This window comes from Hyperolius riggenbachi, chromosome 2, assembly GCF_040937935.1.
Source record: "Hyperolius riggenbachi isolate aHypRig1 chromosome 2, aHypRig1.pri, whole genome shotgun sequence".
Taxonomy (NCBI): domain Eukaryota; kingdom Metazoa; phylum Chordata; class Amphibia; order Anura; family Hyperoliidae; genus Hyperolius; species Hyperolius riggenbachi.
This window is the reverse complement of record NC_090647.1, coordinates 485,684,991-485,973,348: the sequence shown is the minus strand read 5'-3', so window position 1 is coordinate 485,973,348 and position 288,358 is coordinate 485,684,991. Positions and strand designations below refer to the sequence as shown.

At 44.4% G+C, this 288,358-nt stretch overlaps 2 protein-coding genes and 1 long non-coding RNA gene across 7 annotated transcripts; 1 reads left to right on the top strand and 2 right to left on the bottom strand.

The window, feature by feature from the left end:
- Positions 1-29,424: 29,424 nt before the first annotated feature.
- Positions 29,425-70,383, bottom strand: TTC19 (tetratricopeptide repeat domain 19). Its single transcript, XM_068266018.1, has 10 exons — positions 70,142-70,383; positions 66,717-66,805; positions 63,669-63,779; positions 58,403-58,441; positions 47,752-47,808; positions 47,600-47,661; positions 44,883-44,977; positions 42,142-42,296; positions 38,282-38,453; positions 29,425-29,723 (listed from the first exon to the last, which is right to left on the bottom strand). Exons 1-10 carry the CDS (start codon positions 70,344-70,346, stop codon positions 29,572-29,574), a joined length of 1,137 nt encoding a protein of 378 aa, XP_068122119.1. The 5' UTR covers positions 70,347-70,383; the 3' UTR covers positions 29,425-29,571.
- A 5,088-nt stretch (positions 70,384-75,471) lies between these two features.
- Positions 75,472-284,573, bottom strand: GIT1 (GIT ArfGAP 1). 5 transcript variants are annotated; one of them, XM_068270339.1, is made up of 21 exons: positions 284,273-284,573; positions 205,569-205,702; positions 183,402-183,514; positions 171,376-171,481; positions 156,475-156,561; positions 154,441-154,571; positions 153,226-153,320; positions 151,340-151,382; positions 142,030-142,056; positions 134,432-134,480; positions 133,572-133,644; positions 113,861-113,958; positions 112,677-112,788; positions 106,065-106,192; positions 98,648-98,800; positions 94,354-94,569; positions 89,414-89,503; positions 84,680-84,756; positions 84,015-84,197; positions 81,967-82,030; positions 75,472-80,225 (listed from the first exon to the last, which is right to left on the bottom strand). In XM_068270339.1, the coding sequence occupies exons 1-21, from the start codon at positions 284,322-284,324 to the stop codon at positions 80,013-80,015; spliced, it is 2,244 nt and encodes a 747-aa protein (XP_068126440.1). In that variant the 5' UTR covers positions 284,325-284,573; the 3' UTR covers positions 75,472-80,012. The 5 variants fall into 5 exon arrangements, with proteins under 5 accessions (XP_068126440.1, XP_068126442.1, XP_068126444.1 ...); XM_068270341.1 differs by having other exon boundaries at positions 98,648-98,755; XM_068270343.1 differs by lacking the exon at positions 284,273-284,573 and adding an exon at positions 209,125-209,195.
- Positions 179,637-207,380, top strand: LOC137547120 (uncharacterized). The gene is made up of 3 exons (XR_011026487.1): positions 179,637-179,722; positions 192,489-192,551; positions 207,224-207,380. It is a non-coding gene; the product is annotated as an uncharacterized lncRNA (long non-coding RNA).
- Positions 284,574-288,358: the final 3,785 nt, after the last annotated feature.

The following is a 288,358-nucleotide window of genomic DNA, read 5'->3' as shown; positions in this document are numbered from 1 at the left end:
GCTGACGGGGAGAGGGTGGGAGGAAGATTAAAAAAAAAAGACTCAATTTATTTAAAAATAAATAACAAAAATGATTATTTAAAAAAAATAAACACTTAAACACTGGGGGAGCGATCAGACCCCACCAACAAAAAGCTCTGTTGGTGGGAAGAAAGAGGGAGGGGAGAATAACTTGTGTACTGAGTTGCGAGGCCTTAAAGCTGCAGTGGCCAATTCAGAGAAAAATGGCCTGGTCTTTAGGGGGGTTTAACCTTGCGGTCCTCAAGTGGTTAAGGAGGCAAACCACATATAGTAATTTGCTTGATACTTTAATGGTTTATAAATACCATACAGAGAAACTAAAGAAATACAAGGTTGCTTCTGTTTCATTAGAGAATGCTTAAACCTTTTCATACCAGAAGTCACTGATTTGAAATTTGTTCATTTGTGACGTTTGGTGAATGTGTCCTCCCACTCTGTGGTCTGTTGAGTGCTTTACATGTTTTATAGTAAGTCAGAGTAATAATTGAAACCAGTGGAGACGGCACATCTTGCTAGAGATCTGCAGATATGTCTACACGGACTGCACCCACAGGAAATCTGCCCGCTACATTCCTGTGTCTAATCTTTGTCTATCTAATCTTCCAAAGCTATGGTAAGTATGCATTATTAGAATCTATGAGATGTTTTCCCTTATTCAATTCCCTTCTTCTCCTAAGTTTTCTGGTAGGAAATAATCTTTCATCTTCTGTTTAAAATAACTTTTCAGCACTCTGCAATTGAAAAAGTACCCGTCCGCATGCTCAGCACAATCGCGCAACCATCGCCGTGACCATCCTGCACATGTGCAGTTCAGTCTTTTGAGAACCGCGCATGTGCAGGACGGTCATGGCAAGAGGAGCATGATCGTGCCGGGCGCACAGACGGGCCACGCATGCGCAATTGCAAATTACTCCGACTGGAGTCGCACACTGAACAGAGCTGCCAACAGGAGCACAGAGGGAACCCAGAGGACACTGAGGGACCTCGTGGGCTACAGAGGGCTGGAGGAAGCCCCAGGGAAGTCCAGATTCCGTTTATTTTCTCTGTTCAGGGTCCCTTTAAGGAGATTAAACTGTCTTATCATTTTCTGCAAAACTTTTAATGCTAAAAGCGTATTTAAAATTAACATTTTTTCTCCCTTCAAGTCTATATTCAAGCAATACCCCTACCCTGAATGGTAGATAGTAAAAGGGGTGCATTGCTTTGAAAATCAGTTGTCCTTTCAGCAGAGAAGGGACAAGGTCCTCCAGCACCCAAGGCTGAAACACCAAAGTGCGCCCCTCCATCCCTGTCACCCCAGCCGTCACACACTGATTGCTATTAGACTAAGAAGCCCCCATGGGCCCACAACCTCCCCAACACCTTAATCTCTAGTTATCTGGCTTGCAGTCACTGTCATGTATCCCCTTTTCTTATTTCTTTCTGCTTCAAACACAATTAGGAATGACAGCTGAATGAATTCTGCGCCCTCTCCTACACTGCGCCCTGAGGCTGGAGCCTTAACTACTTAAACACATCGCTAGTTGAAATCTACGCCCCGTTTTGATGCTGATGTGGCTGCCAGGACGTAGATTTCAATTCACCACCACCACCGCCGCGCGTAGTAGCTGCTCTCGTTGCTCCCAGCGATGGTGTCGCTATCTTCCCGCTGCAGCTCACTCGCCTTGCCATCTCTATGATGGCAGAGTCCTATGAGCCGGTCAGGAGCAGATTTCATTGGTTCCTGACCCTGTCTATCAATGTAAGCAACTCTCATTGGCTTACATTGAAAGACAGGGTCAGGAGCCAATGAAAGCGGCTCCTGACCGGCTCATAGGACTCTGCTGTCATAGAGATGGCAGAGTGGGTGACCTGAGGTTCCCGCCGGCGTGCAGCGATTCGTTGGTATTAGTCGATGTTCCGCTGTTTTGGGTACCAGTAGTCTCTGGTAGAGACCGCTGGTACTTAAGTGTTTAGGAAGCCTGTACCTAGCTGTATCGCATCTCAGATCGACCTAAAAACAGATTCAATCAGAATCAGCATTATAGCACATGGGGAGGGTGTGTGGCGTCGCCATGTGCTATTTGCCCTTAGTCACATGGGACCATATCGCATGCCATAACCGCTTTGCACCGGATTGATTACGTTGGCCCAAGATTTTCCAGCATGATACATTCAACCAATTTCAGCACTAAATCGGTTGAATTGTTGATCGGGCATGCATGTTGCGGTACCAATTTTGATCTGATTTGATATTTATCGAATCGAACAGTCAATCGGCCACAAAATCTCCAGATGCATGAGCACCTTTAGAGCTCTGGCAGTGATGCTTGATATAGTGACAGTGCTGATCAGAACCAGACATCTCTGCAGCACTGGCACCTCTCGGCATGTACCTATACTGCCTGGTGATAAAAAAGCTCTGGCTGCAGTAATGGTCTGAAGATCTGATCAGGCCACCCATAGAGAATATTGTATTTCAAAAGGTTTATGCAAGGGACTGCTCAGCCTGGCCATGCACTTCTGACAGAGGCACTAGGCTGAGACATAGACACTTGTTGCTGTATGCTCCATCCCCCTTTGCCTGATGAAGCGTGGCCACACCTGCGAAACGCGTTGCCTTGACCCTTTGGAGTGTATATATTAATAAATTTGCTTGTTGATATATCAACCTGTTTTTGTGTCTGCTTGGAGGAAGTAAGTCCACCACTGCCACCCCCGTTTTTAAAAAAAGGTTTTAGATACTTTTATCCTTTTGGCGACTCTGTTCTTTTCAACATTGTTTGAGTCCACCCATTTCCAGATCTACAGAGAGCGACTTCTTAATCCTGAGTGGGGTCCGGTCTAATCTCCCCACCTGCATCTACAGTGGTTGCCTTAGTGGTAACCCATGTTTGTGAGTATAACTTTACATACTTGCCTCTCATCACCCACATCAATCCAGTACATACTGCACTATATTGGGCTCTCTGTGTTCTCTCTTATATTCTCGATGCACTCCTGTTTATGATATGGAGAGCAGACAAGCATGCACTCACAGTGACAGAAATCACAAGTGCTGCAACTCATGAGAAAAACAAAACGTGATAGAGCAACAGCAATGCTCTGCTGCTTCAATCCATAATGTACGTAACCTGCAATGTCTTCAGCTAGAGACATGAATCCAACCAGGTCCGACAACTATCATAATGTCTGGGGTAAGCAGTTCATCTTTATGCCATGCCACTAGGGATGATCAATAATTAGTTCATGCAGGACTTTGTAAATTCTGCATGCAGCAATATCCAGTTTCAAAATGGACTAGTCGATTTAAACCTTAGTGGGAATTTATTGGTCCATTTTTAAGCTGTTGCATTTGCATACTAAATTTGCATAATCCTGTGTGAACTTGGAATTATTTGCATCTCCTTGATCATCCCTACAAACTATTTGGGCATTGTGAGCCCAAATCTCAGAATTAGGCCATGCTCAATCTCATTGGAACCTACAGGAAGCGTTTAGAGGCTGTAATTTCTGCAAAAGGAGGATCTACTAAATATTGATTTCATTTCTTTTTTGTGGTGCCCAAATTTATGCACCTGCTTAATTTTATTTAAACAATTATTACACACTTTCTATAAATCCAATAAACTTCATTTCACTTCTGAAATATCTCTGTGTGTTTTCCTATATGATATATTTAACTGACATTTGTTATCATAACAACCAACGATTTATACAGGAAAATCATGACAATTAACAAGGTTGCCCAAACTTTTGCAGCCCACTGTAATTATTATTTACTTCTTCCGCAGTGCTGTACGAAGTATATTGTCTTGTCACTTAAAGGGGAACTTCAGCCTAAACAAACATACTGTCATTAAGTTACATTAGTTATGTTAATTAGAATAGATAGGTAATATAATTTTTTACCCACCCTGTTTTAAAAGAACAGGCAAATGTTTGTGATTCATGGGGGCTGCCATCTTTGTCATGGGGGCAGCCATCTTTTTGGTTGAAAGGAGGTGACAAGGAGCAGGAGACACAGTTCCAACTGTCTTGTGTCCTGATAACCCCTCCCAGCTTCACGCGCTACGCTTCAAATGTCAAATTCGAAATGTAAAAAAAAAGAAATTGCCCCAAAACCGCAGAACGAGAACAACAACATCAAAAATCCCATCATGCTTTGCACAGAATAAGAGGAAAACTGCCTTATGCTGTGCAAAAAGATGGCTGCCCCCATGACAAAGATGGCAACCCCCCATGAATCACAAACATTTGCCTGTTATTTTAAAACAGGGTGGGTAAAAGATTATATTACCTATCTATTCTAATAAACATAACTAATGTAACTTAATAACAGTATGTTTGTTTAGGCTGAAGTTCCCCTTTAATATCTCAAATGTCAAAATATAAAATTATATAAATAATATTGATTATAGCAAACACTTCCACTTCTTACATTTATTTTCTACAGCACAAGCATCTCCCTGTGCTCCTGTGACCCCAGAGAAGCAGGATGTGGCAGCAGAGCTTGGATCAGATGTCCAACTTCCCTGTCACTTCAGCAAAGAGCATCTACATCACCTGGAGAAGGAGAAAAGCGCTGTTCTCTGGATAAAAGATGTCAATGAGCACTTGGTGGAAATACAATCTGGAAAACCTTTATACTGGAAAATGCATTCCAAGCGATTCCCAACAGTTCAGTCTCCACCTGTAAAGGATAATTTCTCTTTGCTCCTCCTTAACATGACTGTGAATGATACTGGACCATACCACTGCAAACTCTATTCTGGGGAAGTCTGTGTAATGGGACACAAGATTGCTCTGGTGAAGTTGGTCACTGGTAAGTGAGAGGAACGTAAATGTGTTATTGCACTTTGTACAATCACAGATAGACTGAGTACTGTAAAAGCTTGCACATACATTCAACTTAGGGCATCCAAAAGTCTCATTCCAAAAAGTGTACAGGTGTCTCCTGATACCCGCAACATGGTCATTAGATATTGTACACGTGTGAAAACCAGGCCCAACCAATACCTTTGTTGCTCATCCTCCACCCTCCCCTCTCTATAGGGAAGTTTAGGCTGCTTGGTAGAAAGTCCAGCAGCTTGTTGTATGAGGATCGGTCACTTGAAAGATGAGTGTTCAGGAGGACTTGACAAATAATGAGGAAGGCGTTTTGTGTAAAGGTACGGTGACCATGCATCCCGCCTTACCCGGGACGCGTCCCGCCTTCGGGGGGCGCTGTCCCAGGCTGCACGAGGTCCCAGGAAACGTCCCGCTTTCTGCAGCGGGATGTCCCGACCTTGGGACTCTGGCCACCGTACATGAACTAGTGTTGTCCAGATCATGAACGATTCGGATCTTTGATCCGAATCTCTTTTGTGAGTCGAATCATCCAAATCATCAAAATGAGTGATGATTCGGATCGCAAAGGGGACGTGGCCAGCAGCGGCACGCCCCCTCTCAGCGGGAAGCGGGGTCCTGGAAGCAGAGCAGAGATGGATCGCTCTGTTGGAGGGGAGCCAGCCTTGCAGGGACAGGTAGATCAGAGAGAGGGGACATCGGTGCCACTGCCAGATATGTGTAGAGCACACATACTGGCTATAATGTGCTGCTCATTATAGGCTGCCTGTTCCGTAGTTGTGCACAGTGAACAAATAGGAAACTTTTGGCTCAGAAGCACAGCTCAGTAACTCTGTAGACAGCGTGCTGGGCTAGAAGGGCAGGCACTGTGATTGCAGGGCAATATGATCCTCCTGCACTGCTCTAAACAGCTGCACTTCACTTCTGAGAATGCTTTGGGGAATGCTTTCTTTCACTGTGAGACTTTTGCATTCAGAGTATACAGATGAACATATAGGTGAAATATATGTAAAGCATATGATTGCAACATGTGGGTAATGTGTGGAAAAAACATTTCTGCTCTCTGCTTACCCCTCTTCGTCCACCTCCTCCCTGCCCTTCTCTGTTCACCATCCCCCTTTCTCTGTCTGTCCACCCCCCTCCCATTCTCTGTCCACCGCAGGGAAAGTACTGTCCTGCTAGTCATTTCACCCCCGAATGCTTCCCTAGTAAAATGATCCGAGATTCGGATCAAAGATCCGGATCTTTTCAACGATTCGATTCGAATCATCCGAATCATTGAAAAGATCCGAACTTCCCATCTCTAACATGAACTAGCCGCAGCGTCTTAGACCCTCCGCTAGTTCATTCCCCGCAGCCCCGCTCCAGCAGCCTGCATTGTCCTCCTCCAGCAGGCGCAGGCAGAGCAGGGCTACGGGAAGATGGCGTCTGGAGGCGGAGCCCTGTACTGGAGACTTTGTGTCTCCAGTACAGGGCTCCGCCTCCGGACGCCATCTTGCCGTAGCCCTGCTCTGCCTGAGTGCCTGTGAGCCCGGGGAGCTGCACACACACGAGAGGCCGGCTGCGTGAGAGGACTTTTTTTCCAGGTGAAATGTACCCACATTGCGTTTATTTTGTGCTGACATGTTTGCCCCCATTGCGTTTAATTTGTGCTGACATGTTTGCCCCCATTGCGTTTAATTTGTGCTGACATGTTTGCCAACATTGCGTTTATTTTGTGCTGACATGTTTGTACACATTGCATTTATTTTGTGCTGACATGTTTGCCCCCATTGCGTTTATTTTGTGCTGATATGTTGCCCGCAATGCATTTATTTTGTGCTGACATGTTGCCCGCAATGCGTTTATTTTGTGCTGACATGTTGCCCGCAATGCGTTTATTTTGTCCTGATATGTTGCCCGCAATGCGTTTATTTTGTGCTGACATGTTTGACCCCATTGCATTTATTTTGTGCTGACATATTTACCCCTATTGCGTTTCTTTTATGCTGATATGTTGCCCGCAATGCGTTTATTTTGTGCTGAATTAAATGTTGCCCACAATGCGTTTATTTTGTACTGACATGTTTGCCCCCATTGCGTTTATTTTGTGCTGAAATGTTGCCCGCAATGCGTTTATTTTGTGCTGACATGTTTGCCCCATTGCATTTATTTTGTGCTGACATGTTTGCCCCCGTTGCGTTTATTTTGTGCTGAAATTTTGCATGCAATGCGTTTATTTTGTGCTGAAATGTTGCCCGCAATGCGTTTATTTTGTACTGACATGTTTGCCTGCATTGCGTTTATTTTGTGCTGACATGTTGCCCGCAATACGTTTATTTTGTGCTGACATGTTTCCCATTGCGTTTATTTTGCGGTGTCTGGGGTAACTGTTGCTGCATTTATTATTTAATGGTCATAGTTGGCTATGTTTGCTGCTTTGGGGACCGCCTAACGCCAATTGGCGTCAAGTCCCGGGACTTTGTTTTGCAGGAGATCGCGTGCAGGCTGCGCGCGCATCTCCTGCTCGGGGGGGTCGCTCCGCCCCCTCTTCAGCCTCCGAGACTGTTAGACGGCGAAACCGCTGTCTAAACACATAGTACAGCGCTGCGATCAGCAGCAGCACTGTACTGGGGACAGCTGTGTGACACGGCTGTCCCCCTGGGGAACAAAAGAGCGATCGGCTCTCATAGGCTGAAGCTTATGACAGCCGATCACGTGATTGGATGGCTACAGGGAGGGATGGACGGGAATAAGAAAAAAAAAACCACAAATAAATATTTATAAAAAAGGCAAAAACACCTGGGGGGCGATCAGACCCCACCAACAGAGAGCTCTGTTGGTGGGGGGGATCACTTGTGTGCTGTGTTGTGTGGCCCTGCAGCTTGGCCTTAAAGCTGCAGTAGCCATTTTAGTTAAAATTGGCCTGGTCTTTAGGGGGGTTTACAACTGTGGTCCTAAAGTGGTTAAACTACTTACAAAAGTTTATACAATACTATACCATGTAACAACAAAAATAAGTAATAAAAACTGGACTAGTCCATCTCCTCATGGGGCATTCTTAGTATCTACTTTATTCTTTATAAAAGCACCACCAGGAAAGGATCTATATATAGATGTCGGCCAGCCTGCCTACTAACTGGCATACTATTTCAGCAGTTGCACAGTGTTTTTGAAAAAAAAAGAAAACCCTGAGAATCCCACGTGGTGAGGTGGACTACTCTGATCTTTACTGCTTTCTCTAAGCGACAGAAACTTAGAAGAAAAGTAATTTATAGTGCAATTTAACCACTTCAGGACCCACCCTTTACCCCCCCTTAAGGACCAGCGCTGTTTGTTGGGATCTGTGCTGGGTGGGCTCTGCAGCCCCCAGCACAGATCAGGGTGCACGCAGAGCGATCAGATCGCCCCCCTTTTTTCCCCCCTATGGGGATGATGTGCAGGGGGGGTCTGATCGCGTCTGCGTGCAGGCATGTTGCGGGGGGGGGGCACCTCAAAGCCCCCCTCCGCGGCGACATTCTCCCCCTCCCTCTCCTACCTCCCTTCCCCGGAGATCCGGGCTGCACAGGACGCTATCCGTCCTGTGCAGCCAGTGACAGGACGTCCCCTGTCACATAGCGGCGATCCCCGGCCGCTGATTGGCCGGGGATCGCCGATCTGCCGGATTATTTCCGCTTGTGTTTACATTTAGCCTGCGAGCCGCCTGTGACAATCCAGCCCCGCGATCCCGTCGAGATCTGCTCCCGTTAGCGTACGCAGGAAGTACGGGCGCAGACGGACAACGAGACCGGTTGCTGGATCGTCAGAGGTAAGAAGAAAAGGGCGACAGAGCGTGCCAATCCCGTCTAATCTGCTCCCGTTAGCATACGCAGGAAGTACGGTGAACAGACTGACAATAAAGATTGGTCGCGCAGCTGCCGACAATATGTAATGGGGCAAACATCCACCAATCCCGTATTACTAGGCCACTGTTGCCATGCAGGTCTCATGCACTAGAGACTGCTGGAGGCAAATTTACTGTGTGCGTAGTAAACGGTTAAGATTGGTTGGAGGTGCCCATACATGTACAATTCTGATTGTATATACAATCGGTAAACTAAAAATATCGATTTCGCGCTGGAAATCGGGTAAATAAAGTAGACTGCCACCACTCTCTCAAGTTCAGGGAGGAAAGAGACTCCCGCTATCATAATACGGTAGCCAGCCCAATCACGTTCAACACGCTCAAGTCACCGTTCGGGGAATAGTCACTTCCGACGGCTTAAAGACTGTGAGCAATGTGACGTTAAAGAAAGGTTGCTGGGTCCCTATATGATGCAATCTCGAATTGTATTTACAATCGAGGAACGAAAGTTATCGATTTCGCACAGGAAATCTGGTACTAGCTAATCCTAGAAGGAAGAAACGGTTATTTACAACCTAGCTAGCAAATCAACAATCATAAGCAAATCAAAAAACAATGCGGTAGTATGACTGACTCTTCAGAGGGCAGATTCGTTATAGCAGCAATCAGATGAGCAGAAAAGGCACACAACTGAACGATAAAATCGTTAGTTTATTTCTAAACTACATACACACAGCTTATTTTAGAACAGATTGATTGGACAGAGAGAAGAGAGGAAGAGAAACAGAATGTCTGATTATATACAGTTCAAATACCGTTATTGGTAGTCCATGCGGCAGTCGCAAGTCTTTGGCGAAAGTCCCAAAATGGCGGTTGCCATGCGGCCAACAGGCCTTTGTTAGAAAGTTCAAAGATGGAGGTTGGCCCGTGTCCCTGCGGGCTGCCAGGATGTTACTAGGCATCAGATTGAAGGTAAAGGACCCTGGACTTTTGGATCATGTCAGTTTGTTCCTCACTGTAGGTGGGAGGAGTTATGACACATACAAGTCCAGCCTTGCAATTTGAATAAGGCAATGCCCCCTTAGGCAGGGAGAGGTTTTGGGCCAATTCATATTTTGCCCGCTCTCAGCATGCCCGTAGGTAATATCAAGAACCCGAATGAATATTCACAATCAGCGTAAGTGTGTGAATCTGCTAATACCAAACACGAGGAGTCTGGATCGCTAATAGCACCGTCCCCCCCTTTCACCTTACTGGCACTGGTTCCGAAAGATCCAGAGGGCTGAAAATCTCTCAGGACCAGTGTCATGTGGAATCTAATAAACTCCGTGAATTTGAGGGAACTGCGATCTTGGGAACACCAGAAATATTACCAAATTGTGCCTATTTATTAAATACAGTTTGGTTGAATCTTTGGGTGCCCAGATGGCGTGATAAGGATCATTCCTGTCTCCTTTCAACTCAGGCCACAAGGCAGCTAGGTGTCGGACTCCTGGTGGGTCGGTGCCGATCAGGCTGGAGAAAGCTACAATTTATGAGCTTCTGTCAACTGATATCTACCCTTCACCTGATGGATGAGGTCATAAACACCTCAGGGGGTCCCCTGTGCTGGCAGAGAATCTTTTCAACAGGAGGCTCATTAAAAGATTTCTCCAGCCCTTTGGTGAAGGGAAAAAAAAGTGTATTTAAACCAAAAACTGTCAGTTTGGGTGGTTTGCGAAGAACTAGCGTTGGTAACTCCATGACGCATTCGATATGTCATATCGACCGCGTCACACCGCCATCGGCGGCCCGCAGGCTATTCACGGAGCCCCCCGCCGTGAGTTGACAGGAAGCAGCCGCTCAGTCCTGCAGCTGCCACTTTGCCGACGCACGGTATAAGCGTGCGGTCGGCAAGTGGTTAATCTGGAGAGAACTGTACTTCTTATAAGTAATATTTTACAATTTTTTGTGATGGTGGTCCTGTAAGATTTGCCAAACGGAGCTGTAACATACCAAACATACCACAGTAATAACCACACCCACAAGGTAAGAGTTCATAAAGTCAAGCAGCCACAACAAGGTCTGATGCTTTGTGTACCGTATATACTCGCATACAAGCCGAATTTTTGACCCCCAAAAAGGGGGCCAAAAGTTGGGGGTTCGGCTTGTATGCGAGTCATGGTGGTCCGCGGGTCCCCCCCTCCGCTGGTCCGCGGGTCCCCCGCTCCCTCCATGGCCGCCGCCGCTGCTATTACCTGCCCGCATCTTCTATTTCAGTCTCCGTGCTTGTAAACATTCAGAGCAGCGCGCCCGGTGTTCCAACATTTTAGCACCGGCGCTGCTACTGTGACGAGGCAGGAGGCAGGAAAGAGCGCGGCTTCCTGTTACTATGGGAACCGCTCTATCCTGGCTCGCCGCTCGTCACAGTAGCAGCGCCGGGCGCGCTGCTCTGAATGTTTACAAGCACGGAGACTGAAATAGAAGATGCAGCCAGGTAATAGCGGCGGCGGCCATGGGGGGAGCGGGGACTGTACTGGCTAAACTGGGGCACTTTACTAGCTTTACTGAGCGCTATACTAGCTAAACTGGGGCGCTATACTAGCTATACTGAGCGCTATACTGAGCACTATACTGAGCACTATACTAGCTAAACTGGGGCACTATACTAGCTATACTGAGCACTATACTAGCTAAACTGGGGCACTATACTAGCTATACTGAGCACTATACTAGCTAAACTGGGGCACTATACTAGCTATACTGAGCACTATACTAGCTAAACTGGGGCACTATACTAGCTATACTGAGCACTATACTAGCTAAACTGGGGCACTATACTAGCTATACTGAGCACTATACTAGCTATACTGGGGCACTTTACTAGCTATACTGAGCACTATACTAGCTATACTGAGCACTATACTAGCTATACTGAGCACTATACTAGCTAAACTGGGGCACTATACTAGCTATACTGAGCACTATACTAGCTATACTGGGGCACTATACTAGCTATACTGAGCACTATACTAGCTGTACTGGGGCACTTTACTAGCTATACTGAGCACTATACTGAGCACTATACTAGCTAAACTGGGGCACTATACTAGCTATACTGAGCACTATACTAGCTATACTGAGCACTATACTAGCTGTACTGAGCACTATACTAGCTGTACTGGGCACTATACTAGCTAAACTGGGGCACTTTACTAGCTATACTGAGTACTATACTAGCTATACTGAGCACTATACTAGCTATACTGGGCACTATACTAGCTATACTGGGGCACTACCTACCCATACTGGACACTTTACTAGCTATACTGGGACACACTCGGGAAATAAGGCGGCCAGAATTTCCTACCCCCGGCTTATATGGGGGTCAATCATTTTTCCCTGGTTTTTCAGGGAAAAGTGGGGGGGTCGGCTTATATGCGAGTATATACGGTAGTTTGATTCTGAGCACAGAGTTAGTACTGTAAGGGTGATATTAGTCATTGTGGCAGAGGGAGAAGTCACGCTCCCCTCCTCTGTACTCGCATGATGCTAATCTACGTGTTTTCCTTTCAGATGCTACCCCTCACTTCTGGATGACCCCCGCTTTCTTGATTGCTGCAGGATGTGGGGGTACTGCTGTATTCCTGATCACTCTGATTGTGATCTGTACAGGTACTCAGCATTATAAACTATATCCCACTACTTACTAGATTCATGCCAGAACAGTGTTTACCAATTACCCCCCGCTGTCTGTAAAATCTCAAGAACCCTTTATCATATGGGGCCGATTTTTTTTTATTTTTTTTACTTTAAATAAAAGTAAAGAACACCAAAAATTGCAATTTACAGTGCCTAGCACACAACTATGCTGTGTTCCTTTTTTCCGTTCTCTGCTTGAAAGAGTTAAACATCAGGTATGTAAGTGACAGTTTCTGTCCGGGTCGGGACCGAGTCAGACTATAGCATAACCCTCACTGATCAGTAATTACAGCCATAAAACACTTTCCTGTCAGTAAATGGCTTCTGAGAGCAGAAGAGAGAAGGGTCAATAATTCATAGATTTGAGCTCTGGCATACTTCATTGAAGGTGTCATTGAGCAGAGACAATAAAACAGTAAAAACTTAAAAAAGTAGTTTTAAATAGAGTTGTCGCGAACCGTGGATTTTAGTTTACGAACCTCAAACTCGAACACGTGAAAAAAGTTTGCAAACTTTCAAACCTTCGTAGACTTTAATGGGCAGGCGAACCTTCAAAACTACAAACATTAATTGTGGCCAATAAAGTGATGGAAAAGATCTTTCAAGGGGTCTAACACCTGTACCCCCTAGAGGTGTTAGACCCCTTGAAACATCTTTTCCATGGCGGAGTGGGATACACGCCAAAAGTCCCGGCGAATAATCTGGATTTTACGCACAGCAGGGTTTAAGGGCAGAAATCACATTTTATTGCTAAATTGGAGGCCTAAAGTGCTTTAACCACTTGAGAACCACAGTCTTTTCGCCTCTTAAGGACCAGAGCCTTTTTTTCCATTCAGACCACTGCAGCTTTCACGGTTTATTGCTCGGTCATACAACCTACCGTACCACCTAAATGAATTTTACCTCCTTTTCTTGTCACTAATACAGCTTTCTTTTGGTGCTATTTGATTGCTGCTGCGAGTTTTAGTTTTTATTATATTCTTCAAAAAAGACATGAATTTTGTCAAAAAAATTACTTTTTTAACTTTCTGCGCTGACATTTTTCAAATAAAGTAAAATTTCCTATACATTTGAGCGTGAAAGTTATTCTGCTACATGTCTTTGATATTAAAAAAAAAAAACATTCAGTGTATATTTATTGGATTGGGTAAAAGTTATAGCGTTTACAAACTATGGTGCAAAAAGTGAATTTTCCCATTTTAAAGCATCTCTGACTCTTCTGACCACCTGTCAGGTTTCATGAGGTGCTAAAATTCCAGGATAGTATAAATACCCCCCATATGACCCCATTTTGGAAAGAAGACATCCCAAAGTATTCACAAAGAGGCATGGTGAGTTCATAGAAGATTTTATTTTTTGTCACAAGTTAGCGGAAAATGACACTTTGTGACAAAAAAAAAAAGTTTCCATTTCTTCTAACTTGCGACAAAAAAAAAATGAAATCTGCCACGGACTCACTATGCTCCTCTCTGAATACCTTGAAGTGTCTACTTTCCAAAATGGGGTCATTTGTGGAGTGTGTTCACTGTCCTGGCATTTTGGGGGGTGCCTAATTGTAAGCACCCCTGTAAAGCCTAAAGATGCTCATTGGACTTTGGGCCCCTTAGCGCAGTTAGGCTGCAAAAAAGTGCCACACGTGGTATTGCCGTACTCAGGAGAAGTAGTATAATGTGTTTTGGGGTGTATTTTTACACATACCCATGCTGGGTGGGAGAAATATCTCCGTAAATGACAATTTTTAGATTTTTTCTTACACACAATTGTCTATTTACAGAGATATTTCTCCCACTCAGCATGGCAGATTTCATTTTTTTTTTTGTCGCAAAAAATAAAATCTTCTATGAACTCACCATACTCCTAACGGAATACCTTTGGGTGTCTTCTTTCTAAAATAGGGTCATTTGTGGGCTTCCTATACTGCCCTGGCATTTTAGAGGCCCTAAACCGTGAGGAGTAGTCTTGAAACCAAATGTCGCAAAATGACCTGTGAAATCCTAAAGGTACTCATTGGACTTTGGGCCCCTTAGCGCACTTAGGGTGCAAAAAAGTGCCACACATGTGGTACCGCCGTACTCAGGAGAAGTAGTATAATGTGTTTTGTGGTGTATTTTTACACATACAGATGCTGGGTGGGAGAAATATCTCTGTAAATGACAATTTTTGATTTTTTTACACACAATTGTCCATTTACAGAGAGATTTCTCCCACCCAGCATGGGTATGTGTAAAAATACACCACAAAACACATTATACTACTACTCCTGAGTACGGCTATACCACGTGTGACACTTTTTTGCAGCCTAGGTGTGCTAATGGGCAGGGCCGGTTTAAGCAGCAATGGGGCCCCAGGGCAAAATAAACCTGGGGGGCCCCCCCAACATATACCCTGGAACAAAAATCGGCATTAGGGGACCTTTTTTGCAGCGGGTATAGTCAGGGTGTGAAGTCCCAATCGGTATGAGCTCCACATTCTGGCTATCCCAGCCTGCATGGGGGACAAGGGGTTAAAAAGTTTCAGGAGGGGTGACCCCACATAATTTAAAAAAAAAAAAAATTCCCACACTCTAAACATAAAAAAAAAATTGGGAAAATAGGAAAAAATGCCAGGGATCTTCATACAGCCATATTGCGGCTGTATAGCGATCCCTGGCCAAAGCGCTGCGGCTGCGTATAGACCCCCTGGAAATCCCGTCAGAAAATTTATTGCGCTTTCGTTTGATGCATGTAAAATGACACTACCGTTAGGTTTGCTACTAAAAGTGACATTTACCGCATTTAACCACTTGAGGACCCACCCTTTACCCCCCCCTTAAGGACCAGCGCAGTATTCTGTGATCTGTGCTGGATGGGCTCTGCAGCCCCCAGCACAGATCAGGCAGCACGCAGCGCGATCAGATCGCCCCCCTTTTTTCCCCCCTATGGGGATGGTGTGCAGGGGGGGGTCTGATCGCTCCTCTTGGCTGGCATGTTGCGGGGGGGGGGGGGGGCACCTCAAAGCCCCCCTCCGCGGCGAAATTCCCCCCCTCCCTCTCCTACCTGTCATCCCCGGTGATCGGGGCTGCACAGGACGCTATCCGTCCTGTGCAGCCAGGTACAATGTAAACAAAGCGGATTATTTCCGCTTGTGTTTACATTTAGCCTGCGAGCCGCCATCGGCGGCCCGCAGGCTATTCACGGAGCCCCCCGCCGTGAATTGGCAGGAAGCAGCCGCTCGCGCGAGCGGCTGCTTCCTGATTAATTAGCCTGCAGCTGGCGACGCAATACTGTGTCGCTGGTCCTGCAGCTACCACTTTGCCGACGCGCGTTATGAGTGCGCGGTCGGCAAGTGGTTAAAAGTATACTTTTTTCCTTCAAAACTTTAAAATCGATTTTCTCAAAAACTATAAGGTCTTTTTGAAAAATTGTTTTTTTCCTCTTATTCCTAATGATCTCCTTAACATATCCTGCAAATTTAGGGTTTCAAGGTTTAAGGTGGATTTGCTATTAACCATTGAAGTCGGCAGGTTTTTAACCTGCCTGGCGTTCTATTAAGATCGCCAGGCAGGCTGCGGGAGGGTTTTTTTTGAATAAAAAAAAAAATATTTCATGCAGCCAACTGAAAGTTGGCTGCATGAAAGCCCACTAGAGGGCGCTCCGGAGGCGTTCTTCCGATCGCCTCCGGCGCCCAGAATAAACAAGGAAGGCCGCAATGAGCGGCCTTCCTTGTTTTGCTTACATCGTCGCCATAGCGACGAGCGGAGTGACGTCATCGACGTCAGCCGACGTCCTGACGTCAGCCGCCTCCGATCCAGCCCTTAGCGCTGGCCGGAACTTTTTGTTCCGGCTACGCTGGGCTCAGGCGGCTGGGGGGACCCTCTTTCGCCGCTGCTCGCGGCGAATCGCCGCAGAGCGGCGGCGATCAGGCAGCACACGCGGCTGGCAAAGTGCCGGCTGCGTGTGCTGCACTTTATTTGAGCCAAATCGGCCCAGCAGGGCCTGAGCGGCAGGCTCCGGCGGTACTGGACGAGCTGAGCTCGTCCAGACCGCCCAGCAGGTTAAATGTGTATTTTTTTTTCCTTTGAAACGTTAAAATCGATTTTCTCAAAAACTATAAGGCCGATTTGAATTTTTTTTTCCTCTTGTAGCCACTGGGGGCCCCTACAAGATCTGGGGACCCGGGGCAGCTGCCTCCTTTGCCTCTATGGTAGCGCCGGCCCTGAACCTATGTATTTTATTTGCCCATTTGACCCGCATATTACACTATTTCAATTATGTCCCTATCACAATGTATGGCGCCGATATTTTATTTGGAATTAAAGGTGCATTTTTTCAATTTGCATCCATCACTATTTACAAGCCCATAATCTAAAAAATGATATTACTATACTCCTTTGACATGCATATTTAAAAAGTTCAGACCCTCAGGTAACTATTTATGTTGTTTTTTTTTGTTTTTTTTACTGTAATTTTTTTTATTACAAATTTTATTTTGGTAATTTTTGGTGTGGGAGGTAAACAGCTAAGATAATTTTAAATGTAAAATAATGAATTTGTTTAATAAAAAATAGATGCGGGTGTAGTTTTACAAAAAATCCTGGAAGCATGATCGTACGCTTCTAGGAAGTATTAGGACGGGAAACTTTTTGTAACACAGAAAAAACGCAGCCTCTGATAAGAGGTTGTCGGCTTTTCTGCGGGGGGCTTTGATCCCATTCATTGGTCGCTGGACTAACGGCCGCAGCGGGAGCGTGCGCAGCCCAACTGGACGAGAATGGTTGTCCAAGTTGGGCTTAAGTGGTTAAGTGAACCTGAGGTGAAAATAAACTGATGAGATAAACAATTGTATTTATGCTCCTACTCCTAAAAATGACTTTTTTTTTTTAGCTATCCCGTGGTTTTATTTTATACTTAAACATTTGCAAACTAAATTAAATGTATTGTTGCCTCTGCTCAGTGGCAGCCTAATAAGTGTCCCAGTGTTAGAAAAAGGTCAATAGTTCATGTATTTTATCTCCCTCTCCTCTCTGAAGTTGTATTCTGCCAGGAAAACGGCAGACGGCAGAGAGCAGCGGTGGGGGACACAGAGGCATGTCATGAGGCAGAGAACATGCCCCTGTGTCCCATCTGCCCACCGCACCACCTTAGGTTCTCTGTAAAAAGGGACTCTGAGCAGAGAAATAAAATAAATATCTGAACTTACCTGGGGCTTCCTCCAGCCCCCGTAGCCTGTGGAGTCCCTCAGTGTCCTCTGGGTCTCCTCCGTGGTCCCGCTGGTGGCTCAGCCGAAATCCTGAGCAACAGCACATGCTCGGCCGTCTGCGTACCTGACTCGATCACGCGCCCTTCGCAATAAGCATCCCTTGAAAGACTGAAGCACGCAGGACGCTTATAGTGATGGCCGTGTGATTGAGTCAGGTACGCGGCGGGCCACGCATGCACAGTTGCACATGACTTTGGCCGAAGTCAGGCACCTAATGGAGCTGCCAGAGGGATCATGAAGGGGACCCAGAGGACGCCAAGTGACCTTGCGGTCTACGGGGGAGGTAGATGAAGCCCCAGGTAAGTTCAGATTTTCATTTTATTCCTCTGCTTGGGGTCCCTTTAATAAATATAACACAAAACTGTTGTTACATAATGACAAAGTGGTGATTCTGTACGAGATCAGTGAGCATTAAATCTGACCAGTATGGTTATAAATTTGGTGATCTGAAAAGTGTAATTTTTAAGAAATGTTTAGGCACTTTTCCTGCAAACAGCTTGGTCACCTAATAGAGCTCTTATATTGGAGCACTCCAAAATTGTGTACGACATTTTCTGTATATTCACTTGTGCCTTAAACGAACTAAAATATATTTAATTAAACTTGTTTATATATAATTTTATATATTTTTTTCTTTAACTCTCCAAACCTACTATTGTGCATTGGCTGGCTGGTGCTGGTTAGTTTTTGTACTCCCTGGGGTACGCACACCTCATGTTGAAAGCCTGGCGAGTTAGGAAAAGGGCTGTTAAAAGATGTATTTTTTCTTATTTTCAGTCTGCAAGAGAAAGCAACAAACTAGAAAAGAAACTACAAGGCAGGATAAGGAATATAGGTATGTGTAACCTTTTTTTCTACTTGATGCTGATTTGTATCAACTATGTAAATGATTTTTATTATTATGGAACGATATGAGGCTTACATATTTAATGAAGTGCATTACAAAGTTTATTGAGCAATTCATGTTTATCATTGTCCATCAGTGGTACCCAAAGTCAGTGTTGAGCAGGTGTGAGCGAGATTCAGTTTCACCTATCAGTCAATCTATTGAAATAAATTGATTATCTGCCAAATTGAAATCTGCCAAGCACGACTGGGTCATGCCCGGAATTGGTTTTGGCAACAGCAGAGTACAAAAAAAAAAACAGGAAACAAAAAGCACACATGCACAGGGATGGTGTGATAGCCCGGGGTGTTGCTAGGATCATAAGAGATCCGGGGCACTTTTGGGCACTACAGCCAAAACATGGGTGGCGCCATGTACCAGAATGGGGGTGTGGTCATGGGTGGAGCAAAATTTACATTAATTTACCAGCGTTTTAAGTATGCCTGCCCAGCAAAATGTTGAAAGAAGCTGACCTCTCCATTAATACAAAAAAATCAATAAATAAATGTCCCCCCATAGTATTCCCTGACCTTCTAGTGGACCCCCTCACATGCTACCGCAGGCCTCCCACTGAGGCACCACAACTCCCAGCATGCCCACATAGAATAACCACAGCTCTCTGCATGCCCCCATAAAGGTACCACAGCACCTAACATGCCCCTTAGAGGCACCACACCACCCAGCAATTCCCCCATTGATGCATCACAGCTCCCAGCATGCCCGCCATTGAGGCACCACAGCTCCCAGCATGCCCCCATAGAGGCTTCACAGCTCTGACTCTGACTGGGGGACATCCGGGGCACCCCAGAATACATCCATGGCACGTGCCACTGATCTTTGGGGCTAGCAAAGCCCCTGAGTGATAGCACATGACCATAACCATAACAAAGAATGAGGTGGGAGCGCAGTGTACAAAACCCAGTGGCAGTGGTTTCAGAACTAAAAGAGAAAAGAAGGGGAGGGGGTGCCATGGCGTGAGTTCAAGAGTCTTACGGCAGAGGGGGAAAAAGTGTTCCTGTGCCTAGAAGTCCTGGTGGGGATGGCATGGAACCTCCGGCCTGATGGCAGTCGGATGAGGGAGCAATGACCTTGGAGTGAGGGGTCATTTGCAATCCTCACTACTTTGGCGTGCAGTCTGATGTTGTAAATGAGGTCTAGTGAGGGTAGGGGTTTCCCAATCATCCTTTCTGCTGATCTGATGACCCTCTCAATTTTGTATCTGTCGCTGGCAGAGGCATAGCAGGATGGATGAACAGAGGACAGATTGTGGCAGAGTAGAAGGACCTTAAAAGTTCCTGTGCCATGCAAAATTTCTTAAGTTGACGAAGGAAGAAGTATTTTCCTGAGCCTTCTTCAGTGTTGAGGTGGTATTGGCCTTCCAGCTCAGGTCATCAGAGATGATCTGAGCTTCCGTACCATCGATGCAGCTTGGGGGTGGATTTGTAGACCACTTTCTAAAGCCAATAATTATCTCCACCATTTTGGTTGTGTTCTAAACAACCTTGTTCTCTCTGCACCAATGGCAGATTTTGTCAACCTCCTGGTGGTAAGCCTGCTCATCGTTCTCACAAGGCCCACAGTGATGGTGTCCTCAGCAAATTCGATGATTTTCACAGAGCGATCTGTGCATGTGCAATTATCTGTGTAGAGAGAAAACAGGGTCGGTGACAGGATGCAGCCTTGTGGGGCTCCGCTGTTGGTTATTCTTGGTCTGGAGGAGATGTCATCCAGTTTAACAACTTGGGACCTGTTTGTGAGGATGTCAGAAATCCATGTGCAAAGGGTGGGACGGACGTTTTGCTCCGATAGATAGTAATTCAGTAACCAGGGGCAGATGGTATTGAAAGCTGAGCTGAAGTTCAGAAGAATCCTGGCATATGAGTCCAGTCTGTCTAGGTGGTCAGTTATGAACTCCAGGCAAATACTGATGGGGTCGTTGGTTGACCTGTTTGCTCTGTATGCAAAGTGGAATGAGTCCAGGCAGTCCAGCTCTTGCTAATGTAATGTTGTGTGTGATCCCACTTGAGGGATGTGATTTCTAAAAAATGCCCTATAGCATTGCATTAGCAATAACTTTTCAAATAACTGGTGCTTTGAAAAGTGTTGCCAGAAGGATCCCAGGCCAGTACAGTTTGGCTGATAGGCATGATCAATGAGATTGCTAAGAATTCTGAGTTGATGCAAATTTTATACAAATGTACGCACCTTGGAATCCCACCTCGGTTTCATATGACTGGTCCATTTTAAGATTCATGCATTTGCAAAGACATTTTGCATAATTCTGCATCAGGACATAATTAACAGCATCTTATTGGCCATTACTAGACACATGTCAGTACAGGTATACTTTTAGGAAAGTTTAGTTCAGGTTTGCTTTAAGTGTGCTTAAAAATAAGGCTAAGGATTTGGTCAGTAATGCCATGTACAGTAAAGTCTCCATTATCTAGCACAGGTGGGGTTGCCTGATACCAGATAGGTGTATTTCAAGTTGCTTGACAGTTTATATAGCCAGGGCCTCAGTGTGACATTTACCTGATGTGTATCAGGAGCTGTACAGAATAAGCTACAGCTAAGTCAGCAGCTGTAAGGAGAGAAGTGGGCGGTACCTGGAGCTCTGGCATGTCTTTTCTGCTACACACTGCTCTCCATACTAGAGATGGGAAGTTCGGATCTTTTCAATGATCCGGATGATTCGAATCGGATCATTGAAAAGATCCGGATCTTTGATCCGAATCTCGGATCATTTTACTACCGAAGCATTTGGGGGTGAAATGAATAGCAGGACAGGAGAAGGGGAGGGGGGCGGACACACAGCGAAGGGGAGGAGATAGACAGAGGGCAGGGAGTGGACAGAGAAGGGAGGAGGGACGAGCAGAGAGCAGAAATGTTTGTTTGCACACAATACCCACATGCTGCAATCATATGCTTTACATATATTTCACCTATATGTTCATCTGTATACTCTGAATGCAAATGTCGCACAGTGAAAGAAAGCATTCCCCAAAGCATTCCCAGAAGTGAAGTGCAGCTGTTTAGTGCTGAGTGCAGGAGGATCATATTGCACAGCAATCAATCACTGTGCCTGCAAAGTTACTGAGCTGTGCCAAAAGTTTCCCATGTGTTCACTGTGCACTAACTACGGACAGCCTATAATCAGCAGCACGTTATAGCCAGTATGTGTGCTCTACACATATCTGGCAGTGGCACCCATGTCCCCTCTCTCCCATCTACCCGTCTCCCTGCAAGGCTGCCTTCCCTCCAACAGAGCAATCCATCTCTGCTCTGCTTCCAGGACCCCGCTGCTCGCTGAGAGGGGGGCGTGTCGCTCCTGGCCCCGCCCCTTTTGCGATCCGAATCACTCATTTTGATGATTCGGATGATTCGACTCACAAAATAGATTCGGATCAAAGATCCGAATCGTTCATGATCTGGACAACACTACTCCATACTTGCATAGCAGGAGAGGCACACCTCCAAAGTCTCCAGAGGATTGCCAGTTACTTGAGAGTGCCAGTTGCTCAAGTTCTGCATAATAGGGACTTTACCGTGCGAAAGCTGTTGCTTGTGTTCAATACAATTACTATCAATGTTTGCATAACAAAAATGAGCCAGAAGCAGCCAGTGTTTGACGATGTTTAAGAGAACCCAAGGTGAACCTCGGATCAAATGTTACTTACCTAAGGAGAGGGAAGTCCCGGGATCCTCTACCCAGAACTCTCCTGCACATTGCAACTACTATCCTCCACATGGATGAGCACAGCCGCGCCTTCCCAGTAGCACGGAGCCGCTTGTGCACAAACAGCTCAGTCTTACTGCGCAGGAGTGGCATGCTTGCACAGGCCCAGTATGGCCACGCTCATGCTTGAAGAGGAGGGCGGTCCTCAGTGTGTCACCCGACAGGAGCTTTTCAGATTATTTGGGGGGGATCAGCCCTCGGCAACGGAGGACACCATGGGAAGTCTCTACACACACAGAAGCTTCCCTCTCCTTAGGTATTTAACTTTGAACCAATATTTGCCTCTATATCTTGATGTGCTATTAAAAGGTACCAGAGTCCTTGTGACCGTGAAGAGGCAATGGCGATAGCATCAAAGAACTTCAGTCAAGCAGGAGCACAGCCTGTTTGCCATCAGTATAGGCTCAAAAAATATTAGGCTAAACTAAGCAGGAAAAAAGATTAAATAATAAACGGAACGAAAAATAAATAGAAAGGAACAGACTCCATAAGGTCCAAGACAAATCCTTCAGTTCATTTTCCTCGTTCCAGCACATTGCTAGAGGCAGGAGCAGGAATGAACAGGCATCCTGAAAGTTAGTAGGTGGGCGTCTCCCTTCTACCACTTACTGACAAATGCTGGGCACGATAGGTTACACCGAATCAAATGGCTGCAACTAAAAGCTCACTGGAGAAGTGGATAATGAAGGGATAGTCCAGAGATCGAGGCTAGGAGTACACTAGGCAGAATCGCTAGCGTTGCATTTTTGCCCATAATGAAAGTCTATTGCGGAAAACAAATGCATTTTTGGCCATAGTGAAAGTCTATAAGCCGCATAAAAAAAAAAATGCATGTCTGCGTTTTACAAAACACACAACTTGCTCTATATTTATCCAAAACGCACATAATGCATTTCAATGGAAACTATTGAAGAAGTGAAAAATACAGATGCACCAAAAACACAAACTCACACAAAAACGCACCTGAAAATGTAGAAACGTAAAAAGCAGAAGACACACACTGCTTAGTGTTCTCCCAGCCAAGGAGCCACCTGTTCTTATAAAATATTGTTTTGTGTTTTTGTGTGATCAGTTGTGTTATTTCACATGCTTCACTCAAGTAGCTGTCTACATTTCTGTTGCAGATCAGAGCCCAGAGGTTTTCCTGCAGAAGCTGAAGAGTCCCATGGCTGTGTATATGCTAACACAATGTATATGGCTCACTCTTAATAACCAGGATTCCCTCAGCAAATATACTAACAATCTTGCTCCTGATATAATTACGCCAATTTAAAAAAAATAGCTTTCAAACTATACGTTTATCTGTAAGCGACTCCAAACCCTCTCCATTGCAGAAATTTGCCAAAGAATGGGAATTTGATTTGCAGACCTACCCCATGACTAAGATGCACTAGCCATCACTAAACAATACTCTAAGTGCATTAATCATACTGAAACTTCCAAAAAGTAATATATAGATGTTATATGACCCGAAGGCTCTTGTCGCGAATGGCAGCTGATCTCACTCTCCCTTATGCTGGAGGAATTGCTCTTTGTTGGTGCTCTCACCATATTTTATGGGAATGCTCTTTCTGCAGTGGCATAGCTAAGAAGTTGTGGGTCCCAGAGCAAGTTTTACATTGACCCCCCCCAGCACTCCGTACATAACAAATAAGGCATGCCAAAACCAATCAAGGACATCCACAGTTTTAGAGGTGCAAGAAGAAGATGGGGAAGTTTGTTAATAAATACTACTATTCAAAGTATCTATAGAAGTGATTATTACCAGCGAACAATGGAGAGGAAAAAAAAAAAAAACCACCAGTGTCAGGCACTGTGGTGGCTTGTGATAAATTGGGCACCCAGTAACATAGAGGTTATAAGGTATGGTGTATTGTCCCTTTAAAACGTGTGCGCCTTCAGAAGCCTCTGAAGATGCTGTAAGGAGCGAAACGATCGTCATGCAGGTCACCGCTCCCACAGCCATGATCTGCAGGAACGGGTATGTGTATATACTCGTGACATGTGTCATGCTGGCAGCATACTGCTTTTCATAAGGATGTAAGCTGACACAAAGCTTTTTTTACCCTAAGATAACATAGTGCCAGGCAATTCATTTACTATTGTGAATATTATTAGCACAGAACCAATAAAGAGCTAATACTGTGGTTAAGGGTGAGGCCTTTGGGGTCCCTTTGGCCCAAGGGCCCCGATGCGGTCGGTACCTCTGCACCTCCTATTGCTACACCACTGCCCTTCTGGAATATGTCAGAAATTCTACCTGTTCGCCTATAATACAAATGTTCCATTACTCCAAAGCTTGGCTTATTTCTGATCGGTATCGACTTATTTCCTACCGATCTGACAGCCCCTATTTTAGATATCACACAACAGCTCTCATTCTGCAACTGAAATCTTGTGAAACTATTACAGAATGTTTTAAAGGATACCTTAGCGCATACAAAAAAAAAAAAAGGTAAGAACGGGGCAGCAGGCATGTGTAGTTGGCTCTCCTCATGTCCACCACTTCCCCCCCCACCCCTTTCTCCTCAGTTACCGTGTACCGATCCTCCTAACTTACTTCCTGGTCACGGCTGACTGTGCAGGTGCTGCGAGTCTTTGACAGCACTACCGGCCGCACGATCAAGGACGCGCTGCCGGGCAGTGCCTGTGCAGTCAGCTGCGATCACCCCGACCAGGAAGTAAATTTGGAGGATCGGTACGCAGTAAAGGCAGGGACAGCGAATGGGGGAAGAGGGGGACATGAGGAGAGCCCACTAAGCATGCTGGCTCCCCCGTTCTTAAATTTATGTTTGCACTAAGGTATCCTTTAAACGGGAATATGAAGTGAAAATAAACTTATGAAATAATGATTTGTATTTTTAGTGCTGCTAAGAAATAAAACATTATTAGCACAGATGAAGTAGCAGTAGGGTATTGTACCATGTTAGCCATCAGTAAAAGCAAGTAGTTTTAAATCAGGATGATACCATTTATTGGCTAACTAAAAATGAATAGGAATAAGCAAGCTTTCGGCCTTGCAGTCTTCGTCCTGTTAGTTTGCAAGCTGGTGGTACAGACAGCTAATATACATGCAACATCAAAAGGGAAAACAGATTTTTTTTTTTCAAGCATAAATACATGTCATTAAAATGCCTTAATTGAAACAGAACATCTAAATGGGGTTAGAGGTTGTTAGCTAAGATAAGGATCCTTGTTTACAGGTATAATGAATCTTTCCTCTCATCAGGCTACTGAAGCTAAAATGTCAGTACTCTCCAAAGGCCTGTCATTCTGCCCTGCGAGACCCATAGACAGGATTGCACTCTGTGGAGATAGGGAGGAATTTTTCAGAAAGCTGCGACTCAAGGAACATTACCATGATAAGGAAGCCTCTGATACAATGGATAATGGACCAAAACGCACCAGATCTAAAAAGAGGAAAAAAAGATGGACCCCCAAAGAAGGAAAAAACCCGGCCCTGGATAAATATATCAACAAATTCAGACGCAGAATCTCTGACAGGATCCTGAATAAATGAGACACTGGCCCAGAATGTAACACCACAGGAGCGACAGGCCATCAGATCCCTTAAAGGACTTACGAGGTCAAAATACGAAATGTTGATGATTACCTGTTTCATGTTTGATTCCACGGGCGAGTTCCTCAGTGCCCTCCGTTCAAATGCGCCACAAAAGTATCCTTTTTATTTTCCCCATGCTACGACCCGACCCCACTGTACGGGTCGTCTCCTATTCCCCACGCAAGATGGCCGCTGCTAAGACCCGCGGCTGCGCAGTACGCATGGCGGAGAGTGCGGCTGCACAACTCTCTGCCCTCGCCCAGCCGCGTACTCGCTGACAGCGTCCTCCTAGTTGTGTCAGCGTCCGTGCGGGGGGGGGGGGGGGGGGGGGGGGCGGCCGCCTTACATGCACTACTAGCAGAGATGTGAGCGCGCCCGCTGACACATTAGGAGGACGCTGTCAGCGAGTACGCGGCTGGGCGAGGGCGGAGAGTTGCGCAGCCGCACTCTCCGCCATGCTTACTGCGCAGCCGCGGGTCTTAGCAGCGGCCATCTTGCGTGGGGAATAGGAGACGACCCGTACAGTGGGGTCGGGTCGTAGCATGGGGGAAATAAAAAGGATACTTTTGTGGCGCATTTGAACGGAGGGCACTGAGGAACTCGCCCGTGGAATCAAATATGAAACAGGTAATCATCAAAATTTCGTATTTTGACCTCGTAAGTCCTTTAAGGACATTATCATTAAACCAGCGGATAAAGGTGGTGCTATAGTCATAATGAACACCAGTGACTACATCCAGGAGGCACAAAGACAGCTATCCAACACCACTCACTATGCCAAATTACAGAGGGACCCCACAAAAGGCTACAGGATGGCACTCAATAGGATGGTTAAAGTGAACCTCCAGACTAAAAATCTACTCCGCAGCACTGAAAAGGCTTGGTGTTCCTTTAAAAGTTTCACAGCATCAGAACTTTGTTTTTCTTACCCAAGCCTTATTTTTAGCCGCACAGAAGAAAACTGCCCTGGCATTTTTCCCCTGATGCTGTGCAAAGCATGATGGGATTTTGATGTTGTTCTACTTCTGCTGGTTTGGAGCACATTTTTCTTTTTAAAATTTGAGATTTGAAGCCTAGCGCACACAGAAGGGAGGGGTGATCAGGACACGGGATAGTTGGAACTGTCTCATGCTCACTGTCACCTCCTTTCAACCAAAAATATGGCTGCCCCCATGAAATCACAAACATTTGCCTGTTCTTTTAAAACAGGTTGGGTAAGAGATTATCTATCTATTTTAATTACCATAACTAATGCAATTTAACATGTAAGGACCCTTAGCCCTGAAGAGCCTAGAACAGCCTGCTTTTACATGCTTCCCAAGATCCACAAAGAGGGAAACCCAGGCAGGCCCATAATCTCAGGGAGCGGAACTCTTACAGAGAACATCTCAGGGTGGCTGGAAAACATCTTGAAACCTCTTGTCTGTAAAAGACCCAGCTACATACAGGATACCACCCACCTCCTGAACAAACGGACAGCCATCGGCCCAAAACCTGAGGGAACCATACTGGCCACGATGGACGTGGAGTCCCTGTACACGAACATCCCCCCCCCCCCATGATGATGGTATTGCGGCCTGCCGTAAATATCTTCAGGGTCAGGGCATACCTGTAAAGCCTATTGCTGGACTGATCAAATTTATTCTCACTCATAATTTCACTTTTGGACAGGACCTCTATTTACAGCAGATGGGCGTGGCAATGGGTTCACGATTCGCACCACAGTATGCAAATCTCTTCATGGCCAAAATCGAAGAGGAATACCTCAATGCATGTGGCATAAAACCCATGGCCTACTTCCGCTTCATTGATGATATTTTAATCGTCTGGTCCGCAAGTGAGGATGATCTTCTCCAGTTCCACATGAACTTCAATGCCTTCCATCCTACAATCAAATTGAAACTTACCTACTCTTACACAGAGATTAACTCTGTGGACACCACCATATACATCAGGGGTAACAACCTACAAACCTCTGTGTATCTCAAACCTACAGACCGTCCCAGATACCTAAGATATGACAGTTTTCATCCCAAGCACATTAAAAACTCTATAAGTTACAGCCAAGCTATAAGGTACAACCGGATTTGTTCTGACAGGATGGACAGAGACAAGCACCTGGATCGCCTTAAGAACACTTTCATTAAACAAGGTTACAGTCCTCCTATGGCTGAGGCCCAAATCAGGGAAGCCAGCATCATCCCCAGGACTGAACTCCTGAAATATAAGCAAAACCAAAAAGAGGACCGTGTCCCTTGGGTTGTCACCTACAACCCACACCTGGAAATCTTAAGGAGGATTGCTAAGGAACTTCATCCCATTTTACACAAGGAACATAGACTGAGAAAGATATTCCCTAAACCTCCCCTCTTGTCATATCGGCAACCACACTAAAGCAGATGATTGTCAGGAGTTCTTTGTATAGGCCTCAACAAAACGGAACATCACTCTGCCGACAAAAAAGATGTGGGACCTGCAGACACATTTATTCCACTGACAGGTTAACGATACCAGATTCACAACAGGAGTACAAGGCACATTTTCCTGTGGTTCCACCAATCTGGTATATCTGATCATGTGTGCTAAATGCCCCAATGTTATGTACATGGAAGAAAATGGACAAACGTATGAATGGACACAGGCACACTATTAACAATACCAAATCTGTACTCCCAGTTGCTATACACTTTTGTTCCAACGGACACAGCATGTATGATCTTCGTGTCACTGCCCTGAAGGGTGGCTTCAAAACATCAAATGATCAATTAATAGCAGAAACAAAATATATAAATTGGTTCAAAGCTGTGGACAAGGGCTTGAATAAACACACACTTTTTATATTAGTATGAGGCTGATGATATTTGAACTCATTCTCAGCCTATATAGCTGAACTTGTGAACTCAGAATTTGATACCTCTGTGTCAGTCCAACTCCCAGGTCTGCAAGCATGGAGTAAACAAGGATCCTTATCTTAGCTAACAACCTCTAACCCCATTTAGATGTTCTGTTTCAATTAAGGCATTTTAATGACATATTTATGCTTGACAAATAATCTGTTTTCCCTTTTGATGTTGCATGTATATAAGCTGTCTGTACCACCAGCCTGCAAACTAACAGGATGTAAGCCCGATGAAGGCTGCAAGGCCGAAAGCTTGCTTATTCTTATTCATTTTTAGTTAGTCATTAAATGGTATCATCCTGATTTAAAACTTCTTGCTTAGAACAGATGAGTCTCATATTGTTTCCAGTACAGGAAGAGCTAAGAACAGTTGTTATCTAGGCAAAAAAAGCTGTGAGCTCTGCAATTTTATAAAGTTGTGGACAGCACTGTCTTTTGAAGCACTTATCTCAATTGTCTCAGTTTCTTCTTTGTTTATTGTTTGTCTGCAGCAAAAAGCTTAAAGGGTCACTAGCCTGCTCAGTAAAATAATTTAAAATGCTGAGTGTATTGTGGAAACTGCAATTATTAGAGAATGCTGCAATGTTATAAAAAAATAAATAAAAAAAAAGCTTAATACCTGAAAATGAAAATATGACTTTTGTTACTAATGTTCTATCAAATATCTGTACTACACAACCAATTCATCATAATTTTTTTTCTACTTCAGTGTCACTTTAAGTAGTGTATTATTTTCCTACAAAAAAATAAAGAGATTTAAATAATTTTTTATTTACAGCTTCACATTAAACCGGATGTGTAAATGTCATACACAGTCAGGCCTCATTCTGTACAGTGGTGGATACAGTCCAGCATGAGTGCAGATGATGCATCTGTGGAGATATTGGTAATTGTACAGTTATGGATTTTGGTTTCTTTTCTTCTTCCATTTTGCCAGCTCTGACAGCCCTTTCTTGATATGCTGAATAGACTGTGCGTCTTCCTTCTCCTCTGCCTTTGATAGGGCCAATCTGAAGATCCACTCAACATTGGCAACATCTTCTGTCTCTCCTTCAGAGGATCACAAAAATCATATAAAGCAAACTTCTGCATTTGTAACATCCCCTTTTCAGGGTTATTTTTTTTTAATTATATACATATATCTCTTTCTTTCTTGGTATTAAATATCACTTTTCAATAATTGTTAGATCATAAAAATCATTGTAAATTCCTTAAAACCACTATTGCAAGAAAAAAAAATTGGGTAAAATCTACTTGTTATAGGCAGGTGTATTTTACAAATTAAAATACACTTTATATTTTACTACGTCACTGTCATTTAACATAATGATCCAACATTTCGGACAGGTCTTGGACTAGTCAATGTCCTCAAGGGGCATGCTTAACATTTTTTTTTTTTTTTCAAAAGCACTCCCTGGGTTGGATCTATACAAATAAGTTGGCTAACCTGCCTAATTGCTGGCATTCTATTTTGGCAGCTGAGCTGAGGAATTGGTATTCAGTAATTGCCTTAAAAAAAAAATAAACCCAAAAAAACCCTCCCCCCATGAGTAGGTGGACTAGTCCAACTGATAGCAACATAAATAATTGTGTTTACCCTGTGAAATGTAAAATAGATGTGTACACATACATGTAAGAAGTACAATTCACCCAGGTTTGAAATCTGGACTTAAATGGGGCTTCCTCCAGCCCATCGTAGCCTGTAAGGTCCACCTGCATCCTGTTCTTCCCTTTCGTGGTCCTGCTGCCGGCCCTGGTAGTCCGGCGACAATCTGAAGACGCGCCCCCAGTGCGTCATCACGCCAGTCGGCGTATGAATCCTGCGCATGTGCAGTTTGGGGTTTAGAAAACAGAGCTTGCGCAGGACTCTTACGGCAACCGGCGTGATGGCGCGCATGCACACGCTGCTTCAGCCGAAGCCGCCGGATTACTGGAGCCAACAGTGGGACCACAGAAGGGAAGAAGAGTATTCCGGGAGACCTCCTGATCATTAAAGAGACCTGGACTCCAAACTCACAGATAGCCAGAGGCTAACAACATTCCAAAATAAACTAGAGAGATTGTTGGTGACACATATCTAACAGCCATGTGGGTTAAGGCCCTCTGCTGGCATCAAGCCCAATCTCCTAGAGGGGTCCCTACGCTAATGATGGATGCATCCTACATATACAATGAGCATATCCACAATTAGACATGTCTGATTAAAAAGCCTCTGGCTAGTTGAGTTCTGAGCCCTTTACATTTTTCTTGTGAGCTCTTTATATGATGGTTATCAGCCTTATTGAGCGACTACCAATTATTTGCTGTATATTGTTCCTGATCATTAGTCCACCAATATCTGTTTTGTATTTGAGCTCTCTCATCAGATGCATTAATATCATAGCAGTAGTGCAGTTTGCTCCTAATGCGTGACTTATGCCCTGTGTATCTCCATCACTATTAGGCATGGTCAATGAGGTACAAAAATTAGTATCAAATGGAAATTATTTGCATGCAAATATATGCAACTTGAAAATGGACCAACCAAATCCTGCTGAGGTAAAATTCAATTAGTCCACTTCAAGATGCATAGATTTGCTTACAAAATTGCATAATCCTACATCATCTTGAAAATATTTGCATCCCATTGACCATCACTATTCTACACTCTAATCCATCCTCGTCTTGAGCAGCACCACAGACAATGCTTTCACTTAGGGATGGTCAATAGCATGCAAAGGATTCCAACTTTATGCAGGAGTATGCAAATATATGTGGCTTTAAAGGATACCGAAAGTGACATGATGAGATAGACGTGTATGTACAGTGCCCAGCACACAAATAACTATGCTGTGTTCCTTTTTTTTCTTTCTCTGTCTGAAAGAGTTAAATATCAGGTATGTAAGTGGCTGACTCAGTCCTGACTCAGATAGGAAGTGACTACAACGTGACCCTCACTGATAAGAAATTCCCATTTTTATCTCTTTCCTGCTCTCAGAAGCCATTTTCTGCCAGGAAAGTGTTTTATAGTTGAAATTTCTTATCAGTGAGGGTCACACTGCAGTCACTTCCTGTATGAGTCAGGACTGAGTCAGCCACTTACATATCTGATATTTAACTCTTTCAGACAGAGAAAGGAAAAAAAAGGAACATAGCATAGTTATTTGTATGCTAGGCACTGTACATACACGTCTGTCATGTCACTTCGGGTATCCTTTAACCACTTAAGGACCGAGGTGATAGAGATCTACGCCCTGTTTTGATGGGCTCCTGGCTGGCAGGGCGTAGATCTCTATCACCGGCGCCGCCGCTCCCCGCCGCGATCGCGCGCACCGAACCGGCTGCACTTAGCTGTCTTATGACAGCTAAGGCTTCCGGGTATCGGCAGGAGCCGTCACTGATTGGCTCCCTGCCGTGTGATCGCTGTGAGCCAATCACAGCGATCACCCTCCGAAAGGCAACATAGTTGCCGTTCCGCCTTCCTCTCCGCCTCCCTCTCCCTGTCACTGTGGATCTTGTGTGACAGGGAGAGACGCACAGCCTGCAGCCGTGACAGGCTGTGCGATTTTAGTGCACAAATAAACTTTTTTTATCCAGCCTCCCCCCCCATGTATCCCTTGATCCCCTCCCAACCACCTATATATAGATCTATATATATATATATATATATAGATCTATATATATATATATATATATATATATATATATATATATCGATCTATATATATATAGATCTATATAGATCTATCTATATATCGATCTATATATATATAGATCTATCTATCTATATATATATATATAGATCTATCTATCTATCTATCTATATCTATCTATAGATCTATCTATCTATCTATCTATCTATATCTATCTATAGATCTATCTATCTATATATATATATATATAGATCTATCTATAGATCTATCTATCTATCTATCTATCTATCTATCTATCTATCTATCTATCTATATCTATCTATAGATCTATCTATCTATCTATAGATCTATCTATCTATCTATAGATCTATCTATCTATCTATAGATCTATCTATCTATAGATCTATCTATCTATAGATCTATCTATCTATAGATCTATCTATCTATAGATCTATCTATCTATAGATCTATCTATCTATAGATCTATCTATCTATCTATAGATCTATCTATCTATCTATCTATCTATAGATCTATCTATCTATCTATAGATCTATCTATCTATCTATCTATCTATCTATCTATCTATCTATCTATCTATCTATCTATCTATCTATCTATCTATCTATCTATCTATAGATCTATATATATTTTACTGGATTGTGATTTTAACCACTTGCCGACCGCCCCTACCTAGGGGCGGCGGCAAAGTGGAGCCCGCAACGACCGCAATACGCCGATCGGCGGCGGCTCGTTGCGGACTAGCTGGCCGGGGATCGCACGCTGGATGTGCCCACCCGCGACGTCAACCCTCCAGCCAATTAGCAGCGGCGGCGGGTTGTTAACCCCCGATCTGCCGCATGTAAAGCGGATAATACGCTTTGTAATGTATACAAAGCGTATTATACAGGCTGCCTCCTGCCCTGGTGGTCCCAGTGATTGAGGGACCACCAGGGCAGGTTGCAGCCCTCCTAGTAAGTACCCAAGCACACTGATCCTGCCCCCTGATCACCCACTGCACCCATCAGACCCCCCCTGCCCACCCCTCAGACACCTGTTTGCACCCAATCACCCCCCTAATCACCCATTAATCACTCCCTGTCACTATCTCAACACTATTTTTTAGATTAGGTCCTAAACTGCCCCCTGGGGGCTCCTGAACACCCCCCCCCACACCCTCAGATCCTCCCTAGACCCTCCCCCCTGTGTACTGTATACATCTATTCTTCCCTATAATCACCCACTGATCACCTGTCAATCACCCCCTGTCACCACCTGTCACTGCCACCCATCAGATCAGACCCTAACCTGCCTTTTGTGGGCACCTGATCACCCACCCACACCCTCAGATTGCGTGCAGACCCACCCTCAGATCACCTCCGAAAGTGCATTGTTTACATCTGTTCTCCCCTCTAATCATCCACTGATCACCCATCAATCACCCCGTCACCAACTGTCACTGCTACCCATCAGATCCTACACTAATCTGCCCCTTGCGGGCACCCAATCACCCGCCCACACCCTCAATTAGCCCCCCAGACCCCCTCTGATCAACTCGCCAGTGCATTGCTTGCATATATTCTCCTCTGTAATCACCTACTGATCACCTATCAACCACCCCGTCACCCCCTGTCACTGCTACCCATCAAATCAGGCCCTAATATGCCCCCTGCGGGCTTCTGATCACCCGGCCAAACCCTCACCCGCCCCACCGCAGTGACAGAAATTTTTTTTCTGATCACTGCTGGTACGACTTAATTGCCATGTCCAGGTCACGATTTGAGAACATTCCTGCACTTCAGTGCCAATACAACCTGTCATCTAAGAAGCCACCCTGCTTATGACCGGTTCCACAAAATTCGGCCCCTCATAGACCACCTGTCATCAAAATTTGCAGATGCTTATACCCCTGAACAGTCATTTTGAGGCATTAGGTTTCCAGACTACTCCTCGTGGTTTTGGGCCCCTAAAATGCCAGCGCAGTATAGGAACCTCACAAGTGACCCCATTTTAGAAAGAAGACACCCCAAGGTATTCCGTTAGGTGTATGACGAGTTCATAGAAGATTTTATTTTTTGTCAAAAGTTAGCGGAAATTGATTTGTATTGTTTTTTTTCACAAAGTGTCATTTTCCACTAACTTGTGACAAAAAATAAAATCTTCTATGAACTCACCATACACCTAACGGAATACCTTGGGGTGTCTTCTTTCTAAAATGGGGTCACTTGTGGGGTTTCTATACTGCCCTGGCATTTTAGGGGCCCTAAACCGTAAGGAGTAGTCTAGAAACCAAATGCCTCAAAATGACCTGTGAATAGGACGTTGGGCCCCTTAGCGCACCTAGGCTGCAAAAAAGTGTCACACATGTGATATCGCCGTACTCAGGAGAAGTAGTATAATGTGTTTTGGGGTGTATTTTTACACATACCCATGCTGGGTGGGAGAAATATCTCTGTAAAGGGACAATTGTGTGTAAAAAAAATCAAAACATTTTAATTTACAGAGATATTTCTCCCACCCAGCATGGGTATGTGTAAAAATACACCCCAAAACACATTATACTACTTCTCCTGAGTATGGCGATACCACATGTGTGACACTTTTTTGCAACCTAGGTGCGCTAAGAGGCCCAACGTCCTATGAGTACCTTTAGAATTTCACAGGTCATTTTGAGGCATTTGGTTTCTAGACTACTCCTCACGGTTTAGGGCCCCTAAAATGCCAGGGCATTATAGGAACCCCACAAGTGACCCCATTTTAGAAAGAAGACACCCCGAGGTATTCAATTAGGTGTATGGGGAATTCATAGAAGATTTTATTTTTTGTCACAAGTTAGTGGAAAATGACACTTTGTGAAAAAAACAATAAAAATCAATTTCCGCTAACTTGTGAAAAAAAAAATGAAATCTTCTATGAACTCCCCATACTACTAACGGAATACCTTGGGGTGTCTTCTTTCTAAAATGGGGTCACTTGTAGGGTTCCTATACTGTCCTGGCATTTTAGGGGCCCTAAACCGTGAGGAGTAGTCTAGAAAATAAATGCCTTAAAATGACCTGTGAAAATCCTAAAGGTACTCATAGGACTTTGGGCCCCTTAGCGCAGTTAGGGTGCAAAAAAGTGTCACACATGTGGTATCGCCGTACTCAGGAGAAGTAGTATAATGTGTTTTGGGGTGTATTTTTACACATACCCATGCTGGGTGGGAGAAATATCTCTGTAAATGGACAATTGTGTGTAAAAAAATCAAAAGAAGTCTCATTTACAGAGATATTTCTCCCACCCATCATGGGTATGTGTAAAAATACACCCCAAAACACATTATACTATTTCTCCTGAGTAAGGCGATACCACATGTGTGACATTTCTTTTGCAGCCTAGGTGCGCTAAGGGGCCCAAAGTCCTATGAGCACCTTTAGGCTTTACAGGGGTGCTTACAATTTAGCACCCCCCAAAATGCCAGGACAGTAAACACACCCCACAAATGACCCCATTTTGGAAACTAGACACTTCAAGGTATTCAGAGAGGGGCATGGTGAGTCCGTGGCAGATTTCATTTTTTTTTTGTCACCAGTTAGCAGAAATGGAAACTTTTTTTAATTTATTTTTTTTGTCACAAAGTGTCATTTTCCGCTAACTTGTGACAAAAGATAAAATCTTCTATGAACTCACCATGCCTCTTAGTGAATACTTTGGGGTGTCTTCTTTCCAAAATGGGGTCATTTGGGGGGTGTTTATACTATCCTGGAATTCTAGCACCTCATGAAACCTGACAGGTGCTCAGAAATGAGAGAGATGCTTCAAAATGGGAAAATTCAATTTTTGCACCATAGTTTGTAAACGCTATAACTTTTACCCAAACCAATAAATATACACTGAATGGGTTTTTTTTAATCAAAAACATGTTTGTCCACATTTTTCGTGCTGCATGTATACAGAAATTTTACTTTATTTGAAAAATGTCAGCACAGAAAGTTAAAAAAATCATTTTTTTGCCAAAATTCATGTCTTTTTTGATGAATATAATAAAAAGTAAAAATCGCTGCAGCAATCAAATAGCACCAAAAGAAAGCTGTATTAGTGACAAGAAAAGGAGGTAAAATTCATTTAGATGGTAGCTTGTATGACTGAGCAATAAACCATTAAAGCTGCAGTGGTCTGAATGGAAAAAAGGCTCTGGTCCTTAAGGGGTGAAAAGACTGCGGTCCTTAAGTGGTTAAAATAATAAATAAAAAAAAAAAACTAAACCTTGCTGGGACTGGATTAGTCCATTTTCAAGCCACTGTATATAGTAGAGTATAAGCAGAGTTTTTGAGCCCAAAAAAAATGTTCCAAAAGTGGAGGTCTTGGCTTATAATCGACTCGTGAGCACAGAGTGGCTCCCCCAAGTGCCCCCCCCCCCAACTGCAATATGAAATCTGGAGGTGCATGGTAATGGCTGTCCGTGTCATCCCCGTTGTGTGCCAGAGTAGAAGAGACTTCTGTGCAGCCCATCCCCGTACCAGCGTTCCTGTGCGTACCCCCAGCATATGCGGTGGTGGTGAATCCGTTACTCATCCCCTGGTGCCTAATTATCACCCCCAGCATGTGTGGTATATGCAGTGGTGGTGTGCCTGTCACTCACTGGTCTGCACCGCTTGTAATTCCTCTGCCTCTCCTAGCCATGGTCGCATTGCTATGATATGACAGGCGCCACTAGAGGGTGCCATAGCAATGAGACAGCGGCTATGAGAGGCAGAGGAATTCCAAGCTGCGCAGACAGTTAGTGACTGTCCCCCCAGCATGTGCAGCAGTGGTGTGTGTCACTCACCAGACTGCGCCGCTTGGAATTACTTTGCGTCTCTTAGCCGCAGTCTCATTGCTAGGGCGCCTGTCATCACGTCATAGCAGAGGAATTCCAAGCAGCGCAGACTGGTGAGTGACAGACACACCACCGCTGCACATGCCGGGGGACAATCGGACACTAGGGGGTGAATAACGGATGCACCATCACTGCAATTGCGGGGGGAAGGGGGGGGGGCAGGGACAGGACACGGGAACTCTGGTACGGCGGGGGGGGGGGTGTATGGTGTGTGGAGCAGAACTCTATCCTAAATGTTGCTTAGGCACACTGCACACGACGAGAATGACATGGACAGCCGTTACCACACACCTCCGAATTTCATATTGTGGTTGAACTCGATGGACGTATGTCTTTTTTCAACCCAAATAACTATGTAATTATGTGAAGGGTGCACTTGGGGGGGGCGGCATATGCTCGGGAGGGAGGCGGGGGGGCCACCACCACCGCATGCATAGCTCTCGACTGTCCCCCTTTTGGAGGGAAAGTCACTCTTTGGAAAACCAACAAATGTACTGCTGTCCAGGAAGGTAGGTGGGAATGCAAGAACAGCTATACCCTGCAGGAATTTCATTTGAAGTTCCTGCAAGAAACAAAACTATCAATTAATTGACCAGGAGGGTTGCTGCAGACGAGTCCAGCAATGTCAGGAGACACCTGTACGCACTTTAGAATGGCAGAGGCACAGATGTCACCTTCACTCACCATTCCAATCTGGCAGTTTCCACTGTATATGTACCTTCTACACCCTCCAATACAACTATATTCTCCAAACAATACTTTCTTCTGCACCGTTGGACCTCTGCATTTCCTACCCTTGGCTTATACTTGAATCAGTCATTTTTACAAGTTTTTTTTTTAAACGTTGGGGGAGGGATGTTAGCCTATGCTCGGGTCAGCTTATACCAGAGTATATACGCTACATAAATTTGCATCTCATTGACCATCCCTAATTTACACCGCCTTGCCGGGGAGGAGAAGGAACAAAACCGGCCTGGCAGGCCAGAAGAACAGCGCATGTGGGCTGGATATGGCCTGTGGGCTATAGTTAGCCCAGCGCAGTTCTAGGCTTTGAAGAACTGGTTATTATTAAAAAAAAAAATGGCAAAATTCAGCAATAAATGTTCCTGTGACGTACCTGATATGCCTCGATGCATGAGAATTGATGCCATGTTGCCGAGAACAATATGATGATCGGGGTGCTGTGACTTTTCAGCTAGATGAAGGGCTTGAGTGACAGTGGCGTAAGCTTCATCATAACGGCCCTGCGCTTCCAGCACTGTAGCCAGGTCATTCAGCAGCGTGATGGTCTGTGTCATGAAGAAGGGACAAGCAGTGATAGGCTGGGGTATTGAGAAAGCCACAGAGTCCCCTGGACTGCTAGCAGATCTAACCAGTTAATACTTAAAGGGAACCAGAGACTAAGCACCCTCATGTCTTTTACCATATATATCTGTGGGAACATTAGAGAAAACACCTACCCTGATCTCTGTTTCATTATTTACTGTTCAGATTGCTTCTCATCAGCCCTGATAAAATCCCCAACTGAGCATTCAGTCTGGCTTTGCTCAGGAATCTTTATAGCCGAGTCTGTCTTCTGTGCTGCTTTTTAAGCCCAAGCCTGCCCCCTTGTGGCTTTGCTCAGGAATCATTATAGCGGAGTCATTATAGCAAAGCCAGACAATGCTCAGTCGGGGATTTTATCAGGGCTGATGAGAAGCAATCTGAACAGTAAATAATGAAACAGAGAGCAAGGTAGGTGTTTTCTCTAATGTTCCCACTGATATATATGGTAAAACACATGAGGGTGCTTCGTCTCTGGTTGACTAAGAGAGACTAAGCACATGGAACATGACAGTAAACACCTATTCTGCTCTTTGTTTCATTATTCAATGCTCAGTCTTCTTGTTATCAGCTCTGATAAAATCTCCGACTGAGCATTCAGTCTAGCTTTGCCCTGTAATGATTTATAGCTGAGTCAGTCTTCTGTGATGTCTTTTCAAGCCCAAGTCTGCCCCCTTGTGGCTCTGATTTCCTGCTATAAAGATACACAACCGTACGTGCGGCGTAAGTTTTTTGCCAGTAAAAGCTTTTCCCTGCCAAAACATATGCTGTACGTGCTTGGCAGAGAAAGGGTTACCCCCACCCCCAAGAGAGCTTTGAGATTTGAACTTTATTAGGAACTAGTTGAACTAAGCCCATTTAAAAACAAGCTCTAGGTCTCTTCATGCCACCGCTGCCAGTCAGTGCGCGCACCCGCCTCCTGCCGTGCGCACGCACCCGCCTGCCATGCGTACTGTCCGCCCGGCTCCCTGGCCGTCCACCTGTCCCAAAGGCACATGCGCAGTACAGACACACACACACACACACACACACACACACACACACACACACACACACACACACACACACACACACACACACACACACACACACACACACACACACACACACACACACACACACACACACACACACACCCTGGGAAAGGAAGGAAGGATGACGCAGGGACAGTTAGGTTGTATTGTAGAGGATACACGGACCCTCCTTTCATCTCTCAAAATAGTTATCCGATATCTGGCAGAACAAGAAATAAGGTCTCTGCTGTAAGGTCCTATTAAAAACCAGAGCATTTCTTTTATAATTCTCTTCCTGTAATTACTGCGATTGGCTCAGAGTCATCACAGGGTCAGGAACCAATGAAATTGGCTCCTGATCAGTGCATGGAATTCGGCTGTCAAACAGCTGGGTAAGTGCGGTGCATTGATGATGATCGCAGTGGAGCATCTGGAACCGCTGTAATTACATCTGTGCCATCCATAAACTTTGTGTATATTTAACAAAGCAGATAAAGGTAGGTGGTGCAAGTTATGTGATGCAATGCTGTTTTTCTGTTTCAGGACTTTAAAGAGAACCATAGGTGGGCATTTTTGTAAAAAAAATAAAAAAAATGGTACCTGATCTGGGGGGCTAGCTGATTCAGGTAGCAGCAATTACCGAGGCTCCTGCATCCCACAATTGCTGACTTCAGGTGGCCATACACTTATAGATTTCCAGCAGATTCGACCATCAGATAGATTTCTGTCAGATGCCTGTCAAGTCAAATCTGACAGGAATCTATCTGATGTGTGCCAAACACTAGGAATAGATTTCCAATAGATTTCAGAATTAAATCTATTGGGAATAGATCTAAATGCATTATTGGACAATTAGATCCAATGCAACTCTATGGGCCATCGATCTTCTGCCTGCAGCAAATCGACCTAGATTTTCCATCCAGTCAGATCAAATAGATCAAAATCGGCCACAAATCGATCGGCTGATTCAATAGAATCGATGATCAATTCTATCAAATCGATCGCTGAAATCAATCAAACAAAACAAACAAACACGACCCCTGGGTTTACAATGCTGCAGCTCTGGCTCTGTGTGACTCAACGCAAAGCAGGAAGGAGGAGCGGCGTGGAAGAGACAGAGCTGCCCAATGAACACCAGAGTTTGTGTTATGCAGGAGTGCTCCTTGCCCACTTCCATTGAGATTGCAGACAAGCTGCTTGTCACCAAGAGAGCGGCACGTTTTGTCTAAGAACGACACATAGGAGACACAGAGGCAAGGCATAAAGCAGGGAACATGCCTCTGTGTCTCATCTCCTCCCCCCCCCCCCCCCCCCCCCACACACACACACACACTTTAATCTGATGGAGGACTTCATTAACCAGTATAAATGCTCGGGTCTCAGTTCCCCTATGCTTTAATGCATTGGCTCAAATCTCTGGAACTGATGAAAATTAAGACATGTGATTCAATGTAGTTATCCTGTGATTATGTAGTTTATCATATGCTATTGTCACCCATAAAAATCACATTTTAACAGCAACTGGTCTGAGTGTATTAAGTGATAAAGATGCTAATCCTGCATTCAAAACTTGCAAAACTTTTTCTGCTTTTATGGTTTGGAGTTATCACATACTTTAGGAGCACTGACCCTTTAGTAGTTAGTGCCAAACAGTTGAATGCTGTGGTTCTTTTTATCTATAATTAATTCCTCCTCTTCTATTTCTCTGCCTAGATGCTTATCTGAAACATGATCCTGCTCACTTGTGTTTACAAGCAAGGCTGAGGTGACTCAGCGATTGGAGGAGAAAAGAAAAAACAAACAAAAAAAAAACCAGTGCAGTTCCTAGTATACAACTCAGTAGGAGTGTCTGAAAACTCTGGGAGGAGGGCAGCTAATGAATACACAATGAGCAAGAGAAGGGAGGGGGGAAACAAGAGTCAGGAAGGATAGGATGTCAGCATTAGCTTGGCAAATGGCCACTACCTAGAATAGGATTTTCTGCTTTTCCTTTATAAAATTCACAGAAATCATTACGTGGATAGCATAATACATCTGCTATGTAAGTAGAACTAGTATTTTGAACTTTGTTCTATGTTGTATAACCTTGTAATGTCTGTCAACCTTGTATCATTGTATATATTTATTGTCCAGCGCTGTGTAATATGTTGGCGCGTTATAAATTCAATAAATAACAATAATAGTATTTATCTACTTATATATGTTTTGTTATCTCTAGTTTAGCATGGGTGTCGCTTGTTATTTAATACCAGGCTGTCCTGCTGGTCCCCGCCTCTAAAACGTTTAGCTTTAGACCCTGAACAAGCATGCAGATCAGGTGTTCTGACTGAAATCTGACTAGATTAAACACATGCTTGATTCAGGTGGGTGATTAAGACACTATTGATGCCAGAAAGGTCATCAAGATGCAAGGCAACCGCTAGACTACTTTAGCCAATAGTCACATTTTTCAAGGAGTGATTACAGGGATTAGCAGGTGAACTAGGAGAGAAACGGACAACACACAGAAGTAGGTGAATCCAGAATGAACAATCCTCTGAGCTTACCTTAGGCAGCTTTGATTTCAGTCAGGTATATTTTAAAACAAACTACCTTAAGGCTGGAACAGATTGCTCATTCTGTTCCATGGCTACCTACTGACCTGTGGGTGCATCTCGCCCTGCTCCTCCTTACAGATCCGTATTGCCTTCTCATACATGGTCTGTGCATGGAACAGCTGCGACTGGGTCACCAGGTACCGTGCATAGGAATCCAGACTGAGGCCTAGAAGAAGCCGAGTGTTTGTCTTTGCCTCTGCTGCAGCCATAGGAATCAAAACAAACACAGAAAGAACAGATCATTTTATAAAAGTAATGGAGGAGTGGAAAAGGTCACAAGAACTGCATACTGGAGTAGAGCTATAGTTATATCTACTAAGGGCTCGATTCACCAAGCGGTGCAAAGTGTTAGCACCGTGGTGAAAAGGCCCTTATCACGCCTAAAGTCACTTTAGGCATGATAAGAAGAAACTCGCGCGAAGTTGCCGCGCGTGCAACACCCGATGCTTCGCGCGAAGCTCCCATTAAGCCCTATGGGACTTTGCGCGCGCTCTCACGCGCGTACGCGCTTACGCGCGGTAACTTCGCGCGAAGAGCAGGAAAAATTGGTGATAACTCAGTGGTGAAAAGGTCATCACGCCTAAAGTCTTTTAGGCGTGATAACTGGGTTATCACCGCTTTGTGAATCGAGGCCCAAGTGTTTTAAAACAGAAGCACATTATACTGTACAAATATTTATTCACTTGCAATGCCAAGTATAATAGACTAAAAGTCAGAAACTTCCAGGTTTTACAGAATTGGCTCATTTCTAGAAACTGACATTTTATTTTTAAGATGCTACAAAGCTGCACTCTGCACAAGTGCTGCTGCTGCTAAGAGTCAGGAGTAAGACCCTAAGTGACAGGAGGAAATCCCTTCCTCGGACTTACAAGCCTCTAGTGTCATTCTAATTCCTATCTTGCTTTCCCCACATCCCCTCAAGGCTGGAACTGATAAATATAAATGAAAGATGAGTGGTAACAGAGCTCAAGCAACAGCCAACAGGAAGTCACTAATCTGGTTTGTGACCGAATTGCAAACCTGTAATGTTTGCTTCAGCCGGTTTTGGATACATTTCTCAGGAGGGGGAACACTTCAGGATCCTGGGGAGACTTACCCCCAAAAGAGCCCTAAAGCACCCGCCCTGCTCCTGTGCAGTAGAACGGACCTGCTCTGGCAGAAAAAGCGAACACGATCAGTTTCATGCTACTGCGCAGATGGCTCATGCATGCCCAGAAGCACAGATCCAACCAGGCACAGCTTTTCTGCCAGAGCAGGTCTGTGCCAGTGCGCACGTGTGTGAACCATTGACAAGCTGCTTTTCGGGGATCCCAGTACTGGAACGGGCCGGCCTGTGGAAGAGGACAACAAGATGGGGAAGTCTCTCCAGGATCCAGAGGCTACACCTCCCCAAGGCGAGTACCCTCATGGGGGCACTTTTCTCCCCAGGTACACTTTATAAGATGTACAGTATAATAGTCATATGCTTAAGCTACAGCTTAAATTAACCAAATATATATAATTGCTGCCATCAGAAGTTATGGGAAACATAATTGAAATACAGCTAAGAGCTGCAAGCTAGTGACAGATATGGCACAGTATAGACCTAGGCAGGCATTCACTTTTTTTTTTCAACTTTAGATCGACTAATTGTAGTCGAGGAGACGTACAAACACACACACACTAACTACCCTCCAACCTACCTAGAAAAAAAAGATTGTGTTATGCGAACAATTTTGTTTGTGCCAGTCTAGCATGCAGAATAAAAAAGGTCATAGAAATCTTCAACGTAATTTCAGCTTTATCAGTAAACCCATCACCATTAGGGATGATCAATGAGATTCAACTAATGTCTAACATTCAAACTTTATGTAAATGATATGCAGCTTGACATTGGACCAGAATAAGAATCAGAATAACTTGTCAATAGTTATTGGTCCAAGTTCAAGATGCAAATAATTTACAAGAAATTTGAATGTTAGGCAAAATGATTTGCATCTCATTGATCATCCCTAATCACTATATTCTAGCAAGAAGCTGGTCAGATAAACATACCATAGACCAGGGTTATAAGGGCCAAGAATTGCTCCTTAGAATTCCAACTCCCAAATGGATTCACAAATGACATGAAAAACAACAAGGAGAGTGCTGCTAAGAGCATAACTTACAGTGCAGGGGTGGACACTAAGCAGCAGTGGGGTTTGCTCCGGACGCTTGTGATGTACCCAGTCCCTGGAATGTGGGCCCACATGCGAGTTCAAGTTTTATATTTTATTGTTTTTATCAAGTGTAAATAAAACCTTGTAAGTTACGCACTTTGAGGCACTTGAGCAGTTCATAGACCTTATAACTTGGATCTATGGTTATCTAAAAAGCTTCCTGCTTGTATATGGTAATCGGTGATGGGATTATGGTTACAGCCGACATTGAGCTGAAGATACGCATGATCCGATCTTTAAGGTCCGTACACACGCCGGACTGGAGGCAACGACTGGTCCGTCGTCACCTCCCGCTGGGTGGGCGTTCCAACGGCAGTCCGGCGTGTGTACGCACTGTCGGCGGACTTATACGGCTGTTTCTGAGCCGTATAAGTCTGCCGACAGTGCGTACACACGCCGGACTGTCGTTGGAACGCCCACCCAGCGGGAGGTGACGACGGACCAGTCGTTGCCTCCAGTCCGGCGTGCATACGGACCTTTAGTCACTTTGAGGACTGGACTTTAGCAGCAAGACTGGTGATCATTTTATTATATTTTGTAATGTTTGATTGTGGGTATGTTCTCGTTTTATTGAATAAAGAGTTCACCTGTCAGTAGCTCCTCTGGCAGATCCTTTTCTTTCTCAGTCTTTTCCTCCAAGCTTTTAATGCAGAACTGAAATCCAGGCACTGCCAAGTCACGCCTATTAGGAATGAGCAATCAGAAGAAGAATTAGCAAAGTAGGATTCAGAGAAAATGGTTTATTTTAATTTGGAATAGTTTAGGATTTACAAATCTTGCAGTGAGACTGCACTGATAAAATGGTCCCAATATTTCTAGATAAAACTTGAAATATGTTTATTATAATATATTGTACAAATTGCTAAAACCCCCCAAAAAAGGACCTGTAACCAAGGATTGAACTTCATCCCAATCAGTAGCTGATACCCCCTTTCCCACGAGAAACCTTTACTTTTTCTCAAACGGATCATCAGGGGGCTCTGTTTGGCTGACATGGTGGTGCAACCCTTCCCACAGTGTGATGTCAGCACCTAGGTACTGACATCACACTGTGGGAGCCTTGCTGCATTGTGGGAAAGAACATTTGTTTACAACTAACTGCACAGCATCTCCTTCCATAGACATCACCAGCCAGCAGTAAAGAGGTCGCCATGTGGAATGTAAATCGGGGAGAGGAAAGATTTTACAATGGGCAAACACTGACTAAATCATGTATACATAATTATTGTAAAAAATTAAGAACTTTTTTTCATTACATTATTTTTCACTACAGTTCCTTTTTAAGTGCTAATTGGGCATCCCCGATAACACGCATCAAACTGGGCACAGATCTTCAGTGCAATAATATATTCCAGAGCGGTGAAAACAGTTCATAAAATGCTCTCAGTTTGCTTCTGATTGTGGTCACATAGGAGGTAGTGGTTAGTTAGACACAAACAATGGACCCAAACGCAGCCCAATGACTGTGAAAACCGAACCAATAGTCTTATAATCCATAAAAGTGTGCAAACAGCTGTTCACATAATTAGTGCTCTATGCAGAAATCTTTGAAGCCAAGATGCAGAGAGCAGGAACCGACACATGTGGTGGTCCGCTGGTGCATTGGATCACTGTGTCCAGATGAAAAGCAGGACTGCTAACGATATTGCAGGCAGGCGTGGGGACTAAAGCAGACTAGTTTCACCGCTCTCCGTTGTCAACAGGGCATGGCATAATTCTGTGTCAGCAGTGGAGTCCCCTATAATGGTGGCCACAGTGACCATGTCCCCCATGTCACTCGAGACTATGTATGTACTCGCCATCCGGTCAGTTGGGCGCAGGGTGAGCCGAAAGACTGCTTACCCTGCTGCCACAAATTCCTGGTGGCATTACATACTATTTTCCCCCTCTGAATCGTAGCAACTCGGTGGAAGAAGTAAATCTGGGTCCAGCGATCACCCACACTCAAATTACGTATTAAATCCTGCTGTGCTGATGGCAGCTGATGGCAGCGCCCAGATCAGGCGCAGCACGGGAGGAAGCATGTGCCAATATGCGTAACAGGGAAGTGGCCTGAGACCAATGGCTGGCACTAGGAGACGAGGAAGGCACGCAGGCCACAGCGCCATCTTGTGACCATTTAGCAAACTATAACCATAAACCAAAAAGAGCATACTCACATTATCCAAGGCAGTTTAAAAATCCTGTCCTATCTATATCCTTTCAAACACTGCATTAATGCAATAGCTCCAAAGCCCACAGCACAGCTACAGTGTACAGTCCTCAAACTGCTGGCAACTAGGAATATTTTTTTCCTCTCCTGTCGCCAGACCAAACTGTCAACAACCAAAAAAAAAAAAGCGAAGAGTGTGAGATCTCCCCATGTACACATGTTAACAAAATGCTCTGCATCTTATATTCAAAGATTTCTGCATAGAACACTAATTACGTAAACTGCTGTTTGCACTCTTAGACAAGCTTATGGATTATAAGACTGTTTTTACAATCATTGGACTGCGATCGGCCCCATGTGAAGTTGCAATGGCAAAGGTCCGTCCCAGTATAAGATTAGGTCTGGGCAGGCCCGGTCCGCCTATGATGCCAAGTGAGGCGACTTCATCAAGAGACAGAAGTCTGGGGACAGCACCAGGCAGAAACAGGAAGTGCCTGGAAAACCTATACTGGGGCAACTGTACCTGGCTAACCTATAGTGGGGCAACTGTATAGCTAACCTATACCTAGGTACAGTTGCCCCCAGTATAGGTTAGCCAGGTACAGTTGCCCCCAGTATAGGTTAGCCAGGTACAGTTGCCCCCAGTATAGGTTGGCCAGGCACTCTGAATCTCTACCCTGTAAGTGTGATTACCTTAGCCAACAGCACTGAAGAGGTAAATCCTAGAATATTTAGGCTTCTTTCAGAGGCGCGGCTGTCAGGCGGCAAATTCACTGCCTGACATCTGCTCTCTTGCACTGGCCGGGTGCTCGTTAAGAGCTTGGTTCCAGCCCTGGACAGGCAGCCTTCCCCATGGAGTCGCATAGGGGTGTGGCCGCAGCTGTGCTCAGATGCAACGTGTCGTGGTCCTTTTCCGCTGGCTAAGGCCACCACATGGGGTTACAACTGCTGCCATTTAGCTGCATTGTAATTGCACCAGAATGGCACTCATGTATGAAAGACTATGTTGAACTGTTTGGCAAGCGCACGGGGCAGCCGTCCGTCTGAAAGAGACCTTATTGTGGTATTTTTATTTCTGTCTGCAGGAATCCAGTCAGGATGTTTGCGAGAGAAGGTTATGTACATCAGGCTAGGTACATTGGAGTCACCTACTTGTTCTGAGCAGCGTAGATACTGGCGAGCTTCAGTGAGATCTCAAGGAATGAATTGTCATCCTGGCAATTATGAAAAAAATATATATGCTGTTACTATGATGTCACATAGAACATGGAATGAAACGGCTTGGTAAAGGAGAGAAAGCTTACCTGTTTGATGCCATTATCAAGCATGTGCACCATAGTGGTCTTAAATAACTTTTCTGCCTTTAAAAGAAACAAAAGGGCAATAAATCACTAGGATATTATGAATATATTCACATTACCAGCAAGAATTAATGTACAGACAGTCCCCTGCTTATAAACAGGTTTTGTTCCAAGAGATTGTTTGTAATTTGAATTTGTGTGCAAGTTGTGTGTTACACATAAGGAAATGAGGATGCACGATTTACTTTCTGACAACTCTGGATTTGGACATTTAGTGTAAAATATGTTTTTATTGGTTGTTTTCAATGTGTTTTAAACAAAACTACTTGTTACAGCACTGTATAAACCGTAATATTTAAAGGGAATCTGAAGTGAAAATAAACTTATGATATAATTGTATGCGTAGTACAGCTAAGAAATAGAACATTAGTAGCACAGAAAAGAGTCGCCTATTGTTTCCAGTACAGGAAGAATTCAGAAACTTCAGTTATCTATACAAAAAGCTTCTCTGGACCCAACTACATTCTAAAGCACATGTACATCAAAGAAACAGTGAGGGGCAGCTTCAGATAAGGTTTACTGCAGGGGAGTTCAAGGGTCATAAGCACTGCTCTGCTTCATAGTTTAATATACATAGTGTGGATTGTAATTGTAAATTGTAATTGGATTGCAATTGTAAATATGACAGAATGATACAATGTTATATAAAAAAAATACACTTTTCTTTGCTACTAATGTTCTATTAATTACGAATACAATTCATTATAACATACTTTTTTTTACTTCAGTGTCAATTTAAACAGTAATAGAAAAACAGTAGTGTATATTTTGTACATAGAGAAAACTTTGTTTTTGTCTTTTGTACCAAACTATAGCTGTTTGCAAGTAGGGGACGGTCTGTATACCTTTTATGATTGATGAATAAATTATTTCACCTTTGCTAAAAAGAAATCTGTTAGGCAAGCAAGGACAAAAAAAAAAATTCTAGCCAAAAGGCCTTATTGTTACTAAGTTCCAGGAGTAGTGTCCATATATTCAGATCAGTGATATTTAAAGGACAACTGAAGTGAGAGGGATATGGAGGCTGCCATATTTATTTCCTTTTAAGCAATAGCAGTTGCCTGGCTATCCTGCGGATCCTCTGCCTCGAATACTTTCAGCCATAGACCCTGAACGAGCATGTAGCAGATCAGGAGTTTGACAAGATCTGACAAGATTAGCTGCATGCTTGTTTCTAGTATGATTCAGACACTACTGCAGCCAAATAGAGCAGCAGGGCTGCCAGGTAACTGGTATTGTTTAAAAGGAAATAAATATGGCAGGCACTATATCCCTCTCACTTCAATTGTCCTTTAAGGTTTGCTCAGAACTCAATGCAATAGCCCATACCAACCAATCAAATTTGTGTTACTACAGCCTGCCCAGGACAAGAGTTATGCTGATTGGCTGCATGGAGTACTGTACTTTGCTCCTTGTCCAGTTTTACGGAATACTTTACTTTAGGTTTTATTGGCTCTTATTCACTAAAGCTATTTTTTTGTCTGCTGAAACAATTATTTTGGGGGATGATCCAAAATGAATATAGTAAAACCCCGAGATCAGTGACTTCTCCTTCCACGATTGATCCTCCTGAATACTAGCTGACCAGTTCCTGCTAGCAGTAGTAGACAGCTTCAGGTCACCCTTCCATAGATCAGAGTGGACTCCCAGGCAGAGAGCTGATCAGCACATTTTTACACCAATTATGGTCAAACTATCACCCTAGGGTGATCAAAAAGAAATGGTGTCAGATGACATTTTGTCTGCATTGGTACAAAGTGGAAGGTAATAAACTGTGTGAGTCCTTTTTCGGTGCCACCATGCCAGTGCACAGGGTTAATGATTATATGCCTGCCAGGGAAACGCTTTATAAAATCAAATAAGTTGCAGCAGAGGTTTGCACTATGGAACTTTTTCATCTAATGTCATGTATTCTCTTGTCATATGGATAAACAAAATAATAGTCACTTTACGATCTCCGTAAAATTTAAGCCAACCATACATCTAGCGATGACGGACAGATTTGACCAAAATACCTCTCTCTCAATTGAATCTGATAAGAGAGATCTGTCAGCTGCCCATACACCGCAGACTGATTCCCGATCAATTACATGCTGAAATTGATCCGGAATTGGCCTTGTGACGCCACATCTGACCACCTCACCGCTTTCCCCCTAATGCTAAGTGCCCCCCTCCCCCTCCTGGTGCCCAGTGCATGTTATACATTACCTGTCCGAGACCTCCACAGGCTCCAGGCACACTCTGTTCTGAATACGCGCGCGCCACATGGTTGCCTAGTAACATGGCCGCTTGTACGACGTCTGATGTCATATGCACGCCCTTACTAGGCAACCAAATGGGGTGCATGTGTATGGAGAGCGGAGTGCGTCCGGAGACTGCGGCGACAAGGAGGCGGCGAAAAGGTAATGTATAACATGCATCGTCCCGAAATTGCACGCAGTTACCGCCGCACACCCGATCGAGCAAGTCGGTCCAACATCTTGCATCATGCGTGATCGACTTATGCAACCAATATCATCCTGAAATTGGTTGCATGGTCGGTCAGGCAGGCACTTGGTGGCACAGATTTTCATCTGATTTGATTATAATCATCTATCTGGATTGTCGATCAGCCGCCAAGTCATCTGATATATGGCCACCTTTAGCCAAACGTGTCTGGGAGTGTCCTGAATCCTCTCTGATTCTCCATAAACCTACTGCTCACCATTCCCCATGGACTGTTTGCATGTTGTCAAAAATTCAACAGACTTTTTCTGGGGCACACAGATGATGAACCAATGCAGTTCAATACAGTGATTTACATCTAATGGGTTTTTCCAAATAGGTTGCAATGCAGAAAAAATATGGACTGCATGCTGCAGATTTCTGTACAACCTACTGGCTTATAAGTGAATCACTGTTAACCAAAGTCAATGGTCCTACATGTGAGTTTTCACATCTAACATGCTTCTTCCAGTTTCCTGAGTAGTCACAGTGATGTCATGTTGCTATGGAGATTAGAAATCAAAAACACCAATTAAAAAAAGCATGTCCACAACCGTACTCAAATCGCATGCAAGACAGTGGAAATAGGCCCTAAAGAATTTTATTAATTAACTATAAACAGGTGAATCTAGAGAGGTGCATTGGTATAACTTGCTCCATTTAGAGGTCTGGAAAACAAGAATCAAAATTGACAGAACACACCAATTGTGCATCACAATTTCAGAACATACTGCTGACTGACTGCTAGCCATAATGCCGTAAAGGATTTCAGCCTGGCCACAGTTCTGTAATTGCAGATAGGCCTCTAATTAAATAAGGAGCTTAAGCTAACTACACACGAGATAAAAGTCTTTGGAAAATGAAAGATCACAGACCAATTTTATCACCTCCATATCGTAAAAGGGCCAACAGATTTTGAATACTAAAGCTGGGTACACACAAGACAAATCATTGAAAAGTGAAAGACCAAATATAGCAGATAATCTTTGTAAAAAAAGACCTCAAAAGAACCAGACAAAAGCTCTCTCTCAATCTTTCAGATTCATCCTGGTGGATCTGATCTGCAGATGACTGTCCGTTAATGTGGATACACACATCGGACTTTTCCTGACGAGCCGTCATTTGCAGGAATCTACATACACACGTCGAATTTTTCCAAACGACCGGTCATTTGAACGTCAAATCGGGCTTATGTACAAACGGTCGTTCAGCTCATAACGCTGGTTTTGACAGATCCGCTTGGCAGATTGGTCAAATCCAGTTTTATCAGCTGAACGACCATTTGTACACACGCCCGATTTGACGACCAAACGACCGGTCGTTTGGAAAAATCCGACGTGTGTATGTAGACTCCTGCAAATGACGGCTCGTCAGACCCGCCCGCGAGGCGGCCGTTCTGCCGACAGTTTGCCAGTGTGTACAGTCTGTCGGCAGGCTGATAAGGCCGGTTTTGACTGATCCACCTAACGGACAAGTCGTTCAAATGTCCGGTTTGAACGACAATTGGGCATAAAATCAGACGTGTGTATGCACCTTAACCTTCCTGGAGGTAAGCCCGAGCTATGCCGCACAGGAGTATATCTCAGCCCCTGGTGGGGCGATTTGCCCCATTTAAAGTGCTGTACGTGCAGCTAGCACTTTGCTAGCCGCACGCACAGCTTGTTCGCCGCCGCTCTGTGGCAATTGCCCGCACGCAGCGGCGGAAGAGGGTCCCCCGCCAGAGCCCAGCACTGCCCGGACCAATGAGTTCCAGGCAGCGCTATGGGCTGGATTGGAGGTGTCTGACGTCAGGACGTCGTCTGACGTCCATGAAGTCATTCCGATCGTCGACATGGCGACAGGAGAAGCCAAACAGGGGAATGCGTATATAAAGTTTGCTATTGATGCCGGCGACGATGGCACTAGAGGGACACATGCGCCCTCTAGTGGTGTTTCATGTAGCTACCACTCTGGTAGCTTTACATGAAACAAAAAAGACAAACTTACTTGTGGTAACGTCTTTTCCAGGAGTCGGAAGGACAGCAACCCTGAGACTTGTCTCCTTCCATTTTAGATTGGACAGGACGCTAGTTAAAAAATTAACATAATGAGATTAGGCAGGAACAGGCAGCATATATAAGACAGCATTCCCTTACCCTCCTCAGTAATAAAAAAGACTCCACACAGAATGATGCTTCAACAAATTTCTTTTATTCGGGTGGGTAGCAAGGGTGCTGTCCTTCCGACTCCTGGAAAAGACGTTACCACAAGTAAGTTTGTCTTTCCAGGACGTCTCAGGACAGCAACCCTGAGAAGATAAACAAGAAACTTTATTAGGGAGGGATAACAGCCTGCAACACACGTCTACCAAAACATAAATCAGAATTGGATGATAAGTCCAGTCTATAATGTTTAACGAACGTATTGTGGCTTGACCAGGTAGCCGCTTTACATATCTGCTCTATAGTAGCTCCTGCCCTCTCTGCCCATGATGTTGACACAGCTCTAGTTGAATGTGCTTTCACTGGTCCAGATAATTGCTTTCCCTGTTGGATATAGGATAATGCAATGGCCTGTCTGATCCATCTTGCTATGGATGATTTAGAGGCCTGTCTGCCACGGCCTTTACCAGCAAAGAGAATCAACAAAGCGTTGGATTTCCTCCAAGATTTAGATTGTTGAATGTACTGTATTAAACACCTCCTCACATCGAGACAGTGCATCTTTTCCTCTTTCTGATTTGATGGGTTACTACAGAAGGTTGGTAATAGGATCTCCTGAGATGTATGAAATTTGGATACAATCTTGGGTAGAAAAGAGATATCTAGGCGAAGAGTTACTCTGTCTTCTGAAATGGTACAGTATGGTTCATTGACTGATAACGCCTGTAATTCTCCCACTCTTCGTGCAGAAGTTATGGCTAGAAGAAAAGCCATTTTCAAGGTGAGATGTTTCTCTGAGATTTCCGAGATTGGTTCGAAAGGAGCTTCACATAGAGCCTGCAATACTGTGTTCAAGTCCCAAGTAGGTACTTTTATCTGTACTGCAGGTCTTAGTCTTTTTAGTGCCCTAAAAAAACGGACCACGTATTCCTCCTCCGCCAATCTTCTCTCTAAGAAAACACTCAATGCCGCGGTCTGAACCTTCAGCGTACTAGAGCTCAGGCCTTTTTGGAATCCCTCCTGCAAGAACTCCAGTACTGAAGAAGAGAGGACTGGATCTTTAGATGTAGATGTACACCAGTTGCTATAGGTATTCCATGCTTTAGCGTAAATCTGTCTTGTCACTTTCTTCCTGCTCTGGATAAGTGTCTCCGACAACCTGTTAGAGAATCCTTTCCTCTTTAATAGTTGCCACTCAGGCTCCAGGCAGAAAGGTGAAAGATTCCTGGATTGTGATGCAGAACCGGACCCTGGCTCAACAAGTCCGGTCGATCCGGCAGGATCAGGTGATCTGAGGCTAAACTTTGTAGCAGAGCAAACCAGGATCTCTTGGGCCAAAATGGTACTACCAAGATTGCTTGGGCCTGGTCTCGTTGAATCTTGCTCAGTACCTTTGAAATCAGTCCCAAGGGAGGAAAAAGGTAAAGATGATGCTTGTTCCAATTGACTGAAAAGGCGTCCAGGACCCAGGGATTGTCCTGTGGACACAGGGAGGCAAATCGAGGACATTTGGCATTGTTCCTTCTTGCGAACATGTCCACCTCTGGTGTTCCCCATCGTTGAGAGATCTGCCTGAATACTTGGTCGTTTAGAGACCATTCGTCTTGATAGATCATCTTTCGGCTTAGATAATCTGCAACGCAATTTAGAGCCCCCTTCAGATGAACCGCTTTCAAGGACTTTAAATTCTTTTCCGCCCAGCAAAGAATCTTCGAGGTTAGACTCCACAAAGATCTGCTCCTTGTCCCCCCTTGACGGTTGAGGTAGGCCACTACCGTGTTGTTGTCTGTCCTGATTACAACATGATGTTGATGTATAAGTAGGGAGAAGGTCTGAAGAGCTTCCCAAACAGCCCGTAGTTCTCTGTAGTTCGATGATCTGCTCTGAATTAGTGTAGACCAATGACCCTGAGCCGGTAGTTGCTCCAGATAAGCTCCCCATCCCCAGGAACTCGCGTCTGTTGTGATCAGAGACTGCTGAGGGAATTCCCAGAGATTCCCTGCATTCAGATGTTCCTGATCTGACCACCAGTCTAGAGACTGTTTCACTCTCCAGGGAATTGTCACTCTCTTGTCCAAAGACTTCAGGCTTCTGTCCCATTTCGATAGTATCCAGTTCTGTAAGGTTCTGGAATGCAACTGACCCCATTGTATCGCTGGGAAGGATGCTGTCATGGTACCCAATACAGCCATAGCCTTTCTCAGAGTGATGGAGACTGAACTCTGAAAAGAAAGAACAGAATTTAACATCAGCGAGGATTTCCGTGATGGTAGATACAGTCTTTTACTGACAGAACATATATCAAACCCCAAGAATTCCATGTATTGTCTGGGTAGTAGGGATGACTTCTCCCAATTAATCAACCACCCCAAACTGATAAGGAAGTCAATAGTCAACTCCACTTGGAGATTTACTGAATCAAAAGATGGACCCCAGATAAGTAAGTCATCCAAATAAGCAATCACTTGCACAGATCTAAGCCTAAGCACTGCCAAGACTTCTGCCATAACTTTCGTAAAGAGCCAAGGAGCAGATGAAATACCAAAAGGGAGAGAATTAAATTGAAAATGTCTTACCTCTCCTTGAAACGCCACTGCAAACCTCAGGTAGCACTGGGATTCTAGATGGATAGGCAGATGGAGATAGGCGTCTTTTAGATCCAGGGATGCTAGAAAGCAATTTTCCTGCAGAAGATTTATGACTGAGCGGATGTTGTCCATCCGGAATTTTCTGTATCGGACTGCTTTGTTTAAATGTTTCAAGTTGAGGATGAATCGATAACTTCCTTGTGGCTTCTTTACTAGGAACACCGGGGAGTAAAAACCTTGACCCTCCTGACATTTGGGAACCTGTCGGATGACCCTCTTGGATAACAGTGATCCTACCTCTGTTTGTAGGACCTGATTTTGAACCTGATCTCTTGGAGGGGGAGTTACGAAAAATTGGCTTGGTGGAGGGTATGAAAACTCTATCTTGTACCCCTGGAGAATGATGTTTAATAGCCATCTGTTGTGAAAAAGTTCCTGCCAGTGTTCGAAAAAGTGAGATACCCTGCCTCCCACCGGAATCCTGGCGTCATTGTTTAGGCTGTTGGTTGGCCGGGGTATAGGGTATGCCGGGCTTTGCACGGTGAGATCTATTGGGGGGCCATCTCCTTCTGGGAGCTGATCTATTCTCTGTCTCCGTTTTGCCCTGGTCACGAAAGGAACGGTTTGCCCGAAAGTTACGTCTTCTAACGGGAAAGTTCTTTTTCCTGTCTGAGGATCTTTCTAAAATCTCGTCTAGCTTAGAACCAAAGAGGAGGTTGCCCTCACAGGGAACTCCACATAGCTTAGATTTTGATGATGTGTCTCCCTGCCAGGTTTTGACCCAAATGCCTCGTCTGGCTGTGTTTACTAAAGCAGAAGCTCTGGCAGTAAGGCGGACTGAATCGTCTGCCGCATCAGTTAGGTAGTTAGTGGCATGCAGAATCTTAGGAAAGGAGTTAAGGATCTCTTCCCTAGGGGTTCCAGTAGCGATCTGGGTCTGTAATTCAGTCAACCAGATCTTTAAAGATCTAGAAACTGCAGTGGAGGCTACAGATGGTTTGAAATTCAAAGTGACCGCTTCCCACCCCCGTCTTAAAATGTTGTCCATTTTCTTATCTATGGGATCTCTCAGGTTGCCAAAATCTTCAAACTGAAGCTCAGACCTTCTAGAGACTCTGGACAAGGCTGGATCTAGTTTTGGAGAGTGACCCCAGAATTTCTGATCTTCCGGGCTATAGGGATATCTTTTTGCCAGGGATTTAGGCCAAAAAGCCCTCTTTTCCGGATTATCCCACTCTTTCTTTATAATGTCTTTTAGACTGGAATGAACAGGGATAAAAGATGACTGTGTATCTGAAAGACTTTCGTACATCTGGTCTAGAGGTGACAAAGACTTTTGTTCTTTAGTAATACCCATTGCACAATGCATTGCTTCAATTAGTTCTTTCATAAAGTCAGTGGAAAAAGCAAACTTTAATGGTTTTACATTTTTACTCTCGGATGCATCAATTTCTGATTGGGGTAATTCTTCAAGGGAGGAAATGTCTATTTCACCTTCTGACCCCTCTGACTTTTCTGAGTCTATCTCAATCCTCCTTCTCTTAGGTGGTCTGATAGGGGACTGGGAAGTACCAGCAATAGGGGCATCGGAAGGTAGAGTAACAGGAGGTGTACTCGGGGGCACATCAGGATTTATGGCTGATCTCTTAATCTCCTGAATAGCTGATGACATCTCTGATCTCATCCAACCCATAAGGTCTTTTAACAGAGTGGGTGACTCGTCCTTAACCACCTTTTCCGTACAAGACTGACACAGATGCTTAGCTGAGTCCGGCATACGAGTATTACATACTGCACACTTCTTTGACTTAGGTACAGACTTAGTTTCAGAAGTAGTCGTTTTATCAGGCTTATCAGTTTTATCAGACTTGGTAGGCCTATCCTGTTTGTGCCTTGAATCCGACTTTACATTCTTTGGCTGAAAAACACAGACAAAGGAAATAGCTAAAGCCTGAACCTCCCTCAAACAATGAATATACACACAATTCAGGTATTAAGTCAAATAATCAATGTGACACATACCAGAGAGGGAGTGGAGCTTGTCTCCTCAGAGCCCTGGGAGCAAGAGCCTGCGGGTGTTTCCATGGTCAGCCTAATAGAAAAAATGACCATGATGCCATCTTAAATAGCACTCTGTGGTGCTCCGCCCAAACTCAGGTTATGCACCTGAGGTCTTTTACCTGATCCGCGCCGTTTCCGCCTTGATTCGGAGCCCTAGCTCTATAGCGGTGAATGGCCGCTGCAGCGCACGCCAGGCTGACTTCCTCCTTCCTCTCAGCCGATCACATGACTCCGTCATGTGATGCGTGCGTCCTTCCGGCGGAAGTCCGTCTACGGAAGACCTCCAGTCTTCAGCGCGTCTGCGCACAATGCAGGGAGAGGCAGATGCGTGCGCCAGCGTCCGCGCATGGCTCCAACTGACCAGCGCAAGTCGGAAAGCGTGGCAGCCGCGGCTCCTGAAGTTCCCTCATGGGTAGCCAGCCCCTCCAGCGAACCAGCATCCTGCTGGACAGGAAAACAACTGAGGAGGGTAAGGGAATGCTGTCTTATATATGCTGCCTGTTCCTGCCTAATCTCATTATGTTAATTTTTTAACTAGCGTCCTGTCCAATCTAAAATGGAAGGAGACAAGTCTCAGGGTTGCTGTCCTGAGACGTCCTGGGAAAAAATGTTTTTTTTTAAAATGGATTTCTGCCTATTTGGCAGAAAAAAAATGAACCGCCAGGAGGGTTAATGTTAGGTATACACTATATAGGCCTCAATTCACTAAGCTTTATCAAACACTTAATCAAATGTTTGATAATTTACCTTATGGGTAAAATCTAATTTTGAATTCACTAAGGTGTTACATATTTATTGAACATTTTATCGATAAAACATTCAATACATTTATAACACCTTAGTGAATTCAAAATTAGATTTTACTTATGAGGTAAATTATCAAACACTTGATAAAGTGTTTGATAAAGCTTACTGAATTGAGGCCTATGAGATTTCCTGGCATATTTACTGTCAGACTGATTATTTCCAACATGTCCGATCTGATTTCCGATGGTAATGAACTGAAAACAGTCAGAAGTTGATCAGAAATCAGATCAGACATGTTGCAAATAATTGAGCTGACAGTAAACTTGCTAGAAAATCTCAGTGTGTACTTAGCATTAGAAATATCAGTCTTTCAAACCTCCCTGACAGACCTATGGGACAGATAAATTCCTCCGTTTACAAAGATTTTTATCTGATGTGTGTACTCAGCTCAATAGAATAGACTGTGTAGGTAAGCTCTCATACTACATAAAAGGTGGTAAAATTGGTCAAAGATTTTGATCTCATGTGTGTACCTAGATTTAGAATGACAAAATGCTTTCTCTAAATACTCACATTATCATGCTGGCCCCTCAGGAACGCCAGGTTTGCCATCTGAAGAGAGAGAAATAAATTCCATTATATATAAGGTTTATTTTTTAATGCAGTGTTCCTTTAATATATTTTATTGCTATGAAAAAGCAAACAAAAAGAGCACTACATGTGTGATGGCCAGTGCTATATCTAATTATGTACGACCGAAAAGAGACACTTGGTGTACAATAGACAGCTGTCTCCGGTCTATGGCCTAAATAAACCACACCATTCAGTCAAGATAGATCAGACTAAATTGTATTTTACATTTTCAGTTCAGCTTTGAATCAGATAAAAAGACTACTAAGTAGCCTAATAACCGCTCAACAGTTAAAGAATTACCATGCTAGTATACAGCTTTAAAAGGACAACTGAAGTGGTATATGGAGGCTGCCATATTTATTTCCTTGTAAGCAATACCACTTAAATGGCTGTCCTGCTGATCCTCTGCCTCTACTAACTTTAGAGTTTAGTAATCTGACAAGATTAGCTGCATGCTTGTTTCTGGTGTTATTCCTACACTACTGCAGCCAAATAGATCAGCTGGGCTGCCAGGCAACTGGTATTGTTTAAAAGGAAATAAATATGGCAGCCTCCATATTCTTCTCAATACAGTTGTCCTTTAAAGCAGGGCTTCCTAACCTTATCCTCAAGGCCCACCAACAGTATATGTTTTGCAGAACACCACAAACATTCACAGGTGAGGTAATTAGTGTCTCAGCAGAGCTGATAACTACCTCTGTGGATTTCCACAAAACATGCACTGTTGGTGGTACTTGAGGACAGGGTTAAAAATCCCTGCTTTAAAGTTTTTCTGCAATGGGCAAATAAAAAGATTTGATACTTCCCCAGGGATTTCTCCAGCCCCATGAGCACTGATGTGTCCCTTGCCGGCCTCCCGAGTGCCTCCGCTCGCCTGGTATCGGTCCCGGTAATCTGGCTCAGTCTCGCAGAAGAGACGGCTGGCGTGCCTGAGACAGATTAGCGGGACCAATACCAGGTGAATGGAGACACTGGGGAGATGACTAGGGATGCATCAGTGCTCTTGGGGCTGGAGAAAGCCTCGGGTAAGTATCAAATCTTTTTATTTGCTCCAGCTCAGGCTTACTTTAACCACTTAAGCCAATCTGGACGGATATATCTGTCCAAAAATCGCCACTCAAAGGCAATCTGGACAAATATATAAGTCCAGCAGTGCTGTGGCCATTGTGCACGCATATCTCCGTGTGCAGGCGGCTCATTCCCAGCCACTATTACAGGAGATTGATTGCAGAAGAGGAACGAGTGTTCCCCCGAGTCAAACGATCCCCTGTGAGTGAATCAAGATGCCTCCAATCAGGAGGCATCTTGATTCATGTAAAGTAAAAAAAAATTAAAAAAAAAATTAAAAAAAATCTCGTACTTCCTGGTAGATTCCAAGAGAGTGCTTAGCACCACCTAGTGGACAAAAAGTAAAATTAAAGTAGAAATGGGAAAAAAAAAAAAAAAAAAAAAAAAAAACAATACACACTAAATAAAAACTGATTGACTTCCCACCCTGCCCATTAACTAAAAAAAATAAAAACACAAGCTTAAAAAAAAAAAAATACAGTAAAAAAAAAATTATAAAAAAAACACAAATAGTAACCCTAGGGACAAAACTTTTTAATATGCATGTTGTGAAGGAATATTACTATATACCTTATTACCTTGAGCCAATATGGGTTTGGAATTAGTGATGGATGCAAAACTGAAAAAAATGCACCTTTATTTCTAAATAAAATATTTGTGCCATACATTGTGCTAGAGAAATATTTTGAACGTTGCAATAATCGGTACAAATGGGCAAACAAAATGTGTGGATTTTATCCACAGTAGAACATTTTATTTTAAAACTATACTGGCCAAAAACTGAGAAAAAAATGATTTTTTTTTCTTATTATTCCTGTTAAAATGCATTTTAAAGAGAACCTGAGGTGTGTTTAAAGAATGTTATCTGCATACAGAGGCTGGATCTGCCTATACAGCCCAGCCTCTGTTGCTATCCCAAACCCCACTAAGGCCCCCCTGCACTCTGCAATCCCTCATAAATGTGGCTGGATAGTGTAATGGTTAAGTGCTCTGCCTCTGATGTAGGAGTCCTGGGTTCAAATCCTGGCTCTTCCTACTCAGTAAGCCAGCACCTATTCAGTAAGGAGTTCATTGGGCAAGGCTCCCTAACACTGCTACTGCCTACTGAGTGCGCTCTTGTGGCTGCCTCGCAAGCGCTTTGAGTCCGACAGGAGAAAGGCGCTATACAAAAAAAGGAATTATTATTATTATAAATCACAGCCATGCTGTGAGGCTGTGTTTACATCTGTAGTGTCAGTCTCAGCTGCTCCCCAACCTCCTGCATAGCTCCAGTCCCTGCCCCCGTCCCTTCCCTCCAATCAGCAGGGAGGGAAGGGATGCAGGCGGGGACTGGAGTTCTGCAGGAGGCGGGGAGAGCAGCAGACTGACACTATAGAGATAAACACAGCCAGCTCTGACAAGCTGTTTGTCAGCAGCGTGGCTGTGATTTATGAGGGATTGTAGAGTGCAGGGGGACCTTAGGGGGGTTTGGGATAGCAACAGAGGCTGGGCTGTATAGGCAGATCCAGCCTCTGTATGCAGATAATATTCTTCAAACCCACCTCGGGTTCTCTTTAAATAAAATAATTCTTAGCAAAATGTACCACCCAAAGAAAGCATAATTGGTGGCAAAAAAAAAAGATATAAATCATTTATGTGTAATAAGTACTGATAACATTATTAGCGAATGAACGGAGCGCTGACAGGGGGAAATTGCCTTCGTCCTGAAGGTGAAAACACCTGTGGGATGAAACTCAATATTAACAGAAAAAAAGAAAATGAATCATCCAATATCAACCTGTCCTGTTTTTAGTGTTCACAGATTTAAGAGAAATGCGATATGAAAAAAGAAAAAAAAAAGAAAGAAAGACTTTCTGCTGGTTTTCATCTTTACGGTTTCTGTGATGCTTAAAGGGACTCTGACCTCTACATAAAATAAAAAGTTTAACTTGCCTTGGGCCTCCTCCAGCCCACCGTAGGCGGAGAGGTCTCCCGGCGTCGTCCTGGCTCCTCTCCGTGTGCGTCCACCGGCCCCCGTTACTGGCGACACCAGAGCCGGCTCTTCCTGGTTAATGACGCACCGCGTTATCATGCCGGCCGCCGTGATGACGCGGTGTGTCATTAACCAGGAAGAGCTGGCCTGGGTGTCGCCAGTAACGGGGGCCGGCAGACGCACACGAAGAGGAGCCAGGACGACACTGGGAGACCTCGCCGCCTACGGTGGGTAGGAGGAGGCCCAAGGCAAGTGAAACTTTTTATTTTACGCAGAGGTCAGAATCCCTTTAAAGAGAAACAGAGACGAAGCACCCTCATGTATTTTATTACATTTATCAGTGGGAACATGACAGTAAACACCTATCATGCTCTTAGTTTTATTCTTCTCAGTCTAATCTGTCTGTTATCAACTGTGATAAGAATCCACCGACTGATTCAGTCTAGGTTTGACCTGGAATCATTATAGCTGAGTGACTCTTCTGTGGAGTCTTTTCAAGCCCAAGCCTGCCCCCACCTGGCTCAGATTTCCTACTCAGAGCTGTTGACATGGGAGGGGTTGCTGCTGCCGAGAAAGAAGCTCTGAAACAGACAAGTGTATCTGTGTGCAGTCAGTCATTATCTACTGTATGCAGTTTCATTTCTATGAGAGACACTTCCTACAGGCAGCCACACAGCATACCAGAATAATAAAGTTGAAAGCAGACAGATGAAAGGCTGCAGCAGCCCTGCTTGTTTATAGTCTCATAGTGGCTAGACAGCACATCCAGAACATCTTATAACCTGGAAGCAGAAGGGATATGAGCCGGCGGCCATATTGGATATTTCCTGGAGCAATAATGGATAAAAAAACACTCAAAAAGGCACACCAGAGTGGCAAAATTATCAGGTAGAGCATTTATTTTTTTACAAGCTATCAACTGATATGTTTATTTTGTGTGAATCGTTCATCTCTGGTTCCCTTTAAGCATCACAGAAACAGTAAAGATGAAAACCAGCAAAAATTCTTTTTTTTTTTTTCTTCATATCGCATTTCTCTTAAATCTTTGAACACTAAAAACAGGACAGGTTGATATTGGATGATTCATTTTCATTTTTTTTTCAGTTAATATTGAGTTTCATCCTACAGGTGTTTTAGTAGATAAAGTAGTTAAATACTACTTCTACTTACATAACAGATGTATTGTGCTATCCACGTAATGATTCCTGTGAATTTTATGAAGGGAAAGCAGAAAATCCTATTCTAGGCAGTGGCCATCTTGCCAAGCTAATGCTGACATCATATCCTCCCTGACTCTTTTCCCCCCTCCCTTCTCTTGCTCATTGTGTATTCATTAGCTGCCCTCCTCCCAGAGTCTTCAGACACTCCCACTGAGGTGTATACCAGAAACGGCACTGTCTTTTTTTTTATTTACACATCCAATCGCTGAGTCACTTCAGCCTTGCTTGTAAACAAGTGATCACAGAATGTTTCTGATAAGCAGCTAGGCAGGGAAATAAATGGAAGAAGAGGAATATATTATAGATAAAAAGAACTCCCAGCATTCAACTGTTTGGCACTAGGGCCAGTGCTCCTAAAGTATGTGATAACTCCAAACCATAAAAGCAGAACATTTTTTGCAAGTTTTGAATGCAGGATTAGCATCTTTATCACTTAATACACTCAGACCAGTTGCTGTTGAAATTTGATTTTTATGGTGACAATATCTCTTTAAAGTGACATCACTTCTGTCCTTCATTTTTTTTAGTCCAGCTCAGCATTAATTTACTGCTTATTTCACAGATTACTGTTTTTCCCACAGCAAACATCACCTAGATAGCATGCTTACATCACTATGTAAACTCTTCAAAGGTCACAATATCCTTATCTTATCTGAAATGGGAAGCTCCTGTTATTTATATTTTGAGATAAGCTCGTTACTGTAGCCAAACAAAAAAAGTCTTCCCGCAATCCCATTGGCATTGCACAGTTCAGCAAAGGCACAGGTTACATATATATTTGGAGCACTTTAAAATGGGGGGAGGCTGCAGTGCAAACAGTCATCCATGTCAGATGATTGGCCCTGACAGGGTTCATACAGGGGCTTCCTATGATGGAGGTCATTCATATTTTCTTCAACTGAAGTGATAAGTATTGGAAGAGGACAAGCAGGATCCAGCAGCGTACCAGATCATAGGTGTAGATGACGGCACGCTTGCTTTCACATTGCTGAGCCAGGTGGAGGATCTTGTGCAAAAGCTCCTCTGCTTCATCCAATTCACCTTTCATAATGCTGAGCTAAATAAAGACAAAAAGGAAAAGTGAAAATAAAATAAGCTGCGTGCTTAGTTCTTGCTTTAAAAATGGAACTGAACTCTAACTTGTTTCCATGTATTTCATTATTAAGACAGTCAGAATTGCTGGTGTTAAAAGTTTAACTACAAATGCTAGGACAATGTATCAAAACTGTACTGCTCCCCTACCCTACCCCCCCCCCCCTTGATGACACCACACTATAGTGCTGCAGAGTGATGGCAACAGTAAGGATGATGCTCCACAATAAAAAAAAAGATAACTCAACTCAATATGGGAGGAGGGGTGAACAGAGGCCCTGAGCAGCGTCACACCTCTATGTTAAAGGAATACTATGGATTAACATGTTTTTTCAATGGAGATAGGAATTGTTTGGGAAGTGCTGTTAAAGAGACTCTGAAGTCTCAAAAAAACCTGATCTTTTTATTTAATAAAAGTATTTAACACAATAACCCTACCTAAACCGACGCATCCCCGCCGCTTTAATCTAACTTAATACCCCCAAACTGCCCCCAAACGGGGGGCAATCCGGGCAGCGCTTCCGTGTGAGGCAGAGCTATTAGCCGCAGCTCTGCCTCACACGCGTCTGTCAGCGGCGCATCGCCGCCTCTCCCCCGCCCCTCTCAGTCTTCCTTCACTGAGAGGGATGGGGGGGGGGGGGGGAGAGGCGGATATCCGCCGCTGACAGACGCGTGTGAGGCAGGGCTGCAGCTAATAGCTCTGCCTCACACGGAAGCGCTTAGGGCAGCAAAATCCATGACCAAGAAAGTCGTGGATTTTGCAGGGGAGAGGGATGGGGGAGTTAAGGGGGATTTAGATAGTTTACAGCGTTGGGAATGCGACGGTTTAGTTAGGGCTATTATGTTAAACACTTATTAAATAAAAAGATGTTTTTTGACACTTCAGTGTCTCTAAGTACTGGTGTATACATTTGACTGCTTATCTCTTTGTTTACTGCTATCAGATTCCTTTCACACTTCAGTGACGCCAAAATCTGACGAACTACATAATGAAAGGAAGGGGGAATTCCCTCACTCTGCATCTGTTAAACCTGTGTGTGAGAGAAAGCTCTCACTGCCCGTCTCTGAGAGCTGTCTGCAGAAAGCAGAGGAAGTGTCTTATGTGCAACATAAACATTTGTGATAGTATTATGTGAAACCCGAGAGAAGCATTTCATACAACTCTGCTTCTATATTACATGTCAGAAAGCAGAGATTCGCTTATGCAAATGAGACATTTCAACCAAACTAAAATATACACACAGTGAATTACACTTTTGCCTTTGATATTTAACATACAAAGTAGGAAAATGTTTACACAGCTACTTAGGCATTATTTTTACATTGTCACTTTAAAACACTTGGCTTGATAGTGTTCCTTTAAAAAATGGTTGGCTGAACTAGGACCTTAAAATCTCCAATACAAGTCTATGGGCAGTCTCCACTCATTACGCGTGCGTTATACAATGGACCCCTGTGCACCTGCCCTTTGGCTGGATTCACACTAAGGGCTAGTGAACACCAAAATCGCTATTGCAATTGCTAGCACTTAGCGATTTTGTGAAGCGATTATCAGAGCGATTTTTGAATGAATGAGCATTTTGCTCATTCATTCAAGCTGAATCGCTCCAAAAAAAATAAAATAAAAAAAGCTACATGTAGCGAGTTTGCGATTTTAGAAAAATCACAATTCTGCTGTGGGAACACCCTCATAGGGTTTTAGTAGCCAATTGCTTTTCAACGCACTGGCAATCTGAAAAGCACTCTTGGTGTGCACCACCCCTAACACACACATTTTAATTGAGTGTGAACTGCAATGGACATTGTACACAGACTTTTATACAAAGCCTGCATGCAGCAAGATATATATATATATATATATAGCATATATAGCATAATATAACATAATTTGTTACAACACAGTACTGTGAACAGCTCATAGATTGTATGGGCAGTGAGTCGACATGCAGAATTATTCTGCAAGGCAACTGAGCACTGTGAACTAGCCCTAAATGTAATCTAAGCTGCCAAGCCAATCCAAGTGATCTATTAGACCTAGCAAGCCAATTGATAAACTTCCAGTTGATCAAAATCATGATGTGGCAAAAGGAGCGTTTTTGCAAAAAGCTGCATAGGTGTTAGGAGAATCTTTATAACTATATACAAAGGATAAAGGACAATTCTAAACAGCCACTAGAGCCGCCGATTCTGCATCTATCGAGGATAAGATGATGCTCCGGACAAAAAGATACATCTAGGATTAGAGGGCAAAAAAAAATAAATCTCTCTCTCTATAGTATAAGACGCTTCAGAATATAAGACACACCTAGGTTTAGAGGGCAAAAACCAGGGAGATATATATTTGTCCATGGTGCAGGAGCGTCTTGTAGAAGTTCTCACCCCCAATTATTGTGTCCTCCTCCTGTTCCCTTGCACTCCCCGGTGTGCTCTTTTGCAGCGACAGCCGCATGCCTCTCTCACCTGATCCTGGGAGCCCGCGGTGATCAGCTGCTTCTGCTCTCGCTCACTCCTTCCCCCTAGTGCCAGTCACGTGTTTAATGACGTGGCCAGGAAGTGCCGGCACTAGGGGGAAGGAGTGAGCGAGAGAGAGGAGAAGCAGCTGATTGCCACAGGCTCCCAAGATCAGGTGAGAGATGCATGCGGCTGCTGCTGCTAATTACAATTACACAGGCAGTGCAGAAGGAAAGTACAGGGAGTTCCCGACATTGCGGCGGGTCGTATCGGCGGGTGATCGTCAGTCGGGGAGGTCTCTGTATTTGGACTATAAGACGCAGGGACATTTTCTCAACGCTTTTGGGGGAGAAAAAGTGTATTTCATAGTACGAAAAATACAGTACATATGCAACACTCACAAAATATTAAAAAAACAAAAGGGCGGTCAGACTGATGAACTGCATCTCACCTTACTTTTCTTCAGCAGAAAGACTATCTCTTCTTCTGGCTCGGAAAGGTCCTCATCCTTCTCAGTAGTTTTAGAGAAGATGGAAAATGCTGAAAGCAACAGTTACATGAAAACTTTAGCGGTGCCTTTTTTTTAATCTAAAATGGTAAAAACAGTTAAAGCAAACCCGAACTAAGAACTTGCTCTCTGCTCTAAAAGATACGCAGCAGCAGCATAACCTTTAGGCTCCCTGCACACTGCAAATCCATTTTGCAACTCCGATTTGCAATTCCAATTTTCCCTGAATGCAATCAACAGAAAACCAGAGGAAAAAGCGCAGCATGCAGCATCGATTAAAAATCGGAATCGGATGTAAAAAAAAACTATTAAAAATCAGAATTGGAATCGCATGCAGTGTGAAGAGAGCCTTAAAGAGACACTGAATAATGATAGGATTATGATTATGAATGAATTGGTAGCGTAGTATGGATAATTACTAGAACATTAGTAGCAAAGAAAATATTCTCACATTTTTATTTTCAGTAATAGTGTTTTTTTATAACATTGCATCATTCTCTAATATTTGCAGTTTACACACTACTCAACATTCTACATGATTTTACAGAGCAGGCTAGTGAACTTTTGAAAAAAAGAGAGCACAAACTAGTTCAATGAATTTATAGATGAAACAACCCCGGTGCTAGCATTGGTAAATATACTCAATAAAAAAAGAAGCGAGCGCACCAGCATAGCTGCACCACTCAAAAAGGAGAGAACCATTTATTGCAAAAAATATGCTTCACCGTTTAATCCAAATTGAACAAAACCCATAAAATGTAATGGGTATGGTTGTATATATCTTCAATAACATGCAAATACAAACTATAGCACTACCTAAAAACAGGACATTGCCTAAGCATAGTTTGGTTGGCAATCGATGAGCAGGTGGATCGCACACATGGAACTGTGTACTTATTGCAATTTAGCATTTCTATGCTAACAGACTTTGCTTAATACAGCGTCCAATATACACACCGCCGCAACCAGCGGAGTCTATTATGGGCTATGTGAGCTGATGAGGACAATAAATAGAAAAGTTCTCCTCGCAACAACGCTGGTGTGCACGTGGAGGGATGACCCATGAAACGCTATACAAACAGGTTTGCTTTCAATCATTTTTCATATCAGTACATACTTTGAACTACCGTTGGTGGATTGTAAACCTTTAAATCATCAGGAGTTGTCACAAGTGCCTCTCCCTGGTCTGGATGAGATTTGAACTTGGCTTAAATGATTCCTATGGAAATTTATATCTACATATTCTTGGATTAGATCGTGCATAATCCTTTTTTTTTGGCCAAGAACTTTTACTATATTTGCTTTTCAAGATATTTATGTGGTGGATTTAGGAAGTTATTCCATTGCTGGCAAGTCAGTATTTATGGTTAAGTCCATGGGATCCTTGGGAGGGTATATGCTTGGGCAATGTCCTGTTTTTAGGAGGTGCTATAGTTTGATTTTGCATGTTATTGAAGCTATATGCAACCATACCCATTAAATTTGGTGGGTTTTGTTCAATTTGGATTAAATAGTGAACTTTTGAACTGTTCTCTGCAGAAAAAAAAACACAGTGCCAAACACTTGAGATAAGCTTCAGAAGACAGAGCTCTCTGCGACTTTGAAAGTCTTGGAGCTCAATGGCTTTGTTTGCATAGATAACTGGAATTTCTTAACTCTTTCTGTACTGGACATACTATTAGACTTATGTCTCTGCTCCTAATGTTGTATTTCTTAGCTGTACTACACATACAAATCATATCAATTTGTTTCACTTCAATGTCTCTATAAAAGAAACATTTGTATGTTACAGCTGATATAAATCCTGAAATAAATCTACATGGGTTCTACTTCCTGCTTTCTTGGAAGCAGACATATTGTAAACAGTCTGTGCTTTCAAATTAGCTTATCTGGAGTGGCAGTCAGGTGACACATGGGAGAGATCAAATTACAATTTGTGATTAGTCACAGATTAGGGGAGATCAGACAGGCTAAACTCTCTAAATACATACAGGGTGCATCCTATATAATAAAACCCTAATGTCCCTGCGTCCGTCCCTGTGTCAGTGCTTTTTTGCACCGCGCATGTGCAGGGTCAGACGCAGACACTGCGGAGAGCTGGAGGAGGACGGGGCCAGAAGGGACGGGTGTGCATGCGCTGCGGGCACGCGGCGGTATTAGTGACAGACCTAGCCCGTTTTTAAACGGACTAAGTCATTAGTTCTCTATGTTTTCCTTCTGTCCTGTGCAAAATGTCAGGCCACTTTAAAAACGTGCACACTGAATGAATAGATAACACTGTCAATACAGCACTGTCATAGCTCCCAACTGTCCCTTTTTCGGAGGGACAGTCCCTTTTTGGGAGTTCTGTCCCTCTTTCACCCTCATTTGCTCCTCTTTTAGGACTTTATGTCCCTAAGGAGGAAGGAACATGAACCAGGATACAAAGGACCAGTGTGGTTTGAATTATAAAACAACATATTTTTCTTATGAAATCTTTATGGTATGCGTGACTAGAGGCATGGTGAGGGCGTGGCCAGGGTTGTAGCAGAAGCGTGGCTTAAAGAGAATCTGTACTCTAATATTCTTACACTAAAAAGCATACCATTCTATTCCTTATTTTCTCCTGTGCCCCTCTGTGCTGTTTCTGCCACTCTCTGCTGCAATCCTGGCTTGTAATTAACAGTTTTAGGCAATGTTTACAAACAAACTAACCAGCTTCTAATAGGCTCAGCTAAGCATAGTGTGTGAGTCATCTCAGAGTGTGCAGGGGGCCTGCAGAGGGTGTGTATCGCTTCTACCAATCACAAGCAGCCCTGCACATTCCACACAATCAAAGCCTTAGCCCGACAAACAGGACAGAGGAAAGATACATTGATTTATTACAGAGACAGTGTAATTAGGAAGAGCTGCAGTAAGCCCCAGCACATTAGAACAGGCATAGGAACTCATAGGATAGAAGAACTAAGGCTGAAAAAATTGTTACAGAGTCTCTTTAAGTGTCCCTTTTTCTCATCTCAAAAAGTTGGGAGGTATGCACTGTGCAGGAGAGAAATGTGGCAACTAAAATGGGTGAGCCTTGGAATAGGTAGCAGGCAGTTCTGTGAGTAGGTAGAGGGTGTATACTACCAAACTGAGAATGCAGCATGAGCTGTGAACCTCCCCAGCACTTCAGCAGGTAGGATTAGCGTGTCCTTCGTCCTGGGAAGGATCAGAGGCAGCACATTGCATGAGCTATACCAATGCTTTCTTGGGAGTGCTGAGCTAGTCCATGCTGGAGCTCAAGCACTGGCAAGCCTCCCTATACAGCAGAGTGAGACGTCCGGCTGACAGTGCTCCTGTGGTTGGCTGGCAGTCACACACCAGCAGGGCGTAGGCTTGCCCCTCACCTGCAGCGCTCAGCAGCGTAAGAGGACATCGCTGTCTGCAGCTGTGCGAGCGACCTCGGCCCTTGGAGGTCATCACATATCGGGAAGCCCCACTGAGACCCCTGCGTTGGAGACCCCATTGCTGAGCTCTCGGGCAGCCCCCCGCCGCACGTGTCACACATCTGGAAACCCTCCACAAACTCTGCGCCGTCCTCGCTAGAATCATGTTCCTGCTCCGTCACTTTTGTCACATGACCTCCCGGGTAGTCACATGACCAGCAAGGAACCAATAACGTAACGCAGAGGAAATTCACTGGCGGCCATATTGGATGAAGGAACAATTGTATTTATTTCCCTTCTACATGATACACATACCTGTATACACAGTATATTTATGTTTGAGGGTGAAAATGTTTCCATATTCTGTGTTACTAAGAATCAGTTGCTTATGACTTCTGCAGTAAACAGCTGTGTCGTTAGTTTCTACTTATTTATTATAGCTGAAAGTAAGAAAAATAGAAAAATGATCCAATGCATACCTATGGCTGCTGGGAACATAAGTATGGTGCTTATTGAGGCTGTAGGAGGGAGGAGGGTGAGGACTGCTGAGGAAGGATAGGATCAGAGATATAGGGCCCTTTTCCACCAGCACAGGAACGCGAACGCGCGGCGGAGCGATATTTGCCGCGATTTTGCTATGCAGAGCATAGCAAAATCGCGGCCGCAAACGTCGGGGAATCGCCGGTAATTGCGATTCAGCAATCGCTAGCGTTCAGCGTGAACGCTAGCGACTGCTAGTGGAAAAGGGCCCATAGGCAGCTTTACAGCAAGAGACACTGACTATTTTACAGCCTGTCACTCGCTGCCCTCTGCTCCAAGTAGAAAAGTGCATAGCTCCCAACTGTCCCTTTTTCAGAGGGACAGTCCCTTTTTGGGAGCCCTGTCTCTCTGTCCCCCTTTCACCCTCATTTGTCCCTCTTTCAGGACTTTGTCCCTCTTTCTATATAAATACATATATTTCTATACTAAAAATGTGTTTGATTAACTCTAAACTTTATTCCCATCCTTTAAATTGATATATTACTAATTTTAAAATGTTACTATGAAGGAAAATTAACCAGGATAGAAAGGACCAGTGTGGTTTGAATTGTAAAACAACATATTTTTCTTATGACATTTTTATGGTATGCGTGGTGGGGGCGTGGCCAGGGGGTGGCAGGAGCATGGCTCGGTTCCCTCACGGTGTTCACCTCACCCGAACTTCCGCATACAGCGTCAGGCGTACTGGCTCTGCCCTACGCGTTTCGTCACTATGACTCATTAGCGGCTTATTTTTTACTTTTATCTTGATCCAGAGAATTTTCTACACAGCGCACTGACTGTTTACCTGCCAAGGATAAGGGAGGAAAAATAAGACGCTGATGAGTCATAGTGACGAAACGCGTAGGGCGGAGCCAGTACGCCTGACGCTGTATGCGGAAGTTCGGGTGAGGTGAACGCCGTGAGGGAACCGAGCGGGACGCCGCGCACGGACTCAGTAGAGAGGCACACCAGGCCCAGCAGACTTACCGCTGTGACATGCTACTAACCCCTGTGGGGAGCTTGTAAGTGTACAGAGGGCGCGAGGAGCGCAGTGTGGTTTTTAACCTGTATTTACATATTGCGCAATGAAAGTTTTATATGTTTTTATTGAGGAATAAAATTAATTAGTCTTTTGGAAATTGGATATGGATCATTGATGAGCCTAATGTACCATATATTGAGCAAGCACCCCACCCTGATCTGGTGGCTACAATCTGGTGAGCCGCTCTTATACTAGAGGTGGTGGGATCACGAGTGGACACTTAAAGAGACACTGAAGCGAAGAAAAAATTATGATATTATGATTTGTATGTGTAGTACAGCTAAGAAATAAAACATTAAGATCAGATACATCAGTCTAATTGTTTCCAGTACAGGAAGAGTTAAGAAACTCCAGTTGTTATCTCTATACAAAAAAGCCATTAATCTCTACGACTTTCAAAGTCGTGGAGAGGGCTGTTTTCTGACTTTTATTATCTCAACTGTTAGTTAACTATTTACTTTTTCTCTGCCAGAGGAGAGGTCATTAGTTCACAGACTGCTCTGAACGAATCATTTTGAATGCTAAGTGTTGTGTAATCTGCACATGTTAGAGAATGATGCAATGTTAGAAAAAACACTATATACCTGAAAGTAAAAATATGAGAATATTTTCTTTGCTGCTAATCTTCTAGTAATTATTCATAGTACACAACCAATTCACTATATCATATATTTTTTTTCGCTTCAGTGTCTCTTTAACTTTCACCTGCACAGTGGATGTGTGATATACCAAGTAATAGTAAAAACAGGATTACACTATATATATATGATCTGTTTTTAGGTGTGGAAGCGCGCAGTGGATTATTTTTTACTTTTATCTTGATCCAGAGGATTTTCTACACAGCGCACTGACTGTTTACCTGACAAGGGAGGAAAAAAAAGCACTATATTTTGGACTTGTGTTTGTCATTGATAAGATCTTATTGAATAGGTGGCGCAGCATCTTTATATTTCCTTATAATGATGCAATGGTACTGAAGTACCCATACCATGAAAATGCTAATGTAGCATGAACTAATTCCCGCAGGGCAACCGCTTTGCGGTATTGGTTTTTGACCCTGCATGATTTGGCATGTGAAAGCAAATGCATATTTGCATGAGCATTGCCTCATGAATAGCCAATAATGCCAAATTTGCTAAGCCAGATATGTCAGGTGTTCAATGCACACATTAAAGGGGAAATTCCGCCTAAACAAACATACTGTCATTAAGTTACATTAGTTATGTTAATTAGAATAGATAGGTAATAAAATCTCTTACCCACCCAGTTTTAAAAGAACAGACAAATGTTTGTGATTCATGGGGGCTGCCATCTTTGTTATGGGGGCAGCCATTTTTTTTGGTTGAAAGGAGGCGACAGGGAGCAGGAGACACAGTTCCAACTGTGTCCTGATTACCCCTCCCATCTGCACATGCTAGGCTTCAAATGTCAAATTCAAAATGTAAAAAAAAAAAAATTGCACCAAAACAGCAGAACGACAACATCAGAAATCCCATCATGCTTTGCACAGCATTAGGGGAAAAATGCCCGGGCAGTTTTTTTCTATGCAGCTAAAAATGAGGCTTGTATAAGAGAAAAAAAGTTCTGATGCTGTCTGTGAAACAGTTAAAGAAACACCAGGCCTTTCCAGTGCTGCTGAGTCAATTTTTAGTCTGGAGGTTCACTTTAAACTCTCTGTGGAAGCATTTCATTTCTATCCCCTCTTTGGAGGTGGATGGCTTGTTCTAGGTGGTGTGAGCCCTGGAGTTAGCTGTCTGCACCCGTCCTCCCCCCCCCCCCTTCTTGGAGTGCTGTGTGTGAGCCAACCCCGAGCTCCACAAGCTTGGGGTGACCCATGCTTCACTCCTTTCTTATGTGTTGCACCCAAGTCATGCTCAGTAGCAGAACGCAATGGACGTTAAGGTAAGTGCCTGTTTTTAATCTTAGGAGGCGGGTGTGGACGGCCCTCCCCAGCGTTGGCCACACTTGGGGGGGGGGGGTTGCCTGAACCCCCCAGCCTCCTCCTCAGGGGTGCCTCTGTGGTCTCCGAGCAGTGAGATGGCTCGGGGCCCCGCGGCTCCCTGGTTGTATGGGGGCATTGGGAAGCCTCCCCGTGGCGCTCCTGGATAGTGCTAATGTAGCATGAACTAATTTCCGCAGGGCAACCGCCTCATGAATAGCCAATTGCCTCATGAATAGCCAATAAGGCCAAATTTGCTAAACTGGATATGTCAGGTGTTCACTTAGTGTTTAATGCACACAAACTCTCTGTGGAAGCATATTATGAGAGTTTGAAGTATCTGCAAATAAAAACTGTGTTCTCTGAAGTTAGGTTTGGGTAAACTTTCCAGCAAGAAAGATGGCACCCGCAGAGGTGTGTCAGGTGACCGCAGTTGAAGTATAAAGGCAGAGACCACCCCTCCCTACCTTAATGAAGGGCTACCTAATACTGAGATGCCATTCTGACTACCTGAAATTTGAGGAGGAGGGGCACAAAGGTGCTTACAATTTCTATATTTTTTTTTTTGATATGAGGCCCCATGATATCTAGATCTAGCAACACCCCTGTATGTCTTTGCAATCAGAAATGTTTGAAGAAATTAAGCTTTTTGTCCTTGATGAAGCATGGCAAAAGAGGACCATTCATGCTGCCCATACCTGAAAAGATTAATGCTCTGCTGTCCTCATCGGGAATGCAGTTGTGGCCATGTTTCTGAAGTCTGCCAAACCTCTTCGGAACCCTGTGCCTGCATTGCCACAGTTCGGCAGCCAACAATTGGATGGGCACGGCCGCAATTCTCAGGGAATGCGGTGTGATTACCTGCTGGGTGGAATTACGACCAATCAGATAAGTAGTATTTAACCCCGACACCCCCACAGACCTGTATCATTAAAAATAGAGCCATGTCACGACGGGCTGTCTTTTTCACTGTACGTAGTCTTTAAGAGACTGGGGGTTAGAGCTATTGTACTGAGGTCCAAACGAGGATAGCATTGGTTTTATGACTTCTGCTGTGTCAGTTTTCCATTTTATATCCTTACTTTACTGGGTTATGTTAGACTGACAGAGGACATACAGTCTGTTTATGCCTCATTTCCTATTGTGTTTATATGTTCTGTAAAGTGAGATGTACATTGCTGTTATCCAGGTACATTCATCATACGAGTAGGCACACACCGATCAGGTGTTTCTAACTCTACTGATCCAGGGCCAGAAATTAACATAGTCTCGAAACCAGATTTTTTTTTTCATGGGGGGGGCATCTTAAGACACAACTATCATTCTTGTGGCACATCTGGAAATGGGGAGGGGTGCTGACTGGTACTGGGGGCACATCTGGCTACTGTGGAGGAGGCTTATACACGAGTCAATCACTTTTTCCTGGTTTTGGAGGGAAAAGAGGGTACCTCGGCTTGTACGTGAGTCGACTTATATGTGAGTATATAAGGTAATTGACCTTTAGAGGCAATGCAGTCCCAGCACAGACAGCAGTGACAGACTGGGAGGGGGACGCCTACCTCGCTACCAATCAAAATTGTGAGTGAGCAAATCAGGGCAATACTGAATTAGTCAGCACTAGCCTTATTTGTGTGCATTTTGTTTATTCAAGTAGGCTTAGATGAGCTTTTAGTTGACAGCCACCATAACTCTCTGCTAACAGGTGTACTTTATGCCACCCTTTCTGCATGCGTACATGATCCTCATGTCCAATTTAAAATAATTCAGCATTCAATAAGAGACAAAGCAAAGGAGTGTTAGTTATTTAATTTGATACAAATGTACATTACACATCTTTGTACATAGAACACCCACCACCGAGGTCTAACAGACCACAGTATAAGCAGAGTATGGCATTTTAAGCATCAAAACAATAAAATTACATAAAAAAAGTTACTGGTTGGAATTTACAGACAGGCAACAGGTTGAGAATTGAAAACCAGCAGCATGGTGAAAAAGGATGACATGTGAACAGCGCCCCCTGCTGATATGTTTTAGCTGGTCTTGTAGCTGTAGACTACATCATAGATAGAGGATAATCCATAAAATATTCAATGAGAGATGCAAATATTTCATGCAAGGTTATGTACATTTTTATGCAAACATATGCAGCTTGAAAATGGACCAATCAATTTAAACCTAGATGGAACTTGATTGGTGCATTTTCAAGCTGCATTTATTTGCACAAACATTTACATAATCCTGCAAGAAATATTTGCATTCAATGATCATTGATCATTCCTACGGCCAGGCCCAGGGTCATACTTAGCAGAATCACATTAGTATTCCAATATGTTCTATGGGGAAAGCTCATTCTGCTAAGTGTGACCCTGGTCTAATAGAGGAGCAAGGTGTTCATTTGTAGACTCTACCAGACAGCTGAAGGATACCATTGTACAGCACTACAGGCTATTCTGTAGCCATACCTCTAATAGGGGCCAATCTATAAACCTGGCAATCAGCTGATCGCAAGAAAAGGAACTTTTTTTATCTGCTTACAAATATGCCAGGCTTCAGACCACCACTTTGCTGCAGCAAATCAGATCGCAGCAGTAATTGCCATGCTTCTAAAAAGGCATGTTTTCACGGATCCTCCCACTATTGTGGTGGCAAGGAGGAGTGGGTGAAAAGTATTGGTTTCACAAACGCCATTTGACACTTAATCACAGCGTTTTGCAGCTGCAGGGGACTACGCGCTATTTGTTTTCTAACTAACATTAATGGTCACAGCTGGCAAAGCATGACTCCATTAAAGTGAATGTAGCCAAGGATTGCAAAATTAGAATATTACTGTATAGTGATCTAAGCGCTGACTGATGGAATAAATTTGATTGCACTTTCATAAATATGGCGATGAGGTGGAGAAAGAGATGGCGATTTTTTGTTTTGAGAGGGTTTCTCTGCTGGAGGGGTTCTCTACTTTTTTTAATCTAAATAGGCTCCTAAACCTGAGCGAGTATGCAAGTTTAGTAGTAGTCCTAAACCCTCCAGTTTCAGAAGCCACATCTGTTCACCGACACACCTCTTACTAATTAGGCAAAATTACCAGTAGCTGCTGCAGAATTGCTAATAAGCCATGCCTTTATTGATGACCGCTCACAGCAACTTCACCGATAAAGCTTTGGCAAACTTTCCAACATCCATGCAGTCTTCCGAGTATATGAAGCTCATTTCAACCTCCCAAACACAGCAGTGGAAAAGATTGCTCAAATATAGTGCTGTAAAATGTATGGTTTTCAATCGGCATAGCTGAAAATGATTGGGTTTTCCTGAAAAATTGACATTTCTGGACTGCGCTGCAGATGCTGGATCTACCATACGGCAGGCCTCATATTCATGTATAACTTAGAGAACCCCTTGAAGTCACATTGTTGTAACACCCATCGTTAAAGGACCACTCCTGTGGTCCTTTATAGATGAGTCAGTCTTCTGTGATGTGTTTTCAAGCCCAAGCCTGTCCCCTCATGGCTCGGCTTTCCTGCTACGAGGATACATCGCAGGAAAGCAGAACCACGAGGGAGCAGGCTTGGGCTTCAAAAGACATCACAGAAGACGGAGTCAGCTATGATTATTATGGGGCAAAGCTAGACTCAGTGTTCTCCCCAGGCCCTTTTAGTCGGGAGCTCCACCCGGCTATTTTTGGTAAGCACCCGGCTGTCATCGGCTCACCTCCTCCTATGCTTTAAGCAGAATTGAGCAGAGAAGCGCCAGCGCTGCATTCTCTCATCTCTCCACACCCGGCTACTTTTTCAAACCACCCGGCTACTTTTTCATGCCACCCAGCTGGAAAATTTTTTGGGGGAGAACACTGCTGAATGTTCAGTCTGACATTTTATCAGAGCTGAACAAGAAGACTGAGCAGTGAAAAATTAAACAAAGAGCAGAGTAGGGGGTTACTGTTATATTCCCATTGATATATATGGTAAAATACCTGAGGGTGCTTCGGCTCTGGTTCTCTTTAAGCCAAGCAAGCCCAAATAATAAATTACCTGTCTATTTTGAACAATTTATGAAATGGAATAGGAATGGAAATAAATTTTATTCCATGGCTGTATAGCTTTGTACTGCACTGAGAAGTACAAAGCTAGTGGAAAAGCAGTTTCATTCATTCTCTGTCAGATTTCTGCGAAACCTGGATAAGAGGTGCAAGGAGTTAGATAGATTTCTACCCTGCAAATCGAGAGTGATTGATCTCTTGCTGAATTGGGGCACTATGGATCTGTGTATGGACAGCTGAAGGCATGATTAATAAGGCAAACAGAAAAAAAAACAATAGCCTAAAGCTGCCAATTAAAATGTATCTCTTTCTGACCACAGCTCTGACAACTGTTTTGCTGCAGGGTGCTCCGATTTGCTGCCTTTGCTTATGATTAACAGAACAAGCAAAATAAACTGGCAATATCACAAGCAAGGCATGTCATGGCGTAATCCTCTCTGCAACAGCCAGGGGGCGCAAACAAAGAAACGTTCAGTGCAAAGAACAGAAGAGAGTTTAGGAAGACTTAGCCTTGTGACATTTACTGCACACAGGAAGTAAACACAGGACCAAATCATCTTTTCAAATAAAATAAAATAGGAAACAAGAAAAAAAAAGAAAAGAAAAAAAGCTCCCTGCTAATTTGGCCATTTCAGGCTACAAACAATGGCACGTACTAACGTGTGGAGCATAAGCATCTTCCCCACAGAATGGCATTTCCCAGCATGCTCTGCCTGTCATTGAAACAGCCTGATGGTTCAGACACCAAGGCCCAGCAAGATTTATTCTGCTTTTCAATGAGCTTAAAACTACACCTTTCACTTGTTTAAAACCAAGTGAACTAGTGACAGGGTGCTTTAAGACAACAGAGAAGAGTCCCAGAGAATCTTCAGACCAGACAGTATGAGATTACACTGCTAAAGTCTACTTTGTACTGAAAGCACACCTGCCCCAGCACTTTGCATAGAGTCTTTGCAGAATTCTTGTGTTCCACTCTTAGGTCACTGCTGCAACAGGATCCTTCCTCTGCTGTCTTAAAATAATCTGTCCACATGGTTTTAACTAGTGATGGATGCACTTTAAAGTGGTTATAGACCAAATACTTGAACAGTCTTCTATAGTAAGCCCCTTACCAACCCAATAACAAAAAGAGATGTTTATAATATATTATATATATGTATACATATATATACAGTTTCCAGTGTATGTCTAAGTTGGCCTCATTCATTTCTTCTCCACAATTACCCTTCCATGGCAATGTATTACAGGGTTTGGTTGAGAATAAGCAGGATTGTACTGTGGCACGAAATAGACAGCTTATTTTATACAGACTCCGTGTCCGGTTAAATTTGGTAAATACATTGCCGTAAGTGATGGGTGCAGGATCAGAGGCCTGCACTGACAGGTGCCGCATTGCTATTAACTGCACCAGTCCAGTCTCTCAAACTGCTTTCTGTCAGTCAGGTTCATTGACTCAAGTCACAAAATTAGCCAGATGACAGAAATGCATAAAATATGGCTATGATGCTTAATTTAATCAATAACCTTGCAGATCTGCATAAATCCCTTGCTGTATGTTACAAACAGGACACTTTTCTATATTTGGATATGTGGAGCATTATCCTAACATCTACAGCAGAACTGTAAAAGGGACATAGGAGACCCCGTTGTGTCTGAATTATGAATATTTATAATTCACACCACATCTGGGGTCCTGCTACAATCTGAATAATGAGCCTTTTTTGTTTTGTTTGTTTAACACATCCAGTTACAACAGGGAGTGGAAGTATCCCATATACACCATCCTTGTGGACCAGAACATTATTGTGCTTAGCGACCCCTTGAGGGCATACCTCTGGATCCATTATGTAAACATCATGTAGCTAAAAGACATTTGGCTGAGCTCATGTACAATAAGCCTATTGGCCCAAGTTTACTACGAACCATGACAAAAGGACGGACTGTCCTACCACAAGACAATTCCTTGGACCATATGCTTTCTAGAAGTAGCAACCTAAACGGTTTACACACATGTGTAAGTGTGCAGTGTTCTGGAAAGGAATAAACTCTACAATTCAAGAAGGTAAAGGCAGGGTCAAGTCTATAGTTTGTTGCGGACAAGAGGGACCGAACAATTAACATCTGAGTGCCGGAAAAAGGCAAATGTCACATTGGTTTCCAGGAGTGTAGAAGCCACAGGTACATCTAATGGCTGTAGGGAGTCACCAGTGTCCTTTGGAAGAAGTTTTGGAAGCTGCAACGTTAGGAAAGAGAAGCGCCCTGTAGAGCAGGACATACGGCGATCACACAAAGGTCACTGCTTCTTCTCTCGGGTGGTGATGGTAACTAGCTGTTTGGCAGCCTTGGCAATGTCGTAGGCGCACTGGATGACCTGTTGTGTTAGAAGCTGGTAGTCTACAGAAGCCCCTGGTTCTGGAGGCACAGTTTTGCGGCACTCACTTTGTAGTCGGTAAGCACTGGCGTTGAGAAGTCTCAAGGAGGATCGTACCGTCTCCAGTGCAGGCTTCTAAAGGAGATAGAAGGAAAATTCAGGGACAAGCGATGACCCAACAGGTAAGTAAAAATGCAACTCCTTGTTCCTATTCTCTCTAAGGGATACACTTGGGCCCTACAGGGGCATGTATGTTCATGTGTTTACTGGTAAGCTCCATCATTGGTCTTATATTGTTGAAGCACTATTTGTTAAGCCTAGTACACACATTCAACAAATGCACGACCAACAGGATGACATGACTAACGGTACAACCAGACGTTGACACGACCTGTGCGTCCACATGACCAAACCCGACTGAACGACCAACTCATTTACATACTGCGCAAACAAGCAGAATGACAGACTGCAAATGGCTGCATTCAAAACAAGCACATGTCATTCAAACGACTTGTACACACACGGCCAACTGCACAGTATCAGCATAACAGTCATGTGAGTAGATCTGATGGTTGGATTGGGCAAACCTCCTATTATCAGGTGGTCATTTAGTTGTTTGCACACGTGCACATGCCTGATTGTCGTTCAACAGACTAAAATCAGATTATAATCAAGCAGTTTGGTTGAGAGTGTGTACGAGCCTTTACTCTACTGACAGAACAGTTTTCTCAATGGCTTCAATTTACTCAGACGTGTTCGGAAAAAATTCAAGTTCGGTAATTTACCTCATGCTGTAAAAAATTATTTCTTTTCAGTATTCACTAAGATTTTCACACATGCTGTAACAGTTTGGTAATTTACCGAAAAACTGCATGACAATTCACAAAGGTTTTTACCTCATGTGGTATTTGATTCGTTATTTTACGTATTGATGTGGTATTTTATTCAGTGTTTGATGAAGTATTGCAATGCATGGGACATGGAAGCCAGTTGGGATACAGATAGCAGTTTTTTTTATACTGACAAGTAAACTGCAAGTCCAAGCTTCATTAAATAAACATAACATTATCAGCTTGAAATCATTTGCATCTTATTACCGATTTTTAATTGCTATTGAAAAAATATATAAGGGCCTGTACACACTGCTGCGCTTTTAAAATCGCATGTGTTTTGTAATTGCAAAGTCTTTTGAAAAATCATGAAAAGCGTGAAGACCTGTACACACTGGTGCGATGCGTTTTTTCTGTTCTTATGAAGGCTTTGCGATTTTAAAATCGCATGAGATTTTTAAAGCGCAGCAGTGTGTACAGGCCCAAATGTGGATTTATGTTGTACAGCACATGTGAAATTAGGAAACCATTTTTAATTAACTTTCTTTTGAAGAGTTTCGTTTTCTCAGCTGGTTTCCTCTGTTATATAACCTCACAAATGGCTGTTTGTTAGTTACCGAGATCCAGGCTGAAGGTAAAATATCAAACATTTCTTTGTGAATTTCTTTGTGAATGAATATTTATGGGGAATTTACCTCACTAGTTGGTAATTTTAATTTTCCATGCATTAAAAGCCTCAGTGAATTGACATTTCGCAAATTGTTTGGTAACATCACCTGTTTTTTGCTTCACAGCATCCAGTAATGCTTTTTGAGCCTAGGTCTTGGCAATTTCAAAGAAATGGGAGGGAGTACAATTGTGGGAAGGAAAGGAGTATGACCAGGTAGGAGCGTTGGAGAGGAGGGTGTACGACAAGGTAAGTAGGTGGGAGGGAAGAGTGTATGGCCAGGTAGGTGAGGGGGTGGGGTTGTATGGCCAGTACCTGTACACTGTTTAGATTTTCCTCAGGCTAAAACTATTGGCCTTCATTGGTCAAAACGGTTTACCTTTGGGAAAAGTGATGCCATTTCTGTAACTGCTGAGTGAATCTTTTCTGAGCAAGGTACAAAGCTAGAAGAAAAAAAAAAATACGGGACAATTAATGACATGCATTAAGTAAAGTACAGCTATTAAGCAAGCCTAGAAACAGTAACTGTAAACACTAAAAGAGAACCTGAACGGAAAATTAAAAGTCAAAATAACCATACACAGGTCATACTTACCTCCTGTGTAGTCAACTCCTCACTCTCTTTCTCCTCTCCTGCGTCCCATTTGTCCACTGTGATCAATGGAATTCTCCGTCCTCCATTTTTAAAAAATGGCCATTACCCCATAACAGCTTCCTGGTCAGCACACGGTTATACTGTAATATCACCCACTTGAGCCATAGGAAACATGGACATTACCTTGCACATTCAGTTGTAATTGACAGCTGCTGATATATAACTGACAGCAACTGGTATATTTCAGTTCTGACAAAATATTGTCAGAACTGGAAGGGATCACTGTAAGAAGAAAATGGTCAGCTTCTGAGAGGAACTGAAGGTGAGGTTACTATGTAATATTCATTTGCAGCTACGTCATGTGTTTACTTTAAATAATTTTCCTCGCTTCAGGTTCCCTTTAAAGGACATCTGAAGTGAGAAGGATATGGAGGTTGCCATATTTACTTTATTTATTAACAATACCACTTGCCTGGAAGCCCTGCTTATCTATTTAGCTGCAGTAGTGTCTGAATAACACCAGAAACAAGCATGCAGATAATCTTGTCAGATCTGACAATAATATCAAAAACACCTGATCTGCTGCATGCTTGTTCAGGGTCTATGGCTAAAAGCATTAAAGGCAGATGATCAGCAGGGCAGCCAGGCAACTGGTATTGCTTAAAAGGCAATAAATATGGCAGCCTCCATATCCCTCTCACTACAGTTGTCCTTTAAGAAGTCACACTGTCATTCCATTCCCTGAATAACTGAACCTATCCTTTATCTGAAATAATTCTGATATGGAGTTCTCTCTAAAAATCCGGCACAACTCTGCTTCAGCCCAAACCAGAAGACAGCTTACAGTAAATGCTGCATCTATAAGGCAGATGAGGTTCAATGTACAGAAAAGAACAACTTTTCTCTACAGAGTTTTGATCTATATTTTGTTCAAAATGGAGCACATTGATAAAAATGTCTACTTTTTCTGTTACTCATTTCAAATGTCATGGGGGGCGGGGGGGGGGGGGGGGGGTATCTTCAGACGCCCTCTGTCGCCCAGCAGGGATTGGTACACCATCCCTTGGGTGACAGAGTACAGATGCCTCATCAGCCTCCTGGTTAGTGATACGTCTGTTGCTGTGCAAGGGGGCAGAGGGAGAACGAGCGGTATGCAAAGGAGCAGAGAGAACAAATAGATTGTGCAGTACCCGGACACCAGGGGCCACTAAAGATCTGGTATGCAGGATCTTTAGCAGATATTGTGTGGCTGCTGTACACACACTGGTCTGACTCCCGATTCCCAGCCATGGTGAGGGTTATCTAGTTCAGATCAGCTTATGTATATAGCATTACTATGCTATGTTGTAACACTACTGTTTGTGTTGTATTTTAAATCTAATAAAATACTTTATTAAAAGTTTAGATTTCTTTGCCGCGGGCCGCACTCCCTTGCTCGGACTATTTTTGTGTCAGTTCCTCCTCTGGCAGGCCCGCCTCTTGTTCACTCTTGGCTCCGCCCCCAAAGCCATGCCATTGATGCTCTGCCCCACAGCTGAAAAATCCATTACCAGCCATGCCCCCTGCCCATGAAGTTGGACAAAACTGGCTAATATCAAGTCTAATAAAAAAATCTAACAGTGTAGTTAAATGCAATTTCCGATAAAAGCTGTGGCCACTGACCGGTATAATCTCTGACCGGTGTTGGCTGTGACTTATGGTGTTTTGAGAAGGATCTATATTTTCTAAATTCCATCTGATCGAATGATAATAATAACTTTATCATCTAAGGATTCTGCCTAGAGCAACTAACTGAGGGGCAGAGGTGGAAGCGCAAGGTTCTCTTCCCTCACCTGTCATGTTTGAATTCCTGGGCAGCTCTGAGGAGCTCCTGGATGTTTTTGGTCACTTGCTCTGTCCTCAGGATGACGTCCTCTGTGCTGGGTAACGCCGGGTCCAACTCTATTTCTACATCTTCAGAATCTGCATGGAAATCTTCATCTCTGGACAGATCCAAGAACCTCCGTCCTTCCATGCTGAAACCGAAGTCCAAGAAACAGATATAATGCAGAACCACAAGCATAAAAACAAGGCAGACAAATTGTATCTTTCTGCAAACACGTTCTAGACCAGGGATGTCAAAACGGTCCTTCGGCCCTCGAAAAAATGTGTGAGGCATGGTCCTCACACATTTTTGACACAGCTCAAATTAATTGATGGGTCTGAATCAGGAAAGGTGTGGTCCATCAGGTAGAACACATTTCTCCATTTCTCAGTCCATCCTAAACACTGGCATGGATCTGGCTCTCCGGGCCTGGAGTTCAATACCTGTGTTCTAGACCAATGAAGAGATTGCATTTAATTTGCATATGGCAACCTCCCTCTCAGTTCAGATGTCCTTTGCTTGGTTCTTGTAAATTATGTTCACAAATATTTAAACATTAAAGTAACCACTGGGGGGAAACTCTAACAAACACATAAAGAAATACATGAATAGCTTTCCCTGGTGAGTACTCACCCAGTACTAGTTTCTGTGCTTTGGGTATTGTCGTAGTCGCTGTCTGCTCCACTGCCATGTCGATCTGCCTTAACAGACTGCAAAAGAGAAGCTTGTTAAACATAATGTAATGTCTGCGCTTTTTGATCATCCACAAGACACTTTCCTCAACCTGCATTTCCCCTTCTCTTGTACATCACTGAGAAAACTAAAGATAAACTCTGTCACTCAGTCCTTAGAAAACCAATAAACAGAGTAAAAATGATTTACATCCTTGAAAGTTACCGTATATACTCGGATACAAGTCGACCTCGTTTATAAGTCGACCCCAATATTTGACCCTCATAAGCTGGAATTTTTCATTTTTCCTAGCCATGCTGCCTGTAATTCCCCCATCCCTCCCTCCCACCATCACCCAAACACTTGATGCATTTAATTACCACCTCCCTCCCACCACCCATCACCCACATGTTTGCTGCCTCTAAATCACCCCTCCCACCCACCATCACCCATAGGGGGTTCCTGACCCTGTCTCCATTGCACCCCTCATTCCCACCATCACCCAAGCATTTGAGGCTTATAATTACCCTCTCCCACCCACCATCACCCAATGGGAGCCTCTGTATAAATTTCCTACTTGCGCTTTGTAATCCTGGGAGCCGTCTGCATCAATGTCCTACTTGCGCTTTGTAATCCTGTGGCAAAGCGATTCCCACGGCAGAAGGCTTCACCCCTCATCAGCGTGCGCTGCTTCCTCTCTCCCTTCACTCGCGCTGACCTCCGTGCTTTAGCGTCGCTCCGTCTGACATCAGGAGGCGGGGCTACGCTAAAGCACGGAGGTCAGCGCGAGTGAAAGGAGAAGAGAGAAAGCAGTGCACGCTGATGGGGGGTGACTGCTTCTGCCGTGGGAATCACTTTGCCACAGGATTACAAAGCGCAAGTAGGGCATTAATGCAGACGGCTCCCATTGGGTGATGGTGGGTGGGACGGAGGGGGCACAATGGCATATTGGCTATAAGTTGGGAAATTTAGGACTACTCACGTATAAGTCCACCCCCCCACTTTTAAACTTTGAGTCAGTCCTAAATTTCTTGACTTATAGCCGAGTATATACGGTAGATTTACTTTAAAGTTAATGGCCGAAAGTGTGTTCAGACATTCTTACACTCTACAGATGTTGCCATAAATACTGTAGACAGATGTAGTGACTGTGACGCAACATATAAACTACAGGTCAAATATCTTGCAATAAGACATACTGTAGAGTTTATAATCCTTCATGGGAAGCCAGTGGCCCTACAGACTAGTACTGGCAGATAAATTCGGGACCAGGTGGTTCGAAATCCGAAGGAGGAAGTATCTGAGTCAAATGAAACGCACCACATCCTGCTGACGAAGGCGCTGTGCGCTGAAACGCGTAATGACGCAAGAGGCACGTCTGGAGTAAGCACCGCCCACTTCCTCCGCGAGCAGGGCTCTATCAACATTGGGAAACTGGGCTCCTGGCCAGAGCGCGTGCGGACCAAGCCACCAAGGTACTAAGCGGAAGGGCAACTCCGCTGATAAGCGTTTTATCGACATCTTGTGAGTATAATTTTAATTTTGTGCAATAAAAGTTTTTCTCAGCGAATGCACCATGGAGCACGCCTCCTCCTTTCTTGTATAGATCTTGAGACAGTTCGGTAAGAGTTGGTTAACACTTGAGTGGGTGCAAAATGAACACAGCGCGAATGCGCTCCATCCTTTTTGCATCCACTTGCTGCAGAATGCTCAGTCCACGCATCCACATGTCTCGTTACCGCTCAGTCCCTCAGCAAACAGCCTGCAGTCCAGTAGGGGCACAGGGTTCCCCATAGGAGACAGTAGACCAATTTTCCTTAGCAACACGGATAATTTACCAATGAGAATTCTCTCTGTCGCTGAGGATTCCCATTGGCCTTTTGCAACCCTATGGGGATCCCCATGCTTCTGCTGGCCACCGTTCTGTGTCCCCAGACCCGAGAGGAGGATATGGCAGCATCGGAACCGGAGAGACGTGAGTATTTACGTCTCGGCGGCGATCAAAGTGGGGGAAGCAGAGGCAGCGACTAGCCCAGTGAGAACGGACACTGTCCGTTCTGATAGGCTTTCATCGCATGCATTTTCTTAGTCATTTTGGTAAAATGCGGCAAGTTTAACACAACACGGTCATTCTGGTAAGATGTATGCTACATTTAATACAACGCATCAAACGAATCCATTTTTTAACAAGTGGAAGCGGATCCTATTTTTAACATTAGGATCCACTTCCTGCGCTGAGTGGAGCTTAACTAGTTGCGGACGGCTACACGGCAATTGATGTGAACGCGGCAGCATCCCCGGGACCGCTCAACACCATTTGGCGTGAAGTCCTGGGAATCAGTTTTGCAGGAGATTGCGCACGTCATCAGTCTCCCGCTCGGAGACCGTTAGACTGTCTATTTACATTGTACAGCGCTGCAATCTACAGCAGCGCTGTACTGGGGAGGCACAGAAGCGATCGGCTGTCATAGGCTGATGACTATGACAGTCGATCGCTGTGATTGGCTGGCGGGGGGAGGAAGGGCTGGGTATTAACCACCCTGGCATTCTATTTATTGTGGCCACGGGTGGATTTTTTTTTTTAAAAAATAAATTGGTTTAACTTAGTGTAGCTAGCACTAGGCTAGCTACACTCCCGCCCGTCATCAATGCCATGAGCAGTTCCCATCGCCGCCATAGCGACCCCTGGAGGCTATGGAGAGGCTGCGCTGGCGCGGGCTCCGGGATGGGTTTTGTATGTATAAAACAGCGGCGATTGGGGGATCAGAGTGAGCCAGCGGCGATCGGAGGGACGATGTAGCTAGCCAAGTGCTAGCTACATCCCTCCGAAAATTTGGTAAAAAAAAAAAAAGACCCTCCAGGGCCTGAGACATCCACCGCGGCGGTAATGGACGACCTGAGCTCTTCATTACCGCCAAGGTGGTTAAAAAGAAAAATAGCTATATTTATTAAAAAACAAACCAATAAATAAATAAACAGCGAGGAGAACGCCAGCGCATACCACTAAGGCTGCATCTGAAATGACCACCAGCTCAGCGTGCAGCACCTAAATAGATTTTCTGCACACTTAGCATTCAATTCAGATGCAAATCATATGCAAATCTGCTACTACTTATCATGCAAACAGGAAACTCAGGAGGAGGGGCTGGGAGCAGCTAACCTGACAGTTACAAAGTTAAGGAAAGGTGGGGGGAAAGGCTGCACATCCCTAAACACATGTTGCAATTGAATGGTTAATCGCACAGGCATACACCGCCTCTGCCAGACTGAAAAATGCATGCCCTGCATCCAAGACAAGTGCTAACATTTATTAAACTAGGAGGAACTTTAGCTTCCAATATGGTTTGCATGCAAAGTATATTATACTATAATATATATATACATATATACATACATAGACAGACAGACAGACAGACAGACAGACAGATAGTATAATATACTTTGCATGCAAACCATACTGGATGCTAAAAGTTCCTCCTAGTTAAATAAATAAACATGCCGGCAGGAATCAGAGCCCACCAACAGAAAGCTCAGTTGGTGGGCAGAAATTGGCAGGTGGGGGTTTGGGGGAAATCACTTGTGTGCTGAGTTGTACGGCCCTGCAGTGATCCCTTACAGCTGCAGTGGCCTAAATTGTAAAAAATTGCCGGGTCACTAGGGGGTGTAAGCCTACAGTCCTCAAAGGGTTGAAAAAACAAATGTCCGAATGGGTAAATATTTTTAATAAGCGTGAATCGGCCCTAATTTACAGAAAAACTGCATGACAATTCACTAAGATTTTTACCTCATCTGGCATTTTATTCAGTAGTTTAAGGACTCATGAGGTATGTCATTTCACGGATTATTGCAATAAATTGTAAATGGATGAAAGATACGATACAGATAGCATTTTTTTTTTATTACACAGCAAAGTCCCAGAGATCCAGCAACAGCGGGGATCGCCTGACGCCGGATACATGTGCTTGCTGGTTGCTTGAGCAACGGGCCAAAATAGAGTCTATCTTCCCCCTCAAATACTTACTAATGCTCCAGCGATGTCTGGCAGTCTCCCTCTATCTCCCCACAGTTTCAGAGCAGCTCTCCAGCTTCCCCAGTACATGGAATCCAGAGTGTCAGCTGACCTGCATTGGGTCATGTGACACTACGGCTTCCGTACACAGATGCCGGGAGCCCACGGGGAGATAGATGGAGGCAGCTACGCCGCGCTGGAGGCTCGGTAAGTATTTCAGAGCCTGCCAGCCCCCTTCAGAAAGTCCCCCAAAAAAGGTGTCGGTTATCCCTCAGGCATGCCGGTTAGTTGAGACTTCTGGTTGCCTGAATTTCGGATAACGGGAACTTTGCTGTACTGACAAGTGAAGTTCAGGTCCATAAAATTAACATAAAATTTGTATCAGCTCAAAACTATGAATATCTTATAAACCAATTTTTATTACTACATATAAATATTGTGAAATTAGGGAACTTTTTTACATTAACCATTTCATTGCATCTTTTACATAATTCAACCACTAGAGTGCATAAACAATCCTTGACACATTTCAGCTTCAGAAATACGAAGGGTAGATCTTGGTTTACTAGTACACACGTTAAATATACAAGTTGTTGCAAGTTTAACCTTAAAATGAGTACCATCAACATGTATTATTGACTTCTAATAATTAGTAAATGTCAATACAAAGGAGGGGGGTACATCACCATGTTCCGGGTATTGTCCGGAGGTCCAGAGAACAGAGGGGAGGACAAAGGGGGGAAGGGCACAGAAGAGGCAGAGATGCCTTTCCGGATCTAGAACAGAAGGGGATTGTCAGGCAGCATGCACACACACAACAACAGCAACGATACTCTATAACACAACTACATGCAGCATTCAATGTATATGCCTAATATACTAAACATAGAACAGACACCTTCACCAATATACAGTACACCACTCTATGCTGAACTATATACACAGGACAGACAGAGGGAGACTGCCACAAGGAGGGCCAGGGAGCTAGTCACATGATCACATCAGGAATAAACATGAGGCTTACACAGTAGTTTCATTTTCAAGTACCTACAGACATGAGATGATAGTCTGAAAACAGACTCCCTCTTTGCAACAAGCACTGCAGCAACTGGCACAGCAAAATCCAAATTGGGTAAGGGCCGATTCTATTTATGCCCGTTTAACCACAATGAAAAACCTACAGTTTCCAGGCTATGGTGGAAACCCATCTTCCCTGGGCACCAACTGATCCACAAACAGACCATTGGCGGATTCACTGACTGCTCCCACTGGTTGTTAGTGTCCAGCTCAAGTGGGGACCTAGCCTTAGCCTTGAGAAGGGTTGGCTGTGAGAGGTCTGCAGCACCGAGAGGCTGTCTACTAATCCATGAGGTCATGGAGGTGGTCATCTCATGTCTGTGCATAGCTTTACAGTTTAGTATCAGTTACAGTAAGAGTTTGTACCTTGTAAACATTTATACTGTAATGGGAAAGACTGAAAAATACTTTAAAATACTATGAGGATGTGTCTATTGGTGGGGATGTGAAACTCCCAGAAAGTGCTGAAGGGCAGCACTGTGTGGTTCAATGTGCTTCCGTCTAAAAACACTGTGGTAGATGTGAATTGGGAGAGATACAAGGACAATTCAGAAGAGGTCAGGAAGCTGGAATGTCCATGAATCATGAAAAAAGGAGCACTTCTCCATTCAAGTTGTAGAGTTTTCCCACTGGGCTTGCGGAGTCAGAGTTGGGTGATTTTTGGCCCGACTCCACAGCCATGTTTACCCATTGCTTGGGAAGCCAACGAGAGATAATAAACAATGCAATTAATAGCAGATCACGGGTGTCTACACAACAATACACAACTTATTTATGTATAACAATGAATGAGTAAAAATTCTTATTCCCCCTTATAAGCAATGACACATCGTGGTGTCAAACATGTATCATTGCTTCTAAGGAAGGATAGGGTTTTTATTACCAGTTGTGCTTTGTTACATAGACACTCTTAAGCTGGAATGTCCACCTTACCTGGGCCACAGAGACGTGTTAGTCTGGGATTCACAGATATAGACATCTCTATATGTAAGGCCTTTGTGCGTATAAAAACTTATCAGGCATCGTAACAGTTGGCACACATTCCCTAGTGAGAACTTTCCCATTGACTTAAGCTACCCATACACTGGTCGATTTCTGCCATAAATGTATGGCCGATTCGATCACTCTGATCGAATCTGCTAAAAATCAATGCAGCAGGAAGCATGATCGATCGACCGATTTCTGACCGATTTTGATTGGTACGGACAGAAAATCTAGGTCGATAGGCTGCTAGCAGATTGATGGCACATAGGGTTGCATTGGATCGAATAGCGCAACACTGCATTTCGATCGATTTTCAACAAATTTCATTGTGAAATGTATTCCTAGCGTGTGGCACACATCAGATTGATTCCTGTCAGATTTGACCTGACAGGCATCTGGCAGGAATCTATGTGATGGTTGAATGTGCTGCAAATCTATAAGTGTATGGCCACCTTTACTCTTGGGTTACTCTTCCAGGTACATTGAAGTATCTTTAAATCTAGCGGCAGGTTTATATACAGCTTACAGCACTTAACCACTTACGTACCAGCGGTCTCTGCCCCCTTAAGGACCAGAGACCTGGTACCAGAAACGGCAGAACACCAACGAATCGCTGCACATACCCAGCGCAACCGCCAGCCACTCCTCACGCCAGGATCCTTAGCCAGCCACTCTGCCGTCTCTATGATGGCAGAGTTCCTGTGAGCCAGTCAGGAGCCACTTTCATTGGCTGGCTTTATCCATGTAAGCCAATGAGAGTTGCTTATGTTGATAGACAGGGTCAGGAGCCAATGAAATCAGCTCCTGACTGGCTCACAGGACTCTGCCAATATAGACGGCTGAGCCAGTGAGCTGCGGCGAGATAGTCAGGATCAACGAAAGCGCCAAGAACGTGCGGCATCGGTGAATTAAAATCTATGCCGTGGCAGCCAAATCTGCATCAAAACAGGGCGTAGATTTCAATTAGCGTCGACCTTAAAGCTGGCCATACACTAGGCCGATTCCCGCCAGATCTACAGCAGATTCGATCACTGGGATCGAATCTGCTGTCACTTCGTTCCCGCAACACGCCAAATTTCGATCCATTTCGTCCGATCCCGTCGATCGCTCCGTGCAGAAAATTACCGTCGATCGCTCGCAGGTAGGAAGCGCATAGCTAGCGGCGTTCGAGTACCCGACGACCGACGCAATAGAGCCCGCATACATTACCTGCTCCGCCGGCACGACTGCCCCCAGGTCACCGCTGCTCCGTCTCCGCGCTGGTCTGGTCTCAGGCATGCTTCAGTAGAGGGCGCTTTGCTGTTTAAACTTCCTGCCGGGCAGGAAGAAGTAAAGCATGCCGGACCTGGAGACCAGAGCGGAGACGGAAGCAGCGGTGACCGGGGGCAGTTGCGCCGGCGGAGCAGGTAATGTATGCGGTGATGGCGGGGGAGGGGGGGTGGATGAAGCGGCGGCAGCAGCACCACCACCACCACAACAGATTGTGAACGGTTTCAGGCTGAAAGCGGTTCACTATCTGTTTGCAGTAAAAGTAGCCATACGATCCCTCTCTGATCAGATTCGATCAGAGAGGGATCTATCTGTTGGTCGAATCTGATGGCAAATCGAGCAGTGTATGGCTACCTTTAGTGGTTAATCTGGGATCTCTGAAAGACTCAGAGCTGAGATAAGATGGTGATTTACTAAAATGGAATGTACAGGGAGAACTGAAGTTAGGCCTGGAACCCACTAGCATTATGTTACTAAGCCATTTCTATGCACTTGTGATCTGAAAAGCTCTTGCTAATGTAATGCTATGGGTGTGATCCCACTAAAGAGATGTGATTTTATAAAAATCCCCCACAGCATTGCATTAGCAAGAGCTTTTCAAGTCCCTAGTGCTTAGTAAAGGCTGCTAGTGGGTTTGAGCCCTTACACAAGCTTTACTTCAACCATCGAATCAATTCCAGCTAAACACGCTCACAATTTGCATGCGCTTTGAAAGTGAATGCATTTTCAGCACACAAATACATATCGTGTACATACTTGTGCACTCATGTGCAGTGCATTTTTCCACAGAAACATACATATTTTAATGCAAAGGAGCATTTAAAGTTAACCATAGTTAACTTAAGAGTGATATGGAGGCTGCCATATTTGTTTCCTTTTAAAAAATACCAGTGGCAGCCCAGCTCATCTATTTGGCTTAAGTAGTGTCTGATTTACACCAGAAGCAAGCATGCAGATAATCTTGTTAGTTCTGACAATGTCAGAAACACCTCATCTGTATATGCTTGTTCAGGGTCTCTGGCTGAAAGTATTCGAGGCAGAGAGGGTAATCAGATACTTACATTGCTGGTCTCCATGTGCCACATGCACTAGTTACGATCCTTCTCACAGTAACAGCGCCCCCTAGGGGATGCTGTTACTATGGGATGGAATGCAGGTACAGAAAGTAATTAGTACATGCGGCTCTGGATCCTGGCAATGTATCTGATTACCCCCTCAGCCGCTGCACCCCCCTATCGTGCTGCTCCCCCCACACAGAGGCGACGCCATGGCCCCATTACACCACTGGATGTCACCACAGCTGCAATTAATACTGCAGTATATGGTGCTGCTCAAATTGTCTTTTTTGCACTACGTATTGGCTTGAGTGAAACGTTTTGGTAGCACAAGAATAGCCTAGTTTTGCTGTGGTGCAGTAAAGGTAAGCTTTAGTCATAGAAAACCATTGTGCCTAGTTATACCTACACACTCTGGAAAAAACAATTGTTGCCCAAAATGATTATTAGTATTCACTTTGATGGCAGTTTGGAATGAATGGTCCAGGCATGATCTGTTACAGTCAACAAATAAGTTAACAGTGTCTAATTGGAATGTACACATATATACCCAATAAAAACACAATCCTAGCAGTTTACATTAAATGATTTACTATTTCAAGTGAAAACAAACAGTAGCTCTTTGGAACCACTCAGTAATCAGCTTATGCTGTATAACCTTAACCTCTTGTGAGAGCATTCTCACAAATGACTTTCAGATTTTCAAAGAAATATGAATTTCCAATTTCCCATGGAACTTTTTTTTCATATTTTTTGTCAATAAAGTTAGTTAATTTTAAAATAAATATTTTTTTGTGTGGATGTACGCTATTATACGTAATCCGCATTTACGACTGCCAACCATGATACTCTGCAGCATTGTCTGACTGGCCAAATACTTCAGAGCCTTGTGATTGGCCTAAAAATTCCACAGTATTCAGATTTCTGCCTTACAGTACTGATTCTCTAATTGGTGCAATACGTCAGTCTTGTGACTTGTCTTTTTCCGAGTCTCAGTAATGCTGTATTCCGCGCAATTCTGATTTCCACCGCGGAAAGTTACAAACAGAAAATCTGAGATCAGAATTAAGAAGCTCATCCCTAGCAATGAGTTACTTTTCTCAATACATTAGTTACATTAGTAAAGAAGCCCTTCATGCCAGAGACAAATCATAATCTAGGTGTTGATGAACATTTAACCACTGAATACATTGCAGAACCTGGAAGAGGCAGGAAATTATCATAGAGATAGGTATATTTACCCCAGAGTGGAACGGCTGCAATCGGCTGTTAAGATCATCTGTGGATTGGCCAAAGGGTTTTAGTGCGGATCCGGGCTCATACATGGAGAAGGCCTGCCTGTCCCGTCGGAGAGCAGCAGGAAGTGGAAGTTCTATTCGCTCAGGGTTGGCTGGAGGAGGAGGTGATGGGCCCGTCTGGTGTCGGATCTGTGAGTTCTCCGACTGCAGCTTCTGAATCTACGGAACAAGCATCATAAGTAAACAAAGGATTTATTACTTTTCCAAACCTTTTCAGGACCAGACGGCTGTGGCCCCTTAAGGACAAGAGCCACCCTTTCACTATTCTGCCCTGTAATTGGCTCACAGTGATCACTGGGTCAGGAGCCAATTAAATGACTGAGATACGGAAGCCCTGCTGTCACTGAGCGCAGAGCGAGAGCTTGCGGTGACGAAACAGCAGTGCAAATGGTGAGGACGGCGTGATTGCACGGCGGCGAACAGTGGGAATCTACGTCCTGTCAGAGCCACACAGGCACCAGCAGGACATACATTCCGACTGTCAGTCCAGAATTGGTTAAAGGAAACTGTGAGTAAAATATGGACGCGGTCATCCTTATTCCATTTCAAACAATGCCAGTAACTTCACTACAGAGGTGTAGTAATAGTGGATACAAAGGTTTCAACTGAACTAGGCTTGTGGATGCAAAACGCATGTCATGTTGCATTATATCACCGTGATGTATTGCTGTGTTTTTGTTTTTTTTACTTACCTGTATGGAATATTTTTATATGACTTATTAAAAGTTATGTTTTATTAAATACTACTATACACATTATAAACCCTCATTTGTGCTGTGCTTTCCCAATATTTATGTATATACAGTACAGAGGGGGAGTGATATTGCATTAGCCAATAGCCGTCCATATAAACAGGTGGAGAGCAGGACAGTAACTATACCTCCCTGGTAAGTTTTTTTTTTTTATGAGATTCTTGGGTTGAGGCTCATTTTCTGCAGAACACTTATGTTATATTCACAAAGGGGCATGTCAGTGCGTCGGACAATATAAAATCACATTGCTAACTTGATGCAGTTATATTGAAGTGGTACATTCACATCAGTGCATTATCAGTGTGGTGTGTGGGAATTCATCCCATAATGCGAGGCATGCTGTGTGGTATCGAGACAACGTGCTTGTTTACAGTTGCAGCCATGCATGCTTTTCACTGTAAGGGTCCCATCATGCCCCTAACGCACGATGAAACTTTTCCCCTCTGTTGCGATCCTGTTTTTACAGGAAACGCAATGCCCCAGAGTGAACTTGGCACTGGTTAGGTTCACACTATGGGCAAACTCTGACAGTTTTCTGCAATGGCAAACAGATATGTCAGCCGAGTAATGTTATCTATTGGATTTCTTCACACATGTCCGTTGCTGTGATGGAATCCCTTCTTGACTTTTTTAGGCAAGAAAAGTCATATTACACTTAAATTTAACTAGAACAACGTATTCTAAGTGCATTTTATATGATGAGGGGCCAAGCGTACATCAAAAGGGCCCATGGTAAAAAGGGTGCAGGAGATAGCCGCTAGTAGAATATCAGTAAAAATTCCAATATTCTACTGACAGGTCTTACCTGGTAGACGTGTGGCTGTAACATGTATCCAGTTTGCACCGGTGTCCCTCTTATAGACAGCTGGGGACCAGACTTCCGGATCGCAACTCTGCCAAGATCCATGTGACCAGATGACATTGCCGCTGCTGACGTATGGGGCGGTACGGTATACCACAGCCTGCTCGTGAGTAGGGGACCCAGAGCAGTGGGGTGGCGTCTGGTTACTATGCTTGCCGCTGAGTGGTAGAAGTGAAACCGCCGCTGCTAAGCAACACAGCGGTAAATGGGGAAGATTTGACAAGTCACTGAGGACTAAAAATAAAGTATAAATAGTAGAAACGTATTAAAATAGACAACGCGTTTCACTCAGTTTTATCAAGTCGATATTAAAACAAACATGGCGACAGCACATTATAAAGACTAGAGAATTAACATTCATTGCACATTAGCCAACAGGACCAAGTGGTTTTTGATGATTGGATGAGGTACTGGGGAGGTAATTAATACATTTTTGCAAGGATCCAATGGATGCAAAATCGTTCAGTAAAGGAAATGTGCAGAAAATAGTAAAAATAAAAACAAAATACCGCAGGAACCAAGGTTTCAAATCAGACCCATGTGCACTTATAGATGTCCATACAGTCCATGCACATTCCTAAGTATAGCACATTCGTATAGTTAAAGGCGCAGAATATATAGTTAAAGGGGAACTGAAGAGAGAGGTATATGGAGGCTGTCATGTTTATTTCCTTTTAGACAATACCAGTTGCCTGGCAGCCCTGCTGATCCTCTGCCTCTAATACTATTAGCCATAGCCCCTGAACAAGCATGCAGCAGATCAGGTGTTTCAGTGGTTCAGACTTATAAGTCTGATCTGACAAGACTAGCTGCATGCTTGTTTCTGGTTTTAATCAGATACTACTGCAGAGAAATAGACCAGCAGGGCTGCCAGGCAACTGGTATTGATTAAAAGGAAATAAACATGACAGCCTCCATATACCTCTCTCTTCAGTTCCCCTTTAAGGCTAGAAGTACAGAAGAAACGAGACACCATGTGTACTACAGGAGAATTGCACTCATTGAGTCACTATGCAGGTTGCACTAATATATATTATATCTCAACGATTATTGGCCATTACAAAGTACATAGTACAATCTGGCATCACTTAGGTTAAGTTTGTATAACCAATTCTGCGGTATTCTGTTTTTATTTTTATTATTTTTACTATTTTCTCCACATTTCCTTTACTGAACAATATTGCATCCATTGGATCCTTGCAAAAATGTGTTAATTACCTCCCCAGTGCCTCATCCAATCATCAAAAACCACCTGGTCCCTCCTACTTGATGACTATTGGCTAATGTGCAATGAATGTTAATCCTCTAGCCTTTATAATGTGTTGTCGCCATGTTTGTTTTAATATCGACTGGATATAAAACAGAAGGCGGACCTCTGTGAAACGTGTTTTCTATTTTAATGGATTTCCCCTTTTTATACTTCATTTTTAATCCTCAGTGACTCATCAAAACTTCCCCATTTACCACTGTGTTGTTCAGCAGCGGCGGTATCACTTCTGCCACTCAGCAGCAAGTGTTGTAACCAGATGCCACCCCACTGCTCTGAGTCCTCCACTCACGAGCAGGCTCTGATATACGCTAGAGCCCCATACGTCAGCAGCGGCAACGTCATCGGGTCACATGGTTCTTGGTGGATTTGCGGAAGCCTGGTCCCCAGCTGTCGGTAAGAGGGGAACCTGCGCAAACTGGCTGATACATTTTACAGCCACATGTCTACCAGGTGAGACCTGTCCTAGACAGGATTGCACGTAATTGTTAGGATTTCAGAGCGCTCTTCTTGTCTTTTGTCATTTGTCTCCAGTGGATCATCAGAGCAGCCTGAACCCAGATTGGCCTGATCGCAACCAGGGAGTCCACTTACTCCCATTTTGGACAATATTCCACTAGTTCATTCCGATAGTAAAATATCAGTAAAGATTACCGATATTTCACCATGACCTAACTTAACCCTAGCCTAACATTAGCCCTCTCTCCAGAAGCCTAACACTAACCAATCCCCCCAATTCTGCCTAACCCTAACCCACCCCCAGTAGTGCCCAACACTAAGGACCCCCCAAGGTGCCTAACCCTAAGATGTCAACTCCCTGGCACTGCCTAGCCCTAAAACCCTCTCTGGTGGTGCCAAACGCTAAGGGCCTAACACTTCCCCCCCAACCAATATTTTCACACTATTAATACTTCCGCTGTTTTTAAGTGACTTTTTATCCATTTCAGCCAAGCAGAGCTGTTAAAAAAAACAATGACACCTGAAGATAACCAAGATGGTCACCTGCAGCTGGAAAAGGAGGACCTGTCACTGTTGTACTGGTTTGGAAATATTTTAACTTCGGATCAGGTCACACATTCATGTTGCTATGCAATGCACTAGGCCATGTTTTACAGAAACTCACGGTACCTGCATTGCTCTCCATTGCAACGGTGCCCCCACTCAATTACACTGAATTGGACAGCTCTGTACGTCCCTGGAATACATAGTGACCATGAGACAGCACTGTCATCTGGTGTACCTGTATATTGCACACCATAATCAGCCCAGCAGCATGTAAGGGTGAACAATCCCTAACCTGGATGTCAGGTCAGTCTGTTTTCTGCACAGAGGAAGTCTGTAGACATAGGTCCTCACCTCTCTCTGAAGTCGGCGCAGCTCCTCACTCAGGTTGTTATTCACTTTCATCAGCTGTTGTACTTTGGCATCAGACGTTGCGAGAGCCTTCTTCACTTCCAGGTACTCCTGTAAAGTAATGGGCCCATCTGAGAGGTCTGAGGAGTCCATGCTCTGCATAAAGGATACAACCCGGGCTCAATTCATGTTAAAGCCAAAACTCTTGTATTTTTTTTATCTTTATGGACAGGATAAGGTCAATACTACTGTCAGTATGTTATTGCTGTCTGTGCCGCTGAAGAGGAGATCCATTACATTTATTACTTTATTGGAGCACTCAAAAGTGGCTTTCCGGAGGGACAACACTTGGGGCTCATTCCCAGCTAGCAAAATTGGGCGCGTTTTCGTTGTGGACTTGCACGGTTTTTGGTTCTCAATAGAATCCCGTTATACCAATTCCCACCAGTGTGTTTGGGTTTTTAAAACCTAAAAACGCACTGCTGCACACACACTCTTAAGAAAACTGCATGCAGTTCAACACAAGTGACTAGTACAGTGATTTACAATAAACTGCATATGCACAAAAATGCACAAAATTTTCTATGCTTTTTTGATGATAACAAGACTTTACTTGCTAACAGAAGTTGTAATGCTACAAAAATTATTTATTGTAGCCTGTGAAGCTATATAGAGGAGATCTTTCCACACTCCCTGCCCTATCCTGTTTTAAAACCTATTAAAGGTACATGAAAAGCATGAAATGCTCACTACCATAAAGGCCGGTTTTACACTTGAGGTGAGCGTTTGCGGTGCAATGTCCCTCCCCTGCCGCACTGCACAAAATCACACACATGACCCTGCGGCAGAGTACGCCGACAGGGTCATATGCATAGCGTCGCCCCCCTGCACGCCCGTCAATGCGTGATGTACTGGACAGGAAGTACATCACTGGGATTCCTGTCGTTCTGCAGCTTTGCCCCTGCATCAGCTCGGCGGTGGATCGGGCACTCCTAGCGTGGCGCGTTCAGTGTGCTAGGCCCCATTGACTTGCATTGCCGTTGTGTTACCCTGTGGTAAAACAGTAATACAAGTGTAAAAGGGGCGTAAAGCGGGTTTGCTTTATGCCCCTTTTACATTTGTATTGCTGTATTACTGATGGGTTTATCAGGAAAAAAAGTTCCAAGTTAGATACTTAGTAGCGATGAGCTCCGGATGAATTCCGAATCGGTTTCATTCGGAATTCATCCAGATAATTAGTGCAGCTGAGCGGGCGGGTGAGCGGGGGTTAACTTACCCAGGCTGCAGTCTTCTTTAGTCTGTCCCACGCTGCATTCCAAGCGCATCATATGACTACCACGCTTTCTCCTCCAACCCGGAAAGAGGAAGCAGTGGTAGTCACATGACCGCAAATTGGAACGTAGTGTGGGACGGATTAAAGACTGCAGCCTGGGTAAATTAACCCCCACTCACCTGCACCAATTATCTGGATGAATTCCAAATAAAACCCATTCGGAATTCAGCCGGAGCTCATCGCTAATACTTACCTCAGTAGAGGAAAGCCTCTGGATAATCCAGGGGCTTCTTCCATCCTTCTCGACCTTCTAGCACTGGGACCTTCTGAACCTACTGTATTCAACAAGAGCTTGTCAAATATGTTCCTGCAGCAGAGCTCTTGTCTGTGTATGAACGCAGCCACACTGCATAAGGGCAAGTACAGCCTGCGCAGTAACACGAAGCCGCTTGTGCAAGGCCTTTCCCTCTGTGCCCCAGTGGCTTTGTGCTACCACGCAAGTGTGGGCCTTACTTGCTCCTGCACAGGGGGCCGCACTTCTACACGGATGGGAGCGCGGCCGTTAAGAAAAAGGGGCCCTGCGAGCATTGGTGGGATGGCTAAGGATCAGAAGCCTGTGCATCATCCAGAGCCCCCCCCCCCCCCAAGTTTGTTTATACAAAGACAGCAATAATAACATGACTGAGTTTCAACCCCTTCCTGGCCTAATCCAAATTCTCAAAACATTTTGGCTAGAACTGAGCTTTTACTGAACATCATTCTAGAGTAACCCTACTCCTCAAAAGAAAAAGGCAGAAAGAGCTGAGTGTCAGTGCTGGTAGCCATTAGACAGGCTTCTTAGTTCATGGATGTCTTTTAATTTGTATTGTTCCTTATATGATGACAAAGTAGCCTCACATCTCTACTGAAGTCTATGCGGAGATATATGGACTCTCACCAAACACTATTCATCAGGAGAACAACAATGTAAACTGTTTTTATAGCAGAATACCCCTTTAACTATAAAACAATATTTCTTCTACTGTATCATGGAAATGCTGCTTATCCTCTTTTCATAAAACAGAACTGTACTCTACCAACCACCTCTTGTTTCCCACATATTCCATTAGATTGTAAGCTTGCAAGGGCAGGGCTCTCTCACCCTTTTGTATCTTGGAATGTTACACATTTATTTATATTAATTTGTCACTGTAACTACCAACTCTGTACTTTGTACCAATTCTGTATTTTGTATATTGATGTATACAATTGTCTTTATTATTATGTACCCCATGTTTGTTTCTCACTTTGTACAGCACCAGGGAATATGTTGGTGCTTTATAAATCAATAATAATAATAGTTAAAAAAAAAAAAGTGTATTAAAGCAGAATAAAACCCAGCATTTTTTCTTTGCTCTAAAAAATTATTTACAGCATATTATATACAACCAGCATTTTTTTTTGTACTAGACCAGCATTCAAATGGTTATACACAGGGCTGGAAAGTTCAGTGCAGAGAATTGTGGACGCATCCGAAGAGTAGATTATGTTCTCTTGTGTTTACTTAATTCAAGTGAGGAATGTGACACATTCTCTGACTGTGCAGGAGCTGGTGGACACAGACATACACTCAAAGCATTTCTGAATTCAATACATAATGAATAAAACCAGTTATTAATAAAATGCAAAGTCAGCTCACAAAGCAAAAAAAACTGTACTTTGGGAACGTATAATTTCTAAATGAATAATAATACTTATGCACAAATGCAAATATGATGACCGTATGGCAGGGGTCTCAAACTCGCGGCCCGCGGGCCATTTGCGGCCCTCGATACATTATTTTGTGGCCCTCGCCGGCAAAAGCTTCCTTATAGTTCGCTTCAGTGCTCCCAAGTAATCCGCCGCATCCCCGCCGCTAAACGAGGTCTGCAGAGCCCCCAAATCGCCCGGGGGGCAATCCGCCGGCATTTCCTGGAAGGGCTAGAGCTTTCAGCTTCAGCTCTGCCCCTCCTGACGTCAATCGCCGCCTCTCCCCGCCCCTCTCTGTGAAGGAAGAGTGAGAGGGGCGGGCAGAGGTGGCGATGCGCTGCGATTGTGAAATTCCTTATGCGGCCCAGCCTCATCCTGACTTTGCCTCCTGCGGCCCCCAGGTAAATTGAGTTTGAGACCCCTGGCGTATGGCATATAAAAAGTAGGAAAACATGTTTTTATTGAATATTATGTCACAATTTTATACCGCTTTAATGATTTAACATATATATATAAACTAATTTTTAAAAAATGATATATCATAAGCTGCACAGGCCAATATGTAATTTTTTTTTATTGGGTTCTCATTTTAGTCTGCAGCCAGCTCTGCCTTTTTCAGACAGAATGGTGGATTTAAAAATAGGCTTCCTTGTTTCCAGGATAACTGTACACTATTTGACATGCAGAAATTTCCATTTTCTCAGCTCTCTGCTTGTCTGAGGAAACAACAAACGTTTAGATACTAAAGTAAACCCAAGTTATCCAATGTGTAAGGGTTTTTCGCCTTCCTCTGGATCAACAGGGATATGTGAGGGAGCAGGCTGGTGTTGTACTATGTTTTCTGGTTGAACTCTATGGACGTATGTCTTTTTTCAACCCAAATAACTATGTAACTATGTAATGTGAAGGCAAGCACCAAGTATTGGATATAATGCATGTTGCTGTTGTTGCCTCTGCTTTACACTAGATGGAGCAGCATTACTACATAACCGGTGAACGGAATCATTTACTAAACAGTCAATATGACAACTGTAATGAGGCCTACTTGCTAGATGAAAGGGAAATAGTTTTGTTTTTTTAAAATCGTATATTTAGAACAAAAGGGAACAACATAAACTTCAATAATCATGGTTGGAAACATGGAGTCTATGTGGCTTGTGCTCTGGGCATGCAGGAGTTTAGTCCTAGGATCTTGAGGCAAGCACTGTTGGCAAAATAACCACAAAATATACTGGTGTCCCAATTGGTTTCCTCCTATATTGGACCAAGAGCTCGGGACATTAGAGTGCGAGTCCCTCTAAAGCCTAGGTTCTCAACATGTTGTAAGATTCAATCCATTACAGTAAGCTTTAAAATAATGACAAATCATATACTAACAATCTTGCCTAAACGTGCTCATGCACTCGGGGAGCAGCCTGCAAAAGAGGGGCCCAGAGCTGTAAGGATGTCTAAACTTATACTTCATTAGGTGTTTTTGTCACTACACTTTTGACGTCTGTGAAGATTACAATGTCCACACTGGTTTTATGACCCTTGCAAGATGGAATCCAAGGCTGAGAGGGCCACCAGGGGTAGGCAAGGAAAAAGATGTGATCACTGGGGGGCATCAATGCTTTGCTGGGGGCCCCCATGATTTGTAGTGATGTCCTTGCATACAATTATCGAATTGGGAGCGGTAGAGCCTGCATCATCTGCACAGCACAGAGGTATGCAAGCATTAAAGGCACGTACCTACCTAAACAATTAAAAGCCAATAGGAATGTCTGGAAAGCCTTCATTCACAATTATGGAGTACACCTAACATTCTTGTGCCAAGGGGTACTTAAAGTGAACATAAATCATAAAAAACAGAGTTTCACTTACCGGGGGCTTCTAACAGGCCCCTGAATCTGCCGTGTACTCGCGCTGTCAACAAGAGGTCCTCCAGGCCCCTGCAACGCCCCTCTTTCTCTGGATGTGCGGCCCAATCCTCGATCACATCCCCTGGGTATGGGAGCGCTCTGCGCATGCGCAGTACAGAGAAATCTCGACTACGCATGCACAGAATGCTCCCAGCAACGGGAGCGGGATCAAGAACGCAGTGGCCGTCGACTCGCCTATGCAGAATTCAGAATGCAGAAAGAGGGGCGCTGTGGGGGACTGGAGGATCCCTCAGTGACGGCGCGGGTACAGATCATGTAAGGGGCTGGTAGAAGCCCCAGGAAAGTTAAACATTTGTATTATTAACCACCCTGGCGTTCTATTAAGATCGCCAGGGTGGCTGCGGGAGGGTTTTTTGTAAATAAAAAAAAAACTATTTCATGCAGCCAACTGAAAGTTGGCTGCATGAAAGCCCACTAGATGGCGCTCCGGAGGCGTTCTTCTGATCGCCTCCGGCGGCCAAAATTAACACGGAAGGCCGCAATGAGCAGCCTTCCGTGTTTGGCTTCTCCTGTCGCCATGGCGACGAGCGGAGTGACGTCATGGACGTCAGCCGACGTCCTGACATCCGCCGCCGGAACTATTTGTTCCGGCTGCGCAGGGCTCAGGCGGCTGGGGGGACCCTCTTTCGCCGCTGCTCGCGGCGGATCGCCGCAGAGCGGCGGCGATCGGGCAGCACACGCGGCTGGCAAAGTGCCGGCTGCGTGTGCTGCTCTTTATTTCAGCAAAATCGGCCCAGCAGGGCCTGAGCGGCAGCCATCGGCGGTGATGGACGAGCTGAGCTCGTCCATACCGCTAAGATGGTTAAGGTTCCCTTTAAAGGACACCTGAAATGAAAGGGATATGGAGGCTGCCATATTTGTTTCCTTTTAAAGGGAACCTTTAAGAAAGGATATGGATTTTTACTTTTAAAATAATACCAGTTGCCTGACTCCCCTGCTGATCCTGTGTCTCTAATTCTTTCATCCACAGCCCCTCAACAAGCATACAGATCAGATGCTCTGACTGAAGTCAGACTGGATTAGCTGCATGCCTGTTTCAGGTGTGCGATTCAGCCACTACTACAGCCAAAGAGATCAGCAGGACTGCCAGGCAACAGGTATTGTTCAGAAGGACACATCCGTATCCCTCTCAGTTAAGATTCCCTTTAAGCAATACCAGTTGCCTGGCTATCCTGCTGGTCGTCTGCCTCTAATACTTTTAGCTATAGACCCTGAACAAGAATGCAGTAGATCAGGTGTTTGACATTTTTGTTAAATCTGACAAGATTACCTGCATGCTTGCTTCAGGGTTGTGATTCCTACACTACTGCAACCAAATAGACCAGCAGGGCTGCCAAGCCACTGGTATTGTTTAAAAGGAAATAAATATGGCAGCCTCCACATACTTCTCGCTTCAGGTTCTCTTTAGGCTTGTTCACAATGTTCACTTGCTTTGCAGAATAATTCTGCATGTCAACTCACTGCCTGTACAATTCTATGAGCTGTTCACAGTACTGCGTTGTAACTGATGGCATTATTCTAACTCGCTGCATGCAGGCTTTGTGTAAAAGTCTCCATTCAGTCTCCATTCCAGTTCATACTCATAACTTGTGTTATGCAACTGACCACTGTAAAACTAGCTTTAAAGCGGAACTGAAAATAAATAAAAAACAAAGAGGTTCACTTACCTGGGGCTTCTAACAGCCCCTTGGAGCCGTCCTGTCCCGTGCCAGTCCTCCACGATCCTCTGTTCCCTCGCCGCCAGCTAGTTTCAGATGGGCCGCTGCACCTTGGCAGCTCTGGTCACGTGTAGCTTCGCTCGCGTTCCCGTCCGCAATACCGCTCTACGCAGGGGCAGGATGGTATTGTGGACAGGAACGCAAACAAGGCTACGTGTGGCAGGGCAAAACTAGCTGGCGGCGGGAGAATGGAGGATCGTAGAGGACTGGCCCGGGACAGAATGGCTGCAAGGGGCTGGCAGAAGACCCAGGTAAGTGAAACGCTTTCTATTTTTATTTATTTGCAGTTCCGCTTTAAGATGAGGTTACCAACAAAAGGGGGCAAGCATCGTCTCTCATAGGGGTGAATTATGTACTAATGTGGGGAACATTGATCTAAAGAACAGTTAGAGATATAAATGATTTCATGTAATCTAAAGTTCTGTGGAAAATGTGTCAGTGCTACAGTAAATCATCACCATAAGAGCAGGAAAATACCTAATGTTTTAAAAATTGTTGGGCTAGTGCCAACTATACAATATGGAATAAGCTTTCAGTATAAGGCAGATGTATACTGTAGGATGAGAGTAACGCAGGATTTCCCTGCTAGCCTAAACAATTCACGTCATGTCTAGGTTGGGTATGCACAAATACACACATACTGAGGCAGGAAACTAAGCAAGAGCAAAACACATACATTAGTCAGGCATGCACATCTATCCATAGTGCAGTACTGTGTCATCTGGCAGATTGCCTTAAACACACCAACTGCATTATGGGATATCGGCTGATCCTCTCACCCTGGCTCTGTTGTTTCTGGAATTCCTCAGACTGTCCTGATCTGGGTCTTCATCAGATGCTACGCTGTCATAGTCGTGCTGGTCGTCACAGTCATTGCTGTTGTTCCTCAGAGAATAGTCAAGATTATCTACAAAACATCGGTTATTGTTCATATTTTTTTTACGTATTCGGCTTTTACGGAGAAACCAAAAAAGTATAATTACCACAATTGTTAAAAACAACTAGAAGAATAAAGATTCACACATAAGCCTTTATACAACATGCTATTTGAACTAGGGTTTTCATGTGGAGCACGGACATTGTGTGAACCACTGTGGTCCTGCCTTCAAGCATGGAGGTGCCAAGTGCACAGAGTGCCCTGGAAGGATACTGCTTTTATTGCCTGAGGAAGCGGTTTAGTCCCGTGAAACGCGCCACATTTGGAGTAATTTAATGTCCAATAAAAATCACTCTTTTGCATACAGACCTACCGGTAATTATCTTCACACAGGAGAAAACCAAAACCTCCTTTTTAATCTGCTTTTAGTGTATTTTATCCTTGTTGCTGGCTGTTTACTGATTATTTACTGATCTATGTCTACCCTTGGAGGAGGGGGTGTCACCTCATTTCTACTACAGAGTTACCTATTCTCCCTGCACTCAGCACTTTTTTTGACATACCTCAGCTGCCTTGTTCCAATGAGCATGAGATATTTATGAATGATTTGGATCTGCTAGGGGTTCCTATACCCTGTCACATGTACTGATGTCACAGGGTACAGGTGCCCCTGGGAGCAATGGAGGAAATGCAGGACACAGGAGGAGGAGCACCAGTGGAAAGGTGAGCTTGCAACACTCACCATGGGCCTGATGGGTACATGTTACATAAAGGGAGATGGCCAGGGGTTCATTAATGGTCAGGAAATCGAACACTGCTACCACCGTGCACCTGGCCGAGCCCTTCCCGTAAGATCTTTCCAGCATGCCGGATTGATCGTTTTGATCAGCCACATGCAGCATCAATCTCATTATGTTGTAATCAGCTGGATATCGATGCAGCCTATCTCCCCACTGGAAGACACAGCCGTTGTGTCTAGCAAAGTTGTACCCTATTCCCCCTGCATAGCAAAAGAAGGTGTCTGTATATCATTCCAAACCCTAACTGCCTTCTGAGGGATAGAGTCCAGATCCCAGCAGGCGACAATATTCATATCTATATCCACCTTTAAATGTACTAGAGGCAACATGTGACATGATGAAATAAACATGTGTAGGTACAGTGCAAAACATATTCATAACCAGCCTGTTTTTTTTCTTTTTATTTTGCTGCCTGAAAGTTAATTTGTCCTTGTCGGGAGTATAGTAAACCTCCCTGATAAGCTAATTACAGCCATAAAAGTTTTCCTGGTAGAATACAACTTCTGAGGGCAGGGAGAGATAAAAAAAGGTCAATAGTTCATGTATTCAAACTGAGATGCTTAATAGGCTGACACTGAGCAAAGACAATAAAACATTCAATCTACTTTGTAAATGTTTAAATATATAATAACACTATGGGATATCTTAAAAAAAAAAAAAAAAAAAAAAAAAAGATTTTTCTGAGGAAGAGAATAAATACGATTGTTTATCGTCTAATCCGTTTATTTTCACCTCGGGTTCACTTTAAGACTACCATAATTCCAAATAAATGAAGTCTTCTCCATACTGTTCTTGAATACAATCCAATTATTCATTATTGGTTTTGCTCATACAGTATGTAAGTGTGGTTAATGTTTCACTGGCATGTGACTCTCCCTGGGTACACAATGAAGTGACTCTTCATTAGAACTGTACTGAAGTGCTGATAAGATCTACATGGAGGTGATTGAACAGCACAAATTATTTACAAGAGAAAGAAAAGAGTAATAAGCATATTTTTATGATCGCACTCAGAATACAGCTATCTGGATACCTGTATTCTGGGTGCGATCATAAAAATATCGATTTTCATGTTTAATTGACCTCTAGATACAATTCCTAACTGAATAGATGATCAATCAAATACTTTAGGCTGTTCAATCTATGAAAAGTCATCGATATTGGGATGAAAATCAAAATCCTGTCAATCAAGCAGGATGAAGAATTCTAGCCAACTGCCCAAGAATTAGTGATCATTTCAATTAACTGTAGATTGATTTACTGTTTCTGACCATGCGCTTTGACATTGATCTCACTGCACTGATTGGAGCAATAATTTGGATTAAATGTACCCGATATAGCTACTAATGGGCTTTGATCAATTTCTCTTCAATTTGTTTAAATAAAAAAATGCCAAAGATTTTTCAATTATCAATTAAAACATGAATGTATGGCTAGCTTAATATTTTATACAGTACGCGCTGATGATGATGCATCAGTATTCCATACTGGAGCTGGAATCAATAATGAAGTATAAAGCATTATTAACCTCCTAAGCATCACGCCGCTCAGGAGGATTTTCATTATTATTCTAAAGGCGTCCATTACCTACTAACTAGGACTAGGCTAACTAGTATTGTCTGCCGGCACCTCCGGAACACCCCCCCCCCCCCCCCCTTTGATTGCCTGCTGGAGGCTGCTAGATTGCTGGATCCCAAAGTGGTAATGTATCTAGCGGGAAACTGGGAAGGGGGGGGGGTGATGTTGGATGGCAGCCAATTGAGGGGTGCCAGCAGACAATACTAGCTAGCACACTGCTAGCTAGTATCTAATGGACATAATTAAACTAATAGATTTATGTCGGCGGGTCCCGATCGGCAGCAAAACCTCTGCAGCGGCATGCTCGACAGTGTCGGGCATACCGCTAAGGAGGTTAACCAGGTTCCTAACATTTATTTCCTTTTAAATAATACCAGTTGCCTGGCTGTTCTGCTGACCTTTTGCTGCAGTAGTTTCTGTATAACACACCTGAAACAAGCATGCAGCTAATCCAGACAGAATTCAGTCAAAAACATTGGATGTGCATGCTTGTTCAGGGTCTATGGCTGAACGTACTAAGCTGGGAATACACGGCTCGATTCTGAGCCATTTAGATGACTCGATCGATAATTTCCAACACGCCCAATTTCCTGCCTGATCGTTTCCGCACTCGATTCCGCATAGAACACAATGGAAAAAGATACGAAAAATGAGCGGAAGATAATAGAATAGCCTGCGGAATCAAGCGAGGGATCGATCGAGCGGCAAAATCGAGCTGTGTATGCCTAACATTACAGGCAGAGGATCAGCATGACAGTTAGGAAATCTGCGTTGTTTAAACGGAAATAAATAAGACAGTCTTCCTATCACTCTCAGTTTAGGTGTGCTTTAATGTGGACCTGAACTCTTGCACAGGACAAAAGGAAAACAGAGAAATGCACCCTGTATGTATTTAGAGAGTTCAGCATGTCTAATTCCCCTCATTTGTGACTAAGCACAAGTTGTAATTTGTACCCACAGGATGTTAACAAAATACCTGCTTCCATGAAAGCAGAAAGTAGAAACACTGGAGATTTAGTGCAGGATTTGTATCTACTATAACAAAGAAATGTTTTTCTTAAAAGGTTATTTTGCTGTTGCGTATCTTATAGAGCAGAGGGGATGTTCTGAGTTCAGGTCTGCTTTAAGTACAACTTTTTACCTACTAAACTGTAAGATATGGGAACAGCACATCAATGGCAGAAAAGTACACACAGAAAAGCTGACTCTTGAAAATACAGGTGAAACTTCACAAAATAGAATATTGTGCAAAAGTCCATTTATTTAAAGGGATACTGTAGGGGGGGGTCGGGAGAAAAGGAGTTGAACTTACCCGGGGCTTCTAATGGTCCCCCACAGACATCCTGTGTTGGCGCAGCCACTCACCGATGCTCCGGCCCCGCCTCCAGTTCACTTCTGGAATTTCTGACTTTAAAGTCAGAAAACCACTGCGCCTGCACGCCCGTGTCCTCGCTCCCGCTGATGTCACCAGGAGTGTACTGCGCAGACACAGACCATACTGGGCCTGCGCTGTGCGCTTTTGGTGACATCAGCGGGATCGAGGACACGGCAATGCAGGCACAGTGGTTTTCAGACTTTAAAGTCTGAAATTCCAGAAGTGAACCCGGAGGCGGGGCCGGAGCATCGGTGAGTGGCTGCGCCAACACAGGATGTCTGCGGGGGACCGTTAGAAGCCCCGGGTATGTTCAACTCATTTTCCCCTGACCCCCCTACAGTATCCCTTTAAGTAATTCAACTTAAAAGGTGAAATTAATATATGAAATAGCAACCCTTTGTAGATGCTTTGGATTGATTAGCTGATTAGAGTCTGACACTTTTAGCCCAGAATATGGAACATTTTCACAATATTCTAATGGTCTGAGATTTTGAGGTTTTCATAAAATGTGAGCCATAATCATCAAAATTATAATAAAGGCTTGAAATATCTCGCTTTGCATGTAATGAGTCTATTTTATATATTGGTTTCACCTTTTAGGCCTCGTTCCCCCTATACGCGCTGCCGTGCGCATTTCGATAGTGCATATGATGTGCGACAAGCAAAAATGCAGAAGGGCATAGACCGCACTTCCCATCATATGCCGTTCCCATCGTATGCGCTGTGCAGCAGTGCGATGCGCTATCGCACTGCTGCATGCATTTTTTGGGAATCACAACGCTGACCCATTCACTGTAGTAAATGGGATCATCAGTGCAGCGCATAGGGACGCAGATGGCGTGAGATCGTATGCGCCGCGTTCCGATAGCATGGCCATCTGCGCAAAATGATGTGAATAAGGCCTTAAAGAGGAGCTGTCAGCCATACTATCTCAGAAACCCACCCCCACATATATAAGAAATACTTGCTCTACTTACATAACATATGTATTGCACTGTCCACGTTATGATTCCTGTGAATTTTATAAAGGAATAGCAGAGAATCCTATTCTAGACAGTTTCCATATTAACTGAGGTTATTTTGAAGCCAATCCTGATGTAATTTCCTCCCTTACTCTCCTCTGCCCGATTTGCCTGCCCTTCACTATAGAAAGTGCATTGTCTCAGCATGAGAAATATTGGCCAGAGAGGAACAGAGGTGTGGGAGAGGAAAACAGGAGGGAAAGAGGTTTCAGCCAATCAGGCTGCATTAGTTAAGTCTGAGGGGGAGTGTGTCTGTGTGGAAATGTACCAAATAAGAGTCAGGTAAACTGGGGAATAATCATTTATCAACAAGAAAAGTAATAGTGATTTTAACTTTTGGATTGCCTGATTATCATCCCTATTACTTGTTTACCAGATAAAAATTAAGAATTGAATTTGGATTTTATGCCCGACAGTTACACTTGAAGTTAAATTACTGGAAAAAAATAGACTTTTGCCCGATATTCTAATTTTTCAAATTTCACCTGTAGTTTATTACAGAAAACCTGTAAGAAGGGTGTAGCACTGGCACACATGTATAGCCACCAAAACATGTATCTTCTCAGGGCATATCAAACTCCGACACTGAGAGCAGAGGTGACCCCTTAACTGCTCAGAGCATTCTCACAAATAAAGGTACCTGTTAATGGCGTGATTTCTCGCAATAAATCTTATTTTCAATAAGATCATTCAGATTGAAAGAAAAGATCGTATTTAATCGATCCACAGCATTAAAGAATTCAACTTGCAATCATAACTAATTCAGTTATGATAGTATCTATGGAAAAATACCACCCCACCGACCATTTCTTAAAGGAAACCATCGATAATGTGATAATTTAGGATTGATTGGGCTCACCAGCTTCACTGTTTTCATTCAATGCATCTGAATATACTAATCGGAAATTGTTCACTAGAAATTGTACCACCACCTTTAAGCTTGAAGCTGTGATTTGTGCCTCCGCAATACTGACTGCTGTGCACAAATGTAAGAATATATTTAAAAGTATTGTCTTTTCAGGCTCGTTTTCACATACGTCACACTATCTTAGTGGTGCAAATGTCTTAACAACAAATACACACAAAATCCACAAAAATATCATCTGCAGGAGAAAAAAAAAGTATATATATATATATATATATATATATATATATATATATATATATATATATATATATATATATATATATATATATACACACACACAGTGTTCTCCCCAGAATTTTTTTCCAGCCGGGTGGCATGAAATATTAGCCGGGTGGCATGAAAAAGTAGCCGGGTGGGGCAAGTTGAAAATGCAGGGCAACAGTGCTTACAGCATAGGAGGAGGTGAGCCGATGACAGCCGGGTGGTCACCAAATCTAGCCGGGTGGAGCACCCGGCTAAAAGAGCCTGGGGAGAACACTGTGTATATATATATATATATATATATATATATATATATATATATATATATATATATATATATATATATATATATATATATATATATATATATCTCCTCTGCAGGTTGTTGGTCATGTGGTCTTTTAGCTTATGGGACACTGAAAGACTACATCGGTCAAATGAGACAATACAACAGTAAACTTCTTTTTAGCTGATAAAAAAAAAAGTTAAGTAATTTTCTGGAGTAGGAGGATGGATATAATTGCTAATCTCATCAGTTTATTTTTGTGTCTGTTTTCCTTAAACAATCTTTGCACCTATAATGAAATGTGACGACAACGCCAGGTTGTACCTGTTGGGATCACTGCTGTCTTGCCTTGTTGCCGCCTCTTGGCTTCACTCAGGATATCAATGATCAAAGTGGCAAATTCACGGGCATTGAAGCGTGCCAATTTCTGACGCCCCTGAACAGACATAAACAAGGCCATGTAATCAGACAAACATTACAGCTAAGTGAAAGAGACACAATGGCCTCTTTCGGATTTTCCTCTCTCGAGTTTTTTCCAAGGAGATATTTTCAAACCTTTTCAATAAAATACCTTTAAAGGATACGAGAGGCAAAGTAACTAAAGTACTAACGGAGGGAGCAGGCATATATTGGCAGCAGTCCTCATGCCCATCAAACCCCCCAATTCTGTCCCCTCATCAATGACACTGAATGTTGCGCACTACAGCGAAAGCTCTGGCCCAGAGACAGGCTTTGTTAATCGCTGCGCATGCGCACTATGTAACCACTCATAGTAGAATCAAGGACATGAGCAGTCTAGCCAGCCCTTGTGCAGTAGCTTGCACCCTGGGCACAACGAACCATTTGTACAAAGTACTTTGCCTCTGGTATCCACAGGTAATTTTTTCAATTGCCAAGTGCTGAAAAGCTTTTTTTTTTTAGATAAATATAAGATAAAAAATGATCTTGGAGAAAAAATTAACTGGATAATGGTCAATTGGGCTGATTCATGAAGCTGCACTGCTATAGCAGTGTGAGCTACATGACAGCACCGCAACCTAAATACAAGGTGGCATGCTACGCGCGGTCTTCCAGTGCTACTATGTTAATTAACATAGTAGCGGCCACTCTAGTGAAGCTTCGCGGTCACGATACTTCACAGCACCCAGGAGCGTGCATTACGAAAACAGGGTGTGTAACTAACGAAGGCACGCTACGCTGCAAGATCGTGCATAGCATGCCTCCCTGTATTTAGCTCACAGTGCCGTCATGTAGCTTCACTTTTTCTCCTAAGCTTTCTCTTACATAATTGTTCATCTTCTGTAAATAACTTTCAGCACTCTGCTGTTGCAGTTTAAAAACGTAAGTAAAAAAAAGTAGTCAAATTATTCTGAGTGTTTTCTTGCTTGCTGGAGACTTAGAAGGCATTTTATTGATAAGGTGGGAAAATATCACCAAGGAGAAAAAGTAAAGTGAATAAGGGCCATTGTCTAGCAGCCCAATGTATTAACAAGGTGGCTACACCTCACCTGATTCCTGGTTGCCGAGTACTCAGGGTTAACGGGAAGGAATGGTACAGCACTACGCTCTGTCACCAAGGTGCTATGATTCTGCGTTGTCAGCCACACTGTAAGAGAAGATCAGAGTTCACAGGTAAGAGAGGCAAACTTGCTTTTCTTTATGTAGCCATTACCCCTGCTGTAAGTGGAAGTCACCCTACTGGAGATCGTACACTCAGCTGTCATCAGTTATTATGGACACAAAAACAGTAAGCAGTAGTGTGTAATAAGGGCCAGTTTCCAATGGGGTGCCGCGACAGTTTCTGAATCGGACGCGACACACATGATTATGCAAAGTGCATGGCTATAGGGATCCGGAAGTGGTCTGCAGAAAACTGCAGGTGGTGCCATTTTTGCTGCACACGATTCAAATGCAGTCTACCGATTTCTATAGGCTGAGATTGTGCAACCAAAAATCACATGCAGAAAATGCCTGCGATTCACGGCTAGAGGAAATAGGGCAACAAGTTGACACCTCATTGCATTCCAGCGCTTCTGGAGGTGTGCCTAGCTTACAGGGACAACAAAGCACAATTTGCATATTCAGCAGTGATGCATCGTGGGAGTCCTCCTATGCTCACTCTAACCTGAATAATTGCAAATACCTTCTGTTTTATGAAGGCAAACGTCTGTTTTGCATTTTTGTAAGGAGGCTTTTTGGTCATTTTTTAGCCCCTTACACACTCCTAGAAGTTCTGGTTCACCATGCACTTGCTGGGCAATCTGAAACTACCAGAATGGATGATTTAACTGGCGATATCAGTGTAGCAATAACTCGCTAAACATCTGGAGTGCCAAAATATTCATCGGCACCAGCAGGCATGTGACTAGGTGCAGAAAATGGCTAAGTAAAACCTGCTGTGAGGTTAACTGCTTTTCTAGGAGAGGGCAAGGGTCAGAGAACAGTGGTCTAGCAGATGTGTTAATGGCTCTGTTACAAAGTTGTTGTGGCTTTTAATGCGATGTGAAAACTATTAAGAGGGAAGTGATATAAAGGCTGGCACATGCTATCATGCACAGTCTGTAGTGGAGCGCTAGAAGAGGCACACTCCATCCAACAACAACAAGACCGCCACATCCCTGGCGACGGGTGCAGAACTGCCGCTCTGTGCCTGGGCCTTGCTGCGTCAGCACTAGTTTGTTTCTCTGGGCATCCAGTCTGTAATTACATGCTTCATATTAAACTCACTTTTGTTTTCCCAGCTGCTGCTGCGAGGAGGATAGAAAACAAAAGCGTATTCATGCACTCCACTACGCCCTGCCATCCCAGGAAACCTAATTCCTCAACACCACCCAGGCCAAGGAGGATTCCTGTTAATGGATGTCTGAAGGCAGCCTTGTGTGCCAAGTACAACTAGATCATGTGTCCTAACGGTCAATCATTCAGCCCTATATAAAAAGTGCTATGAAAGAGGACCTAAACTTTTCCACAGAAGAGAAGGAAAACACAGAAAAACTCATCCTGTTTGTACATAGATATACAGGCTCCTTATGATTTTGCTGATAACGGGTGATTTTTTTTGATTGAGTGATGAGTGGTCGCTTCCACGATGTCGCGGGATGCGCAAAAGATGCTTAGCGACGCGCGGCGATAACGACCATCATGGAGGATCTGTAAGATCCCTGACGACTCCACGCAAAGTCCTGCGATCAGTTGACTTCCCGTTCGTGCCAGTTGTGTGCCGTTGTGAGCAGGAAGAGGAAAAACTGAACACTTGTTGTCAAGGGGACGTCACTGGACCTGTCGGGTGGTGAGAGTTCAGCTTGATTCTTCCTTATCTACTAGTAATAAATCACTAATTTGATCTGTCATCTCTGTCTGATCTGTGCCCAAGAGTGCCGATTCAGAGATATATATGTAAGCACATATCCTGTATGTGCTTCCAGGAAACCAGGAAGTAACTAAAACTGCTGGAGCTCTGAAAGATGTAACAAGGGAATGTTTTTCTGTAAAGGATATTACGCTGTTGCTTCCCTTTTAGTCCAGAAAGGAAGTTCTGGGTCTAGGTCCACTTTAATATATTTTAAAGCAGTGGTTCTCAACCTGGGGTCCGCAGACCCCTGGGGGTACAGCTGTCAGGGGGTTCCCCCAGGGGCCGCGGACAAAATGGCGGATCTCGCACCAGGAGAAAAGTGTCAGGCAGGGCAGGCTTGAAGGCACGGGCGCAGCAACTTACTTATCCCCGTTCCTGTGTGGACTCCTATCGCCGGGCTCTCCCTATCGCCGTCTCGCGTCCTGTTGCCATGGTTACCCGGCAGCCTCTCATGACGTCAGAGTTGCTGCCGGAAGCAACCACAGCAGGAAGACGCGGCGAGAGGTGGAGAGCCCAACGAGAGGAGTCAGCGCGGGAATGGGGCTACGTAAGATTATACTGGGGCACCTATTGGCTTGCTAACTACACTGGGGCACCACCTGCACCTGACTATTCTGGGGCACCACCTGCACCTGACTATTCTGGGGCACCACCTGCACCTAGCTATCTATTCTGGGGCACCACCTGCACCTAGCTATCTATTCCGGGGCACCACCTGCACCTGGCTAGTCTATTCTGGGGCACCACCTGCACCTGGCTATCTATACAGGAGCACCTATACCTCTCTGCCTACACCATGGCATCTATACCTGGCTACCTACGCTGGGGCACATATAGCTCGCTACCTATACTGGGAGCACCTGTACCTTGCTAACCTATACTGTGGGCACCTATGCCTTTCTACCTATTCCGGGTAACCTATACCTGAATACCTATATGGGGGCACCTATACCTAGCTAGGGCAGGGGGTCAAGAGGTGACACAGGGGGACCTAGAGGGGGGCAAAAGAGGGAGAAAACAGAGATTATAGGGGGAGAGGAGGTGACACAGAGGAGACAAATGAGGCACAAACTGAGGTGACACAGGGGGGGACAAAAGAGACATAGGGAGGACAGAGGGGGACAAAAGAGAATGTATTCAGGTTAAAAATGGACACTGTCCTTATCTCATTTTTTAACCAGGAACTACCTGTATTTCGCCAGTATTTGGCTCCACCCACATCATGTAATGGCCATGCCCACTTTTTCATCAGGGGGTACATTTGCCTAGGGATGACTCACAAAGGGGTACACGTGCTAAAAAGGTTGAGAACCACTGTTATAAAGATATCAGGTCCTATGTACAGTCATTCCAGATATTATCCTAAAGTTCAGTTTTCTCTGGATAACGTAATTTTCATTTTTATGGTGCACACATATGAATGTATGGATTAAAGCAGAACTCTTCGTACATAAATTCTGATCTTGACAGAATCACCACTTATTATTACCTTCTTACTCCAGACCCTACACTCTGTAGGTACAGGCAACAGTACCTTACCTAACTTACATTGTTTGTGACTGCTCTTTCCAAGTTTTTTTCAATGGGTACTATCTCACTCGTCTACCCTGACAGTGTTCCCCAAGGTTGTCTATGGACCTCACCTCTTCTCTCTTTACACCTCCTTCTTTGACAAACTCCTGTCCTTATTCAGTTTACAACTTTACACCCCAATTTATTGTCTATCTTCCACCCCTGACTTGTCTCTCTTTGTCCCAGATAAAGTTTCATGTTGACAGTCACTTTGTAGGCAAGTACCTAAAATTCAACTTGGATAAAATTGAATAAATCATCTAAAGGCCCACACCCAGCACATGATTTTCCCAAGGATTTTTCCAATGGCCGGTGATTTTTTGAGTGACAAGTGATTGTTTTTGCGATCTTACAATGTGGGTACAGGTGCGCGATCACGTGAATGATGTTTTGCGACGTGTGGCAATATCAACCGTCAGGATTGGATCTTTAGATCCTTGACAACTCCGCACAAACTACGGTGATCGCTTGACTTTCCGTTCACGCCCGTTGTGTGGCGTCGCGTGGACTCGCCGGCCGGAAGATGGATCATGGAATACTTGTCGTTAGGAGAACGTTGCTGGATCCATCTTCCTCTATCGGTTGGTAAATATTTAGCATCTCAACACCCTTCAACTGTCCCCAAACATCTTTCATACTGAAAATAACAGTAATGCCCCTCTGCCCTACAGGGGTGTTTACGGTTAGCTGTTGGTGGTGGTTCTGGGATTGCAGACTGTGACCACACCTGTATATCTATACTATATTATCTTTCAATATGAAACATTAGATACCAGTATGTTTAATTAATATTCAGAACGGACACGCTGGCAAGTCAGAAGGGAAGGGAAACTTGCTAATTGTAGGGTAATGTGAGGTTTCCTGGCTAATGGTCATCACAATCAGCAATACAAAACTGCTGTATAAATGCAAGCATGTCCTGTAAGGTCCACCCTTCCTCTGTGACTGATCTGTGTGGCAGGAAAACACATCGTGATTTCTCGGAGGACAATCTTAAGTAAAGAATAGCAGTGCAAACCTATGCTTATGCCATGTTCTTGCATGCGTCATCTCTAGTTATGGCTAAATTAGGGCAATTAAAGCAGACCTGAACTCAGAATGTCATCTTTGCTCTAAAAGATACGCAACAGCATAATAACTTTTAAAGAAAAAAATTTCTTTGCTACAACTGATAAAAATCCTACAATAAATCTCACAATTTACAACTTGTGATTAGTCACAGATGAGGGGGAAGTAGGGTGCATTTCTCTAGGTTTTCTTTTTGTCCTATGCAAGAGTTCAGGTCCACTTTAAACCAGATTTCTTTTCAGTAGGTTTGTAATTTTTATTAAAGAATTATACTCTTAATCAGGATTTAATTGGCAAATTTTAAAAGTCACTTATATCTAATTCCTTCATATGACCAGAAATGCTTTACTGTTAAGCTCTGTACACACAATAGACCACGGTCGTCAAAAACGAGCAATCCCCAGTGGTTGGCGACAAATAAATGATGTCGGCACACATTCTGCAGCTGCCAATCGGATTGTTACCGGAAGCTGGAAAATGAGGATTTGCCATACGCAAGTACTTTGAATGGTTTGGTATGAACCGATCCACCAGGACAGACTGGTCTGCATGGACGATAATTGCTGTCTTACCATTGTTGGGACACTTTTTTAAAAACGTCTCTCTGCCGATCCATCGTTTACGACGATTGCAGTCTATTGTGTGTACGAAGCTTTAGAGCCATACCAGATGCTGACTATACTGAGCCACCCTTTCAATTCTGGTTTCCTTTCTTGTTGGTACAATTTAGGGATGGTGAACGAGATGATAACAATTCAGGACTGATGCAGGACTATGCCAATTCTGTATGCAAATTTATAAAGCCTCAGATCCTCCCCAGACTGCAAGACTCTGTGCTTCATGTTTATATTACTGCCACCCATCATATCAGACCCTAACCTGCCCCTTGCGAGCACCTGATCACCTGCTCACACCGTCAGATCACCCACAGACCCGCCCTCAGATCACCTCCCAAGTGTATTGTTTACATCTGTTCTCCCCTCTAATCATCCACTGATCACCCATCAATCATCCCCTGTCACTGCTACCCATCAGATCAGACCCTAACCTGCCCCTTGCGAGCACCTGATCACCCGCCCACACCCTCAGATCACCCGCAGACCCGCCATCAGATCACCTCCCAAGTGTATTGTTTATATCTGTTCTCCCCTCTAATCACCCATCAATCACCCCCTCTCATCAGATCAGACCCTAATCTGCCCCTTGCAGGCACCCAAACCCCGGTCCACACCCTCAGATCACCCTCTGATCAACTCACCAGTGCATTGCTTGCATATATTCTCCCCTGTAATCACCTACTGATCACCTATCAATCACCCAGTCACCCCTGTCACTGCTACCCATCAGATCAGACCCTAATCTGCCCCTTGCGGGCACCCAAACACCCGCCCACACCCTCAGAGACTCCTCACACCCCACCTGATCACCTCCCCAGCGCATTGATTGCATCTACCCCCCCCCCCCCCCCCGAGACACCCATCAATCACCTCCTGTCACCCCCTAGCACTCCTACCCATCAGATCAGGCCCTAACCTGCCCCCTGCGGGCTTCTGATCACCTGCCCAAACCTTTAGATCCCCCTCAGACCACCCCCCCCCCAATCACCCCCCCTGTTAACAGTTAGGCCAGTTATTTAGCTAGGGCCCTTCATTGAGTAGTTCACGTTAGTTAGCACCCAGCCCACCACATCGCAGTCACTAATTAGTTGCTGATTAGCATCATCACTGTCGCTCATCAGCATTGCTACTATATAGTATCTGTAAGTGATCATTACTGATCGCAGTCAGATCTATATTAGGGTCACTAGGATACACTAAAAACGCAGTGTTTGACCGACCAGGCCTGATCGTTTGCCTGCACTTGCGTTCAGCCCGCCCCACCGCAGTGACAGAATTTGTTTTTCTGATCACTGCAAAAAAAAACACAGCTGTGGCACTGTAAAGATCAGTTTTGATTTTTTTTATTCAAAACTCAGTGACCACAGCTTTCTACTTCACAAGTACTCCCTTTTACTAGGTAGGTGCTCTTTTTCCTGGGTAGTCTCAGAGGAACACCTCCTAAATTTAGCAGTCCGCCATGGCAAAAAAGGGGTATTCCGCTGAAGAGGCCGCCACGATTCTGGCCCAGTGGGGTGAGTGCGATTGGGAAGCCTCATCCAACGAATCATCCGGGTCAGAATACGAACCGGTGAACAGCAGTGGCTCTCTGACCGATAGCAATGATGAGGTTAAGGTCCCGGCTAGAGCCAAGCGTACCACACCCCATGTCCCTGGACCGCAGAATCAGACTCAAGGGTAGCAGAGTGGTGCTAGCGCTGATCCGAGTTTTCTTGGTGAGGCGTGCACCAGCTGGACCTGGCACCAGCACTACCATAGACCCTGGTGAAGTGGCGAGCACCAACATGGTAGTGGAAACTGGTTCAGTGGCATGTGCATTAAAACCCGAGTCGCAGCCACCAGCAAAACGGGCCCGTACTACCCATAGTCTCCCAGAGGTGCTGGCAAATCCCAATTGGCAATCCCCTGGTTCCATCGCACCCGAACTGCCCGCTTTCACCGCCCAGTCTGGAGTCCAGGTGGAGACAGATAATCTAGGATCGGCCCTAGACTTTTTTCATCTGTTCTGCACCGTGGATCTCTACTACTTAATTGTGGCTGAGACCAACCGTTATGCCACACAATACGCAACCGCCAATCCGAGAAGCTACCATGCCCAGCCTTTTCGGTGGAAACCACTCCAAGTTTCCAAATGTAACATTTTTTTGGGCATTCTCCTTTACATGGGTCTAGTAAAAAAGAATGTATTGCAGTCTTATTGGTCTACGCACCCAATACATCACATGCCCATGATCTCTGCTGCCATGTCCAGGTCACGATTTGAGAACATCCTGCGCTTCCTGCACTTCAGTGCCAATACAACCTGTCATCTAAGAGGCCACCCTGCTTATGACCGGCTCCACGACATTCAGCCCCTCATAGACCACCAGTCATCAAAATTTGCAGATGCTTATACCCCTGAACAGTCATTTTGAGGCATTTGGTTTCCAGACTACTCCTTACTGTTTTGCGCCCCTAAAATGCCAGGGCAGTATAAGAATCCCACAACTGACCCCATTTTAGAAATAAGACACCCCAAGGTATTCCGTTAAGGTGTATGGTGAGTTCATAGAAGATTTTATTTTTTGTCACAAGTTAGTGGAAAATGACACTTTGTGAAAAAAACAAAACAATAAAAATCAATTTCTGCTAACTTGTGACCAAAAAAAAAAAAAAATCTATGAACTCACCATACTCCTAACGGAATACCTTGGGGTGTTGTCTTTCTAAAATGGGGTCACTTGTGGGGTTCCTAAACTGCCCTGGCATTTTAGGGGCCCTTAACCGTGAGGAGTAGTCTGGAAACCAAATGCCTCAAAATGACCTGTGAAATCCTAAAGGTACTCCTAGGACTTTGGGCCCCTTAGTGCACCTAGGCTGCAAAAAAGTGTCACATGTGGTATCGCCATACTCAGGAGAAGTAGTATAATGTGTTTTGGGGTGTATTTTTACACATACCCATGCTGGGTGGGAGAAATATCTCTGTAAATAGACAATTGTGTGTAAAAAAAAATAAAAATAAAAGTCTCATTTACAGAGATATTTCTCTCACCCAGCATGGGTATGTGTAAAAATACACCCCAAAACACATTATACTACTTCTCCTGAGTACGGCAATACCACATGTGACACTTTTTTGCAGCCTAGGTGCGCTAAGGGGACCAACGTCCTATGAGTACCTTTAGAAACCAAATGCCTCAGAATGACCTGTAAAATACTAAAGGTACTCATTGGACTTTGGGCCCCTTAGCGCACCTAGGCTGCAAAAAAGTGTCACATGTGGTATTGCCGTACTCAGGAGAAGTAGTAGAATGTGTTTTGGGGTGTATTTTTACACATATCCATACTGGGTGAGAGAAATATCTCTGTAAATGAGATTTTTATTTTATTTTAGTGGTAAATGACACTTTGTGGAAAAAAACAAAACAAAAATCAATTTCTGCTAACTTGTGACCAAAAAAAAAAAAAAAAAATTTTCTATGAACTCACCATACCCCTAATGGAATACCTTGGGATGTTTTCTTTCTAAAATAGGGTCACTTGTGGGTTCCTATACTGCCCTGGCATTTTAGGGGCCCTAAACCGTGAGGAGTAGTCTAGAAACCAAATGCCTCAGAATGACCTGTAAAATCCTAGACTACTCCTCACAGTTTAGGGCCCCTAAAATGCCAGGGCAGTATTGGAACCACACAAGTGACCCCATTTTAGAAAGAAGACACCCCAAGGTATTCCTTGACACAAGTTAGCGGAAATTGCGGCGATGGGGGGGGGGGGGGGGGGTGTACTGTGGCTTTTTTTATTCCTACCAGCATAACTCCATCCGTATGGTTTCCGGTCTAGAAAATGACCCAAGGACTCCATTCCTGCACGGCGGGTAGTCCCTTAGCTACCACATCAAAAGCCAATAAGATAAGTGAACAGGGGCAGAAACTCTAATCATCTCTGTTCCTTTTAGATCCATTCTCATCTCCAGGGATGGGATGGGATGATGCAAAATGAGCAAGGACAGGTGGGGATAGGTGGAGATTCTGTGCACACCTCTGCTTCTGACTCCAAGAAAATATAGATTTAACAGATGTTTATTTAGCAAAGATACAGCCTGTTCCCTAAGAAGCCTGCCAAATATTTTATTTTACAAACACCATCTAGCAGTGGAATGACAGCTTTTGATGCAGGCCAGACGCCCTCTGCTGGAGGGAAGTGTAGGAGGACACTAGTGAGTTGGCAGTACACTGAATGCAACACTCCAGAAATAACAGTACTAATTAGCAGTAAACATATCAGTACCAGGGGCATATCAATAGGGGTTGCAGAGGTAGTGACCGCATCGGGGCCCCGAAGGGCCCTCCCTCAACTGCAGTATTAACGCTCTATTGGTCCTGTGCTCATAATAATCACTTCTAGAGATACTTTAAATAGTGGTAATCATTAACAAGCTGTTCCCCATCCCTTTCTTGCAGCTCTGACACTGTGGTTGCCATTGGCAGGTTTAGGTTCGCTGTATCAATTGTTATAAATAAAGTGCTTGGGGGCCCCCAATGTAAAACTTGCATCGGGGCCCATAGCTCCTCAGCTACGCCGACCGTTCACATTCAGTCTTTTCAGAAGAAACCTTAAAGTGGACCTGAACTCAGAACATCCTCTCTGCTCTAAAAGATACGCAACAGCATAACAACCTATAAATAAAAACATTTCTTTGTTACAGATGACACAAATGCTGCAATAAATCTGCAGTGTGTCTACTTCCTGCTCTCATGGAAGCAGACATATTGTTAACATCCTAAATTAGCTGCTCTGCTGTGGCAGAGGAGATTCCTGAGCTGACATAGCTGAATAGATCAAACTACAATGCATAGATCAGGGGAATTAGACAGGCTAAACTCTCTATATACATACAGGGGTCATTTCTCTGTCTTCCTTCTGTCTTGTGCAAGAGTTCTGGTCCACTTTTGAGATAAAGTTACTTTTAACAACCTGCTGGACATGCTGCTGGAACATGAGTTCAGAGTGTCTGCCACACTGCACAGCATCTGCAGGCTTTACAGGTAAGTATATTTAGCAGGGCTGTGGAGTCGGAGTCGAGGAGTCGTTGTAATTTTGGGCACCCGGAATCGGAGTTAGAGTCGTTGATTTCATAAACCGAGGAGTCAGAGTTGGGAGTCGAATGATTTTTGTACAAAATCCACAGCCCAATTAGACTAAGGAGTCGGAGTCGAGGAGTCGGAGCCATTTTGGGTACCCGGAGTCGAAGTTGGAAGATTTTTGTACCGACTCCACAGCCCTGATATTTAGACAGAGATATCCAAGTAGACTACACTCTACAGTCTACAGCCTGGGTTCCCTAAAGGTAGTATGCATATGTACTCCAGCAGGGTTGGGAGGTCTTATGTTGGGCTTGGGCTTGAACTTGAACTTGTCAAGGTCAAGTCATAGTAAGTTTTAAAATGTAAATAAAATATAAAGTGAAAAAAAAAAAAAAACTTGAAAAAAGTATTTTAGTCAAATAAAATCTTAAAAGGCATTGATCCTCTGTGATGGAGTAATATACGCATCACAGGGGAACTTGACACAAGGTTACCCACAAAATGGGTACTTGGCAAGCACAATTTTTTATTTAAAGGCACATGCAATAATAATAATAACAACGGTAAACACTGGTGTGCAGTATATGCCAGTACCTTATATCACAGAATCAATGCCAAAATGTATCTGTGCACTGTCAATGTGCCCCATTAAACCAGTGCAACAGCAAGGATTACATACGCAACATTTGACCAAATGAGCACAAAACTGCACTATATGTACCCAATCAGTTCAGGGTGCAATAAGTTAACTGCAACCAATCAAAATTCTTTATTTTGAAATCAGTTTACACCAGTCAGAATCATGAAAAGTTAAATGCAGGGTGGTATACAATCTATTGTTACTGCAACAGATCAGCCACAATGACTTGCTTTAAAACTTGCAGTCCTGTACAATCCTAAATCAGTAACAATAGTTTTTTATTGGAATTTACAATCCTAAATCACCAGCATCTAAACTAATTTTCAGTTCTGTACAATCCTAACTTACCAGCATCTGAACTAACTTGCAGTTTGGTACAATCCTAACTTACCAGCATCTGAACTAATGTGCAGTTCTGTACAGTCCTAAATTACCAGCATCTGAATTAACTTGCAATTCTGTAAAGGTCCTAAGTTACCAGAATCGGAACTAACTTGCAGTTCTGTATAGTCACAAGTTACCAGCTTCTGAACTAACTAACTTGCAGTTCTGTACAGTCCTAAATTACCAGCATCAAGATTAAACTTCAGTTCTGCACAGTCAAAAGTAACCAGCATCTGGATTAACCTGCAGTTCTGTACAGTATAATCCTAAATTACCAGCATCTGAGCTATCTTGCAGTTCTGTACAGTAATCCTAAATTACCAGCATCTGAACTAACCTGCAGTTCTGTACAGCCATAAGTAGCCAGCATCTGAATTCAAGTGCTACAAAACTAGATGCTCAAAAGTAATCGCAGCTCCAGCAAAAGATGCATATTGTATTTAGTCTTTTAAGATCTCTACTAAAAAAATAAATAAAAATAAAGTATGAATAAGCACAGATGAGAGGTACCGTACCAAAGTGGTCTACATCCCACAAGGTGCAAGTGATACCTGGCTTCGGGACGCCACATATATCCAGGGAGATCTCCAAGATGAATTGGAGGTAGATTTAGGAGGAAGATACAAGAGAGGAGTGCTGGCTTCTCTTAGCTCTGAGTAGAGTAATGACCAGCCTGAGATGCAGTCCACAGATGATCTCTGCAGCAGGGGTGAGTAAAAAGATGCAGCATAAAACGTTCCGTCTGCTCCCTTAACATGAAAACCCCTGTTAGAGCCTGCTTACATTACCGAGAATGTTGGCAGCTACAAGGAATGTGGGATGGGTCAGGAACTGCTCCATCAGAAAAAGAGAGCTTATATCAGCCACTTGGTGACTTATTCATCGCTGATCTCCTGCGGTTTCCTTTTTTGTTAGAAAATGTATCTTGTAGCTGACAAGGATGAGGGCTAGACGGGGTTAACCTGCTGGATGCCTAATGCAACAGTCTTGGATGATTCCTCTTCCCACAACTGTCTTGGCAGCCGTGACAGGTGACGTCACCGTCTAGAGCAAAGGGGAAGGACTGCACTGGGATGAAAAAAAAAAAAAGTTTGTTGTTGTCGTGTTTACCAAAGTTCCAAGTAACATGGGCCTGCAGGATGTCCCTGCACCGCACACAGGACTGAAACACACCCAGCAAAGCTTTACAGCAAGCAGATGACATCAACTGTCACCAGCAGACATAGGGCTGGTTCACACGGGCGTCTGCTGAGCTTTTGCTTGGCATTGCGTTCAAACGCCAGCGTTTAAAAGCTAGCTTTTGAAGGCTTTTGAAAAGCGTTCAAGGCTAGCAGTTCTGGTCTCTGCTATTGTTTCCTCGCGTTTACCGCCTATGAAAGCAGCATGTTGCTTTTGAGACTAGACGCAACGCTGGGATCTACCGCCAGGCTTTCATGAAAGCCTGCAAAAGCCAGCTCTAAACGCTCCCATTCACTTGCATGGGATGGCAGTAGATCCCAAAAAACGCTGCGTCTGAAACGCTGCGTTAAACGCCACAAAAACGCCCGTCTGAACCAGCCCTTATAATACTTCCACTGTAGGTGACAGGAAAGTCACACTGATCACACTTTAAAGCATCAAATGAAAGTGCTGCTGAGGTTTTTAGCATATGATGCCTGCAAGGTGGGAATGGTATGCATGTAAAGGTTTGTGCTATCAACAGGTGATGTAAATAAAATAATTTCAAAAAAGGAAAGAAAAATGAAAGTGCAATCTTAGGAGGGAAAACAAAAAAGTGGTGTGACCCTTTTCATGACTTATCTGAGAACTAGTAGACCCAAGCCCGTTTAAAAACAGACTAAGGGCTCTTTTCCACTATGAAATGCGATCGCGATCGCAATCGCGTTTCAATTTCCACCATGCGATTGCGATTGAGCTACTATACTCATAGTCCAGCTCAATCGCATACAAAACGCGGCAGGACAACGATTGCGCTTTAACCAAAATCGCATCGCAATCGGATCGCAGTAATGGAAATTGCTGCTGCAGTTTCCATTAGTTTAATGTACCTTGCGATTTGCGATCAGAAGCAAATCGCAAATCGCAGGCTAGTGGAAAAAGGCCCTAAGTTTGTTTTTATACTGCCCATGATGCGTGCACCCATCGCACGCGCACCCTTCCGCCCGCGCACACCCGCCCGGCTCGCTGGCCCCATCCTCCTGTCTCAAGGGCTGTCCGTGCTGTGCACATGCGCAGTAGCAAAAAGAACAGACCCAAGGACAGAGACAACGCTACGCAGGGACACAGGGGTTTTATTAGAGAGGATTTTCATAATTTCCTGTCCAAGCGAAACAAACAGCAACAAATAGGACTTTTTTTGGGGTAGAATGGGGAAGAGTTAAAGAGGCACCGCAGTGACATACAGTAGAATGTAGTAAATGTTTCAGGGTCCCCATTTTGACGTTTGTCCTGGCAGAGCTCTTCTGGTTCCTGTCGCCAGGAAAGTTCTGCGCCAGTCGTGGGAACGTGCACGGCCAGACTGCAACCTAGCGGAAGATCCAGGCAGTGGAGGAGGGCATCGAGGGACCAACCAGCCTGTAGGGGGCTGGAGGAAGCCCCAGGTGTGTATAAAACTTTATTTGTCTCAGGTACCCTTTAAAGAGACACTGAAGCGAAAAAAAATTATGATATTATGATTTGTATGTGTAGTACAGCTAAGAAATAAAACATTAAGATCAGATACATCAGTCTAATTGTTTCCAGTACAGGAAGAGTTAAGAAACTCCAGTTGTTATCTCTATGCAAACAAGCCATTAACTCTAGGACTAAGTCTAAGGCCCATACACACGTCGGATTTTAAGACTTTAAAATCCGCCGGGCAGATCGCTGGTAACCAGTCTTATGACCCGAACGATAGTCTGTACACACATCGGATTTTACGCGGAAACGTCCAAACGACGGAACGTTCAAACGACGGGTCGTTCGCTAAAATCCGACGTGTGTATGGGCCTTTAGTCTGGAGAGGGCTGTTATCTGACTTTTATTATCTCAACTGTAAGTGAACTGTTTACTTTTCCTCTGCTAGAGGAGAGGTCATTACTTCACAGACTGCTCTGAAAGACTCATTTTGAATGCTGAGTGTTGTGTAATCTGCACATAATATAGAATGATGCAATGTTAGAAAAAACACTATATACCTGAAAATAAAAGTATGAGAATATTTTCTTTGCTGCTAATCTTCTAGTAATTATTCATAGTACACAACCAATTCACTATATCATATTTTTTTTTTCGCTTCAGTGTCTCTTTAACACTTAGCCCAGCATCTATTCTGCAGCACTAACTAGTGTGTTTCTCCCCTCCCCTTTAGAATGTAAGTCTTTGGCAGGGTCGATCACAAAGGACAGACTCGGACTTGAAGTGCTGGGTCTCTGTTAAAATCACATGATCATGCATGTTATACCCTGTTTGCATGTATAACCTTGTGCTACCTCTCTGTCTACTACCTCTTGCTAACGTTGTATGCATCCCTATTTATTGTCCTGCACTGCATATGTTGGCATTTTAAAAAGTCAACAAATAACTAGTAGATGTGATCAAAATGCCTACCCCAGTATTGTATGCAGTGGAAAATATATGTGAGCCAAGCTTATAGATCCTGTAACAGGAGAGCGCCCAATGAGGGCAATTTGGTCTCACCTAGTTATTTTGAAAGGGCTCCTGGGATGTCTTGGCCTACTTGGCTCTGCTCCAAAAGTTCATACAAGCTTGCTATTGCCAGTCTGTAGAGTGCAATATGCAGGCTGTAGTACCAAGTCCACATAGGTTCAGGATCACAGATCATAGGGGTGTACAGGAGCTACTTACAAACATTTCAAATATCTCTAAACGCTTTGTACAGGTTGGATTGATGTTGCTCTGTAAAATGTTAGACTACCTAGCAAGGTTATGGTGAACCAGAACTCATTGGAGTGTGTAAGGGGCTACAAATGACCAAAAAGCACTCTTACTAAAATGTTGAGCAAAACAAAAAAGTTTGCCTTCTTAAAACAGAAAGAATTTGCGATAATTCAGGTTGGAGTGAGTATATGATGTCTCCCATGATGCATCACTGCTGAATATGCAAATTATCCCTTGTTGTCCCTGTAAGGTAGCCACACCTCTAGAACCGCTGGAATGCAATGATGTGTCATCTTGTTAATTTTACAGAGCCATAATAATCCAACATGCATACAGACTGTTTCGGATTGGTTGATCCTCATCAGTGCATGGCATGGATTAATATGGCTCTATGGAGTAGGACTTTAACTAATTCAGGTTCCGTCGTTTTCACTTGAGAAATGTTCACCTCCCATTCATTAGCCTATAACTTTATCACTACTTATCACAATTAACTGATCTATATCTTGTTTTTTCTGCCACCAATTAGGCTTTCTTTGGGGGGTACATTTTGCTAAGAGCCACTTTACTGTAAATGCATTTTTAAGGAAGAATAAGAAAAAAACGGAAAAAATCATTATTTCTCAGTTTTCAGCCATTATAGTTTTAAAATAATACATGCCTCCATAATTAAAACTCACGTATTGTATTTGCCCATTTGTCCCGGTTATTACACCGTTAAAATTATGTCCCTATCACAATGTATGGCGACAATATTTTATTTGGAAAAAAAGGTGCATTTTTTCCGTTTTGCATCTATCACTATTTACAAGTTTAAAATAAAAAAAATATTGAAATATTTCATCTTTACATTGATATTTAAAAAGTTTAGACCCTTAGGTAAATATTTACATTTTTTTTTATTGTAATGGTTTTTTTTTTTATATTAAACATTTTATTTGGGTATTTTTGGGAGGGTGGGATGTAAAGTATAGTTTTATAATGTAATTGTGTGTTATATTTAATTTTTTTTTCATTTTAGTTGTAGTTTTACTTTTTGGCCACAAGATGGCGGCCATGAGTTTGTTTACATGACGTCACTCTAAGCGTAACACACGCTTAGAGTGACTCATCGGGGAGGGAACGGCCAGAAAAGGCGCAGCTTCCGAGAGAAGCTGTCGCATTTTCAGCGGGGGAGAGGAATCCGCGATCGGGCACCATAGCCCGATACATTGATTCCTTGGCTACCGAATCCGCGGCCGGGAGTGCGCGTGCCCGCGCGCGATCGGCCACGGTAGCGCGCATGGTTCCTGGACGTAGTTTCTACGTCCAGGAACCAAAATAGGTTAAACACCCGGAGTTACTGGGTAGTCTGTAACTCTGGGTGGTTCAAGTCCTGCTCCATAGAGCCACATTATTCCATGCCATGCACTGATGAGGATCAACCAATCCGAAACAGTCTGTATGCATACTGGAGGACAGGTCGCTACAACCCCTGCACCTTCCTTTGGTCGGGAGCAGGAACGGCTCCTATTTTGTTGCAGCAAGCAGACGGCACTTCTGTGCACTCCGCAATAATCCTGGCCAAGCCGATGCGTTCTCCATATACCCTATGGGGGAGTGAATCTGCCCTGAGCATCAGCCGATGCTTGGTTCTCCTTTCAATTCAAATACAGCACAGACGTAAGACTGCATGCGTTGAAGTCTCTTTTCTATTTGGCTATAATTTACTCCCACCTGTTATTCAGTGAACGCTTTTGATTTCTAGGTTCTGAAAAGGCATTATGTAGATGATGTAAGAAAACTTATCAGAAGTGTTTAATAAGTAAGGGATTTCGAGATGCTCACTAGCTAAGAGTGCCAAATCGTTCATAAATAAACAGAGGTGCGGCAACAGGAGAGAAGCAGCAATCCAGCAGATAAAACTATACACAGTGTATTGTATGTGCACAGGTCTAGTGGAAGCACTGGTGTGAATGGTTTAATGTGCTGCTGCAATGCTCTGTGAAACATACTGGCAAAATATACTGTATTTAAAGTTACGATGTGTTATTAGTTGCAGCGTTATAATGGAAGGGTGTGGACACAAAGTAATAGTCAAAGTTCAGGCTCATGTTTTTGTTTACATATATTTCAAGTTTTGTGCAAAAACCATCTTGTATTTATTTTTTTCTTGAAAGCGTACCAGAGCTCAGTAAAAATAAAAGTGTGGGACATACCTGGGGCTTCCTCCAGCCCCATCCGCAGGGATCGCTCCCACGCCGCCATCCTGAGTCTTCTCCTGCGACAGTACCGGGTCCCGTAACTTCCTCCAGTTGCAGCCAGTCTCCGCAAGAGAAGTGCGCCCTCTAGGTGTCTCTCCAGTGGCTGCTGGAGAGATACGTAAAGAGCGCACTTCCCTTGCGTCAGACTGGCCGCAACTGGAGGAAGTTACAGGACCCGGTATCGTCGCAGGAGAAGACTCAGGATGGCGGCGTGGGAGCGATCCCTGCGGATGGGGCAGGAGGAAACCCCAGGTATATCCCACACTTATTTTTACTGAGCTATGATTTCCTTTAATTACCCCTATTTATAATAAATGGCAAATCCAGGAGGGTGAACAAAAAGTGCCCATAGACTTGGCAGCTGACTGAACATCCGTTTCGATAATTATAATGGAATGAAAATCGGTGGCGCCAAGAGCATGCCTAATCAACAATGCAACCCATTTCGGGCTGAAATTGATCACGTGTCAATCCGACATGCTGGAAAATCTCAGGCCAACATTCGGGTGGTTCATGCTGCCGTCCTCATTTCCACATTCAGGCCCCATGCGACTTCCGGCATGTAGCGCGTGGGGCGCTTGTGTGACGCGCAGTCGCAAGTCTCCTGCGCCTGCGCAGTAGAGCGGACCCGACGGAGATCAGCTATTTTCGCCTATCTCCGCCAGAAGAGCCGCAACAGCGCCCCCGCTGGAGCATGAAAAGGTAAATATTGCACAGGCTGTCGGATTTGTCACCTGTGCGTTCCGGGGCTGCAGCGAGACCACCCTGGGACACAGGAGGACAGGGGAAGCCTCGATAGGGTCCAGAGGCTTCCCCCTACTGAGGGGAGTACCCCCCAGGGGAACTTTTTTTCAGTACAGGTCTTCTTTAACGTGAATCTGTAGCCTTTTTAAAAATAAAAAAAACAGATACTCACTTATGGAGAGGGAAGGCTCTGGATCCTAATGAGCCTTCCTGTTCTCCTGCCGGTTTCCTCGTTTCCCCGCAGACTGCTCCATTTGAATCTCCCGCTGTGGGAGACTTCAGCAATCTTTGTAAGCACTTGGGCTCCTAAAGACCGGCGGCTCTGTATTGCACACGCTCGAGTTCGCCAGAAAGAGCAGCAGAGTGCTTCCGAAGACTTCCGAAGTCTCCCCAACCAGAAAGAGAGCAATCCACAGCCAATTGGTCGAGAACTGCTAAGAGGGGAGCCTGCGGGGGAACGCAGAGACCGGCAGAAAAATGGGAAGGCTCTATAGGGCCCTCTCCTTAGGTAAGTATCTGTTTTTAAAATTCTTTTCAGATTCCTTTTAAAGTGGTATGAAACTCAGCATTTCTTCATTGCTCTAAAAGATTGCTTACAGCATTATACATACTTCTAGAAAACAACTGGTAGCAGAACAGCAATCAAACGGTTAAACACAGAACTTCTTCAGTAGGAAGCTTAAATCAAGTGGAGGAAGTGATTATCTTGTTTAGGTTTCCTTATCAGCCACTATTAGTGGCTGATTAGGAAACCTAGCAGTGTTTCAGCTGAACACAAGCACACGGATCACAGTACACAAAAGACAAATTCTCATTGGATACATTATAATATATAAATACAGCAGCTATGCAATACATTACAATGGCAGCTTTTAGAGCAGATAAACTGTACTTTGGACACTTGTAATTTGTAAAGGGATGATAATACTTGTGCACAAAAGCAAATATGATAACTGAATGGGTAATAAAAAGTCGAAGTTTAATCAGTTTTATGAGAATTAGTTTCTTTCCTCTCTACAAAAACCTATGGAAGTGGTCATCTTCACCCCTATAAAGTATAGATTGGATGTTATGCCTGTCCTCTGAATCTTTTGATATCAAGAACATGGCTTCCTCCATTATTCATTAACCCCCTTGGCGTTATGATTCTTTCCGGATTTTAGGGTCTAAAGTGGTGCAATTTTTTTTGCACCCTTTCAGACCCTAAAACCTAGAAAAAAAATCATGCTGCCAGGGAGAACTGCAGCAGTTCAACAATGATTCACATTCGTGGCTCCAGCGCTGCAGTTTTACCTCCATCCTCTAGGTGGCGCTGCAACTCTAAAGTGAGATTGACGGCTGTTGTCATGACATCAGCTGGCAATCTCACCCGGAGGAAGCAGAGCCTCAGAGGAGCGGAAGAAGAATGGCGGCTGATGTCGGGATCCCCTGAGAGGAATGTAATAACGACCACTGCGCGCATTGCTCTGCACACAGCCTCCGTCAGCTACCCCGAGCAGAGGTCGAGATTACTGCTCTGAGCTGCAGTTTTCCGCCCCGACCCTAGCTCGGGATTACCGCCAAGGAGGTTATGGATTTGTCTACGAAAGGCAGAGCTGTGAGTTTAATATTACTACTATTTACTATATTTTGTATCAGAGTTTTTGGTTTTTATTACCTGCGTCATTTTCTCTTCGATCAACTTCATCATAGACATCCATGGCCAGCTCCTCGAAGAGCCTGTTACTGAGCTGTGAAGGAATGCAAGACTGGGTTAATCAGCGGATATCGGGAGGGAGTGGACAAGTGTCCATCACCACAAAGGAGAGAGGATGGAGAAGTGATGGATAAGAAGATAATGACAGCAGTGGGATGCACCAGAGCGGAGACAAACTGACAGTTCTGTAATTACTGCGGCTTTAGTGCAGCAAATGATTAATGGAGACAACAAAATATGCCAGTCAGAATAAGGCAGCCAGCAATAGTGACAAGCGAGAAGGGGAGAGGGTAAGTCATAAAATGGAAAACAGAACAGAGTAAAATAAAATAAAAAAAGAAAACGTAGAAATAAGGATTAATGCATTAGACTTCAAGTGGAATTACGCTCAAAATTACAATTCTGCATTAATGCATTAAATACAGTAAAAAATGAATAGGAAACACTATAAGACTGCCCTGATTTCCTTTGAATGCATATTTACACCTCTAACTAATATAATTACCAGCTGCGGGACAAATTATCAGATTGACTCCAAATTAAGTACCGTAATCAGTGAGCAAATAAAGGAGAGAAAGTTCTGTTTCCCTCCTGGATACAGCAGAAAGGTTCTGTCTTGTTTACAGTTTATAATGCTTGTCAGCAAAGGCAAGCTCATCAATTTGCAGCTAAATAAGTTAAAAAAGAAAACTTGAAAAACAGATGGTTTTAGCCGCTTATGCTGTGTTTAATGCTTTACGTACGTAGTAGATGAAACTGGAGTATAATGCCACTATAATGTACACTCGGGACACACCTCACGCTGGCACAACAGAACTTACCGCCTGCAGCTTCTTTTTGGCAGCCTTGGCAAGCTCCGACAGGTCCAAACTGCAACCAGAAGCACACATTAAGTATATAAAAATGAAAACACCTCAATCTCCACTAGCCTTGATCACCATACAGAAACAAAACAAAAACAAAAAACAAGAACAAATGTGTGGTAATGCTGGAAGGCTGTAGTGGGCGACAGACACAAGCCTAGCCTTATTACAGAAGTAGATCCAAGATGAGATATCCAATAGCCAAAGCATGTCATAGATGACAACATGGTAAGCTTCATCAACCAAGAAGACTAATTACATTAATGATTTCTGATAAGCTGCTTTGAGCTTAGTGTAAATCCGCTTTCTCTTTGCACTGTGCTGCTGTAGTAAGCCAAATAACAGCAGCTAATAAAAGTCACCTGCACCCACAGAGTGTATAAGCCCAGCTATATTACTATCCAGTGATTAAAGGGTTACCACCCTGTAAAAGCAAGCTTAAATAAATAAATAAATAAATAAATAAATAAATAAATAAAGCACACCTGAACTGAGAAGGATATGGAGGCTGCCATATTTATTTCCTTTTAAACTGTGCACATTTCCTGACCATCCTGCAACTCCAATAGTTTTAACCATAGACCCTAGTGCTTGTCTCATTACTTCATAGAGGAAAAGATACATCTGTGCAAATTTTTTGCACTTTCTTTCACCTTCGTTGGGAAAATATCTGTGACATATAGGGCTACATATGGTCAATCAAAAATGATATTTCCATTTCAATTTGCCATCAGGCATAGTTATCAAAATGGGTACATGAATTCAAACAGCATTTCTATCCCCCAACCAAAAAAACAATACATTTTGGTGTAGCCCTGAAAGTACGTCCTACCCAACAACTCCTGCTTTTCCTGCTTGAGCTGCACAAAGCAGGAGGCATTGCGGTAATTAACAAACATACTCCTCTAATAGACAACACGCTGTTACTAATCCTGTACAATGGCTGCAGAGATGAAAATGAATATATGTAAACCAGGTCTCTGTACTGAGATGATTTATTTTAAAGTGCAGTTAACCTTGAAGTACCTCCTCTTCCCCAAAAGGTACATAAAGTCCCATTTCAAAGTGTTAAAAAGAAAAATGTCACTGTTGGCTGTGGCTATCTATCAGGTTCCTCCTTTTACCCTAGTGGGATGATCATGACAAGTGTTGCCAATGTGACCAAAAGTGAAAAGACAAAGTTCTCAGCAACCATCATCCACAGGAAAAGATACGGCCATCTGTGTTCATTCTACGATATGTTAAATGGGGGTTGATGCACTAAACTGCGGGATGTTGATGTGCTGCAATATTATCGTTACTACCAGCAGCAGTGCACTGCATGTTACTCGATTAACATGAGCCGCGGTACTCAAGTAACGTAAATGTTGCTAAGGTAACGCATGTTACTAATGGTAATGCTCGTTCGTAGCACACATTACCATAGCAAAGCTCACTATACTAAAGTAACGAGGGTTGCGCTAATGGCATAACTTGCGGTACACTGCTGATGGTAGTAACAGTAATATTGCTGTGCGCTGTATGCCCACAGCAATATTACCAGTTTGCCCTTCAAGCCCATGGACTGCTATCCGAAACACACTGGGATAAATGAGGTCCAACGTTTCCAAGAAGAGGACAATGAAAGTAAAAGGTGAAGTATAGCACTAAATGAAGGATCATACAAAGAGCCCGGTGTCCACACTAACACCTCAACTGTAGACAAGGTACACAAACCTGGCAAATGGTGAAGCAGTGGGTGCAGGGCACTAATTAGCCTGATGGCCGTTTTACTTGTTATAACTTCTTCTGAGGCAAGTTCCACTTTGGAACTTACCTCAGAGGAAGCTCAAACCGTTAAACAACCTACTCTCTGGGAGAGACCACAGCTGCGCTGCACTTCCCGGCGAAGTCGTGTGATCACTGCAATGCCTGCCAGGAGATGTACTCTCACCCACAGAATACATCACTTCAATTGGAAACTGCAAAATGCGGCATAGCTGCAGCCTCTCCTGGGGAAGATGGCCTAACAAATACGGATTTTTTTTTTGGGGGGGGGGGGGTAAGAAGCAGCACCTTATAACCTTAAAGGTAGTGACGCTCAGCTCAAACAACCCCCACCCCCTTCCCGTAATAGACAAAGAACGAACATCATAATACCGGCAAGGATGGGTGCCCGAGTTGTCATAATCTAGCAGTTACTACTTTTTTTTAAATTTAGTAAAAACATTTTTACATAAGACTGTGCTTTGACAGGAACGCTTGCCCAGCATGCAGCCCTACACAATAAGATGAACAGGCTGGCAGCTGATCTTTTTCTTATCTCTGCAACGCAACAGAATTCTGTGGTGAAAATCCTTTTTCCACAGAAGCCCTGAAACGTGTGTGTGTGTGTGTGTGTGTGTGTGCGTGTGTGTGTAGATAGGAGAGGGAATGGTTACATTTTCTATCCCCTTGCCATTTGCAAGGACATAACGATAAATGCAGAGACTAGCAGTAGTGCAGGAAAATTTGGGCACCAGAGACCGTGATTACCGGCAAGGATGGGTGCCCGAGGCTGCGAATAGTGGCAATAAAAAGAAATGCGGGTGCCCGAGATTGTAGCGGCAATAAAGTGACATTTGGGCGCCCGAGGCTACCGATAAAATATAGTGTGTTGGGGCTATGTAGCCCCAGCGCATGATATTTTATGTGTAGTCTTGGGCTCCCATATGTCACTTTATTGCCACTACAATGCTGCAGCCTCGGGCACCCGCATTTCTTTGTATTGCCACTAGTCACAGCCTGCGGCTTTGCGTCCTGAAGTGGAGTTTAAGAATTAGGCACCCCCATGGGGGTCGAGGGTGTGTGAAGGTATAGGTAGGCACATTCAGGGTGGGGGATTAAGGCTTAGGCACCGTCTGGGGTGGGGTTAGGCATCAGTAGAGGGAGGGTTCTGTGTGCAAATCGAGTTAGATTATGTCATTAAAAGATTTCTGATATTCTACTACTGGAATTAAGCAGTAGAATATCGGTAATTATACTGATATTCCAATAAATGTAATCCCCTACAGGCTTTTTTCCAGGTGCGTTTTTACACGTACGCGAGCTAAGGCTACTTTCACACTGAAATGCTGCATTGTGTCAGACAATATAATCACATCACAAACGGAATGTGATTAAGTTGCAATGGCACGCTCACATCGGCACATCAGCAGTGCGGTGTAATCTGCCAGCAAAGCGCTAGGCACGCTGTGCGTTAGACAAAGTGCACATTTACAGTTGCAGTGACGCATACTTTGCGCGTGCTGTATGAGTAGCAACACATGCAACCTTTCCCCTCTGTTGTGATCCTGTTTTTTTCAGGAAGCGTGACACAATGCCTCAGTGTGACACTTACAGAGTAATGGCCCATACTCACGGGCATCATTTCTGGCCTGTCGCTAGCACACGGGAGCGTGTGCGCGACAAGCCGGCGACAGCTCGTCGCCAGGTCCCTCCGCATACACATGGCGGAGGGACCTGGCAACCGACGCGAAGGAAGCTGTCGCTGATGTTCCTCCCCCCGTCGGAAGTTCAGGGTATTCCCTGCTGGTTGCTGTCGCTAGTCCGTATACCCACGCGGACTAGCGACAGTTGCGGCGGAGTTGCGGCAGCAACTCTCGCCGGGCGATTGACCGCACCAATCGCCTGGCGACAGCAGCGACAAGCGACGGTTCGGGGTGCGCGCCCGTGTTGCGCCTCATACTCACGGGTGACCTGTCGCCGCAACACACGCGCGTAAGTATGGGCCATAAGAGTGTAGATGTTATCAGTTTCCGATGTCACCCTAAAAGTGTACCTGAATTATTGCACAGCACAAAATGAAAAGTCTTTATTCCACATATAGTTGCCAAAGAAATTAACTTCTCTGTGTTTGATTAGCCAGATTAAACAATCTTATCAGCAACTGTGAATTGGCTGCTGCTGTTTTTTGACCGTCTCGGCTCTCGTTACCAGTAGCCTATGAGCGCACAGCTTATGATGTGAATCAATGAGAGTTCGAGACCCACAAAAGTGCGCATTGTCCTGAGCTGAGGTGGGAACACCCACCAGCAGGAGGAAAGAAGTTAATTACCACCAATAAATAACGGGGGTCTTGTCAGCAGGTATTACTTGCATTTGTACCTCAATGCCAATTCACTGCTAGACCTACTGCAACCCACTCAACCGAAACGGCTCTCACCAAAGTGGTCAATGACCTTGCCTTAGCTAAAGCTGAATGTAAATACTCCATTCTCCTCCTCCTTGACCTTTCAGCAGCTTTTGACACAGTAGATCATCCCCTACTACTCCAGTCCATTGGCATTCACAACCTCGCCCTGACCTGGCTTTCATCCTACCTCTCCAACCGCTCCTTCACAACTTCCTTCAATGAGTCCTCATCCACCCCCAACCATCTCTCCGTGGGAGTCCCCCAAGGCTCGGTCCTTAGCCCCCTACTATTCTCCCTTTACACATCCTCCATTGGCAAGGTTATCTCCTCCATGGGTTTTAACTATCATCTGTATGCAGATGACACCCAGATCTACCTCCACACCCCTGACATACCAACCACTACCATGGACAAGGTCTCCTCCTGCCCATCAGCCATCTTCCTCCTGGATGTCCGCTAGGTTCCTGAAACTAAATCTAGACAAAACGGAATTTGTGATCTCCCCACCTCGGCCATCCCTGCACCTCCCAGATGTGCTTGTCACTGTTAACCACACTACCATTCGCCCTAACTCTCAAGCCCGCTGTCTGGGTGTCACCCTGGACTCCGCACTCTCCTTCACTCCCCACATCCAAAACCTCACAAAGTCCTGCAACTTCCACCTTCATAACATCTGCAAGATCCGCCCTTTCCTGACCTCTGCCACCACCGAACTCCTCATCCATGCCCTCATAATTTCCCGCTTTGACTACTGCAATGCCCTTCTGTCTGGTGTCCCTATGACCCGAATTGCCCCGTTGCAGTCCATCATGAATGCAGCAGCCAGAATTATCCACTTCTCCCATTGCTCCACCAAGGCGGATCCCCTCCATGAATGCCTCCACTGGCTTCCTATCCAGTCCAGAATCAGATTCAAGATACTGTGTCTGACCTACAAATCCATCTATAAAATTTGTCCATCCTACATTTCCGATCTTACTTAGAGGTACACACCTAGCTGCTTACTCCGCACCTCCAATGAACTTCGCCTGACCGCCCCCCGCATCACCCAGTCCCCATGCATGCCTCCAGAACTTCTCAAGAGCTGCTCCAACACTATGGAACTCCCTACCTCCACCCATTAGGGCAGCCCCCTCCTTCAACATCTTCAAAAAGGGCCTCAAAACTCACCTTTTCACTCTAGCCTACCAGCCTTCACAAGTGCTCCAAACCCACAGCTGAATTCTGGACCCCTACCTTTCGTGTCCCTACCTCTCCCTCTAGATTGTAAGCCTTTGGGCAGGGTCCTCCTCCTTTTGTGTCCTACCTGACCATGCACATCAATTACTGTGCACCCATGCTATGCATTTGAGTGAACCTAACTTGCCTAATCTCCATGCTCCCATCCCATGACTAAGCATTACCTTGTACTCATACTGTGTGTGTGTTATCTGGTTTTTCTTGTATTCCTGTATTGTCATATTGCTGTATGTCACCCCTAAATATTGTCTTTAACCTAAACTGATGTCCAGCGCTGCGTAATATGTTGGCGCTTTATAAATACAAAAACTAAATAAATAAAATAAATTTGCTTCTTTTATTACGATTTCCAAGCCCTGAAGCCTTTAATCATCGTAAAGGACAGCTGAAGTGAGAGGGATAAAGAGGCTGCCATATTTATCTATTTTTAAGCAATACCAGTTGCCTGGCTGTCCTGCTGATCCTCTGCCTCTAATACTTTTAGCCATAGACCCTTAACAAGCATGCTGCATATCCGGTGTTTCGGACATTGTCAGATCAAGACAATGACAAGATTAGCTGAATGCTTGTTTCTGGTGTTATTCAGACACTACTGCAGCCAAATAGATCAGCAGGGCGGCCAGGCAACTGGTATTGTTTAAAAGGAAATAAATATTGCAGCCACCATATCCCTCTCACTTCCGTTGTTAAGGACCAGGGCTGTTGTGGCTGATCTGTGCTGTGGGAGCTCTCCAGCCCGCAGCACAGATCAGGATTGTGGCAGGGCAATCAGACTCCCCCTCCCTTTTTTCCCCACTAGGGGGAGGTCCTGCTGGGGGGGGTCTGATCGCCGCCGCTCTGTGTGGCCGAGAGGGGGGTTCTCCTCAAAGCCCCCCTCCGCAGCGATATTCCTCCCTCCCTCTCGCTATGGGCGGTGAACAGGACGGCGATCCGTCCTGTACCGCCTCTGATAGGCTTCAGCCTATCAGATGCTGGCTATCCCCAGCCAATCAGAGGCCGGGGATCGCAGATCTCCTTTACGGCGCTGCTGCAACAGCAGCGCTGTAGGATGTAAACACAGGGGATTTCTTTCCCACGTGTTTACATATCGCCTGCGAGCCGCGATCGGAGGATCGCAGGCTGTTCACGGAGACACCCTCCATGAACTGACATGGAACGGCCTGGAAACACCACTTCGACCTGCCGACGCCTATCGGTGTTAGGCGGTCGTTAAGTGGTTAAGAAAAACGTTCACTTGCTGTTGAGGTGCATCAAAGCAGATTCAGGATACCGGTCAATAAGACATCAACTGATCTATGGACTGCCACAGACAAATTTTTCACTAAATTAGCTCAAATACCAAACTAGACAAGAGGCATCAATGTGGGTAACACAGCGGAACTTATTTACATTTTCAACATACCGTACTTACACTATTGTAACACAAATGATGTAATGCAGTAAACAAACTCATTGCTTCTGTGATGTATAGTTTGGATAAGGACAGTGAAAACAGATTTTACAGCCTGCGAATCTTCAGCACCTCTGGAGTATACTAGCCCATTTCCTGCCGAGTAAGTGAATGGCCAATAAAACTCATCACTGTGATCATGACTACTTTTGGCCTCATTTATACTAATGGAAGCCTCCCTAAGCATGTCCAAATTCATGCCATCTATTTGCAAGGCAGGTACCTGTACAGAAAACCTGATGTCAGCTTTCAGTGAAGGTGGCCACACATCTAGCCATTTATGGTGGCCAATCGACCAAGAGGCAGATCTCTCGCTGACCAAATCTGATCGGAGAGAGATCTGTTGGCCATCATAAATCACAAACCGATTTCCGATCGATTTCAGCATGGGGACATAAAACAGGGGGACAGAGGCTAGTGGTTTACATTTTTGGGATAATCGCACGCCATTATAGCTGTGCGCTCGATTTAGCATGTCGGCCCGAGATTCTCCAGCATGTCCAATCGATACATGCAACCAGTCTCCGCCCAAAATTGTCGATTAGGCGTGCTCTACCAATTTTTATCAGATACAACAAAAATTATTGAATCTGATGGTCGATCGGCCCCCAAGTCTATAGATGTATGGCTATCTTTAGTGTGTGGCAGCTAATGAGACCTTGAGTAAAAGAGTGACAGAATTAGCGGTCATTGTCTGGAAAAGTAGCACAGTACCTCTGAGGCACGCCCCTGGGGCGGGTTCTGCATCCCATGCAGCAAAGGGAAGAACAGGAGAAAGACATGAGGTTAGACAGCAAGTTGTTGGAAGACAGATTGAAAGAAAAAAAGAAAATCATCAAGCTATGCAAAGCACAATGACCATATGGACTGTGGGAACAGGTTACATTTTACAACAATGCAGATGCCATGAGTTTACAGCACGGAGATTAACTTCATAAAGGATTTACGGAACCTTTATATCTTGTAAGCAGAAAACTTTACCCTCTAGTTAGAACAGTGTTCTCCCCAGGCTCTTTTAGCCGGGTGCTCCACCCGGCTAGATTTGGTGACCACCCGGCTGTCATCGGCTCACCTCCTCACCGCCTCCTATGCTGTAAGTAGAGTTGCCCTGCATTTTCATCTCGCCCCACCCGACTACTTTTTCCTGCCACCCGGCTGGAAAATAATTCTGGGGAGAACACTGTAGAAGTTCAAATGCATTACCCTACTGATTGTACTCTAATCATATGATAATACAAAAAAGCAGATCTCCATCTATAGAACAAAGTCATGTTGGTATTTTCCTGTCTGCGGTCCTTTGCCCCACACTCTAGGCTTGATAGCAACACAACACAAAGCTATTTAAAGGGACCAGAATTTTACCATTGAAGAGTATTGTCCGCGATCAAATTGGGCCAAATACTGATGTCAGTACAGGTGTCCCCCCTGACACCATTTTGCAACTTGCTGTTTTTTTAGAGCCTTGTGCTAACCTCTACATAACACAGAACAGGCTGCTGGGTTGCAGCTGAGCAGGGTGGCTGTCCAGCAGTCATTTGTAAAGCCCTATCTACACCATACAATTTTTTTGTGCGATTGGATCGAATTTGCTTAATCGATTCTATTAAATCCGACATGTCCAATCGGGATTCGATTCGATCGGTAGAGTGATCGATTTGCCATTGTTTTGCAATGACATTTGACCACACTATCGAATGCCGATCAGACATGTCAGATTTAATCGAATCGAATAAAAAAATTGTATGGTGTAGATGGAGCTTAAAACTGTAACCCAGGATAATCACCAGTGGTTGTTGCAGGGTGACCATTACTGAACTTCAGATGAGCTTATGAATGCACGGAGCACCCTCTTGATGTTCTCTCATACAATCTGAGCAGTGGGAACCCACTGTTGAGTTTAGTGTTGCTGGAAAAGCGCAATGAAGAAGCCAGAATGTGGATAGGCTGTGTGGTGTTACCCGGCAGCAAAGAAAAAGGAGGAAAAAAAAAAAAAGGAGGCAACATGTCACGTGTGAGTATCACATGACAGGCCTTGCATTTACCACCTTTAGCCTCACATGCGAAAGAGGCCTAAGGGTCGGTCCTCACTGCACGGATCAAAAAACTGGTCCATGTGAAAACTGATCCAACAAATGCACCAGTTTCTGATCCATAACCCTCTGTTCCACGCGGACAATGCAACGCATCCATCGATCCTGAAAAATCACAGTCACCCCAAACGTGCGCTCCATATGGCAGAGCGGGCCGAACGAAACAGTTTTAACGGAGCCATGTGAACAGATCCTATTGATTAACATAGAATCCATTCACATCCGGTCCGTTTAGATCCTCTAGACCAGTGTTTCTCAACATTTTATTGTTATGTACCCCTTTTAAAACCCTGTACTCACCAAGTACCCCCTAACATAGTAAACATTATCACAAGTACCCCTTGACAAATATATATTGAATCGTAGTACAGGATAATTGGTTCTAAACAATTTCCAAACATTTACTATTGCTTATAATTAGCTAAAATACTAATTTGGTGTTTAAATGAGATTTATTATTTTCTAAAACTCTAAATTTGTTATTCTTGGTTATGTATATCAAGCCCGAGTACCCCCTGGAACCATTAGAAGTACCCCCTGGGGTACGCGTACCACACGTTGAGAACCTAGGCTCTAGACCAATGGTTTTTAATGCTAGTGTGAACTGGCACTTAGTGCTTATGGTTGTGCTTCATGTGGAATCTGTACTCTACAATTACTACTGGAAACCTAGCATGTTGCCATGGAAATTGCCAAAATGTAGAACTTGGAGTCATGAGCCATCATGTTATCTAGGTTATTGAAGAATCATCATGTTATTTATTGGCAGCCAGGTTATTCCAGTTACCTTATGGAGGTAATACACAGCCAAAGGAGTCACCAAATACAACATGACTCCAACCAATAAACAGAGGATTGAGCTTGTGCAGGTTTCTCAGGCTTCCATGTTCAGGCTGGTTTTACACCTGGCCTGTGCAATTATGGTGCGATGCCCCGCCCCCATTGCATTGCACAAAATGACCCTGCAGCAGAGTGCACCGGTGGGGTCATATGCATAGCGCAACCTCCCATACACACACACACTAATTTCCTCCCTTGCTTTTTTTTTTTTCCTCCTAGAATCTGCACTGTCATAGCTAGCTTGCTTTGTAAACACATGTGAGCACAGCATAGATCAGATTTCAGCAACTCACTTAACTGCCCTCAGCAAATCGGTGAGGAGCAGGAATGTGGGAGGAGTATTGACTAGCTTCCTTCTCGTTGGCAATGGCCAAAATAGAGCCAGGATGAGATAAGATTTATTACAGCACAAACATTTCTGAATACACTGGAATGCTTGCAATGCAGGTTAAGGTTGCAGGTTGCATACTAAACACAGAGCAGTGGGTAAATGCAATTTGACTTTGTGGCTGATAATAAAATCAACGGTTGTACCCTTTCCCCATCATTTCTACTGTGGTCTGTGTCACAAGTTGGGAGGAGTTCTGTTTACCTCCTAATCTATTGACACCTGTCACTTGCACAGGCAAGCAAATACATAACTTAATGTGACTTGAAAAATATATAAATAAAAGTGACAATGTTCCTCCCAATAACCAAGAAACAAAGATTGGTTTAGTCTCTAATTCTCTGCTAACAACCTTTTAACCTCATAAAAAAGATTAAAAAAAAAAAAAGTGATATTTATTTGCAAAAAATGTTCTCACAAATCCATGAAAAACTGCCCATGATTGAATAGTCCTACATTTCTACTTTAAAAATGGTAATAGTTGCAGCATTTTTCCTGATGGTTCGACAATTAAGGACTTTCATTATTAATACAGTATAAGGAGAAAAAACGCACACACACAGAAATAAAACATCTTTACTATACATTGTACCAGCAACATCATTTAAGTGTTAAAATAAAGGGGATAAATAAATGAATAAAATATGATTTATTTTTGTACAGTAGCGCTGTTTACTTATAAACTGTAATTGGTGAAAACAGAGAAATAGTTATTTTCAATTTTTTTTTAATTTTTGCCTTTAAAATGCATAGGAAATAAAATAGTTGCAGAGGAAAAAAAGCATCTAAAGGAAGTCTAGTTTGTCCCCTTAACAATTCTGTATATATCATAAGTAGTGAAAAAGCTATTGCTGATGACATAGGGGTATAGCTAGCATGTCACAACTGCCCTGGTAGTTAAAGGGCAACTCAAAAAGGTGGGGTATGGAGGCTACCATATTTATTTTCTTTTAAGCAATACCAGTTGACTGGCTATTTCTGCTTATCCTCTGCCTCTAATACTTTTAGCCATAGACCCTAAACAGGCATATGCGGTTCAGGTGTTTCTGCATGCTTGTTTTTGGTGTGATTCACACACTACTGCAGCCAAATAGATCAGCAGGGCTGCCAGGCAACTGGTATTGTTCAAAAGGAAATACATATGGCAGCCTCCATATCCTTCTCACTTCAGCTGTCCTTTAAGAGGTAAACAGGCCTGGATGGGAAGTGGTTAAAAGCACCGACTGGTGGATGGGCTAAACATTGCAAGCTGCATCAACTAGTGAGACCTATGCTGCTGCCTGATTACTGAGGGAATTGCCTGTCATCTGTGACTTGCTTGTGCATGGCGGCAATGTTACAGTATCAGCCAAGCTGCACAGATATGTGGACAGAGGAGCACACTATAAGCACCTTGTGTGATGAAACCAATGCTTCCTGTGCAAGCTATTGTATGATTATTGCATGCATATCCCTGCATATTGAACACTGTGCATTTTGATCTAGCTTAGACACTATCTGTGCTCGCTTGCTTAAGCATTGAAAAGAAAAAATGACTTCCAATTATCGACTGACTTAATATTCAGTACTATGGTATACTTTATGTGTTTGAGTTTGACAATTCCTGATGCAGTAAACTTCTTATAAAAGTAAACTATCTGACCCACTACCTTGGAATTTTCTGTTAAGGGATTCTACTGTACTGAGAGAATAGAAAATGTATTTTTGCATCACAATGCTAAAAGACTGCAGTTTCCATTTACTGCCTCACTGGGGAGCTCTAGTACAGCAATTCAAAAAGCTCAGCCTGAAGAAATCAAGTAAAAGTCAGTTCTGCAGACAATGTACTGATATGTGGAGTCATAAAACTGAATGGAGAGAAAAGGTGAAACTGTAGTTAAGTGTCGCGCTGAAGGGTTTAACGGCTCACAGTCAAAATACTCTTGTCTATAAAGAGAAGATGTACAGCTACATTATGAATGACACAAGGGTAACTAACGTTTGCGGATGACATCAAAGAAAATATAACCTTCTCTTTGTTCCAAATTTTACCAAAATGTTCCAGTTGGGTGCAACTCTCCTCCTCTGCAGAGGCTATCAGCCAGAGGCATAGCTCAGGCTAGGGGCCCCAATGGGACTTTTGTATTAGGTTCCTCACAACAATATTTGTGAAGCTGCTCTCTCCCAGAGGACCTAAAGTACATAGCATGTGAGCAGTAATTAGCAGCAGCCTGGATAATGTCCCTTAGGAAACAAACTACCTGGCCATAAATGTCAGACAGAACAGGTGGGCTTTCAATCTGGATTTCATCATCTCCAGAGATGAAGCTTGCCTGACTGACTCCAATAAGGAGTTCCAAAGGGACACATTAAGTACAGGTTACAAAGGTTAATGCTTAATCCAATAAAGCAACTTCTAATCTTTCAGTAAAGACTATCCACTTGAAAACAGAGGCAAGCTGATTGTGTCACTGAACGTGACCAAGCTCTCGACCAAGCTCCCGTCACCGAACATGACCAAGCTCCAGTCTCTGATCGTGACCAAGCTCACATCCAAGCTCCCATCACTGAACATGACCAAGCTCTCAACCAAGCTCCCGTCACCAAACGAGACCAAGCTCCCGTCACCAAATGAGACCAAACGCCTGTCACTGAACATGACCAAGCTCCTGGCACGAGAGACCAAGTGGAAATATAAACGGATGACCTGTTAGTTTGGGGCACGTTCACAACATGATGCGGTGTAAAAATGTCCATGACGCTACATTTTCCACAGCTGCCAGTAGCAGTTCTGAGTACCACCATCAGTGTCTGCCACTTCACACTGCTGCCTGTATGAATAGGTCCTTACTCAGCCATTTGCACTTTTTACTTTCATCAGAATCAGATTTATTTCGCAGTTGCCACACCCGGAATGGTTTGTGGTACACACCGGCCTTGGACATAGTGCAAATTTGCATACAATGCAAAACAGACATAGAATGAAAATATACAGATATCGAGGCCTAGGCAACAGTACTACTGGGGGTACCATGCTAGGAGGTTTTGCTGTGTACAGGGCTTGAGTTTACAATGAGCACTGCTTGGGGGTAAATGGAGTTCCTGTGCCTGGAGGTTTTGTTGGTAATAGTCCTGTAGAGGTGGCATGAAGGCAGGCAGTTGAAGAAGTCCAGTGGGGATTATGCATGATCCTGTTTGCCCTGGTTCTCAGCCTGGATGCGTGGAGAGGGTCCAGTGGTGGTAGGGGCGTACCAATAATTCTTTCTGCAACGTTGATTGCTCTTTGTAGTCTGTACTTGTCACTTGAGGTAGCGCATGCATACCATACAATTATAGAGAAGCAAAGGATAGACTACATGGTAGCACTGTAGAAGCTTGACATCAGCTCCTGCTGCATACCAAACTTCCTCAGTTGTCTTAGGAAGAACAACCTTTGCTAAGCTTTCTTTTGGCATTTGGTGGTGGTTTCTCCCCATTTCAAGTCATTGGTGATGGTTGTGCCTAAGAACCAGACGCTTGGTGCTCTGGTGCCTTTGATGAACACTGGTTTAAGTGGGAGAGAGCGCTTTCTAAAGTCCACAACCAACTAAACAGTCTTTCATATCCCTCTGATGAAACTTGTGTTAGGGTGTCAAACAAAGGTGTCTATTACTGTACCTGCTTAACTGGTTGGTGTGCGTGTTATATTTGTTCCATTTTATTTGGGGGTCTTTGTTTCCAGTTTGCATACTATTGATTATAGATCTTTAACTGTATATACACAGCACTGTAGCTTAGGCACAACATTTTCCAATGTCATAATACAAATTTGATGTACAATCCAGCACAAACTATCTTTTACTTTATCTCCTTTCTCCACTAAATGGAGCCATATTTTTTTATTGTGATTTATATTCTGGAGTCCGTGAAGACTACAGCGCATAAAACTTTGTGTTCTGTAGAATATAGCATCAAACATTACTGAGGATCTGTGTGGTTTGTCATAGCTGTGTGGGATTTAGGGATTTAAATAATCCATTCTCAGTGAAGTCTCGGACTATAACCCTTTACTGTGCTCTTGAGGAATTACTTGCATATCATCAGTTATTTTTCCTGCACAGCTTTTAGTACTATAGAAATGTCACAGGCTTATATGGAACAGATAACCGCCAAGCAGTTCCAATGTGGTGTGCACTGGGAGATCAACAGGGGAGGAAAAACAGGATGCAGATATGGATTGTCACTTCCTGGTCAGGACATACATCAATCACAATCATCACTACTCTATGGAAACTACAGGGAAAACCCACCAACCCGCCTGGAGGGACTGCACAGAAGTGATGTGATCGGAGTTCCTCCAGAAAAACAACAGATATGAAATTACAGTCGTCTGTGACATACAGAATGCAACATACAGGAAAAGAAACGAGAAGCTCCAATCAAAAGAAGCTTTGTTGAAAGCCAATCAGCTTGAAGCTTAAATGTTTCTATTTTTCTCCATAAAAAAAAAACTAGAATCTACTTTTCTCCAGAGCACAAAGTATACAAGAAAACAAAAACTACAGAGCTAAAGGTATGTATATTCTATGTATGTATATGCTATTAGATCTGATGAGTACAATCAACATCCACCAGATATTGACGGTTCATTCTCCATTTTGTCCCACTCAGTACTTGAACTCTGCAGAAATCTGATCTAAAATTGTGTAAACTGCTGCTTCCGCTGGCTCGCCTTATGCAGCCACGTTCCGTTCCACCTCCCCTACTCCGGTCCCATCAGTCAGCAAGAAGAAGAGACATTGTTTGATCAACAAAAATATATAGTCAGATTATCCAGCTATCGGGCCAGTGAATTTCCATTTCCTGAGTTTACAATATTGGATATTTCCCCTGAAAGCAAAGAGTTCGATACCTATGTAGAAGGAAGGCTCTGGAGCCCATAGAGCAGGGATGTCAAACCAGTCCTTCGAGGGCCGAGGTCCTCACACATTTTTGACACAGCTCAAATTAATTGATGGGTCTGAATCAGGATAAGTGTGGTCCATCAGGTAGAACACATTGCTCTCTTTTTCAACCCATCCTAAACACTGGCATGGATCTGGCCCTCCAGGCCTTGAGTTCAACACCTGTGCCATAGAGCCTTCCCAGTCCACTCTCCACGCCCTCATTCCACCCCTGTCCCCCCATTGAAGTTATCCTACCTGAAGGTCAAACTGCTTCAGGACTTTTGTGGAAGCTTCAGAAGAACTTGCGTCACCAAGTACTTCTGAAGATGAGCATATCCATACTGCGCATGCATGAGTCTGAGTCCGCGCATACGCAGTACGGATGTGCCCGTCTTCAGAAACACTTGAGGAAGCGAGTGCTTCTGAAGCCTTCTGAGGAGTCTTGAAGGCATGTAACTTGGTGGAGAGTGGTGGACCGAGGGCACTGAGAGAGGACCAGGAATGCTCTATGGGCTTTAGAGCATTACCTCTACATTAGTAGGTATCTACCGGTAACTGCTGTTTCTTAAGTCCCTTCATTTCATTTCTTAAGTCATCATCTATTCAAAAATGGCCCAATGACCACAGTGAATACAAGAGCAGTTTTCTATGACTACAATACTGACCACTCAAGTCTAGCATGGTTGCTCATACCTGAACAGCAATATTTTTTAGTAACTTAGCAATAATGTTTGCATCGAAACCAAAGAAAAAACAATCTCTAATTATACTTAAAAATGAACAGAAACTAGAAATAGAAAATAAACAGTGACTGCAGATAAAATCCAAAAAAAAACCAAAAAAAAAAAAAACACCTCAATTAATATGCCTCTATTACATGCCCTCCTTTATAGTGACTTTAAAGCATGCTCCCAGGTCATGTGGCTCTCTTATGCTGCTCCAATGTTTCTTCCCTGCGAAGTTAGTGCTTTGGCCAAAATCAGGCTGGTCGGATTGCCTTGCCTAAGCACTACAGCGCACACGCGCAGACACACACACACGCGCAGGCAGACACACACACACACACACACACACACACACACAAACGCGCGCGCGCGCAGACACACACACACATACCAAAAGTTTGTGCACTCTCAGCCCTGCACTGTCATCCAAGGGATTGAGTCCCAATTGCTCCCTGACAACAGTGCTGTATGTGTGTACGCGGCTTTAAAGTCCAGCTAAACCCAACCTAAAACTGAACAAGGCAAAAAGTAATCGCATCCAGGGACACCAGTTTCATGGACGAAATTTGCTTATAACTGCAGTACAGTAATCTTTTTTATATTGCCCTCTCACTGGGAAGAGCAGTGGCGCTGGTTAGTCAGATGTGACGTTCTCAGTAAGAAGTACAGTACAATAGACGCAGATTTCATTTCTCAGTAATCCTGCATTAAAGTAGTAACCACGTGTGTGCAGCCCCCAATTCCGAGATGGCTTTTCTCCACTTTGTGCTGCCTATCCCATCCAAGGGCTGCTGTTTAAGAAGATCTTTTTCCCACACATCAGGAAGGAAAGTGAAGGAGGCGGAGTTTGTGCTTGGACACCCATCACCAGCACCACTCTCTGTAACCTTCCCTTCTAAAGAGACCAGACAAAAGTCCACTGAAACACTGCTTCAGGGCACAGGGACAGATTTCACCTGTAGCAGTGTAGTAATCCCCTCAGGCTGCTAAACATGCTGATCCCTAACAAAGGACTACTTCCAGTCTTCAGTGAAGAACGTCTTTATGAAACGTGGATAAAAGTTCACATTCAATTACCTGTCAGCCATCTGAGGGATTATGTAATGTCCATTCTTATGATCTAAAAGAAAGAAAGGATAAAGCTGTTAGAAGATAAGACTTGTTAAAAACCTACGAGTTCTTTCATTTTCCCTCACTGCCCTCCAGGCAAACACTCATTCATGGTGTCCAACCCTTGCTTGGAACAAAATAATTTCATGGCACATGGACTGTGCCTTATGAAAAATAATATGGAGCCACCAGAACAAGAAAGGGTAGGTTTAACTCCACCCTTTGTCCTAGAATTAAATAAAGCTCAGGGTTTTTGAATTTGAGATGGCTGCAACTCGTTCTCTGCAAGGAAGCAACGTTAGACATAACTCGGTGATGGCACCATGACATCCACTCAAACACTGCTGTCTAAACTGTCCATATGCTTGGAATGAATTATGTCCAAAACGATCTTGTGGTGCGATTGCAAGTGTGATTTTTATGGAGATGAGGAAGACTGCAGCAAGCAGCGTGATTGCATTTAGGTTAAAATTTAATCGCGTACGATTGCCTCAAAGAGAAAGAGGCACCGTGATTATAGCAATATTCAGGGTGCCCCTGCACCTTCCTCAGCATTGGAAAATCATGTGCAATCTGACATTTGGAACGGAGTGGAAGGGGGCTTACTGAAGGGACTGGAATCTTCAGAATATGATAGGAGGCACACAGATGGCCGTGTATGTCGGCACGCATGGATAAACAGACACACGACACATTAATAGGACTGGAATACATTACTGTTTTGGATGTGGTTTCTCCTTGCTGGTTGAAAGAACTGATGGATTCCTGCACACACTGACGTGGGCTCAACTCTGCATTGTAATTTATTTCCAGGCACGAAATGCTATCTGCAATTATACTGCTAAATATCACATTCGCCCCCAAGGCATCTCCGGGTCCCGCAAAACTGTTTTCTTGGCATGTTGTTCTGAGATGATGAATGGCAGCCCAATATAAAATGGCAAGCCTTTATAAAGTGATTTTCCTGTAAATATGCCATCTAACGTTCCCCGTAAACATGCAGGCTACAGGCCAGCTAGGGATTTTATTATTACTTTCACAATTTGTCTCATTTAGCAATATGCCACAAGTGAAAGTGGCCTGTATTCCTCAGGAAACCAAATTAGTGCTTTTACCCAGTTTCACTTAAATCAAGACATCCACGAAAGAAGGCCCTAGCAGGAATTTCAAGTGTGCTCAAAATATAAACCCTACCACAAAAGTAAGCCCTAGTTGCAGTAAGGGGAAAAAATATGGCAACTTGTGTCATTACTGGAGCCGATAGTCTCGCGGGCAGGACTATTTCTCCGTCACTGAGCCAATCACTGCACTCACTGCTATTCCGCGAGTGCAGTCACTGGCCCAATAACGGAGCCATGGTCTCGTCTGTGAGACCATTGGCTACAGTAGAAATACAAGCTGCCATACTTCTTCCCCATAGGCTGAAGCTCGGAAACACCTCGAGGGAAAGAAGAGGATGCAGGGGGGACATTGTGAGGACACAGGGGACAGCGCGGTATGGAGCTGCAGGTAAGAGGAGGATGTAAGGGGACATCAGAGGACATAGGGGGACACGAGACACAGAAGGGTACCACACATGGGTACAGAGGGGGACACCAGGAGGACACTAAAAGTACAAGAGGGACACAGGGCACACAAGAGGTGTCTCCAGCAGAGGAAGAGGTGGTACAGTGGGGAAGGCAGGAAGACACACAGCACAGGAACTTGGGTGTTCATAGAAATAGAAGATATCTGCTGAAAACAAGTCCTAGCACATCTTTTAGTGCAAAAATTAATACACGACACGGTCTTATTTTCGGCGAAACATGGTACTACCCATCACAACACTTTAGCTGGCAGTGTGATGGACTCACCCGGCTTTCTCCCGCACAGATAGAAGGCCAGCCTGTCCGTCAGTTCATACTGACACTCCACCAGTCTGTCCGCCAGATCGTGATGTCCCGCCTGCCTGCAAAACACAATGTACAAGCATCAAATCACGTCTCAGCACATTTACAGCGCACACATCTCAGTATCCATCGCTCTCTGGCGGTAAACAGGAAATTAACAGAACACCGATGAACATAATGCATCTAGTTAAAATGTCATTTTTTTGTATTCAGAAAAGAATAGCTGTAGCACAGTACATTGTGTTGCTGAGGATGGACTGGATAGAGAAGGCTTTCCTTTTACATGCTATTCTGCAGGATACATACAGCAAACCTCCAGACAAAAACAAACTAGTTCTAGATAGAGTAGGTAAGGGTTAGAGTTGTGTCATTTTAATTGACCTCTGACCTTCACTGGGGAGATTCTCACTCATTTCCTGTTCTCTAAAACTATAACTGGGACAGCATGTGAGCATAAACAGGTTACTAGGAACACATGCGGCAATAGAATGTTCTTTGGAGATCCTGGTCCATGAGTACAAGACATGTTTGCATGACTACATGATTCATACCACAAAAAGCTGTCCATCAAATCCCCACCACAAGCCTGGTGGCTGAGGAAACATTGCCTGGCAATCCTGTGAGTGAACAAGCATTATCTGATGTTGTGGCAATACAGTAGCAATTGGCGTTTCTCTATTTACCCCAGAATTGTGTTGCCACAGAAACGCAATGCTAACCCAATGCACCGCCAAATTTTTTAATTTTTTTGGTAATTTGGGCCTTCACTTAAGAAAGAGCTTTTGATAAGGATTCAAAACTCTTTCAAGGGGTAGGCAAGCTGCAAAAACTGTTTTAACTAGGTCCATGTGTACTTTTATGGTTCATAGAGTTGTCACATAATGATTGCTCTACCAATCTGATGCAAGGGCTGATGTGGGTCTGATGATCTGGGTGGGGGATGCATGACAGTCTTGCTGCATCCTAATTTTTTTTTTTACATTGTACCCGGAATGCTATAACAGCTGTCAATAAATAATCATAATAAATAAACTATACACATTGGGAACAAATTTATTTGATTGCCTTTCATTCAACACTCAAAACGTGAAAACCAGTAAACCCAATGGTTACAGTAAAAACACGAGTAAAAAAAAAAAAGTAAGAGTTATTTTGCTTAGCAGATGACACTTTTTATACCTGGCATAGTCAATAGGGGTCCTGCCATTCACATCTGGGGCACCAGGATCAGCCCCATAAACTACCAGGAGCTCAGCTTGGAGAATCTGCCCGGCTTTAGCAGCAACATGGAGAGGAGTGGTTCCTTTCTCCTACAAACACAAGAAAAGTACTCTTATCACAGCCATAATCACTCTACAAAATGGATCATGTGTATAGGTTGTGCGGTGCAAATTGTATTTAAGTGTCAGAAGGATTATATATTTGATCTTTCAAGCAATTTCATTTTTAATTTTGATCACCACTTTGATGTAGTGTTAGAGAGTTTACCTACATGACCTGTTCATAGTACTCAAAATCTGAATACTATGAACAGATTGTGTAGGTAAACTCATACAACATGGAAGTGTTATAAGTGGCCAAAGAAGTGTTATGAGTGGCCAAGTAAGTGTTATGCTCGGCCAATCAAAACTGGATGTGTGTACACACCCTACAGGTGGCTATACACGCATGGATTGCCACCAAATGTGGTAAAGCGATCAATCCCTCTCCGATCTGAATAGGATCAGAGAGGGGTTTTCAATCCTTCCATTCACTGCACACAGATTTTCAATACAATTAGTAGTGAAATCTATTGGAAATCTATCGAACCACAGCTTTGCACTGTTTGATGCAGTCCAAGCAGCAAACTACTGCTGCTCCTTCACAAAGTCTGATCCGAAATTACGACTGAGGTGGCATGCTGTGTTATAGATCTCTGGTAGATCGAATCTGCTGGGGAAAACGGATGCATGAATGGCCGGCTTAAAGGGGAACTGAAGAGAGAGTTATATGGAGGCTGCCATATTTATTTCCTTTTAATCAATACCAGTTGCCTGGCAGCCCTGCTGGTCTATTTCTCTGCAGTAGTATCTGAATAAAACCAGAAACAAGCATGCAGCTAGTCTTGTCAGATCTGACTTTAAAGTCTGAACCACTGAAACACCTGAACTGCTGAATGCTTGTTCAGGGGCTATGATTAATAGTATTAGAGGCAGAGGATCAGCAGGGCTGCCAGGAAACTGGTATTGCTTAAAAGGAAATAAACATGACAGCCTCCATATACCTCTCTCTTCAGTTCCCCTTTAAGGGTGCGTACATAAACCCAATTTTTGGACAATTTTACCACCTCCATGCGGGCCAACAGAGTTTAAATACTGTAAATGGAGTGTAACAAGTGTAAGCAAGATCTCTTACTACATGGAAGTGCTAAAATTGACATATCAGAAAGGCTTATGCACAGGGCCAGATTCACCATAAGGCACTGAAGGCACGTGCCTACAGGCACCTGATGATGGAAAGGCAGCTCACTCCCCCCTCCCTGAGCACCTCCCTCATCCCCTATGCAGAGTCCTGATGAGAGTCTAACTGAGAGGTTACTCACCCTGCTCTCAGAACAAAACGAGTATTTCCAACAGGTCCAATCTGATTACCATTCGATTTTCTGATCACTTCTATAGAAAATCGATCAGAAAAATCATCGGAAATAAGATCAGACCTGTCGGAAATAATCGATTTGACTGTCAATCTGATGGAAAATTGCATCGTGTGTACTAAGCATTAGGCTACGTTTGGTTGACTTGGGGCCCATTCACACTGGGGCGATTAGCGGCCATTTATGGTTAATTCGTGAACCGCCAACGATCGCTAATGTACACTATATAGCAGTGATCTAGAGCGATCGATTGCAATTTAAACCGTGAATCGCATTCGCTAAAAAAATTACGAAAATGTACAGTGATTTTGTTCACATTTATCGCAAAAAATTGCAGCTGCAAAACGCTAGCGACAATCACTAGTGTTTTGCGATCCTCAGTGTGAACGGGGCCTTAGGAAGTGTGACCATAAAAAGTGGTCATGCTGGAAACTGGCCAGTTATATCACTGACACTGTGCAACAATCAGAAAATCTCACTCAGCATTCTAGAGGTCACACAGCAAAACGGAAGAGCTGACAGGAGGCAGCACTGAGATCACACAGTAACCTGATACAGAGAGTGTTGGGAGGACTGATTACCGGGTGGAAGAAATTGGCTTGTGCCCCCAGAGACAGCAGACGTAAGCAGGTTTCCAGGTTCCCCGTCCTCACGCTGGAGTGAAGTTGCTATAATCAGCAAAAAAAAAAAAAGATAAGAAAAATATAAGATTATGGAAAGGGTCCAACTGTACAAAGCAATACCACAGGGAATCCTCTGTGCCAGGATTACATCATCACTGCAATGAGCTCATACCTCTCCGAGCTAAAGAAAGAGCAGTATACAGATCCACTTACCCAGAAAGCAAAGCAACTCCATGTGGAGATAATTATAACACATGCATGTAACAGCACACATTCCTATTTCTGTATATAATAACCTGCTGCTTTCCCCTTTTGAAATGTACAAGCATCAGGGTGGCCACTCTAAACCACCGCCACAAATAATTTACTTTCTCCTGAAGCCTGAACTAGTGGCAACAGGAATGAAACAACGTTCACTCACAAGGTGGCATCACACCTTACAATTTTTCTGTTTGATTTTACCCCAATTAGATTAACACTACCGTATTCGTTTTATGGAAAATGGAAGGATTTTTTGTTTGTTTTTGATCGAGAAATCTGATAAAATTTTGTGTTTCCCAATTTTTTTGAGATTGGATGTGTTGGAAAATTCAGACCAACTTTACGAAGAATCATATGGTGTGTGATAGATTGTAGAATTGTATTCAACCAGAATGAATTGTATTTAACTATTCAATACATACCAAACTTTATTTGTTGTTTGTATAAACAACAAAAGGGTTGGAATTATGAAAGTGTATGTGTGTTAATGTATACTGTATAATGAAAAGATGGAAAGAGTATGTTAAAAGTGTGTAGGTGTGAAAATAATACATGTGTACAATATAAAATCTACTACCACAAAAAAATTGTAGCAGAACAGCGTTCAAATAGTTAGGCCTGAGATGCACTGAGAACTTTTCTGACCATCAGTGCTGTCTGAGCATTTTTTAAAAGAACGCTCCCCACAAAGGAAGTTGCAGGGCATGCTTGGTTGTCTTTTTTGCTTCTTTATTTCCCCTCAGACTTAACTAATGTACAGAAGAAAAAAAGGACAACCAAGCATGCCCTGTAACTTCCTTTGTGCGGCAACGTACCAAATAAAAGTCAGGTAAACTGGGGAATGATCATTTATAAACAAGAAAAGTAATAAAGATTTTAACTTTTGGATTGCCTGATTAGCATCCTTATTACTTGTTTACCAGATAAAAATAAAGAATTGATTTTTGATGTTCTGCCCGACAGTTACACTTTAACCTCCTGGGCGGTATGCCCAAGACTGTGTCGGGGAAGCCGCTCAGGGGGTTTCCCTAACGACAGGAGCCCCACTGAATAAGTTATCTTAGAGCAGGGGCTCCTGTACAATGTGGCCAGCCATAAGGAAGTGTGTTAGAATTCCCCCCCCCCCCCCCCCCGATTCCTGCTAACCCCCCTGGGGCAGCAGCTATTATACATACCAGCCTTGCTACAGCAATGGCTTCAGTCTCTCTGCACAGCAGCGGTCATGACGTCAGTCCCGATATTCCACGTCTCAGAGAATACCGCGACTGTGCAGGGAGTCTGAAGCCATCGCTGGAGCAAGGCTGGTATTCATAGGCAAACTCAGGGGGGTATTACAGCTGCACAGAATTCCCCCTCAGACCAGGGCTGGTGCAGTGTCTGGGGACAGGCACAAGTTGAGAGACCAGAATATCTGCAGGCATCCTGCAGCTCACAGCTCTGCCCCCTTTCTTTTCCTGCTACAGTTGACTTTGGATGTAGCAGCAGTGTGTGTACAGAGCATGGAGCAGCAGCGTGTGTACAGTGCATGGAGCAGCAGCGTGTGTACAGAGCATGGAGCAGCAGCGTGTGCACAGAGCATGGAGCAGCAGCTTGTGCACAGAGCATGGAGAAGCAGCTTGTGCACAGAGCATGGAGCAGCAGCGTGTACAGAGCATGGAAAAGCAGCTTGTGTAAAGAGCATGGAGAAGCAGCTTGTGTACAGAGCATGGAGAAGCAGCTTGTGTACAGAGCATGGAGAAGCAGCTTGTGTACAGAGCATGGAGCAGCAGCAGCATGTGTACAGAGCATGGAGCAGCTCTGGGGAACTTAGAGTCAGGTATGAGCACAGCCCTGTGCCCTGCTGTGTGAATGCTTCACTTTCCCCTTTATTAGCAATGTCGGCTGTCCTCATTATCAGTGTCCAAACTGCTCCTGATTGATCCCGTTGTCGATCAGGAGCGAAAGGACATTTAGGAAATAATTGTCAGATTCTGTCAGTCGGAGCTAGCCTATAATGGGGGCACCTAGATCTGGCTACCTACCTACAATAAACTGCGGGGGATTCCAAAGACAGATGGGCACCGTGCGGAGGGCGACACAGGACAGGTAATGTATAAATGCACACACAGGTACATTTTTACACTGGGGGGGGCACCGGCGAGGCAACGGGCGCGATTTCATGTTGAAATTTATCTGGAATCTGCCTGCGAAGTATGGGTAGCTGACCGATCTCTCTCTCTCTCTCTCTCTAATCAGATTTGATTAGAGAAAGATTTGTCTCTTGGTGGAATCGGCTCATCATCTCTAGATGTATCACTATCTTTACATTTGTATTAAGAACAGGTTGAGCAGCTGCAGCTTAGAAGTATAAATGACCAGAGATTTTGGGGAGTAAATTTGAAATTTAGTTTGTTTCAAGCTTTTATTGGACTCAAAATGTACACTAGACCCTTGCTTGACACATTTTGTTAAGTTAAAGGAAAAAAAGGTTATGAAAATTAACTGGATCACTTTTTGCACAGAAATCCAGCAGAAACTGAACGCCAGGGAGGTTAAACAAACCATTTCTTCAAAACTTATGACAAACCAAAAAATTGGAGCGGATAGGTCAAATCGAAACAAAATGTTAAAAAATTGTAACGTATGTGGCAAACTTTTAAGGGCAACTCCAACCAGACTTTTCTCTTTTTAATGTTTTGGATAGCATAGAGAAGGGTTAAATCCTGTGCGTTTTTAAGCACTCTATTGGGGAAATTTTCCCTCACTTGTTTTCAGTGCTCCGGTTATTGGGACAGGAAGCGAAAAAACTACAGAAGGGAAATATAATAAAGCCAGAGAGTTTTCTCATTCTACTAAAAAGAATGGCATATTGTCTGAGTTCTCATTGGTGAGGTTTCACACCCAGCCCATACTAGCCCATAGCTAGAAACATAACACAAGTGGTGTTCAATTAATTTGGTCTAATTTGTAAACAATCCAGTGACTACAAGTATCTTTTTTAACTACATTTTATTTCACAAATACCCATTTAACACAAGGTGTAGCCATGCTGCTTAACTTACAAAGCCTTATAGGTTTTAGAGTAAAGTACAGCAGTGAAAAAGAAAACATTGGATGCCTTTTAAACAGATTAATTCTTAGTCACAGCCTAGAGAGTAGCTAATTAGACTACTATTATAGGTTATGACTAGGAACTAATCACTCTATAAAATGTATCAAACTTCTATTCCCTGTAGGTGACCATGGCTACGTGCAAGAAACTACTTTACGATATGATAAGCTGCATTGTGTGCAAAGAGTTTGATGCTATTTGGTGGGCTGCATCTGTGGCGAGTAAGTACCCAGTCCGGCCCGGGGGCCAAATGCGGCCCACTAGGGCATTTCTGGTGGCCCTGAAGTTCTCTACAGTTGTTACACTCTTTTCCTGAAAAGAAGACCTACCCTGAAAATAAGCCCAAGCTGGAATTTTGAGCATGCTTAAAAAATAAGCCCTACCCCAAAAATAAGCCCTAGCGGAAGTTAAAGAGGAGCACATCTGATCTGACTGATGGTTGACTCTTGAGCCAACTACAAGCATATGGCCACGTTTAGAGCTTTTCCATTTTATTTTGCTACAGGAAGTGGTTATCCTGGGCCTATCACAATGCTGCCTGAGAACAGAAAATGAAAGCAGTACCGTTTAGGTGAGAGGCAGAGGGGTTGCCTGTGGAGCACAGGAAGAGCTGAGCAACAGGGGAGACCCAGCACTGGATTCTGCTTGCTGCAACCTGCTCTGGAAAAGCATCTGAGCGTGGAAAGCAATCTTTGTGAATGGGTCATGCTGTAGGTGTGGGAGCACTTTGGCAATGGCCCTGCCTCTGAGTCACCACACACCATCCTGCTGAAGAGCTTTATGCTGTACTGTGCTGCTAAGGGAATGGACTCTGGGGAAGATTTATCAAGACCAGGGCAATGAAACCTCAAGGAAAACTGGTGCAGAAGTCAAGCAGTTACTCAGTCTCGTGATCTGATCCACTTGTGCAGCAGTTTCATGCATGTTTTGCTTGCCCTGGTTTTGATAAATCCTCCGGTGTTTGCCACTTTCTTGACTAAAGGTGCCTATCAATGTAATCTTGATCGTACAATCATGCCACTTCTATGTTTTATAAGGGAACTAAAGGTGCATACACATGTCCAACTTTACGCCTGATTGTCATTTAAACTGGTCATTTGAACGACATGAAGTGCAAACAACAAGTCGTTCAGACGTCATGTACACACTGACCAACAAAGCGGCTAATTTACCTAATTTACATGTCGTTTAACCAACTTGATAATGGACAAAGAACTGGATAGAACAATGGACTAGCTTAACCTCCCTGGCGGTAAGCCCGAGCTGAGCTCGGGCTATGCCGCGCAGGAGGATTTCTCTGCTTCTGGTGGGGCGATTCGCCCCATTCAAAGTGCTGTGCGCGCAGCCAGCACTTTGCTAGCCGCGCGCACAGCTGCGATCGCCCGCACGCAGCGGCGGAAGAGGGCCCCCCCCCCGCCAGAGCCCTGCGCTGCCCGGACCAATGAGTTCCGGGCAGCGCTATGGGCTGGATCGAGTGCGCATGACGTCAGGACGTCGGCTGACGTCCATGACGTCATGCCGATCGTCGCCATGGCGACAGGAGGAGCCAAACAGGGGAACGCGTTATATACGCGCTCCCCTGTTTGCTATTGATGCCGGCGACGATCGGACTAGAGGGCCACATGCGCCCTCTAGTGGTGTTTCATGTAGCTACCACTCTGGTAGCTTTACATGAAACAAACAAAATTTTTTTAAAAAAAAGCATTTTTGCCCATTTTTAAAAATAAATTAACCGCCAGGGAGGTTAAACGACTGATCAAACCGACTTGTTGTTTGAATGTCTATTAAGGTGTGTACACATGCCTGATCTCTTCAAACGACGGGTCGTCAGACCCGACCGCGGGGCGGCCTTTCTGACGACAGTTTACCCGTGTGGACAGTCTGACGGCAGGCTGATAAGGCTAGTTCTGACTGATCCGCTAGGCGGATCTGAATTTCAATAGATTTTTCGATAGTATTTTACTTGTCTTTCTGATCTTTTTTTTTTATTGATTTTTTTTTATTTATTGATTTTCATAGAACTGAACAAAAATCGGAATTTTTTTTAATAAAAATAAATAAATAAATCAGAAAATCGAAAAATTGATCGAAATTCAAATGGGACATGCTGGAAATAATCGATCTGGCAGGTATATCTGCCAGAAAATTGTGTGGAATGTAACTAGCATAACAGTTGTTTGAATGACAGTTGGTCCAACTGATCCGCTGAGCAAACCTGCTGTTATCAGTCACTCGACAGCACGTACCCACGTCCAACTTATCATTCAAACGACAAGTCGGACAACAACTTGTTCGAAAAATTTGCACGTGTGTACCTACCTTAACTAAAGTATACTCAGTTTACGCTTCTACTACATACATTTAGTAAGGCTGTACAATAAAGACTAACACTGATAAGTTCCTTTAGGTCTCTTGTACATGGGTGGCAAAATAGCACATTTAAAGCACACCTGAACTGAAAGGGATATGGAGGCTGACATATGAATTTCTTTTTAAACAATACCAGTTGCAGTCCTGCTGATCCTCTATACTTTTAGCCACAGCCCCTGAACAAGCATGCAGATCAGGTGCTCTGATTAAAGTCTGACTGGATTAGCCGCATGCTTGTATCAGGTGTGTGATTCAGACACTACTATAGTACAAAGAGACCAGCAGAGCTGCCAGGAAACTGGAATAATTTAAATGGAAAAAAAATGGCAGTCTTCATATCCCTCTCAGTTTAGGTGTTCTTTAATTTGTTACCACGCCTGTGTCAGTGGTTGACCCACTCAGAGATAGTGAGACTACCACCAGAGCCAGACACCTGCAGCAAGTGCCCAGCAAAATACACTGGAGCAGATGGCAAGCAGTTATGTGTACTGCTGTCAGCCATTCCTTTGAAAGGGAGTTCAAACACACTCTCAAATTTAAAACATCTGATATCTGTAATATTCCCATAAACAGTCAGAAAACGAATCTGCCAGACATACAAGTAGAAAAAGCTTATTTAACCACTTCCTGTCCCTATGATGTGAACAGAAGTCTCTGCACTCTCCTCCCTACAAAATCTTAGATAACACGGTTTATTTATCTCTGACCTGATAACTTCACTACAGAGCTGTAAAGTAATGACAGCAAACCCCTCTCCTCCTCCCAGGGAATTCAAGAGCAGAGTTAATTAGTAAACAAGTGTAAAATATACATTCCAGGAGCAGACAGTAGCAGATTGTATACATTACTTAATTGTTACATCTAATACTTTATCAAAACAAATGAACTGTTTAAATAGGTGGGATAGACAAATACAATGTGGGGGTTTAATGTACAATAGAACTGTTTACATTAAAGCTACAACGCATGAAAGTGGTCAAATTGTGTTTTTTTTTCCTCATTTCCTTTTAAAATGCATAGAAAATAAGTAATAAAAACAAAAATCAGCCACAAAAAGCCTAATTAGTCCTAAAAAAAAAACAATATGGAGATCATTTAGTTGTGATAATTACTGATAAAGTTATTACCAAAGAAATCAGAGCTGAGCTGTGAAAATGACCAGGGTAGGGAAGTGGAAGCATATGGGTGACAGGGTCATTAGAAAAGCCTTTTGCCAGTGTTTGCCCCTGCAAGGAGCAGAGCATCCACAAATTATAAAGTTTAAAAGAAGAAATTCATTTGGCAAGAAGCTGAAGTATGCAGCTCTATAGCCTGGTAACCAGACTCAGATGGCTCATATAGTGACTTTTCCATAAACCCTATTTATAGCATGATTCAATAAAATGTGTATTTACATGATGAGGTATGGGTATTCCTATCCTGGCCATTCATATGCTGGGCCTCACAAGGGTCTCATATAATGTAATAGATTCATAATGAGTTATTCATACACAGTATAATGCGTTTAATCCAGGTGAGGGAATACCTTTAATTACAATGGGAATATATTTGTTGCATGCTGTACAATAGACTAAGATTGCATATATGTAATTTGCAGTGTACTATGCCTACTGTACATATTTGGGAACTCTTGCTGCCAAATAGTGATAAAATTACATTCTGGAAATGATTAAAGGACAACTGAAGTAAGAAGAATATGGAGGCTGCCATATTTATTTCCTTTTAAACAATACCAGTTGCCTGGCGGCCCTGATGATCTATTTGGCTGCAGTAGTGTCTGAACAACACCAGAAACAAGCATGCAGCCAATCATGTCACATCTAACAACAATGTCAGAAACACCTGATCTGCTGCATGCTTGTTCAGGGTCTATGGCTATAAGTATTGAAGGCAGAGCATCGGCAGGATGCCAGGCAACTGGTATCAGAGCTGTTGTAAAAGGAAGATTTGATACTCACCCATGGCTTCCTCCAGCAGCGTAAACATGTCGGAGTCCCACGCCGTCCTCCCGCGGTCTGCCGTTCAGCCCCGGTAACTGGCTCAGTCGCGTCAGTCCGGGTCTACTGAGCATGTATGGGAGATCTACGCATGCACAGAAGACCCAGACTGGACATGGCTGAGTCGGTTACCCGGCCTGATCGCGGCTGAACAGCAGACCTCGGGAGAATGGCGTGGGACTAAGACAGGTTTAGGCTGCTGGAGGAAACTACAGGTTAATATCAAATCTTCCTTTTACAACAGCTCTGGTACAATTAAAAAGGATATAAATATAATATGGCAGTCTCCATATCCCTCTCACTTCAGTTGTCCTTTAAGTCCTACTTAAAGGACAACTGAAGTTAGAGTTTGACTACAGATGCCTATTAATTCTGTAATATAATCTTAATTGAACAATTGTACCACTTCTATGTAATATGAAGTAACAGTTTACATTCTACTACACAGATTTAGGAAGAATTTACAATAAAGATTGTAACATAACATGCATGGGTTCCTTAAGGCCACTAAATGCACACTGCCTGGCTGCCCTGCTCATACTCTACCTCTAATGCTGAATACACTCGGTACGTTCGCGCACTCAATTTCCCGCTCGATTCCCGTCGATTCGTTTATTTCCAACATGTCCGATTTGGATTACGATGGATCGTTCGGTCGATTTGGCATACTTTGCATGCAAATCGACCTAACGAACTGTATAGGGGAGGGCCACCTGGGAACTTTATAAGGGAGTATGGTGTCCAATAGACATCAAGATTGGCCTGCGACTAGGTCACTGGTGTACAATTTCGGCCCACTTTACATTTGAACGTGACACTCCTGATCTAGCATGTGTATGAGGCTGAAATGTATCACAGGTGGTGACATCTTTAGTCCTGCCAGGTGATCTGTATGGAATGTTCGTATACTGAGAGTTCTATGCACAGAGGGAGATACTGCTTGCTTGGCAGTTGGAAAAAGACGTTATTTCCCACAATGCAATGAGGTTCACAGACAGCAAACTGTCAGGACCATGGTCATCACTATGGGAGGGGTGTCACCACAATATCAGCCACACAGACTCCCCCGATCTATTGAAAATGTAAAGATTTCTTGTGGTGAAAGGGGTATCAAGCTACTGATTGGGATGAAGTTCAATCCTGGGTTAGAGTTCCTCTTTAGACACTCCATGAATGATATGTGTTGGCTCCAGGAGTGCAGGATATACCAGTGTGCAGATAACAAATAATGCCTGAATCACTCAGAGCTCAAGTGTAGACACAATGGATTTGGCTATACAAATCTAAAACTCCTAAACCTAGTACACATAGTACAATTTTCCATCAGAACAACGGGGAATCTGATAAGAAATTGTATCGTGTGTAGACGTCCTAACTGTTCCCGATCGATAATGCGATTGATTTCCCGTTGATAACTACCCAAAATCGATTGCATTTTCGGGATCAGGACGGTCGGAAACTATAGGATTGATCCGTTCATCCCTACCGAAAATTGAACCGTGTGTACCCAACTTAAAGAGACTCTGTACCAAAAATTACAACGTTTTTTCTACCATCCTACAAGTTCCTAAAGCTATTCTAATGTGCTCTGCCTTACAGCAGCACTTTCTACTATAACTGTCTCTGTAATAAATCAATGTATCTTTCCCTTGTCAGACTTGTCGGCCTCTGTCTGGAAGGCTGCCAACTCTTCTTGGTCTGTTTATGCACAGTCTCCAGGCCCCTCTATGCACACTCCAGTGTGTGTGTATTTACATAAGCCAGCAGCGTCTCTGCTATCTTATCAGTGATAGAAGAGAGCTGGATAAAAATCCTTCTCTGTTAGGCTGTGAAAGTAGCTGGCTGACACATACTGAGGAATTACAAACACAGGCACAGGCAGAGCTGTCTGCAGGAAGCCTGTTACTCTTCCGTGCATGAGAGAAGCAGGGGACAGAAGGTAAACACACAAATGATCTTTTGAGATTCAAAAGGAAAGCTGTATACAGCCTGCTTGTGTATGGATGTATTTTCTATGTGTGGACATACTGTACATCAATCTACTTCCTGTTTTGGTGGCCATTCTGTTTGTTTATAAACAAACTTTTAAAAACTGTTTTTGACTACTTTTAATGCGGCGGGGAGCGGCTAAATTGTGACAGAGGGTAATAGGAGGTGTCCCCTAACACACTGGTATGTTTACTTTTGTGCGATTTTAACAATACAGATTCTCTTTAAGGTTTTGAAATTGAAAACGGACCTGAACTCAGAACTGCCTCTCTACTCTAAAAGATGCGCAACAGCATAATAACCGTTAAAGAAAATCATTTCTTTGTTACAGCTGATACAATTCCTAAAATAAATCTCCAATGTTTCTACTTCCTGATTCATGGAAGCAACATATTGTTAACATCCTGTGCTTTCAAATGTGCTTATCTGCCTTGTCAGGTGATGGGGAGAGATCAAATTACATCTTGTGATTAGTCACTTATGAGGGGGAATTACACAGGCTTAACTCTCTAAATACATACAGGGTGCATTTCTCTATGTATTCCTTGTGTCCTGTGCAAGAGTTCAGGTCCACTTTAAGTAAATAGAATGTTGAGGGATCTGTAAACTTTCCAGTTGAGAAAAAAAAATAAAAAAAATAAACACAAGCAAACAAACCTACATTCCTTTTAAAACGTGTAATTTTTTTGAAACGATAATAAAAGGAAAGAAAATTTCAATGAATTTCCTTTAAAGAATCGGACAATGGTAAGGTAAATAAATTATACTGCAAACAAGGCTATGCATACAATCTACACAGAAGCAAGGCTGGTCTGCAGTAGAGCAGTTTGTTCATTAACAGCCGGTAAATGCACAAGCTGTGAATGGCAGGGTAATAGATAGCTGTTTGAGAACAAAGTGTATTTATATTGTGGTCTGACATGTGGGCAGGAGACGCGTGTGACATGTGATCTACAGCTCTGCTGGTACACATGCTTGTAAGCGCATCATGCCGGTGAGTCACTGTGGCTTCTACATACTGTGCTTCCAACTAAGAGGCAGAACTCTTGCACTGCAATAGATCTCATTATACAAGATATACCTTTATTATTATCATACGTATGATACTTATGATTATACATACTGAAAGACAACTGGACGTTTCACATCACATACATGTTATGCTGTTGCTGCTATTCACAGGGATAAGTCACTATTTTATGCCATTATTAACTCAAACTATCACTCACAGGAGATGGTCCTTTACTATAAATTGAAAGTACCCATACATTGTTCAATCTGGAAGCAGATCGACCATTAAGTAGACCACTCTCTAATTAAACTGATCAGAGGAGGATCTGTGCATACATTTGAAATAGGTGGTCATACAATATGGCAGTATGGGCCGTCAATACAATATGGCTATGAACAGTCAATCTACTACCGCTCCCAAATTTACTATCCAATCGTAATTTCGATAAATTTTTGTTGTGAAAATCGGTCAAAATTACAATCTATGCGGCTCACTACAACACAGATAACCAGAAGATTCGATCATGGTGATCAAATCTGCTGGTAAAAATTGATGTGTGTAATGGCCTGCTATACAGTGTGCCATGTAACACTTTTGAAAAAATTCCATTTTATGAAAGAAAAAAAAAAAAAAAAAGAAAAAAAGAAACCACACACACATTGAAACAAAAGATAAAGTTGACAAGAAAAAATAGGTCCCTTTTGATCAATTTTTTTTTTTTTTTTTTTTTTTTTTGATATCAAATAAAACTATCACAAAAGCATCTAGTCTTATACAGCCGTCCACAGGAACAAGTCTAATACAGTGAGTCACGAGATATTCAGTTCTATTTGTGTACTGTCACCTATAGAAAATAGTCTAATATTGCCACCCACTGGATCCAGTCTCATACTGTCACCTGGTCGCATACTGCCACACATTGGATCTAGTCTGATACGGTCATCCACAGGATATACAGTAATATCTTGGAATGAGCACAACTTGGTTTGAGAGCACTTTGCAAGACGAGCAAAACATTTTATGAAATTTTGACTTGATAAGCAAGCAACGTCTTGCTATACAAGCACAAAACCTTTACATGAGTCACGTCATCACAACTGAGTTGATGGTTCTTCTCCCTTTGAAGAAGCAGGATTGTACTCAATCTGAGTATAGCGACTGCAATGTCATATTTCCATGAAATCCTCAAAAGTAGGCAACATGCACAGATGAGGTAATTAGTGTCTCAGTAGAGCTGATTACCTACCTTTATGGATTTCCACAAAACATGCACTGTTGGTGGGCCTTGAGGACAGGTTTGGGGAACACTGCCCTATAGGATGTAATCATTACTCAAAGAATCTAGTCTCATACCATCACCCACAGCATAGAGAGTCTCGGTTATCCAGCACTGACGGGGATTGGCTGATGCTGGATAAGGGTGCTTTCTGGTTGTTTGAGACTCAACGTTAAAAACAGGCCGAGCTAATGCAGTACTATACCCCACTGTATATACATACCCTAAAAATCTGTATAAAATATAAAAATACTGTAATTGAAAGTATGTTAACCCTGAGGAAGCTGTGGAACTAGCAAAGTCCAAAAACTGCCTAAGAGGTTGGCATTCAGCACTGTGATGGTTAAGACTGCTGGTTAGTTGAGTTCTGGATAACCAGGACTCCACTATAATCTAAATATGGCCATACATGGGTCAAGAGTTGACAGAATGAATCCCTTCACTCACTCACAGTGATCTAATTACCTCAATACATACAACTGAATCCAGGCAGTTAATCGATATCCATAGGATCTAGGCTTAGACCATCACCCATAGGATCTAGGCTTAGACCATCACCCATAGGATCTAGGCTTAGACCATCGCCCATAGGATCTAGGCTTAGACCATCACCCATAGGATCTAGGCTTAGACCATCACCCATAGGATCTAGGCTTAGACCATCACCCATAGGATCTAGGCTTAGACCATCACCCATAGGATTTAGGCTTAGACCATCACCCATAGGATTTAGGCTTAGACCATCACCCATAGGATTTAGGCTTAGACCATCACCCATAGGATTTAGGCTTAGACCATCACCCATAGGATTTAGGCTTAGACCAGCACCCATAGGATTTAGGCTTAGACCATCACCCATAGGATCTAGGCTTAGACCATCACCCATAGGATCTAGGCTTAGACCATCACCCATAGGATCTAGGCTTAGACCATCACCCATAGGATCTAGGCTTAGACCATCACCCATAGGATCTAGGCTATCTACTGTATCATAACTGAAGCACTTACAAAGTGTTAGATCATGAATCTACATCTCACTCATAGACACTAAAGTAATAACATGATTAGCTTACCCATGTTTCACTTGTGTTCCAATTATTTTTTGAATTAACTCTGCTATTTTTGACACCTAAGTAGACTTGGCAGTAAACACATTGCATCTGTAGGGTGTCTGCTTGTTATATACTAGAAGTGACTATATAGCATATTACAACAATTAACACCAGAGCATCTAATAGCAAAGTGGACAAAGGGTGAAATTACTGGGAACAGCATGAAAAGGCTTATTAAAAAATGATAAAGAAAATGGAATGAGTTTTCTTAATTAAGTCTTTATAGATGAGGTACAAAACGCTAATCTGATTGGGGACAAAAGCTATTAATGTGATTATAATGAGAATAGAAGACATGGAAATGGTTTAAAGGCCAAGCTTAAAGCCTTCTTAAATATATGTTAAATATACGTGCCATGCATTAATTGTCAATCCAAACATTTCTATCATTGCATAACTCCATGTATGATTTGCTAATTTGAGTGGGAAGTTGATTTATCTCCATTATTCTCCTACAATTGTCACAATTGTCAACAGTGAAAGAGAGGGACAGAATGAAAAGACATTTCAAGACAGTAGGCTGAAAAAATTGGGGGGGGGGGGGGGGGGGGGGGGTAAATAAATTGCCAGAAACAACCGAAAGAGGACAGCAAAGGCTCCATTGAAATTAAAAAAAAAAAAGCCTAGGGGCTTGTTCACATTTCAAAATCGCCTTAAGGCGCTTGTGCAATGATTCCCTATGAGGGTGTTCACATATAAGCGGTTTGATTCCGATCCGCTCACCAAAGCGCTGCCTGTACCATTTTTGGGATGATTTGCCTCAATGGACGGTATAGGGATATCGCTGAACGCTTTGTACAGCAATTTCCCCAGCGCTTTTAAGAATAAGTGCATTGTATTTATTATTTTCCAGGTCAAAGAGTTCACTTCCTCACTTGCGTCAGGAAGTGAAAAAACTAATTGCTCTGCAAAAGTGCTTAGAAAAGAGCTTTACAAAATATGACAACGCATAGGTAAGTGCCGGGAGGCGCTAAAAATAATCGCGCACAAACACGCAAAACACGGGCGTCAGCGATAGCAATTTTAGATGTGGACAACGCCTAATAGTCCATTTACCAGCACTGAAGTGACAAAGTGGAGTTTTTACATTCTAAAGCCATGCACACATGCTAGACTGTTCTAGGCCGACGCAACTGGTTGGGGCCTAGCGTTTGTATAGGTGTCCATTGTCCCTCCTCCCTTCTTCATAGACAAAACGCATTGCTTGACTACTGCCTAGTGACGCATGTGGTGGGAGACACAAACTGTGGGCAAACTGTACACATGGACGCACCTGAAATTCAGGGAAAGGGTGTTTATGAGTGGAGATCAGGAAGAAAATACCTCAATGTCAAGTTCTCCTGCTATCAAAATAGAGTTTTCCACTTTTCCAGAAAAACAGGTGTGTTTCTTTTGTATAAAAATGGAGCGGAATAATGAATGAGAAATGAAAAATGGGGATTATAAAGAAAATTGATGATTTTTACACCAGGATAATGAACAAGGATAGAAAGGACAAGTGTGGTTTGAATTATAAAACAACATTTTTCCTATGAAATCTTTATGGTATGCATGACCAGGGGTGTGATTAGGGGTGTGGCCTAAGTGTCCCTCTTTCTTATCTCAAAATGTTGGGAGGTATGTGATAAACAAAAAATGTTGATACTTATCACCAAAAAACAATGGAAAAAAAAATCACCCGTTTTTCACCAATTTCTACATTTCTGTTTTTTTTCCCCCCTCAACAGTTTATTATCGTTGTTGTATATTACCTTGCTAAGATCTTTGGCAGTCACTCCATCGTCGTCACGGCAAGGTAGCTTGTGCACGAACGCAAGCATCTGATACTTGGCACGAATAAACTCAGACTTCGTGGGGCTGAAAACAAAAAGATTTGTGTTATTTCTTAAAATCGGTATTGTGGTAGAAGTATAATTAAATCACACTGAGCGCTGCTTTTTTAGTAGGAGGACTTTTCGGGCTCTTTTAGTCCCCTATATTTTCCTAGTGGTTCTGGGTCACCCCGGGCTGCTTGGGTATTCTGTTATCTTGGTAGACAGAAGTTTTTATCGTTTACTAGTCCGGGAATCGGTGCACCTTGTCATTATGGCTGCTTAAAGCACCACTCCAGCGGAAAAAAAGGAATCAGTTAAAATCTGACAGAACCAACAGGTTTTGAACTAGTCCATCACCTTATGTGGGATGCTCGTGATTTTTTTATTTTTTATTTCCTGAATGGCAGTTTAACTGCCAAAATAGTAAAATACCAGCCAGCGTCCCTACATGTTTGCACACTATTTACGCAGTTGGAAAGAGCAATTGCCGTTCAGTAAGTGGTTTTGAAAACAAAGAAAACCCAGAGAATCCCTCATGAGGAGATGGACTAATCCAAAACCTGTCGGTTCTGACAGATTTTAACTGCCGACTTTTTTCGCTGGACTGGTCCTTTAAACTTCCTCCTGTTCACATCTTGCAACCATCATTTCATCACACACTTCTATGAATGCTTTATGTACAGACATCTAACAAAATAGATTATGTGAAATCTTTACAGACGCACTCCATAATTCCTCAATCCCCAAGTAGGAAGTGGAAGGTACCTTATATGCCACAATGCACAAAACTGTTCCAGGAAACAATCTTTTACACTAGTCTGACTGCTTATAGGCCGTACCTTCCTTTATTCCCTCTCCTGTATGGGAACTACATGCATGTAAAGCCACTAATATCCGAAATAAAAAATGTGTTTAAAGCGAACCTAAAGTCAGGAATAAAAAATGAGTTTAACTCACTTGGGGCTTCCCTCAGCCCCCTGAAGCTGATCGGTGCCCACGCTGACTCCATCAGATGTCCCCGGACCGGCCGGCGGCGACTTCCGGTTTCGCCGTCACCGACCGACAGGCTGGAAACGCGAGTGATTCTTCGCGTTCCCAGCCAGAATAGCGCCCCCTATGCTGCTATTGCAGCATAGGGAGGCCGCAATCGCAGCATAGGGGGCGCTATTCTGGCTGGGAACGCGAAGAATCACTCGCGTTCCCAGCCTGTCGGCCGGTGACGGCGAAACCAGAAGTCGCCGCCGGCCGGTCCAGGGACATCTGATGGAGTCAGCGTGGGCACCGATCAGCTTCAGGGGGCTAAGGGAAGCCCCAGGTGAGTTAAACTCATTTTTTATTCCTGACTTTAGGGTCACTTTAAGGCACAGCACCTTTGCTTTTATTAAAGCGGGATTGCTAGTCACAAAATCAAATTCCATTTACTCACTGCTCTGTGTTTATTATGTAGTCTGCATTGCAAGCATTCCAATATAATCATACATCTGTCTGCTGAAATGAATCTCATCTCAGTCAGCTTCACTCTATTCTGGTACATCACCAGGGAGAGGGAAGCTTGTCATCTCTCCTCCCACATTCCTGCTCCTGACTGATTGGTTGAGGGCAGTTCAGTATGACAAGAGGCTGAGAAGGGAAATATACCTCATCCCTCTGCAGAAGCTGCTGTAATATGATCTATGATGGGCTCACATGTGTTAACAGAGCAAGCTAGATAGGACAGTACAGTTTTTAGGAGCGAAAAAAAAAATTAAAAAACAGGAAATTACTTCAAGATTGGCATCAGTCAGAGGCAGTAAAGATGGAAAATGCCTGGAACAGTTTTCTATTTACTATATCAATTTCACTGAAATCAAAATGTGGACAGTATAAGTCGATAAATACTTGTTCTACTTCAATAACACATGTATCTACATGTGTTATTGAAGTAGAACAAGTATTTATCGACTTATAATTTTTTTTCTGGCATAGTATGGCTGTCCCTGCTGCTTTAAACTGGCCATATAGTCAAACTACTACCCGATGTGGCAAAACAAAGGATTCCTCCCTGATCAGAATTGATTCAGAGAAGAATCGGTTCCTACCACACAAAGCACAACAATCATCAATAGATTCTAGCAGCAAATCTATTGAAAATTTATCAAACTGCAGTGAGTGAGTGAGTGTTCAATGTAGTGCAACACTATGGCCCACTGGTCGGTAAGATCTTCAGCCTCACCCCTGACCTAGATTTGACGTCCTGTTCAATTGAAGCTTTCAATTAATTTTTGGTCAAAATCAATCAAAATTTGATTGAATGAATTATATGGGAGATGGTTTCCCATCAGATGAAAACAATCTGCAGGGAATCGAACGAAAAGAAGTGTATAGGTAACAAAAATGCATTTAAAATGGACTACAAAAGTAGCTGAATCTACAGCTTAAAGAGGAACTTCAGCCTAAACAAACATACTGTCATTAAGATACATTAGTTATGTTCATTACAATAGATAGGTAATATACAGTGGGATGCAAAAGTTTTGGCAACCTTGTTAATCGTCATGATTTTCCTGTATAAATCGTTGGTTGTTACGATAAAAAAATGTCAGGTAAATATATCATATAGGAGAGACACACAGTGATATTTGAGAAGTGAAACTAAGTTTATTGGATGTACAGAAAGTGCGCAATAATTGTTTAAATAAAATTAGGCAGGTGCATAAATTTGGGCACTGTTGTCATTTAATGGATTTCAAAACCTTTAGAAAAAAATTTTGGAACTCAAATCGTCTTGGTAAGCTCAGTGACCCCTGACCTACATACACAGGTGAATCCAATTATGAGAAAGAGTATTTAAGGGGGTCAACTGTAAGTTTCCCGCCTCTTAATTTTCTCTGAAGAGTAGCAACATGGGGGTCTCAAAAAAAAAACTCTCAAATGACCTGAAGACAAAGATTGTTCACCATCATGGTTTAGGGGAAGGATACAGAAAGCTGTCTCAGAGATTTCAGCTGTCTGTTTCCACAGTTAGGAACATACTGAGGAAATGGAAGACCACAAGCTCAGTTCAAGTTAAGGCTAGAAGTGGCAGACCAAGAAAAATGTCGGATAGACAGAAGCGACGAATGATGAGAACAGTCAGAGTCAACCCACAGACCAGCACCAAAGACCTACAAAATCATCTTGCTGCAGATGGAGTCACTGTGCATCGGTCAACCATTCAGCGCACTTTACACAAGGAGATGCTGTATGCAAGAGTGATGCAGAGGAAGCCTTTTCTCCACCCACAGCACAAACCGAGGCGCTTGAGGTATGCTAAAACACATTTGGACACGCCAGCTTCATTTTGGAATAAGGTACTGTGGACTGATGAAACTAAAATTGAGATATTTGGGCATAATAAGGGGTGTTATGCACGGAGGAGAACACAGCATGCCAAGAAAAACCCCTGCTACCTACAGTAAAATATGGTGGTGGTTCCATCATGCAGTGGGGCTGTGTGGCCAGTGCAGGGACTGGGAATCTTGTCAAAGTTGAGGGACGCATGGATTCCACTAGTATCAGCAGATTCTGGAGACCAATGTCCAGAAATCGGTAACAAAGCTGCACTGGGGCTGGATCTTTCAACAAGACAACAACATTAAACACTGCTCAAAATCCACTAAGGCATTCATGCAGAGGAACAAGTACAATGTTCTGGAATGGCCATCTCAGTCTCCAGACCTGAATATAATTGAAAATCTGTGGTGTGAATTAAAGAGAGCTGTCCATGCTCAGAAGCCATCAAACCTGAATGAACTAGAGAGGAATGGTCCAAAATACCTTCAACCAAAATCCAAACTCTCATTGGAACCTACAGGAAGCGTTTAGAGACTGTAATTTCTGCAAAAGGAGGATCTACTAAATATTGATTTAATTTTTTTTGTGGTGCCCAAAATTATGCACCTGCCTAATTTTGTTTAAACAATTATTGCATGCTTTCTGTAAATCCAATAAACTTCATTTCACTTCTGAAATATCACTGTGTGTCTCCTGATATATTTAACTGACATTTTTTATTGTAGCAACCAACAATTTATACAGGAAAATCATGCCAATTAACAAGGTTGCCCAAACTTCCGCATCCCACTGTAATATCTTACCCACCCTGTTTTCAAAAGAACAGACAAATGTTTGTGAATTCATTGTGGCAGCCATCTTTTTGGTTGAAAGGAGGTGACAGGGAGCATGAGACACAGTTCCAACTGACCTGTGTCCTGATCACTCCTCCCAGCTGCTAGGCAACGAGAACATCATCATCAGAAATCCCATCATGCTTTAAAAGCACAGCATCAGGGGAAAAATGTCCAGGATTTCTTTAATGGGGCGGAGCTTAGCTTCTGTGCAGCTAAAAATGAGGCTTGAGTGAGAAAAACAAAGTTCTAATGCAGTAAAACTGTTAAAGAAACACCAAGCCTTGTCAGTGCTGCTGAGTAGATTATTTAGTCTGGAGGTTCACTTTAACCTGCCAATTCTCACACCCTTCAGATGACTTGTGCTGTCAAGAAAGGTGAAGACATTGGGAGTCATCACACGGGAAGGAGGCATGATCAAGTGGAAGATCATATAAGCAAGCTTAAGTGATCCGCAAGATTTTTTCATGTGGCTGGATGTTAGATAAAGTTATTCAGGGGAAGAAACACTTCTATTTCAGGATACAACAGTAGGTTTATACGGATCGATCCACACAGGATCACTTTTACAATGCTTCCTACAATGCATTATTGATGGTTGTCCACAGGCTCCTCAGTGTGGTGTCCACTCCTTCACAAAAGGTCAACGGTCTATTGGTGTCCATTAATTATACAATCTTGATTGTACAATCGTACCAAATCTATGTAATAGGAGGGTAAACGGAGTAAACCTACAGAACTGGAAAATTTAGTTGATCCGAAATGTTGGCTTTTATGATTGTATCTGAAGAGAAAAAAAATTTCCTAATCGACCAGTTTATGGGAAAAATCAAGAACCACCTTACAATTACTTTCATTTGTAAAAAGTGCATTGAAAGATCCCATCTGATGAAAAAAATGTGGGCACCTTTAGGACATTGGCATAGACAAAAGCCATAGCTCCAGAGGGTGCAAAACCTTGTTTGAAAGTCCTGGCTGAAGAGCTATCAGTCACATGACCATGAAGATCAGGCCTTGGAGATTTGTCTGTTCTTTTCTTTCATTGGTAACGTCACTGCCTTGTTCAGGTGGGGAATGACCTGATTTTTGAAAAATCTGAGTTTTAAGAATTGTGGTTTAAAAGATAAAGGTGTCTTTGTAAGAAAATACTGCTATGCCACTCTTCAAAACTATTTGAAAGCATTTTTACAGCTGGCTGCCCTAAATTCATTATTTCTATCCTTTTTAGTCTGAAACTTCAGACTAAAGTGTCAGCAAGTACTTGTGCAGGGAACACGGGAAGACATAAATGAAGAGGATGAGTGACAGGCTCCCTTTAGTAGCACTTTCATACATTTCTAAATCAGCCCTCCTCAGTCTATTTTGCTTTTGATAGAAACTGCCTCTGCATAAAATCAGGGACAATACATTTACAGCAAACCTGAACTGAAAAACTGAGGAGATATACAATGGTCTATATCCTCTCGTCTTAAAAATCACTTTTTTTTTAAAGCTTCCCCAAGCCCTGTAAACATGCTAGATGTGTGTCGCCTGTCAGGGGTCGGGACAAGATCCTTCTGGTCAAAATGCAAGGCCGACACTGTACAGATGCATTGCCAGACTGCAGGCTAGCAACACATTCTGTTGCTATGTATGGAGGAGGAAGGCTTATGGAGCAAGACTATGTGGGATTAGCATGCCTGAATGTTTAACTCTTTCAGGTAGAAAAATAAAAAAATGAACACGGTTTTATGCAGGAACGGTACTCTAAATACATGTTTATCTAACCCCCCTTAAGGACCAGGCGTTTTTGCCTGGGCGGCATGTTTGGGGGGGGGGGGCAAGGTCAGGCAGCTGGATCCCTCTTAGGGCTTGCTAGCCTGTGTGCCCCCGTGTGGCCAGGTGTCCCCCCTGTAGCTGGCAGCCTTTTTCTCACCTCCTAGGCTCCAGCGATGAGCCGCAGTAGACCCATCCGCTCCAGCCGGCATCCCCGCTCATACTGACTCTCAGTTCTTGGTCGCGGCTTGATGAAGTCATCAAGCCGGGACCCGGCACTGACGTCAGAGCAAGCGGGGATGCCGGCCAGAGTGGAAGGGAGCGCCGATCGTCGTGGGAATGTCAGGGAGGCGAGTGGATCCTCTTCCCCCCCCCCCCCCCACCACCGCGGCTGTCACAGTGATCACTATGATCTGCCGGCGATCATAGTGTTCACGTGATCAGAAGCCATACGCGATGGCTTTTGATCACTGAGGGGAAGTGTCAGCTGTCATATGACAGCTTAATATCCCCTCGCGGATGCACAGGAGTGCGTTGGGACTGGAAACTGATGGTGGCATAGATCCTACGCCGCATCAGGCTAGACAGCCACAACTGCAGCGTAGGATCTTATAGAGGTGGTTCCCAAAAGGTTAAAGGACAGCTGAAGTGAGAAGAATATGAAGGCTGCCATATTTATTTCTTTTTAAAGGATACCAGAGGTGACATGTGACATGATGATTTAGACATGTGTATGCACAGTGCCAAGCACACAAATAACTAGGCTGTGATCCTTTTTTTCTTTCTCTGCCTGAAAGAGTTAAACATCAGGTATGGAAGGAGCAGTTCCTGTCTGTTTCAGGACTGGGCCAGACTACAGTGTGACCCTCACTGATAAGAAATTACAACTATAAAACACTTTCCTAGCAAAAACATGGCTTTTGAAAGTAGAAAAGAGATACAAAGTGTCACTAGTTCATAGATTTTAGCTCTGGCGTACTTCAATTAAAAACAGTAAAAACTTAAAAAGTAGATTTAAATATAAAATAAAACTGTGGAGTATCTTAAAAGGTCAATTTTAGGAGGAGGATAGATACAATTGTTTATTTCATTAGTTTATTTTTTACCTCGGGTGTCCTTTAAAGCGGGGTTGTCAGCCACAAAATCAAATTCCATTTAAACACTGCACTGTGTTAATAATGCTGCCAGGAACATCACACTGCAGTGCAAGCTCTCCAATCTATTCAGAAATGTATCTGCTGTAATTATCTTATCTCAGTTACCCAGGCTCTATTGTCTTGCTGCTGCTGAAGACAGAGAGAGAAGCTTGTCATCTCCCCTCCCACATTCCTACTCCACTCTGATTGGGCTGAGCACCCTGCAGTGTGACAGGCTTGGATGAAACATGATCCTGTGCTCACACATGGGTAGAAAGCAAGCACGAATGACACAGCAAATTGAAGCTAAATCCTGATGTCATTTCTTCCCTTAGTTCTCCACCAATCTTAGGGAAAAAGGCATGGAGACTGCCAGGAACAGAGTTTTCTTAATTTACTATATAAAATTCACTGCAAAAAAAAAAAAAAAACATGGACAGTTTATCCGTTACGCAAATAGATCAAGTATTTATCTACTTATATATGTGTTTTTTTCCTGGCATAGTATGGCCGACTCTCCTGCTTCAACCTCTTTAGCGGTAATCACGAGTCAGGCTCGGGATGGAAATCCGCAACTCAGAGTGGTAGTCCCGTGCCTGAGTGAGTTATATGCAGGAGCTGCTGCAGGTCTCCCTGTAGTATTTTTTTTCTTTCATTTTTAGGGTCTTAAGCTGGACACCATACAATTTTTCAGCCAGTTTACCTGCCAGATTGATTATTTCCAGCATGTCCGATCTAAGAATTGATCGATTTTCTGACCGATTTACATTCGTTTCTATGGAAATCGGTCAGAAAAACGCTCAAAAAAAGTTCAAAAGTAAGGATACTTTTTTTTAAATTTACCTCATGAACAGCTACTGTGTGAAATAACTAACTAGATTTCAGGTGGTGTACCATATATACTAGAGTATAAGCCGCCCCGCGTATAAGCCGACCCCCCAACTTTCAACTTAAAAAAAAACCTGGAATAATTGACTGACCCGAGTATAAGCCGGGGTAGGAAATGCCATACCACCACTCACAGCAGAATAAAATCAGCAGACTGCAATAATGGTAAACGTAAAACCACAAACGTACTCTGAATCTCTAAATGGGTTAACTACTGTATAAAGGCCAACACCATGGCAGGTAAACCTATGCAACGGATCACAGCAACAGTCACCTCAGAACAGGACATTACAGAAAATACCATGTAAACATTTAGGAGCACTTCCCACTGTAAAAACCTCTTCACCTCATCAGTAAGGAGTAAGTACAGTACGCCATACTGCATGTAAGTGACATCTGTGTCTCCCAAGTGCCCCCTCCACCATCTGCTGGCAGTATTATATGCGTGACATACAGCCATGTCTCCTAAGTGCTCCTGAGTGCACTGCATCTGTGCCCCTCCGGTGCCTCCTCCGTAATGTGCGGGTGGAATACAGTAATAATATGGCTACAATGTATGTAAAAAGCACTTGCATCTCCCGCTCCCCCCTCCCACCCCCTGCCAGAGCGGAAATAAGAAGAGTAGTGCACATCGTTCACTCACCGGTTCACAGTGATGATAATGATTCAGCTAAAACCTATGTGAGCAGCATTTCCATCCCCCCCCCCCCCCCCGAGTCTCCAACCTTGTCCGAGCGGAGCGTTGTGTGTAGGTGCCAGAGGTAGAGTAGTGCACAGCGATCCCTCACCGGTCCATGCCGCCTGTCTGAGTCTCATCTCTATGACGTCCTGCACTGTCGCGCATAATTAAATACAGCATAGAGATGAAATTCGGACAGGCGGCATGGACCGGATGAGGGGACGCTGTGCACTACTCTTCATCCGCAACCAACATACAACGCTCCGCTCGGAAAAGGAGGGGGGAAGGGGGGAGACTCGGGGGGGAGTGGGAGATGCAGCTGCCGCTCAGATACATTGTAGCCGCATCCTTTCAATCACCGTGGACAAGTGAGTGAACACAGTGCACTACACTTCTTATAGGGTATCTCGAGGGGTAGCGGAAGATGCAAGCGTCGCTCACATACATTGCAGCCGCACCGGGGAACACAGATTCCCTGCATTCGGGGGCACTTAGGGGGACACTTATTTCATGCCATGCATGCGCGGGGACTTGAGTATAAGCCGAGACCCCCAATTTTGGACTACTTTTGTGGTCCTAAAATCTCTGCCTATACTCGAGTATATACGGTATTTCTAGCTTTGCAGCATAGTACTACTGTGAACCAAAGTCCTGCCTTGCTCTCAAGATGTGCAAAAACAAACCTAATCCACTCTTCCTGCACTTTTCTGCCTCCATGACCAATGGTATGGTATGTCACCGGAGGATTGGAGTTCAGTCTGTACCTAGTGGTTGCACAACAGCATTGTGTGTTCCACAGGGTTTTGAGCGCTCTCATAGAAAATGCAACTTCTGGTTCTTTCATTTGAATTTTGCAATTTATGCTGCATTTTGATGCATTTCAGCTTCAAAAATAGCCAATGCAGTTTCCTTCTATTTCGTGTAATGCATCAAAGTGTCACCCAGCAGGTCTTCATAAAAGAGCTGCACCCCGCAGGGAATTTTAAAAAGTTAAGTGGTATTAAACAAGGGACTGATCCTAAGGTGACAGGAAGCCATTCCTATAACACCCTGGCCCTTATTCAATAAACAATTGGCTATATGGGCACATACACGGCAGATGAAATTCAATGTTGACAAATGTAAAGTCATGCATTTTGGACGTACTAATGGTCTAGCACCATACAAAATAAATGGGATACAGTTGGGGACATCAAACTTGGAGAAGGACTTAGGAGTACTCATTGACAACAAGTTAAATAATCGTACTCAATGCCAAGCCGCTGCAGCTAAAGCTAACAAAATTTTGGGATGCATTAAAAGGGAAATAAAAACGCGAGATGCTAGCATAATATTGCCCCTGTTTAACTCTCTAGTAAGGCCACATCTGGAATATGGAATTCAGTTCTGGGCACCACATTACAAAAAAGATATTGCAGTTTTAGAGCAGGTGCAGAGACGAGCAACAAAATTGATACGTGGGATGGAAGGTCTCACTTATCAAGAAAGGTTAGATAAACTGGGTTTATTTAGTCTAGAGAAAAGACGCCTTAGAGGGGATCTAATTAACATGTATAAATACATCAGAGGGCAATATAATAGCTTGGCGGATGAGCTTTTTGTCCCTAGGCCTTCTCTAAGGACTAGAGGACATGATCTGCGCATGGAGGAAAAACGTTTTAGCCATTTATTTAGGAAAGGGTTCTTTACAGTAAGAGTGATTAAAATGTGGAATGCATTGCCGCAGGAAGTCGTTAAGGCAAACTCTATACCTGCATTTAAAGGGGGCTTAGATGCTTTCCTTGCGTTGGAAAGACATACATGGCTACAATTACTAGGTAATGCCTAATGATGTTGATCCAGGGATTTTATCTGATTGCCATCTGGAGTCGGGAAGGAATTTTTCCCTTTAGGGGCTAATTGGACCATGCCTTGTAAGGGTTTTTTCGCCTTCCTCTGGATCAACAGGGATATGTGAGGGAGCAGGCTGGAGTTGTACTTTATACTGGTTGAACTCGATGGACGCATGTCTTTTTTCAACCAAAATAACTATGTAACTTTTTCTCCTAGGAGATAATGTTTTATCTTCCCTTTAAAATAACTATGCAATTTTAAAAAAAAAAAGTACCAAAATGTAGATGAAAAGTACTGTCAAAATTACTTTGAGTATTTTCTTGCTTGCTGCTGGCTTTAAGGGCTGGTGCACACCAAAACCCGCTAGCAGATCCGCAAAACGCTAGCAGATTTTTAAACGCTTTTTTTTATTTTTATGAGGCGTTTTGCTAGCGTTTTGCGGATTGCTGCTGCGGTTTTCAGTATAGTAGATTTCATATATTGTTACAGTAAAGCTGTTACTGAACAGCTTCTGTAACAAAAACGCCTGCAAAACCGCTCTGAAGTGCCGTTTTTCAGAGCGGTTTGCGTTTTTCCTATACTTAACATTGAGGCAGAAACGCATCCGCAATCCAAAAAATGCCTCACCCAGGCATTTTTCGTTTCTGCAAAACGCCTGCCGCTCTGGTGTGCACCACCCCATTGAGATACATTGACCAAGCAGATCCGCAGCCGCAAGCGGATCTGAAAACGCCCAAAAAGCCGCTCGGTGTGCACCAGCCCTAAAGGCATGTTATTAACAAGGTGTGAGAATATCACCTAGGAGAAAACTTAAGAGAAAAGGTAAATCGCATATGGAGCCCCGTCTTCTCATTACTAAAGACAGTTCCCACTGTAGCCAAAACAGACTTTTGTTGTCCATTTTGCCATATCAGAAAACCGACAGTCGACGGATTCTATGTTTTTATACGATCCGTTCACACTTGTCAGTCTGCAACAGATTTGTTGGATCCATAGTGGTAAGCGGAAAATTGGGACCTGCAAAATATTTAGCGGATGAGTTTCCCATAGAAGCCTATGGTGAAAAACAAAGCATCTGCTCTGGACTCCAACCCGGGCCACAATGGACCATCGGAGAGGACACTAAACTGTCTGGTCCTGCTGGCCATTGGAGATCAGGCTCTATGGGGAACTGAGCCGAAGGAGGAGATAACTGCAGTTCTGATTGTTTTTGCATGTACAGCAGCATAAAGGCCTGCTGCGGAAAATCTCTTTCTTCAGACACACTCAGAGGAGATACAGCGAGTCACACTCATACGGCCTGTCAAAGTTCAAGATTTACTGCATGTTGTGCAATGCAGGCTACAAAGACATAACACTGACATTTACAGCACAAGTCAATGTTCTGCAGAACTCACACCTATGGGAACATGACACATACTGCAGGAATTTGCTACAGAGAGTAAAGACGGACAGCGTAGGCCTGACTGAGGACACCTGTGCCTTACTGATATGAAGAGGGAATTAGAAGAAGAAATAAATACACACTGAAGTTTATCTTGAGGGTTGGCTTTGCGGCGGCCGCTCTGAACTTGTGCTGGATCTAGAAGAGAATGCTCCCAGATAGAGTTTGCTCCATTACTGGCCAATGTGTGCACCATCTGCAGAGACAAAACAACAGAAGGTCATGGAGTAGAAGACAAAGTAATGGGAACCAACTTCTTCTAATAACTAAGATGCTGAAGGAGCAGACCAACCATCGTTAAATAAATCCATGCAGAACATGTCAATATGACCACATTATTACACCTATGATTTCAAATAGTTCTGTAATTTTTGCTTCTTGTGACCTTGTTTAACGAGAACCAGAGACAAAGCACCCTCATGTATTTTACCATATATATCAATGGGAACATGACAGTAAACACCTACTATGCTCTTGGTTTCATTTTTCACTGCTCAGCCTTGTCAACAGTTCTGATAAAATCTCTGACTGAGCATTCAGTAGCTGAGTCAGTCTTCTGTGATGTCTTTTCAAGCCCAAGCCTGACCCCTTGTGGCTCTGCTTTCCTGCTAGGTATCCTCGTAGCAGGGAAGCAGACCCACAAGAGGGCAGGCTTGGGCTTGAAAAGAGATCACAAAATACTGATTCAGCAATGATCAATATGGGGCAAAGTTAGACTGAATGCTCAGTCAGAGATTTTACCAAAGCTGATAACAAGAAGACTGAGCAGTGAAAAATTAAACAAAGAGCAGGGTAGGTGTTTACTGTCATGTTCCCACTGATATATATGGTAAAATACATGAGGGTGCTTCGTCTCTGGTTCTCTTTAAAGGAAAAATATGTAAACCTATTTATCTAAAATATCTAAACATTTATGAATTTCTCACAAATATAAAACTGTATCAAACCATAAAAAAGAGGCCTCAAGACAAACTGGAGACAATCACACGGCATGAGAGCAAGATAACACCCGAGATGGTTATTCAAACAGCAACAATATAAGAGATCTCAAATAGCAGCAATATGAGATGATTGGCCATTTATAAATAGGGATCCCATTTTTCTTTAAAGCGGAACCATAACGGAGTGAAAAGAAAAAAAAATGTCACTTACCTGGGGCTTCAACCAGCCCCCTGCAGACGTCCTGTGCCCGCGCCATCACTCACCGATCATCCGGTCTCCCGCCGTGGATCAGTTTGGTTTTCGGCGAACCAGAACACCTGCGCGGCCTTGATCATGCTCCCGTCCCTGTGGCATGCGCAGTATGGGTATACTTCACGTACGTACGTAGTACACATACTGCGCAAGTGCAGGGCAGCCACAGGGAAGGAAACGTGAGTGAATGAGGGCACAGGATGTAAGTGAAGCCCCAGGTAAGTGAAGTTTTTTTTCCTTTCAATTAATTAAGGTTCCCTTTAAGCCATCATATGCTACACATAAGGATTCCTATGGATTGCATGGAACTCTTTGTTTATGCATTAATACAAGAACCATAACCTAAGACCAAGTTCCAGAAACTTATGAGGAGATTTCCACTGTTATTATGTTATCCTTGTACAGGTCACAATAGAAATGAAAGGGAGACAAAGTCCGCCAGGGGATACCCCTTATGCAGTCCTCCTCGCTATGTTAGACCTGGAGCCATCCTGCAATGTTTAGGAGAGAAGAACCATTATCTCTTAGTTGTGATGAACTGAGCTTATATCGCAAGACGTTGCATAAATATTGTTGCTTGTCTTGCGAAGTTACTAGCAATCCAAAGTTTTACTGTATGTGGACAGGTACGCAGCCTCAAAGACAGAACAAATAAGACATTTCTAAATGAAGCAGAGGGAAGTCTAACCAAAACATTCATTCTTTACCTAATCCATGGCTCCAACATACTCTTCCACGTAGCCCTGTCACATATACACATCATATGGAGTTTAAAGAGGAACTCCAGTGAAAATAATGCAATAAAAAAGTGCTTCATTTTTACAATAAATGTGTATAAATAATTTAGTCAGTGGTTGCCCATTTTAAAAAAATTTAAATCCCTGATTTACATTCTGACATTTATTACATGGTGACATTTTTACTGTTGGCGGGTGATGTAGCTGCTGCATGTTTTTTTTGGCAGTTGCAAACAGCTGTAAAGCTATTTCCCACAATGCAGCAAGGTTCCCAGACAGGAAACTGCCAGGAGTAAGTACTCAAGAGTTTCTCGTGGGAGGGGTTTCACCACAATATCAGTCATACAGCGCCCCCTGATGGTCTGTTTGTGAAAATAAATAGAATAGATTTCTCATGTAAAAGGGGGTATCAGCTATTGATTGGGATAAAGTTCAATTCTTGGTCGGAGTTTCTCTTTAACTGCCAAAGCTCCAAACTTTCAAAGCCATGAAGCCAGCTCAAGTTATTCCTGTGGCCCTATGTGGCTACGCTTCAGCCAGCTTCTACTTCAACCTGCCACCAACATCAGAGGTTACTCCCAACCTCTAACTGGCCATAGTTTAATTCATACCAGCCTTCACATTAGCTGAGCCTCTCCTTTTTAATACATGGTTTTGTTTCATACAATCCTTCACAAAGAGTGCCCCTCCTGAACCCTCAGCTTCATTTCCAGAAATAGGCCATAGATATGCAGCTTTGAATGTATATTCAAAGCTGCATATCTATGGCCTATTTATTTTACAGAGCCATATACTGTATATACTCACATACAAGCCGAATTTTTGACCCCCAGAAAGGGGGTCAAAAAATGGGGGGTCGGCTTGTATGCGAGTCATTCCTGGTGGTCCGTGCCCCGCTCCCCCCTCCCCCCGCGGTAGGTAGGTAGTGCCCCAGTATAGCGCTCCCCCTCCCCGCTCCCCCCGCGGCCGCCGCTGCTATTACTTGCTTAGGCAGCGGCTTCCTCTAATCCGCGTTCCCCTTCTCATGTTGCATATACCGGTAAGTGTATCACAGCAGCGTGCCCGGCGCTGCTGCTGGGACGATGCAGGGGGCAGGAAAGAGCGGTTCCCCTGGTAACGGCGGGCGCGCTGCTGTGATACACTTACCGGTATATGCAACAGGAGAAGGGGGACGCGGATTAGAGGAAGTCGCTGCCTAAGCAGGTAATAGCAGCAGCGGCGGCCGCGCTATACTGGGGCACTACCTACCTATACTGGGCACTATACTAGCTACACTGGGCACTATACTAGCTATACTGGGCACTATACTAGCTATACTGGGCACTTTACTAGCTAAACTGGGCACTTTACTAGCTAAACTGGGCACTTTACTAGCTAAACTGGGCACTTTACTAGCTAAACTGGGCACTTTACTAGCTAAACTGGGCACTTTACTAGCTAAACTGGGCACTTTACTAGCTAAACTGGGCACTTTACTAGCTAAACTGGGCACTACCTACCTATACTGGGCACTATACTGGCTATACTGGGCACTATACTAGCTATACTGGGCACTATACTGGACACTACCTACCTATACTGGGCACTATACTGGGCACAATACTGGCTATACTGGGCACTACACTAGCTATACTGGGCACTATACTAAAAAACTGGGCACTATATTAGCTATACTGGGACACACTGGGGGGCTGCACCAATCCAGCATTTCCTACCCCCCGGCTTATATGGGGGTCAATCATTTTTCCCTGGTTTTTCAGGGAAAAGTTTGGGGTCGGCTTATATGCGGGTCGGCTTATATGCGAGTTTATACGGTAATCCAAACGTTTAAAAACCGTTAAAAAATGGGGGGGGGGGGGGGTACTGGTGGACTTACCACCCCATAGATGACACAATAATGTATCTTTAAAGAGGAACTCCAGTGAAAATAATGTAATAAAAAAAAGTGCTTCATTTTTACAATAATTATGTATAAATGATTTAGTCAGTGTTTGCCCATTGTAAAATCTTTTAAATACCTGATTTACATTCTGACATTTATTACATGGTGCCATTTCTACTGTTGGCAGGTGATGCAGCTGCTGCATGTTTTTGGCAGTTGGAAACAGCTGTAAACAGCTATTTCCCACAATGCAGCAAGGTTCACAGACAGGAAACTGTCAAGAGTACATACTCAGAATTTCTTTGTGGGAGGGGTTTCACCACAATATCAGCCATACAACGCCCCCTGATGGTCTGTTTGTGAAAAGGAATAGATTTCTCATGTAAAAGGGGGCATCAGCTACTGATTGGGATAAAGTTCAATTCTTAGTCAGAGTTTCTCTTTACCTACTCCGATAACATCTGTAATGTGTTTAGAGGGTCTGTCACCCGCTTCCATACAACAATGAGCAGCTGAATGAGTGAGTGGCAGGACGGGTATAGCGCCTGTCCTGACACTCATTCAGCTGCTCCTAGTTGCTCTTTGCCTGAGGAAGAGGGTGACAGACCCGTGAAACGCATTGCAGATGTTATTGGAGTAAGAACCAAATGTTGAAGAGGTTTTAGATACATTATTGTTGTGTCATCTAAGGGGACGTAAGTCCACCCGTACCCCCCATTTTTAATATAAATTTTATGACACCTTTGTATATACAAATCATTGAATATCCACCTGATGGATGGGTGGTTCTGCCCTTTTTCTTCCCATCTACGGAGAGCGACCTCTTGGCTTGAGTGGGGACAGGATCATCTCCCCATCTGTGGCGGCAACCCATGTTCTGACTAAAATTTCTACTATTCATTGCTACTAATACCAATCAGCAGTATTACACTATTCGGAGCTCTTGAAATGTTCTTTTTGTCTTACATAATCCAACCTGAAGGCCTCTGTTTCGCATGCCAATATACGGCTTACCCTGCTCCTGCACAAGTCTCGGCTGTGTTAATTACTATTCCCCCTCCAGGTCGCGGTGGATGGTGGGGAATGATGTAATTCAGTTCCAGCTATTGCTGGTGGCCGAATTACAGTGTTTTCAAATTAACTTAGAGGAAACCAAGGCTGAGGCAAAACAAAACAAAAAATTGTATACCTACCTGGGACTTCCTCCACCCCCATACGTTCGGATTACTCCCATGCCGCTGTCCTCTGCTGCCTGCAGCTCCGGTACCGGGTCCCATAACTTCCTCCAGTCACGGCCAGTCTGTGCCCTCTACATCTCTCCGGCGGCTGCTGGAGAGATACGTAAATAGCGCACTTCACTTGCATCAGACTGGCCACGACTGTAATGGGACCTGGTACAGAAAAGACTGATGACAGCGGCGTGGGAGCGATCTGAGCAATTGCGGCTAGAGGAAGGCCCAGGTATGCATAATTTTTCTTTTTTTTCTTTTTTTTTTGCCTTGGCTCTGGTACACTTTAAGCTCAGTCTTCTGATGGCGCCAAAGTTACTCACTGTGCACTGCTATAGCCATAATTCCTATTATGGCCTATGGTGGCATAGGCTGCGACCCAAATCTCCTGTGCGGTTTTAACAGCACTAACTCTGTTTCAGGCTAGATTGGCCATCAAGGCTTGGATAGAAGTGGATCTATGGATAGGATCTGGGAAATGGACTTACAAAACATTCTGGATGTAAATCTGCTTTAAGGTGGCCATACATGGTACAATTTTTCATTTTTTTCGATTAGATAATTTAGTTCGATTATTCCGTATCGAATATAAAGATTTTTCCAGCATGTCCGATCAGATTTTTCTCGAAAAAAACGGGATAATCGTTTGAATTTCTTGATCGAAAAAAAAAAGATTTTCAACTTTCATTCGATCATTTAGATTGAATAAACTTAAATTAAACGTTTTTATTGTATCGTGTATAGGCACCATTAGGGTGCCTACATACATATAATTTTGGTTGTGCAATTTTACCACTTCCATGTAGTGTAAGGGCAACCATAAACTGAGTACTATGAACAGACTGTGCCGGTAAGCGCTCAAATTACAACGAGTTGGTAAAATTGGCCAATCATTGGTTAATAAAAGTTGGCTGTATGTATGCACACAAAGATAACCATTTATGCAGTGTGGCTCAAGCCTAAGCCATAAATTGTGCCCCCTTCTTTCTCCCACTGGCAAACTCTCACTAGACTGTTGTCTTCTACCAGAAGCGTCTCACCTGGAGATGATGACATTTGGTCAGTGGGAGCAACTTAGTGATGTAGGAACAACTTACCACTGAAGCCTGGGTCACGGTCTATAAAACTATTAGACACAAATTCACTTTAAAGAGACTCCGTAACAAAAATTGCATCCTGTTTTTTATCATCCTACAAGTTCAAAAAGCTATTCTAATGTGTTCTGGCTTACTGCAGCACTTTATACTATCACTGTCTCTGTAGTAAATCAATGTATCTTTCCCCTGTCAGACTTGTCGGCCTGTGTCTGGAAGGCTGCCAAGTTCTTCAGTGTTGTGGTTCTGCTATGAACTCCCCCTTCCAGGCCCCTCTATGCACACTGCCTGTGTGTTATTTAGGATTAGAGCAGCTTCTCTCTTATCTTTTACAAGCTGGATAAATCATCCTCTGAGCTGGCTGGGCTTTCACATACTGAAGAATTACAGACAAGGGCAAAGCTGTTTGCAGGAAGAAACAAGCAGCCTGAAACTTCAATGCATGAGAACAGGGGGAAAGAAACACACAAATGATCTCTTGAGATTCAAAAGGAATGCTGTATACAGCCTGCTTGTGTATGGATGTATTTTCTATGTGTGGACATACTGTACATCAACCTACTTCCTGTTTTGGTGGCCATTTTTTTTGTTTATAAACAAACTTTTTAAAACTGTTTTTAACCACTTTTAATGCGGTGAGGAGCGGCGAAATTGTGTCAGAGGGTAATAGGAGATGTCCCCTAACGCACTGGTATGTTTACTTTTGTGCGATTTTAACAATACAGATTCTCTTTAAAGTGTGCCTTTCACTAGAGAGCTTTGTAGGCTGACACTTTAAACTCCGTTTCCTGGCTGATTTGCTGAAGGCAGGTCTCTTCCTTGAAAAAGATGGGCTGCGTCCCCCCAAAAACTGGATTACCTGAGCTTGTTAGGGTTGTCCTTTTGTCTGCCAAAACGCTGTACACTAGTATATTAACTAGATAACGACCGCGTCACGCCGATGGGCATGAATGCAGCGGCAGCCCCCGGACCACCTAGCGCCAATTGGCGTCAAGTCCCAGGGCGGAGGTTTTGCCGGAGATCACACGCGCATGGGTGATCGCCATCTATTTACACAGTACAGCGTTGTGATCTAAGACAGTGCTGTACTGGGTGTGACACGGCTGTCCCCCATAGGGGAGACCGGAGCAATTGGTTCTCATAGGCTGATGCCTATGACAGCCGATCGCTATCATAGGCTGGCGTGGGGAAGGAGGAATACCAAAATTATAATATATATAGGCATTTTTATTTAAAAAAAACTAAAAAATATTTACAAATAAACATTGGTGGAGCCATCACAGCCCACCAGCAGAAAGCTCTGTTGGTGGGCAAAAAAGGGGGGGGGAGGGGGGAAATCACTTGTGTGCTGAGTTATATGGCCCTGCAGCGAGGCCTTAAGCCGCATCTAAACGCGTAATTGCGGCGACAGGACGGATCTCCCCAACGCCGATTCCCTGCTCGCTCCCCGCGAGGGGACAATGGCAGGGAATCGAACGGAAGTTAAGCGGCGCTGGCGGGCACGAGCGGTGAATCGAATCCGGCGCACGCGCTGCGAGCAGGGACGCGGAAGAGGCGATCCGGCGGCTAATCGAGCCGCCGGATCGGAGCCTCATCTACCCGTGTAGATGAGGCTTTAGAATTAAAAAAAAAAAAAAAAATCCTATGGTCCTCAAGCAGTTGAGAGCAAGAATATATTGATATTTTTCTTTGCCAGAGATTTGTGCTATAATGGGCAAATGTTCTGACTATATAATGTGCACTTCTACAAGGATTATTTTGCATGTTTATGACTATGCATTGTGTACATGACTATGCATTGTGTACATCCTTTTGGTGTGTTGGTTCTACTTATATGAAAACTTGAAGGGACCCTGAGCAGACAACTAAAACTAAAATCTGGACTTCCCTTGGACTACCACTAGCTGCGGGACCATGGTAGGGACCAAGAGGACGCCGGGGGACCTTACGGGCTACAGAGGGCCAGGAGGAAGCCCTGGTTAAGTCTGTATTTCCTTTTTTTTTTCTGAATGCTAAGGGTCTCTTTAAAGGACAATTAAAGTGAGAATATGGAGGCTGCCATATTTATTTCTTTTTAAACAATACCAGTTGCCTAGTAGTGCTGCTGATCTATTTGGCTGCAGGAATGTCTTAATAACACCAGAAACAAGCATCTTTTCAGATCTGACAATAATGTGAAAAACCTCTGATCTGCATGCTTGTTTCGGGACTATGGCTAAAACATTAATTTATGAAATAGGAACCCTCTTCAAGCGTTTTGGATTAATTAGCGGATTAGAGTCTGACAGCCTAAAATATTGAACCTTTTCACAATATTCTAACTGATATTTTTATTGTGGGGTTCTCATAAGCTGTAAGCCTTAATCCGTAAAATTATAACAAATAAAGGCTTGAAATATTTTGCTTTGTATGTAATGAGTTTATTTCATACCATTAGTTGCAGCTGAATTACTGAAATAAATGGACTTTTGCACAATAATCCAACTTTTTCCAGTTTCACCTGTAATTTTGGCTTAAAGAAAAAAAAATTGTTCTAAACTACGATCAGGCAGTAAAATGTAATCAGATGTGGCGGGCGAGTGACATTCAATCGATGGCTCATAGCTTTGCACTGCGTTGAACAGTGCAACTCTGTGGTTCAATAGATTTTCGATAGATTTCATGGTAAACCTATTCTGTGGGGAGTGTATATGGGGGGGGGGGGGGGGGGGATTTGAACTCTCTCTGGTCAGATTCTGATCATAGAGGGATTGAGGTGTTTGCCACACTGGGTGGCAATGTAAGGGTGTATTGCTACCTTTGGACGGCTGAGAATATGGCCTCTATTATTAATTTTAGCCAGGGGAGATTCCTGTGTTTGGAAGGTGCAGTAGCATAGTGAACAGTTCACATGATTTATCACCTTGCTTGCAAGTCTTAAGAAGCAAAACGTGAAAACCATGTTGACAGTAAAAGATATTTTGCTTTTTTCGAACAGAGCAGATACTTGATCTTTTGTCCTCATCAAGATTAAAGCGGATCATTTTTTTTATAGGACTAACTTGCGTCAGAGATGAAGCAACAACTGTCATCCTGCATATGTAACAACAGCATAAAGGTGACAAATACACACAGTGCATACGATAATGTCTATACAACACAATTTAGTTACAAAAAGCATTGCAGATCACAGATGTACTCCCATATGGTACATTAAAAAAAAAAAAAAAAAAAAATCACCAGGTGACCGCAGAAAGAGCAGATATTGCACTGGTGTAAGAGAAGAGTGTAGCTCCTTGAATGGCTGGTTCACACACACATCTCTCTCTATTTTATATATATATATATATATATATATATATATATATATATATATATATATATATACATTATATATATATATATATATATATATATATATATATATATATATATATATATATATATATATATGTACAGAGGAGCTGCAGCATACAACAGGAAAACAGTGACAGGGGCTCTTGGTTACGCTTTAACGCGCTTAAGCTCACCAATATACATACATATACATACATACATATACATACATACATACACACACACACACACACACACACACACACACACACACACACACACACACACACACACACCCTCTATACAAGGACTACCAAATATATATGTTTATTTTTATTTGTTTTGGGTGTTTGGTGAGGAGGTGGGCACTACTAGACCACCAGGGAATCTGCGGAAGGGGTGGGCACCACTAAATATCCAAGGAATCTGGGGAGAGGTGGGACAGCTAAACCACCAGGAAGGTTTTTTTTTTGGGGGGGGGGGGGGGGGCAGACCACCAGGGACCACCTAGAGGGGACGCTAGAAGTCTTACAGGAAAAATTCTGATCTAACGCCTCCTAACTAAAACTCCCTACGCTTGGGGTATGCTGTATAATGGGGGGGGGGGGGGGCGGATGTTTATTATAGTGCTTGCAATGCATATTATTGTAACCCTGCATTTCGGTAATTGCTTTTACCAAAGGGGGTCTTGAAAAAAGTGTCAAGGTTCTCAAGGGTGCCCTTGTCTGAGAACCACTGCACTAGATGTAGGATTAGTTGGAAGAAAATAAAATGGCTTTTGAGTCAGATGCACACGATTTGCTGCAAGTAACATACGGTATGCAACAAGCATATGGCCACGGGTTTCATCCTACTGACATGTCTGTTTGAAATATACAGAACAAGTGCCAACATATGGGAAGATTTGTCTTTTCTTGGATTGCATATCTCTACAAAAATAACACACCCAAATGTGTATATGTTCCAGATTCATGGCAGACAATAGAAGCATTCGGTGATTAATTGGCTCCTCACAGCTGGACCAGATTTTAGAAATACATTTCCAAAAACAAACTTGTATACTCCATTAACTTGTATAAAATAAAGGCCTGGAGCCTATTATTCTCAGGCACCACCTCACAGAGACACCCAGGGAGTCATTCTAGCTATCCTAAAAAGCATCTTCCCCCACACTTACCAGTGTCTCCTCTGCATGAGGGGGGAGAAGAAAGGACATGTTTAAGTGAAATCTATTTTCAGTTATTTATCACTTCAGTCAGTATTCCAGGTGGTCTTTTTAGCACAGATTCTCCAAGGGCTGTAATCCGTTGATAAACACAATCGCAGCTGGGATTTGATCGCATTTCTCGTATATTCCACTGCAACCATTGCCCTGCGACCTATCAGGTGTACAACCCGATTGTGAGGAGTTTGCAATATTTATTATATTTTTTATTTTGTGCGCTGGTAAGATGGTTTTTAATGCCACGATTCTTAGCTTATAACAAATAGTGTATGTACTCTAGCGCCTAGTTACGTTTGACCTCTGGATTTACAATGTCTCATCACCCTGAGGCTGTGGTATATGATGTTTTAGCAAACAAGTGGTCTTATCTATTTGTCATAAATTAGCTAGCATCCTTGTGAGACCCTCGTGAAGTTGCAATTGAGGCAGCAAATGGCATTTATTTATGTTTGCAAAAAAGGTTTCTCCTTCAAAATTTCCAGTGTATATAAGTTGTGTATATTAACATCTTGTACAGGAACATACAGGAACTAAGCCTGAAGAAGGTTTACTAGCCGAAAGCTTACTCTTTGTTTAAGCTTAAAGGGAACCTTAACTGAACGGGGGTAAAGAGTTTCAATTACCTGGGGCTATTACCAGCCCCCCTGCAGCAGTCCTGTGCCCTTGGAGCCGCTCTGGAATTCTCCGGTCCCCCGCTGTCACTTAGTTTCCTTTTTGACGACTCACCAGTCGGCCGGCCGCCATGCATATTATTGGACGCATTCCCTATTGCAATTAGCACTGTTGCGGACCGCAACACGTACAAAAATACGCGTTGCCGCATATCTATGCGTATTTTTGTACGCGCTGCGGACCGCAACAAGGCTAATTGCAGTAGGGAATGCGTCCAATAATATGCATGGCGGCCGGCCGACTGGTGAGTCGTCAAAAACGAAACTAAGTGACAGCGGGGGACCGGAGGATTCCAGAGCGGCTCCGAGGGCACAGGACTGCTGCAGGGGGCTGGTAATAGCCCCAGGTAAGTGAAACTCTTCACCCCCCGTTCAGTTAAGGTTCCCTTTAAGTTACTCTTTGTTTAAGCTTAAAGAGACTCCGTAACAAAAATTGCATCCTGTTTTTTATCATCCTACAAGTTCCAAAAGCTATTCTAATGTGTTCTGGCTTACTGCAGCACTTTCTGCTATCACAGTCTCTGTAATAAATCAATGTATCTTTCCCCTGTCAGACTTGTCGGCCTGTGTCTGGAAGGCTGCCAAGTTCTTCAGTGTTGTGGTTCTGCTATGAACTCCCCCTTCCAGGCCCCTCTATGCACACTGCCTGTGTGTTATTTAGGATTAGAGCAGCTTCTCTCTTTATCTTTTACAAGCTGGATAAATCGTCCTCTGAGCTGGCTGGGCTTTCACATACTGAAGAATTACAGACAAGGGCAAAGCTGTTTGCAGGAGAAAAACAAGCAGCCTGAAACTTCAGTGCATGGGAACTGCAGGGGGAAAGAAACACACAAATGATCTCTTGAGATTCAAAAGGAAGGCTGTATACAGCCTGCTTGTGTATGGATGTATTTTCTATGTGTGGACATACTGTACATTAACCTACTTCCTGTTTTGGTGGCCATTTTGTTTGTTTATAAACAAACTTTTTAAAACGGTTTTTAACCACTTTTAATGCGGCGAGGAGCAGCGAAATTGTGACAGAGGGTAATAGGAGATGTCCCCTAACGCACTGGTATGTTTACTTTTGTGCGATTTTAACAATACAGATTCTCTTTAAGTTAGCCAATAAATGGTATTATCCTGATTCAAAATGTCTTGCTTTTGCAATTTTTGACTAGAGAAAAAAATGGAATGGAAAATGTTTTTAAATCACAGAAAAACCGCATAGCACCGCAATTGCCATTTGATTTTCCTACGCTCCTATACTTCCTATCGAAGGCCAATCGCATGGAAAATGCAGCAGGCACAACGGTTGTTATTTATAGCAATAACAGTGGTAATTTATAGCCGTTACATAATTTTTTACCCTTTAAAAGTTTTCTGCAGCAAAACTGCTGAACAGAGTCAAGACTCACAACTGTACCTCTCGGCCCCAGACCTTAACTCCCTCCTCACACGGGTTCCCGACTGCCTGGCCACTATTTACTCTTTCATGTCCTCTCGCTTCTTAAAACTTAAAGGGGAACTTCAACCTAAACAAACATACTGTCATTAAGTTACATTAGTTATGTTAATTAGAATAGATAGGTAATATAATTTTTTTACCCAACCTGTTTTAAAAGAACAGGCAAATGTTTGTGATTCATGGGGGCTGCCATCTTTGTCATGGGGCAGCCATCTTTTTGGTTGAAAGGAGGTGACAAGGAGCAGGAGACACAGTTCCAACTGTCCTGTGTCCTGATTACTCCTCCCAGCTGCACATGCTAGGCTTCAAATGTCAAATTCAAAATGTGAAAAAAAAATAATTTTGCACCAAAACAGCAGAACGAGAGCAACAACATCAGAAATCCCATCATGCTTTGCACAGCATCCGGGGAAAAAAGCCCGGGCAGTTTTCTTCTGTGCAGCTAAAAATGAGGCTTGTATAAGAGAAACAAAGTTCTGATGTTGTGAAACTTAAAGAAACACCAGGCGTTTTCAGTGCTGCTGAGTCGATTTTTAGTCCGGAGGTTCACTTTAATATGAATAAAACTGAACTAATAGTCTTTCCACCATCCCTGTCCACCCCTTTGCCTGATATTACAATAAATGTTAACAGCACGTCTATAACATCAGTTCCCAAAGCACGGTGCTTGGGGGTAATATTTGATTCTTCTCTCTCATTTACTCCTCACATTAACTCCCTAACCAGCTCCTGCCATTTCCAACTGAAAAACATAGCACATATCCGACCTTTTCTCTCCCATGACACACCAAAATGTTAGTACATGCTCTTATTATATCTCGATTGGACTATTGCAATATATGGCTTGGTGGACTTCCAACTAATCGACTAACACCCTCCCTCGACCCCTCGCTACCCTCCAACTACCGCCCGATCTCCCTCCTCCCCTTCGCCTCAAAACTCCTTGAGCGTCTGGTTCACAAACGCCTGACCCAGTACCTCAATGCCAACTCACTACTAGACCCACTGCAATCTGGATTTCGGCCTGCCCACTCAACCGAAACGGCTCTCACCAAAGTGGTCAATGACCTTGCCTTAGCTAAAGCTGAAGGTAAATACACCATTCTCCTCCTCCTTGACCTTTCAGCAGCTTTTGATACAGTAGATCATCCCCTACTCCTCCAGTCCCTCCAATCCATGGGCATTCACGATCTCGCCCTGACCTGGCTTTCATCCTACCTCTCCAACCGCTCCTTCACGACCTCCTTCAATGAGTCCTCGTCCACCCCCAACCACCTCTCAGTGGGAGTGCCCCAAGGCTCGGTCCTTGGCCCCCTACTGTTCTCCCTATACACATCCTCCATTGGCAAGGTTATCTCCTCCATGGGTTTTAACTATCATCTGTATGCAGATGACACCCAAATCTATCTCCACACCCCTGACATATCCACCACTACCATGGACAAGGTCTCCTCCTGCCTATCTGCCATCTCCTCCTGGATGTCCGCTAGGTTCCTAAAACTAAATCTAGACAAAAACGGAATTTATGATCTTCCCACCCCGGTCATCCCTGGACCTCCCAGATGTGCAGGTCACTGTTAACCACACTACTATTCACCCTACCTCTCAAGCCCGCTGTCTGGGTGTCACCCTGGACTCCGCACTCTCCTTCACTCCCCACATCCAAAACCTCACAAAGTCCTGCAACTTCCACCTTCGTAACATCTGTAAGATTCGCCCTTTCCTGACCCCTGCCACCACCAAACTCCTCATCCATGCCCTCATAATTTCCCGCCTCGACTACTGCAATGCCCTTCTGTCTGGACTCCCTAAGACCCGAATAGCCCCACTGCAGTCCATCATGAATGCGGCTGCCAGAATTATCCACTCCTCCCATCGCTCCACCAGGGCGGCTCCCCTCCGTGAATCCCTCCACTGGCTTCCTATCCAGTCCAGAATCAGATTCAAGATATTGTGTCTGACCTACAAATCCATCCACAAAACCTGTCCAACCTACATTTCTGATCTTACTCAGAGATACACACCAAGCCGCTCACTCCGCTCCTCCAATGAACTTCGCCTGACCGTCCCCCGCATCACCCAGTCCCATGCACGCCTCCAAGATTTCTCAAGAGCCGCTCCGACACTATGGAACTCCCTACCTCCACCCATTAGGGCAGCCCCCTCCTTCAACACCTTCAAGAAGGACCTCAAAACTCACCTTTTCACTCTTGCCTACCACCCCTCACAATTGCTCTAAACCCACAGCCGAACTCTGGTCCCCTACCTATCGTGTCCCTACCTCTCCCTCTAGATTGTAAGCCTTTGGGCAGGGTCCTCACTCCTTTTGTGTCCTACCTGATCATGCACCTCTATTACTGTGCACCCATGCTATGCATTTGAGTGAACCTAACTTGCCTAACTCCATGCTCCCATCCAGTGACTGACTAAGCTTTACCTTGTACTCATACTGTGCTGTGTGATCTGGTTTTCTTGTATTCCTGTATTGTCATATTGCTGTTTGTCACCCCTAAATATTGTCTGTAACCTAAATTAATGTCCAGCGCTGCGTAATATGTTGGCGCTTTATAAATACAACAAATAAATAAATAAATAACACCGCTCAATTCTGTACTGAACTCTGCTGCTTGACTCATTCATCTCTCCTCCCGCTCTTCCTCTGCTGACCCTCTCTGTCAAGCTCTTTACTGGCTACCAATTAATGAGAGGATTCAGTTCAAACCCTTAACCCTAACCTACAAAGCTCTCCACAATCTCTCTCCCCTGTACATCTCCTCACTAGTTTCCAGATACCAACCCAACCGCAATCTCAGATCTGCACACGAGCTTCTTCTATCCTCTTCTACAATTTCCTCATTACATTCACGTGTACAAGACTTCTCACGTGCCTCACCCCTCCTCTGGAATGCCCTTCCACAACACATCCGCCACTCTCCCACCTTTGAAATCTTTAAACGCTCCCTCAAAACCCACCTTTTCCGACAAGCATATTCTCTAGCTTAGGCCATGCACCCACTAAATAACCTAATTGCGCACTGCCTGTACATATACTGTATACATCCCCACCTCTTGTTTCCACCCCATTCCTTTAGATTGTAAGCTTGCAAGGGCAGGGCTCTCAGCCTTTTGTGTCATGGACTGTTATTAATTTAATTGCTTGCACACTGTTAGACATTTATACATTTTAGTCATCATGTTAAATCAAATTGTAATCAGCAGTGCTGTATCTTGTATCAGTGTTCATATTTGATGTATATCATTGTCTGCATCATTATGTATCCCTTGTTTGTTTTCTTACATTGTACAGTGCCACGGAATATGTTGGCGCTTTATAAATAAATAATAATAATAATAATAATAATAGTCCATGCATCAAATGTGCATCCTTGCTAAAGAGTAACAGCAGCTATATCCGTTATAGTATGCTACAAGAAAGGCAAAGGGTGCCCCCTTTGCCAGCCCAAAATGTCAGAGTCCGTCTGCTGCTGGATGCTTTGACCGCTTGCATGTTTCTGTGTGTGGTCTGACTGACTCTGTGGTGCCAATCACTGGTGATGCAGTTTTGCCATTGAAAGAAAAAAAGAATTTGTATAACGGTTGTTTTAGGTTTTATATTTTCAATAAAATTTGAAATGAAAAAATGAGTACCAATTATTGACTGAAATAAAATACATCACTATAGTATATTTTATGTGAGTGAGTATGACAATTTCTGATCTAGTAAACTTTTGATATAGAAAACCACTTTTCCTGGTCACTTGGAGTTCACTATAACAAGATTCTACTGTACTACAGTTACTGAGCACCGCTAACAAAGCTCTCCCTGACTTGACTGAAGTTATGGATAATCCTCAGACATCTCAGTGCACCCACTGTGAACAATGGCCATTGGTCTGACCTGTTGCTCACAATATCCTCTGCCGTTACATCTGCCATGTACAGCTGTTCGGTATGCAGCGGCGTAGCAATATTAGGTGCAGAGTTTGCGACCGCACTGGGACTCCTGGACCAGAGGGTCCCACCTTCAGCCACTGTATTAGCTCTTCATTGGTGTTATGTTAGTAATTATCACCTCTATATGCACTTTGAATAATGGAATTCATTAAACTGCTCTTCTCCCCTAATTACATCTCTATTAGGGCCCTTTTCCACCAGCGCTGGCTGAATCGCAAAAACGCAAACCGCTAGCGATTTTACAATCGCTACGGTTTGCTTTTAAACATAGGAATCGCGGTAGGTAATTTCCACTACCGCGATTCGTTTTTTACTTGATCGCGATCGCGCCGCGGAGCGACTTTTGCCGCGATTTTGCTATGCAGTGCATAGCATAGCAAAATCGCGGCCGCGAACGTCGGGGAATCGGCGGTAATTGCGATTCAGCAATCGCTAGCGTTCAGCGTGAACGCTAGCGATTGCTAGTGGAAAAGGGCCCTGACACTGTGGCTGTCCTTGGCAGCTTTTGGTGCTCAAAATCAATTTTTCTGTAAAGAGTACTTAAAGTGGACTTGAACTCAGAACTTCCTCTCTGCTCTAAGATACGCAACAGTATAATAACTTTTAAAGATAAACATTTCTTTATTACAGCTGATACAAATCCTAAAATAAATATTTAGTGTTTTTATTTCCTGCTTTCATGGAAGCAGACATATTAACATCCTGTGCTTTCAAATGGGCTTATCTGCCTTATCTGCCATGGCAGTCAAGTGACACAGGGGAGAGATCAAATTACAACTTGTAATTAGACACAAATGAGGGGGAATTAGACAGGCTAAACTCACAGGGTGCATTTCTCTCGTTTTTCTTTCTGTCCTGTGCAAGTTGAGGTCCCCTTTAAGGGAGCCCCATGTAAAACGCGCACTGAAGCCCATAGCTCAGGGGTCTCAAACTCGCGGCCCGCGGGCCATTTGCGGCCCTCGTTACAATATTTTGTGGTCCTCGCCGGCAAAAGCTTACTTATAGTTCGCTTTGGTGCTCCCAAGTAAGGCGCCGCATCGCCGCCTCTGCCAGCCCCTCTCACTCTTCCTTTACAGAGAGGGGCGGGCAGAGGCGGCGATGCGCCGTGATTGACGTCAGGAGGGGCAGAGCTGAAGCTGAAAGCTCTGCACCTTCCAGGAAATGCCGGCGGATTGCCCCCCCGGGCAATTTGGGGGCTATGCAGCCCTTGTTTTGCAGCGGGGACGCGGCGGATTATTTGTAATGGGAGCACTGAAGCGAACTAGAAGGTAAAACGGGCAAAATAGTTCGCTTCAGTGTGAATTTGATTTTGAAATAAAAATCAATGCAAGGGACGGGGGGTGGTTAATGCGGCCCCTAAATTGAGTTTGAGACCCCTGCCATAGCTCCTTAGCTATGCCACTGCTGCTATGTAATAATTACAGCTTACAGCTTTAAAAGCTCCAGTTTCCAGTCTGCTCTAATGCAGGTTTGGCTGAGGCAGAAATCTGTATTGGAAGGTTTAGTTCCTCTGTAAGCATTTAAGAACTACAGCAGCATCCCCGGCAAATGCTGGGAAACATGCATAAATGTAAATGGCTGAAGTTCTCGTCTATATGAGGAAACAAATGTGTATCATTTAAAAACAGAATATTCCGCATGTGGCATTCTTGATAAGAGCCAACTGTAACAAATGGAATGCCGCGAAGTCACGCGTTAATACGCAATTTCATGCAATTCGTCACATCACAAAGCTGTTCACAGGAACCAGGCACAGCGGTGTAGTATAGCAATAAGAATATGAAGTAAATAATCACATGAAAGTGTAGAATAATGAACAAAAAAGCAGAATATCTCGTGTATCAATGCAAAAAATAACCGTAAGAAAACATTTACTTCAGGCATTTTTCAAAGAATGACATAGCCTGCTTCTTGACACAACAGGCATGCTTACCACAGTAGGTCTTGGTGGTTATTCTTTTTCTATAGGGAGTGTATGCTGCCTGCGTTTGTTGCCTGCTTTTTACTTTCCTGCCTTTATTGGAACGGTTATCTCGCTGGTAATGACAGTACTGTGCATCAAACAGGAAAAATTCACAGCATTTTCAGCTACCTGGGCGACTCCCATCAGGACTTTCGCAATATACTTGTGTCCAAATGTCACCAAAAGCACAATAGTTACATATATTTGCCTGACTAAACTGGCCCAGTTGATAGAGCAAGTGGACCCCTTCACAGAAATGTTTGGATACTTACAGATATGGGGAAATAATGGGTGACAGTTTTCTTAAAGCTATAATATGAGCACACAAAAAACAACCTCAGCAATGCTCTTTTTTGACACCTCTGTGCTGAGACAAAACAGAAAATCTATGTGACCGGAACATGCAGGTGTCACAGGACACATGTTCCAACACACAAGCACATTCCAGCCAAACACTGACGTGCAATAGTAAATAAACAGGAAGCCACAAGTGTTGAGAAGCTCTCAGAGACTTGCTTGTCACTGCAGAGAAGGCTGGTGTGATAGGATAACCCTAATCCGCTTACATAACAAGCTGCACGCTCCTCTGAAGTGCAATGCTGCCGCCCTGAGCCAAATGCTGCCGCTGGATGGAACGACTAAGGTTTACAGCACGGAAGACGTGCACTAGATCTAAAAGGCCATTCTGTTTCCTATAGGCTTCCATCATTTTGATAGACTCATACGTGGAACTATGAGATCTGGCATCCCAATTACAGAGGAGCTGAAGTGAAAATAACGTAATGAAGTACTTAAATTTTTACAATAATTATGTACAGTGTTTGCTCATTGTAAAATCTTTCCTCTCCCTGATTTACATTGTGAAATATATCACATGGTGACATCTTTACTGCCGGCAGGTGATGTCACTGGAAGGAGATGATGCTTTTTATGGCAGCTGGAAACAGTTGTTATTTCCAACAATGCAACAAGGCCCCCAAAGTGTGATGTCAGTACCTAGGTTCTGGCACCACACTGTGGGAGGGGTTTAACCACAATATCAGCCATTCAGAGCCCTGTGATGATCAGTTTGAGGTAAAGATAAAGGTAAAGATTTCTTATGGGAAAAGGGGTATCAGCTACTGATTGGGATGACAATCAATCCCTTGGGACACAGATGTGCTTAAAGGTGGCCACTAACGATACAATTTGCTGATCATATAGAAACGATTATTCACAAGAACAAATCAGAAATGATAATTTGTGAACACTAATGGGGAAAAAATCTCTTAAACAATGCAATCAGATTGACAGGATCGATCCAAAACCTGATCAATTTCATTAATCTGATCAGATCGGTTGGGAGAATTTTTTTTCCCATTAGTGGTCCCAAACAATCATTTCTGATAATTCATATGAAAAATCGTTCGTAAACGATTGTTTGGCAGATTGTATCGTTAGTGGCCACCTTAAGGCCTCATTCACACTTGGGTGCTTTTTGCCTACGATTGGCGCTTTGCTGATTGCTGCTGCAGAAGTAGCCCTATGGCAGTGATCTGCAAACTTGGCTCTCCAGCTGTTAAGGAACTAAAAGTCCCACAATGCATTGCACAGCCACAGTCATGATTCATAAAGGCGAATGCATTGTGGGACTTGTAGTTCCTGATAGTATACCTGCATTAATTAGCAATGCATTGTTTTCATGCATATACCTTGTGAAAGCTATAGGATTTAAAATACCACTCTGCTTAGTTGCTTACCTTGGTCTTCTAGTTCCCTGTTGCCAGCAGAGATGGGAGCTCAATTACCAGGGAAAACTCTGGTGAAAGTCAGTGGCCAACACATGGCTATCTTCCAAGCTAGTGACGCATTTTGTTGTTATATAAATGGGTGGTGGCAGACGAAGAGGACGGGGCGAGGTAGGCAACAATTTACTCAGCCACGCACAACCGAGATGATCAGCAGTAGTGGATCACTGAACCAAGGGATCAAGGGTGTCAGACTGAAGCTAGTTGATCGTAAAACTAAAGCTTCGTACACGTTAGAGGGTGCTGGACCAAGGAGGCTGATCCAGGCCACCTCTGCCGAAAACCTAGCGTGGGTACAGCGGCAACTCCTAATTCTTTGGTTCGTGATCTGCTGGTGTGGATTGCCTCTGCTGCCAAGAGTATTGTTCTCCATCTCGCCCTGCCTTCTCAGTCAGCCCCGCCTATTCGCATAGCAACCAAATGCGTTGCTAGCTTGGATGATTGCGATGTGTCTGTACGGTATTGGCCACTAACTTTCACCAGAGTTTTCGTTGGCTAAGGAACGGCCACTCTGCTGGCAATAAGGAACTAGAGGACCAAGATAAGTATTAGGACCCCATAATACACATCATATGTGGTTGAACAATTATGGGGTCAGTTCAGATGTGCTTGATTGAGTTCTGAATATTTCCAGGCAGGAATATGTAAATCAAAAATTCTGAATCCACTGGCTGCATGCTTATTGCAAACTGCTGAAGGCAAAAGATCACTATGGCCATCTGGCAACTGGCATATTCCACTCACCACAGGTTTCCTTTGATAATCATATGCATGACTATCATTTCTGAAGTATTTCACACAATACAATACACATAGTCAGATATCATGGCACAAGATTCCTATCATTACACCACACTGAAGCTTTACACAATTTCGTTGGCTAAATGGAACAGGTTAGATTTGTAAATCCATTTACATTCCAGCAAGTGAATATTATCTACATTTCTTGAAAGGAAACCATCTCCCTTATTTATACTTACCTGGGGCTCCCTCCAGCCCCATGAGCACCGTGGCTTCCCTCGCCATCCTCCTTTGGTCCCCCGTTCTGCCGCTACATCCCCGGGTAATCCGGGCAGTCATGGCCTTCTGCGCATGCGCAGGAGGCAACGACTGGCAGCAACTAACTGGATTATTGGGAGCCATAGCGACAGAACAGGGGACCGAGGAGGATGGTGAGGAAAGCCCTGGTGCTCATGGGGCTGAAGACAGCCCCAGGTAAGAATAAATACTGGCCAGTGTACTATCTCTGGTACACTTAAAGGAACTCAAAGCGAGAGGGATATGAAGGCTGACATATTAGTTTCCTTTTAAACAATGCACATTGCCTGGCTGTCCTGCTGACCCTCTGCTTTTAATACTTTTAGCCATAGACCCTGACCAAGCCTGCAGATCAGGTGCTCTGACTGAAGTCTTCCTGGACTCTGTACAGCACTGCGAAAGATGTCGGTGCTATATAAATACTAAATAATAATAATAATACAACAACAACTGTAAACCTAAAATGTCCACAAACTGCTTAACCACTGTACCCTACCCCACCACCTTCCATGTCCCCCATTTTCTCCTGCTCTGGCAATGCCTGTATTAATCTTGGTCACGCCAATAAAGCTATATTTGATTTTATAATGATGTGCTGAACACTCCCCAGACCAAGCAAGGGCACTATAGAATGACAAGCAATAAAAGGAGCCATAAAAAGAACACCTCACAGTAGTAGTGTATGGATTGCTTCGACAGCATAAAGTATAGTACCTGTAGCAGGGATGATGGCCACGCACTGTGTCGGAGGTGTTTCACGATTGAGATATGTCGCCCTAAACTTCTGTGTACACTACAGCATTCATCACAGATCAGCACACCGCGGTTTATGGAGGCCCAGCCTGGATCTGTTCAGAGATAAAACAGAAAACATATTAAACAATTAATAAAGCTACCAGCTGATTACAGAATAATGATGGTCTTTAAGTAAATCCTCACTTAACTAAAGCAAAATAATAATAATAATCTTACAGTCTACATAACGTATATATCAGTGATTGCTAACCTTGGCACTCCAGCTGTGGAAAAACTACAAATCCCATCATGCCTCTGCCTCCCAAAGTTATGCTTAGAGCTGTCAGAGTATTGCAATGCCTCATGGGACTTGTAGTTCCACCTCAGCTGTAGTGCCAAGGTTAGCCATCACTGGTATATACAGTATACTTGTGTATAAGCATAGTTTTTGAGGCCAAAAGAGTGGCTCCCCAATGAACATTTGTATTACCAAAGGGTTACTAATTTGGGATTGAAACGGATAGATGAGAACCATAGGGCGAGTTGAGCCAGGTTTTTGCAGGTTTTGCAGCAAGTTCCTGAGCAGAGGCGCTAAGAGGTCAGGGTACTCTGCTACACTTGTATAATCAGTGCCAGGATTGTTCTGCCTGGTACACCATGCAATTTCCCATCAGATAGACGAGTCAAACTCCAATCGATTATTTCCAACAGGTCCGATCTTATTTCGGATCGTTTTTCTGAGTTTCCGATAGGTTCTACACAAAATCGGTCCTGTCAGAAATAGGCATAAGGCAAAGAAACAAGGACCTTATCGAAATAATTTTTCTCCTGAATTTTCTCTCCAGGAGGAATTTGGTCCTGTACATAATACTAAAACCATTGCATAGATTCCTGTCAGATCAAATCTAACAGATAGTACAATATAGAGCAAAGGAACACTTGGCACTCAAACCCAATATATGTGCATATGAGGCAGGCTCTGCGTTTGCTTGTTGTTTTTTCAATCAATACTTCCCCTCTTCCAATCACTCAAACAAGTGGCGTATGACTGAAACTTTGGACGTGCGCCGGTTTCAAATTCTGTGAGAAACAGTCCAACAATTTACATACAAAAAGGCAGGCCGGGCATCAGTCCCTTTGAGTTTCTTTAATGCAGCATCTTGCCAAAGAGAATATTGCAGTAATACATTCGTGTACAGTTACAAACGGATGGATCAAACCTGCATTGTTGAGGATGTTCGGGGAGTGCGGGGTGCGGGTGACCAGGGGTAAGTGGACGGCACTACAGCCGTTTCGCGCCCGACTGGCGCTTGTTCACGTGCTCACGGCCGTTTGTAACTGTACACGAATGTATTACTGCAATATTCTCTTTGGCAAGATGCTGCATTAAAGAAACTCAAAGTGACTGATGCCCGGCCTGCCTTTTTGTATGTCAAATCTAACAGAGACCTATCTGATCTGTGCCACACACTACGAACAGATTTGTAATAGATTTCAGTAAGTAATCTCTTAAAGATGTATCAAACCACAGTGATGCACTGGATTAACGGGATGTCAATCTGCCGCTAGTCTCTCGACCCGCTGCCGTTCGATATTTTCTGTCAAGTGTCATCGATCAATTTAATTTATTTAAGGCGAAAAACGTTTGGATGATCGGTTGGACCACCTGCTGCATTGAGTTTTAGAAGATTAGATCAGATTGTTCGAAACGTTCATATTTCAGCGGGAGAAATGGATAAGTGTATAGCGACCTTGACAACCTCTGAGGGATACGATCAGAACCAATCAAATATTAAAAACTGTCAGACTTCCATCACTCCAGGTGTAACTGGCATAACCCACTACTTAAACATGTAACCATAGCAACTAACACTAACCTCTCCCTACTAAATTACTATTGTACACCTAATCCTAACTAGCAACCCTTACATACGGTATAGCTTTCTTTTCTTCCCTTCGATGCAAATACTCCACCAAACTTACAATTATTTTGTCTAGTAGAATAGCTGTGTTTTTGCGGACAAGGTTTTCATATATAGTATTGCTGGCACATAGATTTTATGTCTAGCGCTACGCTGAATTTTCAGCGCCAAACTGACCTGGCATCATGCAGTGCACTGTGCACGATTACAGCAAGAACACACTACAACAGCAGTTTACACTTTAAGGCTTGGTTCACACAAAAGGTGTCCAGTCCTGTCAGTTTTTGAATAATGGCATCAGTTTTGCATGCGTTTCTATGGCTGCATTTACACATAAATGTATACATTTATGGTTTGGTTCAGTCCTGTCAGTTTTGCATGCGTTTCTATTGGAATATTCACACAAAAAAAGGTGTTCATTTTCGGTCCAGTCCTGTCAGTTCTGTATGTTTTTCCATGGGAGTGTTCACACATAAAATTTACCTGTCCGTAAGCCTTCAATTGAACCCATTTATTAAGGAGTTGAAAGGGTTATTGACGGTTTAGTGGTGGATGTGAAGTAGGCCTCGCCCACATATTTCAGCGGAGCCTGTGACTGAACCTTTGTATTAAATGATAGTGTCAGGTCTGTGTACATTGCGTGCTTATGGATGAGGAGAATTAGCTGCTACACACGACAGGTGTTCCCACATTATGCAACTCATACCTAGAAATCAAAGTCAGGCAACACATTTAATATCTGTCAAGTTACATGAGTGCAATACACATCAGGTTACGCAGCAGCTGAGCAGCAGCAAGGTATATTTCCTGGCATCCAGCTCCATATGTTTACTTGTGAAATAACAGCCTCACTGATGACAAACAGCAGGAGAGCAGAACAAGCTTCTCATACAGATGTCGCACCAGGGAAAAGATGGATGCCTGGCTAACAAGAATACACTACAAAAAACACACAAGAAGAAAGATGTGCACAGATCATAGATATCGGTGTAAATACTGCAGCTATACAGATATTACACTTCATAGCCAAAACGACTGTTCATGACCACTTTGGCTGACAGACTGATGACTAAACAGCATCTCCTTCTCTCCTTTGCCTGATGTAATGTGAATTTTGAGGGAGCGTTTAAAGGACAACTGAAGGGAGATGGATATGGAGGCTGCCATGTTTATTTATTTTTAAGCAATACTAGTTGCCTGGCATCCTGCTGATCCTTTGCCTCTAGGGTCTATGGGTAAAAGTATTAAACAAGCATGCAGCAGTTCAGGTGTTTCTGACAGTATTGTTAGATCTGACAAGGTTGGCTGCATGCTTGTTTCAGGTGTGTTATTCAAACACTACTGCAGCCGAATAGATCAGCAGGGCTGGCAGGCAACCGGTATTGTTTTAAAGGAAATAAATATTGCAGCCTCCATGTTCTTCTCACTTCAGTTATCAAACTTCAAAGGTTGGAAAGTGACTAATGTGTTTTGGAAGGGGAGACCAATGGACTGGGTGAAGCATGTGTGAAATCTTGTATACGTGTATGCTACAACCACATCATGTACACAGGATGCTTTTGCAGTTCTGGAATTTAATATAAAACCTGACAAGAAAACGCATATCAACGCACACAAACGCAGCATGAAGCAAATGGAAAGCACATCATAGCGCTGAGCGATGTATGAGGAGAGCAATGCCAATATGATATCAGATACTTCCTGCCCAACATACTTCTATTGCTATAGGCTACAAACTTGAAAGGAAGTTCAATCTGTCCCCTCCCCTTGCAATCTTGAGGGCAGCAACAATTTCTACCACAGAGCTGCTTGGGGGAAAACCCGTGCTCAATTTTTCAAAAAAGGCTTTAAAATTGCAAAAGGCTTATTTCACATGTAAAAAGTACGTTTTGGGAACTCACATTACACAGATCTCAGATGGCAAATTTTGATCTGTACCCGGAAAAGCTCTCTAAACAAGATATTTGAATAACAGCGTATTAAAGCTTTGGCTGCCGTTCAGGATCCGACATGAAGAGCAATAATAATAAAATGGAAAGATGTACCATGGGAGATGCGAAAATGGCATAACCAAACTTATGTCATTACAGTCATAAAATGCAACTTTCCCGGAATAAACACTTCGGAACAGAAACAAAGCCAGGGCGCCACATTTTTCTTTCACAGCTGTCAACATTTCCCCTCATAAAAAAAAAAAATTATAAATTATATGTTCACCTCAGAGCAGTCACGTCATAAAAGCCAGCGACAGGCTCAGCGGATCAGGTCAGCATATTATATGCAGCAAGATAAACAGAAAATTCCGGAGTGCAAAGACTGTGCCCTCTGGTCATACAGAGTAGATCAACCGGTGTTCAAAATCTATCACATTCATTCAATTCCATGAGGTAAAGGAGATTTCAGACAGATTTCATTGAATTATTGTATCTAAAGGTGGCCGTTAACTGTACAATTCTGAAGTGACAAGATCATGCTGAGAAGAACGGACTGATCCCATCAATCTGATCGGATTGGTTACCAGGAATTCGGATGTTTATGGGCATGCCCGAAAGTTTACTATTGATTACCGTGACGATCGGAAACAATTGATCGGCCGCAAGATTGTACCATTAAAGTAAACCTGAGATAGGGCCAGTGCACACCAAAAACCGGTAGTGGATCTGCAAACGCTTTTGAAGAGGTTTTTCAGAGCGATTCTAGGCATGTTTAGAGAGATTTTCTAAACATGCCTAGCGGTTTTTTTGGAGAGTTTTTGTGGAGCAGATTTTATTATTGTTTGTTACAGCTGTAACTGAACAGCTTCTGTAACAAAAAAGCTTGGAAAATCGCTCTGATCTAGCATTTTTTTCAGAGCGATTTTCCACTTTCCAATACTTTACATTGAGGCAGAAACGCCTCAGAAAACCGCAAAAATGCTGCAGGACCCGAGTTTGCATGGGGAGGGGGGAAATCGCTCTGGTGTGCACCATCCCATTCACTAGCCAAGCGGTTTTCCCCCACGTTTTAAAAACCACTCAGAACTGCTCTTGGTGTGCACCAGCCCAAAAATGGGTCAAAAGGGTTTTTACTTACCTGAGCCTTCCTTCAGCTCCCTGTAGTATTTCTGCTCCATCAATCAGCTGTGCTCCTGTGGAGTCCGCATCCAGCGGGGATACTTAACTGAGGAAGGGAAAGCCTCTCGCATCCTAATAAGGCTCCCCCCATGCTCCTAAGCCTGAGGGATCCAGCGTCGCCTCCCACAAAAATACCGCCAATAAGGACGTCACCTGTGGCGCAGTAGCGCTAGCAATATTTACTCAGGCTCAGGGAAAAATAGCCGAACCTGGAAAGCCGCTACTGCACCTGCGCAGGATCGTGGTAGGCAAACATTTACTTTGGGTGAGGCGGATGGGGGAAGCCTCAATAGGATCCAGAGGTAAGCGTTCCCCCAGGGGGGCTGGGGGGGGGGGGGAGAAATATTAGTTGTTCCAGATTTTCTTTAAAGGGAAACTGTAGGGGGGTTGGGGGAAAATGAGCTGAACTTACCCGGGGCTTCTAATGGTCCCCCGCAGACATCCTGCGCCCGCGCAGCCACTCACCGATGCTCTGGCCCCGCCTCCGATTCACTTCTAGAATTTCAGACTTGAAAGTCTGAAAACCACTGCGCCTACGTTGCCGTGTCCTCGCTCCCGCTGATGTCACCAGGAGCGTACTGCGCAGGCACAGACCATACTGGGCCTGCGCAGTACGCTCCTGGTGACATCAGCGGGAGCGAGGACACGGTAACGTAGGCGCAGTGGTTTTCAGACTTTAAAGTCTGAAATTCTAGAAGTGAATCGGAGGCCGGGCCAGAGCATCAGCGAGTGGCTGCGCGGGCGCAGGATGTCTGCGGGGGACCATTAGAAGCCCCAGGTAAGTTCAGCTCATTTTCCCCCGACCCCCCTACAGTATCCCTTTAAGGGCTAAAAATCGATCAAAATATAGATCCGCAATGTTCTTTTGTAGTTCGTAAAATAATCGATCATAATATCGATTGCAATATGGATCAAGAAGAAAAAAAAGAAAGAGCCAATCCCTGGAAACAGAATGATTTACTCATATAAAGCAGAAGTTTTGCTCATGGATTCATCCTGGGAATATAGCTGCGAGATACATCTAATGATAGTGGCCACAACAAGGTATGCATTCATTCCAGGTAACACTGGCTCCAGGTCTCAGAGTTGCATGAGGCCTGTGTCTCCCTCGCTGATCACACAGATGCATGCTTGCCGAACACAGCGACACATTCACATATAATTGAGTCATTTCTTGGTAACCCCACATTGACCCGCCCTTCCCTCCTACTTAATCAAGTCCCAACAAGAGTCAGAAATTAAGACTCCTACTATAGAGCAAGGGATAGTAGAGGCTTTATACACTATATAATAAGAAGGCGCACTTGGCGGAGTATGATGTACTCCGCCTACACACAGGGCCTCATAAACATCCCTAAGGGTAACTCCAAAACCATTTATATGCAGGAAATGATTGTAAAATGGGGAGCTGTGCAGAACAGTAAATATAGCCAATTAAAGGTATAAACGTTCTTGCATGAGGACAGCAGCCAATATGTAGTGCAAGAGATAACATATCAGAACAAAGCTACATTCAGTAGTATGTTGCAGCCCAACGTCCACTTTATAAGGCCTCTTGCACACTGCATGCATTTCCGATTCTGATTCCGCTTTTTAATCTGTTTTTACATCCGATTCCGATTTTTAATCTTTACTGCATGCTGCGTTTTTGATCCGTTTTTCTGTTGAATGTATTCAGGGAAAATCGGAATTGAAAATCGGAATCGGAAACGGAATCTGAATCGGAAAACGGATTTGCAGTGTGCAGGGAGCCTAACACAGCTTGCCACACTGCAAACCACCTATGCGACATTAACAGTGGGGCAGGTGCATTGTGGTATAACGGCGTGCGGCGTGGTTACGTACTGTATGCAGTGCGTTACGGCAAAACTTGTGCGCCAACAGTGAAGCATACTTTTCATTGACTATATGCTTCAATGTACTCCACTGCATGCAGCACAACACAGATAACGTGTGGTGCTCCCCTTACATCCTCTAAAGTCATGTTGACTGGAGACTTAACGTCAAGGGTAACAGCACTTGCATAATACAGTGCACCCCACCCCTCCCAGCTTTAAAATTTCTGTAAATGCAACCACTGCTTAAAAAGCACACCTGAAGTGACAGGAATAGGGGGCTGACATGAATTTCCTTACTTTTAGCCATAGACCCTAAACAAGCATGCAGATCAGATGCTCCGACTGAAATCTAAATAAAACAGCCACATGCTTGTTTCATGTGTATGATTCAGTCACTAACGATGCCAGGAAGATAAGGACAGCCAGGCAACTGGTATTGCTTCTCACTTTAGGTATACTTTAACCACTTTATGACAACCTGACTTATAAAAACGTCCTGATAGAGCCTCTTAATGGCTCCAGGACGTTTTTATAAGTCAGACAGTGCTGCTGCCGCTGTGCGCGTGTGCGCGCTCCCGCGGGATCCCCGTGCACGTGAAAATTGTGAAGAAAAAAAAAAGTACACTTTCATTTCGTAATGATATATTGTCACCAAACTTTGTACTAGGGACATAATTAAAATCTTGTGATAACCAGGACAAATGGGCAGATACAATGTGTGGGTTTTATGTACAGTAGCATTGTTTATATTAAAACCATAGGGGATGAAATTGGAGAAATAGCGTATTTTTTCATTTTTTCCTTGAATTTCCCTTTAAAATGCATAGAAAATAAAGTAATTACTGAAAACAAATATCAACCCCAAAAAGCCCAATTTGTGGTGAAAAAAACAAGATATATATTATTTCATTGTGATTAGTAGTGATTAAGCTATTGGCAAATGAAAGGGATGAGCACTGAAAGGTGAAAATCACTCTTGTCCGTTAAGGTAAAAACCGCCTTGAGGTGAAGTGGTTAAAGGACTACTTAAGTGAGAGAGATATGGAGGCTGCCATATTTATTTCCTTTTAAAGTGGAACTGTATAGTACTGAAAAAATAAGAGTTTCACTTACCTGGGGCTTCTGTCAGCCCCCTGCATTCGACCTGTGCCCGCGCAGTCCTGGACCAATCCTCTGTTCCCTCGCCTTACTTTTTTTCCCGGTAAGGGAGGTCAACTTGTAAGTCGACCTCTAATGCGCCCACTACGTGTATCCCAGTACGCGTTTATGCAGCCAGGCGCACTCTGCGCAGGCACAGTATGAGAAAATCTCTACTGCGCCTGAGCAGTCCGTGTCCGGCTACAGGAACATAAACGAGGAGTCACGTGGCCAGGGCCGCGCAGACTAAGTTCTCCCGAGCTGCGCCAAGTGAAAGTAAGCCGTGGCGTGGGACCAGAGCATCGGTGGCTGTGTGGTCGGCTGCAGGGGGCTGGCAGAAGCCCCAGGTAAGTGAAACTCTTATTTTTATAGTTGTTTACAGTTCCGCTTTAAGCAATACCAGTTGCCTAGCTATCCTGCTGATCCTCTGACAAGATTAACTGTATTTCTGGTGCGATTCAGACACTACTCCAGCCAAATAGATCAGCAGGGCTGCCAGGTTTAAAAGGAATATATGGCAGCCACCATATCCAGTTTAGGTGTACGTTATGCTACTCTTGTTTAAAACGAGAAGTTACTGAAGAAGTCAGACAAGGCTTATGCTTAGTGTACCGTACTATGTAAAATATGTTACACACACACCTGAATTTGAAACAGACTGAGTAACCTTGCATGCGAGGAATGCGATGAAGGCTAAAACATAACTTTTAATTACCGTATTGTTTCGGACTATAAGACGCTCCGGACCATAAGACGCACCTAGGTTTAGACAAAAACAAGGGGAAGAAAATATATACTAAACCTGGTGCATCCATGATGAAGGGGCATCTTGTGGATTATGCCTCCTTGTACCTCTTGTGTCCTCCTGAGTATTATAGTCCAAAAAATACAGTAATATATTAAAAAGTACTCAAGAGTACAAGTAGTGCTGCTAACATACAAAAATGTAAATAGTGAAGCAGTATGGAGGAGAGAGCGGTATGGACTAATCCACTATAGTGTCAATTGGGATTAGGCTAACCTCTAAAGGGACCCATACACTGGTCGATTTCAGCCATTGATTGTTCAATCAATTCTATAGAATCGATCGATCGGATTTGCAGCCAGGATGGCAGGATTTGCAGACAGGATGGGAAATCTAGGTCGATCTGCTGCTGGCAGCAGATCGATGGACCATAGAGTTGCATTGAATGTAATGGTGCAATAATGCATTTAGATCGATTTTCAATAGATTTCCAATAGATTTTATTTTGAAATCTATTAGAAATCTGTTCCTAGTGTGTGGCACACACCAGATAGATTCCTGTCAGATTCGACTTGACAGGCATCTGACAAATCTATTTGATGGTCAAATCTGCTGCAAATCTATAAGTGTATGGCCACCTTTACACTGCATAGTAAATACAAATAGGGGGTTGTTTTGTATTTACTATTCACTATTTACATTCTTGTATGTTAGTTTTCAGTGTCCTCTCGAGTACTTTTTAATATATTAATAAAAAGTTATGTTTTAGCCTTCATCGTATTCCTCACATGCAAGGTTACTCAGATGATCATGTGACCTATGTGACAGCATCACCTGGAGGGAAGGTAAGAGTCCTGAGCTTATTTTCAGACGTCTGTTCTAATGGCACACCTTTAATATCGAGTGCTGCACATTTTAATAAACTCTGTGGCACGCCGCCACAAGCTGTGAGATCGATGCGAAAACCCTTCCGCCAGGAAGCGGACTCTAATTGCATGCTAAAGAAAGCAATGTACACTGTGCATTCCATAATCAATTACGCTTAATGGTGGTATGGACTATTCCTGTTCTGAATCTGAAAACCTATTACAAAATATATGTGAATTGCTCCTGATTGCTTTTTAAGCAAGCCGAGATTGACTAGTCTAAGTGAGAGGGGTGGGGGGCTGCGTCTGAAGTGCACAGGGCATCGCAAATCCAATGCTGCAGTCATTTTAATCCAATCTATAAAAATTATGCGGACCTGGCTGCGGGGAACAGTCTTATCCGCAAAAGGTTATAAAATGTTTCTGTCGGACAGGATTTGGTTCTTTAAACTTCCAACTAACGAAACCCAAGATTAGACAAGGCAAATTGTAAAGCCTTGTACACAACAACCAGGCAATATTCTTAATGTTTCCGCTACATTTGCCTGACGTTGTTAAAGGGAACCCGAGGGTCAGAAGGATATGGAGGCTGACATGTTTTTTTTCCTTTTAAATAATGCACATTGCCTGGCTGCCCTGCTGATCCTATGCTTGTAATACTTTAAAGGGATCCTTAAGCCTGTCATAAGAAATCAGTTTTACTCACCTGGGGCTTCTACCAGCCCCCTGCAGCCGTCCTGTGCCCTCGCAGTCACTCGCGGATCCATCCCACGCCGCCAGCTAGAACAGTTTTCGTCCGACAAGGCTTACCGCGCCTGTGCAGGCCTTCCCACGTGTCTTCTTCCACGTGTTCCCGTCCGCAACAGGGCATGGCGCAGGACGCTATTGCGGAGAACGCAAAGAAGACTACACATCGCCAGGCCTGTCGCCGACAACTAATCTAGCTGGCGGTGTGGGACAGGAGGATCCGCGAGTGACTGCGAGGGCACAGGACTGCTGCAGGGGGCTGGTAGAAGCCCCAGGTGAGTAAAACTGATTTTTTTTATGACAGGCTTACAGTGGATCGGAGATGAACTTTTACTCATTGCATAATGTGTTCCTTTCCTATTGTTTATAGGGCATTCCTCAAGCCAAATACTTTGTTGTTTTTGTTTTAATACCCTTATTCCCTGTAAGCTAAACAAGCCTCGCTCACAGGTTTTCAGAGAGCCAAGGCATTTTCAGACAGTAGCAAGGGCTCATGGGAGCTCAGTCTGGGCAGGAGGAGGAGGTATTACTAGCCATTGATTTCAGAGGCAGAGGGGAGGAGGGAGGAGGGGGGATTAGGTTTTTTTCACAGGCTGTGTGCGCAAGATGCAGATAAGCTTGCCTGTGTGCAATGTTTACAAACAACATGGCTGCCGTCATTGTATCACAGGAAGAAATAATCATATTCTATTGAAACTGTTTGCAGCTAGATTTGCTGTGTAAACGATCTAAACTTTAGATAAGACATATAGACAAGTTACTTGTTATAGTTAGTTTTTCATCTCAGATCCGCTTTAAGTGTCACTTTAAAGGAAACCTAAACTGAGAAGGATATGGATTTTTTTTTCTCAAATAATACCAGTTGCCTGACACTCCTGCTGATCCTGTGTCTCTAATACTTTTAGCCACACCCCCTCAACAAGCATGCAGATCAGGTGCTCTGACTGAAGTCAGACTGGATTAGCTGCATGCTTGTTTCAGGTGTGTGATTCAGCTCCTACTGCAGCCAAAGAGATCAGCAGGACTGCCAAGCAACTGAGGTTGTTTAAAAGGAAACATCCATATCCCTCTCAGTCAAAGTTCCCTTTAAGCCATAGACCCTGAACAAGCATGCAGATTAGATGTCTATGACAAATCTGACAAGATGGCTGAATGCTTGTTTCAGGTGTGTGATTTACACCCTTCTGACCAGAAAGATCATCAGGACAGCCAGGCGACTGGTATTGATTAAAATAAATATGGTAGTTTCCATAGGTCTTACACCTTGTGCTTCTTTTAAACACCATCAGGGTCCTTTTCCACTAGCGGCGATTGAGATGCTGAATCGCAAAATCGCAAACCGCTAGTGATTTTTAAATCGCTACAGTTTGCTTTTTAACATAGGAGTCACGGTGGGTAGTTTCCACTACTGCGATTCGTTTTTTACTCAAGCGCGATTGCGTCGCGGAGCGTTTTTTGCCGCGATTTTGCTATGCAGTGCATTGCAAATGTCGGAAAATCGCGGACTTTGCTGAATTGCAATCGCTAGCGTTTAGCGCGAACGCTAGCTAGTGGAAGAGGACCCTTACTTGCCTAGCAGTCCTGATGATATTTCTGACATCAGTAGTGCCTAAATCACACACAAAAAAACAAGCATGTGGCTATGTGAGGCAGTGGATCAGCACAACAGCCAGGCAATTTACATTGTTTAAAAAAGACAATAAACAGGTCAGCCTTCATACCCCTCACACTTCAGTTGTGCTTTAACCGGTTCCAGGTACGCTCTGTTGAAATTTACACCTTGTTTGGAGTTTTTCTCTGCCAGGTCGTAGATTTAATATCATGGGCTCCGTGCCATCCTGATGCTATCAAGATTGCACCGCCAGTACACTCAGGTGTCTAATGGCAGGTGAACTCCATGCACCACACTGTGAGCCAATCATGGTGGTCACAGAAAAAAAAAAAAAAAAAGCTCTGGTTCTTAGAGTGAAAATAAGGAGGCTGCCATATTTATTTCTTTTCAAACAGTACCAGTCCCCTGGCAGTCCTGCTGATCTCTCTGGCTGCAGTAGTGTCAGAAACACTTGATCTGCTGCCTGCTTGTTCAGTACCTATGGCTAAAAGGCAGAAGGTCAGCAGGATAGCCAAGCAACTGGTATTGCTTAACTACTTTAAGACCACTCTATGCCAGTGGGCGTGGCCTCGGCGGCAGCCCCAGGACCGCCTAACGCCAATTGGTGTCAGGTCCTGGAGCCGGCTACTGAAGGAGATCGCGCACAGGCTGCGCATCTCCTTCTCGGGGGGCGGAGCTCTGCCCCATCAGTCTCCAAGTGGCTATTGCCGCTCGGGAGACTGTTAGACGGCCACGCCGTCTATTTACATAGTACAGCACTGCGATCACAAGCAGCGCTGTACTGGGGACAGCCATGTGACACGGCTGTTCCCCTGGGGCACAAAAGAGCAATCGGCAGTGATAGGCCGAAGCCTATCACAGCTGATCGCTGTAATAGGCTGGCTGGGGGGGGGGGGGGAGGGAAGCTGGCTGGCTGGGGGAGGCAGGAGAAATTTTTTTTTTCAACAGAAAATGACAACATAAATATTTATTTTAAAAATAATAAACTGGGGGGCGATCAGACCCCACCAACAGAGAGCTCTGTTGGTGGGGGGAAAGGGGGGGGGGGATCACTTGTGTGCAGAGATGTGCGGCCCTGCAGCTTGGCCTTAAAGCTGCAGTGGCCCTTTTTAGTAAAAAATAGCCTGGTCTTTAGGGGGTGGGATTAGCACTGTGGTCCTGAAGTGGTTAAAAGGAAATAAATATGGCAGCCACCATATACCTCTTGCTTCAGGTTCCCTTTAAGGAGGTAAGAGCTACGCCTCCGGAATCAGTTAAAACTGACCTGAACTCAGAACTTCCTTTCTGCTCTAAATGAAAAGCAACAGTATAATACATTCTAAAGAAAAAACAAACATTCTGTTACAGGTTATACAAATCCTGCAATAAATTGCTGTGTGTCTACTTTCAGCTTTTATGGAAGCAAGACATAGGGTTAACATCCTGCGTTTACAAATTAGCTGCTCTGCCGAGGCAGCTAAGAGATCAAATTACAGTTGTGATTAGTCCCAGACTAGGAGGAATTAGACTAAACGCTCTAAATGCATACACAGTGCACTTCTCTGGCCCCGTTCACATCACAAACGCGAATGGCCATGCGTGCGGAACGCAACGCGTACGAACACGCGCCATCCGCGTTTGTGTGCGTTGCGTGGCTGATCCCATCACTAAAAAGTGAATGGGACAGCCATGCGTTTTTTACAAAAAATGCGTGCAGCATGCGTTCCCGGACCGCACAGGTCCGGAACGCATGCAGTGTGAACATCAGACAGTGCACTCTATGCTCTGTCTGATGTCATGCGTGTCGGCCACCTGCACGCGTTTCCAAAACGCGTCTGGAAACGCGTGCAGTGTGAACGGGGCCTCTCTGTTTTCTTTCTGTCCTGTGCAAGAGTTCAGGTACACTTTAAAGAGACTCCGTAACAAAAATTACATCCTGTTTTTTATCATCCTACAAGTTCCAAAAGCTATTCTAATGTGTTCTGGCTTACTGCAGCACTTTGTACTATCACAGTCTCTGTAATAAATCAACTTATCTCTCTCTTGTCAGACTTGTCAGCCTGTGTCTGGAAGGCTGCCAAGTTCTTCAGTGTTGTGGTTCTGCTATGAACTCCCCCTTCCAGGCCCCTCTATGCACACTGCCTGTGTGTTATTTAGATTAGAGCAGCTTCTCTCTTCTCTCTTATCTTTTACAAGCTGGATAAATCGTCCTCTGAGCTGGCTGGGCTTTCACATACTGAGGAATTACAGACAAGGGCAAAGCTGTTTGCAGGAAGAAACGAACAGCCTGAAACTTCAGTGCATGAGAACAGGGGGAAAGAAACACACAAATGATCTCTTGAGATTCAAAAGGAAGGCTGTATACAGCCTGCTTGTGTATGAATGTATTTTCTATGTGTGGACATACTGTACATCAACCTACTACCTGTTTTGGTGGCCATTTTGTTTGTTTATAAACAAACTTTTTAAAACTGTTTTTAACCACTTTTAATGCGGCGAGGAGCGGCGAAATTGTGACAGAGGGTAATAGGAGATGTCCCCTGACGCACTGGTATGTTTACTTTTGTGTGATTTTAACAATACAGATTCTCTTTAAGCAATCCAGCAGGAGATATCACTAAACAACGACCAACAAAAAGTAGGAATGAGCAGATTGTTCTCGTAGTTCTCTCACGCCACCACACACTGCTAGATCATGCTCCACCCACTCGTCCTCCCTTCTTCCCTCTTCACTGTACAAGTGCCTCAGAATTTGACCCCAGCGAGCGAGCAATGATTATCATGGGGGACATGCATTGTAAGTGTGAAGACAAACCAATTCTCCATCACGGTCCAATTAGACTGTACTGTCAAGGTTTGAAGCTTTCTCTCAGCTCTATCGACAAGGACGCCACTTTATCACTCTATAAATTAGTCCGACAATCATTCTGTCAGCCAATCAGATTATGCACAGCTTAACCATAGTCCCATATGGAAAAATGTATAACCTGGGTGAAGAGAAACAGCCAAACTTTATATAAATATTAAAAACGTTGGAAGAATGTAAAATGTACTGCTGGGCGCAGGCAGGAGAACGGCTTAGATTTAGCAAAAGAAAATTAGGTGAAAATATGCCACTAAATGCCCAACATAATCCGATTAGACGGATCAATACAGTTCACCAGTTGTGCTGTACACACCTCTGTAACAGTGAGCAGAGGCATTACTCTGACAGGAAATTACTGGGGAAGGGAATATGTGAGGCCAGGAACCATATGATAACAGATTTTCCTAATAATTGTAACAAACAGAGCATTGAGTTTTACACAGGGATCAAAGTGTGACACGTGACAACAAAGCTGCCAACAGCAGACCTATTAACTCTTTGCTGGGCACACGTTGGAGGCCCGCAAGCCTTGTATAGGAGCTGAAGGCACTCATATACTTGGGCTCCTTTCTAAAACTACACTTCACATCAGCAAAGTGGCAGCAATATTGTATAAGAGCTTCATGACTGCTATGAAAAAAAATAAAACAAATATCCTCTTCAGCTGAGATTCAGGAGGAAGTCACAAGAGGAAGCCAGGAAAGAGGGTCAGAAGGAGATGGGAGGAGTAGGGTTAGAGTGGAATAAAGGTGTCCCATACACCAATAGATGTCCGCCAGATTTGACCATCAGATCAGAAGAAAAGCAGCAATCAAATATGCTTTGAAAGAATTCAGATTCTAGACTGTCCACTGGTCCAATAAGGCCCACAAACAAGCTAGATGTATGATATGTCTGGGAACTGATCACTCAGTTGACATCTCTGGTGATACTGTACAGACTGGCTAACTATTTGCTGTGGTGCAATGTGGAGGGGGGTGAGTGGACTTAGCAGTGCAGATATGATGTCACACAGCAGGTGTGGAGAGCATAGTGAACAAAGCTATTGACTGGCTGAGGGCTGCTGTGTACATGTCGGATGATCAGCAGAGGCGGTCGTTATCGGCGGCATCAACCGACTTACTAGCGTGTCTATGTGGCTTAAAACAGAGGACTTTCTCTCAACCAGGTTAAAATTCACATTTGATTTTTTTTTTTGTCTGTATTGCCAGACTTCTACCTCTGATCATCCAGGTGGGTTCTTTGCCAGCATATTGGGGTTGCATTATTTGAAGCACACTAGGAGGCCTCCTGCTTTCCCAAGGCAGATATCTGCCCCTGGTTGATCAGTGTTCTCCCCAGAACTTTTTTCCAGCCGGGTGGTATGTAAAAGTAGTCGGGTGGGGTGATATGAGAAAATACAGGGCCGGTGCTTCTGTGCTCAACTCTGCTTAGAGCAGAGGAGGAGGTGAGCCGATGACAGCCGGGTGCTCATCAAAACTAGCCGGGTGGAGCACCCGGCTAAAAGAGCCTGGGGAGAACACTGTTGATCATGCATGCCTGTGCTGCAATAGTGGTGCCAAAGGAAAGATGGTAGACAGACTTTGCTTTGTTTGGTGAGCTAGATTACCTCCTCCAGAGCGTGCTGGCGCTTAACAACCCCCTAACCCCTCCGCAGGAACCCAAAAGTTACTCGGGGAAGGGGGGGGGGGGCGTAGTGATTACTAACTACACAGGCGCCCCTTCCAGTATCTCACTGGACATCCCATTGAATATGAAGAGGACTGGTGACAAGGAAGAGGGTGACATTGCAGTAATCTATCCCACCATGAGCTTCTTTCATTTTGGGGGATCTCAGTTCAGGAATAGGTAAATGGATAAGAAACCAACTAGAAAACACAAAACCGGGAGTGAAAGCAAAATCCTGAGGCTTCCATCAATGAGAAACAAAACAAGAGGATAGTTCTGACAAGCCAGCATGCAGCGTATAACTGTGGATAGACCGTTCCTCTAACAAGAGATTCCTTGGTTCCGTGAGACTACAGTGCATACATCATGCTGATTCCATCATCCCAATAAGAAATAAATGGAAAAAAAAAACAGAGCAAGGAAAAACAGGGCCAATTATCTTCGGTTGCTTTGCACCCTACATCCAACGCTGTCCTTACTGAGTTTTCTCAGAGATTATGTAAAATTGGTGTCAGCAGTACCTGGCAGCCCCGCTGAGCAAAATGCACTGACCATTACTGCAGGCAATTACACAATGACTAGACCACCAGCAAGAAGCAGCCTCTACCTGCCACAGCATGCCTGTGAGATATGCACCAAGTGCCAGCAGGAAGGAGCTGACTGAATGCTGAGCTGTGCCGGGCAGGAGGTGAGCAGCAAAGGGTTACACTGGACTCTACAGCAAGTCTCACACAGGGGGGAACTAATGGAAATTTCATTGCTTGGTAACACACTGTTCTCCCTTCTCCCACACACAGCTGGACCTCCTCCCTCCTCCATTATAACAGCTTGACTATTTCAGGGTGATAAGAGTCTGTGTGGATCAGAATTCTGTGTGGGGAAAGGTTTTACGGTTTACATACAAAGTGCAGGTACAGTGCCAGCGTCCTCCCTGGTTCAGTATACACAAAGCACTGCCAAGGCCTGTGTGTACAAACCAGGCAAGGCCCGAATGAGAAAGACTTATTACAAATGTGCCGTCTCAGAAATAGAAGACTTCATTATATGTCCTTGAAACCACAACAGACTGTTGCTTTTCCTGAGGTACAGCAGAGAGGGAGTAAATACTGTCCACCACTGTTCTAATCAGGGCTGTGGAGTCGGTACAAAAATCTTCCAACTCCAACTCCGACTCCGACTACTCAGTTTCTGAAACTATGACTCCGACTCTGGGTACCCAAAATGGCTCAAACTCCGACTCCTTAGTCTAAGGGCCCATTTCCACTATCGCGAATTCGCTTGCGTTTTTCGCATGCAAATTCGCATAGCAATACAAGTGAATGGGACTGTTTTCACTTTTCAGGATTCCTTTGCGTTTTTCTGTGCAGAAAAAATTCGAATTCGCATACCGCATACGCGAATCGCATACAATGTATTTAATAGGAAATTCGCATGAGGCTTGGGTATGCGAATTTTCATGCGAATTCGCATAGAAACAATGGAAAAGAACACCAGCACTGCCATGGTTAAATTCGCATACATCGTCATCCATGCGAATTCGCATGAAAATTCGCATAGACCGTGGCGATTCGCTTTGCACAAGTGGAAATGCAGCATCATACTTAACAGGGCTGTGGATTTTGTACAAAAATCATCCGACTCAGACTCCTCAGTTTATGAAATCAACGACTCCGACTCCAGCTCCGACTCCGGGTGCCCAAAATTGCCCCGACTCCAACTCCACAGCCCTGGTTCTAATTGCAGCACTTCCGCAATTGATCGCCGCACTTTCGCAAGTGGTTGTGGAAAACAAAAGTTTGCTTTCTTAAAACAGAAAGAGTTTGCAATAATTCAGGTTGGAGTGAGCTTGAGATGTCTACCAGTGCATCACTGCTGAATATATGCAAATTAACCACTGTTGCCCTTAGAAGCTAAACACACCTCCAGATCCGCTGGAATGCAATGATGTGTCAGTTTGTTAATTTGTACAGAGCCATAATAATCCAGCATGCATACAGACTGTTTCAGACTGGTTGATCTTCAGTGCATGGCATGGATTAATTTGGCTGTATGGTTGTGCAAAGCCATAAAATTGGCCACGGTGTTGTGTAGCATGAGGCAGAGGGCGTCGCTCTCTAACCAGGAAGCTCATCTTTCTGCTAGAGAGGATGAATGACATGCAGATTTTTCAAACCTGATGTAAATTATGTTGCAGCTTAGTAGTGGACTAACCCAAATTTAGCAAAACTTCATTGACTGGTTCAGTTACTTACAAACTTATGTCCAGAAATATAATCTAATGGTCAATAGTCTCCTTTCTCTAGTAGCTGCTATTTAAAGGAAACCAGAGATGATAAAAGATAAAAGTTTTATACATATCTGGGGCTTCCTCCAGCCCCATGTTCACGGATCGCTCCCACGCTGGCGTCCTCAGCCTTCTCCAGCTCCAGTACCGGGTCCCGTAACTTCTGCCAGTCGCATCCAGTCTGACGTAAGAGAAGTGCGCTCTTTACGTATCTCTCTGGCAGCCACTTCTCTTCCGACTGGCAGAACTTGAAGGGACCCGATATCGGAGCTGGAGAAGACGAGGACGGCGGCGTGGAGCGATCCATGTGCATGGGACTTTCATCATCTCTGGTACACTTTAGAGGGTACCAGATAGGCCTGAAAGAAATCGAATTTAAACCGAAATCGCGATCACCAAGATCACAATTTCGGAATTATCAAAGCGGCAATTATCGTGATCACGTCATTTCCACATGGGGAAGTTTGAAGCCGCTTCTTCAAAGTCCTGGCGCGTGCGGCCCGCAGAGTTGGACATTCTGCACGAGTCCAAAGCTGTCCGTCCTCTATAGCAGTCTGCCTGCTCTTGTGCTTGGCAAAACTCCAGGTTCCTGTATGTCACATGACATACAGTACAGGAAGTATGCCTTGCATTAGAGCCTGCAGGAGGTAAAGTGGATAGACTGGCATCGCTGGACTCGTGCTGAAAGCTACGTCCAGAACTGATGCAGCTACAGGACAGAGGAGGGCATATATATATGTAATTGGCACCGGGAGACTTGGGCGCAGGATACAGCCGGTATGGCTGATCCTGCTGCTGCACAAGTTCCCCGTGACGTTAATTACTATTCCCCCTCTGGGTCCACGTGGATAGTAGGGAATTAAATAATTAGGCTTCCAGCTATAACTGGAGGCCGAATTATAGTGTTTTAACAGTAACTTCAGCTCTGTCTTCTGGCGGTGCCAAAGTTACTCAGTGTGCGCCGCTGTAGCCGTAATTCCTATTACAGCCTATGGTGGTTCCGGCTGCACCCAAATCTCCTGCGCTAAAAATAACTGCTCCGCAGAGGAGGCACAGAAAGACACAGGGTGGGCACAGAGACAAAGCGGGCACAGAGAGACACAGAGGGGGCACAGAGACAAAAAGGGGGCAAGAGACCCAGAGGAGGCATAAAAAGGACACAGAGAGAGGCACAGAGCTTGATTTGAAGGAAATTGTGAATCAAATAGCAATCACAATTTCGGACAGAAATCGCTCAATTCAATTTTTTCCTAAAATCGTTCAGGCCTAGTATCAGAGCCAACTCTGGGTCCTCTATAGCAGGGCTTTACAACCCTGTCCTTAAGTACCACCAACAGTGCATGTTTTGCAGAACACCACAAACATGCACAGTTGAGGTAATTAGTGTCTCAGCAGAGCTGATTAACTACCTTTGTGGATTTCCACAAAACATGCACTGTTGGTGGGCCTTGAGGACAGGGTTGAAAAGCCCTGCTATAGAGGCTTCACACACCACCGTTCGGTCTTCTGCTGCTCGCTCAACTTCCAAAGATTACAGACAAGAGCTTGATGGAAATTTGATCGTGGCTCTGCTCTTCTTCAGCACGATTGCGGCCATACTGCGCCAGTACGGCTTGGTTCACACACAAAAACATGCCCAGTACTGTCAGTTTTTGATGGTTGGCATGAGTTTTGTACGGATTTCTATGGCTGTGTTCACACCCACATCTGTTCACTTCCTGTCCAGTTCTCTCCTGTCCGTTTCGTATGAGTTTCTATGGCTGCCTTCACACATGAAAAACTACATAGTTAGAGGTCACCTACAGTGAAACTGACGTACAATGTGGTTGCCACTTCAGTATAGCTTACTGTGATCATGTGACAATGGATCATGAGACAATGGGCTCTATTCACGATAAGCAGTTCAGTAAAAACAGGGGCACCTCTAGCCATTTTGTTACTCCAGGCGAGAAAACCTGTGGCCAGCGTTTCACCATCCAATAATCGTAATGTGGCCAGCATTTCACCATCAAATAATCATAATGTGGCCAACGGTTTATCATCAAATAATCGTAATGTGGCCAGCATTTCACCATCAAATAATCATAATGTGGCCAACGGTTTATCATCAAATAATCTTAATGTGGCCAGCGATTTACCATCAAATAATCATAATGTGGCCAGCGTTTCACCATCAAATACGGTAATCATAATGTGGCCAGCATTTCACCATCAAATAATCGTAATGTGGCCAGCGTTTCACCATCAAATAATCATAATGTGGCCAGCGTTTCACCATCAAATAATCATAATGTGGCCAGCGTTTCACCATAAAATAATCGTAATGTGGCCAGTGTTTCACAAGTTCACAGTGGGACGTTAAAGTCGCGCGTTAAAACAGCATTTAACGCAGAATAACTCACTGCAATGAAAAATCAATGCCCTGTTCACAGTGCACACGTTGCGTTGCTGTCTAACGCTGCACGTTAAGTAAAAGTACTGCATGCAGTGCGTTATACACGTTATTAGCTGCGTTGGACTGTTTGCACATGCTCAGTAATGACTTGGAAGCATACTTTTCATTGCCTGTATTTTTTACTGTATCTGCTGTATGCGACGGTAACGCTGCGTTGCCACTTTTTGGGCGCGTTGCGTTGTAAGCTTGCGGTGCGACTTTAACGTGGCATCAAAACGCAACGTCCCACTGTGAATCTAGCCTGAAATAATCGTAATGTGGCCAGCGGTTTACCATCAAATAATCATAATGTGGCCAGCGTTTCACCATAAAATAATAGTAATGTGGCCAGTGTTTCACCATAAAATAATCGTAATACAGCAATGCTTCCCTAGAAAATGATCTTAATATAAGCAGCGTTTCACCAAAAATAAATGTTTACCTGTAAAAAGAAAAGCACTTACTCTACCTGAAGAAAAGTCCTCTCCCTGGGCACAGCTTCCCCCTACGATCTGCAGCCAGCAGCCAGCCTGTGAAAGTCCCGCGCTGACAGGCAGAGAGCAGGGCTACGGGAAGATGGAGCCCGAAGCCCTGTACTGGAGACACAAATAGTCTCCAGTGCAGGGCTTCGGACGCCATCTTCCCGTAGCCCTGCTCTGCCTGCCGGAAGACTACGCAGACTGGATCGGTGAGCTGCAAGGATGAACTGGCACGGCGTCTATTACACGCCGCGGCCAGTTCACCACGGGGGTCCCACAGTCTGGCAGGGGAAGGTGAGCACGTCCCCCCTCCCCCACGGGAAAGTAATTTATGGCTCATTTTACTCTGGGAAAAAATGTACTTCTTATTTGCCTATGTTAGCACATACTTTAAATTTTAAATTTAACAATGTTTCGCTATAGTGCCCTTTAACCACTTGCCGACCGCCCACAGCCCATGGGCGGCGGCAAAGTGGACGCCTAAAGGACCGCAATACGCCTTCAGGCGGCGCGTCCTTTAGGCATGCCGGGGGAGCGATCGCGTCATTGATGACGCGCGCTTCCCCCGGCAACTGGCTCCGCCCACCCGCCGTAACATCCCGCTGGCCATACGGAAGCGCCGGCGGGATGTTAACCCCGCGATCGCCGCTACAAAGTGTATAATACACTTTGTAATGTATACAAAGTGTATTATACAGGCTGCCTCCTGCCCTGGTGGTCCCAGTGTCGGAGGGACCACCAGGGCAGGCTGCAGCCACCCTAGTCTGCACCCAAACACACTGATCTGCCCCCCCCGCCCACTGATCGCCCACAGCACCCCTCAGACCCCCCCCTGCCCACCCCCCAGACCCCTGTTTGCACCCAATCACCCCCCTAATAACCCATCAATCACTCCCTGTCACTATCTGTCAACGCTATTTTTTTTTTTTATCCCCCCCCCCTGCCCCCTGCCCCCTCCTGATCACGCCCCCACCCCTCAGATTCTCCCCAGACCCCCCCCCCAGACCCCCCCCCCCCCTGTGTACTGTATGCATCTATCTTCCCTGATAACCTGTCAATCACCCGTCAATCACCCATCAATCACCCATCAATCACCCCCTGTCACTGCCACCCAACAATCAGCCCCTAAGCTGCCCCTTGCGGGCAATCTGATCACCCACCCACACCAATAGATCGCCCGCAGATCCGACATCAGATCACCTCCCAAATCCATTGTTTACATCTATTCTCTCCTCTAAACACCCACTAATTACCCATCAATCACCCATCAATCACCCCCTATCACCACCTGTCACTTTTACCTATCAGATCAGACCCTAATCTGCCCCTTGCGGGCACCCAATCACCCGCCAACACGCTCAGATTGCCCTCTGACCCCCCCTTATCAATTCGCCAGTGCATTAATTACATCTGTTCTTCCCTGTAATAACCCACTGATCACCTGTCAATCACCTGCCAATCACCTATCACCCATCAATCACCCCCTGTCACCGCCACCCATCAATCAGCCCCTAACCTGCCCCTTGCGGGCAATCTGATCACCCACCCACACCATTAGATCGCCCGCAAACCCGCCGTCAGATTACCTCCCAAATGTATTGTTTACATCTGTTATCTTCTCTAAACACCCACTAATTACCCATCAATCACCCATCAATCACCCCCTATCACCACCTGTCACTGTTACCTATCAGATCAGACCCTAAGCTGCCCCTTGCGGGCACCCAATCACCCGCCCACACGCTCAGATTGCCCTCAGACCCCCCCCCCCCCCCCTTATCAATTCACCAGTGCATTAATTACATCTGTCCTTCCCTGTAATAACCCACTGATCACCTGTCAATCACCTGCCAATCACCTATCACCCATCAATCACCCCCTGTCACTGCCACCCAACAATCAGCCCCTAACCTGCCCCTTGCGGGCAAACTGATCACCCACCCACACCAATAGATCGCCCGCAGATCAGACATCAGATCACCACCCAAGCGCAGTGTTTCCATCTATTCTCTCCTCTAAACACTCACTAATTACCCATCAATCACCCATCAATCACCCCCTATCACCACCTGTCACTGTTACCCATCAGATCAGACCCTAATCTGCCCCTTGCGGGCACCCAATCACCCGCCTACACGCTCAGATTGCCCTCAGACCCCCCCTTATCAATTCGCCAGGGCATTATTTACATCTGTCCTTCCCTGTAATAACCCACTGATCACCTGTCAATCACCCATCAATCACCCCCTGTCACTGCCACCCATCAATCACCCCTGTCACTGCCACCCAACAATCAGCCCCTAACCTGCCCCTTGCGGGCAAACTGATCACCCACCCACACCAATAGATCGCCCGCAGATCCGACATCAGATCACCACCCAAGCGCAGTGTTTCCATCTATTCTCTCCTCTAAACACCCACTAATTACCCATCAATCACCCCCTATCACCACCTGTCACTGTTACCCATCAGATCAGACCCTAATCTGCCCCTTGCGGGCACCCAATCACCCGCCTACACGCTCAGATTGCCCTCAGACCCCCCCTTATCAATTCGCCAGGGCATTATTTACATCTGTCCTTCCCTGTAATAACCCACTGATCACCTGTCAATCACCTGCCAATCACCTATCACCCATCAATCACCCCCTGTCACTGCCACCCAACAATCAGCCCCTAACCTGCCCCTTGCGGGCAAACTGATCACCCACCCACACCAATAGATCGCCCGCAGATCCGACATCAGATCACCACCCAAGCGCAGTGTTTCCATCTATTCTCTCCTCTAAACACTCACTAATTACCCATCAATCACCCATCAATCACCCCCTATCACCACCTGTCACTGTTACCCATCAGATCAGACCCTAATCTGCCCCTTGCGGGCACCCAATCACCCGCCTACACGCTCAGATTGCCCTCAGACCCCCCCTTATCAATTCGCCAGGGCATTATTTACATCTGTCCTTCCCTGTAATAACCCACTGATCACCTGTCAATCACCCATCAATCACCCCCTGTCACTGCCACCCATCAATCACCCCTGTCACTGCCACCCATCAATCAGCCCCTAACCTGCCCTTTGCGGGCAAACTGATCACCCACCCACACCAATAGATCGCCCGCAGATCCGACATCAGATCACCACCCAAGCGCAGTGTTTCCATCTATTCTCTCCTCTAAACACCCACTAATTACCCATCAATCACCCCCTATCACCACCTGTCACTGTTACCCATCAGATCAGACCCTAATCTGCCCCTTGCGGGCACCCAATCACCCGCCTACACGCTCAGATTGCCCTCAGACCCCCCCCTTATCAATTCGCCAGGGCATTATTTACATCTGTCCTTCCCTGTAATAACCCACTGATCACCTGTCAATCACCTATCAATCACCCATCAATCACCCCCTGTCACTGCCACCCATCAATCACCCGCTGTCACTGCCACCCATCAATCAGCCCCTAACCTGCCCCTTGCGGGCAATCTGATCACCCACCCACACCAATAGATAGCCCGCAGATCCGACGTCCGATCACCTCCCAAGTGCAGTGTTCACATCTGTTCTCTACCCTAAACACCCACTAATTACCCATCAATCACCCCCTGTCACTGCTACCTATCAGATTAGACCCCTATCTGCCCCTAGGGCACTCAATCACCCGCCCACACCCTCAGAATGCCCTCAGACCCCAGCCCTGATCACCTCGCCAGTGCATTGCTTGCATCTATTCCCCCCTCTAATCACACCTTGAGACACCCATCAATCACCTCCTGTCACCCCCTAGCACACCTACCCATCAGATCAGGCCCTAATTTGCCCCGTGTGGGCTCCTGATCACTCGGCCAAACCCTCAGATCCCCCTCAGACCCCCTTCCGATCACCTCCCCAGTGCATTGATTGCATCTATTTTCCCCTCTAACCACCCCCTGAGACACCCATCAATCACCTCCCGTCACCCCCCTAGCACTCCTATCCATCAGATCAGGCCCAATACAACCTGTCATCTAAAAGGCCACCCTGCTTATGACCGGTTCCACAAAATTCGCCCCCTCATAGACCACCTGTCATCAAAATTTGCAGATGCTTATACCCCTGAACAGTCATTTTGAGACATTTGGTTTCCAGACTACTCACGGTTTTGGGCCCGTAAAATGCCAGGGCGGTATAGGAACCCCACAAGTGACCCCATTTTAGAAAAAAAGACACCCCAAGGTATTCTGTTAGGTGTATGACGAGTTCATAGAAGATTTTATTTTTTGTCAAAAGTTAGCGGAAATTGATTTTTATTGGTTTTTTTTCACAAAGTGTCATTTTTCACTAACTTGTGACAAAAAATAAAATCTTCTATGAACTCGCCATACACCTAACGGAATACCTTGGGGTGTCTTCTTTCTAAAATGGGGTCACTTGTGGGGTTCCTATACTGCCCTGGCATTTTAGGGGCCCTAAACCGCGAGGAGTAGTCTAGAAAACAAATGCCTCAAAATGACCCGTGAATAGGACGTTGGGCCCCTTAGCGCACCTAGGCTGCAAAAAAGTGTCACACATGTGGTACCGCCGTACTCAGGAAAAGTAGTATAATGTGTTTTGGGGTGTATTTTTACACATACCCATGCTGGGTGGGAGAAATTTCTATGTAAATGGTCAATTGTGTGTAAAACAAATCAAACAATTGTCATTTACAGAGATATTTCTCCCACTTAGCATGGGTATGTGTAAAAATACACCCCAAAACACATTATACTACTTCTCCTGAGTACGGCGGTACCACATGTGTGGCACTTTTTTACACCCCAAGTACGCTAAGGGGCCCAAAGTCCAATGAGTACCTTTAGGATTTCACAGGTCATTTTGCGACATTTGGTTTCAAGACTACTCCTCACGGTTTAGGGCCCCTAAAATGCCAGGGCAGTATAGTAACCCCACAAATGACCCCATTCTAGAAAGAAGACACCCAAAGGTATTCCGTTAGGAGTATGGTGAGTTCATAGAAGATTTTATTTTTTGTCACAAGTTAGCGGAAAATTGATTTTTATTGTTTTTTTCACAAAGTGTCATTTTCCACTAACTTGTGACAAAAAATAAAATCTTCTATGAACTCACCATACTCCTAACGGAATACCTTGGGGTGTCTTCTTTCTAAAATGGGGTCATTTGTGGGGTTCCTATACTGAACTGGCATTTTAGGGGCCCTAAACCGTGAGGAGTAGTCTGGAAATCAAATTTCGCAAAATGACCTGTGAAATCCTAAAGGTACTCATTGGACTTTGGGCCCTTTAGCGCAGTTAGGGTGCAAAAAAGTGCCACACATGTGGTATTGCCATACTCGGGAGAAGTAGTACAATGTGTTTTGGGGTGTATTTTTACACATACCCATGCTGGGTGGGAGAAATACCTCTGTAAATGACAATCTTTTGATTTTTTTACACACAATTGTCCATTTACAGAGTTATTTCTTCCACCCAGCATGGGTATGTGTAAAAATACACCCCAAAACACATTGTACTACTTCTCCCGAGTACGGCGATACCACATGTGTGGCACTTTTTTGCACCCTAACTGCGCTAAAGGGCCCAAAGTCCAATGAGTACCTTTAGGATTTCACAGGTCATTTTGCGACATTTGGTTTCAAGACTACTCCTCACGGTTTAGGGCCCCTAAAATGCCAGGGCAGTATAGGAACCCCACAAATGACCCCATTTTAGAAAGAAGACACCTCAAGGTATTCCGTTAGGAGTATGGTGAGTTCATAGAAGATTTTATTTTTTGTCACAAGTTAGTGGAAAATGACACTTTGTGAAAAAAACAATAAAAATCAATTTTCCGCTAACTTTTGACAAAAAATAAAATCTTCTATGAACTCACCATACTCCTAACGGAATACCTTGGGGTGTCTTCTTTCTAAAATGGGGTCATTTGTGGGGTTCCTATACTGCCCTGGCATTTTAGGGGCCCTAAACCGTGAGGAGTAGTCTGGAAATCAAATTCCGCAAAATGACTTGTGAAATCCTAAAGGTACTCATTGGACTTTGGGCCCTTTAGCGCAGTTAGGGTGCAAAAAAGTGCCACACATGTGGTATCGCCGTACTCGTGAGAAGTAGTACAATGTGTTTTGGGGTGTATTTTTACACATACCCATGCTGGGTGGGAGAAATAACTCTGTAAATGGACAATTGTGTGTAAAAAAAATGAAAAAATTGTCATTTACAGAGATATTTCTCCCACCCAGCATGGGTATGTGTAAAAATACACCCCAAAACACATTCTACTACTTCTCTTGAGTACGGCAATACCACATGTGTGGCACTTTTTTGCAGCCTAACTGCGCTAAGGGGCCCAAAGTCCAATGAGCACCTTTAGGCTTTACAGGGGTGCTTACAAATTAGCACCCCCCAAAATGCGAGGACAGTAAACACACCCCACAAATGACCCCATTTTGGAAAGTAGACACTTCAAGGTATTCAGAGAGGGGCATGGTGAGTCCGTGGCAGATTTCATTTTTTTTTGTCGCAAGTTAGAAGAAATGGATTCTTTTTTTTTTTCTTTTTTTTTGTCACAAAGTGTCATTTTCCGCTTACTTGTGACAAAAAATAATATCTTCTATGAACTCACTATGCCTCTCAGTGAATACTTTGGGATGTCTTCTTTCCAAAATGGGGTCATTTGGGGGGTATTTATACTATCCTGGAATTCTAGCCCCTCATGAAACATGACAGGGGGTCAGAAAAGTCATAGATGCTTGAAAATGGCAAAATTCACTTTTTGCACCATAGTTTGTAAACGCTATAACTTTTACCCAAACCAATAAATATACACTGAATGTTTTTTTTTTTATCAAAAACATGTTTGTCCACATTTTTCGCGCTGCATGTATACAGAAATTTTACTTTATTTGAAAATTGTCAGCACAGAAAGTTAAAAAAATCATTTTTTTGCCAAAATTCATGTCTTTTTCGATGAATATAATAAAAAGTAAAAATCGCAGGAGCAATCAAATAGCACCAAAAGAAAGCTTTATTAGTGACAAGAAAAGGAGCCAAAATTCATTTAGGTGGTAGGTTGTATGAGCGAGCAATAAACCGTGAAAGCTGCAGTGGTCTGAATGGAAAAAAAGTGGCCGGTCCTTAAGGGGTAGAAAGACTGTGGTCCTCAAGTGGTTAAGCTTTTAGGGCTCCTTTCCGTCAAGAGGGTTTTGTGATTCAATCCGGATTGTAAACCACTAGGTAGTGCTACACTAATGTATATCTCACAGGAAACCTTTCCATAAGTGCTAATGCCATTGCAACCCGATTTTACCCGATCATAAACTTTGGTCCTGGAGTATTTTCTGTGCGTTTACCAAGCAAGTTTACCAACAATCCGGTGCGGCAGCTGCACTAGGAATCGCAATTAAAGCGCAAGGGGAAAATGGCCCTTATGGAGAGGTGTTCAGCTGCAGGCAAACAGAGCTACATGAGGAGTCCCAGTTTGGAAACTTTATTTCCAAAGGCAATATATACAATTTAGAATAAGTAGCATTATTGCATTGTTCTGTTCTATTGCATTAAAGCATGCAGCGTTATCACACAAACGCTCTGTCAGTCACTAGCACGTTTGGCTTAAAGCGGATCAGAGATGAAAAACTAACTATAACAAGTAACTTGTCTATATATCTTATCTAAAGTTTAGATAGATTACACAGCATATCTAGCTGCAAACAGCTTCAACAGTTTATGATTATTTATTCCTGTGATAGAATGAAGGCAGCCATGTTCTGTTTATCACATATTGTCACAGGCCGAGGGCTGGCGATGCTTGCCTGTGCGTAAATTCAGTCCCCTCTCCTCCTCTCTCCTCCCCTCTGCTTCTGAAATCAATGGCTAGTAACCTCCTCGTCCTCCTGCCCGACTGAGCTCCCATAAGCCCTTGCTACAGTGCCAAGGCACAAAAGGAGCTGTGAGCGAGGCTTGTTTAGTTTATAGGGAATCAGAGTATTAAAACAAAACAAAAAAAGTATTTGGCTTGAGGAATGCCCTATAAACTATATGAAAGGAACACAATTATGCAAGGAGTAAAAGTTTATCTCAGATCCACTTTAAATAAACCCGATGATGCTCAAACCAGTTAAAAGAACAACTGAAAATAGGTGGAAAAAAAAATTATGAATACCTAGCTATAGAATTGCTCACTGGAGAAAAGTTTAACTGAATCCTGAGTGACCCATCCTAAATGGAGAATCCATAGCTGGAAATTATTTATGGTTTCCTGTGGAACAGCAAGCATAAGCGGTTTGTTCCATGGAAAACTGTGACAGCTTCTGTCAGCTAACGAGTGTGGTAAGTTCAAATGACACAAGTTCATCTGTCAGCAGGTGGCTTTACAGGCTGGCACACAAAAAACAAACGTAACCATATGAAAACTATATACCACACAAACACATATTTGCAAATGCATTTAAATTTTGTAATACTATCTGACTGAATTGGTTTTATGACAGAACAGACCCAGAAAAATATTTCATTTTAGTTTTTGTAAAGTGTTGAAAAGCGGGAGGATAGCTACAGACGGACAGCTGAACTGCGCACTTTCTGCAAAGTATTTTAGTTGGAAAGAAAATGACAGTATACTGTAGATAAGTCTGTAAAGCAGGTCCAGCTGCCAGGAAATGGGTCTTCAGTGAACATAATGTGCAACTGTCATGCTTTCAGTTTTCTTTGCATGTGAATTTTAATTCTGGTCAGAATAAACCTACTTTATCTACAATGACTTAAAGAGGAACTGAACAGGAAGAAAAAGAAAAGAATAAAAAAGAAAAAAAAAAAAAAAAAGGGGATCTTTTTACCTACTGCACCAACTACATTATAAATCGAAAATACAGCAATACTACCTCACCCACTGGGGAACAGAGATGACACAAAGGAGGACACTGGAGGCACACAGGAACAGAGGTGACCCAGTGGAGGACACTGGAGGCACAGGGGAACAGAGGTGACGAGAGGGGAACACTGGGGGCACAGGAGGAACCGAGGTGACACAGCGGAGGACACAAGGCACAGAGGAACAGATGTGCCACAGAGGGGGACACTGGAGGCACAGGGGGAACAGAGGTAACAGCAGAGGACACTGGAAACACAGGGGAACAGAGGTGACACAGAGGGGGACACTGGAAACACAGGGGAACAGAATTGACACAGAGGGGACACTGGAGGCACAGGGAGAGTAGAGGTGACACAGAGGGGGACACTGGAGGCACAGGGAGAGTAGAGGTGACACAGAGGGGGACACTGGAGGCACACAGAGAGCAGAGGTGACACAGAGGGGGACATTGGAGGCACAGAGAGAGCAGAGGTAACCCAGAGGAGGACACTGGAGGCACATAGGAGGTACAGGTGAAATAGATGGAACAGTGTTTCAATTTATGGACAGATTAAGAATACAGTCCCCCAATCTTGTTTGTTAACAGAGGTACTACCTGTAGTTAAATGTTTATACAAAATATAAATACATAAATAAATCAGGATTTCATATTAATGTTATGTTAAATATTGTGCAAGCCAAGGCATGATCAGATGAAGTTTGGGTCCTCTTTAACCACCCTGGCGTTCAATTTCCCCAGGATTTCTGTGCAAAAAGTGTTTCAATTAAATTTTCAATAATTTTCAACCTTTTTTTTTTTTTTGCAATTAATTTTTTTTTTTTAAATTGAATTCAATACAGGTTATTGTATTGAATTTAATTAAAAAAAAAGTGTTTTCTGCAAGATGTTGATGACGCTGTTGTCATCAACGCCGATCAACGGGGGACATGTGATCGCCGAGGGAGAAGCAAAATCCGCCAAGGGACATGGAAGAAGACACTGGGGAAGCTACCAGAGGTACGAGACGAGGGATCAGCACGCCAATGGTGAGTATAAGACCCAGATGTATAGGTAGCCAGATGTGCAGCCACATATAATTAGCCAGATGTATAGCCAGTTGTATAGGTAGCCAGATGTGCAGCCAGGTATATAGTGAGCCAGGTGTTTAGCCAGATTTATAGGTTGCCAGATGTCCCCCCCCCCCCCCAATCCTAGCACGCTGTGGGTAGTGATCTGTGCTACCCACAGCGTGCAGAACAAGCATCCAGCCACTCCAGGGAATCCCTGGGCAGCCAGCGGGGCAGAGAATGTGCGGGGGTTCCCCCTTGTATGCGGAGGCTATGTGGAGGGGGATCCCCCTTCAATGATGGCTAAGTGGGCGGGGAGGGGGGATCCCTCTCTGTGCGGGTGGAGGGATCCTCCTTCAATGGTGGCTATGTGGGCGGGGAGGGGGGATCCCCCTCTGTGCGGGTGGGGGGATCCCCCTTCAATGATGGCTATGTGGGCGGGGAGGGGGATCCCCCTCTGTGCGGGTGGGGGATCCTCCTTCAATGGTGGCTATTTGGGTGGCCTATCCCTCTCCAAAAACCCCTACCTCCCGATCCCCCCCCCCCCCCCCCCCCCCGTCTCAGCCCGTTGAGTAAATGCGTGTACTCACCCGAGGGCTTTCTCCAGCGACGGCTGCAGCGCACTCTCTCCTCCATCTCCGAAGTCTCGTTTGCCGTACAGTTACATTACGAGACTTGGTGATGAGGGGATCGGGAGGGAGGGGGTTTGGAGGGGGATAGGCCACCCAAATAGCCACAATTGAAGGGGGATCCCCCCACCCGCACAGAGGGGGATCCCCCCTCCCCGCCCACTTAGCCACCATTGAAGGAGGATCCCTCCACCCGCACAGAGAGGGATCCCCCCTCCCCGCCCACTTAGCCATCATTGAAGGGGGATCCCCCTCCACATAGCCTCCGCATACAAGGGGGAACCCCCGCACATTCTCTGCCCCGCTGGCTGCCCAGGGATTCCCTAGGGTGGCTGGATGCTTGTTCTGCACGCTGTGGGTAGCACAGATCACTACCCAGAGCGTGCAGAACAAGCATCCAGCCATCCTGGGGAATCCCTCTGATGAGAAAAAAAATGCAGCCGGTGGGGCAGAGAAACAGGAAATCTCCCTGTCGGCATGGACGAGCTCAGCTCGTCATTACCACTTTTTGCAAGTTTTTGCTGGACGAACTCAGCTCGTCCATACCGCCAGGGAGGCTACGTAACTTTATAAGAAAACAAGAAAACAAGGTAATATAGCCTACACCAGTGTTTCTCAACATTTTATTGGTATGTACCCCTTTTAAAACCCTGTACTCACAAATTACCCCCTAGCATAGTAAACTTTATCACAAGTACCCCATGACAAACATATTTAATCGTAGTACATGATAATTGGTTCTAAACAATTTCCAAGCATTTACTATTGCTTTTAATAAACTAAAAAACGAATTTGGTGTTATTTACGGTAAATAAGATTCAACATTTAATAAGACTCTAAATGTGTTATTCATGGTTAAGTACATCAAGCCTGAGTACCCCCTAGAGCCATCAGAAGTTCCCCCTGGGGTTCGGGTACCACATGTTGAGAACCTAAGGCCTACACTACTGTGGGTTAAATGGCAGGGTGTTTCCTAACTTCTGACAGGTGGTGTATGTCAAGTATAACATGATTACATCACTGCTTTGAGAATGTTATTATTGAGTCACACATTCGCAAAGTACTGTGGTTCCACACATCCCAGCTAACTGCAATTGATAAGGCTGGCACCATTCTCCTCTGTAAACAATCCTATAGCAGACCCTGAGGGCTTCTCCCATTTCTTCTCAACTCCTGCCAAAATGTCATAAAACAACCCATCATTCTGCAGTGTAGATGGGGATGGGTACAGACACCTTTGTCAAATAAAGATGAACTCACACAGTCACACTGGGGGAGGGGGACATATAATTGTTACAGAAGCAGTCCTTCCTGTATGATAAACAAATTATATTTACACAATTATTTAAACAGCAGAAAATGTTTTTGCTGGCAATGCACAGTACATCATTTCAATAGCCGCCCCACGTGTGTAGCCACATGCTTCTGTTTCATGGGCACATTTTTAATTCATGAATCTTGAATTAAAGTTCCTGAGACTGATCATTTTTGCATCACAGGTAACCCCGAATCAAAGAGTAAAAATAAAATAAATTGGCTGTATGTAAGCACAGCTGACCATTCCCTTGCTAGTGCCCAGCATCATCACTGCAGGCCTACCTGCTGCACCTCTTACCTGACTGAACGCTGCACCTCTTCCCTGACTGAACGCTGCACCTCTTCCCTGACTGAACGCTGCACCTCTTCCCTGACTGAGCACCGAACGCTGCACCTCTCCCTGACTGAGCACCGAACGCTGCACCTCTCCCTGACTGAACGCTGCACCTCTCCCTGACTCTATTTGGACAGGCAGCAATCTCTCTGACCGCTTCATACATTCCACAGTCTCGATTCTGACAGGCAGCAATCTCTCTGACCGCTTCATACATTGCACAGTCTTGATTCTGACAGGCAGCAATCTCTCTGACCGCTTCATACATTGCACACAGTCTCTACTCTGACAGGCAGCATCTCTCTGATTGCTTCATGCATTGCAGTCTCTATTCTGACAGGCAGCAATCGCATGTGGTCAGAGGCTTCCCTTCCAGAAACAAATCCAGCTGTTCACTCTGATAAGGCACCTCCCTCTGTCACTTCTGGCTGCAGATAAACTACACTACCCCATTGTGTTTCACTGCACACTACTTTCCATCAAATCACACAGGAGCCTGAAAGCAAACAAACCAGGTCATTGTCTGACAGCTGCCAGGGGATGTGCTGATTTTGCTCTTGTGTACAGGGAATGCCAACACCAGATCTCTGGGACTGTTTAACAGAACAGAGTAAAAAAGATACCCGCATAAAGCTGATCACCCCCATGTCCCTTTATAACCAACATGCCAAACAATTGGCTATTCTTTTTTTTTTCATTCCTGATATGTACAGCGCAGCACTTTAACCTCGAGGACCCGAGGTTTATACCCCCTTAGTGACCAGGCCATTTTTTACAATTCAGCACTGCGCAGGTTATTGCACAGCCATACAACCTAGCACACAAACTAATCTTACCTCCTTCAGAGCTTTTTTTTTTTTTTTTTTTTTTTTTTTGGTGGTCTCCGATTGCTGCTGTAATTTTTTTTTAATTAGAAATGTTTTTGTATTTTTAAAACCCCTAACCCTTTTAATTAACAATCCCCGCCCCCCAATTAGCCCTAGATCGCCTACATACACTACACTCTCATAGGCATCGGCCTATGATGGGGATTAGATTGTGAGCCGTTGGGAGGAACAGTTGGGTGACAGGGATCTCCTCTGTACAGTACTGTACTAGATCGCAGCGCTGTACACATATAGATTTGTTTTTTTTTCTTTAATTCAGCCTGCCAGCTCCGATCGCAGCTGGCAGGCTGATGACGGACAGATCCCTGCTAAACTCCATTCCCCCCTCCCCACACACACTTTGATGCCAAACAACGTTAGGCGGTCCCCAGAGAGCTATGCTCCCACCACCGAGGCATCAGGCGGTCGGGAGCGGGTTAAAGAGAACCAGAGGTGTGAGGGATGTGTACGCTAACATGTACCAGAGACAAAGTAAATTAAAAGATTTATACATACCTAGGGCTTCCTCCAGCCCCATCCGCACGGATCGCTCCCACGCCACCGTCCTCTGTCCCGGGTGATGTAACTTCAGCCAGTAGAGGTCTGTCTGAGCAAGTGCAGTGCGCTCCCTCAGTCTCTTAGCAGACGCAGTACTATTCTCTGTCGGAGAGAGATGGAGATAGTGCAATGTGCTTGCTCAGACTGGCCGCAACAGGCCAAACTTACAGGACCCGGTACAGAACACGGAGAAGACAGAGGACGGCGGTGTGGGAGCGATCTGTGCGGAGGGGGCTGGAGGAAGCCCCAGGTATGTATAAAACTTTTACTTTACCTTGTCTCTGGTTTCCTTTAAAATAATGCACATTGCCTGGTTGTCCTGCTGATCCTCTGCCTCTAAAACTTTAAACCATAGACCTTGAACAAGCATGCAGATTAGATGTCTGACAATTCTGCCCAGATTAGCTGCATGCTTGTTTCAGACGCGATTCAGACCCTGACCAGAAAGATCAGCAGGACTGCCGGGCAACTGGTATTGTTTAAAAGGAAATATATATGGCAGCTTCCATAGGTCTCACACATTGGGTTGCTTTTAAAGGCAATTAATTGGCATTGCTTCCATCATCTCCCAGTGCCAGTACTCCGTGACCAGGTGGTATTATGCAAGTATGGTACATAAAGTACATGTATGCTGCCGGGTCACTGTGTACAAGCATTGGGAGAGGACGGACACAGGAGGGAGCTCACTGGACAGGTAAGTGTGACTGTGCTAATACTCTGCAGGGGCATATCGCCACCATAGATACACCATGCCACCGTCCCCAGTCAACCACAGGAGGAAAAAAAAAGAAAAAGTCCTGTCCAATTTGTAATATAACTTAATTTTAGCCAGAAATTGATAGAAGTAGAATCAAGAGGCATATTTTAGAGCATCGATCTTTGGCAGACTCGATCACAGGGACGCAATCTGCCAGGGAAAATCTCAGTGTTTGTTTGGAAACCTTTATTATTTATCTAATGTCCTTACATCAATCATATCAACTATCCTGCTGCTTGCAGACAAAATGTCATGTAAGCCTAAAGTGATGTAAAACATATCTGACCCAGAATTCTCACACTATCGAAAAGCTTTCAAACTTAATAGTTTCTGGTGCAAAACAAGTGTAAAAACCATTGGGTAAGAACATTATACAGTCCGTTATTCAACACAAGGCTCTGTGCAAAAGTTGTAAATCACTACAGAACTCGCACTGTTTAAAAATGGTACAGAAGGGGGACTAGTGTTTACATAAAAAAAAAAAAAAAAACACATACTTATCCTAATATCCCTCATTTAGACTCCGCCTTCTTGTAATGTGTCTTGGTTGGCTGAGGTGATATCACCATCTCCCTACCCATGGTGCAGAGGACAGGGAGAAAATGTCCCCAGAGGCTGGACAGTCACAGCTGATATTCAGCCATATCGTAAGAAATGTAGTTGCATTCGTCTAGTTAGAGGAGTAATTCGATGGTAACCGGCGGCAGAGAACGGAGGACCGTAGAGGACGGCGCGGGACAGGACAGCTGTCCCGTAGAAGCCCCAGGTACAGTTGTGTTAAAAATTATTCAACCGTCAATGCTGTAAAGGGTTTTAGGGAATTTAGTGTACATTTGGATACATTTGGAATTGTGTTCAGAATGAAATCTTAGAAGGGCTTTTTAACCTGCTAAGCGGTATGGACGAGCTCAGCTCAGCTATCACCCCCGAGGCTGCCGCTCAGGCCCTGCTGGGCCGATTTTCATGAAATAAAAAAGGAGCACACGCAGCCGGCACTTTGCCAGCCGCGTGTGCTACCTGATCGCCGCCGTAGCGCGGCGATCCGCCGCATGCAGCGGCGAAAGAGGGTCCCCCCAGCCGCCTGAGCCCAGCGTAGCCGGAACAAACAGTTCCGGCCAGCGCTAAGGGCTGGATCGGAGGCGGCTGACGTCCATGACGTCACTCAGCTCGTCGCCATGGCGACGAGGTAAGCAAAACAAGGAAGGCCGCTCATTGCGGTCTTCCTTGTTAATTCTGATCGCCGGAGGCGATCAGAATGACGTGTCCGGAGCGCCCTCTAGTGGGCTTTCATGCAGCCAACTTCCAGTTGGCTGCATGGAATAGTTTTTTTTTAATTAAAAAAAAACCCTCCTGCAGCCGCCCTGGCGATCTTAATAGAACGCCAGGGTGGTTAGAGAACCAAATGCAACTAAAATGACATCAATTGTGTTTGTAATACAGTATTAAATGGGTTTTTTTTGTGTGATTTCTTCATTGACACAATTATTCAACCCTACCACTCTTAGGCCTCTTGCACACTGCAAGCAAATCAGATTCAGATTCAGATTTTTAATCTGTTTTTACATCCGATTCCGATTCAGATTTTTAATCTTAACTGCATGCTGCGTTTTTTGATCCGTTTTTCTGTTGAATGTATTCAAGAAAAATCGGAAACGGAATCGGAATCGGAATCGGAAACGGAATCGGAATCGGAAAACGGATTTGCAGTGTGCAGGGAGCCTTAAGCCGCATCTACACGCGTAGATGCGGCTCCGATGTTCCTTATCTCGATTGATAAGATCCGACAGGACGGATCTCCGCACCGCCGATTCCCTGCTCGCCCCCCGCGAGGGGACAAAGGCAGGGAATCGAGCGGAAGATAAGCGGCGCCGGCGGGGAATCGAATCCGGCGAGCGGGGATGTGGCGGGGACACGGAAGAGGCGATCCGGCGGCTAATCGAGCCACCGGATCGGAGCCGCATCTACGCGTGTAGATGCGGCTTTAAGAACAAATGGTTCATTCAAGTGTTTTCGATCAGGTATTGAAAACACCTGTGGATGTTAACGAGCAGCAATAATAATAGTTAATAATAATAGTTCGGAGGGCTGCAGTGAGACCCCCGTGGGACAGAGAACGGTGTAGGAAGCCTCATTGGGACCCTGAGGCTTCCCCCTCCCGAGGTGAGTACCCCCCAGGGGAACTTTTTGATGTTACAGTGTCTCTTTAATAATACTGTTTGTAGCTAAAATAAAAAGGAGATCCTTCAGGATAGTCTTGGCCAAAAATTGATCTTGCATGCCAGATCTTTAACAGAGATTCATGACTAATTCCACTTACTATGGAAAAAAAAAAAAAAATATTACCTATGGAGAGAGAAGGCTTTGGATCCTATAGAATAGATTCCCAGCAGTCTCACAGTCCCATACATTCCAGTACCATCCCCAGTTCAAATGTTACACCTCTGGGAGCCCTCTGAAGCCTTCTAAAGCAGTGTTCCCCAATCCTGTCCTCTAGGCCCACCAGCAGTGCATGTTTTGTGGAAATCCACACAGGTAGTTAGTTAATCAGCTCTGCTGAGACACTAATTACCCCACTTGTGAAGGTTTGTGGTTTCCTGCAAAACATGTACTGTACTGTTGGTGGGCATTGAGGACAGGGTTGGGGAACTCTGTTCTAAAGCACTCACGTCCCCAAGTGGTTCAGAAGATGGGCCATTCGAAACTAGGCAGACGCTAGTGTGTGCAAAAGCATGCTCACACATGCGCAGTACAGAGCGAGTCATCTTCGCAAGCACTTGGGTGCAAGTGCTCCAGAAGGCTTCCTACTTCCTAGGATCCCTGAAAGCGTATTCGATGAGTTGGTTGAATATGTGTAGCTGGGGGCGACAGTGCTGGAATGAGGGTACTGCTAAAGGAACATAAGCCCTAACAGTTGAACATTTTTGCCTGGAAAGGGGCTCTAAGGTAAGTACAAACAGCAAACACTCCTCAGCAATAACAATCATTAGCAATTTTTGAGATGTCTCTCTCATCCAGTCTTTTGTTACAGTCAAATAATGTATCTTATGCATACAGAAAGAGACAGAAAACATTGTTTCAAAAAATTCATAAGATATTATTTTCAGGAGATCAACCACACTGTGAAATTCAATGATACAAAGTTGGCCACTAACGGTCCAATTTCTGGCGTAAAATCATTTGAGCGATCAGAAATTCTGATCAGATGAAAAATCGTTCACTACACCATCAACTAACCAATCATTGCTTCCTATCTATCACAACCACCAAGAAAATCCAAATTTTCGTTTGACGAAAATTCATTCGGGCGACATTTTACACTCGTTCATAATCGATTGTGTCCACCAATGGAGATTATTTACAACCAATCCGATCAGAATTTCTGATCGCTCGAATGATTTTACGCCAGAAATTGGACAGTTAGTGGCCAGCTTCCCGCGGCTAAACGGGGGTCCCTTCACCCTCAAACCCCCCCCCCCCCCCCCCCGCGCAAAATCTTGCTGCTCCTAGAGGCAGGGCTAACGGCTGCAGCCCTTCCTCCAGTCGCGTCTATCAGCGGCGCATCGCCTCCTCTCCCCCTCCTCTCCCCCGCCCCTCTCAGTGAAGGAAGACTGAGAGGGGCGGGGGAGGGGTGGAGATACGCGCTGACAGACGCACGTGGGGTAGAGCTGCGGCGGTTAGCCCTGCCTCAATCCGGAAGAGATCCCCCGCTGCTCGGAGGGGATTTCGGGGGGTCAGGGACCCTCGTTTAGCCGCGGGATAGTGGCGGTTTAGCAGGGGCACACATGCTCCTGCTAACTATGAGTTCTGAAGCGAGATTTATTCTCGCTTCAGAGTCTCTTTAAGGATAAGAATACGTCAGGTAACAAAAGCAATTTGCAGGCGATTTATTCACAAAAAGTAGAATTCCTATTTGTAAACAAAAAAAAATCCACAATGGCCACACATGTAACAATAAGGGCTGGTGCACACCAGAGCGGTTCTGAAGCGTTTTTTAAAACGCGCTTGCAGGGGGAAAACAGCTTGGCTAATGAATGTGAATGGGATGGTGCACACCAGAGGGGTTCGTTTTTTCCACAAATGCAAACTTGGGGGCTGCAGCATTTTTTAGATTTCTGAGGCCTTTCTGCCTCAATGTTAAAGTATAGGAAAGTGGAAAACCGCTCTGAAAAATGCGAGATCAGAGCGTGTTTTTGTTACAGAAGCTGTTCAGTAAGTTTTACTGTAACAATATTTAAACTGTGCTACACAAAAACGCTCCAAAAAACGCTAGGCATGTTTAGAAAATCTCTCTAAACATGCCTAGAATCGCTATAGAATCTGCTTCAAAAACCTCTAGCGTTTTTCAGATCTGCTAGAGGTTTTTGGTGTGCACTGGGCTTAAGAGTGCACCCAACGTGGAGCAAAAGACACATGCTACAATTAGGCAATGACACTAGCTCGTTTTGAGCCTAGATTGGCTCTTCATCGGGTCAATACTTTCTAATGCAACCTAAAATCCTAAATACAAATACATTACTAAAATCAGATAAAATTAGCTGCAGAGACCCCACCACCAGAAAAGATGAGGCAATTAAGGACGGTTTTGGCTGAATATCTAGTGTGAGCATAGAAGCCCTCCAATGATGGCGAAAGATCTGATGTGCTGGATCCTTAGCACCCAACAAACCCCTGAGCACATTGTTCTCCTCTTTGTCCCTCTCTGTGTGCCGCTGGTCATATTTCCTCCCGCCTCCATAGCAACACACACATCACTAGCCTCTAGGTTAGCAACACATCTGTACAGCACTAGTCTCCAATGGTATAGAGCAGTGGTCCTTAAACTAAGGCCGAATGCGGCACCCAAGGCTTTTCTACTGGCCCCCAAACACAAAATGTATAACTTATAGATGCGGCCCACTGCATCTTTAAATATCAGCAGCCCGCATATAGAATAGCAGTGCTGGCTCCACCCATGCACATACTGTAGAAACCAGCGAGCAGACATTCGCTGACTTCCAGTCCAATTCTGTATCAGGTGACACTGCTGTCCAACTGGTTGTCACCTGGGTATGCTTCACTGTCTGGTACACAAAGATGTTCTACAGGTGCCGCATGACTGAATGCTGCTGCTGGGAGTTCTCCTCCGACCATGATAGGGGGGAGTGGATACCTAGATCGTTTTTCAACATCATTTTATGTATGTTCCGGCCCCCCAGCAGTCTAAAAGTATATTGACCCGGCCCTTGACCGAGAAATTTTGGGGGCCACTGGTGAAAATTCCTGATCCCAGTGGGCAACAGAAAACCCATGTGTGCAAACGAAGGTTAGGTCAAGACAGTAACCTGATGTCTGAATACACCTTCACCAAATAGGATAATAAAAAGCTCAGATGGGCCTATAACTGTTGCAGGCTGCACACACTTCTGGCCAAAATGATCACACATTATAATTTATAGGGAAATTACTTTTACAAAAAGGTTTTGGGCAACTGTTATTTAAATACATTAAAGCAGACCTGAACTCAGAATGTGATCTCTGCTCTAAACGATAAGAAATGGCATAATAACCTGTAAAGAGAAACATTTCTTTGTTACAGCTGATACAAATCCTGCAATAAATCTGCAGTGTGTCTACTTCCTGCTTTCATGGAAGCAGACACATTAACATCCTGTGCTTTCAAATGAGCTTATCTGCCATGGCAGTCAGTTGACACGGGGAGAGTTTTAGGCTGCTTTCACAGTGGGACGTTACAGGCGCACGTTAGAGCAGCCTGTAACGCAGCCCACCGCACAGTAATGAAAAATCAATGGGGCTGTTCACAGTGCCCACGTTGCGTTACATTGTAACGCTGCGTCACAAGACAACGTACTGCATGCAGTACTTTAGACGCGGCTGAGCCGCTTTAGACTGCTTGCACATGCTCAGTAATGTTGTGGAGGAGCGGAAAGCGGCCAGGCACATGGCTAATAAATATGCACTGCACGTTGTGACGTGCAGTGTTTACTTCCTGGAGCGGCCGCTCTGTGCGGCGATTGGCCGGCGGGACCACGTGATGCCGCATGCGTCCACGAGTGCGCATCACGGCATCACTGGCGCCAGAGTGAGCTGCACAACACGGCTGACTCTGACGTCCAGATCCAGCACCACCAGGCGTTGCGGTAGGGGGACGTTATGCGACCTTAACGCCCCCTCTAACGCAACGTCCTGGTGTGAAATTAGCCTAAATTACAACTTGTGATTAGACACAAATGAGGGGGAATTAGACAGGCTAAACGCTCTAAATACACACAGGGTGCATTTTTCTATGTTTTCCTTCTGTCCTGTGCAAGAGTTCAGGTCCACTTTAAGACTGTAAAGAAAAAAAAAATCTTAGCTCAGATTCGTTGTTTACTTTTACATTCTCTTCAAAAATTAGAAACAACATATTGTGAAAAATGCGCAGTACTAGATGGATTCAAAAATAGAGGCAACATGTTTTTCCCTGGATAAAGTGCCTATGTGAGCAAATGTCTGCACTGTCCATAACAAGCATTACCCTCCGTCCCTCTGTTCTAGGGAAAAGATAATGGGAACCTGATTGGTTGCCATAGGCACCCCATGCATGGTAACCATGGCTAATGGGAAAAAAACCGGACTATTTTTCTGCAATTTTACAGTACAGCCCTTACTTTACAGCACTGATGACTGGAGCCCAACACAATGGATGTTCTCAGCGTAATGATTTTACTTTAAAAACAATGGCCTGGAATTGGAGCACTCTCCGCACACCGCAGTATATTCTGAGCTCTTCTATTTTTAGCACACAGTGTGACTTTTCTTCTGTTTCCTCACTTTTAATAAGGGCGCATTCTCTCCATATGCTCTCCTCCCTAAATGTGCGAGTGATGGACACATAAGCCTGCTTTGCATATGAAGATTTACAGCTGCCTGCTCTGGAGATTTAGTGTCCCATCCCCCTGAGGCATGGCTGTGTCTGCAGAACCATCAAATGTGTCATTTTCAGGAGGAACTGGCAGGCTGGAAGTGATGCGTGAAGAGGGTGGGTAGGCTTCTGCCAGGGTGGCCATTACATGACACAAGGCATTCCAGCACAGACCCGATGATATCTCTACAGGTGTGCCAGAAGCTCAATGCTCACCTAAAGATGGATTGGGGAACCTCACAGCAACGCCTCCTGATGAACGAGGTTCCACGATCCATTTCCCTACCCGCCGGCACACGCAACACCATGGGACAGCAAATGACGGGTGCGAAAGTGAAGTCAAGCGATTGCAGTACTTTGCACGGGAGTCTTTGGGCATACTAAAGATCCGTTGTTGCGGCCGTTATCACTGTGCGTCGCCATACGATTTTTCGTGTAATGGTGGGCTTGTACTCATGTCCTCCAATCGCAAAAACAAATGCTCGCTGCTCTAAAAAAAATTGCGGAAAAATCGCTGTGAAAAATTACCTGGTGGGTATGGGCCTTGACGCTCTTTGCACTTATACATCAGGAGGTGCCGTAAGGGTGTTGCATGGAATATAGTTTACCTGTAATCGGCACGCAAAAAAAATCATCCATGTTACTTCAACCCTCCTAGACCCCCCTCTGCTGCCAGCTGGGACCCTCTTCATCTAAGCCACCATGCTCCCTTCCATGTATGAGCGTAGCCATACAGCACAGGCGCCAGTGGGTTCCCACCTGCACAAGTAGCCTGTAGCCACTCGTGTACAGAGAAATAGCTCCATGCTCAAAGTACGGCCCGTGCAGTTCTTCCACACTCGTACATGGAGGGGAGCCCGGCCACAAACAATCTTCATATCTTCTCCAGACCATTCAACGGGACCCCCTGGAACTTCCCAAAAGTGAACCAGTGCACCCGCGCTGTAGCACGGACCCGCTCAGGTTTTGGCAGAAAAACCTGAGCCCGAGTGGGTCTGTCCTACTGCGCAGGGGTGAGCTTTTTGGGAGGTTCCAGGGCTTGAACAGCTCAGTGTGGAGGACAGGGTAAGCTTCTAGATCAGTGTTCCCCAATCCTGTCCTCAAGGCCTACCAACAGTGCATGTTTTGTAAAAGCCCCCATAGGTAGTTACCATTAGCTCCGCTGCAACACTAATTACCCCACCTGTGATTGTGTGTGGTTTCCAGCAAAACATGTACTGTTGGCGGCCCTTGAGGACAAGGTTGGGGAGCTCTGCTCTAGATTATCCAGAGTCTGCCCTCTATTGAGGTAAGCACCACTTGGGACACTTTTTTCGCTACAGGTACACTTTAATCTTGAGGACCCAATATATTCACTCAACAGCAATAATTTGTTTTGGGAAAAGCAGAGATTTTTAACAACTGGACGTGGAGAGGAGCAGCAGTAGTTCAAAGGATTCGAAAATTTATTCAGAATGGATAGGTACAAAGCTAGCAAGGCCAGAGGTTGGAATGAAATCTAGATCAGCAAGTAAGCTCACACATTAAAGTCACACACACAGTTATCACACCAGCCGAATAGATGTTATTTCCATTTCAAGCACTACACAGCTTTGTCACTTCAGATCAGAAGTCAAAAGGTGCTGCTGCATGCTCAGCTTCCAAACAACACAAAACAAATGCCATGTGAGTAAAGCGTATCAGCTACCTACTGACCTTTACTTCTACTGGAACGCTAAGAAACATCAAATACAGGTTTCTGTTTTCCTTTTTATGCTCCCAAACAAACAGCTCTAACTGGCGGTAAAGACACAACATACAGTTCATGACACAAAGCAGCTCCTAGGAAAACAAAGGCCTACAAAGAACTAATCCCTGGTCAACATGCCTTCCTTCACAGTCAAAATGTGATTTGATTACGCCACTGAAACATTTTCCAACACTGGAATCTATTATCATATACTGTACAGTGGGTTGCAAAAGTATTCGGCCCCCTTGAAGTTTTTCACATTTTGTCATATTACTGCCACAAACATGAATCAATTTTATTGGAATGCCACATGAAAGACCAACACAAAGTGGTGTACACATGAGAAGTGGAACAAAAATCATACATGATTCCAAACATCTTTTACAAATAAATAACTGCAAAGTGGTATGTACATAATTATTCGGCCCCCTTTGATCTGAGTGCAGTCAGTTGCCTATAGACATTGCCTGATGAGTGCTAATGACTAGAGTGCACTTGTGTGTAATCTAATGTCAGTAGAAACACAGCTGCTCTGTGAGAGCCTCAGAGGTTGTCTAAGAGAATATTGGGAGCAACAACACCGTGAAGTCCAAAGAACACACAAGACAGGTCAGGGATCAAGTTATTGAGAAATTTAAAGTAGGCTTAGGCTACAAAAAGATTTCCAAAGCCTTGAACATCCCACGGAGCACTGTTCAAGCGATCATTCAGAAATGGAAGGCACAACTGTACACCTACCAAGACTAGGCCATCCACCTAAACTCACAGGCCGAACAAGGAGAGCGCTGATCAGAAATGCAGTCAAGAGGCCCACAGTGACTCTGGACGAGCTGCAGAGATCTACAGCTCAGGTGGGAGACTCTGTACATAGGACAACTATTAGTCATGCACTGTACAAAGTTGGCCTTTATGGAAGAGTGGCAAGAAGAAAGGCATTGTTAACAGAAAGCATAAGAAGTCCCGTTTGCAGTTTGCCACAAGCCATGTGGGGGGCACAGCAACCATGTGGAAGAATGTGCTCTGGTCAGATGAGACCAAAATGGAACTTTTTGGCCAAAATGCAAAATGCTATGTGTGGCAGAAAACTAACACTGCACATCACTCTGAACACACCATCCCCACTGTCAAATATGGTGGTGGCAGCATCATCCTTGGGGGGTGCATCTCTTCAGCAGGGACAGGGAAGCTGGTCAGAGTTGATGGGAAGATGGATTGAGCCAAATACAGGGCAATCTTGGAAGAAAACCTCTTGGAGACTGAAAAAGACGAGACTGGGGCGGAGGTTCACCTTCCAGCAGGACAATGACCCTAAACATAAAGCCAGGGCAACAATGGAATGGTTTAAAACAAAACATATCTATGTGTTAGAATGGCCCAGTCAAAGTCCAGATCTAAATCCAATCGAGAATCTGTGGCAAGATCTGAAAACTGCTGTTCACAAACGCTGTCCATCTAATCTAACTGAGCTGGAGTTGTTTTGCAAAGAAGAATGGGCAAGGATTTCAGTCTCTAGATGTGCAAAGCTGGTAGAGACATACCCTAAAAGACTGGCAGCTGTAATTGCAGCAAAAGGTGGTTCTACAAAGTATTGACTCAGGGGGCCGAATAATTACGCACACCCCACTTTGCAGTTATTTGTAAAAAATGTTTGGAATGATTATGATTTTCATTCCACTTCTCACATGTATACCACTTTGTATTGGTCTTTCACGTGGAATTCCAATAAAATTGATGCATGTTTGTGGCAGTAATGTGACAAAATGTGGATAACTTCAAGGGGGCCGAATACTTTTGCAACCCACTGTATGTATGTGATTGTTTTAGAAGTACAGAAAATTACACATTGGGCCATATTCACAGAAGTTTGGTAAGGCTTTTCTACAGTTACCTAGGTAACCAAGTAGCATAACGTGGGCGTGCTACATTGCCGGAGTAATTAACAGTACAGTTGCTTTGCTCTCCATGCACATGGCAACTTTACCATACTGCCCATTCGGGGCTCCTTTCAGTCAAGAATCCAGGGTGTATAAAGGTTTCTAGCCTTGATAAACACTGTCCTGGCACTTTTTTACTTACTAATGTCCTGACTGCCTCCTAATGTTATTTTTAATGATTATTTACTGTAGGAATTGCACTATTGACAGATACAAAGTCACCCTCAAACTCACGGCTGTGGAGTCCGTACAAAAATAAATCTGACTCCAACTCATCAGTTTATGAACCCACCGACTGACTCCAGGTACTCAAAATTGCTCGGACTCTTTGACTCCGACTCCACAGCCTGCTCAAACTGCCCACAGACTGGGGCAGAGACAAGAGGCATTATCTCTTGATGGTGGTCAAGGACCCGTTAATAGGCTCTGCTCACAGGTTGCTATTAAGGTGATGACAGTGCTCCCTCAGCACATACAGAAGGAAATGTGGGCACCAAGCAAAGCCGCTAGTAGGATATTGGCAATACAAACGATATTCTACTAATGCTTTTACCTAACCTACTTCTCACACTAACCCTCCGCCTACCTACTGCTAACACTAACCCTCCCCTTAGCTATAGTCAAAACTAGGCCTCCTGCTAACGTACGCCTTATACGCATAGCATAGTCTCCTACCGGCTATAAGTCCAGCGACCCTTATTATGCATTGGGCACCACTATAGCCGCTATTAAAGTGGACCCAAATTAAAAATACAAGATTTCAGAAATACAATTATTTTTTAAATTATAATAATAATAATAATAATAATAATAATAATAATAAATAATAGCAGCCTTTTTTCAGCTGCATGATGACAAATAAAATATTTTACATTTACTGGAGGAACCCCTCCCTTCCTTTCATATTGCCGGGACAGAATCCGGCAGACTGGTGGAGTAGGAGGTGCCCGGCACAGGAGGAACTGCTAATGGCTGCCCCCAGTATAACCCTAGTTATGAAAAGAGAAGGGTGAAAAGCATGCACTGAAATGCTTATAGGCTTGAAGGAGTGTTTATTTATCTTTGTATGTGTCAGAGTGGTGCAACTAAATATTTTGAATTAAAAAAATATGTTTGGTTTGGGTCCGCTTTAAAGGGAGCTGGCAGTGAGGAAACTCACTTCAGGTTTGTTACATATCTAAGTACAGTAGAGGGAATGCATTGGATATCATAGCATAGAGTCTTCTTGGTCCTCACTCTGTCCTGTCGTTCCTGCATTGTCCCCAGTTGAAGTTATTTGACCTGCTCTTTGTTCTCCCCATGCTCTGTCAGCCGGGTGCTCCACCCAGTTAATTTTGGTAAGTACCCAGCTGCCACTGGCTCGCACTCTCCTCCTCCTCCTCCTGTGTTGTAAGCAAAGTTGCGCAGAGAACCAGCCCTGCATAGCCCCATCGCGACCCACTCGGCTACTTTTAAATGCCACCCGGCTGGAAAACTATTCTGGGGAGAACACTGCTGCTAGGTCAAACAGCTCTTCAGCACTTAACGGGCAGCTTTCGGAAGTACTCGTGTCCCCAAGGCTGACCGAGGAGTACTGAAGACCTATCAGGACGAATAACTTTACCTGGACACAGCACAGAAATGGCAGAATGGCTAAAGAAGCCGGAATGCTATCCAGAGTTTTCTCTCTACTTAGGCAAGTATCAAACCTGAAGAGAGTTTCCTCACTTCAGGTCTGCTTTAACATTGCGGTCTATGGCGGTGCCCATATTACCTGCCTCTCCCTCAGCCTGCTGCTAGTTAACAATACATATTCCTCTTCTTGTGGAAGATCCACGGGGGAACTGCACACCTACCATGGAGGTGCAGGATCAGAAAAAGTCAATAGTAGAATCCAGATAATCCGCACACTTCGTATGAACCAAGTTCAAAATTGAATCAGAACATCGTGACACAAGCCATTCCGCAAACCAACGATTCGTTTCGGGGCCACGCAGGGTCCCCAAATGTGTTTTATTGCCTTGACAAAGGGGACCCTGCGTGGCCCCGAAACGAATCGTTGGTTTGTGGAATGGCTTGTGTCACGATGTTCTGATTAAATTTTGAACTTGGTTCATACGAAGTGTGCGGATTATCTGGATTCTACTCTTCTTGTGGAAGGGCTATAGAATTCTATAATCTTAATCTGTCTGCATTTGGCTTGAAACGCTCCAGCCTCAGGTTATGTTTCTCTGCAGTGCAGAGACACAGCATCACCAGTATTTAGAATGAAAAGCAATTGCTTTGTCAATTTGCTCTCAATTTTACCGCAATTTGACAGAAAGTTCCCGGTTTTGACAAGCCCTTCCTTTCCTGGAACCAAAAACCTTGAACTGCTGGAAAGGCTGCATTATATCTATGAACATTTTTTGAAGTCCAGACCTCCAGAGCTGCTCGTTCCAGCTGGTATGTGACAGTGTGTAATGTATGTACTGCCACAAGCAGTATGACGTAAAGCAATGTGGAGACTGTGAAGCTGTAAATAGAGCTGTTCGGGAACACAGCGCGTCATGCTAGCAGAAAAGGTTAATGAGGAGCGCCGCTCTCAGTTTTACATATTTCTCCACAGAGCTGCGCCTCGGCGCCTGCTAATGCCTTAAGCCCTAATGTCTTGTTAATACGATGGAGAGGGTGCTGCGCGGGCAGCCAGAACTTCACACAGTTGTGTCGCCTTCAGGTTACAAATCCAAAGGACAAAGCATTTCCTTTGTGGCCAGATTTAATTCCACTTATTGAGCGTTAAATTAAAAGTTCCATCCCCTGCTGTACAAATCCTCAGAACTGGACTGACGAGATTACAGGCTGTATCTGCAGTGCTGAATTTAGGAGCCAGTCAGAAGGGCCCAAGAAGCGTTCGTTGATAAGCAGAAAGCAGATGGGAATAGGCCACCCCTGACAGGAGTACCAGAGCATGGAAACGCATAAGAAGAATTAAAGCACAACTCCGCATCATTTCCTAGTCGTGTATACATAAGTGTAGAGCATGTAGCATCTGTGTATAGGGCCAAGTTCACACAGATATCACGCAATCCACATACTCCATATTAAAAATGCACACATCATTTGACAGATCAACTGCTACAGAATGGGGGCGTTTTACACACATTCAGGAACACACTGTAGACAGCGAGTTAGGATAATGTGATAAAGTACATCGCAGGAAAGCGAACATACCCATACAGCATACAGGTGAAACTCAAAAAATTAGAATAGTGTGCAAAAGTCTATTTCAGTAATTCAACTTAAAAGGTGAAACTAATATGTGAAATAGCCTCATTGCATGCAAACGAGATATTTCAATCCTTTATTTGTTGAGTAGTAGAAATGAAACCGGCACCATCTATGTATATTATAGGCTCTTTTTATTGGCTGTAATCAGCTCTCATCACAACGTTTCAGGGCAGCTGCCCCTTTATCAAGCTAAGCTGTACACCTTCTGATTGTAGTATTACAAACACAGCTTTATATACACATCACAGAGGAACAATAGCCAATCATATACAGTTTATCTCAGTAAACCAATCATATGGTCCGTCCTCAGAGCGGACCTGATGGGAAACTACAGTGGTCGTTCTCTATAGGCTCATTCAAACATGTAACTGCCCCTCTCCCCCACGTTTACCTATCAGGTAGCCAGAGAAGGTCCGCCTCTATGCCAAGGAGCGCACGGTGATATCTCCCAGCAGGCCGCCTGTCTGGCGGACCTGATGGGGAACTGGCCTGCGTGACGCGGAAGGGGCAGAGCTTAGGCACCGCCACCCGCGTTGCCTTGGCTACGGCTAGTGGGAGCGGCGTAATGTCGACGCTCACACTGCAGATGTAAAAGGAGGCGCGCCTCTCCAGCAACCAATAGGAAACTCCTGCCAAAAGTAAACAAAACTGCACGGTGTAAAATACACAGCGTGCAGTAAAAACAGTGGGGCTGATCTGTAAGGCAAAACACCTAGAGGGGGAAAAAACAGGTCCAGGAGCAGTAGAAGGTTAGAGTGCCAATACTTTATACATTTGTATTACATTGCCACTCATATTTCGGCAGGACATATGCACAGCATAGGGATTGATCATAGTAATCCCATGTGTATAACTAGAAGGGGCTGATGCACAGGGTAGGCACATGGATCATAATAAAACTATATCAAAGGTACCTTTGATATAGTTTTATTATGATCCGCTCTGAGGACGGACCATATGATTGGTTTACTGAGAGAAACTGTAGATGATTGGCTATTGTTCCTCTGTGATGTGTATATAAAGCTGTGTTTGTAATACTACAATCAGACGGCGTACAGCTTAGCTTGATAAAGGGGCGGCTGCCCTGAAACGTTGTGATGAGAGCGGATTACTGCCAATAAAAAGAGCCTATAATATACATAGATGGTGCCGGTTTCATCTCTACTACTCGATTGATGAGCTAATGTGCAGCTGGCTCAACTGTGGCACATCGCAGACGATATTGAGGAAGTGCTCCACTACTACTACTACAAAGAATCCTTTATTTGTTATAATTTTGATGATTGTGGCTTACAGCTTATAAAAATCCCCAAATCAAAATCTCTGATCATTAGAATATTGTGTTCAATATTCTAGGCTGAAAGTGTCAGATGCCTATCAGCTAATTAATTCAAAACACCTGTAAGGCCTAGTGCACACCGAGCGGTTTTGGTCGCGTTTTTAGAAGCGCTTGCGAATGTGGAAACGCTTGGGTAATGTATTTCAATGGGCTGGTGCACACCAGAGTGGGAGGCGTTTTGCAGAAACGCATACTCCCAGGCTGCAGCATTTTTTGGATTGCGGAGGCGTTTCTGCCTCCAATGTTAGTATAGGAAAACGCAAAACGCTTGGTAAAACGCCACATCAGAGCGGTTTTCCAGGAGTTTTTGTTACAGTAGCTGTTCAGTAACAGCTTTACTGTAACAATATACGAAACCTGCTACACAAAAAAATGCTGCACAAAACCGCAAAACGCTAGCAAAACGCTTCATAATAATAAGAAAAACCGCTTCCAAAACCGCTAGTGTTTTGCGGATCTGCCAGCGGATTTTGGTGTGACCTAGGCCTAAAAGGTTCCCATTTCATATAGTAGTTACACCTTGTAAGTTGAATTACTGAAATGGCCTTTTGCACAATATTCAAAAAAATGTTTTCAGTGATAAATATATTTTACTATTTAAAACTAGGTAACTTGGTAAAACTAATAGAAAACTGATGCAAAACTGACAAGACAGGACTTGACCCGAGATATGCAGATTTAGGCCTGGAACCCACTACAAAACACTATCGCTAATCGCAATCACTAGCGTTTTGTATGAGCGGTTTGTAAGCTATTTCATGGAGCGATTTTTAAGTGTAATCAATTTGCCAGCGGTTGTGTAGCAATTAGCGTTTTTAATTTTGAATTGGTCCTTTCAATTAATTTTAATTTTGTTACAGTGTGCCATAATGTAAAAACGCTAGCAAAATCGCTCTGTGCAGGTTTTGACGAGCGATTATGCCAGCATTTCTATACTTTACATTGCAGAAATGCTAATCGGTAACGCTTAAAAATGCTGCATGTCCGGCATTTGTGATTTTGGTCATCGCAATCGCTTCAGTGGAATTTGCCCATCCATTAACGTTAGCTGAGCGTTTAGGGAAATCGCTAGCAGTTTGAATCGCTCCCTAAGGGCTCTTTCACACCAGGCAACGTGTGCAGGAGCCTTTCTCCTGCACGCATTGATAGCCTGCGGCGTGTCGTCGGGTATCTGCGGTGCGACGCAATCAGCGGCGGTAGCTATTAATTGAACCCGACGGAAAACGGATTGATGCTCCGGGGTGCATCGGTACCGCAATGTACCGAAACGCACCGTCGGGTGTGAAAGGTAAAATAAAAAAAGTCTACGGACTTTCATTTCACCTCGGTTAACGCAAAGAACTGCCTTTGCGTTACAACGCAGAAAAGGGCTCTGGTGTGAAAGAGCCCTAAACGCTCACAAAATTGCTCTAGTGGGTTCCAGCTCTTATGTGTGGACCAGGACTTAGATACTCACCTTTGTAGAGAAAAGGCTCTGGATTCCATAGAGCCATCCTGGCCCCCTTTCCTTGTCTTTGGTCCACTGCTATCCGCCCGTAAAAGTCCACGTCTTTGGGATTACTTGAAAAGCTTTGGAAACACTCGCGTCCCTGAGTGCTTCCAAAGACGGACGCATTCATGCTGCGCATGCGCAGAACAGACCAGTCTGTCTTTGGGATAACTCAGGGATGCAAGTATTTCTGAAGCCTTCATTAGGACTCCCGAAGGCGTATTTGACCAGTTGGTCGAATAACTTTCAAGGGGGGCAAGGGTGTACCGAGGGCACACAGAGCGGACCAGGAGGGCTTTATGGGATCCTGAACCTTCCCTCCACATTAGGCGAGTATCTAACTCTTGTACACACTTACAATTATTGTTGCCTGCAGTGACTGGGACTTAATCCCTCGGGTGATAGTTTGGGACAAAGTGCTGTACAGATACAGTCACTAGACTACAGGGAGGAGGGACAAGGGCGCAGAGCAGCTTCAACTTGGCCGAGGACTATCTAGTGCAGGGGTCGGGAGCCAGATGTGGCTCTTTTGATGGCTACATCTGGCTCACAGACAAATCAGTAGGGGTTGATTCACCAAGTTACACTGCTCAAGCAGCACAGCTTAGTGTGGCAGCGCAAGTAACATTTTCAAAGTAGGCACGTTAGTGCTGTAGCATGCACTACTAACTTACTCGTGCTCCCCCAAAACTAACGGCCGCTCCAATTGTCCCACTCTGGACCCAGTCAGGTCCAGTGAATTTGTAGGACGAGATCCCAACACTTTGATTGGCCCTATAGGCTGCCTTTCACCTGACAGGCAGCCTATTGGGCCAAAGTGTGGGTATCTCGTCCTACAAAGTGAATCAACCCCCAAGTCAGCTAGCTTACTGTACAAGCTGTTAGTCGGTATTTCTCTTGCCTGGCTCTCTGGGAAATTGCTGAAACCCAAGAGAAGCTGAAGTAGTGTCTGACACTTCCGCTGCCCAGCGGATCAACTGTATACACATCTCCATGGCAACAGGGAGGTGAGCCCTACTGTCCCAGTTTGAAACATTGTATGGCTCTCACGGGATTACATTTAAAAAGATGTGGAGTTTATGGCTCTCTCAGCCAAAAAGGTTTCTGACCCCTGCTCTAGTGTGTGTATCAGGCTTTAGGCGGTGATTACACTTAGTGATGGTTAAAGCTTACCACAACTATGTCATTTTGCAATACTGTCAATGTCTATTCTTACCAATGTATGTATTATAAGGGTCTATCACAACAATATACCCAAGTTACAACCAATCTATTATTTCTTATAGTGCAGAGATGTTGGTAAAATTGTAGGAAGAATGTAGATATGCAGTCAGTCTGAATAGTATATGGCAGCCTCAGAAGGACAGCTGAAGTTAGTTACTGCAGGTTTAATTGACCAACCGCCAATCAGCTGTTGCATGCGGAGGTGGCGTCACACAGATGGTTGGAGGTTAACAGTCAGTCCCACTGCTGAGCGCTTGGTAATTCATTCACACTAAGTTTTGAAAAGCACACTCCCAGTCACCTGCATTAGAAATGCAGTGGGGGGGGCTTAGGCATCAACAGGTGTGGTTCGGCTAGGGATCAGTTGGGGGAGGAAGGTGGTGTTGGGGCATCTATACAGGGAGGGCTTGTGTGAGAACAGGGACAGGTTTAAAGGGAACCCAAGGTGAAAAAGATATGGAGGCTGCCATATTTATTTTGGTAGGATAGTGTAATGGTCAAGGGCTCTGCCTCTGACACAGGAGACCAGGGTTCGAATCTCGACTTTGCCTGTTCAGTAAGCTAGCACCTATTCAGTAGGAGACCTTAGGCAAGTCTCCCTAACACTGCTACTGCCTATAGAACGTGTCCTACTGGCTGCAGCTATAAATGTTATTAGTCTTGTCTATTTTCTGGTAAACAATGCCAGTTGCCTGGCAGCCCTGTTGATCTTCTGGCATAAGTAGAGTCGGAGTCAAAATCCTGGAGCAAGCATTTGGCTAATCCATTAAAACCTGACTCAGCCGAGTCAGAGTACCTGCTGAATGCTTGTTAGGGGCTATGGCTAAAAGTATTAGAAACACAGGATCAGGAGGAGTGCCAGGAAACTGGTATTGTTTAAAAGGAAATAAATATGGCAGCCTCCATATCCCCCTCACCTCGGTTTCCCTTTAATGTTAAATATTGGCAGATTTTATGACAGGGAGGTCAGTAAGGGTTAGGCATCGAAACAGGGATAGGTTTAGAAATAATATATTTAAAATTTACAGATATTTTACTATTGGAATTTCCACTGCATAATAGTAGAATATTGGAAATTTTACCAATTAAGTATTAGCAGCCATCATCGGTGTCCTAATTATCACGGCACCCTTTTTGCATGTACAGGCTAGGGGATTAGGGTTAGTCATAGGTGGGGGGAGATAGTGTGAGGTAAAAATAAAAAATTATATTGCACTTTTCTCCTGGCGGACTCAAAGCACCAGAGCTGTAGCCACTAGGAAGCGCTCTCTCTATAGGCAGTAGCAGTGTTAGGGAGTTTTGCTCAAGGTCTCCTACTGAATAGGTAGCTACCGACAGCTTACTGATCTGGAAGAGCTGAGTTTCGAACCCTGGTCTCCTGCGAGTTATGCTGGCCATTAAGATGTCTCGATATAATTTCCGACATGTCCGGTCACCGTTCGATTGTTTTGCCGCTCGATTTGTCATTGAAGTTAATTGAAAAAAAAAAAAAAGATAAGAAAAACGAGTCGGGCGCAGAATTGAGCGCCAGAATAGACCCGTGTATTCCCAGAATTAGACGTAGGTATGGCGGCGGTTAGTGTTATACATGGGTATGGAGGAGGTGTTAGCATAGGTATGAAGGAGGAGGTTAGTGTTAGGTGTAGGTATTTGGGAGGTTAATGTTAGACGTAGGTATGGGGAGAGCAGGTAGTGTGTTAGGCGAAGGTATGAAGGAGGTTAGTGTTATGTAGTGTGATTTAGCTATGGTGAGGTTAGTGTTAGTCATAGGTATTGGGGTGGGTATTGAGCAGGTTAGTGTTATACGTAGGTATGGAGGAGGTTAATTTTAGGCATAGGTGGGGGGGGTTTATAGTGTGAGGTATAGGTAGCGTAAGCAGAGTAAAGAAGATCGATAATACTACATTATGTGTAATTTTTTATCTGTATGTTCTCCCTGTGTCTGCATGGGGTTCCTCCGGGTATACTGGTTTCCTCCCACATCCATAAAAACATACAGATAAGTTAATTGGCCCTAGGCTAAAATACATACACTACACAATACACACAAACATATGACTGTGGTAGGGACTAGATTGTGAGCTCCTCCGAGGTACAGTTAGTGACAAGACCATATATACTCTTGTACAGCGCTGCTCAAGATGATGTCGGCACTATATAAATTCTAAATAATAATTACCGATAAATTAACAGGCCCAATTATTAACTGAATCCCATGCAAGGGGCCCCAGTAATAAGAGGAACTCCTAATTCTGTCGTGTGTGTGACTTGCAGTTAGTCATTGTAAGCATACAGGTTAATAATCAAGCGAGACCGTCTAGGATCCGAAGTTAACAGGGGTCGCAATTAAACAAAAACTATTAAAAAAAAAGGAAACTATAACAATGGCCCTCTCACATGAGCAAGAAGGAACTATAGTCTTGTTTCACAAAGCAACATCAAACATACATCCATAGTGACTCACCCCACAAAACACTATCATCCTGAAACAGGTTTTCCAATTATGTCTCACCAGAATCTATTTCAGGAGGAGATGCCATTGTGAGCACTCAGTTAATGCAGTGTGCCCTGGAGAGTAAAGTCTCAGACAATTCTCACTTCCGGAAAACTTGCATTGGGGCTACCATTTTGAAAAGATGTGTTTCCCCATCGCGGCCGGGCCGAATGGGCAGATTAAAGGGGGGCATCTCAAGTGAACGTATCGGTCGGAGAGGGAGCCCACGCACTTCATGAGGCTGGAGGAAGCCCCTGGTAAGTATAAATTCACCCTTTAAAAAGGACCTGAACTCTTGCACAGGACAGAAGGAAAACCGAGAAATGCACCTTGTATGTATTTAGAGAGTTTAGCCTGTCTAATTCCCCCTCATCTGTGTCTAATCACAAGTTGTAATTTGATTTCTCCCATGTCATCTGACTGCTACGGCAGAGATGGCAGATAAGTCCATTTGCAAGCACAGGATGTTAACAATATGTCTGCTTCCATGAATCAGGAAGTAGAAACTGAATAGATTTATTTTTAGGTTTGTGTCAGCTGTAACAAAAATGTTTTTTTGTTTAAAGCTGTTGTGCATCTTTTAGAGCAGAGAGGAGTTCTGAGTTCAGGTCCACTTTAATCCCATATCTCAAGTACACTTTAAATACACATAAAATTATCTCATATGTTCATTTTCAGTTCAGGTTTGAAATAATATTCAAAAGCTTGCAAAATAATAATAATAATAAAAAAATAGAGAATACAATGTTGCAATGTAGCTTTATTGGCCCCTTAGAAGCAAATTAGTTAATTTTACTGCAGCTGATTTGGGTGACAACACTGGACTACTGGATTGCCACTGTATATGTAGGCAAGATGCCAATACTCCAGAACAGGCTTTCTCAACCAGGGTTCCTACTCTGCAGGGGTTCCTTGGCATTTTGGAGATCTTACCCCACTAAGAAAAACCACTAAGGGCTTGTTCACACTAAGAGCTTTGTGATTTTAAAAGCTCTAGCTAATGTCATCCTATGTGAGTGTTCACACTGGTGCGATGTGATTTTGTAAAAATCCCCCATAGCATTGCATTAGCAAGAGCTTGTCAAAATCACTAACGCTTAAAGGACACATCCGAGCTCATAAAAAATAAAAAAATCCACTTACCTGGGGCTTCCTCAAGCCCCTGCCAGCATTCATGTGCCCTTGCCGCAGCTCCGCTCACCGCTGGTGGCCCAGGGTCCCCTTGGGTGCAGGATGTCCACTGCGCCTGCGCAAGTACAGTCCGGATAATGTCAGCGCGGCCAGGGAGCCTCATGCTGGGGCGCAGGAGTAGTCAACCTGGCGAGGTCAGCATCGCCACCGGAGGGGACCAGGAGCCACCGGGGCTATAGCAAGGGCACAGGAGGGCTGCCAGGGGCTGGAGGAAGCCCCAAGTGGATTTTTTATTTTTAAATTGCTCGGACCTTACCTTCAAAAATCACTTGTAGTGTGAACAACCCCTAAGCTAAGTACTTTTTATTCATGCACATAAGACTACGCATTTCACAGGTGCTTGCACACTTCTTCAGGTCAATAAAGAGTGCCTTTCAAAAGCAGTATATCACAGCGCGAGCACCGCTCTAACCTGTGTATATTTAAGTGTATAATGAAGACAGTCATCACATAGTGTAAGTCATAGTTTGGGAAAGTTAGAGGTTTCAGAGTATGGGCAATGGCAAGTTATACTAGTTTGTGTTAAAACCCCAGTTCAACCTCCTGGATTGAATCGGGGGCCATCTGTTATCCTCAAAAAAAGGACAAACCAACAAACATTGATTTTGGTAATACCTTTAATGACTAACTAGTTTGAGGTCTGCATTTCTTCTTCCTCGACTAACACCGGACCATACTTAAAAACCATTTGCAAACTCAGTCATGTGACACAGAGATGCATCCAGAAAGCATGGTGCACGGAAAAAGAGTGCCTGTTTACCTGCTATAAACCAGCTCCACCACGCACACACATGAGAGAAAGAGTGAGAGATAGTAAGAGAGGGAACGTTTCTCCCTGCGATTCCCGGGTCACCGTCAGCAGTGCATTTGCTTTTGCGGTAGCATTTTCCACAAATATTTAGCAGAATTTGTTCCACAATGTTTTGTTTGAGGTGGAATATACTGTATCTGCGAATGTGCGTCCCGTGCAGGAAAAAGTGGAAAGCTGTGAGATTTAAAATACGCACCGTAAATCGCAAATGCATAACGTGAACGAATGGTCATGATGTGCATTTAACATACAAACAATGAAAAGTCCACGGGCCTCAGCTAATGACACTGTATCACGGGGAGTCACAGATTAATGTAGGAGGTTCATCAAGCCTCCAAACAACTGAAGTCCATACACATGCAATCCAATCCGGACTCAACCCTTCAGAATCAATTGTGAACATTATTTGCAATAAATAGCAGTTATACAGCAACAAACAAGCACAACGTTTCGGGCCGTCTGCCCTATCGTCGCACCGCGCACTATTACCGGCCAGCCGCACTGCGCGCGATGTGGGTGGTCCTGTGGGCGCTAACCACCTAACACTGCGGTTTGCGCCCACATACTGTTAAGGCCTCCTAACTGGCTTAGCACCGGTTAGTGAATCGAGGCCATAGTATCTTATCAAGGTGATCATACAGTGGTTCCTTAAAAATACACCCTGCTATAAGGAAACTAATCTGATCCTGTATACTGGCCTCGTCCCAGGGTGCTGGAACCAGAGCTCAGTAAAATCCATGCAAGATTTCAGCAAAACTGAAACCATTGCACCACTGACCACAACTATACAATGAGTAGCCTTATCAAGCATGTTGTTTATAGCACAAGGAAAGGAGAAATAGTTGTCTGCTTTGTGGACTTAAATAGGAGGCTTTTGTCTCAGTACAGCCCTATCCCCGAAACCTCTAGTGTAATATAAGGAAAAACACGTGATGTCATCAAGAGCTCACATACTAGAAATTACAATAGAGTGAAAGTGAATGAGAACAAAAAGAAAAAAATCCAATTTTATAAGTGAATTTTCTGCTCTAAAAACAGGACCACTTAGGGCATTTAATTTATTTTGCTGAAGTGGTCCTTTAACTGCTTGTTGACCGCCCCACGCCGATCGGCATAAACACGGCAGCAGTACATGAGCCCATCTCAATTGCACTCCCGTCGCTGGGAGCATGATTGATACGGGCAGCGCATGCACACTTGCCGTGACTCCTGTTCGGGTCGCAGGTGTTATGCGTCCCACCGAGGGGGTCAGAGGACGCCGAGAGACCCCACGGACTTAAGAGGGCTGGAAGAAGCCCCAGGTAAGTAAAAGGCGGCCAAATTTAGGTATGTTCAGGTTCACTGTAAGCTTTACTGGGCTTTTTACAGCACCTAGAAGTCTATCTGGTTCCGCTACCCTCCACTACGTCTTTAGCACCTCCAAAAGATCCCCAACCATAGCTGTGGTCATGGGCTACAGCGCATGTGCAGGCCCGTCTGCGTGCCTCTCTCAAACACGCCCACGTGGCCGGGAGCATTTTGCGCAGTTCACAAAGACTAACTGCGCAAGCACAGAATGCTCTTTGCTATGGGAGCGCGATTGAGAGAGCTGTGCAGATGCATCCACACATGCGCCATGACCACAGCTGTGGTCAGGCATTCTTCAGAGGGGCTGGCTGCGCACTGGTGGGCAGCGGAAGTGCAGCGCTACACCACATACACTTCTAGAGGCTGGAAAAAGCTCGAAGTAGGTAACACAACTTTTTTCTTTCAGCTCGGATGTCCTTTAAAGGGAACCTGAAGTGAGAGGAATACAGAGGCTGACATCTTCATTCACTAAACAATGCTAGTCGCCTGGTTGTCATGCTGAGCTTTTGACTTTAGTTGTGTTTGAGTCACACACCTGCATCAAGCATGCAGCCAGTGAAATCTGACCAGAGTGAAAGCATCTGATCTGCATGCTTCTGAGTTGCCAGGCTGTCTTGGGACTGCTGTCTGTTGGTGGTAACAGTAATGGCTTATTTCCATTACAAAGTGTCACATCACATGCGATAAACGTGAACCTGAAGGGAAAAAAAAAAAGTACTCTTAGGGGCTACTTCCCTTAGGAGGGGGAAGCCCGTGGATCCAAAAGAGGCTCCGTCCTCTTCAGCAGAGGCGGTCCAGCACTGGGACTCCCGAAAGTCTGCTTGTCGGTGACTGACGCTCTTTTTGGCACCATTGCAATGGTATTGGAATGCCACATCACCTCTAACCAGTTAATGTCTACAGGTTTCTTAACCATTATATATCTACCACACTTGTCCATCCCAGGGCTGAATCCCCTTTGTATTCAGCCATCTTCCTTTTTGATATGGCCGCAGCAATATAGCTCAGTTTCAATTTGAATTTGAGTGCAGAGAGACAGAGGGAGAGAAGTAGGCGAGTATCTTCTAGCTGGGCATTAAGCTACAGAACATTACAGGATGATTTCACTCAGCAACAATTAAGAAACTAATTGACACACATTTCACCATCTGCATTGCCAAGGAAATCCTGCAATAGCCTTTTTAAGCCATGACAGGACTGTATAAACACTGTATCTTGTCTAGACTTATACTGTGAGCACTTTCGTTATGACTCTGCAACCCAAGGCCCAGCAATAGGATATTCCAGCTAAGGAGGAAGAAGGCAACACTTCACTACAGTGGCTATCCACCTCTGAATCAGCAGTGTTCGTCATCAGTTGAAAGAGAATCTGTACTCTAAAATTCTTACAATAAAAAGCATACCAGTCTATTCATTATGTTCTCATGGGCCCCTCTGTGCTGTTTCTGCCACTCCCTGCTGCGATCCTGGCTTGTAATTGCCAGTTTTAGGCAGTGTTTACAAACAAAAGACATGGCTGCTAACCAGAGTGTGATAGGCTGAGAGGAGCTCAGTCTGTGACTCACACAGAGCCTGCAGGGGGCGTGGAGAGGGTGTGTATAGCTTCTATCCTATCACAAGCAGACCAGCACATTCCTGCCTGAGCCCGACAAAGCCATCAGAGGAAAGAAGATTAGATTATATAACAGAGATAATACAGCCACTATGCAACTAGGAAAGGCTGCAGTAAGACAGACCACATTAGAACAGGCATAGGAACTTATTGGATAGAAGAAATAAGGCTGAAAATTTTGTTACAGGGTCTCTTTAAATAGGTAAAGACATTATACACAAGTTTCTGTACTACTATTGTGAGTCACACAAGTGCAGAATCTCTTCTGACAGACAGGAAGACTGGGGGTGAGGAGGTGAGGAGGCATAGTGACTGACCACAGGAAATACAACAAAAACAGGTAAGACTCTTAGCTGCTTCAGACATAAATACATACAGTATACAAAGTAAGCAGTCACAATAGAAGAATTTAATCCCACCTGTTTTTTGTCACTTGGGCATTTCTATAATCTTCACAGGGATTTGCTGCAAGGAAAATTCCCCTCTCTAGAGTGCATTCTCTATACACTGATGAACCAAAACAAAGCCACCTGTCGAATAGCGTGTAGACACCTCTATTATGCCACTGAAACAGCTTTAACTAGACAAGGCATGAATCCCACAGGACATGTGTAGGTGTCCTGTGGTCTCTGGCTCTTCGATGTTACCAGCACATACTTTAAAAGACCACTCCAGCACACAAAAGTAAGCAGTTAAAATCTGACAGAACCGACAGGTTCTGGACTAGTCTATCTCTTCATGGGGGATTCTCTGGGTTTTCTTTGTTTTCAAATGAATTTCCTGAACACTACTCTAACTGCCAAAATAGTAGCATATTAGCAACTGCTGTTCAGGAAATGCTTTTGAAAACAAAGAAAACCATTATAATCCCCCATGAAGACATGGACTAGTCCAAAACCTGCCGATTCTGTTGGATTTTAATTGCTTACTTTTTCAGGTGGAGGGGTCTGGAGGGGTCCTTTGAGATCTGTAGTGGATAGCACTCTCGCCTTGCAGCACTGGGATCCTAGGTTCAATCCTCAGCCAGGACACTGTCTGCATGGAGTTTGTATGTTTTCCCTGTGTTTGTGTGAGCTTTCTCTAGGCATTCCAGTTTCGCTGCAAATTCTGAAAACTTACAGGTGTTGACTGGTTCCACCCCCCCCCCCCCCCCCCCCATCCCAAGACGGGGACATTAGGGATTTGATTGTGAGCTCCTCCAAAAGACAGTTATGGACACGATTGTGAAAACTGTTAAAGAGGAACTCCAGTGAAAATATTGTAATAAAGTGCATCATTTTTACAATAATGATGTATAAATGATTTAGTCAGTGTTTGCTCATTGTAAAATCTTTAGTCTCCCCGATTTACATTCTGACATTTATTACATGGTGACATTTTTACTGTGGGCAGGTTATGTAGCTGCTGCTAGCTGTTTTGGCTGTTGGAGACAGCTGTAAGAAGTTTATTGGCTAACCTAAAAATGGATAAACAGTGAGCTTTCGACTTATAAAAAGCCTTCGTCGGACTGGTTCCCCAGACAGCTGTAAACAGCTATTTCCTGTCTGTGAACCTTGTTACATTGGCTATCATTCATAAAGCATTCCCGCATGCGGAAATGCGTAATACCGCTGACTTTACCGACCACCGAGCAAGTTGTGTATTCATAAAGCCTCTTTCCGTATGCGGAGCTGACATTCCCGTGCAGAGTGACAACGTACCGCCTTGTGCAGTGTGGATACGCAGGTATCCAGAAAAAGTTGCAAAATGCTCATTCATAAACATTTCCGCATAGCGGTATGCGGAAGGGGATTACCGATCCCCTGGCTGTAGCGGGAAGCTTGCGGAGTCCTTGTAAGTGAATGGGACAGACCTCCCACACAGCAGCAGAGAGAACACCGCATGGAGGGACTCGGCCAGCTTTTCTGTTTCCGCATGCCTACCGCCCGCCTGCCGACACCATTCTCCAGAAAACCTCCGCACTGCTACCGCCCCAGGCACAAAGTTTATGAATGACCACCCAGAAGGCACAACTACCGACGGCGGTATTCTCCCGCACGGGTTCCCCTTACCGACAGCCTGTTCATGAATGATAGCCATTGTGGAAAACTGTCAAAAGTACTGCAGTCCTCAGAGCTTCCTGTGGGAGGGGTTGCACCACAATATCAGCCATACAGAGCCCCCTGATGGTCTGTTTGTGAAAAGAAATAGATTTCTCATGTAAAAGGGGGTATCAGCTCCTGATTGGGATAAAGTTAAATTCTTGGTTGGAGTTTCTCTTTAAGTGTCGGAGAGGTCTTCCCTTTATTTTTCTGTACAGGTCTTTGCAATCCAGACAGCAGATTAATTCTCCCCTGAAATGAATGAAGGCTATCCAACACCATCGAAAGCACAGTGCCATCTAGCACCAGGAGGGGGTAAAGAATAACATGACATTCACCCTCTGCTGCTAACACTGGTTGCTTTTAAGTGGGAACAAGTACAATGACTGGACCTTTGAGAGAGGGATAGGAGGGCTAGGAGAGGCATTCTGGAAATTATACTTCATAAGCACACTTTCAGAATAATCTGCTTTGTGTCAAAACTTGATTTCATGCCCGAAACCAATAATTATTTGAAGCACCTCTACATATTAAAAAAATAAAAAGCATTAGCCCAACGTGTACATGTAAAATGGGTAAATAGGGTGCCGGAAATATCCTGGTAAATAGGGAGCTGGATATACGGTAGACGCTATTAGAAGATAGGTAGAATTACAAATATTCTACTAGTTATACCTGCTATTAGAACTTTACAGATATTCTATCAGTAAATTCCGACAGTAAAATATCTGTAATCTTTAAAGATACCTTACTCCCCCCCCCCCCAGTGGTGCCTAACCTTATGCCACAACTTACCGGCACGTGCCTGACCTTAAACCCCCCCATTACCAACCTTACCCTTTTTATATAGTTTAAGTGACAACCTGAAATATATGTCCAAGTCAAAATCTATTGGTGTTACAGAGCATGGATTGGTAAGATTGCATAAAAATTGTACAGTAAGAATGCATAGTGTGTGGACATCTTGAAGTAAGAAAAAAGAAAAAAAAAAAAAAAAGGATTCATTTACCTGGGGCTTCTACTAGTCCCCCGCAGCCATCCTGTGCTGTCACTGAGCGATACTCCAGTCCCTCGCAGAGCCTCTCTTTCTCTTGGTTGTGCGGCCACGGTCTGCGCACCTCCTGATTGCGCTCCCATGTATGGGAGCACTCTGCGCATGGGCTGTATGGGAAATTCTCTACTGCGCATGTGCAGAACCCTCGCGTCAATGGGAGCATGATGGAGGATGCTCACGGCTGCGCATGCGCAGTTGCCGTCGACTCGTCTAGTTGCCCGGCTGAAAAAGGGGCACTGGAGGATCGCTCAGTGACAGCGCGGGCACAGGGTGGCTGCAGGGGACTGGTAGAAGCCCCAGGTAAGTTGAACTTTTTTTATTTCTCTCCGATTTGAACTCTGATGGGGACATTGAACTATGAGTAGGGTAGGGATTAGACTGTGAGCTCTTCTGAAGGACAGTTAGTGACATGACTATGTACTCTATGCAGCAGCACTGCAAAAGAGGTCCAACCAATTAGATCTGGAATAAATAACAGTCATTTACAAGTCTGCTGAATGGTTACTATTACTGGAAGCACAGTTCATAAACCATGACTGGAAACAGTCTTGACATTACTTACAGCTGACAAACTACTAATGCAGCCAAACAACAATGGTCCGCTGTCCTCGCTTCCCCAAAATGTTCCAGCGTGACAAAGAGCGCGCAGAATGAGCCTTGACCTGAGTGAGGCCTTTGTGTCACAGTGCCGAGTCCAAATAATTACAGCTTTGTGTCCCAATACGCCTTATGTAACAACCTGCAGAGATCTGGAGAAGCAGGCGAGGGGGGCTTATACTTCAGTACAATTCCTTTCAGACGACACAACAAATCCAACTTTATTGCTAATGTCACAGAGACCTGGAGAAACAGAGTTATAAAGTCTATACCTGTGGTGGACCCTACCTGTGGATAAAAAAGGGACAAACCTGCATTCTGTATCCTGCCAGCACCCAGCCAATTATCCCCTGCAGGCCTGGAGGCATTCCTGCAACCCTTCAATACTTACTGTGCTGCCCTATAGCGGTTTGCACTATGGCCCATGGCTAGTGATCTAAACCTTTGTAGGTTTAGTTTGTCACCGCCCTCTGTTAACGTGCCCATACATGGTACAATTTGTTTTCGATTAGATAATTTTGTTCAATTATTCCATTAGATCGAATATAAAGATTTTTCCAACATGTCCGATCGGATTTTTATTTAAAAAAAAACAAAAACACAATCAATGATTTTTTCTTGATTGAAAAAAAAGATTCTTTTCAATTCATACGATTGTTTTGGTCGAATAAACGGGAAAATTGAACATTTTTATTGTACCATGTATGGGCAGCTTTAGTAACATTCAGCTCTCACCCTTAGCAAGAAGAGAATATTTTCTTCAAAGTACCATACATTTCGCCGTATAAGACGCACTTTTTCTCCCCAAAAAATGGGGAGAAAAAGTCCCTGCGTCTTATACGGCAAAGGCAGGGAATCCCCGACTTCCATACGCCCACCGATGCGAACCGCCGACCCGCCGCCATCGGGGATTCCCTGCCTGTGTCCCCCCAGCGTCCTCATGTGTCCCCGCTGGCCTGGCCTGCCCCCCGGTTATGTCTCTGGCCCCCCCCCGCATACTCCGTGTCCCCGTGCAGCTTAGCGGCAGAAGCTTACCTCCTCCATCTTGCCCGCGGCGATTGAAGACATCCGGCTTCAGTGTGCGGCTTCCTCTAGTGCTGGCTTCTAATGACGCGTCACTAGAGGAAGCTGCACACTGAAGCAGGATGTCTTCAATCGCCGCGGGCAAGATGGAGGAGGTAAGCTGCTGCCGCTAAACTTCACAAAGACCCGGAGACAGAAGCGGGGGGGGGGGGGGGGGGGGTGGAGACAGAAGCGGGGGGGGGGGCAGGCAAGGTCAGTGGGGACACATGAGGATGCTGGGGGGGGGGGGACAAGAGGACACAGGAGGGCGACCACACGGGGGACCAGAGGACACAGGGGGACCACAGCGTACAGGGGAGGGGACAAGAGGACACAGGAGGGCGACCACATGGGGGACCAGAGGACACCACAGGGTACAGGGGGAGGACTAGAAGACACAGGAGGGCGACCACATGGGGGACCAGAGGACACAGGGGGACCACAGGGTACAGGGGGGGGGGGGCAAGAGGACACAGGAGGGCGACCACATGGGGGACCAGAGGACACAGGGGGGACCACAGGGTACAGGGGGGGGGGCAAGAGGACACAGGAGGGGGACCACAGGGTACAGTAGGGGACAAGAGGACACAGGAGGGCGACCACATGGGGGACCAGAGGACACAGAGGGGACTACAGGGGGGGCAAGAGGACACAGGAGGGGGACCACAGGGTACAGTAAGGGACAAGAGGACACAGGAGGGCGACCACATGGGGGACCAGAGGACACAGGGGGGACCACAGGGTACAGGGGGGACCAGAGGACACAGGAGGGTGACCACAGGGGGGACCAGAGGACACAGGGGGGCAACCACAAGGCACAGGGGGGACCAGAGGACACAGGAGGGCAACCACAGGGCACAAGGGGAGACCACAGGGGGGCAACCACAGATCACGGGGGGGGGGGGGACCAGAGGGCACAGGGGGGGGGATACCAGAGGACACAGGGAGGAGACCAGAGGACACTTTAGGTAGACAGGGTGAGATAAGAGGGCACATGAGGTACACAGGAGAACAGCATTTGAGGGAGCGCATGTACAAGACACTCCTGAAATATGGACGCACCAGGTTTAGTTTATTTTTTTTTCCCTGGCTTTTGCCCTCTAAACCTAGGTGCGTCTTATATTCCGGAGCGTCTTATACGGTGCGAAATACGGTAATCATCCTAAATACAGAACAGAAATATTTAATAACAAATAGTTCACGAAAGTGCAGGCACCATCCAACCACCCTCAGGGCACTAGAACTGCACACTGGGACATTTGCCTCACCATTCACCTATTAATGTTCTGACATCAGTAAGTGTTATAGAAATGGGAGGGGAGGGGGGGTTGACCAATTAAAAAAACAATAAGAGATATTTTAGGAGCCGGTTTCAATGCCATCAATAAGAGGAAACCTCATACGTTTGAAACCTATCCTTTTTATGGAGCTCTGTTATAAATCACAGACTTATGATTATTCTATTGTTCTTGAAGCTATAATGCCAACACTGTTCTTCTGCATATCTATTAAGGCCACGTTTACATTATCAAACGCGGATGGCCGTGCGATCGGAATGCACGCCAACTGCGTTTGCATGCGTTGCGTGGCTGATCCCATTCACTTTACTGAATGGGTCAGCCACGCGTTTTGTTTGAAAAAAAAAAATGCATGTAGCAATGCGTTCGCGGACCGCACTGGTCCGGTACGCATGCCGTGTGAACATCAAACAGTGCAGTCTATGCACTTCTGATGTTGCGCATTTCTGCCTCCCGCACGCGTTGCCGAAACACAGACTGCAACACTTGCAATGTGAACGGGGCCTATAGGACAACTGAAGAGAGAGGGATATGGTGGCTGTCATATTTATTTCCTTTTAGAGCCCGTTCTCACTTGAGCGGGAATTGCGCGATTCCCGCTCTAGGCAAACCGCTAGCTGTTTTTAAAAAAACGCTACAACATGTAACACATGGCAGTGCTCTCACTAACGCGTTGCGGTTAGCGTTAACCGCAAACGTGTTACATGCAGCGGTTTTCCCGCGGTTCGTGACTAGCGATCGCGATTAGCATGCATAGCACCGCTAATCGCGATCGCTCCAAAACCGCTGCAGTGTCCAGTGATTTTTTTCCGCATGAATCGGTTTTAGATGTGAACGGGCCCTTAGGGCCCTTTTCCACTTGCAATCGCTAGCGTTCACGCTGAACGCTAGCGGTTGCTGAATCGCAATTACCGGCGATTCCCCGACGTTCGCCGCCGCGATTTTGCTATGCTATGCACTGCATAGCAAAAATGCGGCAAATATCGCTCCGCCGCGCGTTCGCGTTCCTGACAAAAACGAATCGCGGTAGTGGAAATGACCTACCGCGATTCCTATGTTAAAAAGCAAACCGTAGCGATTGTAAAATCGCTAGCGGTTTGCGTTTTTGCGATTCAGCCAGCGCAAACGCGCTGGTGGAAAAGGGCCCTTAAACAACACCAGTTGCCTAGCGCCCTGCTGATCTGTCACGCTTCAGTAGTGTTTGAATCCACCACCTGAAACAAGCATGCAACAAATTCAGTCAGATTTGTGTCAAACATCTCATCTTCATGCTTGTTCAGGATCTTTGGCTAGGCACTGTGCATTGCTTAAAAGGCAATTAATAATAATAGTAATAATAATAATAATAATAATAATAATAAGTATTAATATTTAGTATTTATAAAGCGCCAAAATCTTCTGCAGTACTTTACAGAGTATATAGTCAGGTCATTATTTGTCTCTCAGAGGAAATCACAATCTAATCAGTACTATAGTCATATGTCCAGTATCTATGGATCATAGTGCAGGGCAAATTTTAGAGGGAAGCCAATTAACTTATCTGCATGTTTTTGGGTTGTAGGAGGAAACCAGAGTGCAAACTCCACGCAGATACTGCCCTGGCTGGGATTCGAACATTTGTGGCCTGTCGCTAGCACACGGGAGCGTGTGCGCGACAGGCCGGCGACATCTCGTCACCAGGTCCCTCCGCATACACACGGCGGAGGGACCTGGCAACTGATGCGAAGGAAGCTGTCGCTGATGTTCCTCCCCCCGCCAGAAGCTCAGGGTATTCCCTGCTGGTTGCTGTCGCTAGTCCGCATACCCACGCGGACTAGCGACAGTTGCGGCGGCAACTGTCGCCAGGCGATTGACCGCGCCAATCGCCTGGCGACAACAGCGACGAGCGACGGTTCGGGGTGCGCGCCCGTGTTGCGCCTCATACTCACGCGTGTTGCGGCGACAATTGTAGCCCGTGAGTATGGGCCATAAGGATTCTGACTGGTTGCTCTGGGTAACTGCTCCACTTTGCTTTCTAGCTTTCTGGATAAATATGCCCGAGATTACTTGTGCAACATAGAAATGCCAGTTCAAAAGGAACTTCACAGAGCTCCCCTTAAACACCATATATTAAAAAAAAAAAAAAAAAAAAAAAAAGAACAGCCAGGATGTGCCTGCCTTAGGCAATGGTTCCAGGCTCATCAAGTTTTTGTTTTTTTAAAATGGACCTCTGCTGTAAATTCCAAAGTGGGAAAGAGCCAGAATTACACGTTTTATGACTATTCCCTCTCTTATTTTATTACCCAATGCAGTAACATCTGACTACTTCATGAGGGCTGGTTCAGACGGACTTCCAAACCAGCTGCCCACGACAGCCCAGCGTCTCGTTTCAAATGCTTTTTTGCAAGCATGCAGAAAACCATTTGTCAGCTTTCGGCGGCACTTCCCAGCATGCGGCATTTTTTCATCCTGGGGAGGAAGACACGGAAATGGGATAAGTGCCAGGCATACAACAAGGAAAATAGGGATCAAAACCCGGCGTTTGCACAAACACCGGTAAGCAACCATACCGACAGCTGTCCATTCATCTGGATGGAAAGTGTTCAATAACGAGCGACAAGGCTGTTTAACGCAGCAGAACCAGCCCTTAAAAAGGACACTTAAGTCAGGAATAAAAACTCAGTTTTACTTGCCTGGGGCTTCTACCAGTCCCCTGCAGCCGTCCCGTGCCCTCGCAGTCACTCACGGAGCCTCTGGTCCCCCGCCGCCACCTTGTTTCATTTTAGCTGACAGGCCCTGACAGGGAGTCGGTGGGCTTTCTGCGCAGGCCTGGCCATGTGTATCCTTCTTCATGTTCCCGTCCTCAATAGCATCCTGCACAAGTGCAGGACTCTATTGTGGATGGGAACGCAAAGAAAAATACACATGGCCAGGCCTGTCAGCAAAAGCGAAACTAGGTAGCGGCGGGGGCCTGGAGGCTCCGTGACTTTGAGGGCACGGGACGGCTGCAGGGGGCTGATAGGAGCCCCAGGAAAGTAAAACTGATTTTTTATTCTTGGCAGTCTTTGCAAATTGCAAAAGCAGAAAACTGCCATGGCAGTTTTTAAGAAAGGATGTGTGGCTAACCATCAAAACCTGGATTTTATGGCACAAGTGGTCATTTTTTAGACATTTTTTCCTGCTACTCTGTTATAACTTCTGCTGCCTGCGCTAATTTTGTGGGTTTTATTTTTACTCCGGAGGGCTGCTTTAATTTAACACTCACTCATTCAGTTCTTTAACTTCTCAGTAAAGCTGCCCAAGAAACGTGTTAGATTTGGAAGCACTGCTACATATATGTGCTGTACAGCCATGCAAATTAATTGAATTTGTGAAGCTATTTGTTTTTACTGTTCAGTGAACACTGTCTAATGATATAAACAGACACAACAGAGATTGAAGGAAGAACTCTTTGGTCACAGAAATTTCAATCACCTGTAGTAGAGCCTATAGGAAGCACAATAGCACCTTCAGAAGACTCCCCCCACCAGGCAGGGGACAAGAGCCAAGCACAATAATGCAGTGATGCAGACATGATGCGACGCGCATTAGGGACATGAGATAAATCCACTCTCTCCCTGGAGGCACCCAGACATGACGCCATATGCCTGCTCTTTCATACCCAGCATCTGACAGACACATCATGCAGACAATGTGCCAGCAGTGACTTCACTCCTCACAGTGTAATAAACGCCACAGAGCTGCACTACCCATGGCTGGCGGAGGATGCGGCTGCAGAACTGGGACATGCAGATAGGATTCCATTCATGAACCTGTTCTGTAGGTCACTACCTCACTGCAACTAAAGAGCCTGAATAGAGGACACACAGGGCTGGACCATTCACAGCCTGACAGATTGTACCAGACGACTTTTTGAGATTTTAATGGCATCAGTGGATACACATTCCTGACCCCGAAAAGAGCAGCTGTCATAAAGATTATGCTAATGGAAGCACTCAGCCTCTGGTGGTCTGCAGACGCAAGACCGCATGGATCTCTATTATGCTGAGGCTTGGTGATCGCTCATAAGCAGTATACCAGGTTACTCGACTTCTGGCTGTGCGCTTAAGAGGCCTGATCACCTGCAGCGAATCAGAAAAGCTCAGCTTCAGCCCCCAGAACCGCCGGCATGTGACAGAACATCACAGAAAGCCACTGTGCTTATGTACTGCAAGTGCTTCATGAAGCTACATATGCATTTATAATAGCTGTCACACCAAATTGAGTGATCATTTAAAGTGACAGTCTATCAAGGGTCACTGTATAAACATGCTTTCTGAGGTCTCTGCCAAATAGCCTATTCTGTTCTATGGAGGGGGGGGGGGGGGTAAGTGGGAGGTTACCTGCTGCACAAACTACAGTAGAGAATCATCTAATGCTCCAAACAAAGTACTAAAGACAGGCTATGTCTTAAAGTCAATGGGATTGGTTTAGGAGGAAAAAAAAAAGCCAGATACTTTCCTAAGGAGAGGGAAGACTGCTCTGGGTCCTATAGAGCTTCCCTCTCCTCTTCCTTCAGAAGTCTTCGGGAGCCGAGTCCTCCCGAAGACAGGCGGCTCCATAATGCACATGCGCGAGTACGCAGGAGATGTGCAGTATGGAGTGGCCTGACTTCGGGAGGACTCAGCTCCAGAAGACTTCCAAAGCCTCCCTTTGGCGGGGGGTTAGAGCAGTATTTGACCAAATTGGTTGAATGCTACTACTGGGGAGCCAGCACTGGAATGGGGCCCGGGAGAGGAGAGGGAAGGCACTATAGGACCCAGAGCAGAGCCTTCCCTCTCCTTAAGTATCTGGCTGATACATCGACTTGATATAGGACTGGGGTGGGTCTAAGGGTTAAATACTTACCTGATCCAACATAATTCATCCAGGCAGGCGATCGCTCTGCCCCTGCTCAACCCCCCCCCAGCCCCCCTATACCGCCCCCCACGAATTATGTTCATGGTGAGGAGTTTTTTCCCCAACGTTCACCATAGGTTGTGACCACTCTGTTTGCGTTGCTGCAGCCAGCCCCCAGCTCAGCAGCTGTGGCCTAACTGGTGACTGCCGAGCTGGGGGAGGACCAGGGCAATACAGGCAGAGGTTTTTGAAGAGTTTTGCATACTTTGGAAACATGTAACTGCAGTGCCAAGAAGGGTGGCAGAGCATCACCTGAGTCCCGATTAGGTAAGTATTTAACCCTAAATCCCCCCCCCCCCCCCCACTACAATCCTGCAGCATTAAGGAGGAGGCTGACATATCTGTTTCCTTTTAAATCATGCCCATTGCCTGGCTGCCCTGCTGATCCTCTGCCTTTAATACTTTAAGCCATAGACCCTGAACAAGCATGCAGATCAGATGTCTATGACAAATCTGTCAAGATTAGCTCCATGCACGTTTTAGGTATGATTCAGACGCAACTGACCAGAAAGACCAGCAGCACTGCCAGGCAACTGGTATTGTTTAAACGGAAATAAATATGGCAGTTTTCATAGATCTCACATTTCAGATTCCTTTTAAAATGTACCCGAGGCGGGGCGCTGAGGGGTGGCAGACGGGACACAGAGGCATGTTCCCTGCTGCAGGACATGCCTCTGCCCCCCCCCCCCCCACACACACACACACACACTGCTGCGATATCACCCTCAAAAATTGGCCACAACGATTGTCGCTAATATTGAGGGGAAAGGAAGGGAGGTATTCTCTGCTCAAAACGCACACTGGGGGCATTCTTGCCTCCCTGCACGCTGAGAGAGAATCTCTCTTTTTCCAGCGTTGTGACCCCAGAGGTCACGAAAATAAAATTAACCCACTGCAGCCTACAGAAGCGGCGGAGATGGCGGCTACCTGATCCGCCTAGCCCCCCTGGATCAGGTAGCATAGTTTATTTTTGTTTTTTAATTTGGCTGGCCAGGACCCTCTTTCAGCTCGCGGCCACCCTCCCCTTCGTGCACAAGTGCATCTGTACTGCAGCTGCGTAAGGCCAAGTCTGTGCAGTAGCAGTGAGCCACTTGTGGACGAGCAGCTTCGGCTGACTGCACAGCCATAGCCATACTCGTGCAGACCCAGTGTGACCACGCTCATACACAGTGGGGAGCACGACCACAATAACATATCCAACAAGCTCTTGTAGGATATGTTCACATGGTCCGTGTGTCGCAATGGTGGGGTCGAGGATGAAATGGGAAGCCGCAACCTAAGCGTCTCACTTTACTGGGGGCTGTCTTGGGTTTACTTTAAGCTCATGGTTTGATTACCATGAGCTCAGGATTACCCTTTGCTGACACTTCTCATGCTGCACGGTTTCTTTGGGATTCCTCACAATCTATTCCATCCTTTTGTCATTCAACTGGCCCCTCTGGAGGAAGCGCCTGTGGCCATACATGATCGATTCTGAGCAGGGCATGCCAAACCCAACATGCCCAGTGCATCAGTAATCCCTGCAATCTTTCACAGCTCCTCAAATAATTGGCATGCAGCTACACCACTTTCTTTTATAAACAAATAAGCACTGAAAAGGTTTTGTTTACATTGCCCTTGTATACTACTGCTTAACTTCCTTTAGGGTTCGTTCACACTTGAGCAGGAATCGTGCGATTCCCCCTTAGCGCAAAACACTAGCGGTTTTTAAAAACCTCTAGCCCATGTAAGCCTATGGCAGTGTTCTCACTGCCGCGTTTGCAGTTAGCGTTAACCGCAAACATGTGACAATGACATGCAGCGTTTTGCCGGCGATTAGCGATTTGCATGCATGCATAGCACCACTAATCGCGATCGCTCCCAAAACGCTAGCAGTAATCGCAAGCGTTTTGCAGTTTTAGGTGTAAATGGGGCCTTAGACTTGACGGCTCTGGCTATTTTAACTGACCGTGTCCTAAGTATTGCGATTTCTGTGATTGGCTAACAGCAATCACGGGGGAAGGTGCCAATTTCATTTGCCCATGCCCAATATACGGAAGCTCTGCTGTCAGCTGAAAGCAGAGCAAGCGGGTGCAACACAGACAGCAACGGCAAAAGTGAGGGGATGGCACAGCTGCAGTGATTGAAATCTGCGCCCTGGCAGGAATAAGCAGCCATAAATCGGGCGTAGATTTCAGTCACCACCGTCCGGAAGAGGTTAAAGTAATCTCCCACAGGGATCAATACTTAGGCCTGGGACAGATATCAGAGCTTTCAGTAGCATTTGCTGGTGGGTCCTAGGCCTTATACACACAACAAGTGAACGACCAGATACTGTATTTTCACCTGGCTGCACTGACCTCAGGTGCCTCCTTGCCCCTCACCTCTCCTTAGAACATACCCTTCAGACAACCTAAAAATACATGAACTGCCACTTCCTGGTTGCAGATTGCCAGATGAACCTATCATGAAAGAAATGTATGTGGTGAAACATCAGAAAACTCTACTAAAAATGCACACTGTAGCTATGGCCAGTAATTTGTGCACCGGATTTGCTGCAGTTTGGTTGCAGAATGCCAGGTATCGGTGGGGACACCAGGTAAAGACAGTGGAGTTCAGCAAATGTGTAGTCAAACTCTGGGTAGCTGTGGTGATTGCAGTTAGTGGCATTTGATAGCGGTGGCATTAGGCAAAGGTAGGGAGGGGTAGATTAGCATTAGACGTATGTAGGGCTAAGTTAATGCTAGGCATAGATGGGAGAAGGTTGGTTTGAGGATAGAATAAGATTGGCCGATAGAAGAATATATTGGTAACATAACTCATATTTTACTATTGGCATTCTCTTGCGCCTAAAATAACATGTAGCGCTTTAAAATGTTCGCCAGTGGTCCCTGAAAACGTACTGTCCAACCCATACAAATTCCAGGTCCTGTTTAGCCAGAATTTGCCTTTCAGTCAAATTTTCTGATCATTATTATCTGTATGTAACTTTAGTGAAGAGTTTGGTGCTACTCTAGTTTAGAGGACCAAGCAGGAAACCTCATATGGAAATTTTGCTAACATAATTTGGTGGACAGTACCCTCTGCACCTGCTAGATTTCAGATAGGTTGAAATAAACAACTCCCTCAGTATTCAGCCAATCACAACATTTCGTGCTATAGAGGGTGCTGTGATTGGAGGTCTAGTCCCTATGAGGATTCCTTTTGGGTCCCCTTAACTAGGCTAGCGCCAGGAGTCTACCATGGTTCGATACTGCGACCATATACTTGGACTAAACCAGTCAAAAACTACATAGATGCTTTCTTAGCTGCCAAAATAGTTAATGATCATCTTGGGCAAAAATCTAGAGTGTGTACAGGTGTCCCTAGGTGGTCACCAGTGAGGTATTGTGACTGACCTCCATCCAACACAAGAATGACAGACTGACAGAGGGCAATGGCTTATCAGAGGCGCATTTACAATCCTACACTCCCCTGGACACTGCACACACTGACTACCAGAAATAAGAACCTGTAACCTGAATCAGCCAAGCATGCATGTTTATTGCTACAGAGGGAGGGATTGAGAAGTGATTCGTCAAGAAACTCCAAGTCCACTGATTACTTTTTCCCTCTGGGCTATTGGGCCATAAGCCTGTGTCATGCCTATCAGATAGTTGCCCATTCAACCATGCTTATTATTCAGTAACCTCTATTTGACATCAGTAAGCCTGGCACAGACTTCACATGCTTGTCAGGTATGCAAAGTCCAGTCTAACATCGCACCACACCTGCAGTAACTGGCCTGTACAAACTTAGGTCACCTTAAAACGTTCATTACAGTGTGTACAGCAGTTCTTAGACACCTGCTATTGGTTAGGGATAAGGCACACAAGAAAACCAGGCTCAACTGGGGAAGGCCAATGGACCAGCATGAGAGTGACGTCACGTGGGAATCGGGTATGTGAGGAGAACAATGCTCTCAGCCAAAACTGATCCACCAGGACGAGTTGTCAGAGCTGCCATACACATGCTGGATTCTCGGCAGAGGTGGTTATTGGCCCCCTTGGCCGACTTTCATCTAGCAGGTGTATGGAGATTTAGCCTGTCCAAGCATGTCTATCTCTTCAGCAAAGAGGGACTGATGAGCAACCAGAGACCTGATCAGAGATAAGCTTAGAATACAAATTTAAAAAGATTTTTGCTCCACGAGGACCAAAATTAGCAGGAGCTGAACACAATGCACAGGACTAGTCAGATTCAAAAAGGTAATCATTAATTACCTGAGAGATTGATACATTATTCAAGCTGTCAGGTAAATTATTACCTCTTGTAAGGCTTCATTGACACCCTAGATCAGGCATGGGCAAACTTGGCCCTCCAGCTGTTAAGGAACTACAAGTCCCACAATGCATTGCAGGAGTCCTACAGCCACAGTCATGACTCAAAGCCAAATGCATTGTGGGACTTGTAGTTCCCTAACAGCTGGAGGGCCAAGTTTGCCCATGCTTGCACTAGATAGTTCTCACCAAGGAGGCCATTTGGGGCAGCCTCTGCTGATAATCTAGCAGGTGAAAAATCCATACTGCATCAAAGTGCAGGCTGAGGCCATTGTTCTCCACCTTGTCCCTCCTGCTCTATCAGTGCTGCAGCATAGTGAATCTAAAGGGGCCCATACTCTGGTCAATTTCAGCGATCGATTGATTGATTTGATGCACAATCGATTTCGACCGATTTGATCTGACAGGATGGAAAATCTAGATCGATCTACTGCTGGCAGCAGATCGATGGCCCATAGAGTTGCATTGGATCTAAAGGTGACACTTTGCAGCAGATTCGACCATCCGATAGATTTCTGTCAGATGCCTGTCAAGTGGAATCTGACAGGAATCTATCTGATGTAAGCCACACCCTAGGAACAGATTTCAAATCGATTTCAGAATTAAATCTATTGAAAATTGCATTAAATGCATTTTTGGACCATTAGATCCAATGCAACTCTATGGGCCATTGATCTGCTGCCAGCAGCAGACCCACCTAGATTTTCCATCCTGTCAGATAGATCGAAATTGGCCACAAAATCTATCTGATAGAATCAATTTCCGATCGATTCAATAGAATCGATCGACGACTGAAATCCATCAGTGTATGGGCGTGTTGTAATGCTTTTAGATCGAATTTCAATAGATTTCCAATATCTGAAATCTATTGGAAATCTGTTCCTACTGTGTACAGTGTTCTCCCCAGGCTCTTTTAGCCGGGTGCTCCACCCGGCTAGATTTGGTGACCACCCGGCTGTCATCGGCTCACCTCCTCACCTCCTCCTATGCTGTGAGCAGAGTTGCCCTGCATTTTCATCTCAACCCACCCGGCTACTTTTTCATGCCACCCGGCTACTATTTCATGCCACCCGGCTGGAAAAAAATTCTGGGGAGAACACTGGTGTAGCACACATCAGATTCCTGTCAGATTCGACCTGACGGGCATCTGACAGAAATCTATCAGCGTATGGCCACCTTAACTCCCTCCATAACAACAGAAATCATTGATGCGTCTGTACAGCACTCATCCCGGAACTGCCACCCAAGGGAGTCCCAACCCCTACGGGCAACAGTTCTTGCACATGGGCTACGCTCTGCATTTCTACTCACTTATTTTAGGTAGGGTTATAATAAAAATAAGAAGTTTACACAAAGTTAGATTCCCGGGAGGAAATGGGTGATTGACAGCTGTCAGTTAATCAATGGTTCACTCTCCGAATCTAATCCCCATTCAAAGTAAAGATGCCACTAACGCAAGTTACTGCAGTTGTCTGAAAAAGTCAAAATTTAGAACTCATCTTAACCCCTGGTAAGATAAATATAATAGGGTTTGGTGGATCACTTATGCCCCAAGAATATGGGGGAGACTTTACAGGCATAGGATAGCTGACTGGATGCTACCATGATGGACAACAATCATCTTGCATCTGTTCACAGCTCAGGCTGGATTTTTGATGACAGCTTCGATGAATAAGACAGTAGCATGAATGATACCACCTCTCACACACTGGCATTATTACTCTGGAAACTTTGGCTCCACGACAGGTACACTTTACAAAGCATGCTGGCTGCCACACCAGACAGCCTGGCTCCCAAATTCTCCTCTACTGAAGGAGGACAGGAAGTCAGAGCTGTGTGATCTGTTCCAGCATGCAGCAGGGCCAGGCTGGAATAATGCAGGGACACTGAGGGATCTGCACTGTACAGGCCTATGACATACATGCCCGCAGAGGCCCAGGAGCAGAGCTGCCCATCTCAGGCTCTGTGTATAGAGGGTTAAGGGGGGGCTGACTTACCTGGGGCACTGCAGTCTGCACACACCTCGCCCCTCTGCACCTTCCGAGACATCCTCAGAGGAGAGGAGGGGATCACCTTCTGAGCCAGGGCGCTGCCTTCTGTCCTCCCCAGTGCAGAGAAAGCGGCAGATGCTGCAGCCACGTCCTCGCAGCCTCCGCAGCCTCCGCAGCCTGCTCTATTATTCCGGTGATCTGTCAGGGGATGTGATTGCTGCTGCCTGTGTGTCTCTCTGCAGCTCACCCAGGGCTGCTGGCTGCTGCTGGCTGCTGCTGACTCTATCGGCTGCAGGAAACTGAGCGAAGCCCTGCCCATCCAACAGGAGGGGCCTTATTCCAAGCTTCACCCCCCAGGGTATGGGAAAAGGAAATGGGAGTCGGTGCAGGAGGCGGAGGAGGAAGACTCCAGAGCGACGAGAAGAAGATCACTTCTGCAAACAAGAAGAGGAGGAAAGAGATGACCGTCTTCTCGTCGCATTCTGATGTCACTTCTACACATAAGATGGAGAACATAAACGCAACCATCAAGTTCAACCGCTTGAGCTTCTCTTAAAGTGAACCTGAAGCAGGGCAGAAAAAAAAAGTTGGATACCTATGTAAAGGAAAGGGCTCTGGATCTCATAGTCTTCCAACATAGCTTCCAACTGTCCTTCTTTGGGAGTCCTGTTCCTCTTTGAGAGCCCTGTCCCTGTCTTCCTTATTTGTTCCTCTTTCAGGACTGATGTACAGATCTATGGAAATGTATGCATTTTTCTAGTAAAATGTGTTTAATAGACTAAACTGTATTACCATCCTTTAAATGTGTTTAATTGACTCTAAACTTTATTCCTAAAAGGATACCCGAACTGACATGTGACATGATGAGATAGACGTGTATGTACAGTGCCTAGCACTAGTGTTGTCCGGATCATGAACGATTCGGATCTTTGATCCGAATCTATTTTGTGAGTCGAATCATCCGAATCATCAAAATGAGTGATTCGGATCGTAAAAGGGGCGGGGGCTGGAGCGACACGCCCCCTCTTAGCGTGCAGCGGGGTCCTGGAAGCAGAGCAGAGATGGATCGCTCTGTTGGAGGGGACTCAGGGGAGCCAGCCTTGCACAGGGACAGGTAGAGGGGACATGGGTGCCACTGCCAGATATGTGTAGAGCACACATACTGGCTATAAATAACGTGCTGCTGATTATAGGCTGTCTGTTCCGTAGTTGTGCACAGTGAACACATTGGAAACTTGGCTCAGCTCAGCACAGCTCAGTAACTTTGCAGGCACTGTGATTGCAGCGCAATATGATCCTCCTGCACTCGGCACTAAACAGCTGCACTTATCTTCTGGGAATCCAATTCTCCTGCCCTGCTAGTCATTTCACCCCCGAATGCTTCCCTTGTAAAATGATCCGAGATTCGGATCAAAGATCCGGATCTTTTCAATGATCCGATTCGAATCATCCGGATCATTGAAAAGATCCGAACTTCCCATCTCTACCTAGCACACAAATAAGGGGAATTTCTTATCAGTGAGGGTCACACTGTAGTAATTTCCTGTCTGAGTCAGCCACTTGCATAACTGATATTTAACTCTTTCAGGCAGATAAAGAAAAAAATGAACACAGCATAGTTATTTGTGTGCTAGGCACTGTACATACACATGTCTATCTCATGTCACATGTCAGTTTGGGTATCCTTTAAAGCAGTGCTGTCCAACTTCGCGGGCATGGAGGGCCGTTTTTTTCCAGGCCACATGGTGGAGGGCCGGAAGACAGCAGCAGTTTCCCCACAACATGCAATCATATCGGGAGCAGATTTACCTACAAAACGCAATCAGGATTGGCTGCAGACTTCCCCACAAAACGCAATCAGGATTGGCTGCAGACTTCCCCACAAAACGCAATCAGGATTGGCTGCAGACTTCCCCACAAAACGCAATCAGGATTGGCTGCAGACTTCCCCACAAAACGCAATCAGGATTGGCTGCAGATTTCCCCACAAAACGCATTCAGGATTGGCTGCAGATTTCCCCACAAAACGCATTCAGGATTGGCTGCAGATTTCCCACAAAACGCAATCAATCAGGATTGGCTTTATATATACCCAGGAATGGCTGCAGATATACCCACAAGATGGCGTCACATCGGCTGCTATAATGTATATTTACAGGCCCCCTCCACTCCGCTAGTTCCCCCCCCCCCCCCGTGCTGCCACCACCTCACCTCAGATCATACAGCCCCCCTCCGCTAGTTTCCCACCCCCACCCCCCCCCCCCCCCGTGCTGCTGACGCCTCACCTCAGAACAGCGGCGGGCAGGAGATAGCAACCAGCCAGACCAGCGCACGGCAGCCGCGCTGTGAATTTAAATGCAGGAAGTGACATCATCGGTCGGGGGTTGTACATTTTAAATTATAGCAGCTGAGGCATGGGGGAAAAGGTGTTAAAAAAAAAGTCCCCTCAGCTCTGGGGACTCGGGGCTTACACTGCCACAGCAGGGGGGCCACAGCAGAAGGCCTGGCGGGCCAGATGCGGCCCCCGGGCCGCCAGTTGGACTGCACTGCTTTAAAGGAATCATCAGGCTAAAAATAAAAAAATCAGCTTTACCCACCTGGGGCTTTCTCCAGCCCCTTGCAGTCGACTGTCCCACTCTGACCGCACTGCTCTTCACCGCCATCCCGGGCTCAGTGCAGAGGACGACCTCGAGGTTGTCTTTACTGCGTTTGCGTGACGCGCTGCTGTCAATCATGGCCACGTTGTCCGCGGCGCAGAACTACTGCGCAGTGCACCGCGGACAACATGGCCATGATTGACAGCAGCGCTCCCCGCAGGCGCTGTAAGGATGTCCTCGAGGTCATCCTCTGCACCGTGCGGGGAGCCTGGGACGGCGGTGGAGAGCGGAGCGGGGGCTGGAGAAAGCCCCAGGTGAGTAAAGCTGATTTTTAAATTTTAGCCTGATGATTCCTTTAAATTAATATATTTCTTATTTTCAAATGTTAACATGAAGGAAAAGGAACCAGGATAGAAAGGATCAGTGTGGTTTGAATTATAAAACAACATATTTTTCCTATGAAATCTTATGGTATGTGTGACTAGGGGTGTGGTTTAAGTGTCCCTCTTTCTTATCTCAAAAAGTTGGGAAGTATGTTCCAGGTTCTCGCTCTGTCCCGTTCCAGCCATATCCCCTGTTGAAATAATTCGATCTGCATGTCAAATACGTCTTTTGAATAGAGCAGTGTGGGATGATGGCAAGAGACCAAGAGGCCTGTAGGGGGCTGGAAGAAGCCCCAGGTAAGTTAAACTGCCAACTTTTATTACGCTTTAAGTTCCCTTTGATCCAGAGGAAGCAAACAGCATCAAGGGTAAACATGTACTGTATTAAAGCATCATTGAGTATGCCCACTAATCTAAAGGACAAGTAAGGTGCCAAAATAAATCTATACTTACTGGGGGCATCTTCCAGCCTTTAGAGGTCACTTGTGTCCCTCGCTGCAGCTCCAGTCTTCTCCTGGGTCCCGCCGGCATCCTCTGAAGTTTTGCCGACTTCCCATGGGTTGGCATGTTCTGTACATGCGTGCGCCCACATCATTGGGAGCGTACTGTGCCTGTATTTGCGGTCTAGTCCTGTCTGTTTTGTATGTGTTTCTATGGCTGTGTTCACACATAAAAGGTGTACATTTCAGGTCTGGTGAAGTAAAACTGATGCAAAACTGACTGGAGTGTAAATGTGCATATTTATGTGTGAACCAAGCCTACCTGCAGAAGGAGTGCACCAGTTTGTGCAATTCTACGCAGGGTGCATATTTGGGCACCAAGGTATTCACACATCAATCAGATGCTTAAAGTGAAACTGAAAGGTTTCTTAAAAAACGATTTTCACTTACCTGAGGCTTTGCCAGCCCCCTGCAGCCTCCCTGTCCCGCGCTGTCTCTGAAGTCGACCCTGGCCACACGATTCTCGCTCCCGTCTATAGCATCCTGTGCAGGCGCAGTACGAGGTTTTCTACTGCGCAGGACGCTTTCGGCGAGGGGAATGGGAGTGAGAATGCGTGTGGCTAGGGTAAACTTCAAAGATGAACAAAGTGAAAGTGAGCCGCAGCAGGGGAC

Bases quoted from the DNA above. Each gene is read 5' to 3' on its own strand.
- GIT1 (XM_068270339.1), bottom strand. From the start codon at position 284,324: ATGTCTCGGAAGGTGCAGAGGGGCGAGGTGTGTGCAGACTGCAGTGCC. The intron at 134,481-142,029 runs GTACTGTGCTAC...TTCTGGTTGCAG, and splicing joins CCCAGGGGCGTGCCTCAGAG to TTTGGACCTGTCGGAGCTTG. The intron at 89,504-94,353 runs GTAAATATACCT...CTTCTGTTCTAG, and splicing joins TGCAGCCGTTCCACTCTGGG to ATCCGGAAAGGCATCTCTGC.
- TTC19 (XM_068266018.1), bottom strand. From the start codon at position 70,346: ATGATTCTAGCGAGGACGGCGCAGAGTTTGTGGAGGGTTTCCAGATGT. The intron at 47,809-58,402 runs GTGAGTATTTAG...TTTCTTTTAAAG, and splicing joins TGAGGGGCCAGCATGATAAT to GCAGAAAAGTTATTTAAGAC. The intron at 29,724-38,281 runs GTACGTCACAGG...GATCCTCTGAAG, and splicing joins CATGCATCGAGGCATATCAG to GAGAGACAGAAGATGTTGCC.